Source organism: Cupressus sempervirens, chromosome 3 (assembly GCF_028749045.1).
Source record: "Cupressus sempervirens isolate cs-2001-9-10 chromosome 3, ASM2874904v1, whole genome shotgun sequence".
Lineage (NCBI taxonomy): Eukaryota > Viridiplantae > Streptophyta > Pinopsida > Cupressales > Cupressaceae > Cupressus > Cupressus sempervirens.
The window spans coordinates 742930811-743219168 of NC_143120.1; the positions used below are offsets into that span (position 1 = coordinate 742930811).

At 33.1% G+C, this 288358-nt stretch overlaps 1 protein-coding gene across 1 annotated transcript; it reads right to left on the reverse strand.

The window, feature by feature from the left end:
- Positions 1-28724: 28724 nt before the first annotated feature.
- Positions 28725-131033, reverse strand: LOC149568961 (agamous-like MADS-box protein MADS1). Its single transcript, XM_089817666.1, has 9 exons — positions 130917-131033; positions 130599-130824; positions 31876-31945; positions 30464-30525; positions 30259-30358; positions 30096-30137; positions 29960-30001; positions 29702-29859; positions 28725-29014 (listed from the first exon to the last, which is right to left on the reverse strand). Exons 2-9 carry the CDS (start codon positions 130778-130780, stop codon positions 29011-29013), a joined length of 660 nt encoding a protein of 219 aa, XP_089673792.1. The 5' UTR covers positions 130781-130824; positions 130917-131033; the 3' UTR covers positions 28725-29010.
- Between the last annotated feature and the right edge of the window lie 157325 nt (positions 131034-288358).

Consider the following 288358-nt stretch of genomic DNA (forward strand, 5'->3'; position numbering starts at 1 on the left):
TATTTTTCTATTCATCTGCCATCATCCATTTTAAGGTTAGGTTGGATTAAGTATGATTTAGTGAATGTACCCTTCGTTTCATTTTATTTCCTTCTAGAAAATTCTCTTTCAATGCTCTTTTTATTCACCTAAAAATAGTTCACCATAGATTCTATGTCACTAGCTCATCAACCTTATCATCTATGTGGTTCACACGATTGAAGAAAAAAAACTTATCGACTTAGATTCATCAAATTCTCGATCTTTCTCATAATGCTAACCATTAGCATTAACTAGCTTCTAATGCTTAACACAAACTACACTTCTTGGCATCCTCTATTAAATCATTTGGCACGAACTAAATTTAACTATGCTCGGCATCACTAAACTTTACTCAGCTTACACTATTATACTCTTCTTACTCTAAAATTGACTTTTCTCAGCTCTAACTCATTTTCTTCTTGGCTTGCACTAACTTTGCTTGGCACCTACTGTGTATAATGTTAAGCTTGGCAAAAAAACTTTGTTTAACTTGTTCCTCTAAACTTAATCAGTGTAACCAAACTTTGTAACCTTAAAGAGATTATCAATGCACTATAATATCACTATCTTAACTAATTCTTGTACTCCTTTTCATATCATGACTCAACCTTTCCTCTAGGTGTTATTGCTACCTTATTTGATCAAATCATCTTCATCAATCAAATAAATTGTAGTACTTAGATCATATAAGCAATTGCCTTACTAGCAACTAGTATGTTTGACATCAGTGAGAAAACAATGATTTTGAAACATATTTATCATACTTGTATCAATCTTTTTTCAACAATATCCCTAATCTTCATTGATGGAAAAATAAACTAATCAAACTTAATCAGTAAGACCAACAAAAATACCAAAAACAAAATAATTCCTCGTACTGAAATCTCTCCCTCTCTTAGTGACTTTCATCTTCTAAATAGTTACAAAATTTTGTTCCAACCAACAAACAATAAATCAACTCATCCTTATGACTCCCTCTTGATCATTTCTTATATCTCCCTCAACATTATCCCCCTCTTACTAGGTAGATGCAATTACTAGATACACTTTCTCCCTCGGCAAACTTACTCCCCTAGCTTTCATCTCCCCTAGCTTTCATCTCTTAGTCATCTTCATATGCGGATATGAATATTTTCAATTTCTCCCTTGGTCACCTAGCTTGTGACTAATTTGTAGTTCCAACTCTTTTATTACTTTAGGCAGCTCCTAAAGTAAGATTCATTACATCAATGTGTAACATATGTCAATAAACTTGTTTGATGTAGGGCACTCCTCATGCTTCTCAAATTATCTTTGATAGGGGTATCACCCCTAGTTTACCTCTTAGATATTCATGAGCATCTGTAGGTAATTCTTTTGTGAAGATATCAACAATTTTCCTTTTTGTGTTAACATATTCCATCTTCACCTATTTATCTTGAACTAATTCTCTCAAGTAATGATACTTGATTGCAATGTGCTTAGTCTTTGTATGCATCATAGGAATCTTTGATATATGTATAACATCCATATTATCATAATAAAGTATCACTAGTTTAGCGATTTCCTCCTTCATAGCTTTGAGTACTTGTTTGATGCATACAATGTTTATGCAATTTACCACAACAACTGTTGATCTCAAATTGGTTTTGACAATTGAGTGTCAACACACTTGAGCCATTTATTAAGTTCATGTCAAAATTGTAATATATACTGAGTATAATATGTATATATAGACTATGCTAAGTTGCAATGAGTGTCGAGTCACTCATGTACCAAGTCACTTAAGTGCCGAGTAGATAATACATGATGAGTGATTCAAGTGCCGAAAAAGAAATAGATGCCAAGCAGTTCAGGTGTCAAGTCAAAGATGAAATTTTAGTATGTACCAAGCATTAGTAACCTTATGTGCTAAGTAACATAGATTTGACATAGTTTTTTGAGATTGAACAAACAACTATGTAAACCATTTTTAAATGACCTAAAGGCAGAATACGATCTTTTGAAGATAAGGAAAAATTTCTATGCAGATTCCTTTTGTAATTACATGTAGCCAACTAGAAAAATGGAAGGAATAAGTGGAAAAATGGATGAATCTTAGCTGTAGATTCATACCTAACCCTAAGTCTTCTAGTCTTCTTAAGGAGGATGAAACCCTAAACTTCATTATGTGTGTGTGAAAAGAATTGAAGGGAGAGAACATCAAAGTTTGCATGGAGACTTAGAAGTTGAAAGAGAGTGAATTGAAAAATTAGTTGAAGAAGAATAAAAGATAGAGGATACAAAATTGACATATCAAATCAAATAGGATCAAGAAGGACATAGTATAGATTTGATCTTTAATCAGGCTACTAGAGCTAATCACAAGATCTTTGTTGAAATATACTAACAGATGATTTTGGTTAAATCTCCTAGGTGGATTAGTCCTAATAGACTATTGTAAATCATTTAATAGGGTGTTGAAATCCTCTAACAAGGTGGGACTTAATAGTCTTTGTAAGCCTTTAACAAGGCAGGCCTTTCATAGGCCAGATCATGTTTCATGGTCAACTTATTGTAACCTTAATTGGTGACATTTATTGTTGCAGTAGTGAAGAATTGTGGGTGTCATCTTTGATGGGTTCATGTTTTAACTGTTGATTCATGCCCCTCTCAGTAGTTCACATTTCCTACTTGTAATTCCATCAATTGGTATCAGAGTGTGGTTCTTAGAAGAGGAAGCTTTGCAGCTTAGAGGAAAGATCTTGAAATGGAAGTCTACAAGTTGGTAAAGACCATTGAGAACTAGGAGATTAAGTTACATCTCATACTACATCAACTGAATGAAGCTAGGGATGCTTTGAAGAGTTTCCTAAAGAGAAGGAAAGAGATTGCTATAGCAAAAAATGACACACAATACAAAGAGGTTGACACCACAAAGCTATTTACGAATGGTAACTCAATTGAATTTGATGCATCAATTGTAGATCTAATTGAAAATAATAGACCACAATCTGAAGAGATTAAAAATCTCAACTTGGAGCAAGAATCACAATCTATACTATTGTGTGAGGTGACTGAACAAAAGAAGAAAGCTATAGAAGATAAGGCCATGATTGAAGAAGACAAAGGAATTTTGGCAAACAGATTGGAGGAAAAGTTAGAAGATCTATCTAGGATCTCAAATATGCAATTGGACACCTTAAGCCAAATGATGAATGTTCATCATGAGTTGAATGTCAAGGACATTGAAATAACAAATTTAAAGCTGAAAAATGAATAGCTATAGAATGACCTAAAAAGAGAAAAAGAAATTTCTAAAAGTTTCAACAAGCCAAATGAAGTTATCAAGTACTTTTAGCAACTACTAAAATCCCCTAGATCTAGTAGAGATACATTAGAATTAGGCTACACAAGCACTAAAGAAGGAGAATCATCTAAAGCTATTGAGGAAAGGAAAAATAAATGTAAGAACTCTAAACCTACTTTTCATCATTGTGGTAAGAAAGGAAATACAACTAATGTTTGAAGGAGAAAGAATGAAAATCAGAATGGTAAACCTAAGAACATGACTCATTGTCACAAGTGCAACAAGCAAGGTCATAAGGCACATGAATGCAGAACCAAAACCATGAATGCACCAAAATTTAAAGGACACGATTACAATTGTTAGAAGTATGGACATAGAGTCTTTGAATGTAGATACAAGGCCACATGGTCATGAAGCAATCCAACAAAGATAAGAAGCTATGAAAACTCCTATAACTAGGATTACAATACAAGATATAGCTATCACTATTGTGAAGAATATGGACATATCCCTATGAATTGCGTTAGAATACACTTCAATGGTAACTACAAGAGATGGTTGAGTCAAACCACATGTTTTAGTTATTACAAGACTGGTCACATCAGCAAACATTCTAGGTCAAAGGAACCCAATTCTAAATTTGACAAGGGTAAAGGAAAGAAAGATATTGAGCACATTAGGAATGGAATGGGTAAGAGATGGAAGAAGAAAGATGTTGGTAGTACATCAAATGGAGAAGGGATCACTTCACCCAATAGGTTAGGTGGTCAAACTTCATCAAACTAAGCAAATAAAAGATATGTGAGACTGATACTTAAAATGTTGCATTATACATTAGTTCCAAATGAAATTAGCACTAAAATGATCACATCAACATGAATTAAGATGCAAAGAGTTGTGGAAAACTCAAGGTTAAATTTTCAAGTTTTCATGATGTTGTCAAACATCAGAGGTCCTCAATAGATACTGAGTAAATATTAGTGTGTGTTGAGCTATTGATTAAAGACTGATAGAGCTAAGTCTATAGTAGCTGCCAAGTGAAGGAAGTCTCTATAGATGTTGAATGAAATAGTAATTGTATGGATGCCAAGTTTTATAGTTGTAGATGACTAAGCATTAATTGTAGAGTTTTGAAGGGCATAAGGACAATTTTCACCTTATTTTTTTTCATTATGAACTCAAAGCAAGAACGAGTAGAGCAAAGAAGCAATCTACAAACTAGGTCAAAGCACTTGAAAGGATTCCAACAAGGATTAAGCAACAGATCATCGAATCTCAAAGGAGCATTATCCATGATCTCGCCTAAAGTAATAATTATTCAAGATGTGACGAAATGCTACAATTGCAAAGTAGGATCCATAGGTGGCATGGAAATAGGAAAAGTGTATGATAAATTGTGTGAAAATAGAGTTCTGAAGGAAGAATTCAAGACTATGGAGAGAAAGGGTTTGACCCATGCCCTAGATTTCCCCATGCTGTTCAAAAATGAATGGATCAAAATAGTTTTGAGCAAAATTCATGATAGATCTTTGTGGTTAGAGGGTGGACCGATCAAGATTTCAAAAAGGATTGTTCATAAGGTGACAAGTTTTCCAACCCTAGATTGGCCAAAGACCCTACAGAGTGACTCCAAAGAGGCAATAGAGAAAAACACAAGTGTGAAATTTGGTATGACCATTGAAATCATTGTAGATCCTTTACTTTAATTTTCTTTTAAAGTTATTTCCCACAAATTCTACCAATCAAGCAAGTTAAAAAGTGTACCCTGCATAGTAGTGGACGTTGGATACAAAATTGTTAAGAAAGATCATACCTATAATCTTGCAAAATTTCATTGCAATAGATAAATGAAAATTTGGGTGCCATCAAGAAGACAAAAAGTGCACAATGTAAGTTTGGATCAATCCTTGTGTGTATATTCTTTTATGTACAAAATGAATTCCCAGCTTTTGGCAAAATTGGATGGAAGACCAATAGGTTAGTGGCTATCCAAATCAATGAGTATATTGAGAAAATGGGAGAGAGTTTTGAATTATGACAAGGTACTTTGAAGACTTTAAGAAGTCTTTGAAACAAAGATTGAGGATACATGTTTCCTTAGTAGAATGACACTACAATGATATATGTTTCCTTGTTGATATTGATTACACTATTATTTAGGTTGCAGTACTAGGGTTAGATGGTTGAGATCCTTAGGCTATGAGATAAATGTTGATGAAGCCTCAACTGCCATTGCTACACTCCTAGCAGAGGAGATCAACAAAACAACGAAGATATTTGGAAATTATGATGTAATCAAATCAAAAGTTGAAATGGAGCTAAAAAAAACTTCTACATTAAAGAAGAAGGAAAAACTTGTAAGGAAACTGAAGGAAAAATTTGGTGATGAGGAAGAAGAAGATGATGAAGAGAATGAAGAGGTACAAGTGCACGAACCTCTAGCTTTAACCCAAGGCATTGGTGAGGATCAAGAAGAAGAAGGTGCCAAGGAGGAAGAGGAAATCAAAGAGGCACCAGCCCAATCAACACCAAAGAAGAGGAAGGCCAAGGCTTAACCAGTGACTAAACCAAAGGCAAATAAAATTGGCATGCCTAGCTCAGAAAAGCCTATAGCTCCTACCACCAGAGCTAGTACAAGATCAACCACACAAAAAGCTAAGAAGAAAACCAAGTTGATAGAACAACTAGACCAAGAGAAAAAGAAATAGAGAAGAAAATATATTGCTCAACTTGATTCAGATGAAGAAAAGACAAAATCAGATGACACTAGTCAATACAAAGTGGTAAGTTACACACCACTTTTTGATCTTGAAAACTTGTGTGATAATGTTAAGAACAATGTAGATTTATCTAGATTGAAAAAATTTAGATTTTGATCAATTGAGTAGAGATGAAAAGAATCTAGTGGAAGAGGCATCGTATGCTATGATGTCCAAATTTAAGAACACTCCACTTGAGTTTTCCAACAATATACCCAAAAGTCTATATGATATTGTTGAGGATAAATGGCATTATTGTTTAAATCTTGAGAAATAAATTATAGAGTCAACATTATCTTAAGTGATGCTAGAGCTAACAAAAGGATAGATTGCTAAGGCAGTGAAGAAATATGCAGCTAGGTTTACACCTAAATATAGAACCTTTAGCATTTTGCAAAGAAATATTGATGATGTGGTTAAGAAATCAACCCATATTTGAAAATTAATCTATGGGCTAACCACTATGAAGCAAGGAGAGGTTTATCCCTTTGAAGAGAAATAGGATGATAAGAGTGAGGATAAACAAGATAGTAAGGGTGATGACAAAGATGATGATGATATGTAGGAAGAAGAGAGGACAGACAATTCTATTAAGAAAGAACCTAAAAGACAAGATGATGACATGGTTGTAGCTAAAGATCAACAAAAGGAATAGAGTGTGTAGGACACACAAGTGCGCATGACATAGACAAGTCAAGAGAGACAATTATTGTTAAGGATTTTCTGATGTTTCACTATAGAACATCAATCCTTTAACAATAGATGACTTGAAGAGGATATTGGATCAGTCTACACTCCATGAAAATTTGTGTGAGAATCCTATATTGGTGAGTGTAGATGAGCTCCAAAAGGAAGTAACCTATATCATAAGGGACAAGGTGAATACATAAGAACCACTTTCTACCATTCCTTTAGTTACCCATGTGCAACCTTTGATGCAAACACTAGTAGATACATCTACTAAGGTTGACACACTTGTAAAAATTGACACTATTGAGAAGAAGCACATTGAAATAAAAGAGAAAGATAAAATAGGATAGATAGATACATATGTACCTAAAGCACAAGATCAAGGTGCAAATCAAACCATTATAATTGATCAAGGAAAACTTGAAGAAAGCAAGGACACACCAAAGGAGAAGGAGAAAGACTCCATACAAGCATTGGTCACATTACCAACATTTGGCTCTCCTACAAAAGTCCTTTAGGAGTCGAGCATTATAGCCGGACAATTGTAGATTTTAACACTAGGCTCCAGTACATCAAGGGTTGCAAAGGTAATTCACTATGGAGATCTAACTCTAAATGACGAAATAGTGATACCTAAATATGACTATGCAATCATTACCTTGGAACAAATAGGCTTAATGCAAAAAGCCTTAGAAATGAAGAAAAACCAAGAGATAGTTAGAAGGAGTATCAACAAAGGCAAGCACTGCAAGAAATAAAAGATATCTTTCTAGATGCTTTTAGCTTTCTCACACCTGAAGAATCCAAGACAATATTAGAATAGCTCTTAGATATTGTGGATAAGGTAGATGATGAAGACCGAGATACTAGTGCAAAAATCATGGAATGTTCAGAAAGAAAATTTTAAGGAAAAGTCGATGAGAAAATATCTGGTGATATAGCACTAGCACAGGTACAATTGAATACAAAAATTGAGATAGTGAAAAAGGTACTTGAGAATATATTCTCATTGTACACAAAATTGTGTGATCCCACACTCTTCACACAAGAATGTAGCCATATAATTCTGAGTTTGGAGAGAAACCACAAAGTATCAAGTATGCAACTACCTCAAAACCCAGCTTAGACTAACAAGTAGTTACATTCATTGCTTCACTCACAAAGTCAACTTGCTATGCTAATAGCAAAAGAGGCTAACATAAGAGCCAAGTTGACTAACATTCAATCCTCTCTAACCCTTCATATGGAAATACTCCATAAGGAACTAGGATATGAAGAGACTCTAATGAAGAAAGATCCCAATCTTTCCACATTTGATGGTCTAGTTCACCTTGCAAAAGAGATAGCCATCCAAATCATGTCACTTGATGTTGCATATGATAATTTGGATGCTACTTTGAAAATCATAATGGAAGTCCACAAGTCTTTCTTGGACAAACACACAATTACTATATAAACCCTTTGACATAAGTGTAAAAAAGGGGGAGATAATTAAGCAAAGGGGGAGATAAAAACAAAAGTGCAAAGAGGGAGATAGAAAGAAAGTGGGAGATAAAACCAAATAGAAGAGTAGAAATAGAGCATATCAGATATATCAGATAAAGATTATCAGCATATTTGAAGACAAATAGTATCAACAAGAGACATAATTTCTTAGAATGGAGAATAGATTTTTTGGTTAACACAACCACATTAACTCAGGGAGAGTTATAAAATTTGAGGTATATAGTCTATTACAAAATTTTGAAATTTTTTGAAGTTTTTTATATGCCAAGTTGTGATTATATTATACTTGAGAAGAATATATTTGTTATGTATAGCTAAGTTTTTTTGACACTCATGTCAAAGGGGAAGATCGTTGATCTAAGATTGGTTTTAACAATTGAGTGTCAACACACTTAAGTCATTTATTAATTTCATGATGAACTTGTAATATATGTTGAGTACAATATGTAAATGTAGACTATGCTGAGTTGCAATGAGTGCAGAGTCACTCATGTGTGGAGTCAGAGATAAAATTTCACTACTTGCCAAGCATTAGTAACCTTATGTGTCGAGTGACACATATTTGACATAGTTGTTTGAGATTGCACAAACAACTATGCAAACCATTTTTTAGCTAACCTAAATATAGAATACGATCTTTTGAAGATAAGGACAAATCTGTATGGAGATTCCCTATGTAATTACATGCATCCAATTAGAAAAAGGGAAGGATTAAGTGGAAAAATGGATGAATCTCAACCATAGATTCATACCTAACCCTAAGTCTTCTAGTCTTCTTAAGGAGGAGGAAACCCTAAACTTATTATGTCTGTGTGCAAAAAGAATTGAAGGGAGAGAACAACGAAGTTTGCATGGCGACTTCAAAGTTGAGAGAGAGTGAATTGAAAAATTAGTTGAAGAAGAACAAAGGATAGAGGATACAAAATTGACATATCGGATCAGACAAGATCAAGAGGGACATAGTATAGATTTGATTTTTAATCAACCTATCAGAGCTAATGACAAGATCTATATTGAAACATCCTAATAGGTGATTTTGTTTAAATATCCTAGGAAGAGTAGTCCTAATAGACTATTGTAAATCCTTTAACAGGGTGACATTCCAAGTGAATGTTTTGAAGTCCTTTAGCCAGGCACACTTCTAATAAGGTGTTGAAATCTTGTAACAAGGTTGGACTAAACAGTCCTTGTAAGCCTTTAATAGGGTAGGTCTTTCACAAGGAAGATCATGTTTCATGGTCAACTTATTGTAACCTTAATTGGTGACACTTTATTGCTGCAGTAGAGAAGAATTATTGGTGTCATCCCCACCCTAGTTTTACATTCTCATTTGGAGGGTTTCTGGGTAATCATATTAGATGTCAAATGTGTGATTGCTTATGTGTTTACATTTTTTAGATGTTTATGTTTTGCATGTCATTGCAAGTTTTATCTATTAAATGCATGAGATGAATGAGTGGAGAAAAAATTTATGGGTTCATGTTTTAACTATTAATTCACTCCCCGCTCTTAGTAGTTCACCTTTCATACTTGTAATTCCATCAACAACAACATATTCAACTTTAACAATAGATTGAGAAATGTAGTTTTGTTTCTTGCTAGTCCATGTAACTAGCCTTTTGCCTAAGAAAAAATTTCCTTCACTAGTTATCTTTTTGTCATCAATATTTCCAACCCAATCAACATTAGTATAGGCATTTAATTCAAAATTCTCATTTTTATTGTAGTATAGACCATAGTCTTCTATTCCTTTTATATATCTTATTATTATCTTGATAGCCATCAAATGATTTTCCCTAAGATTAGTAGAGAATCTTATAACTATCCCTATAGGTAATGCAATATCAGGTCTACTATGTACTACATATTATAATTTTCCAATCATAGACCTATATAATGTTTGATTCAACTCAGCTGAATCATCATTCTTTGACAATTTATGTCTCATCACCATAGGTGTACTTACTAGCTTGGAATCTTCCAATCCAAAAAAAATTAGTATCTTCTTTACATACTTTGACTAAGTGATGTATATACCATATTTCATCTTATGTACTTGCAAGACCACAAAGAACTTGATCTCCTCAAACATAGACATCTCAAATTCTTGCTTTATTTCATTTGCAAAAGCATTACATAAAGTATCTTGACCTCCAAAAATGATATCATCAACAAAAAATTTAGATAACAAAATGCCTTTTCCTTTCTCTATCTTCAAGTACATATTTTTTTTATCATTAGTCCTCTCAAATCCAATCTTCACAAGATAATTATGAAGTCTCTCATACCATGCTCTTGGTGATTTCTTCAAACCATATAAATATTTGTGTAGTCTAGATATCATGTTATTGTTGTTATCATCAACAAATCCTTTTTGTTGTTCTATATAAGCCTCTTCCTCCAATATACCATTCAAAAATGTAGACTTAACATCCATTTGATAGACTTTTAAACTTTTGTATGTAGAGTAAGAAAGAAAAGTTCTTGCTCCTTCCATTCTTACAACAAGAGTGAATGTCTCTCCATAATCTATCCCTTCTTCTTGTGCATATCCTTTACAAACTAATCTTTCCTTGTTCCTTGTGATTTCAACATTTTTATCTAACTTGTTTTTGTATACCCACTTGGTACCAATCACATTTTTTTCTTTTGGTCTAGGAACTAGAGTCCATGTCTTATTTTTCTCAATTTGTTCAATCTCTTCTTCCATGGCTTTACTTTAGTCCACATCTTCTAAGGCATCTTTTACTATTTTGGGTTCTTTCATACTTAGCAAACATGCATCATTTCTCAACTTGTTCCTTGTCATTGGTCTAGCATCTTTATCTCTAATTATTTGTGTAGTAGGATGATGTCTCTTGACATAATTAGATAATCTTGGTTTAGCTTTGGCTTCTACATTTGGTCTCTCAACTTTTGAATCACCATATACCTCTCTATTAGGTAGTTCAACATCTCTTTCATGTACACTAATCTCTAAATCATAATGTGCCTCAACTTCATTCTATAACTTGGCACCTAAATATAGCTCAGTTCTTGAATGAAACTTGACATTCATCATATGTGACTCAAGAGTCACTAAAACTTTCTGTTGGTTCACAACTTGATTTACAATATCTTCTTCATCTTCTTTAGCATGCATACCTTCACAAAAGTATACAAATGATTTGTGTTCTTTTGGTTCCTTCATAGATTCAGCCTTATATACTTCTATATATTCATCAAATTTCACATTTGTACTTTCCACAATTTTTTAGTGTTAGTATTTAAACACTTATAAGCTTTACTTCTTGTGGAATAAGCAAGAAATATACCTTCTTCACTTTTGCATCTAGTTATCATTCCTAAAATATTTGAGAATAGTAACAATTGCTTCCAAATGCCTTAAAATATTTTACATTGAGTGAGTATCCATAACACAGTTCAAAAGGCTTGTACGTGGTTCAAGGTATAAAGAGTTGTACTCATAGCTTCTCTCTAGTATTTCAAAGTAATATTTTTCTCCATCATGAGTGTCCTAGCATAGTCCATTATAGATATGTTCCTCCTTTTAGCATTTCAATTTTGTGAAGTGGTTCCAGGAGTATATGTATGTCTTTTGAATCATCTATCATTACAAAACATCTCCAACTCATTTAATGTAAATTCTCCTCCTCTATCAGATTCCAAACATTTCAAACTTTTACCTATTTCCTTCTTAACTCTTACTAAGTACCACTAACATATTTGAAAAGCATCATATTTCTATTTCAGAAACATAACTGTTATCATTCTAGAATAATCATCAACAAGCAACATAATGTACTTCTAGAATAATCATCAACAAGCAACATAATGTTCTTATCTCCTTTATAGGTTTGCACTTCAATTGGTCTACACAAGTTAGTATGAATAATCTCTAATATTCCTTTAAAGGCATGAGCCTTACTCTTAAAACTTGACTTTGTCATTTTTCCTAACTAACATTATTTGCAAATTATATTGTTAGATTTGTTCAACATAGGAAAACCTCTTACTCTTTTCATGTTATTAATACTAACCAAGTTATCAAAATTAACATTACATAACCTCTTTTTCCATAGCCATACATCATCAAATTCTATGACTAAACAAGTAGCATCATCTATATCAAGGTAGAATAGTTTACCTCTAGTTTGATCACCTTTTCCAACCATTTTTCTATCCGTATCATATATCTTAGCAATTGTATTCTCAAACTCAACCTTATATCCAAAATTATTTAATTATGACACACTCAACAAGTTATAGTTAATTCCTTCAACATAGTAAGTATTGTCACATAAATGTTTTTCTATGAGCTTGATAGAACCTTTTCATTTTATTAGACAAAATGCATCATTACCAAACTGTACACTATTTCCATTATAATAATTCAAGGTAATCAACTTACTTTTATATCCAGTCATCTGATGTGAACACCCCCTATCAATGATCCATTTGTCATTCTTGTTCACACATGAAATTAGTGCAATTTCCTAATCTTCCTCATATTCATCCTTCATTGAAACATATACCACTTCATCATCATGATCACTAGATCCATCTTTTGTTTCCTCTTCAAAAATGTAGAAAGACTTCTTACCTTTGTCTTTGTAGCCTTTGTTGTCTTCATCTCTTCTACTTTTATACTTGTCACCACCTCTATAATTTTTATCCTCTGGACATCTAGTAGCAATATGACCAACATCATTGCAATTGAAACACATGATAAGTAACTTACCTTTAAACTTGCCTTTACCTCTATAAAATCTCCTTGCTAATAGTGCTTCAAGTTGATCTACATCTTCCTCATTTGTATCATGTTGGAAGCATGAATGTTGATGATATTCCTATGGGGGAGTATTATAGATATGTTTTGATGATGATATGTTACATTCATGACTAAGTTTGTCATTGATGTCAACATAGCAGTTTTTTGTGGCATCTGATAGAAGGACAATAGAAAGATCAAGTTATTATGGATGGTTATTTCAGTATTCTAACTATCTGAGGGTATGGGAGATACTTTTAAGTATCTAGTATATGTAGTTAACATCATATGGATAAATCATAAGTCTCGAAGAAGTTAAGTAAATTTTGGCGATGTATGTTCTGAGATAGAGTTTATAGAGGTATGTTCTACTAAACTCATTATATCTCTTACCAGAATTGTTATTCTGAGAATCAAGGTTGTGGATGTGAAGAAGACATGTTGGTAATGATATTGGATAATTTCGATCATCGTAATATTATGTGTATGGAAAGATATTCAAGTTGTAAGACAAAAGATCAATGTTATCACTAAGTGTAACGTGTTCTTAATGTGGTCCTATAATGATTAATTGAGAAGGTCTAACAAGTGACTTAGGGAATTATTTTATGGATGCGGTATAAAGGAAGAACATTTTAATTTATCATAATGCAGAGATATATGTGATTATGAAGTGATTGTAAGAAGTAAAGAGAGTAGAATGTGAAGTTGAACACAATACAGTAGAAGTGAAGGAAACTTCATTCTTCAGGTTTTTTTAAGGGATCTAAGGTTTGATATTTGGATTTGAGGTTTGTAGCTTGGTCTACAAGGCTTAATAGTGTTTGGTTTGGTTGAAAAAATAAAGGAAAGAAGAACATAATGGTAAATTACATATTTGAGTAGTGAGATTTTCTTGTAGTTGAAATTGCATGTTTAGGCAATGGACTCTTCTTGCATACATTGTACTACAACTCCTAACAAGGTTGGAATCTCCTAACAAGGATTCAAAGTCTCCTAAAAGGGACTCATATGTACTTAATTTTGTAACAAAATTCTAATAGGTTCCATCCTCTAACAAGATACTTATATATCAGTATGTCATCTTATGGGCATCATTCCCATTGGGGTTTTCCTCTGATCAAGGGTTTCCCTAGTTAACATATCTAGTGTAACTATGTATGTACATCTTATTATAATTTTTTGTGTCTTTGGTTGATTGGTTAAGTTTGTTTAAAGAAGTTAAATATTTCAATTTTTGGATAACTAATTCACCCCCTCCCCCTCTCAGTTATCTTGGTGCACTATTATTTCTAACAATTAGTATCAAAGAATCAACTCCTTGAAGATAAAGTTTAACAACTTTGGGAGATCCATGGTGAGTATGTTTAGGAAAGATAGTCTGGAGTTTGATAGAACAAATTATGGCAGCTATAAAGAAAAGATGAAAACACATATATGTTGTGTATGGGTCTGAGATATTGGATCTTGAAAAAATTAGTGAAGAAAACCATTGATAAAAAGGATTTGGAAACTTATGCTGAGGTAGAAAGAGATAATTTTATGTGTGACATGAGAGCTAGAGAAGCCCTATTGACCGCACTACCCAAAATTGAATACAATCAAGTAAAGTCACTTTCTACTTCACATTTGATTTGGAAAGATTTGGAAACTAGTTTTGATGGTGATGAACATTCTAGGAAATTGAGATTAAGAAGTTTGATTAGTGCATTTCAAGATTCTAAAATGATGGAAGATGAATTTGTAAGAACATTTATAGACAGAATATCAAAAATTACTACAAGTATTAGATCTCAAGGAGGAACCAAAGAAGATGATGAGGTTATATGGAAGATATTGAAGAGCTTAACACCACCATTTAAACGAGTAGTTCAAATGATACAACTGTTGATATCTTGTACCAAATATTTCATAAAGGAGACATTGCTTGGAAGACTAGAAGTAGTTGAGAATGAGCTTAGGCAATCTAGAGAATTAACTAGAATAGAGATAGATTTTAGTGCCTTGAATATTTGACCTAGTTTATCAAGGAGAAAGAGTGCTAGAGGAGATTCTGTTAGTAGTGGCAGATTTGAAGAGGAGAAGAAAATTGAAGAATGAGTAGCCTTTTTGGTAAGAAGAAGAAAAAGAGGTGAGAAAATCTTTAAATGATGGACTTGTGATGAATATGGTCATTACATGCATCTAAGTGTCCTAAAAGAGAGAAAATGTATAAAGGAAATTACAAACATAGAAAAGATAGAGAGATTTTGTATGCAAATCAAGAAATTGATTCTGATGAACAAATAGTAAGTCCTAGTGATGATGAAATTGGATTTGTGGTAATTAAAGAAGAAAGTATAGAGAAAATAGCTTTGGTGTCACAAGTTAAAAAGATATCTGATTGGATAATTGATAGTGGTTGTTCACATCATATGAATGATGATTGTTCACATCATATGAATGGTGATATGAACAAGTTTGTTGACTTCAAAAGTCAGGATGGAGGCATTGTTAGAGTTGGAAACAATGCAGCATGCCACATTAAAGGTATTCGATATATAACTCCTAATGGTAAAACTAACATTGAGGATGTATATTTTGTTGATGGTTTGAAGCACAATCTTTTGAGTGTTGGAAAACTAGTGGACAAAGGCTATTAGTTGTAGTTCATAGAGAAGACATGCATGATCAAATACAAAGATGGAAAGGTAATTGGAGTAGGAACTAGACCTAGAGGTAATGCATTTTAGTTGAATCCTACTGAAATGACATGTTTGGTTGAAAAGGTAGATGATAGTTAGTTATGTCATAAGAGATTTTGTCATATAAACTTTAATAGTATTGTGAAGACTAGTAGTATGTTTGTAGTTAGAAGTTCAGCTAAGATTGTATGGCCTACTAACAATTTGCAAGGAATGTGTGTTGGCAAAGCACAACAAAACTTCTTTTCCCTGCTAGAAGTTTACTATTATAGCAAAATTGGGGATTGTACACATAGATCTCAATGGTCTGATGAAGACCAAAGGATTCTATGGAGAAAGGTATTTTATGATTCTAGTAGATGACTTTTCTAGAATGATGTGTGTTGCGTTTCTTAAAAGGAAATCTAAGGCATTTGATAAGTTCAAGATATTCAAGAATAGAGTTGAGAATGAATCTAGTATGAAGATTAAATGTTTAAGATCAAATAGAGGAGGGGAATTTACTTCAAATGAGTTTAAGATTCTTTGTGAAGAAAATAGAATCAAAAGAAAGTTATTAGCTCCAAGAACCCCTAAATAGAATGGTATTACAAAGAGAAGAAATAGGTTAGTTACAAAAGTAGCAAGAGCTATGTTAGCAGAGAATGATGTATCCAAAATATTTTGGAGAGAAGCTATGAATACAATAGTCTACACAATGAATAGAGTGCAAGTCAATAAAGACACAAACAAGACTTGTTATGAACTATGGTTTGGTCAGTCACCTACGGTTAAGTATTTTAGAATTTTTGGGAGTAAGTGTTATATCAAAAGAGATGATGATATTGGTAAGTTTGATTCTAAAAGTAATGAAGACATGTTTCTTGTTTATTCATTGAAAATCAAGGCTTATAGATGTTATAATATGAGAACTAAGACTATTATGGAAAGTGAAAATGTAAGAATTGGTGAGAAATTCAGGATACAAGAGATAATAATTGATTACAATTTAGATTATGATGTTGTTATTAAACCAAGGAATGATGAATATTTTCTTGAGACTAAAAATTATTTGTAGGATGAAGGATAGCCAAGATAGGAACAAAGCATGGAACCTTCAATAGAGCCAAGAGTTGAGATAGCAACTCCTACTTCGGGAAAGAATATTATAAAGAATCACCCATCCAACTAGATCATCAAAAGAAAAGATAAAGGTGTGAAGAAAAGAAAGAAAAGTCAATGAAAAGCCATGTTTGATATATCAAATTGAACCTAAGAATGCAAATGAAGCATGTAAAGATGACTACTGGAAATAGGATATGAAAGAGGAATTGGATCAGATAGTAAATAATGAGACATGGGAATTGGTCCCCAGACTAGTAGACAAGAATGTGATAGGAACTAAATTGGTATTCAAGAACAAGATCAATGAGAAAGGAGAAGTTGTAAGGAACAAGGCAAGATTGGTATGTAAAGGTTACTTACAACAAGAAGGAATAGACTATGATGAGACCTATACTCCAGTGGCTAGAATAGAAGCAATAAGATTTTTCTTAGCCAATGCAACACAAAAGAAATTAAAAGTGTATTAAATGGATGTCAAGTCAATATTTTTGAATGAAGAACTTGAAGAAGAAGTGTACATTGAGTATCCTGAAGGTAGTCCTTTGAAAAATGATAAGGACATAGTATGCAAATTGAAGAAAGCATTTTATGGCTTGAAGCAAGCGCCCAAAACCTGGTATGCAAGATTCGACAAGCATTTGACAAAGATTGCATTTAGAAAAGGTATGGGAGATAGTAATATCTATTGGAAAGAAATTGATGATTGTTTGATGATTTTGGTAATATTTTTTGATGATATCGTATTTGTAGGAAATGATGACGAAAGTGACAAATTTTTTGAAGAGATGAAGAAAGAATTTGAAATGAGTATGATAGAAGAAATGAAATATTTTTTAGGATTAAATATTGTATAGAATAAAGAAGGAATATTTATTTCTCAAACTAAGTATTTGAAGGATTTACTAAAAAAGTTTAGTTTGGAAACATGTAAACCCATTGGAACACCTATTGGTAACTGGACACAAGTTATCTATAAAGGATGAAACACCTACTATTGAGAAGAAGAAGAAGTACAAATCTATGATTGGAGGATTGAAATATCTCACTCACACAACGCTGGATATAACATATGCAGTTGGAATTATTGAAAAATTTCAAGCTGATCCCAAAGAAGCACATTATATAGTAGTCAAAATGATATTTAGATATTTAAAAGGAACATCAAAATTTGGATTGTGGTATGACATATTTAATGATTTCACTTTATATGCCTATACTGATGTTGATTCGGCAAGCAATATGGATTATAGAAAGAGGATTAGTGGTGGAGCCTTCTTTCTTGGAGGAAGATTGGTTTCTTGGGTAAGCAAGAAGTAGGATTATACATCACAAACTATAACAGAAGCAGAATATGTTGCAATAACAAACAATCACAATCAAATTATTTGGATGAAGCAAATGCTAAAGGATATAAGGATAGAAATTAGTGAACCTATTGTCATACATTGTGACAACATAAACATAGTAAATACATCTAAGAATCCAATGTCATATTCAAAGACCAAGTACATTTCTATTAAGTATCACATATTGAGATAGAAATTTATAAAAAAGGAAATTAGATTGGAGTATGTGAGCACTAAAGAGAAGATAGAAAATATATTCACCAAGCATCTTCCCAAAGAGACTTTTGAGTATTTGCCATGATGCAGGAGTGCATCAGTCGAGTGTAATAGAGCACCATTGTTGTCTGGACTAAATGCCAATTCTTCCTATATGGGGGAGTACATATGATGGATAGAGTCTTCTAGGACTCTTGTTGAATGTTTCTTTCAATAGTGTCTTTGGACCCTTGAGCTAGTAAGAATTAGTTGTTGTTGAATGATGATGGTTACTGAAACCTTTCACATTGATGTCAATGGGGGAGAAGTTTGGCATGAAAAATTTCATGAGAAGATGACGAGGAAGAACATCATGAGGAGAAAAAGGGCATGAAAAAGTATAGCATGTTCCAAGAAGTACAACATGAAATGATAGTTTGACAGAAAGCAGATTGAGGTATATCAATGAGGAGAACGATTGACAAAGAGGATTTGAAAAGAAAGATGAACAATCTTTTTTTTGTATTCTTGGAACTAGATGTTTTTCATCTATGTTGCCATCAATGCCAAAGGGGGGGATTCTTGGAAGCATGAATGCTGATGATATTATTATGGGGGAGTATTACAGATATGTTCCTATGACAATATGTTACATTCAAGACTAAGTTTGTCATTGATGTCAACATAGTAGTTTTCTTTAGTATTTGACACAAGAACAATGAAAAGATCAAGTTGGTACAAATGACTAACTCAATATTCTAACTATCTAAGGTTATGGGAGATACTTTTAAGTATCTAGTATATGTAGTTAACGTCAGATGAAGAAATGATAAGTCTAGAAGAACTTATGTAAGTTTTGGTGATGCCTATTCTAAAATAGATTTTACAAAGGGATGTTCTGGTAAATTTGTTATATCTCTTAGTAGAATTGATATTTTGATATTTTAAGAATCGAGGTTGAGGATGTGAAGAAGACATGTTGGCAATGAAGTGGCTAAGTTCACTCATTATAATATTATGTGTACAGAAAGATATTCAAGTTGCAAGGCAAAAAATTAATGTTATTGCTAAGTGTAACATGTTCTTAATGTGGTCATATAATGATTAATTGAGAAGGTCTAACAAGTGGCTCGAAGAATTTTTTTATTGACTTGGTATAAAGGAATGACATTTTCCTTTATCATAATATAGAGATATATATGACGATGAAGTAATTGTAGGTAGCAGAGAGAGCCGAATGCAAAGTTGAGCAGAGTAGAGAAAAAGTGAAGGAAACTTCATTGTTGAGGTTTTGCTGAGTGATTTGATGTTTGATATTTGGATCTGAGGTTTTTCACCTGGTCTACAATGTTAGACAGTGTTTTGTTTGGTTGATAGAAAAAAGGAAAGAAGAACATAACAGTAAATTACATGTTTGAGCAGTGAGCTCTTCTTGTAGTTGAAATTGCATGTTTGGGTAGTGGGCTTCTCTTGCATACATTGTACTACAACTCCTAACAAGGTTAAAATCTCCTAATAGGGATTCAAAGTCTCCTAATTGGGACTCATATGTAATATATTTTTTAATAGATTCCTAATAGGGTCCATCCTCTAACAAGGAACTTATATATCAATATATCATCTTTTAGGCATCATTCCCACTTGAGTTTTCCCTCTGATCAAGGGTTTCACTAGTTAACATATCTAGTGTAATTGTTTATGTGCATATTATTATGGTTTTTGTTTATTTTGGTTGAATGGTTAAGTTTGTTTCAAGAAGTTAAACGTTTTAATTGTTGGATAAATGATTCACCTCCTCCCTCTCAGTTATCTTGGTGGACTATTGTTTCTAACATATTACTATCACTGGAGACATATTTTACCATCTTCTTCTTCTTCTTCTCATCAGGTTCCTTTAATGACAATTTAGCTTTGAAAGAAGATTTAATATTTTTAAGTCTATAATTATAAAAGTTAGATAGCTCAAATCTAGTGAGCCTACCTACTAGACCTTCAAGAGTTAGATCATTCTGTGGCATACATCTCAGTTTTTGTATTCTAAAAACTTTAATAGCATAAATAGGTAGTAGTGTTCTCAAAAATTTACTTAGTATGTATCATCATCTACTTTACCAGTAACTCCTCTTATTGCATTAACAACATCTTTTATCCTAGAGAAATATTGATCAATATTCTCACCTTCTTGCATTCTCATATCATTGAACTTACCTATAAGACTTTCATCTTTGGCTCTTAGAACATTGTTGTCACCTCCATAGATAGTGTGTAGAGAATCCCACATTTTCCTTGCACTGTCACAACCTTCAATGTCATCAAATTTGACATAGCTTAAGGTAGAGACAATCTCCAACATTTCTCAATTGTGTTCTTTCTTATTTTTTAGATCTTTAGCAGTTAGGGCTCTAGCATGATCAATACACTCAACAACAATTATAGATTGTGCATGATCTCCAAGGCCACCTAGGTGTAGCTTCATCAGACTTTTCCATGCAAGAAAGTTATTTATATTAAGCTTGAGTACTTCTATTTTTGACATCTTTTTCCTTTTTCTTCTAGTACCTTCAAACTACTCCTCTTACACACATGATTCTTATACCAATTGTTGGAATTCTTTAGAATAACTTAGAGGGTGTGGGGGGGGGGGGGGGGGCGTGTTATGAATCATATATCCAAAGTCCAGATGGATAAATAAAATATTTCACAACTTAGTGAACTCATATCTATAAAAAAATTTCATCATGCAAGCATCCATTAGATTATGCAATCACTTAAACATATAAGTTACTTCCAAATCAATTTGCAGAAATGTAAACATGAAACATAATAGATTCAATAATACATTTGACCCAATGCTTTAACATGAAAACCCAATTTGGGAAAAACCATTAGTAACATGCTACTCATTCTCACTCTTCTAAAGTGACGTACTCTAAAAGGCCAACCCTATTAAAGGTTACAATGGACACTATTAAATGTGACCTAGTTAAAGGATTTCAATTGCAGTGTTAGGAGTGACCCTTGTTAGAAGACTTAAGATCATTCACTTGGAATGTCACTTGGTTAAAGGATTTACAAATGACTATTAGGTCAATGTTAATCCAAAGGATTTACCCAAGATTGATAAAATGATTAGAGAGCAACAATAACACTTTGATCTAATAAAAGCTTACAACTCTATTTGTATTTTATAGACCTATATTTTAGTCCTCCATTTTGCTCTGCTTTCACACTGTTTAGCTCTGAACGCTTGTTCATCATTCAAGCACCCATACCCTTAAACCTTCTTGATTTTCTTGCCAACACAAACACTTCTCTTAGGTCATTGAATGAAGAAATACCCTAGACTCCTTGTCTTCCTTAGGTTCTCACACATGACAACCCTTGCTTCTGAACAACCATCTTTATAAATAGAGAATTAAGATAATTTTTCATTCATGCTCCACTATTTATTTTAGTGTTAGGCTGGATTAGGTAGGATTCAATGAATCTACCCCTCATTTCATTTCATATCCTTCTAGAAAATTCTCCTTCAATCATCTTTGAATTCGCCTCAAAATGGATCACCATGGATTCTATGCCACTAGCTCATCAACCTTATCTTCCACATGGTTCACACAATCCAAGAAAACAAACATGTCAGCTCAGATTCATCAAATTCTTGATCTTTCTCATAATGTTGACACTCAACATTAACTGGCTTCTAATGCTTGATACAAACTACATTACTTGGCATCCTCTATAAAATTACTCGGCATGAACTAAAATTTACTAGTGTGTAGCTTACACTGTTTCACTTGGCTTACACTAAAATTGATTTTGTTGGGCTCTAGCTAATTTTCTGCTCAGCATGCACTAACTTTTCTCAGCACCTACTGTGCAAAATGTAATGCTTGGAAGACAAACTTTGTTTAACTTTTTTTTCTAAACTTAATCAGTGTAACCAAATATTGCAACCTTAAGTAGATTATCAATGCACTATAATCTCACTATCTTAACTGATTCTTGTACTCCTTTTCATATCATAACTCAACCTTTCCTCTAGGTTCTATTGTTACCTCATTTGATCAAATCCTCTTCATCAATCAAATGAATGATAGTTATTAAATCATATAAGCAATTGTCTTACCAACAACTAGTAGATTTGACATTAGTGACCAAAGAATGATTGAAACACATTTAGCATACTTGTATCAATCTATTTTCAACATATTTGTATTTTTTTAAGGATGTAATCTTATGAAAAATATAAATATGAGAGGATTACCTTCCCAAATATATAATTAGGGAAGCTAGAAGATTTTTTGGACAAGCTTGTTAATTTATATCCTTTTAAATTAATTTACAACATCTAGTAGATATAGATTTAAACATGATTTAATGTAAGAAAAACTAGAGAAAAATTATATCATTTTTTATCTTTCCTGCTAATTTTTATTCACTCTAGTGATATCTTGATATGTACTGATTCAACATTGATGTCATTTATTTGTAAACAAATATTCATTTAATATCTTCAAGATAACTTTAATTCAGTCCATTTGATAAGAATTATTAAAAGCTATTTTAATTTTCTAAAATTTATAAAGTATGAACAAGCTAGAGGTATTATCGATAAAGCTTTAAGCCCTAATCTCAATAAAAGGTTTGTCGATATTGATGATCCAATAGAGATGTGGGAGAATTTGGAAAAATATTATAAATATGTAGATATTTCTATCACATTTTGTATAGAGGAAAATTGGTGAACTTAGACACGTCTTATTTTGAAAAAATGATTGATTATTTCAATGAAATTACTTTTTTAAATGCTCAATTGAAGAAAATAGGTGTTGAGTATGCAAATGACTATTTTTAGTTGATTAAAATGGTTAAAAGTAATATCCCTCTGTCGTATAAAGTACTTAAGTATTCAAGAAAAATGGTTGTTCAACTAAATCACAATGCTCCACAATGAATGTTTTATTAATTTTGTATGTTTATTGTAGATGAAGAAGATTATCTTATTAAAGAAGGATATAATAATAAAAATCATGCATATGAAGCTAAAAGTAAATTATTTAGAAATGTTGGAAAGAAGAATTGGAGAGGATATTATAGCTATCAAAACAATGAAGGTGTCAACCAAATTTTCTAGAAATTTTTGTATAGAAAAATAAGCTCGAAGAAAACCCATTTTTTGTAGGCATTGTGGTAGTAAAAATCTACACTTGGAACTAAATATAAAGGACTTTAATTTTCTTCAAATTTGATTAAAGAATGGACTTCAAATTCAAGTACATCACTTCACATGATTGGAGATAGATATTTGATTAACAAGTTTATGAAGGAATAAATTCAGATCAAGAGATTACTAATGGTAATAAATTAAAACCCCTTGTTTTAGGTACATGGATTGTTAATGTAACAAATGAGTCTTTGAGAAATGTTTTGTTGTTGATAGAATCAGGGGCAAATCCTATATTACTATAGAAAATAGTTGAAGTTGGTTATGAGTTTGTACATTATTGTTGATCAAATTATTATTAGTTATAACAAAGACCCAAGTTTGTATTTGCAGATTTGATCATGAAGTGAGTCTATTTAAAATTATGACATTTGTTGATGATGAATTTACACACTCTAATTCTTATAGTGGAAAAATTTATTATATGTCAAAACTTTGGCATGCTAGACTTGGACACGTAAATTATATAAAATAAGAAGATATGGTTAGAATGGATATGGTTAGAGGATTAACAAAAGTTTCACTATCTAAAGGAGTTTGTGAAGGATGTGTGCTAGGTAAATGTCACATAGATCCTCTGAACTCAATTAAAGAGTGGGGAGCTAGTCACCCATTACAACTCATTCATGGTGATTTATGTGTACTAACCTATCCTTCACTCTCAGGTGCCAAGAAAGAAAGAATGAAATACTTGAATTTTTTCAAAAATTTAAGAGATTAGTTGAGAATCAAAATAGGAAAAGGATTAAAAGTTTAAGATCAAATAATGAGGCTGAATACTGTAATTATGCATTTGAGTCATTTTGTGAAAATTATGGTATTAAAGTACAAAGAACAGTTCCTTATAGTCCTTAACAAAATTGGGTGGTTGAAAGAATGAATAGAACTCTTTTAGAAATAACTCATTGTATGTTGTAGTTTAAAAGTTTATATAATAAATTTTGGGGTTTGATTTTTTCTTGTGCTACATATATTGTGAATAGAATTCCCACCAAAGCTCTTACGAATGTCACCCTTGAAGAAGGTTGGAGTGGTAGAAAGACCCACATTGGTTATTTTAATGGTATATATACCTTTTGCTCACGTCCTAGGATGTAATCTCCCGCACTTCAAATCTTTAAGCATTTTGGTGTATTACTTGGACACATATTCCTAATGAAAGGAGAAAAAATGTGGAACCAAAGAGTCATGAGTGTTTGTTTATGGGTTATACTGAACAATCAAAGGGTTAGGGGCTATATGATTTGACAACAAACAAGGTATCTTCTAGTAGATATGTAAAGCTTAATGAGCATTCACAACTTTCAACCACCTCCTCTCTTTTCACAATAGTAAATCCTTCTTAGATTACAAAAGATGTGAAGACTATATTGATGAGGATAATAAATGCATTGTTGATAATAATGAAATAACTAATGTGTGTGATCAACCATTATGTACATGTAGTGATGATGAAGAAGATATTTTCATAGCTAGACAAAAGATAAGAAGTTTTGAAGAAATCTATGGACAAGGCTCAAAGATCAAAGGAAAGAGTAGTTGTGCTCTCATGGCCAAAGCATTACAAATAAATGACTCACAATCATATGAAGAAGATAGAGTGAACAAAGAATGGGAGAAAGTCGTGAAGGAAGAGTATAATGTATTAATGGAAAATAAAACTTGGAAACTTGTACCCCAATCTAGAAGTAGAGGTAATAATCATATTGGTTGCAAGTGGGTTTACAAAACAAAATTTATATCAAATGGTGATATAGAAAAATTCAAGGCTAGATTGGTTGCTAAAGAATATAATAAAAAAGAGGGTGTTGATTATGAAGAAACACTTGCTCCTATCAGTAAAATAAATATAGTTAGGATTATTCTATCTTTGGTTGCAAGTCTTGGGTGGCATGTTCATCAAATGGATATCAAAGATTCTTTCTTAAATGGAGATTTATATGAGGAAACAAAGAAGGAACAACCCCAAGGTTTTGTAGATCAACAATATCCTAATCATGTTTATAGATAAAAGAAGTCACTTTATGAACTTAAGAAAGCACCAAGAGTATGGAATGAGAAGATTGACAGGTATTCATGGGTTTAAAAAATGTAAATCAGACCCAAATCTTTATATGAAGAAAGAACAAAAGGAAATTGTTGTGGTTGTAGTTTATGTAGGTGATCTAATCACAACTGGACCAAATATTGAACTAATTGATGACTTAAATAATATCTCTAAGGGACATTCTTTATGAGTGATTTGATTGAACTAAGTTATTTTCCTGGCTTACAAGTTAGTAGGCCTCATGATGGGATACTTATCTCTCAAACAAAACATGCTTTGGATATTTTAGAGAAATTTAACATGTTAGAATGCAATACGAAGCCTACTCCTTTCGAATCTGGAGTTACACTTACTAAGGATTGTACCTCCAAGAAGGTAGATCCTACCTTTTATAAAGAACTTGCTGGTATCTTGGTTTATCTAACTCATTCTAGACCAAATATTTGTTTTGTAGTAAATATGGTATCCAAATTTATGGAGTAACACAAAGAAAGTCATTGGATGGCTGCAAAGTGGATTTTACAATATATTCATGGAACCATTTACTATAGCATACATTATAGCTACAAGTCATCAACTGTTTTTATTTTCTTTATAGATTCAAACTAAGATGACAATATTGATGGAAAAAATATGCCAGAGGCCATGTTTCTCAGCATTGAATAAGTCTAATTACATTGAGACATAGAAAAAAAGCAGCTACATCACTATGTTCATGTCAAGTAGAATATAGAGCAGCAAAGGGATCAACAAATTTTTTTGGGCATGATTGAAGTGAACATTAAGGGGAATAGTTAATATAATGTTCTCCTTCTCTTTTGTAGTCTTCTAGCCAATCTCAAGGGCAATGTTAGAAAGATTAAGATTGTCTAAAATGTTCTATAGTAGATGGGAGAAAATTTCTAGAGTCTCTTATGACACATTCCAGATTTTGAGGAGAACATTCTAGGATGTAGAATATTCTAGAAGAGCAACTTCTAGATTTTTGTACTACCTCTATAAATATGTACTATGCACAAACAAGCATTACATAGTTAATAGTTATTTGCAAGCACTAATGGTTCTAAGAAAGTTAGATTAATATATTCTTCTTTACCAATTACATATCTTTGTTTTGCTTTATTTTTGTCATATTACAACAGTTGTTGTTGTGATATTTTATTTTATATTGAGTTATTTTAACACATAAAGTTTCCGTGTTCATACATCACTTGCATTTCACGTTGTGTAGGTCAATTAATGATGTTGCAAGACATCGCCACTTAACCTTGGATTCTAGGAGTTTTTAAACAGCAATGTTTTTCTTTTTTGGAGTAAACATCTTTAGAAGTATCTTGGAATTGAGTATTTAATTTATGACTAATTACAAAGCTATTCGTTTGTGTTTTAGGTGTAATGGCTGACACAATTATTCTCTTAAACAAATCGAAGTAAAATAAGGCAGAGATGAAGCTCCATCAAGAGGGCTTTGAAGATCAGACAAGCATGAAGGCGGTGACCAAAACATTAAAAAAATATGAAGTGAAATTGCAGAAAATGGAACCCTGACAGGATTTTTTCTTCGTACAAGCCTAAATTGAAGCAGGACCAAGGTTATTTTAGAATTGAAAAACAGGGAAGAAAGTAGTTTATTTCGAAATAGTAAAACCCCTTGCAGTACATTATCTGACATGATAAAATCTTAAAAAGTGTGTTAGAATCCCTAATTGTTCTGCTTCCATGGGATTTATTACACAAGAAATTAAGTAGAGTGGCATAGATAGCTATGGTTCCACGAAGGGAATCTCAAACGTTTTCCTTAAATTTTTTTGTCAAAATAGTGGTGGTTTTCAAACCAAGCTTGATAGATGTGTAAAAATCCATGATGAAAAGGAAGGCCAAAGCCTAGATCAGGGTTTGAGCCCCTTGAAAATGACTTCCCCATCCAAGAACAAAATCCGCCCTTAGATCTCCTTGAGACCTACATTAATGAGCAGGATGACCAGATTTCTGATCTCGAAGAAGAAGGGACAAGCTTAAGAAATAAATTATATAATTTGTAGCAGGGGATTGATAGTCTTAAGCTCCAATGACGGCCCCGACGGGAAAATGAATTCAAGAGATATAAGTGCTGTCCTGACTTTATGTTATAAGGCTAGTCTTGTATGGTTCCCATCCCTTGGAAAGATGTTTTCATTGCTTTAATCGCATGCGTCGCACCAAGAGGTACACTATATGTACTAAATATGGGAGAAACTGTTCAACAAAATCCTTTTAAATGAGGAGTCATTAAGAGAAAACGAAATCGCGTTTAAGACTGTGCCGTGTGACATTAAAGATTAGAGCCAGAAGGAAGCTAAAATTGTTGAGGCAAGACATGGTTTCCCAGGAAAATGTTTTCCTTTTTAGCCCATGTAAGAAATTTGAATCATTGGGAAAGTGTCTATTAATAACCTGACGGGTGGAGGATTAAAAGAAAATGTTTCCAACTATTTTTGAATTTAACTGCGTCTGATTTGTTTAGTATAAATATTTTAGATTATATTGTATTACCTGTTAGGATAGTCGAAATCTCAAACAAAAGAATGATCTTTTAACTCCATTATTTCGAAATATTGGTACTAAAAGAATTAAACACAGTTAAATAAAAGAAACTCGCAGTTATGATTCTAAAATGTAAAATTTTAATATTATTAGCCTTGACAAAACCAAACAGTACATATTCCTAAGTACCTAGCCAAGTTTTCACGGCGAGGGTATTTTGAAAGGAACCAAAGAGCAAACCTGTCTGATAAAGGAAACTAGACAAAACTCTCAAAGGCTCTCTCAGTGACAATCAACGAATTACAACAATCAGTGAACAAGGTCTAAACAAACTAAAGAAGAAAATCACCAAACATGATGACTACAGATTTCGTACAGTTGTAAGTTTTAGCTCAAAGTTAGTAGAATGAATCTCTTATCTAGAGCCCTATACCCATTTCATCCCTTCACAAGTGACAACGATATTGTCCAACATACAGCAGCTTTGTTTAAAATAGTTTTCTGAGGCCAAACGATGACCAAAGGCAGCGAAAATGCAGAGCAAGAGATCAGAGAATAATTAATACAAAACACTCAACAAAGCGATGAAGTTGCCAAGATGCAAGAGAATGCAGAAGACAGTTTCATAGACATAATGTTAATACATCATTGAGAGGGCAAGGGAATAAATAAATAGCATGCCTACGTATTTTTATGAAAGTCATTCATAACAGATCATAATGGCATGTTAACAATTTTTTCTAGTCACATAACGCCACAGGAAAATAAATAACGGCATTTGATACATCACACAGCAAAATATATACCGACATTTTATACATTAAAGACTAAAATATGCTTCCAACAAACTTGTTGCGACCAGCCCTTCAACTTTACCTGCAAATTCAAGGACAATACAAGATTATTATTAGCCAATTATACACAATTTTATTAAGTCATATTGATTAAATAGATCAAACCTTCCCAGTTTATAAATGGCAGATGAATCCGGTTTGGCTGCGGGAATAGGAATAGCTATTCTGGAATAGAAAATGGGGTACCTATTGCTATTCTCTGTTTGGTTCAGCCAGAATTTGATGGGGAATTCACTGACCCAAAAATTTATGCTTTCTAAAATAAATAAAACTGTAATAGGAATATGTATTCAAATTCCACCTATTTTGGTTGAATTGCAAAACCTCATTTTTGGGCCAAAATTGGAATACGTATTCCTATTTTATTTCATATTCAAATTTCAATTTAGTGCATCCAAATGAAGAATTCAAAATTTTAAGAATTTACATATGCCTATTCCGCTTGTATTCCCATTGCCAAACGGTAGAAATATCACTGTTGTTTAAATCAACATGCTATATCATGTTTTATTATCTACCATCAATCTGATCTCAAATGTTGATAAAAAAAAAATACCGAGTCCAATTTAATTAGAAACTTTCAATATTCAAGTTATAAATAATAAAACTTAAATAATTCTATACCAAAATAATATAGTTCTATTTTGGCACCTCTCAACAAATGATGTATACATGAAAGTAGAGAGAAAAATTAAAAAATCAATCATACCCCAATTGAAGGGCCGTTTGATCTTGACGTGCAAAGTGATTGGCAGCAGCTACAAGATTTGCGTGGATGAAATTTTGAGACCCATAAACTGGGAAAGCATCATATTCAGGTTGTGCAAGAAGCATGTTTGTCCTCTGCTGACATTCCCTTTCCATTAACTTGTTAAGAGATAAAATTTCAGACATGTTGGTACATTTGAACAATAATATGTACTAGACATTCAATGTTAATAACTCAATCAACGTCAAGAAATCATACCCATTGGCGAATATCCTCATTCTCTTGCTTAAATATTTCTTCCTGAACAAGGTTATTAGAGAACTAAGCAATTAACAATAAATTATAGTGTGATATCTTAAAATTAATTCTCTACTTTTAAGATGACGAAACTTACCTTTTCTCTTGCCACGAGGAAATTGTGATGTATTACCTCCTCCTAATCCATAAGAAAGTGGAAGTGTTAGGGAAAACAAAACAAATTCCTTTCTTTGATTTTGCATCTGTTCTCTGTAACTAAAGCAGAGAGTTGGATACTTCAATAATATTGCTTGACCAACCTTCCTCTTTCTCACTCTAGAGAATGCCTTATCAAGTTTTTGCTCCAGGATTTTGAGTTGCTTGTAATTCATGTTTTCTATTCTCTCACCCGCCAGTTGTCTAACACAGAGCCAAGAGAAACTTAGCTATTTGTCTTAAAGAAATAGTTGTGTAGCAAATACAAAACAGTTAAAATATATACCGTCTAGAAGAAAATAATTATACTTATTTGTTATCTTCAAAACTTCGATCTGTTGTTTTAGGTCTGCTTCTTCCTCTTCATAGTTCTGCAACATTTGATCAAATCATTTAACAAGTGCCACATAGTGGCATGTACTTGCCATTAGAATGTATTGTAATAGAAACAATATTCGATATTATAATAATGAATATGTATAAGAAATTGAAGTTTAAAAAGATAGATATATAATATAATTATTAATTTTTAATTATGTACTATAGAATATTTTATTATTGTAATATATGTTATAAAATAATATAATAGAAATTAACTTTGCATGTTGAACATTATTTTTAATAGTAAAATATTAAAGAAAAGGTAATATATAACTTGCTAATTATTATTTTCCATCAACAATTAATAAAAATAAAAAATTTAATCGTAATATTTTAAATTTTAATTGATAATATAAAATTTAAATTATGGGTGCTTGTATTTCAATTTTATTATTATATTTTTTTAAATATGAATATAAAATTTAAAATTTAAAAAAAACTATGAAATAAACATTTTAAAAAATTTACATTGTGTTTTAAAGAAGATTTATATACATTAGAACAATAAATTACTTCACGGTCTTGATGTTTATAGGGAAAATAATAGAAGCTATTAGTTTCTTAATAGTGGTTTGTGAATATAATAATTGTGTATATATCTATATTTATTTGTGAAATTCATGCTGTTAAAAAATCAATATGGTGGGAGCTTCGAGAAAAGGAGTCTTATAAGACAAAATGAATTCAACCAATCAGAATGGAGATAAATATTTTTTCATAAAAACTAATTCACTAATCAGACATAGTGAATGCAATAGTACATCGCCTACAGCAAGTACAATAACATTCTAGATCATAAGATAGGGCAGGATAGTTTTCTCATTTAGATTCCTAGTTGTACACATAAAGCACACACAAATTGCTTTAGATTTCCGATTTGATTAAGATTGATAATTTTATACTTGAAGAATACTGTCAGATTTAAACAAAAGACATTATGTTTTAGCTCACTTAAGTAATTCATTTAAAATTATATTTATATTTTCAATAGAACTCAATTATTAATATGATTTTAAATAAGCCATTCATAAAATCAATACTTAAAATGTATCGTTGAACGTGTTTAAGACTATTAAAAGAAATCCACGTTGCCAACGAGCTCACAGAATGGATTGCGAACAATTGTTATACTTGACAAATTGGTAGATACCCAGAAGAATATTTTCTGTAAAGACATTTATTGCCGCACATTGAAATTAAAGTTGATGAACAAATTTTCTATTGGTAATCCAATTTCTGATGTGTGCATATCGTGCAGAATTCCACATAATGCAGTATAAAGAATGGTTGTAATCTTATGTAGAAGGAAACTAAAATCAAACAAAATGATGTGTACTGACCTCATTCACAGTGCTTCGGTTGCTGCTTCCAGTGGTATTTCTCTTGTACCTTTCGATAATTTTGTGTGTACTGGATTGATTATTAGAAATATTGAGAAATTAGTGAAGTTCAAATGAATTCCAAATGGAAGATATTGATAAATATATTACAAATATATTGAGTTCTTATAGTTATCCTAAGGTTTAAGAATAAGAGATTATATACAAAGTACACTAAGAAATCATGATCATATATAACATTATAGCACATCTCTGATGGCCAATATAAGTCTATTTCAACTCAGAATTATAACAGGCAAAGGAATTTTGCTAGATATAGCATTTTACTATGGTAAGTAGGAAGGTAAGCCCCAATCCCCAAAAAAATGATTATAACATCATACAATTGCTTTCATTGACCAACTACTTGAAAGAAGGATATAATAAATTCCCGTGCAAATCAAATTTCAACTTCCAATTTCAAGACACAGACTAATAGAGAATCCTATATGGGTTTTAGCAAATTTATTTATATAATTAAACCTTAGCCCATGTTCTTGTCCATGTTAGCCTTTTTCAAGCACTAGCTACCATGTAAGTTTGGCCCTTTTCCGGTAGTGATCATATATAACTCGCCTTGTGAAGTGTTGAAAACAATTTTAGGAGATATTGTATAATGGGAGTATGGGGTGGAGTGTCAGTGTTAACAAAATTTTATTAGCTTATATTCAATTTTATAATCATTTAAGTGCTATAGAGAAGTGCAAACTAGCATTATTTAATTATTTTTTATTAAAGGAGGTACAAAAAGGGTGTTGAACTTGAGTAATAGTAAAGAAGAATCAAAACTTTTCTGCCTCGGGTCTTTACATCCAAGCAACACAAAAGACCATCTCTAACTCAACTAGCTAGAGACCCATCAAAGAGAAAAACTTAATAATAATAAAATGTAAAGTACGACAAGTTTTAGAGTCTAACTTATCAGCCAAAACATTGTTAATAATCCAAAAAGGTGACTGGGTACAAACCATAAAACAAAACTAAATTCAACATGACTGTTTTAATACTGTGTCCTGAAATTACAAGTAGAATTATAGTAACCATGTAAAGCCAACAACTAATAATTACTCAACAAAAAACCATAAGAAAAAGGAAACCAAAGGCCTAGAGACACTAGGCATGTTTGATGATCTCTTAGTCTTCCACCAAGTACTTGAGATCTTTAGTTCGATTTTGGACATCCTTTGGACACTTATCTCAACACACTCATTGTCCTTCTACATAGCAACTTTCTTCAGTTTTCTCTAACCCATAATATTGTTAGAGATGACCTTCCTCATCATCTCTTTCTACACTTACATATAGTAGAAATGGTCACACCAAGCTCGATACCACCCATGTCAAAATTGAATTTGTTGTTACGTGATTCCACTTTGTCTTTGAGGTCCTTAATTTGGTCTTCCAAATCTTTTGTAACCTTTTTAATAGAAATATCAATAGAAGGTATTAGGTTGACTAGATCCTTTATTTCCTCAGCCACAAGATTATAAAAAATGCGAGTTTCAACTTTGGGCTTAAGAACAACCTCAATATGAGCCTTGTAAGAGTCTTGTTTGACCTCCTTGAGTCCTTGCCACTCTCTTTTTCTTTATTCCTCTTCAATGAAACTATTATTAGCTTTCTACATAATTTCTTCTCAATTTTATCATCATGGGTCTCATCTTTGCTCTCCTCCTTGTAGATTTTTCCCTTCTTGACCCTCTATTTTTTAGATATGCTCTCTCTTGAATTAGTGTCAATTCTATAACCATGAGCCCTACCACTCTTATCTCCATCTTCACCTTTTGACACTTACAAATCCTTCTTGTCCACCTCAATAATTTCCTTGATAATCTTACTTTTCTTTAGAGTGCCAATAGGTCTGGTTTTGGTAGACACATTCTTGCATTTAGCCAAAGTTTCTTGAATAGCAAAGATTCTTTAAAGTTTGAACATTTTTAACTTATGGTTTTTGGGTAAATATGCTTGGGCTTACCAGTTTCTCAAGTCATGGTAGGGTAATTATTAGGGACATAATTAGGCTCAGTTTCCTCTATAACAACCAAGGTTCTGGGGAGATGAGGGGGTCTATGCATATTAGTTAAACATCTAACAAAACTAGGGTGGTGGGATAACAAATGGTGATATAGGATGAAAATAAAACCATTTTGACTCCAACAAGATTATCATCATTCTTAATACTATTAACTAGGAATGAATAAATAAATAAAGGAAAAATAAAATTCTCACTGCAACCAATCATCTTAAGAAGCATGGAGTGGTAACAATGGGAAAATATCTCATAATCCACAAGCACATAATACAAAAGGGATCAGGGAGGGATATATGTTCATGCTCGTTACCAGATTTTATCTTCACCAGATTCTCTATGCCTTCAAAGAATTTGTGTTTGAATTTGTTGTAATCTCATGTGCTCTTCCTCTGACCTTCTCCCCTTCACATAGCAATCCAATCGCTTCACTTATCATTGGAGGTGTCACAAAAAACTTGACAGTACCATGGTCACCTCACCTTTATGTTAGGAGTTGGAAAAATTAACTAAGAACATTGAATTATGGCCTTACATTGCATCAATGTATTTATCTAAACCAACCCTCTTGAAGTACTCCCACATTTCTATGCTTTGTGGTAATTCCTTATAGATTCTTGGTTCCATTTGCTATGGAGGTCCTCCCACAATTTGAGCCTTACCAAGAATCTAGCCTTCTCTTGATCATATTAGTATTAAACCTCATATTACTTTGTTCATAAATTTCTTTCTACATTATAAACTCACTCTTCAAACTATCCAAGGAAACCGCACCAATAATGCCAAAAATAACAAATAGCTAAATAGACACTTTAGTAATGAGGTTAGGAATAATGAGCCAGGCACTTATAATAAAGGTAGTACCACTTGCACAAGCTTTTTCTATTATCAAGAAACCCTCAAAATTAAAACTACAAATATTCCAATAGTTAAAATTATAAGATTCATTATTACAATTTAAGCCACTTATCCAACCCCATAAATTAACAATGTGCTTCCAATGGTTCATTGAGATTTTTCTAACATTGGTATTAATGCCTAGATTGTGTATCATAAGTCTAGACATCATTACCCATTCCACCAAAAGTTTAATGATTAATATGGTAAAGGTGACTTTAATAAGTTTAGTAAAGCAATCTTAATACAGATTATAATTTTTAATATAACTTCTATCCCTAAAATTCCTGCTCAAATCCTGACTTTAACTTCTCACGATTTTAATAGATAGCTTTAAAAAAATGACCATAATGTAAATACGTATATTCCACCTGAGGTATACTTTTTAATTATCTAAAACCTTCTTCTAGATTCCCTATCCTCATGCATGAGAATTTATTTCTTCATTTAAAATAATTTCTTTTAGTTTTTCAAGTTATTCAAAAGCGGAAATATGGTACCAATTCTAATAATTTAATCCATAATTAGCCTTGAAATCAATAGTTCTATTTCCCTCAAAAAATTTAAGCTTTGAGGATGAGAAATAATGGATTGCATGCGAGTCTCTGCTAGGGCTTGCGTGCCCTAGCTTCTGCATTTTGGGCCTGCAGTGAGTGGAGTTGGTGGGGCTTGTGCCCTGATCCCTCATCGATTTTTCTATGTCTCGTATGGAGGATCGAGGTATTCCCACCTCCCAGTTTCCTATTGATGATGCGGTGATGGGGAATCCTTCGTCTTCTTTACATGCCAATACCATGGACCTGAATGGAAAGTCTCAATCGGGGAATGGTGATTCCTCTTCAAATGGGGGGTTTCATTTAAAGAAAGTGAACTGATGTTTACAGAGAGCCATGTCTGGCCAATTCTGATTATACAACCTGAAAAAGTCTCTGAGAATGTTGAATACTAGAGAAATCATTCTCTTATTTGTAAATTTTTGGGCCTTCGTCTTTCCTTGCCTATACTGGAATCTTGGGCTCGCTAGATGTGGAACCCAGAAGGAGATATGGAGATCGTATTAGCAGCCAATAACTACTTTATGGTAATTTTTTCAAGCATGTCAAACAGGAATAAGTCATTTGAAGGTGGTCCCTATTTCTTTAACTAGGTGGGGCTTTTCATCAAGCCGTGGCATTTGGGCTTTAACTTTGCTGAGGAAATCCCCTCACGAGTTCTGGTGTGGATCCACTTATCGAGGCTACCTCTGGAATTCTGGAGAGAAGATATCCTTCACTCAATCTCACTGCTTCTTGGAAGACCTGTGAGTTTAGCTACTCAAACACAGGATCAAAAGGTAATCTCTTTTGCCTGTATTTGTGTAGAAGTTGATTTAAATAACCCACTGCTAGATTCTATGGAAATTTGCATGGGAGCATCTTCTTGGATCCAACTGTTGGATTATGAGACCTTACCATTCAAATACAGATTTTTTCATGAATATGGGCATTTATATCGTAATTGTCCAAGGAACAAGCCCCCTACTTTGGCTGCACCTGGACCCCCTGGGAAGGACAAGGGGACGGCTAATTCATCTATGGGACCTGTTGATAGTGAGGGATTTACTTAGGTCAAATCTCATAACAAAGTTAAAGGAAAGAAGAGAGTTGGGAGGGATAGGCAGATTGATGACATCTTTAACAAGTTTGAGACTCTTGGAGATTTGGCCCAAGAGGAAAGGACCCCAGTTGAGCTTCTTGCAGAGGCAAAAGGGCTGTAGGAGATCCAAGTTGGGGATATGTAGAATGAGGAATAGATTTCATCTATAGGGGAATATCAGGTTGGACAGCTAGATATTGATTTGCATCCTCTATTGTAGGATAGTGGAGATATTGGTGTTTCACAGGGCTTGATGGGACCTGTCTTGGCGGCTGCTATTCCCATTAAGCCCAAAGGGAACCTAGATTCTGCAAAGGGTAATAAGGCTCCTCTCGACTTAGGCATATAGAAAAATCCTTCAAAAAGGGGTCTTTGGATAAACTAGCAAAGAGTGGTCGGAAGACTAACCAAGAGAAGGTGAAGATAATGGCTGAAAATTTGGTTGAGTCTGGGTCCGTGAAACCCATTGATTCTCATTTTTCTCACCCCCATAAATGATTGTGTTGTCTTGGAATGTAAGGTGGTTGAACAACATCCCTAGACAAAAGGTTGTTCAAAGATTAATTGAATCTCAGTCTCCAAATGTGATCTTTATTCAGTAAACTAAGCTATCTATAGAGGGTTTGGCTAACTATGCCTCATGGATCTGGCCTCATGGCTCGTGGCAGGGAGTTGGTGCCTTGAATTGTTTGGGTGGGGTGGCATGTTTTTGGGACCCTTGTAAATTTTCCCCCTTGTGGTGGATCTCCAATCAGTCCTCAATCTCTTTGGTTGCTTCAAGCTTCGAAATTGGAGAAAGGTGTCTCTTATCCAATATTTATGCTCCTACTAATTATTCAAGTAAATCACATTTATGTGCCCGTATTAGATTCATCCAGTCCCTGGACCCCTTTCTTCCATGGATTATGGCTGGAGACTTTAATGCTGTCACTAGTTTGGAGGAAAAATGAGGTGGGCTAGCTAGACTAGACCTGTCTTCAAATTTTCTCAGGGACATGATTGGTTTGTTGAATCTGACTGATGTGAAGACATCCAATGGTATCTTTACATGGAATAATCGGAGATGTGGAGGTGAGGCTATCTTAGAAAGGCTTGATAGATTCCTAGTTTCCTGTTATTGGATGGACAACAAGTGGATCACCAATTCTAAAATCTTTGACTAGAGGGGCTCTAACCACTAGCCCATTAAGCTCTCCATTGCCCCATACAGTGTCACCAAATGATCCACCTTCAAATTCTAGTTGATGTGGCTCTGTGACTTGTCTTTATCTGACCTTATGGTGGATTGGTGGTATGAGGAGAAGCTTGCTCATGGAATAATGATGTTCACCTTTAGTAAGAGGCTCCAACATCTGAAGTATAGGCTTAAGAGATGGAATAAACATCACTTTGGGAATATCCATACTTAGAAGTTTATTGCTCAGATGAAGCTGGTTACTATTATCCGTCAAATCAGAGATTAGGGGATGACATCTGATTTGAGTAGAGCTGAGATCTTGGCTCTAAAGGATCTAGAGGAATGGGAGCTCCGGAAGGAGATTTTCTAGAAGTAGAAATCTTGGGTGGACTGGTTATAGGAAGGGGATAGGAACACTACTTTCTTCCACAACTTGGTGAAGGCTCAGAGACAGGGCAATTCTATCTCTTCTGTTGTCTCAGCTGATGACGATTGAATCTCATCATGTGGAGAAATCTCTAGGGAAGTTGTCAATTAGTTTTCTAATTTGTTTTCTAGGGAAGCCCTCCCTAAGGAGAATGAGGAGTGCTCCATTTTGGAGTGTATCCCCCCTCTTGGTATCTGCTGAGATGAATGAGGCCCTCTTATGCCCTATATTGCTACCTGAGCTGGAGAAAGTTGTTTTTTATATGAAAAAAGTTATTTTTTATATGAAAAAAGGCAAGGCCCCTGGTCCAGATGGCTTCCCAATTGAGTTTTTTCAGGAATTCTAGGAAATAATAAAGTTTGATCTATATGAAGTGGTATAGGAATCTCATAAGAATAAATAGATGTTGAAATCTTTGAATTCTACTTTCTTGGCTCTTATACCAAAAAAGGAGGAGGTGCATAGGTTGGACCAATTCAGGCCTATAGCATCATGTAATGTTGTTTATAAGATTATTACCAAACTCATTGCGGAGAGACTTAAACCACTTCTTGGTTCTTTGATCTCTGCTAAATAGGGTGGTTTTGTTGAAGGCAGACAGATTTTAGATGGGGTTGTGATAGCAATGGAGGCTATCCACTCTATGGAAAATTCTAAGGAGAAGGCTATGTTTATTAAACTTGACATGGCTAAAACTTATGATCAGGTGAACTGGGAGTTTTTATAGAAAATTCTTTTGGCCTTTGGATTTGATGAGGAGTGGGTGAAATGGGTTCTATGTTGTATGAACTCTTCCTCCTTCTCAATTCTCATTAATGGGGAACCATCTGACTTGTTTGGGGCTTCTTAGGGGCTTCGATAAGGAGATCCTTTATCTCCCTATTTATTCATCATCATGGCGGAGGGTCTTAGCAGATTTCTAAAGTCACATGTGAGGCAAGGTCTTATTCAAGGTTGGAGCTAGAATAATAATCTCGCCTCTTGCTCCTATCTACAATTCGTGGATGACACTTAGCTAATGGGCTTGGCTTGAATTAGCGAGGCAAGGAACTTTAGGCATGCTCTGGATATCTATTTGGAAGCTTCAGGGTAGTGTATTAATGAGGATAAGTCATCTATTTATTTCTTTAACACTCCTCATCTTATTCAAAATAGGATTGCTAGGATCTTTAGATTTCAAATCAGTTCTCTTCCTTTGATGTACCTTGGAGTTCCTTTAGTCTTGGGCTCTTAGCATAGAGAGTATTGTCAAGGGATTTTGGATAAATTTTGGAGTAAGGTTACTCATTGGACTTTCATATGGTTATCTTCAGTGAGACGAGTGGTTCTCCTTAAGACCGTGGTGCAGTCTCTCCCAATTTATAGATGTTGTTTTCAGGTTCCCCCTTCCAACTTCGTGAGGGATTTTGATGCTTTATCTAGGAAATTCCTTTGGTTCCCCTCCTTTCTTCAAAATGGAGCCTTGTTAAGTGGGAGTCTGTGTGTTGGCCGAGGTATATTGGGGGTCTTTGTTTAAGGTCGATGGCTCTTGTGGTTATGGCTTTGGCTGCTAAGTTGTACTAGAGATGGTGTAATTGTTAGGATCAGGATTGGGCTAAGATTCTTGTTCACAAGTACTTTCTGGGTGTTGGTTCTCTAGATATACCAAGAATTACTCTGGCGGGTAAAGGTTCTTGTATTTGGGACACTCTTAAGAAGGGCACTCAACTCATCAAGGCGGGCCTCTTCTAGATTTGTAACAGTGGTTCTGATGCCCTATTTTGGCAGGACTCTTGGGATGGCTATCCTCCCATCCTTTCGAGTTTTCCCCAACTCTAGACTCTTTGTCACATTTTTACTAATGCTTGATGAGCTATGGTGGAGCACTTCAAGACAGTCAAGTGGTTGGGTCAAGTGGAGGTGACTTGCTGGAAGGAACCCCAGGAGTGGCCAACAGGAGGCTTTGATGAGGACTGTGTTTTTCTTTTTAAAACTTTGGAAAGTAGATTTTTTAGTTCCATCCCTGAGGTAGATGTTTTGGCCTAGAGTCTTAGCCCAACCGGAAAGTTCACTATGTCCCAAGGTTATGCTATGCTTGATAAGAACCTGCATGGTCCAGATGAGGTGAATTGGTGGAAGAAGGTGTGGTATAACCCTTCTTGGCTAAAATGTAATTTTTTCTTATGGTTACTGGTTCAGAACAAGTGCCTCACTTGGGAGAATCTTTGCAAATGAGGTTTTCAAGGTCCTTCTATCTGCTTCCTCTATTTGAACAATGAGGAAAGTACTTCTCACTTTTTTTGGTTGTCCTTATTCAGGAGAGATATGGCACAGATGGTGGGAGGCTTGGCAATAGGGTTGTGCTCATACATCCTCTTTAATTGACTTTTGGGAGAGTTTGGGTAGACCTCCAGCAAAGACTTCTTTTTTGAGGGTTGCCTGGATGGTTGGACCATCTCTCATTCTATGGAACCTTTGGCTAGAGCAGAACCATAGAATTTTTAGTGATTCCAAGTTAAAAAGTTTGCATCTATGGAAAATTATCCTTAGTAGGCTTCAGGAGACCATCTCTGCAAAGTGTGATATGTCAGAGAGTATTGATCCAGGGGATGTTGCTACTGTCTGAAACTTGAATTTGTTGGAGTGTAGACATGGCGACACACTTGGGAAAAGACCTTGCCATGGCAAGCAAAGGGCTTGTCGGGATGGGAGGTGGACTCCTCCTCCAGATGGGACTTTGAATATTTATATAGATAGCTCATCTTATGGGAATCCTAGTCATGCTAGTATTGGAGGTATAGGTAGAGATAATGCAGATGGTATGGTCTTTCTTTTCTCTACCTACAAAGGTCAATACTCTAATAATCTAATGGAGGCCCTTGCTATTAAGACTGCTACTAAGGGAGGTTGCTCCCTAGGCTAGAAGAAGATTATCTGTGAATTTGATTCTCAGATTGTTGTGGACATGTTGAATAGTCAAAGCTTGGAAAATGTTAGCTAGCAACTAGCTGCTTTAGTTAGACAGACTTTAAACCTATCTAATTCTTTAGACTCTATTTCCTTCTGTCATATACCTAGAGAATGGAACAAAGTGCCTAATTGTTTGGTGAAGTGGGCTTTTGAGAATGGTGATGGCTGGGATATTAGTGGACAAGAGGATTTACCTACTGAGTTTAGTGGGATTGTTGAGCAATTGTTATTAGGTGACATGAATTTGTAGTGCTTTTTGGGCCATGTGCCTTTTCTTTGTACTTTGATTCTAGTTGAATAAATTTTACCCCTCTTTTTAAAAAAAATAAAAAAAATAAAATAAAATAAAATAGTTGTATTTCTCTCTCATAAAGTATGACAGACTATAACCTTGTGGAAGGATAAAATGTGTGTTTTATAGTCACTCATTTCACTCTCATTATGCCAATGTCATCTAGCCTTATTTAGAAGAATATTATTGATAAGATTTGAGTTGCCTTTCAACTTTAATATTAATAGATTCATAATAATCCTATAACATTTTCACTCCATACCACATACCTATAACTTTAGTATAGTTGTTTGAGTTAATTATTGGGTTCTTAGGAAATCCCATAATATGAAGACATATTTTTGTTTTTGATAAGACCTCTTGCCCCTTCTATTCTTGAGTTTCCCTTAGAGAAGCCCTCCACATTACACTTAATCTAGTTGTTTTCTAGGGGCATCCATCTATAGCGATTCTTATTCATGATACTATTCCAATTCACTTTAAGGCTTTGGATAACATTCCAATTTTGTTTAATTCTTAAACCCAACAAACCTAGGGAGGACATCCCTTTAGGGAAGCTTACATTATTTTTTCTCTATTAATTTTGTTAGTTATGTAGAAAATTGGCAATATTTCCTTTTTATCTTCTCTGAATATTATGTTATTTATTGCCTCTATATAGGCCAAGCCACATTAGGAATGATAAGAAACAAAAGGGTTTTAAGGAAAGGTGGACAAGAGGAGTATTGCTCCATTGCAAAGTGAGAAGTTTGATAGAGAAAGCCATCACTATATTGACCCAATTCTCTTAAAAAGCAAGACTCCAAAATTCTCTAGAAGAGCAAAGAATAAATCAATGTTTAATAGTCTAGGCATCCTTCTCACATAAAAAACATCTATTAGAAAAATAAAAGCCTCTCTTATTGATGTTATCTAAAGCTAGGATTTTCTCATTGGAAACCACAAACCAAAAGTAATTAATTTTAGGGAGAAGGTTAGGAATACATATCTCTGTCAAAAATTAAATAGCATCACCCATAGGATCTAATTAGAGTAAGAAGAACTGACCAAGAAGAGACCAATGGTGTTATGCCTCCAAATCAATTTTTCATAGTGCATACAATTAAACAAGGTAGGAAGCAATAACATATAATTTAGAGTTAAGATATCCTCTTGTCTTATATCAACAATCCTTTTTGCCTCACTTTATCTTAGCCAAAGAATTTCCAAGTCTAGCCATTCAACCTTACCATTTCTCAAAACAATGTTGTTTTCCACTTTGGTATCAATATTATTTGAGATTCAGTTCTCATGGTCCTTGTTAAAGAACATCTCGTATAGTGGGATGTCTTTAGCCAAAGTATCAGAATAGAAGAGAGTGTTTTTGCCACTACCAATATTCAAGTCCTACAACTTTTTTTTACCATCCCTTTAATTTTTAATAAGTTCTTGCATAACACATAGGTACCATTAACATTGTCTACAGTTACAAAGAGGTAGGAGGGGTCATTAGCCAAATAGTTATCGCTAATAATCTTTGTCCATTATTTAGAATCCTCTAAAATTGACCCTCCCATTTTGGAAACTATAAAATTATCCATTTTTTTGAAGCTTTAAATCCCCAAACCCCCTTCCTTCTTTAGTTTTCACACTTGACTCTAGTTAACAAGGGACATTTTCATCTTTTCTTCCATTCCAAACCAAAGGAATATTTTTTAGAACTTCTCAGGAGCATTGCCACTTTTTCTCACATGAGGGAAAAGGTCAAAAAGTAAACCTGGATATCTTGGAGGTTCACTTTTAGAAGAAGTAACTTCCCACTCATACTAAGGATTTTATCTTTTGATCCTGCAAACTTCCTTTGGAATTTTTTAACAATGTCATTCTAGTAGGATTGGCAAGGTTTCACTGATGAGAAAGACAGAAAAAGATCATTACCATAGATAACAACAATATTAAACCCCAACAACCTTGAGATACTCACCTAGACCTCACTACTAGTGTTGATGAATAAAAAATAAATTTTCTAAAAACTAATGTGTTTTCTAGAGGGAGAAGCATAGTTAGTTAGAAGGGATTTCCAAGAGTTCTCTTCTAAGATCAAATCCTCTCTAAAAAGAACCATGTCATCAATAAACTATTGATAACTACATAGAGGAAGCATAAAAATAGCTTTAACACCAGAGATAGAATTAGCAAGGAAAAGTTTAGATAGGTTCTTTCTTAGAACTACAACCACCAAGATGAAAACAAAAGGTGAGAGGGCTTCTTCTTGCCTAAGATCCTAGTCACTAGAAAACAAAAACCCAATAGGCTTACCATTAAGAAGGACAACATTTTATTTTGGCAACAGTCACACATCTCATTATCATTTTATAGAATTTTCCTTTAAAGCCAAATCTAGTCAAAACCTTGTTAAGGAAGGACCATTTCACATAGTCACAAGCCTCAGATATGTCAAGTATAAGGGCCATCGTAGCCTTATCATTAGTAGTAATAGAGTGAATAAAGTCCTAGGTAATAACAATAGTATCCATAATATTTCTCCTTCCTACAACACCTTCCTATTTTTCAAAAACTAGTTTATCCAAGATATGTTCCAATTTTCTCACTAGAACTTTAGCTATTATCTTATAGATATTTTTACACAGGCTAATGGGCCAATAGTCATTCATAGAGGTAGGGTCTCTACTTTTAGGAACAAGGTCTATTTAAGTATAGTTGGTTATATCTTCTATAATTCCTATTGTTAAGATTAATCTTAGATAGAAATAAAAATTACATGCAAATATAAAAAATATCAGTAAATAATAAATCACACAAAAGAGAACACAAGACACGAAGATGTAAAGTGGTTCACCCAAACTCTAGGCTACATCCACCAAGAAAAAAGTCCAATATTATTACGATCGAGTAGTTACAACCTATTTACAATCTGTAATCCCTTAAAACTCAATACTACCTTAAGAAATAATTTTTGTATCACACATTATCAATCAATCCCTAACCCCAAGCCCTTGTATACAAGTATTTTTGCCACTTTAGGGTTAAAATCAATTACAACATGTTGGTCATAAAATAATGATAAAATAGCCCTAAAAAAATAGTATTAAACCCCACCAAGGAATTAAAAAGTATGGACAATACTTCCCTAATCAATCTCCCACTTAGGGACTGATCAGGCTCCACACTAAACAAAAATCTCCCACTTGGGGATTGATCTTGTACCTATGCTGCTACTCCATAAGGTTCCCACTAGATCAAACCACCCTGGACTCTGTTATTTGAATATTCTATTCATTCTAGAAGACCAACCAAAGTTGACGAGGAGTTTAACTTCTCCTTTGTCACTAACTTTGTAAAAATATCTGATGGATTGTCATTTGTATGTATCTGGTCCAACTTTAACAATCCATCATCTAGAATTGAATGAATAAAATGGTATTGCAACTGTATGTGTTTTATCATTGAATGAAAAGCTAAATTCTTCACAAGATGAATGGCACTCTGACTATCTATAAACAAATAATTATCCTTTTGAGGGTATCCCAATTCTTCCAAGAAGAACTAAAGCCATATCATCTCCTTTGCTACCTCTATAGCAGTAACATACTATACCTCTTTAGTGGATAAAGCATAAAACTATTACAATTGAGAAATAATATATACATAACTTGTAGTACTCTATTTGGTATCAATATCCCTTACCAAATTTGAGTCAACATATCCCTATGAATCAGTAGTAGAACCTCCAAAATGTAGAAACTTACTAGATCTTCTTCTCAAATATCTAAGAATCCATTTGACTGCATTCCAATGCTTAAGTCTTAGATGACTCATATACTTGCAATAACTCCCATTGCATGTGTAATATCTAGCCTTGTACATACCATAGGATACATCAAACTTCCTATAGCTGAAACACAAGGTACCTTAGACATCTTATTCTCCTCTTTAGGTGTCTTTGGAGGCATCTCCTTAGTCAATTTCAAAAGATCGAGCAAAGGTGTGTTGATAGCTTTAGCATTCTCCATAGAGAAATGTTGCAACACCTTTACACTATAATCAGCCTGAGATAATTTTTCAATCTCTTGTTCTTCCTATCTCTACAAATCTTCATACCATGGATTTTTTTTTGCTGCCCCCAAATCCTTCATAGAAAATGCATGTGCTAACTGGTGTTTCAACCCCTTAATGTGATCCATGTTAGACCTATCTACAAGCATATCATCAACATATAAATAGAGAATAATGTAGCTATCACCATCCAACCTTTTAAAATAAACACAATGATCTAAATAACACCTACCATATTCATGCTCATGCATAAAACTATCAAATTTTTGATACCACTACTAAGGTGCTTACTTCAAGACATATAATGTTTTCTTCAATCTACACGCTAAGTTCTCCTTATCGTTGACCTCAAAACCCTATGGTTGTGTCATATATATCTCTTCATCCAAATGACCATGAAGAAAGATTGTTTTAACATTAAGCTACTTCAAATACAAATCTTCAGTAGCCACAATACTTAAAATAGAACATATAGATGTCATTTTAACAACAAGAGAGAATATCTTATCAAAATCAATGCCTTTTTTTGTGCAAATCCTTTTACAACTAATCTAGCTTTAAATATTTTTTTTACCTCCATCCTCTTCTTTCAACCTATAAACCCATTTATTCTATAAAGCTCATTTACCTACAAGCAACTTGCATAAATCCCAAGTCTTATTTTTTAGCAAGGAGTCCATTTCATCTACCATTACAGACTCCAATTGAAGCTTAGTATCCACCTACATAGCTTCATAATAACATTTAGGTTCACCAACATCAGTAAATAAAATAGAATACAAAGAGGGAGAAAATATTTTTGGAGGTCTAATTAGCTTTGTTGACCATCTAACATTCATTGGTGTGTGTGGTATTTGTTGTTGTGGTTGCTATAGATCACAAGGAATTGTTGGAACATCATGTTTTGTAGTATCATCTAGCACTATATAATTATCTTCTTTTTTCTTATGTCATTGCAATAGATCTTTGTACAACACTTTCTCATTGAATATGACATCCCTTATTCTTACAATTTTATGATTTTCAAAGTCTCAAATCCTATAACCGAATTCATCAATGTCGTATCCAACAAATAAACATTTCTTTGACTTAGCTTCCAGCTTGGTTCTATTTTTAGAATATATATGAGTAAATGCTTCACAACCGAAGGTTTTGAGAAAAGAATAACTCACCTTCTTACCATTCCATGCTTCCTTTAGAATACCACATCCCAAAGGAGTAGAGGGATCTCTATCAATCAAATATATAGCAGTAGTAGTAGCCTTCACCCACATGTTTAAGGGCAACCCTCCATGCAACTTCATGCTCCTTGCATGCTCAATTATAGTCCTCTTCATGCATTCAGCCACTCCATTTTCTTGTGGAGTCCTTAGAACATTTTTTTGTTTATGAATACCATTAGTGGAGCAATAATCTTTAAATTCATGACTATAATACTCACCACTATTATTAGATTTAAGACATTTTAATTTCTTACCAGTCTCATTTTCGACCAAGCATTTTCATTTCTTAATAGTTTGAAACACATTAGATCTCTGTCTAATGAAATAAATACATAATTTTCTAGTTGCATCATCAATAAATGTGAGATAGTAATGAGAGCCACCAAGGAAAGATACTTGAGCTAGTCCCTATACATTTTTATGCACAAGCTCTAATCTCTCACTTTTCTTTTCCTTCCTACTCTTCACAAAACTCACTCTCTTTTGTTTTCCATACACACAACTTTTATAGAAATCCATATTAACACATTTTAGACTTGGTAAAACTTTCTTTGAATGAAGTAATTTCATACCTTTCTCACTCATGTGACCATGTCTATTGTGCCATAGTGTTGTATCGAAATCTAGAGCAATTATTTTTTCTTCCCACTCAACTATAGAAATTGTTTCTAAACACTCATTTTTCTATGAAACAATTAGAGTAGAAGGAATAGTATGACCTGTACAAAGATATAAGGTGTGTACTTTCATACCTTTTGCTACTACAAGGGAACCTTTTGAAACCTTCCAATTTTTATCATTAAAAGTAACTATAGAACCCTCATCATCGAGTTGTCCTACTGAAATCAAGTTCCTACTAGGCTTTGGAACATGTCTTACCTCATGTAGTAGCCAATCATTCCCATTATGCAACTTAATCTTAAGTTTTTCCTTTCCAACAAACTGACATGGTTCATTATCCACCAAATAAACAAGCCCAAAATCCCCTTTGACCTAACCAATAAAATAACCTCTATGAGGTGTAGCATGAAATGAAGCACCAATATCTAAAACCCATGAATCATCAAAACTTTCTAAAGATAGAAGAAAAGCATCATCTTCAAATTTGTTACTTACCGCATTTGTCTCCTTGTTCCCTTCTTGTTTATCTCCTTCATTTTTATTTCAAGTCTAGCAATCTTTCTTCTTATGCCCTAGTTTCCCATAGTACCAGTAGTAATTTCATCCTCTCGATTGAGACCTCTGTCCCTTTTACTTTCCTCTTGATTTCCCACAATTTCCAGAATTATTTCCTCTCGTGAAGTCATTTGGCCTCTGCTTTGTGTGTTTAAAGAACTTCCTAATGTAGATCCAACCAAGGTTTTTCTATGAGTTTTATCACTCAAAATAAAATTGATCACATCATCAAATTTTAGGGTATTAGATTTGGAAACAAAATTACTCATCCATTAGCAAACCATTCCAGCTTTCAGGCAAAGAACACAAAATTCTGAGAGCTCTAATTTCTTCATAATTTCTTCATCAAAACTAATACCCATAGAAGATAACTAACTAGTAACAATATTAAACTCATTTAAATAATCCACAATAGATCCACATTCTATCATCTTCATATTAAATAAACACTTTATGAGAAATACCTTATTTGAAGAGGAGGGCTTTTCATACAATTTTGCAAGGGTTTGCATCAACTCTTCCATCATCTTTGCTTTTGTAATGTTAAATGTCACTGATGGTGCCAAGCATATTCAAATGCTTTCAAATACCTTTCTATCTAAAATCTCCTTGTCCTAATCTATCATAGTTCCTTGTTTCTTACATTTTCCTTCCAAAGGCTTCCACAAGTCCTTTTGATAAAGATAGTCTTCCATTTGTGTTTTTCATAACTAAAAGTACTACCCATTAAACTTGTCAACCTTCAACTCACCCTCATCTACCATCGCTCCCACTCAATTGTGAGACTTTCCTACAAAGGATAACTTAAAAATAACATTGCTTTGATACCACTTTTTAAGATTAACCTCAGATAGAAATAACAATTACATGCAAATATAAACAATATGAGAAAATAATATATTGCATAGAAGAGAACACAAGATACCAAGATTTAACATGGTTCACCCAAATCTTGGGCTACGTCCACCAAACAAAAAGTCCAATATTATTGCAATCCAGTGGTTACAACCTAAATACAATCCATAATCGCTTACATCTCAATACTACCACAAGAAGCAATTTTTGCATCACACATTATGAAACAATCCCTATCCCTAATCCCTTTTATACAAGTATTTTTGTCGAGGAATTATGGAGTATGTACAACACTTCCCTAATCAGTCACCACAATCTAACACTTATTCTAAAGAAGTGGAAAAGAATCTTAAAATTGTCTTCCCCTATTATGTTCCAGTATGCTTGAAAAAAGGTAGGTGGGAACCCATTAGGATACAAAGATTTTTAATCTCGGAAGGAAAAAGAAACACATCTAACTTCGTCTCTTTTAACCTAGGAGATCAACATTTTATTGTGTTTATTCATGAGTAATTGGGGGATATACCCAAGGAGGTCTTGAGGGTCTTCCACACCTTGATTTTACACTCCATTTTGAACAAAGAAATTGATTATCTTAGTGTTAACATCATCCTCTTCTATAACCACCACCCCATTAGCACAAACAAGGGATCTTATAGTTTCTAATTCAATGTTTCAAAGTAGTTTGGTGAATGATCCTAGTATTTTTGTCTCCTTCATTTACCCATAGAATACAAGATTTATGTTTCAAAAGGTTTCCTCCTTAACTAACAAAGAAATCCATTGGTCTCTAAGTGATTGTTCCTACAAACTTGGGACAATATCTTGATGGAATTTTCTTCTAACACTTGAACCTCTACTAACCTACCATCAATAATCCTATTTTTATCAAATATACTTCCAAATGAAAGCTTATTCCACTTTCACACTTTATCCATAACCACCTGCATCTTCATCTCAAATTTAAGCATCAAGGAGGACATAGCAATCATATTCCACCAAGAACTAATCTTAGAGAAGCACATATTTTCAATCTAAAAGGACATGTCACCTTCTTGCAAACTTTCCACTCCAGGAGAATATTATTGTGATCTGACCTCTTATAGGGTTTAACTTCTAGAAAAAATCATATGTTGAAATGTCCCTTTTCTGATTTTTTATGATATTTCCAACCTTTAATCAGATCTTTAAGATCAAACAACTGATATCACAAAGATCCACCAAATTTCTTAAGAAACCCCAAATCGGGTATGTCGAAAATAGTGCCAAAAAGCTTCACAACTTCACCTGTTATTAATAAATCTGAAAGTAGACATTTTTATAGAAATTTGAGCAGTACAACAGCTTATAAAATGTCATTTCTAGATCTATATAGCCTTTACAAAATAGCTCGCAAATGTAGGACAAAAACTATGCTCATCGGGCTCCCGAAATTAAAACAAAAATGCCCGGAAACACCACAAAAACACTAATAAACTATCTCAGAAGTTTAATCATGTCCTAATACATATATTCAGCTCTATTTTAACAGCTTAAAGTCTGAAATACAGCAGCAACCAAAACAGATATGAAATGCTCAATTGAAAACACCAAACTCATGCAAAAAACCACACCCAAAAACCCACAAATCTACACTGTTCAGCACAAAGGCAAACTCTGTATGAGCATGCACATGGAATGGCTTCAAAATCCCGTCCTTAGCCTTCCTGGAAACCTGCAAACTCCCGTTCTTGGGTCTCCCTGGAAACCTGCAAACTCCCGTTCTTGGGTCTCCTTCTCCACAGGTTTGGCAGCCTCTGAAGAATAACAAAGAATGAGCAAAAATCAAGTTCTGGAATGAGCCCAAAATGCCTCCAAACCCCTTAAAAGAGGGCATAACTGTAACTCATGTCCAAGAGAGGTTAATGAAACTTATTTTAATAATAATTTTCATTTATTAGTCCAACGGTTTCCAAAGATTAACCCCCTTTTTTCGAAACTTCACTTTCTTGGGCCTGCCTGCCTTAGCAAAGATTTTCTTTTTTAATTATTTGAAAAGGGGAAATGACAAGTCCTCCCCTCCCAATCATTGCTTGTCCTCAAGCAATGGCTGAACAATAAACCAATCAATCCACCTGGATCCCAAATGTAGTCATGAACTATACTACTACCAATTAACACAGGCTCCTGCAATATCCTCTGCAATATGACCAAGAGGAATCCATAATCAAATTGACAATTATAGCTCAACCAAACTCCGAAATCACCACTACCACAATCAAAAACCCATGAAGCACAAACTCTTAGAACATCAGAACCCAAGTAAAGTGGACAAATCAAACTACCAACACAGTAAATACCATCAACGCATCCCACTGGCCTATATGGAATGTACAATCCAACTCTGCAACAATGGTGAACCCTCTCGAATGAAACTGTACCAAGTATGGAGAATCCACACACTGTACAACTCCTGCAGTCAACACAACTCTGCAAATCATCGGCCACTATCTCATAACCATAACTCCCATACACTGCTGATGGTGAAAAGACATTACAAGATAAAGAGTAAGAAATGGAATCCAAACCAAATTTGTCTGCCATCAACTCCTCAGCACAAGGATCAAATGCTAACTGATGTACATACCCTACCATATAATGTTGATAAAAAAAACCAACCTCAGTCAACAGCTCACCATGAAGAAGTGATACAACCCACTGTGACTGATCACCAGCTAAGTCAAGAGATGTCATAGCCAAAGGAGTAGAATCAATAACAACACCTGCTAAAGCATCACTCCAAAACTCCTGCTCTAAGTCATGTATTATCAACCTGTCAATTGCAGGACCTATCACCATGTCATGCCCATCACAACTCTCATCCCGAGGCATCAAACTATCCCATAACTGATGATAAGCACTAGGAACCAAAGTACATCTCTGTATCATCATCTCATCAACATGGTCATCAAAGGTAGATAGATGAGCATACCTCACAGTGTAATGCCGATAGAATGCACCAATCTCAGTCAGTGGCTCAGACTGCAATCCAGATGTAACTAACTGCAATCGATCATTAACCAAGTTGGAACTGACTACTACCTCTGAAGACATTGCGAAGGGAGTAGTATTACTAGTAGGAACCATGCCAACTATCAGCTCACCAACGTCACACATGGTCTTTGATACAACATCTCTAGTCTTCGTGCCATTAGTACTAGAGGTCACCACCATGTCAGGCACACCACAAAAATATGCTATAGCACCCAACTCAATTGAACCTGACTCTAGTGGGAATGAACCTGATATGCCAATGTTAGTATCAAGGATGGATGCATCCCCATCTCCACTGTCTCTAACAATCTCGGCCATGGACATCCTCGGATCACCAAACACCACAGCTTGTGACTGTATAGAATTAGGTAAAGATTGTAGTCGCTCTAACTCCATGGTCACCTTAGCCAAATGAAACTGTGACTCCTTGAGAGCCAACTATGTACTCTCAAGAATCTCAGAAGTCACCTCAAGCTGCTCAGTAAGCTCACTCACCTCATCTTCCTTGGCCAACAATGCATCATATGCTGTACTGCCCCACTCCATAAGATAATCTCTGTCAGCTACCAACTGCATATAATTTTGTCTCAAAATCCCAATAGCCTCCCATAAAGAGTGGATCTCTGTCAAGGAAAGATAACTTCCTCCCTGCTCATCACTAGTAGGAGAACCCCATCCATAAACTGCTAACAACTGACGAGCAGCATCGAAATGTTGGCAAGTGATAGCAATGTCTTGGTCACTAACTCTCAACTGATTAGACACATGATGGCACTGGCTTGACTGTCTCCTACAAACCTCCTCTAATGCACTGTCTGAAGGAGTGTCCTCAAAGTTACTAGTCTCTAGAGTATTACCAGCCGTATCCTGTGAATCAAATCTAAAGCTCATATCAACATACGGAGTATCAAAAACATTAGCATTGTTGTCCAACTCCTCTGTACCCAAGGAAACTAAGTCTTCAAAATTGCCCACTACATCCTCCTGGATGTCATCAATGCCAATATGATCTTGGGAGTCATCTATACACACTGCCAAATATGAAATATCATCAACACATTCCAGCAAGTATGGTCGACTGGATATATGAACAAATCCCAACATTGGTGTATAAAAACTAATACCAACATCAAACAAGATACTGGCACAAGAAAAGTCAACACTGTGTAATCTGCTAATCAAATCCATGATAGCACGCAAACAAACACTGCTACCAAAAAGTGTTAAAGACCTCCAATCAACTGAATCCCAAATGCCAATATAACAATCTCGAGTCCATATCCGTAAACTAGAATCAACTGGTAACTCAAGCAAACTCCTCACCTGAGTAATATGACCAATACCAACTAACTCCACATACCTGTCATGATGAGATAATGAAGTCACAATACTATCTTGGTTCACCTTCAACTGGCTGGACAAATCATGTGAAGTACTACCAGCCTCAACCTCATGTGATGAAGCATCTAACTGTGCTTGGTACTCTTTCTCAGCAAAGTCATGAATGCTCAATGTTTGCTCATCTCTACCAGGTATCTCACCATCCTGCACAACAACATCCTCATAATCATCATCTGAACCCACTACACTATAGTCACTGCTTGTTGTAACTATACCATCTTGAATACCTGTGGCATCACCCTTTGATGACCTATAAACAATTGTCTCAATTTGAGTATCAAGTTGACTGCTACTATCAATCTGTGTGATATCCTTTCCCACCACCTCCTGTGGCAGAGTAGAATCTGAGACCTCTACCTGGCTATCAGCTAGTTTCTCAAAATCCTCATGCAAGTTCTTGGGAATTGTGTCATCTGTCCTATGAGAAAATCTGCCAAATAGAAATCCAGTCAACTTATCCACCTTAGCTGGGTCAGATAACATGTCATTTATACAGTGGTGCTCAACCAACTGTTTAGACATGTCATGGCTTATTTTCATAAGTTTATCTCAAATGTCTAAATAACCATCCTTTCTACTATTTTGACTCTGGCTATCAATTGTCCAAGATCGTTCCCTCTGAGACTCTGTACTATACCTATCCATTCTGGATAAAGTAGAGTGTAACCCCAATAGGATATAACTTCTTCAAGCACCAAGAACTAACATGCAAATGATTAGAAGTAGCATGCAACCATAGATTTGGACATGCAACTGATTAGAAGCAACATGCAACCACCAAATTATGACATGCAAGATCTGGTTAGTTGTCAAAACTGACATGCAAGATCTGGGTAGTTGTCAAAACTGACATGCAAACTTCTACAACCACCAAATTCACCAAGAACTAACATGCAAATGATTAGAAGTAGCATGAAACCATAGATTTGGACATGCAACTGATTAGAAGAAACATGCAACCACCAAATTATGACATGCAAGATCTAGGTAGTTGTCAAAACTGACATGCAAGATCTGGGTACTTGTCAAAACTGAAATGCAAACTTCTACAACCACCAAATTCACCAAGAACTAACATGAAAATGATTAGAAGTAGAATTTAACCATAAATTTTAACATGCATCTGATTAGAAGAAACATGCAACCATAAATTATGACATGCAAAATCTGGGTAGTTGTCAAAACTGACATGCAAGATCTGGGTAGTTGTTAAAACTAACCTGCAACTTCTACAAACCCTCAGGCTGGCAAGATCATGGCTCTGATACCACTGAAATGTCCTTTTTCTGATTTTTTATGATATTTCCAACCTTTAATCAGATCTTTAAGATCAAACAACTGATATCACACAGATCCACCAAATTTCTTAAGAAACCCCAAATCGGGTATGTCGAAAATAGTGCCAAAAAGCTTCACAGCTTCACCTGTTATAAATAAATTTGAAAGTAGACATTTTTACAGAAATTTGAGCAGCATAAAAGCCTATAAAATTTCATTTCCAGATCTATATAGCCTTTACAAAACAGCTCGCAAATGTAGGACAAAAACTATGCTCATCGGGCTCCCGAAATTAACACAAAAATGCCCGAAAACACCACAAAAACACTAATAAACTATCTCAAAAGTTTAATCACGTCCCAATACATATATTCAGCTCTATTTTAATAGCTTAAAGTCTGAAATACAGTAGCAACCAAAACTGATATGAAATGCTCAACTGAAAACACCAAACTCATGCGAAAAACCACACCCAGAAACCCACAAATCTACACTGTTCAGCACAAAGGCAAACTCTGTATGAGCATGCACATGGAATGGCTTCAAACTCCCATCCTTAGCCTTCCTGGAAACCTGCAAACTCCCGTTCTTGGGTCTCCCTGGAAACCTGCAAACTCCCGTTCTTGGGTCTCCTTCTCCACAGGTTTGGCAGCCTCTGAAGAATAACAAAGAATGAGCAAAAATCAAGTTCTGGAATGAGCCCAAAATGCCTCCAAACCCCTTAAAAGAGGGCATAACTGTAACTCACGTCCAAGAGAGGTTAATGAAACTTATTTTAATAATAATTTTCATTTATTAGTCCAACGGTTTCCAAAGATTAACCCCCTTTTTCCGAAACTTCACTTTCTTGGGCCTGCCTGCCTTAGCAAAGATTTTCTTTTTTAATTATTTGAAAAGGGGACATGACATATGTATTAGTCTAGCTAGGAGAGAGAGAGAGAGAGAGAGAGAGAGAGAGAGAGAGAGAGAGAGAGAGAGAGAGAGAGAGAGAGAGAGAGAGAGAGAGAGAGAGAGAGAGAATCCCTATCAAACCTAACTTGGATAAGATCAAATCCTTGTCTCCAATTAGACCACATAAAATTGTCCTTCCTTAGATCAAGTTCAATAAGTCCAATGTCAAGGAAAAACTATGCTAGCTCTACCATGCTTTTAGAGAAGTCTCCAATACACACAATATTTTAAGAAGGATGAAGGGGGTAGTTGAAGTCACCAACAACCATCCATTTAGAACTACCACCATTTATTATGATTAGAAAGGAAATACCAAATATTATTTAACTAACCTCAATTATTCTTGGCATAAACATTAACTATAGTTTACTATAACCCAATGGATAGATAATGGAACATATTAGTAATTGAGTTACAACATGTGTTCAAAAGAGTACTTGACAACTTACTTGCATTCCATGTGACAACTAGACCGTTAGACAGACCCTAATTATCCTCAGAGGTGCAAGAAGCACCAGGGAAAACAAACTTCACAACCTTCTCAATACTTTCACTACTCATTTCTCTTTCCTAGATAAGAAGAATATATTTTTTAAGATCATGAAGAGTGCACTTCAACATATTCTTCTTTAGATGACTATTCAAACCCCTAAGATTCCATGATAGTATTCTTACCATAAGATACAAAGAAGTTGCTCTAAATTTAATTAACCACCAGGTATAGGAAGCAACCCAGAAAATGATTAAGCCTTAATCACCACATGTTGACCTCCCTTATTTAAAGAGGACCTCAGGCTCCCACAATATGTCCCTTGGGCATGAACCCAACTACCTTGCTTGATATCATTCATTCCTTGTTACTCTTTCTAATATTAATTTTATACATCTTTTTCTTCTTATGAACTTTCATCCGTTGATATTCCTTGAGAATGTCACCCTCTATAAGAAAGTTGGCATCCCAAAAGGAATTAGGTAGACTAGCTTTGAAAGGCATAGGATGCAACATCTTATGTAACCTTGAAAAGTTGGGTACTTAGGACATGGTAACGCCATAGAGATACACGAGCTCTCACCAAGAGAGGAAATGTCATCCTCCAACCAAGAAGAAGATGGGGATGAAGGGAGGAAATATTTCACTGACTCATCGATAATCTTTTGTTTAGTAGCTATGAGAAGAGGGCTTGACTCAACAAAAGGGGCTTAAAGGCTTTAGAAACTTTTATAACTATAGGAGAGGCCGAGGCTGTAGTTTGGGTGAGGAAATATTTTACTGACTTATCCATACCTTTTTTCTTAGCAAGTGTGAGAAGAGGGCTTAAGCTCAATGGAGTGGGCTTAAAGGCTTTTGAAACTTCCTTAAGTATAGGAGGGGCAAAGGTTGTAGTTTGGGTGAGAGCCTCTAAAGGAAAAGGACTCTTAGGAACTACTTGAATTTCCACTACTTCCTTCCCCCCCCCCACCCCCACCCCCCTAAAAAAGAAAAAAAGAAAAACTTGGAGAAAGCGGGTGGACAAGAAAGGCTAACTTGGCCAAATCTTCTGCAGTTAACATGGAACAAGTCTTCTTTTTATCCTTAACACATAATTCTAATTAATCTCAACAAGTAATAAAAATTAACTTGGAAAATTATAGTTAACAAGTTGGAGGGAAACATAAGCTTAGTTGTCTTGTTTTAAAATATTTCTTGCTAATACAAAAATTTGGTAGTGAAGACTTTGTTATTAGAAATGATCTAGCTATCCATTATTAACTAATGCTTAGTACATCTAGCAACTCTAGAATTACATTATACTCTAGATAGATAGATCTCATATTTGTTTATGTGTCTTAGCTTCTATTTTAAAATTTATTTTCAAATTTTAGAAGGCAAAGAACTATCCATAACAATAAAGATGTCAAAGATGGTAAATATTCTAGTTATAACTTGAAATTAATAATAAATATCATAATATTAAAAATTTTATCATGAAAGTGAATCTTTTTTATTAATAAGTTATATATTATAGAGGTATCAATTTATAATTTATAATCAAAATCATTGTTTCTCCTTAAGACTATAAGTAACAAATTGGAAGAGTAAAATATATATGCAATAATGAGGAAGATAGGAGTTGACATTTACTTCAAATGTTTTTTTCTCATGATAATATCAAACCTATGAGGTTTCCACAATCTATGTGAATTTGTTAGATCATTTCAAGATTTCATTGTGTGATAGTTCCTATCATCAACATTGTTAAATTTGATTGTGCAATATTTTATGATGATAGCTGTAATGAATGATGATAAAAGAGTGCTAGAGAATCAAATCCAAAAATGATCTACATATTAATATATTTATGCTAATTTTTAGTTAGGTTGGTATAAGATGAAGTGATTGATGACTATAATAATAAATATAGTTGGTGGGATAGTTAACAATATATTTATATAATATAATGTATACATCTTATTTACAGGCTTAATTTTATTATTATTTACATTTAAAATTAAATATTTTTGTTATTTATTATTGAACTATTATTTCTTCTTTTCTATATATTTCAGTATGGTTGATCTCATAATTTTTCAAGTATTAAATATAATATAATGAGGAAAAAGGAATTATAACTTCGTAATCTTTAGTATTTTTTCCAAAAAGAATATCATTTATTAAAGATTTACTATGATATATTTTATAATAAATAAAAGTTCATTAAATAAATACAATGCCTTTTATTAAAAGCATTGAGAGAAAATTGAAACTTTATCTAAAATAGTTTCAAAATATTGCTTTACAATATCAAAAAGATTCTTAAGAGGCTACATTATAATATTTATTTTATAATTATAAATTATAATTTTGAAACATTTGCCCAAACAAATAATGTTAGAATAATAAATAATTTTTGCATATATAGTATTTGTCAATTTAAGATTTGAAAGTAAATGGAATTAAAGTTCAGAAGAAATAATTATTCAAAATATTCAAAGATATTCAAAGCCCTTGATAATTCAAGATCTACAACTTTATCTCCTAGCGTAAATTTCAAGATTATGATGTTTATAGGAGGTTTTAGTCATACGGAAGTTGGTTTGATTGGTCCCCCATAATGCGTGACTAAACTGTTAAGAGAATTTTCTTTGGTGGAGTGCCTCCAACTTCTTTCATAGATAGACTCATTGGTGCGAGCACCCAGTAGTTGTTGTTGGAATTATTACATTATGAAATTTTAGATTTAGTTTACAATATCCAACTACTGCCTTCTATTTCTACGGTTATGCATTTACTTAACTGCTTACAGTTTCTGCAATGCCTATTCACATGGGATCTTGTTGATTGAATGATGATTGAATTGAATTTGAATGAAATGTTTATCTTTTATTTCTGTCATTTGGTATGAAAGCTGGTGCATAAATCTGACAGATTAGTTTTGATGTGGTAGTGGTGGGGTGACGAGGGAAATTCGTGTTTCATTGCAGAAAGTCCCCTTCACAAGGCGTCAGATGATTTAATAGAGATGTTAACGCATGGCTATTTGGCGTGAAGGCTGCAAGAGATGTCAGCTGAAGGGAAGTAATGGTTTGTGTAATGTGATAGAGTGGAGACTCTAGCCATAGGTGTTGTCTACCTATTAGAATGAGATAAAGTTTTCCATTTGGAGCTATTTCTTTGATGAAAGGCTAAGTTTCTTCATTTAAATCGATCAACATTGATGTTGAACATGTAAGGAGTCCAAGCAATGGGGAGAGAATCTAAAGAATACTTTTGGAAGAAATGCAGAATCGTCTAGGAATGTTTGAGAGCTCTTGCAAAGGAGTTTAAGTGCTTTAACAGTTGCATTTTTTTGGTGTACTATAAACTCAGCACACGGTGGGAGCACTCTTAAGATCCTTGAGAAATGTTGCAAGACTGCTTTTAGATTTATGACTGTTAGAGAGATTGATAAGTGGGAGATATTTTTCACAGCAAGTAAAATTGTGATATTGTTATCAGGATTTAACTGTGTGTAGTTTTTGAGTCAAACTCATTGACTCATATATAATGAGTAGTGATTCATGCGTGATTCCATCTCTCATGCTAGAGAGATATCTTAAGGCATCATAAAACACATGTAAGGCACTTTTGTCGTTTTCTAATAGACGTGTGAGTCATTATATCTTAATCAAATAATCTAGGAGTGCTGAAATTGATGATGACCTGTTCTGTATCTCCATAATGTTAGCGAGTACAATTTAAGTCAGTATTCATCCCAAAAATTAATAGGAAAAAGTTAATAAGATGGATTTCATGGATTAATTTGAATTTTAGTTTGTTAGGATAATGAATAAACTAACTATGAATGACAAATTTGAAGGGTTTTGAACTTCATATATGTCAAATTAAATTATAATTATTGTTAATTGAGAAATATTTAAGAGAGATTTTGAGTGTGACTATTACAAAGTCATGAGATCTGGATGAAGCAACAAAATCGATGGCTACATATTATAGGGCTGCAACATTGAAACAAAAATGGATGGCTAAAGATTATAGGCTTGTGACATTGATTGGTCTTGGTTTATTAGACACAGATCTACATCACATTTATTTGTCAAAGACATCAAAAGAACTATGAGATGTGATTAATAATTTGTTTTCTTTGTAGGCTTTTTGTCCAAAAATTTCCATCAAGCATAAATTGTGTGGGTTGAAGACGAATGAAGGTGATAATAGTGTTCAACATATAACTATTTTTGGTTCATTCTTCTTAATCAATTTCCAAGTGTGAACTACAAAGTTGATGATGATGATGATGATGCCAAAGCAATTTTATTGAACATGCCTTCCATCTTTGATCATATTATTTTCAATTTGAACAAAATGAATCCTATCCTAGAAATTGTAATTTCTTCTTTAATTGATGAAGGATGTAGAACTAATAAGGGTCATCAAATCATTGAGGAATGTCCTATGGTTGCTAGGAAGAAATCTAACATTTCAACTAGAAGATAATTTAAATGTAGTTATTGTCAAAAAAATAGAAATGTGTAGATGAATTACATTCAATGATCTAGAGACCTCATTGATTGGAAGTTGAAGAAAAATATAGCTTTTTTATGGCCAAAGGTGAAATTGTTTTTGTGGATTTGAAGTACAAGGAAATAAGTCATCTAATGATAAAAACCCACAACACAATACTGGTATAGATGAAATATTTACGCTTTAGAGAATAACAAAGAAATGAAAGTAGGCTACAGGTAACAGAAGTAGGAGGGCATGCATTAGCTCAAGCCATCTTCTCACCAAAGATAATTATTGCATAAGAAGAAAATATTTGTGTCCCTATAAAGTTATAGCTTGAAAGATTTCTCCATGAAGAGAAGAGGGGGCTTTACTTAGTGGCTTCCCTAAAGAGAAGAAAGGGCTTGGCGGCATGATTTGAAAATGAATTATCAAGAACTTGAAGAGGTGTTAAACATACTCAAACGAGATATGAAATTTTAGAGGAAAGGCATCTCATCTTTAAATTTATTAGTGATGATTGTTTTTGGGGTATTTGAGGAGACATTATACACACTCGAAGGACATATGGACTTTTAGAGGGAAGTAAAATCATGTGTAGCATAGGAGGAGGCATTAGACACACTTAGAGGAGATGTGATATTTTAGAGGAAAAGTGTCTCATTGTATAAGGGAGGTGGGAACACTCTTATTATGAAAATTAGTTCTATATAATTTGTGTTTAGGAGATCCACTTGTGGGACCAAATTGATTTTTCTTGGGAGATAGCAAAGGATTGGTGAAGGTTTTTCATCAATGTCTCAAGAGGGTTGGGGTAGAACCCTTTCAATTTCCACTTTTATTTAGACCAATGTAATAAACGGGGTAGGGGTGTTTGAAGTATTAAATTATGCAAGTTTAGATTTAGTTTACAATAAAAAACTACCACCTTTTATTTATGTAGTTATACATTGAATATTTATTGTTTTGATAATACCTATTTGAAGGTGATCTTGTTGATTGAATGATCCTTGAGTTGAATGTGAATCAAATGTATAACTTTTATTCATGTAACTCATCTACTAGATCAACATTAGTTAAGGTATGTGAAGATGGTATTGAGATAAGTCTTGTTGACATATTTATGGATGAAACTAACATGGATCAATCTTTTACCCTCATTTATAGGTTTTATTCTGTTAGACATTATATTGATCTAGATCATCAATAAACCATTTATATTTGAATTTTGAAGGAACTTTTTCAATTTGTTCTATGACCAATGAGTTCTCTAGAGATAATTTTTTATTAAAGAATATAATGATAAATAAATCTCTTTAAAAGCCCTGAAATCTTAGATAAAGGATATTGTTTGGAAGAATATTAGGGTTATAGAGGAGTATTAAAATGCATGTTATGATCAATAAAGAATTAAGGAAACCAAAAATCCAATTATTGTATATTCATGCTAGTAATGAATATGGATACCTGCAATTCCTTATTGATGTGATTTCTAAGGATCAAAATACAAATATGAAGGAATCAAATCCTCTAAATAAGAATCCAATAGAGCATTATAGTCCTTTGGTGATCACCCGTAATGAAATTATCAAATAAGATGCATAGAATGTTAAATTTAAAATATTAGAAATAATAAATAGATAGATTTTTTATAGACTTAAACATCCACTAGCATGATTCGTATACCCATAACAATGAGAGAAGCACTATTAAACCCTTATCAACTCAATATTGGTGTATAGAAAAAAATATAATGAAGCTTAGATGAAATGTGACACTAGCATAGACTGAAGCTACATGCGACAATGGTGTATAGAAAAAATATAATGAAGCTTAGGTGAAAGAAATGTGATATTAGCATAGAATCTACAAATTCCTACTCATGTAGAAACTCAAAAAAAAAGAGAAATCAAAGGATATATCAACAGAAGAATAATTGACTTTTGAAAATGTGCTAGGTACAAAAATAAATAGAGAAAATAGATACCATTCTACAACATTAAAAGATTGAATATACCACATATATATCACTCTAAGGTTTACTTGTTGAACACACCAAAAGACTAAGAAAAGGTATGAATCAATCTTAAAAATAAAAAATAAATATTTTGTATTACAAACACTTATCACTTTCCCTATCTAAATACTATAAAAAAAAATATTTTGATGAACACACATATACAAGAACACAAAAAATTATATACAAAATGAAAGATTACAAAAATCATGATTAAAATCACAATCATCATATTAATAACTTAAATTAAATGTTTCATCATAGAGACCAAGCAGCTCATTTCTCCCAAAACTTACTTATAATCAAAGAAAAAAAACCTTGGAAAAAAGACACAATGACTTGCATCATTAAGCATTATAATATATATATATATATATATATATGAACACACATGTACAAGAATTAAAAAATAATATACACAAAACTAATGATTAAAAAAACATGATTAGAATCACAATGACTATAATAATAAGTTGAATTAAATGTTTGATCATAGAGACCAAGGAGCTCATATAAAGCATATTCTAACCTTCATAAATTAACTTGTGAAAAAATATAAATGAGCTTAGTGACAATAATGATCAACAATATTTACATAAAATTGGTCACTATGAATATTCTTACTCATTTTCATCCATACGAGGAGGTTAAAGAGATATAAATGCATTATAAAAAACTTTCAATAATTTAATTAATCCAATGTGTATGCAACATAATAATATCCACTAATGGTGGAACTATTCTATAAAAAAATTTGAACCATTCTTCCTCGTTTAATAAAGAGCCTATAACTGCATCCAATTTTAGAATGAATAGAGATAATCATTCTTGGTATCTACCACCCTCTAGCTAGATGAAGATCAAGTTTTATGGAGTAGCTAAGGGGAACCCTAGACCCATAATTAGGATTCAAAATGGTTCATGAAATCAAATAAAAAATACATGATCACTTTCCAAAGAAAAAATGTATATTTTGCAAACTTCTTACCAAATTAACATCTATGCTAGAATAAGGAACCCTTAAACAAGAATTCATAACTTTAACAAATTAAAAAATAATAATAAAATATTTGGTCTCTAAAACATGAATTGGATGGAGGAGGAGTTTGAAGAATTATTTGAATGGAACAATGCTTGGTATGAAGTATTTTAGTCTAGTTTTCTAAATGATATTTTTGTGTAAATTATATAATGTTTTAGTTCTTATGATCCTACATAAAATGACAGAGATATGAAAGTTATATTTTTTGGGGAAGGTTGATGAGTTATCTTTCATTTTGTTTTTATTTGGGATAATTTCATTGAAAGTTCTAGAAATTATGGCCATTTTGGTAAAGATAGGTCTAAATATATCTTTGGGTTAGTAGTTCTGGAAAAAAAAATGGAATAACTTTTTCTTCATTGATTGGATTTGGCTATAATTTGGAACAAATGTCTATGGATCATGCTTCTCCAATCTTATGAAATGATGTTTTTTTTTATTAATTCATATGCATGAGCATCTTTGGGGTAAGGGAAAATTTGCATCACCCTGAAAATAAATATTTCCATTTATGTCCTTTGAATAGGAGTTGTTTGAATGTAGAGTTCTATTTGTAGGAGCTTACTATTTTTAATAACTTGATCATATGAGCTTAGAATATTGTAATTTTGTTGGTGGAAGTCTAGCTTACATATATCAGCATGTCAAATGAGTTTCATCATCATATCTTATAAAACCTTTGAGCTCAATTTTTAATGTGTTAGAAGCTCTAAAATGAGGAAAAACTCCTTCAAATGGTTTCTTGCATAATTAATAGCTATAGAACATAAACTATTATCTCCAAAAGGGGTTATAATAGCCAATTAGGTCAATATCTTGAAAATTAGGGTATCCTGAAGGTTGACTATGCAAAATTCATGAAAATATATTTTGTAATTATTTTGAGCCAATGCCATGTAATAAAATAATATAATTTTGGGTTGGTTGGCCTCATGAATTAATACTAATTTCTATAACCTTTGTTGGTGGTGGAAAATTGCCTATATAATGAAGGTAAATAGATTATTTAGGGAAACTTTAGGTGGTTTTGTAGCTCTGTCTTGCTAAATATTGTAAGGAAGACACCTATGTAGCTTTTGTTGAAAATTGGCTAATAGTGATATGTAATTATTGTCATTTATGGCAACACATGATGTACATGTTGATAGGAAACCTTAGAAATAAAGATACTTAGTGTTTGGTAATCAAAAAATTGTCTAAGTATAGAATTTGGTTATTTAGAACTTTTTGATGATGTCATATTATGATTAGAAAAGTTACACAGAGATAGTATACATGTTTTTGATGATGTGTATAACCTCAAAAGTTTATACAAACTATATGAAACAAAGATAATCTTGCTTTAGAGAACTAGGGCAGCATAATTGAAGGAAAGGATTTTTTTGTTTACAAAACAATTACTTGTCCAATTAAGGTTGACATCCTAGAGGTTTACTTTAATTTGGAAAAGTGAATTGTGGTCTTAGCCTACCCAATAAAAATTTGTGTAAAGGCATGGTATTTATGCAAAGAACATTTTGCAATAAGCTGAGTAGTGGTGTAGTTGTGATTGCAAGTGTTATCTTGTAATTATATGTGAAATTTTGTGAAAGCGATATATGAGAAGTTTTATGTGAGCCATTTGGTGATTTGAGATTGAATTGAAGATCAGAGATTAGTCAAAGAAGAGGATATGGTACTTATATGAAATCTAACTACTTGTTTAATCAATGAGCTCTTCTTGTGATTGGAAGTGCATGTTTGGGTAGTGGGCTCATCTTGCATCTAATGTACCACAACTCCTAATAGGGTTGGAATCTCCTAACAAGGATTCAAAGTCTCCTAATAGGGACTCTTTATACTGAATTTTTTCATTGACTCAAAAGGTCCATCCTCTAACAAGGAACTTATATATCAGTATATCATCTAGTGGGTATCATCTCCACTGAGGTTTTCCCTCTGTCAGGGTTCCCTAGTTATAAAAATATGGTGTTATGAGTTATCTTTGTGCATTGTTACTGCTACTATTCAAAATTACTTTATTTCTTTTTCATTCAAGGTTTAAAGTAAGTAATAATATCTAGTTGGTGACTAAAGTTTGTATATTATTGATTCACCCCACCCCCCCCCACCCCCCCCTACTGATAGGCCAACACTGGGGAAAATAATAACAAAATAATTAATAATTTCATGATGAAGTTTGGCTAGTCTATACATGTCAGTCCAAGAGTGTAAGCTTGTGAAAGGTGTCCGAGCAATATGCTATCAAGGGATGATAGTTGTGAAATGAGGGATTATGAATGCACAACACATAGAATTGAATCTATGAAAGATTAAAGAAATCCCAATGAAAGGAACATTAGAAACAAAAATAAAAATTTAAAACTATGATGATAAAAAATGTAAGAATTCACAAATTCAACTAAATCTATAGAAAGCAATACTAACACTAGGCATATAACTAATCTAATATAACAATTCCTACCCTGCTTTGATATTAATCTTTCTGCAAAGCTAGTTATGAAAACTAACTATTGAAATGAAGGAAAACCGTATTCTATTAAAGAACTCAAATAAACCAAATGTAAGCTATTGAACTCAACAAAATTCTTCAGAGCGGCCTCTTCTTCTTCATTTTGTTAAGTGATGAGATTCAAATAGTTCTTCCTTAAGATATTTTGATCATGCTAGGTCTATATTATTGTTTAGAATTTTTTTCATATAAAAATGCTCTTCTTGAGCTGATATATAAAGCTTCAATATAATAACAATCTCCAAATAATGGGGCATAAATTAGCATGGTTGGGTTCTAAATAATGACTAATAAACCCACTAATTATAGACCATACATCATAAGATGGATTTGTTTTCTATTATAATAGTATCTGAATATAAGGAAAATCTGAGCCCACAGGTTTCTCCTTTGGTGGATAAAAACATGTTTGTTATTGAGCAGATAGTAACTCATGCCAATTTCATAATATCCAACATTTTGTAGCAACAATATTGTCTTTAGCCAAAATGATTTGCAACAATATGGATTTAAAATAGTTTGTAATATACTGATTAGTGAGTTTGATTTCCATGTGAGACTTGCACTATTAGCAACAATATATTGTAATATTCGATTAGTTTTGTTTTTATGTTCACTCATACACTATCCTCCTTGACATCTTCTTGTTTTATAGAATCTTTTAGCACAAATTTGTAGTGGAGAGAACCATGGGTTTTTTAGTTGGTAAATATGCAACACAGGTTTCTTAACATCTTCACTTAAATCTCCTTGCTGTCATCTCCATGTATTCATGTGTGGTGGATAATATTAGCAGAAAATGTGTCTATTTCATAGTTGATGGAGCTTTGTAGTGATAAAAGAGCTATAGGAAGATGTATAGCAAGTGACAAGAAGAACCATAACACATTATCAACATGTTAGATAAAGATATATCAATATGTTAGATAAAGACATATCAACTTATAATTCACATACTTTATCTAATAACTAAATTAAATATTACCTACATATATTAGATCATATGCAACATAGAAAGAGAAAATGGAATATTAAAATAGATATTGAAATGAACTTGAAAGCTTCTATGAAGGGTAACATAAGGCATAATCTAGGACATAAATTGCTCTTATCACCCAGCTCTCAGTAATCCCTATTTCTAACAATTGGTATTAGAGATCAGTTACTTTGAAGAGGCTTAACAACAAAAGTAACATCCCTATGGATATGGAATAGTTGATGAAGAATCTTGAAGAAGCTATTGAACAAATTGATCTCCTTATTGAAGAAAGAGATAAGCTGAAGGACAGATATGAATACTCCAAAGTATACATTGGTCAATTGAAGGAAAAGATTGAACATTTGAAGTCAAAGTTTGAATCTACTAAATCTATAACTAGTGATGATGATTATTCAAGGTTGAAGATAGAGTACAAAATATTGAAGCATGAATTGAAGATTACAAATTTGAAGTTTACTTTGAGAAATGATTGTTGGAATGTCTTAATGGCAAGAGTGTTTCTGAGAGGGGGGGTGAATCAGAAGTATTGGCCTTTTAACCAATTTTATACCCTTAATAAAATATAACTGAAATTATCATGCATGCATATAAACATTAAAAAATCATAAGAAATAAACATGCATCACCACATAACACTTGAGATTTTGGTGACCCAGAAACCATCTAGGAATAAGAAGGTAAAACTGGGGTGGGATGATATGCACAAAATTACTACAGTAATTGATTTCAACCACTTCTGATGGTTTTCCCTATTAAAGGTCTACCCTGTCAAAGGCTACAACACACTGTTAAATGTGACCCTCTCAAAGGATTTCTACACCCTGTTAGGAGTGTGCCTTGTTAGAGGACTTAAGAACATTAAACTTAGAATGTCGCCTTGTTAAAGGATTTACATAAGGCTGTTAAACCTACCTAACTCAATAGGATTTCCAAGTTCCTAATACAATTGTGAGAGAGTATTAAGATAATACACCTAATCTAATGCACTCTCTAATGCTGATCTCAGGTTGTTAATCTACTCTTCTATCTTTGATCTCTACTAGATCTGATCTACTGATTATATTCCATGTTCTGTTCTGATCAACTAGATGTGTAAATGCCATCCTTTCCACTAAATCTTTGACACCAATGTTCTACAATAATAGGCTCTGCTTTTCCTTCTTCTTTTCACACTTCTCAATTCTTCATTCAATGGCATCAAGACTCCCTTATAAATATTAGTGGTTTGTTATGCATCCTTGGATAAAATGTTCCCGCTCAAACCATTGAAATTCACCCATTGGTTGCATGCAATCTCCAATTTTTTGATTGGTTGCATGAGGATCACATAGGTGGATGAGAGGATTTAATCTTATCTTCTTATCCTACTATGAGTCATGCATAACCATTTTACATCTTTGTTTGTGATTGCACAAACTTTCATGTTGATCCTGCATTGCTTGACACATGAAGTAATATTGATGCTCAACACCATCTATTATGGATTGCTCGACATCCACTATGTTTCCTACATTACTCATCTCCTATAGAATTACTATGTTACTCAGCACCTATTATTTTGCTACATTGCTAGGCTCCTATTGGATCCTGAGTTACTTGGCATATATTGGTCTCATCTGCTCGGCACTTACTATAACTTGCTCAGCACATACTATCTTCTGGTCTACTCAGGACTATCTTTAACTCAGCATGTGTTGGAGTTCTAGCTCAATTTCCATAGTATACTTGACATGTATAGTGAAAATGGTTTAAGTGTGTTGACATTCATTTGTCAATCTTATTTATTTGATCAATAGTCTCCCCCTTTGACATGAGTGTCAAAAAAACTTAACTGATTATTCATTATCCAACCATTATATGTACATTATTTTCTTGCAAAATTTCAAAAAAGATATGGTGAACAACAATATACCTTATGACTTCCCCTGAGTTGATTATGTCATAAATTCTAACGTCTTGTGCCATTTATTCTTTGACCTATTTCTGACATGTTCTTGCCTTCTGATCTTGTTATCTCCTTATTTTACTATATGCATATCTCCTTCTTTAATATATCTTCCCCTATCTTTACTATATCTCCCCCTTAGAATATTATCTCCCCCTTTTTGACACTTATGTCAAAAGGTCCTAAATGGTAATGCCATGCTTGGCCAAAAATGTTTTATTTACCTCAAGGAGTATTTTAAGAGTTGCATCCCAGTTACTCAATGCAATATCTAATTACTTGTGTTGGATTGCAAGCTCTGCTGCTAGATCAAAAAGTCCTTCATGTGTAGAAATATTTGAATCCTTCTTTAGGACTATTTCTGCATACATTTTCTCCTTATGTAATATCTCCAAATGGGGAGTAATAGAGGCTTGTATTTGCATCAACTTTTCTTTAATAGTGACTTCTTTTGTTGATAATGCAACTAATTCCCTCTGAGTGTGAAGTGTTTGAGAAAAATGCTTCTCACTGTGTGAAGGATTTGAGGGTAGTTGCATGCTGGAGAGCTTTAATTTTCTCTCAAGGTTCAAAATTTTTGGATTTATTTCTTGTGTGAACCTGGAAAAATCACACAATTTTCTATAAAGGGAAAAGATGCTCCCTAACACAATCTTTACACTATCCAATTTCTTAGCTAGGTTAACCTATCCTAAAATTATGTTATTGGCTATATTTTGGTTGACCTTGCCTACAAACTTCTTTTCTAACCATTCCATGAGTTTTACATTTGTATCATGGTCTTCATTATTCACTTGATCAACTATATCAAATAGTTGCTCAAGGATTGGCCTACTTGAATCTAGAGGTTGTAGGCTGAATGCATCCATGAATATATCTTTGATCTCATTCATTGCCTTCTTGTATTTGTAGTCTTTCCTCAATGCCTCTTGCCTCCTTCTCTTATCCAATTCACTCTGTACTTCATTCATCTTTTCTTCAGTTAAAGTGCTTGAATATTAATAGGATATTTGGATTTCTTCATTAAGCTTAGGAATGCCATAATGAATGGTCCTAGCTACCCTAGTAGAACTTGAGCTTGGTGTACTAACTTGTAAGGTCAACTTGTCAGTACTCGGCTTCTGAACAGGTTTGGTAGGAGTTCCTATTTTTGGCAACTCAACCAAAGTTTGTATTGCAGACTCCTCCTTATCTTGTGTTTCTTCTTTATCCTCTTCTTCTTGCTTATCTTCTTCTTCTTATATCATTGTGGTCGAGGGTGTACTCATTATCTATACTGTTATACTTGCATCTACCCCTGTTGTTGCACTCGGCTTTTGATGAGCTTGCATGGCAATTCTTGGTGGTGATGGAGGTGGTATAAATGCAAGTCTAGTAGTTTGAGTGATTTGAGGTGGTTCTTGTGGTGACACCTTGGCTTCTTTGAGTTTATCTAAAGACTTTTGGAGATTGTCTACACTGACCAATATGGGACTTGTACATAACTGTGCTTAAAGAGTTGTTTGGTCAAGGATCTTAGTGAGATCCTCTGCAGTTAGTGGATTGATGTTTTGACATGAGGTGTCAACAACATCCTTAATCTTTATAATTTCTGCAGGTGTGATAGTAGAGTGAGGAGGGCTAGGAGGTGGAAGTTGTGTGTCTTGCACACTTTGCTACTTATGAGTACCCCTGTCTTCATCTTTTCCTTCCTCCTCTTCAATCATTTTCTCTACTTCTGTTTTCTCTTCTCTCCTCTTTCTTCTCTCTTCAGGTTTAGCAGTAGCTTCTTCTTTGTATTCCTCTTCAAGGACATCTTTAGTTTTCTTATACAAATTCTTCCACGATCTTGTGGTTTTTTGTACAACTTCTTCAATTTTGTTTTGGAGAACGGAGAATGCCCTATACTTAGGTGTAAACCTAGTGTTATTCCTTTTGACTACTTTAGTTATATGTTCCCTTGTCAAATCAGGTAGTATGCTTGCTAAGGTTGATTTTCTCATCTCCTTCTCCATTTTCAAACAAAAATGCCATCTGTCTTCTACAATTTTAGACAATTCCTTTGGCAATTGTCTATCAAGTTCAAGAGGTGTATACTTGAATTGTCCCATTAATGCATAGACTAGTTCTTCTATTTTGTTTTGTTCCTCTTTGTTGAACTTATTGAAATCAATCTTTTTCATTTCACTTAAGTCTCCATTCCTAATCTTTTCACATAATGTATCAACTAAAGACTTAGGAGGATGACTTACCTTTTTAGTCTGATCTTATTCATTAGTATCAGGTTGAGCCACATTTCTTTTCCTTTTCCTTGGCTCATCATATGCCTTCTTGGTTGTCTTCTTCTTTGTGGCTTCCTCTTTGGCCTTTTGTGTGGTGGCCCTTGTTGTAGCTCTGGTTGTTGGCTTCTTGGATGTTGGCATGGAAAATTTCTTTGGTTTGGGCTGAGGAGCAAGAGGTTTCTTTTCCTTCCTTTTGATGACTTTTCCTTTGATTGGTACTTCCTTGGCTCCTCTTCCTCAACACTCTCATCTTTGTCTTCACCTTGGCCTTGTGACAATTCAAGTGGCCTTTTTTTCTAGCTCATCCTCTTATTTCTCATCATCACCTTCTTGTTCTCCTGCACTAATCTCCTCTGCTTTGCCTACTACACTTGTTTGTTCAACACCAAATTTCTTCTTTATCTTGTTCACTAGCTTGTCCTTCTTCTTTACTATTGTGGCTATCTTGAGTTCTGTAACAACTCTTGATTTGACAGTGTCATAAATTTTAGATGCCTTGGTAGTTTTGTCCATTTCTTCTACAAGTAGTGTCGTGATTGCTGCTGAAGCTTGGTCAACATCAAACTCATAACCCAATGGTCTAAGCCATCTTGTTCTTGGAAGGAATGCTTGAATATAAGTAAAATGAATGTCAACAAGAAAGCATATGTCATTTACATGCTTTTCTACCAGTGAAACTGGTATCCTCATTCTTTTCTTCATTGCATTCTTGAAATCATCAAAATAGATAGAGATTTGATCATCAAAGCTATCTCCCATTTGTGCAATGAAATCATTTATTTGATCAATAATTGTTTCGTTCGAACTCTAGTTGACTTTGCCTAATGAAGGGAATTCCTTCATCACATAGAAGAACATACAAACTATTACTAACCCAAATTTACATTGTGCTCCTTTAGACTTTCTAATAGCTCCAAGATTTTCATTAATCTGTTGCAACATGAGCTCTGGAAGGTCATAGGTGTGGTCTTTCTTTACAAACTTATATGCCACATCCACTACTATGCAGGGTACACTGTTCAACTTGCTGGATTGATAAAACTTATGTGATATGATCCTTACAAAAGAGTCTAGAAGGGGATCAGTTATGGTGTCTATGGTCATGCCTCTATTATTCCACTTTGCTCCTGTGTTCTTCTCAATTGTTTCCTTTTTGTCACTTCTCAATGTCTTTGGCCGATCTAGAGTTGGAAAACCTGTGACTCTATGAACCATTTTCTTGGTAATCTTGACTGGTCCTTGCTCTATCCAGAATGATCCATCATGGATTCTACTAAGTATTATGCATATCCACTTAGTTTTGAATATGATTGGAAAAACTAGGGCTTTGGTTAAACCCTTCTTTTCTATGATTGAAAATTCATCCTTCAATATACCGTTGTCACAGAGTTTGTGAAAGGCATTAAAGATTTCCAAATCTCCTATGGCTCCTATTTTGTAGTTATAACACTTTTTCACATCCTGAACCATAAAAACTTTTTCAAGAATGGTGGATAGGGAACCGGTGGGATCATTTTTATATGCAACTTCTAGGATTGGCTTGAATTCAGGTCGCTTAACCTCGTTGCTAACAAGTTGAATCTCATGGCTCTCTTTCCCTTTGGTAGACTTTGAACTAGATGCCATCTTTAACCGAACTAGGGTTTGATGTTTAAAATAAACTTCTCAAACTATACAACTTAGCACCTGAAGGAAATACCTGGTTAAATGCTTAAATCACTTGGGTAGATGTTGAATTGCTACAAATTGCTGGTTGATTTCTTGAAAATCTCTCAGTCACACTCCTGGTAATCGCTCTTCATTTGAATGGCTCAAATTGAAATGATTTTCACCTTTAAGCATCTCAAAAAACCTTGCATTTAATGCATTTTTGTACCTTTACCTGTCACTCGGCTTCCAAAGGTTTTTTAACTTGGCATCCACTCAGCATCTATTAACTTTGTTAATAAATCGACCACCATTGCAATTTTTACTCGGCTTTCACTTGACTACTTAACTCGGCTTCCAAAGTAGTTTTACTCGGCAACCAAAGATAGCTCGACATCATTATTCAAGTTTTGTCTTAGCATCTTATCTCATGCAAATTTATACTTTGCAGTGCTTCATCACGGTTTAGGGCTGATTTATGATACTTCCTTATATGTATTAGCCCCATAGGCTAATCTTGTGATTAGTTGGATGAGATATGATCACTTAACCTCTTGGGTGAAGTGACCTTTCCATTGGATGTACTTGGTCCATCCTTTTTCTGCCATGTCTTCTTTACGTCTACTCTGATGTGTGCCTCCTCAACTTTTTCTTTGCCCTTATTTACTTTAGTCTTGGATGCTTTGGCCTTTGTTGGACAATTCCTACTGACATGTCCAATTTTCAAGCAATTGAAGTAAGTATTTTGGTTCAACCATCTTTTATAGTTCCCCTTGAACTATGTTCTTATGCAGTTCTGGGATATATGTCCATACTCTTGACAATAGTGACAGCTTTGCCTTGTATTGTAGTCCCAATTGTAATGATGTACATAGTTGTTCCTTCTTACATGTTGATTTGGTGTCCACGTAGGCTTTGATCTGCATTCAGAGGCTCTATGTCCATACTTCTTGCAATTATGGCAGTGTCCATCAAATTTTTGTGTCCTTATGACTTTGGACCTGCAATCTTGTGTCATATGTCCTTGCATGTTGCACTTGTGATAGTAACCCTTGCTTTTGGGTATGTTTTTCTGATTGATCCTTCTACTCCTACAAACATTACTAGTATGCCCCCTTTTATTACAGTAATGACAAGTGGGTTTAGAATCCTTACCTTTGTCACTTCTTTGCTCAGCACTCTTTGATGATTCACAAAATTTCATGATGATCTCGCATTGCTTGGCACATGAAGTAATACTAATGCTCAACACCATCTATTCTAGATCTAAGATTGAAAAATGAGTGTCAACAATTATCCTAGAAAAGTTGAATCTGATTTGAAGACTTAAAATGCAAATCTAAGAATAAGTCTAGTGAAGAAAACATCATAGTTTGAAACATTGAAAGAAGATCATGAAGAACTCCATAATTACAATACTATTGTGAAAGGTGAATGAACAAAGTGTAAGTAGTAGCTTGAGAAGCTTAGAGAATCTTGATGATTCTATGTCAATACAAAGACCTACTTATGATAAGACTAGTCATGGTTACCTAATTAACATGTCTGCAAAGAAACCTAAAGAAGTTGAGCAAAATAAGGAAGTTGAAATCTTGGATGAACCTAAGCAAGTGGAAACTCCTAAGGCAACTAGGTATGAATTTAAAGGTAAGTACTTTTTATGTAATGAAATAGGTCATATAAAAAAATATTGTTTCCATAAAACCTAGTGAAGGAAACCCTAACTCAACATTGTCTATCACTTTGAAAACATAATTTATCTTGAAGATATATGAAGTTATTTGAATAGAAAGTTTGAATCTATTGGTAGTGAATTCATGAACAAAGACATTGAATTGGTTTTCAACCATGACATGACTATCAAGCCCAAATTTGAACATCTAAGTGAATTAGACTTGTTTAAATATCACTTCTACCATGAGTTAGACATAGATGAATGGACACAGATTATATTAAGTAGGATACAATGGATGCAAGATAATGTAGTTGATATTTTTGCTGACCTAATTCATGAGGTCATTGGTCTTAATAAACAAGGCAGTGTAACTATAGGTGATAAATTGGTCAAAAAGAAACTTGAAAGCTATACTAAAGCAATATACAATGGAAAGGCTATGGTGATTAGCATCATCAAGTAGAATGATGTGAGATTCTTGAGTAGAATTATTGCCTATTTATGTTTGTGCAAGTTCTAAGATTGATGAACTTTCAACAAGATTCATATATGAAACATATAAGATATGTGTAGAGAAAGATCAAATGAAACTTAGTGAAATACTAAGAATGCAACTCTTGGAAAACTTGGAAAAGATCAAGAGAACAAGGCATGGTATGTTTAGATTCTATTCATTGATAAATCACATATCTTTCATGTACTAAAAAGATTTCCTTACTTATTAGTCACAAACATAATTAGTAGTGACAGATGCACAATGAAGAAGATCACAGAAGTATGCAAAAGGCACTCTACAAACAAGATTTTGGACAGTGGCAATCTAATAATGAGGACATTTCAAAATAAAATGAAACATAGATTTAGAATTGCACCTACAACTATGGATAGATTCAAGCAAGATATTTGTATTTTGGTTGATATAGATCACACTTATATTCAAGCTATGGAACCTCGAGAAACATTTTGTAATCCCTTGTGTTATGAATTGAATGATGATGTAGCAGTTGGTTACGTTGATTTGTTGCTAAATTTAGATAGAAATAAATTAGAATATATATTTGGTACATATGATGAGATCACACAGATAGCTCATCAAACAACCTTAGAGAAGGCATCATAAAATATGGTGGAGTCTATAATTAACAAGGCACTATCAGAGGCTGAAATGATAGAAAGTGAATCTAAGGCCATAAGACAAACAATGAAGCAAGATATATTGAACATTGAACCTTTGTTAGTATCAATTGTTGAGACATCTTTAGAATAGAGCATTCTATATGCAATAGTGTCAAATGTTTAGCCTAGTGAACAGAAAAGAAAATCTAAGAGATTGGTGGAAGCAGTGTCTACCAAGACAAAGAGGGTCAAACAACATGCCACCAGACCCAAAAAAAGCTAGTGTAATAAATTTCCTTAGGGAAAAATTTATGCAAGAACTAAGAACTCAAACACAAGCACAACTGCATACCAGAAGGAATATGATCAGAATATCGATATGTATTCGATTCAATATGTATGTGAAAGTAGACTACAAGTGTAGCCTCTAGAATGCTTCTACAGTGCATAGAAGTCAGCAACATAATAAGTTATACAACCAGGCACATGTCAACCAGATATGGGTTATCCTCCATTAAGCATGAGAGTTAGTGCGATGATGAGAGGATAAGCCTACAATGGTGTAGCATACAAAATAATGTTGTAGATAACATCTGCTAAGGAGTGCAAATAACTATGTTGTCTACATGACAACTCAGTTAATGATGCAAACTCTAGTATTGTAGACACAATGTGTTGAATCAGAGTTGCTTAATCCAGTGTTGTCAACATAACAACTCATGAGAATATGAAAAATCCTAAGTGTCTCACCTAATAAATAATAATACAATGCATTAACCTAAGTAAACTTAAGTAAAGTGTAAATTGTAAATACTTATTTACACCAACACCCCCCATTAAGTGCAACTTAGGGGAATGCCCTTAAGCTTATAGAAACTAAAATGAAATGCATGATGGGTCTTGGCTACTAGGCCATGTTAGGTACCCATGTACATAATGAAATGCAATCTCTCATAAAGTGGAGAAAAAGTGAGAACCTCATGGGAAAAAAATTCTCCAAAAAAGAGAGATGAAAAAACTAGATGCATGGATGGATGAGTAATCAAGACCCCCCCCCCCCCCCATTATGACATGCATCAGGTATATACAATAGAGAAATGTGAGAAAAACACTATCCCAAAAGAGGAAAAGGTCCCCCCAACAAGAGAGAAGAAGAAGAGAGACAAGGTAGTCTCCCCCCAATCAAGAATGTCGAACAATGATTGCTACTCCAAGGAAGAAGTTAGTCCATGAGTGTAGAATGATGTTCCTCCCCTTTAGAAGAAACAATGGCAAAGGTACAATCCTAAAGATGTATGGTGGCCCTGAAACCTACTCAAGTGTCCTTGTGTGAATTCTAATGGTTGCCCCTTCAAATTGTATTGAAAAGACCAAATGCAGATCTAGCACAGCTGTCTGTTGAACCTACCCCAAGGAATCATTTGTCTCCCCAACTGATAAAGAGACCTCTGACAACTGCTATTCATAAGATCCACAATCACATCAAATTGTAAAGATTGATCATGTAGAGAATTGAGATGAGGGTGAGCCCTCACAACAACTATAGAAGGATAATCATCGAGGATGTCTCCCAAATTTGTAGTGTGTGACTCCACAAACAAACCTATAATGTTTTCCATGTAGTCACCAACTGAAGCTGGAGCTAGAAGACAACATGTACCCTACTATGTTGGGTCTTTTACTATGGCAATATAAGAATGTGGACTTTACTGATGTCATGAGCTTTCACTACAACTATCAATAGAACCCCACATATCTAAATCCATTGAAGCACTATCGCTGGTGTCACTATTAGTTTCCATAGTGTACGAGGTGCTGAGAGGATTAGAGGATAAGCTAGGTGAACTTTCCTCAAAGTGAACATCCTTCTCCACAGAGATCTCATGAGTCTCTAGATCCATAAATCTGTAAGCTTTAACATTGTCTTCATAACTAATGAAAGTACAAGGCCTAGGTGTTGGTGCCTTGTATCCCTTGGATGATAGGTTTTCCCATGCTACACAATCAAAGACTCTAAGGTGACTCACAATTGGTTTTCTACTACACCATACATCAAAAGGAGTCTTCTTGTCTAAGGTATTATGAGGAGACCTATTAAGTATGTGAGTAGCACTACTAATGGCATTGACTTCAAGTGTAGGATCAAGAGACTTGACTTTTCTAATGCAACTTCCATGGACTTGAGAGTTCTAATCCTCATATATGCAACAACTATCTTGTGTGGACTTAATTCTTGTGGATTCTAAAGATCAATTCCCTCAAGTTTTCAAAAGTCCTTAAGTCTTTTGTCCATATATTTGCTTTTGTTGTCCATCCATAGAACCTTGATGGATTTCCTTGATTTATGTTCAACGTGACTCTTAAAGGCTTGAAGCTTATCAACCACTTTATTATTATGATGGATGAAGTAAACCCATGTGAAACATGAGAAGTCATCAACAAAAATAAGGATGTAGCAACCCTAAATGAGTGATGTCATTGCGAAAGGACCTACTAAAACCATGTGAACCAACTGAAGAAAAATTGGTGCTCTTGCAAACTTCCCTTTATAATACTTCTCCTCAAGATGCTAATCCACTGAACATGATGAACACTCACCCTTAGAAAATTTGATGTTAGGTAGACCTTTGACAATGTGTTTTGAGCAAAGTTGTTGAAGATAGCGGAAGGCAATATGACCAAACTGCTCATGCCATAGTTTGATTTATTGATGTGAGTGAGTTAAAAAGGCTTGAGAAGGAAACTTAGGCACAAAATGGGAGAAGGAATAAAGCCTCTTGTCATGATTGACTTTCCATTCTGCAACCAATGAATCAACTTTTAGACTTTCCACCATCACTGAATCTGGAAGGAACTCAACTTTGTGACCATCTCGAAGGTGAGGGATTTGGTAAATTGAGAGGAGATTGGAGCTAAGGTTTGGAGCATAGAGAACATCTTTGAATTCCCCATTGTCCATTTCCATATGTCCTTTCCCTTCAACTTCCATTTTGGTATCCTCTCCCATAAAGATGTGTGGTACCTATGACTACTTCAATGAAGAAAAGTCTCCCTTTGAAGAACCCATATGATAGGAGGCACCTAAGTCAAGAATCCATTCTAAAGAACTTGTATTGGCCATAAGTGCTTGCCCTTTTCCCTTTGAAGTGGTTGGAGTTGAATCCTTGGAAGTACATGGCACTTGAATTTTGTTCTTCTTTAGTAGGTTTTCCAACTCATCAATTCTTTTAGTCTTGCAATAATGCTCATCACGATTTTTCTTTTTGCAATATGCACAAAAAAGTTTTTCCTTTTCATTACTTCCCTTCTTATTGGAAGAAGAATTGCCTTGTTGTGAGGAGGATTATTGTGTCTTAGATTGTGATTTTTGCTTCCACTACTTCTTCTTCTTGTTGCTAGAACTTTTCCATCCTTGACTTGATTAGTGCTCATCACTAGCTAGCAATGCTTTGGTCTTTGATGTCATGAGAAGTCCCAAATCTATTAAGTGAGATTGTTCAACAATCAATAGCTCTGCAAATGTATCAAAAATAGACTTTTGGTAAGCACTTCCCATGGTCAACCTGTAAGCATTATAACTCAAAACAAATGAAGCATACTCTAAAGGTAGCCTCTTTAGGATGTGATGAATCAACTTGTCATCCTTCATGGGATTTCCACAATATTTAAGTACCCTATACTCATTGGTTTTGTTGATATAATCCTGAATTGTGTTAAAGTTCTTTAGATCCAAGAGAAGTAGATCATCCTCAATCTGAAATCCCTTTTCCTCATCCACCTCACCATACAATGATTCAAGTTTGGCCAATGCAGGTTTGGATTCTGTGAAACTGGCAAAATGGAAGAAGAGATCTCTATGTACACAACTCCTAATAATTCCTAAAGCCTGATTGTCTATAATTTTCCAATCAATGAGTTCTTTAGCGTCAGTGGGTTTTGGCATTGTACCATCAACAGAAAGATTTAGACCTTTTGCCATTAATCTACTCTGCACAATGTCTTTCCATGTAGAATAATTACATGAAGTTAGAAGTGGACATTTAGGTGAACCCATGATGTAGAAATGAAAGGAGCACAAAAGAGAGACACAAAACATAGTACACACCCCCACTTTTCACTTAATCAAAAGACCCCCCAAGAAAGATGTTTTTGGCACTTTATATGTAGTGCATGTACAATAGGCACTTGTGAAAAAGTACAAAGTGCACTTTTGATTTTTCTTTCTACAACTGCCTTTTGGGGCCCAAATGTATCACTAAGAATTGTAGCTTAGATGTACAACAATTTTGAAAAGTAATCGAAGCAATATAATGCAAAAAAACCCTAATTTTGAAAGTGAGATTTTTGTCCACACAACCCTAGAAATTGACTATAGATTTGGAAAATAGACAAAAAATAACACACTTTCAAAAAAAATGAAACCTCTAAAAGTGTCTAGACGAGGTTATACAGAGCGTTTCAAGTTTCAAAATGTAGGATTGAACAGGTACAATCACCAAAAAATGCAATTTCTAACAAATCCTTGCACCAAAATTAGAAAATAATACCACCACTAAAATGTTTAGGAAATTTTACCAAAAAAAAAAAGAAATAGCACCTAATTTGGAGTCTAGATGGCTGAATTATGGCCTCTCAAAGTCGGGCTACCAAATGAAAAACTAATCTAAAGAAGGGTCTAGGTAGGAAATTGCATGCTTAAATTTGATGGTCAAATGTCCATCACAGTAGTTATAAAAAACCTAGAAATTACGATTAGAAAATTGTCAAATTTAGCACCATGTCTAGTTCACATTAGCAAAAAATAATGTTTGGGTGATGTGGTTGGCTATACTATATGGATAGAATATGTGGCTCTGTACAGATGCACATGTGTCATATAGAAAGAGTGTTTGGCACTTACATGGAAAGTGACATGTCAAGTCTTCAACATATAGAGGTGGCGTTGACGTGTGACACATGTTGGCAGCGAATTGGTCCGCATGTTGCAAACTGGGTAGATGACTATTGCTTGTTTTTCCACATGGCAAGATTTTGCCGTGGATGGCATTTTGTCACCACTAGGAATTCTTTACTCAAAAAAATCGCAGTGATTTCTGGAAAGGACAAAACTAGTATTTGCATAGATGCTTGTCGTGTGCTAGACTATAAAGTCTACATGTGTTTGACTCGTGGCAGAGGTGTGCACAGCTAGTGAGCATGATGCTGCTTGCTAGAGTTGAACTAAAAACAACACCGGGGATAGTGATACTACATGAAAAAATCTTCTGCCAAGCTGAATTTAATTTTTTGGTTTTCATTTTTCACATTCTTTTGTCCCACATGCATGGGAGGGTTAGTCATGGAGTGTTTAAAACACTCTACCCACAATGTTAAAATGCAAAGCAAGTCATTGCCATGGAATATGTGATATGCCAACCATGAGGGACTGGTAGTCACAAGATTTTTGGATCCGTCGGTCGGTAATAGTGACCACTGTAACCTGTCAAAAAAATTGGAATATTCACTAAAGTGTTGAAATAAGAGGAATATTCTGTGTGCAAGGCCAAGGTGTCACTGCCCAGTTCTGCAAAAAAAAAAAAAAAAACTCTGCTAGCTTTACTGGGCAAAAAAAATTCTAAAAATATAGTCAAAAAATGTAGAGAAAAAAAATCTAGATTTGAATAAACAATCAATTAGATCTGCAAAATGACCATACTCGAATTGTAAATGAGGACCTCTGGGTGCTGATTTGTAAAACAATTTTGCCTCGTGATCAACTTTTTCCTAGGGTAGCCAAATTTATAGTTTATTTGCACCAAATCAATATTCCAGGCACAATAGTGAGGTCTGTTTTGGCTCTAGACACTCCCAATTTCTGTGGTAAATTGGATCTAGGCCAAGGTGCTGAAGCAACAATGGTCTCGAATGACTATGTGAAGAGAGATTCTCCAAGATTTGATACCATGAAAAAAATTGCCTTAGGGAAAAATTCAGCCAAGAACTAAGAACTCAAACACAAGCACAACTATAGGCCATCAGGAGTATGATTAGAATACCAATATGTATTCGATTCAATATGTATGTGAAAGTACATTAGGAGTGCCTGTATATAAAGGCCTCTAAAATTCTTCTAGAATGCATAGAAGTCAACAATATGATAAGTCATACAATCAAGCACATGTCCACTAGATATGGGTTATCCTCCATTAAGCATAGGAGTAAGTGGGATGATGAGAGGATAGGCCTATAATGGTGTAGCATGCAAAATAATGTTGTAGATAACATGAGCTAAAATGGGAGTGTGAATAATTGTGTTGTCTACATAACGACTCAGTTAATGATGCAAACTCTAGTGTTGTAGACACCATCTAGTGTTCTCAAGATAACAATACATAAGAGTATGCAAACTCCTAAGTGTCTCACCTAATAAATAATAAAATAATGCATTAACCTAAGAAAAGTTAAATAAAGTGTAAATAGTAAATACTTATTTACACCAATAGGCAGAAAACATTGTTGACAATTGAGCCAAGTGATGAAGAAGATGAGGAGCAAGAAACCAAGCAAGTAGAAAAAGTGACTCCATCTAAGCAAGCAAGAAGAAAAGATCAGCAATCTTGGAAGCTGAAGATATAGAAGATCTATGCAACTATTGCAAATGAAGGAAACTTTGTTCAAATGAACAAGTTTTATGATTTATATAACAATTTTGAAAAGGATTAGATTAATATATCTACTATGAGATATATAATAACAAACAATCTATGTTTGAAGGATATTGAAGGAGTAGTGAACCAAAAATTCTATGAGAGACTTATAGATAAGAAAACTCCTGCAAGAGAAGAAGACCTTGAACTTTGGAAATCCATGCTTGGAACTATTTTCAAGATTGATGATGAAGGTAAAATCAAAAGATTTTTGAATAACCTCACACCATACCTGAGAAATAAGTTGAGAGCATTTCTATTTATGTTTGATGAAAACAATAAAATGAGGAATGAGACTATAGTAACTATGAATTAGATGTTGATAGAGTCAAGGGCCGCACCTCCTCCAACTCCTAGAACCTCAGAAGTGCCAGTAAGCAGTAACACTATGCATATTGATCAAACCAATATTACCCTTAACATTGATGATACCAATCCATTTAGTGGTTTCGAACCAAATGAACTAGACATCAAGGATATTGAGGATAAATTGAGACAAATTGAGGAAGAGAAGAGACTACTTGAAGAAGAGAAGAAGAAAATAGAGGAAGCCAAGAAAAAATTTCTTGTGGAAGATAAGATAAGAAAGGAAGAGGAAGAAAAGGGAAGAATTGCAGAAGAAGAGATGAGAAAGAAAATTGTGGAAGATGAAAAGAAGAGATTGGAAGAAAAAAGATAAAGAGAGGAAAGCGAAAAGAAAGAAGAAGAAGAAGAAAGAAGAACAAAGGAAGTAGTGAAGAAACATAGAGAGGCTGATACTAAACCATCTAGTTCATCCACTCCACTCTCTCTTGCTAGTTTATCTATTGATGATGATGATCAGATAGATCTTATATCATCCTTGACCAGGCTTATTGAGAAAAATAAGATAGTGAAGAGTCTACAAAGAACTCTAATGGAAGTTATAGACAGATTGCACAACACTTCGATAGTACAATGTACTAAGTCAAATCTTGAACAAAGAGCACAAGCAGTGCTGAAATCATTTGATGAATAATTTTCCAATTTGTTGAATGTTGTAGAGGCAAAGGCATAGATTTCCCATGATGCTAACTTGTTCAACACCTTCTACCAGAATATCAAGAATGACTTAGTTAATCTTGATACATATATAAAAGAACCTTCGAAATGCCATAAAGATGGGGAAACTTTGTATATCAAGTGTATCATGTCATACAAGCTAACTAAAGACATTGATAGTTAGATAGAGTTAAAGATGAGTGAGATAGAAACTTTATCCAACCAGATCCAACATCCATCTTGCAAAGTAGATGATTTTGGAGGACAAGTTGCCAATATGTACAGTGACATTAGGAAACTGGAAATTTGAAAGGAACATATTTTGAAGAGGGTATCTAACATTAGAGAATATATTGCTCTAAAATTATTGTTTATTGAGAAGAAGCTAGAGGAATGTGTCAAGCTAAAGGACACATATTCAAACTTTTTGTATTTAGGTCTAATTGTAGTTGAGATTGCATCATATGCTTTATGTGCAATTCTCGCATCAATTGAGTCTACCAAGGAAACATGGACTAAGGGTATGGATAGTTTGAAGCATGAAGGTTATATTAGCATAAGGAAAGACAACACTTTTGGATAGTTTTTGGATAGATCTTGACATTTTGACCTTTGTCATTGATGTCAAGGGGGCCGAGATACATGTGAAAATTGTAAATCAGGTAAAGAGAAGATAAAAATGTAAAGTATACTGTAAGGGGGAGCATATGTAAAGATGAACAAATTGTAATAGATATTATGTAACATGTTATTTATTTTTATGATGTTAAGTTTTTGTCAGTTAGCCAATTTTCCCTATTTTGTTGTCGTTAATGCCAGAGGGGGAGATTGTTGACAATTGGCTAATAGTGATATGTAATTATTGTCATTTATGGCAACACATGATGTACATACTGATAGGAAACCTAGGAAATAAAGATACTTAGTGTTTGGTAATCAGAAAATTGTCTAAGTATAGAATTTGGTTTGCAACAGTGTATTGTTTTGTTTATAATTTGTTGTTGATGTCATATTATGACTAGTAAAGTTACATGGATATAGTATACATGTTTTTGATCATGTGTATAACCTTATAAGTCTTTATAGACTATACAAAAGAAAGATAATCATGCTTTAGTGAAATAAGGTAGTGGAATTGAAGGAAAGAATTGTTTTGTTTACAAAACAATTACTTGTCACATTAAGGCTAACATCCTAGATGATTACTTTAATTTGGAAAAGTGAAATTTGGTTTTAGCTGACCTAGCATCAATTTTTGTAAAGGAATGGTTATTATGAAAAGGACATGTTGTGATAAGTTAAATAGTGGTGTAGTTGTAATTGCAAGTGATATCTTGTAATTATATGAAAACTTTTGTGAAAGCAATATATGTAAAGTTTTATGTGAGCTATTTGGTGATTCAAGATCAAACTAAAGATTAGAGATTAGTTGAGGAAGAAGATACGATACTTATATCTAGTTTGATTACTTTTTTGAGTAGTGAGCTCTTCTTGTGATTGGAAGTGCATGTTTCGGCAGTGGGGTCATCTTGCATCTATTGTACCACAACTTCTAATAGGGTTGGAATCTCCTAATAGGGATTCAAAGTCTCCTAATAGGGACTCTTTATATTGAATTTGGTAATCCTAATAGGGTCCATCCTCTAACAAGGAACTTATATATCAGTATATCATCTAGTGGGTATCATCCCCACTAGGATTTTCCCTTGGCCAGGGTTTCCCTAGTTAACAAAATATGGTGTTACAAGTTATATTTTTTCATTGTTATTGTTATTTTTTAGTATTACTTTATTTCTTTGTTATGCATGGTTTTAAGTAAGTAATAATATCTAGTTGGTGACTAAAGTTTGTAGATTACTAATTCACCCCCCACTCTTCATAATTCCTATTTCTAACAACTTTGTATATTATATTTCTTGAGTCTCAAATTCAATACTTTTGGAGATAATAAGAAGCCCATATTTTTTTCTTTTAAATTATTTGTGTTTCTTTATTTCTATTTTGTTTTTGAGGTATTAAAGGGAGAAGCCTACATGAAATTTACTTTTAAAAGGTATAAATGATTGATTGAATATTCTTGAGTCTACCCTAGATGTTAATATTAGAAGAAGTTTAAAAAATGTTAAAAAACTATTTGGAGAGATATTAAGTATTGTTTATTTTATTTTGTGAATGATTTTTCCTCCTTATAGTCCTACTAGGTGTGGAGGAGTATTGAGGGATGTTAATGGTCATTGTTTTCTGGGGTTGGCTCTCCCCTGGGTACTCAGACTCATAACCTTACCAAGGCCATGGGGGCTTAGCAAGATCTTATTGCTAGAGTGTTTAATTATTTGAAGCTTTTGGTGGAGCGATATTATAAATCAATTTTTGGAAAGGTGATATTTCCCCCTAATATTCCATACATAACTTGATATTCCTCTCTAAAAATATTATAAATGCCTCTAAAAAGGTCTTTTTATCACATAGATATAGAGAAATGAAGACCATGGTAAATTATTTTTCTAATGAAGGGTTAAATGTTCATCATAACTTTGCATCCTCCAACCTCACTAAACTAAACTCTCTCTTCAACTCTAAGAGTTTTATCCAAAAATCTTACATGTGGACATCAATGCCAAACCAAGTCATAAATGCAACACATAAGAATTTGATCATCTCTATAAACATGATAACAATATCCCCTTTAGGAATATCATCATCACTTAGCAATCTCCCTTAAGCATTCATGCTGACAAGTAAATCTTATGGTCTTTAATCATTAGAGCATCTCATTCTCTCACTATGTAAAAGTTAAAAATTTTCATGTATAGTGATGGTTTAGCATTTATTACATGTTTTTTTTTCTTGGTTATATAGACATGGTTTAATTCTTTCTTTTATGAAATATTGTTACAATTGGCTTTAATCTATTTATACTAGATGATCTAGGTTTGGTGATATTTAAACTTTGTAATTTCTTATCTAACGCATTTATATAATATTATCATGATAATGTATTTCTAACATCAATTTGATTTTTTTTATAGAGAGTTGTATTTCCATATAAATTTTGGGTGTTATTAGACAAAAGGTTGTATGTGGGTCATTTTTTTTTTGATATCTTCTTGTTAGAAATAGTTTAATGATTCTTTTTTTATGTGTATGGTTCTATTGAAATATGATGCAGGAGCATCTTGGGTATTTGAGCAATTTTGCATCAACCAAAAACATTTCTTGTTTTTGGTAGTAATCTATTGTTAATGAAGTAGTCATTTCTACTTTTATTTTTATGTTGTGTGTAGTTTTTATTATGTTTAGGACCTATGCTAGAATCTTTCCCTAAATGCATGAATTCTCATGTTCCTCATTTCCTAATTTTTGTGTCATTATTTGTAGTCCCTATTTCCTTTTATTTTATCCAATGAAGCATGTAGTTCTAATTGTGGTGGTTTCCTTCCATTACATGGAATATTTCATAGTTAGCAGCTGACTCATAACACATGTGTGGACCTACCTTTAAGTACACATTATTTGATATTGTTCTTTGTGTGGATTATGGTTTACTCTTCCAAGTATGGATGTATGTTATACTGAAATGCTTGGCTATCCAACTTGTGGCTTCACTAGCTATAAAATATGTTTGGTTAGATTTAGGAAAGAAGATAACATGAATGAAAAGATAATAACTAGATATTCTTAGAGATGTGAACTAAGGTTCTTAAATTATAAATTCTTATCCTATACAAGGCCACAACCCAAAAGGCCTCACAGTGAAGCATAAAGTGGTTTCATTTTATATGAAGTGAAATAATTACACCTACAAATATGTTACATTTGTCCTTGTGTTCTCTTTGGTTTCATTGAATTATGTATAGCTTTCATGTCATCTCTTAGTAGGGTACTATTGGAAGGTTTAATTTGAGTTTATTTCACATGTGTTTTTATCTAATTTCCTAAATCTATGTGTAACCTACATTTGGTAGTATCAAGGTGAGATCTTTCTTGAGCCTTGGATCATGGAGATCCTTGTTGAATTTGGTTATAGGGTGGAAGATCTAAAATATAACCTATAACTTGTAGAAGGTTACGATCTTGCATAAGCTATTCTCAAAATGGTTTTTGATAGAATAAATGTTGATAATGCTATTATGGACATGTTGAGGTATATTACAATGAGACTTGATGATGTGGAGACATCATAAAGAAGAGTTGTACATCTTGAAGATGTTGGTGATGAATAATAGAAAACACTGAATCCTAACCTTGAACTAGATCTTCAGAAAGATGAGGAGAGGTTTCAGATAGTTTTGTCTAAGGTCAATGCTAGACCTACTGTTGAAGTTGTTTTCTATGACCGAAGACTTGAGACTAATGTTGTCTTCAATTAGATCACTGAGATGGATAAATACTTTGAGTATGAAGGTACTCCTAATAACACAAAGATTAAGATAGAAGTCAAAAAATTTAAGGGTCATGCCTCACTTTGTTGGGATCATTTGTAAAACGAGAGATAGAAAAGTTGAAAGGAAAAGATCAAGACATGGGTGAAGATAATGGAAAAAGGGAAAAAAATATTTTCCCTATAGATGACTAGGTTAATATGTTGAGGAAAATAAAAAAAATTGAGGCAAAATGACATGAATGTGAAGGAATATACTAAGGAATCCTACATATTGGATATCTAATCTCGGCATGGGAATGATGAAGTTGAGAAAGTAGATAGAGATATATACCTGAATAATTTGAGGAAATCAATATAAGATAAGATCAGTTATGTTAAGATGGGCGCTATACAAGAATCATATCAGTACACTTTGAAGTTTGAAGAAAGATTGGAAAATAGATATAGTCAGAGTTAGAGAGGAAGAGGTGGAAGATTTTAGAGAAGTAGAGGAAGAAATTTTTGGAAAAACTATCATATCTAATAGTACAATACAAAATAAAGTAAAATTAGAATGGAACAAAGAACTTACTAGAAAAAAAGGTAATTACACTAGAGGTAGCTGTAGTGGTAACACAAGGAATAATAATGGTCAAAAAAGAGAAGAAATATCTTGTTTTAAGAGTTCTTGTTATAAATATGGTTAAGAAGGACATAGTGCTTTTCAATGTACTAACTCTAGAAAGAATATTGGAGGGAATAGTAGAAGCACTTTGGTTTTTGACAAAGTTGCTAAAACATATAATGAACCTAAGAATGCTGAGAACCTAATGGTAAGAAGGATCTTGTGGAATGAGGAACTTGAAGGAGAACACGTTTTATGAAGAAGACTATTTAAAACTAGATGTAATATAGTTGGAAAATGATGCAAGATGATCATTGATAGTGGAAGTTCTAATAATTTGGCATTTGAGGAGCTAGTTAATAAATTTTCTTTGTAGATATTAAGAAGTCCTAAACCTTATCATTTTCCTTGGATCCAAAAGGAGCATAAATTACTTATAAGTGAGAAAAGCCTTGTTAAGTTCAAAATTGTGAATTATCACGATAAATTCTTATGTGATATTTTTACCATGGATTGTTATATTATTCTTTTGGGTAGACCTTGGAAGTATGATAAAATTTTTTTTAATAATGGTAGATTGAACTATTAAATTATTTGGGTAGATGGAAAGAAACAAAATTTATTGCCTTTGGTAGAAACATCTGAGGAGAATCACTATACCACAGTTGAAGTATGTTTGGTTGAAGGTAATAAATTTTGTAGAGATATGAAAGAAAAATCTTTTTTCTTTTGATTTGATTCCTAAAAAGACCAAAAAAAAGATGAGTTAGAACATGCACCTAAGATTGAATTCTTGTTATATAAGTTTCAAAATCTTTTTCCTAATAATTTACCTAACGGTTTAGCACCTATGAGAAGTGTAAGTCATTCTATCGATTTGATGCTTGGAGCCAATTTTCCTAATAAATCACCACATAGATTAACACTTGATGAAAAGGCTGAATTAAATAGACAAGTGAAAGAAATTCTTGAGAAGCATCTAATTAGAGAAATTTTAAATCCTTGAGAAGTGCCTAATTTGTTAGCACCTGAAAAGAATGCAAAATGGAGAATGTGTGTTGATTCTAGAGCTATAAACAAGATAATAGTAAAATATAGATTCTCTTTACCTAGGATGGATGAAATAATGGAAATTTTGACTGAACAAAGTATTTTACAAATATAAATTCGAAAATTGGCTATCATTAGATCAAAATTGGAGAAGGAGATGAATGGAAAACTTCTTTAAAGACAAATGAAGGTCTGTATGGAGAGTTGGTTATCTGTTTTGGTCTAACTAGTGCACCAAATACTTTTATGAGGCTGATGAATAGGATTTTCAAGAGATTCTTGAGTAAATTTGTGATTGTATATGTTGATAATATTTTGATATACAATAAGAATAAATAACATCTTGAGCATGGAATACAAGTATTGTAGAGATTAAAGGAGGAGAAATCATTGATTAACATGAATAAATATTCATTTATGAAAGAATAAATCATGTATCTTCATTTTTTTCATTTCAGATGATCGTTTGAAGATGGATCCTCAAAAGGTGAAAGTTATTCTTGATTGGCCTACACTAGAGAACATTTTGGAGATAAGATCATTTCATGGTTTGGCGAATTTTTCTTAAATTTTCATCATAAATTTTAGTTCTACTTGTAATGCAATGATGAGACCATGAGATGAGATAAAAAAATATTTCAAGTAGACACATGTAGCACAAAAGTATTTTGAAATATTGAAACAAAAGATTGTAGAAATGCCTACACTTGCTTTACCTAGTTTTGGTAAAGGATTTCAAGTTGAATGTGATGCTAGTTGAAGTGTTATTGGAGCTATTTTGAGTGAAGAAGGAAGACCTATAGCTTTCATTAGTGAGAAATTGAGCAATGCTAAGAGAAAAAGTTTATTTTATGATCAAGAATTCTATGCTATTATGCAGGCTTTGAAGAAATAGAGACATTTTTTGATGCCTAAATATTTTATGATGTATACGAGCCATAGAGCTTTGTTGTATTTAGGAAGTCATAATAAGTTGAGTCAAATACATATGAAGTGGGTTGATTTTTTATAGAAATTTTCTTGTTCATTAAAGAATAAGAGTTGACAGTCAAACAAGGTTTTTGATGCTTCAAGCAAAATAAGGATTTTACTAACAAAAATGAAAGTTGAGGTACTTGGTTTTAATAATTTAATGTATTTGTATGAACAATTATTTATTTTGGAGAACCTTGGAAAGCTTGTAGAGAACAAATGGTGAAAGATAAGTGGAGTGACTATTTCATTTAGGAAGATATGTCTTTTAAGGGAATTCAGTTGTGTATACCTAGAAGATCTATGAGAAAGAATATTATGAATGAGAAGCATACTGGTGAAATTTCTAGACATTTTGGGATTGATAAGATAGTGAAATTGATTTCATATAGGTACTTTTGGCTGTAAATTTATGATGTAGGAGCATCTTGGGTTTTTGAGAAATCTTGCATCAACCAAAGCTATATCTTGCACTCTCTACTAGTATATTTTTTTTGAAGTAGTCTTTGCTTCTTTTGGTGTTTTTTTAAGTGTAATTAACATGTTGAAGAGGACCTATCCCTGATTCTCCTCTTAAGAGCACAAGATTTGATCATTTGAACTTCTTGACTTATGAACTATTCTTTGTGGTCTCTATTTTGGCATGTTTCCTTCTAGTGAGGCGTCTTGTTTTATTTAGTGCGGTTTCTTATATTAATGTGACATGTTGTGAAGTGAGGAAATAACTCCAAAGACATATGTGGATTTTCCCTCAAGTGTGCATTGCCTTATGTATTATTTAGCAGTGGTTTTGGTTTAGTCTTCCTAGATTGGACCTATAATATAATTAAATGCTTGACTAGTCAACTTGTGGCTTAGCTAGCTATATAAAGAGCTTGGTTAGAGTTAGGAAAATATTAAGGAGAATGAAAATAGATATTGGGAAAGAAGATGGGATGTGAACTAGGATTTTAACTTTGTAATTTTACTCTATATTTCAAAAACCCAGATGGCCTCATGGTCAAGCATGTAGAAATGCTTCTTTTAACTATTGCATGAGTGTGACTGAAAATTGTTGATCCTTATGTTTAAATGTGTTACTTATTAATTATACCTAAGTTAAATTCTAGAATCTTTCCTTGTGTACGTTGTTTTGCATGTTGCTTCCATATGTAACTTTGAGCAGGGCTATTTTTAAGCTGAAGTTGAGCTGATTATGCTTAAGTTTGCTTGTTTTTGTGTGTTAGGTGGTACTAGAGATATTTCTTTCTTGTGGATTGAATTGTTAAGAACCTTATTGGATTTTTTTTAGGGTATAAGATCTTAGATCTGACCTATAACTTGCAAGAGGTTATGATCATGTAGGAACTATTGTTAATATGGTTCATGGTAGAGGAAATGTTGACATGGCTATAATGGATATGTTAAGAAATATTTTGACTAGACTTGAAGCTACAGAGATAACCCATAGAAAAGGAGTATATCTTGAAGATGTTGGTGATGAGGAGGAGGTAGTACATAACCCTAATCATTAGCCTAAAGTTGTTCAAGATGAAGAAAGGCTTCTAAGAGTTTTTTCTAGAGAAAATGCTAGACCAACTATTGAAGTTCCTTGCTATGATGGAAAATGTGAGAGTAATGTGGTATTGGATTGGATATCTCAAATGGAAAAGTATTTTGAGTATAATGGTACTCCTAATAATAAGAAGGTCAAGGTAGTAGTTACAAATTTGAAAGGTCATGCATCTATTTTGTGGGATCATTTGCAACCTAGTAGATAGAAGAGAGGAAAGAAAAAGATCAAGACATGAATGAAAATGCTTAGAAAGATGAAGAATAAGTTTCTTCCTATTGATTACAAGGTTAGTTTGTTGAGGAAGATGCAAAAGTTAAGGCAAAAGGACATGAGTCTGAAGGAATATACTAAGGAATTTTGCAAACCAGATATTAGATCTGGACATGTGGATGATGATGTTGAAAAGGTGGCTAGATACTTGAATGGTCTAAGAATGTCAATTCAAGATGAGACCATCTATGTTAAGATGGATAGTGTGAAGGAAGCATATCAATTTATATTGAAGGCTAAAGAAAGATTGACAAAGAAACATGGTCAAAGATAGAGAGGAAGAGGTGGTAGATTTCAAAGAAGTAGAGGTGGAACTTATGGTGAAAGTAGTAGATCTAATAATTCAATCTAAGATAAAGGATGGAAGGATGAACCTACTGGTAAAAGAGGTAATTACTCTAGAGTAAATTATACTAGTTTCTCTGAGAATAACAATAATGGAGAAAGAGAAGAAATATCTTGGTTTAATATTACTTGTCACAAATGTGGAGAAGAAGGTCGTAGAGCTTTTGAATGTAGTAACTCTTGAAAAAGAAATGGAAGTAATAGAAAACATACTTCAGCTTGTGAAGAAGTTGATGAAATATTTAATGAACTTGAGAAGGGTGAAAACTTTATGGTGAGAAGAGTCTTATGGAATAAAGAAACTAATGAAGAATTTTTTCTAAGAAGAAGTTTATTCAAGAACTAATGCAAGACCACTAAAAATGTTGCAAGGTAATCTCTAATAGTGGAAGTTATGATAATTTGGCCTCTAAAGAGCTGGTTAACAAGTTGCAGTTGTAGAGGTTGAGACACCCTAAGCCATACCATGTTTCTTGGATCCAAAAGGAGTAGAAATTACTTGTAAGTGAACAATGCCTTGTCAAATTTCAAATTGGGAATTATCATGATGAAGTATTGTGTGATATTATGCCTATGGATTATTGTCATAGTCTTTTGGGTAGACCTTGGTAGTATGATATACAAGCTTTGCATGATGGTAGATTGAATTAGTATACTATTTGGGTAAATAGAAATAAACAAATATTGTTACCTTTGGTAGAAAAGTTGAGTGAAAATCACTATACTAAAAACAAAGTATGTTTAGTTGAGGGTAATAGGTTTCCAAGAGGGATGAAAGAACAAAATGTTTTCTATGCTTTGATTCCAGGGAAAACTAAGAAATGAGATGAATTAGAATATACACCTAAGGTTGAACCTTTGCTAATAGAATTTAATGACATGGTTTCTGATAATGTGTATGATGTTTTTCCTCCTATGAGAAGTATAAGTCATTGTAATGATTTGATATCTAGAGATAATTTTTGTAATAAAACACCACATAAGTTAACACCTAATTAGAAGATTGAGCTGAATAGACAAGTGCAAGAATTATTGGAGAAGGGATTGATTAGAGAAAGTTTGAGTCCATGTGTTGTACCTGTAGTATTGAAACCTAAGAATAATGGGGTATGGAGAATATGCATTGATTCTAGAGCTATAAATAAGATAATAGTGAACTATGAATTTCCTTTTCCTAGGATGGATGACATAATGGATAGTCTAAGTGGAGAAATATTTTATAAAGATTAATTTGAAAAGTGGATATCACCATATTAGAATTAGAGAAGGAGATGAATGGAAGACTACTTTTAAGATTAATCAAGGATTGCATGAATGGTTGCTTATGCCCTTTGGTTTGATTAATGGACCTAATACTATCATGAGGCTGATGAATGAAGTTTTAAAAAATTTCTTGAATAAGTTTGTTATTGTATATCTTGATGAATTTTTGATATTATTAAAAGTAAGAAAGAGCACCTTGATCATATCAAAGAAGTATTGTAGCAATTGAAAGAGGAAAAGTTGTTGATTAACTTCAAGAAATGTTCCTTTATGAAATAATAGATTTTATACCATGGTTTGAAGATGAACCCTGAAAAGGTAAGAGTAATTCTTGATTGGCCTATACTTGAGAATATTGGAGAGGTAAGATCATTTCATGGATTGGCAAGCTTTTATATGAAGTTTATATCAGTTCTTTCAATTCTATTTGTAATGCTATGTCTGAGACCATGAGAGGAGATAAAAAGAATTTGAAATGGACACATGGAGCATAAAATATTTTCAAAACATTGATGTAAAAGATCACAAAATTACCTAAACTTTCTTTACCTGATTTTAGTTAAGTTTTTCAAGTTAAGTGTGATGCTAATGGAAGTTCAATTGGAGTTGTTTTGAGCCAAGAGGGAAGGCCTATAAAATTCTTTAGTGAGAAATTAAATAATGCTAAGAGAAAATATTTATTTATGATCAATAATTCTATAATATTTTTCAAGCTTTGAAAAAATGGAAACATCATTTGATGCCTAAGGATTTTGTATTATACACTAAATATAAAGCTTTAGAGTATTTGAGAAGTCACCATCAGTTGAATCAGAGACCTTTGAAGTGGGTTGAGTTCTTGTACAATTTTCCCTTTTCATTGAAGCATAAGAGTGGTCAGTTAAACAAAGTTGTTGATTTATTAAGATGAAGAAAGAATTTTTTGACAAAGATGAGAGTTGTGGTACTTTATTTTGATGACTTGTAGTGTTTGTATGAGACTGATCTAGATTTTGTAGAACCTTGGAAATATTGTAAGGAATAGACAGTGAGTGATAAATGTATTGATTATTTTATTCAAGAAGATATGTTGTTTAGAGGAATTTAGTTATGCATACCAATAGGATCTATGAGAGAGAACATAATAAAAGATAAACATTGTGGTGGATTTTTTTGACATTTTAGGATTGATAAAACTGTTAAACTAATTTTTGAGAGATACTTTTGGCCATAGATTTATAGGGATGTGCAACGAATGGTTAGAAGTTGTAGAATTTGTTAGGTAGCAAAAGGAACTAGCCAAAATGTAGGATTGTACTCGCTTTTACCTGTACCTAATAGATCTTGGGAAGATGTAAGCATGGATTTTGTTCTTGGATTTCCTATAACTCAAAGAGATAATGATTATATTTTTGTAGTAGATGAAATTTTTTCAAGGCTGACACATTTCATACCTTGTAAGAATACCTCTAATGAATTGCATGTAGTTGAGTTAGTTTTCAAGGAATTAGTAAGATTACATGGTTTTCCTAAGACTATTATTTCAGATAGGGACACTAAGTTTGTTGGCTATTTCTGGTGAACACCTTGGAAGAAGATGAATATAGAATTAAAGTTTAGTTTTAAATTTCACCTTCAAACAAATGGAAAAAATCACTAAGATGTTTAGTTGGAGATAACCCTACTAATTGGGATTTATTTTTGCCACAAGAAGAGTTTGCATCCAATAATTATGTGAATAGAAGTACTAAGAGGAAAGCATTTGCAATTGTTACTAGATTTCATCCTAAAGGAACCGTAAAGTTGAAAGAATTGCCTACTAAGACAATAAGGAGTGTTGAAGTTGAGAACTTTACAGTTTTCATGAAGACTTTAAATGAGGAAGTTAAAAGAAATTTGGAAGACAGTAATCACAAGTATAAATGCATAGTTGATAAAGGAGAGACAAATATTTTTAAGTTAGTGACAAGGTTATCATTCATTTGAAGAAAAATAGATTTCCAGTTGGTACCTACAATAAGCTGAAAATGAAGAAGTTTGGACCTTGTAAGATTTTAAAGAAGCTCTATAGTGGAAATGCCTATGAAGTGGAATTACCAGAAGATATGGATATATCACCTATATTCAACATTATAGATATATTTGAATACTATGAATTAGAAGATGAGAATGGCAATAAGGGTACATGCAAGATCATGGTCAACCAAACTATGCTCTTAAGTGACAATAAAAAATTAGAAAATTCAGGGTTATGTCAACTTGACATGTAATTTTCTACTTGTTATTAAATTTTTATCAAAAATTTGAGAGAAATGAATCTCTAGAAAATTGAATCTAATTTCTAAACTACTAGGACTTATCTCAAAATAATAATAAATAATTGGTTAAAATTTTGAATTTTAATGCAATATTACAACAAATTTAGATCAAAAATATGAAGTAGACTTATGTCTGGCCACCTTAATCAAAATCAAATGATAATATTTTTTTAATAATATTCTAGATATAAGTAGTAGAATCATGCCTAGATGTGACACATATTTTTGGGTATTTTTATTCTAAATAAATAATAAATAATCAATTTTTGACTTTAGTATTTTTGGAATAAAAAAACTCTCGTGTTTGACCATCTTAACTAATTCAAAACTATGCAAAATTCAGTTTTTCATTTTTTTTCCTTATAGTAGAAGAAACATAGAATGTGATGCATCTTTTGGATTTAAAAAATGTTGTACCATTTGAAAGTTATAGTTGTTTTTGAAGTAGTGTGTTAGTTAGCACTTTCTACATAACTCCGTTAGAAAATAAGTAATAATTACTTACAAAACTCATCATTTGAAAAACCATAATCTTAAGAAACCCTTTTCATTTCATCAAATTTTGGTGAAAAAAAAGTTGTTAGCTACATGTCTGAAGTAAAAATCACATAAAAATAGGCCAAAAGCACATTTTTAGGATGTTTTTAAAGTTGACCATATAGGTTTGGTATCAAAAGATATAGTAGACCTTATAAAGATATTAAATGTTTTCATTTAGTATCAAGGTGGGTGGGAAAAAAGTTGGAATGGATTTTGAAATGGTTTGAGATATTTTAGAACTTCAAATTTTTCAGATTGCCACTTTTTGGCACACCATGATCCTACACATACTTGTGACCCGAATTCTCCTAGAACGCAAAAAGAAGACATTGAAAATATTTTGAATAGTAGAGTTAGCTAGAGTACTAGAGGAAATGATTACATGGAATACCCAGTTTAGTGGAAAGACAAGCCAAACAAAGATAGTTCATGGATTAGAAGCTAAGTTGGATCTTTATGATTTATGTTAGAATGTGAGTAGTGTCAAATGTGGACATTGGTTCTTTATTAACCTTGGGTGTCTAATGCAGGAGCATCTTGGGTCTTTGAGCTATCTTACATCAACCAAAAATATATCTTGGTTTCTATAGTAGTCTTTTGTTCATAAAGTAGTCATTGCTTCTATTGGATTTGCATTATGCAAAGTTAACACGTTGAAGAGGATCTATCTTTGATCCTCCTCCTAAGAGTGCAAGCCTCGATCATTTGAACTTCTTGAGTCATGAACCATTCTTTGCAATCTTTTTTTTTTGTGTGTTATTTTATTTGGCACATTTTCTTATGTTAATGTGATGTGTTGTGAAGCTAGGAGCCAACTTCTAAGACACGTGTGGATTCACCCTCAAGTGTGCATTGAATTATGTTTAATTTAGGGCTAGTATTGGTTAACTCTTCCTAGGTTGGACATATAATTAATCAAATTCTTGAGTAACCAACTTGTGGCTTAGCTAGCTATAGAAAGAGTTTGGTTAGTGTTAGGAGAGTAGTAAGGAGAATGATAGGAGATATTGGGAAGCGGGATGAGATTCCAAATAGGATTCTAACTTTGTAATTTCATTGTATATGGGAAAAAACTAGATGACCTCAAAACTAGGCATGTGGAAAGTCTTCTTTTAATTATTACAACACTATGGTTACCAATTATCAAGCTTTATGTTCAAATGTGTTACTTATAAATTACACCCAAGTAAAAGTCTAGACTCTCACCTTGTGTATATTGTTTTCTATGTTTCTTCCGTGTGTAACTCTGAGTAGGGTTATTTTGAAGCTTAAATTCAATTGATTCTTCTAAATTTTTCTTGTCTCCCTAAACTAATTTAAAATGATGTGCATAAATTGGTGAGAAGCTATAAAATTTCAAACAACAAAAGGAACTAGTTAGAACTTGGAATTGTATTCACCATTTTTTATACCTATTAAGCCTTGGGAACATATTAGTATGGATTTTATTCTTGGTTTACCTATAACTCAAGAGAGGTAATGATTGTATTTTTATAGTGGGAGAAAAATTTTCAAAAATGGCTCTTTTCATACCTTATAAGAAGACATCTGATTTTGTACATGTGGATGGATTATTCTTTCAAGAAGTAGCAAGGTTGCATGATTTTCCTAAGAATATTGTTTCACATAGAGATACTAAGTTTACTTATTATTTTTGGAGAACACTTTGGAAGAAGTTGAATCCAAAGTTAAATTTTAGTTCTACATTTCATCCACAAATAGATGGACAAACTAAAGTTGTGAATAAAAGATTAGGTAACTTTTTGAGATGTTTGGTTGTACATAAGCCTATTGATTGGGATTTTATTTTGGCACAAGTAGAGTTTGCATAAAATAATTCTATGAATAGGAACACTAAGAAGACACCTTTTGATATTATTACTAGAATAAATGCTAAGGGAACTACTAAATTGAGGGATGTGAAGCATGAGATAAAGATAAATGTTGAAGTTGAGGAATTTGCAACTTTCATGAAGACTTTTCATGAGGAAGTAAAAATGAACGTCGAGGATAGTAATTAGAAATACAAATAGAGAGATGATAAGAGGAATGAGAGGAATGAACCTATTGTAAGATAAAAATGAAGAATTTTGGTCCTTGTAAGATTTTGAGAAAGTTTAACAGTGGGAATGCTTTTGAGGATGAATTGCCAAAAGATATGGATATTTCACCTATATTCAACATTGCAAATAACTTTGAGTATTTGAACTAGATGAAGATTTGAAAACTAGCTTGGATTATCATAAGAGGAAGACATATAAGATTGAAGGATTTTGAATAGCTGAATAAGTAAGAGAACTGGAGGAAAGGACTACATGGATTAACTAGTTTAGTGGAAAGCCAAACTAGTTGAAGAGAGTTCATGGAGTACATAAGGTGAGTTGAATCTTTATGATTTAGGTCAGAATTCAAATCATGATGTCCATTCTTTATTAACACTAGGTGTCTGATGTAGGAGCATTTTGGGTCTTTGACCAATCTTGCATTAATAAAAAAATATTTCTTATTTTATGTACTAGTTTATTTTTCATGTAATAGTCATTGTAAATATTTTTTTGATCTTGTGTGTAGTCATCATCATATTGAGGACCTATCCTAGATCATTTCCCTAAGTGTGCAAGGTCTCATGTTCCTTAATTCTTGAGTTCTATGTCATTCTTTGTGGTTCTTGTTTCCTTCTATTTTATCTAGCAAAGTGTGTTATTCCAATTAGCATAGTTAGGATTTGACTCTTGGCATGTGTGGACCTACCTTTAAGTGAGCATGAATTCATATTATTCTTTATGAAAATTATGGTTTACTCTTCCAAGTATGGGTCTGTATTTTAATTAAATGCTTGACTACTCAACTTGTGACATAGCTAAATAGAAGATAGAGTATATGATCTAAGGCTCTAAAATTATAAATTTGTATCTTTTGTAAGGCCACAACCTAGAAGGCCTCACCTCCAGGTATGCTCTAGTCCCTTTTTATGTGAAGTCAAATAACTACACCTACATGTATGTTTTATCTCATCTTGTGTTCCCTATTGTTTCATTGAATTTTATGTATAGCTTCTGTGTGCATTTTTGAGTAGGGTAATGTTGGAAGGTTTAAATTTTTTCCACATATGTTTGCACCCATTCTCATGTATTCTTGATCATGTTGCATCAATATACTATGTTTTGATTAAGTAAAAATAGGTTTTGATAGGACTCAAAACCTTTTACAAAGAGTCAAAGCATATAAGCATAAAATTTCCAAATGAAACTATGCATTAGTAACCATAAATAAAAGAAACCAGAAAAAGAGAACCCACAATAAAGGGTCATACAACAAAGAAAATAAAAAAAACCAAGAAAACACAATAGAAGGAAAGCTAGAAGGACTTCAAAAGGTTCACTACCTGATCAGATAGAATGTTTATTTTAGCTATAGAAGCCCTTATCTCATCAATCTCTTTATCATCCATAGCCTTAGGTTTCTTTGCACTTTCTCTAGTCCATTTACTAGGTCCTTGATCATCCCGCAACTGCTTATTTCCATGGTCCTTTCTCCCTTATACCAGCTTCTCCAAAAGGATCTCAATATTTTCAATGGTGACCTTAAGGGTCAAACAACTCTATTCAACAATCTTTTTCAAAGTGTTCTCCATTCCTATGACCCTTCTATTCAACTTATCCACCCTTTTCTAGACATCTTTAATCACATTTGCCCATATTTCTTACTATCTCCTCTAGGGGTGGCACTTTTTTTTATCATATTAGTAACATTTTTAGCATTACCAATAAGATCAATAAGTCTTTCTAGATGGTGGCCCAAAGTTTGAATCAATATCCTTCCTCATTAGTCCTAGGTTTCCAAACACACCAATCACATTCCCATTAGCATTTTTATCAAGGCTCTATCTTAGACTATCCTCCCCTAGGTTCAAATTGATATTCTTAGCGTTATCTTCCAAGTTTAGGTTGGCATTCCCTTTGGGAATCTTATTCATTCTCTCAATGTCCATTTCCCCCTTATAGGAAAGAGGTTCCTCATCGAATGGAATTTTTCTTATCACTTTTAACATTCTTCTTTTTATTTCTATCATTAGCTCTTCTGTCACTAGTTTTAATAAATTTTCCCCCTTACCCTTCTTACCTTTTTTCTCCATAATCTCCTCATCACTACCCAAATCATTATCATAACCCATCTCCTCATCATTCCTTTTCCTTTTCTTAGAAGATGAACCACATTGGCCAAAAATTTTCCACTTATTCTCCATCAGCTAATACTCATCATCCATCTCATCCTCATAACCATCTTTAGATTCACTCCCTTCCATATCATAATCCTCCAAGGTCTTCCTACTAATACAAGGTTTTTTCACTTTCTTCATATTTAGAATATTCATGATTAAATCCATAATCCCTTCATGAAAAGCATGGTCCCCATCTCCATCATTTTGAAAACTTGGAATAGAGTTATCTAGAGATTTCATAAGGTAAAAAGTGAAATTAATTCTAACCTTATGCCTAAAATGGTTCACCAACATAGAATGATGTCCATAAATTTTGGAATAGCACCCATCTAGTGTAACATACTCAATCAAAACAAAAAAATCAAATCTCCAAGGTCTAGTAATGCTTTTAGGGCTAAAGTAAGAGTTACTAATTTTAACCAAACTTTTCTCTCCTAGTCCGAATTTGTACAAGAATCAACAACTCTATTTAAAACTTTTTCTTTATCTCTAAATAAGTTAATCCCCTCTATATTGAAGCCTGTACAATTAGAAATTTGCTCCTCAGTAACCTGCATGTGTTGATATCCCACAAGAATGCTTCCACTCTTCTAGTATTTGATAAATTGTTTAATTTTCAAGTTAGCCCATAATCTTGTCCCTTTCTAGAATGGTCTAGATGTTAGGTTTATGGTTTTGCTTTGAGCAATTACCAGGCTCGCATCTCTTCTTCCTGCCACCCATATCTCTATTCATGATAAAAATACATCTCTCCTTTGAGAAAGAAAGAAAATTCATAGTCTTTACTAGGAAGAAAAAGCCATCTCTTCAATTCTCGAAACAAAATCACAATCCATGTGAAAAAAACCAACTAATCACATCATAATTATACCCCAGCCAGATAGACCTTTTCCAACTCATCTCATAATTAAACTACATTGTAGAAATAATAATTTTTTAAGATTTTTTTATTTACTACCTATCTGATTGTACTCTATCAAAGATCGACCTTCAATAGGGATGTCACTACCATTATACCAAACAATCTTCATGTGGCTTTTGCAAGCCACGTTAGCAACCCAATTAGCCGCCATGTTGGCTTCTCTATAATTATGAGAAATAATATATTCATCAAAGGAATTAATCAAATTTAAGGCTTTCTAAATTATATTGTGATTATTTCATGAGTGAATAGTGATCTTATTAAGAAAATTGATGTTGTTTAAAGAATTCCCCTCAAGCCATATTTTCTCAAGATTGTTACAGTTAACAAGTAAGAGACCATGTAATGAAGAAATAGTTTCCACTACATGAATATTTTGATTTCCTATAGGGATCACCATAGCCCCATTTCTATAACCATTTCATATCTGATAATGATCCCACATCCAACAATCCCTAGATTTCCTTTTGAAGTACCATCAAAATTGATTTTATACCACCCTTCAGGAGGACAACCCCATCTAAAATCACTTCTAGGGTTGATCTCCATGTGAGGATGAAGAGGTTCATCAACCTTATAGTTCTTGATAACTATGGTCTCCCAGTCATCTTTAGGCTCATGAACCTCAATACCAATCATGACATTCTCAAACACCACCCTCCTAATCCTGTAAAATATCTAATTGGAATTAACTCCTTAGCTATAAAAACCCTATCATTCCTTTCTTTCTAGATCCCCAACAAAAATGAGATAGGAGAAAGTTCCAAATCTTGATATACAGAATATTGTGAGAAGAAGACTTCCAAGAAAAAAATAATGGATATTGTCAAGAGAGACCCTCTCAAAACACAAGAGTTTAAAAAAATTATCCCATAACTTTTTGACATATATACAATGTAAAGTCAAATGATCAATAGATTCCTCTTCCTCCTTGCAAAGGTAGCATCTATTGACAAGTGAAAACCCTTTCTTCTTTACATTATGCATGGTGAGAATTTTACCCTAAAAAAAATCCCAAAAATATATGTTAACTTTAAGGATCATGCCCTTGAACTAAGCTTTCCCCCAACATTTTTCATGGTAGTCTTCAAAATTCTTAACATATAGAGAGGAAACTAAGAACATCCCATTGGGGTTAAGCTTCTAGATGAGAGAATATTCTTCTTCAATCAAAAAGACAACATTTAGCATAATTTTTAGGTCCTTCTGGAATAAATCCACTATAATAAAGTCCACCCATTTACCATCTTCCCAATAATCAGCAACATAAGTAAAAAAAGCCATCTTACACTGCATCATATAGCCATTCCACTTCTGGTTATTACTAAGAGGGTGATCCAACACCCATATATATCATCTTAGGATTGAATAGTTTCCTCGTTTCCCACTTTCCATGTCACCCCCTTATTGACCATCTTTTTATTTTTTGAGCATTTTTTCCTATAATGGATCCTTCTTGAGTATTGTCATTATTAAGAAAATGGTGGAGACTCCTATTATCCATATTATATTTGTTATAGAAAATATTATTCCATTCTCCATCATCACTTAAAAATATCCATATCAATTTATACAACAAATAATCATGCATATTACTAATTATTTGCAGCCCCAATCCCCCTTTTTTAATAGGCTTGCACACCTTCTCCTAGGCTATAAGAGTCATTCTTTTCTTTATTTCCATACCTGTCTATAGAATTTTTTTTTGTATTCTCTCAATTATATCATAATATTTCTTAGTAATTTTCAACACACTAAGAGCATATAGAGGGATATTCTGAATAGTTTTTCTTAACACTAATCTTACCAACCTGGCTAAGGAGAGATCCTTTCCACACTACAAGCTTGTTATAAATTTTATCAATCAAGGATCTCCAAAAGGAATCAGGGGAATCCAGGTAAAGAGGTAGACCAAGATAAGACCCTAGGAGACTGCCAACCTTACAACCCAAAATTCTCTTAATATTAGCTTTTCTATTCTCATTAACATTTATGAAGTAGATGGAGGCTTTTAGCCAGTTAATGAGCTAAATATTGGCACACCCATAATTTTGAAGAGCCTTCCTAATATTTCTAACATTTTTCACCATAGCTTCTCCCATCACAATAGAGTCATCCAAATATTTCTTGTGAGAACAAATTTGATCCTTAGATAAGGGTCTAAGACCAACAAAGTCACCTTTTTAAACTATTTTATCAATGGATCTACCAAAGCATTCTATCATTAGGATAAATAAAATAGAAGATAAAGGGTTCCCTTGTCTTAAACCCCATAAGGCTAGAAAAAAGAAGTCGGGGAACCATTAAACAAAACTAAGAAAGTTGCAGAAGAGACCAAAATCGAAGTGAGATCAGAGAATCTATCCTTAAACCCAACAACTTATAGTGCTAATCTTAGAAAGTCCCAATCCACCCTATCATAGACTTTTGACAAATCTAATTTTAGCAGAAACCCTTCTTTTTTAGATTTTGTCAAAGGCTAGATAACCTCATGGATAGAAATAATAGAATCTAGGATTTCTCTTCTTGGCATGAAACCATTCTATTGTTTTCTAATCAAAGAAGGAAGAAAAGTCAAAATTCTTAAAGTAAGAACTTTAGAAATAATCTTATAAAAGGAGTTATAAAGACTAATAGGTTTGAACTGATCTCCAAACTATCAACCCCCTACTTTTTGGGTATCAAAGCAATGAAATTGTCATTCAACTCTTTCAAAAGTTTCCTACATCCAAAAAATTCCTTGATACCATTAAAAACATCTTCATTTATAATATGCAATAGGTATGAAAGAAGAAAAAGGGAAAACCATTTGGGTCTGGTGCTTTGTTCCCCTCAAAAGAAAAAAAAGCCCTCCAAATTTCCTCCTTAGAAAGAATAATAGTAAGAACTGTATTCTAGTCTTCATTGAGGATGTTAGGAATATAGTCCAAGAAATCTTTTTTGCAAATCCTTATCAAGATTGGTATCCTTTTTTGATAGCTCACTGAAATACATGGTAGCTTCACATCTAAAGTCTTCTTCTTCCTTAGTAATCACCTCATCTACCTTCACTCTATAAATTTTGTTAACCATTCTGTGTTTCAAAGTAGTCATGTGAAATTACTTTGTATTTCTATCCCCTTCTTTCAAAAATATCTTTCTCGAATGTTGCCTCTAGAAAGTTTCTTCTTTAGTGATTATGTCATGTAGGTCCACCAATTTCACATCCTCATCCTCCTTAGACACATTCTCATATCCATTCATCTAGATATTGTCCTATATCTCTTTCAACTCCTCCATAATCTTCCTGTTGTAGTAAAAAATGTTACTAAAAGTTTCTTTATTCTATCTTTTAATGTTATCTTTAACATTTCTCAAATTCTTTGTGACTTTAAACATTTTTGTCCCCTCCACCTTAATCATCCACCTTCCTTTATAAGATTCGACAAACTAGGATGAAAGTTCTACATTTTTTTAAAATGAAAGGGAAATTCCCTTTTCATAGAAATAGGATCAACTGAAAGAGAAATAGGATAAAAATCAGGCTCTTCTCTTACGTAAGCTGATAATCAAAAAGAGTAATATTGAAACCAAGCATTACAAATTAAAGCCTTATCTAGTCTAACTTGAATAATATCATTTCTTGCTCTTCTATTTGTCCAAGTACAATTTATTCCTTATCAATCAATATCATGAAGATCGTGTTCATCAATAAAATCCATAAAATCAATTATGTTGTCCAAATTAGGCTGACTACCTTAGAACTTCTCATTTTCTTTCAATGGTGTATTGAAATCTCCCATAATAACCTATCCCTCATCAAAAAATTCCCTCATTTAATTAGAAATTTTAGACCAAAAATATTTTCTTCCTCACTTTATATTATGACCATAGACATTAGTTTGGACCCATGAAGTGTCATCCTTGATATTCCAGCATCTAATATTCACCATATTGTTTCTCTATGATATAATCTTCCGTTTGATATTACTACAATTCAAGATCATTGATATACCTCCAAAAGCCCCATCAAAATCAACCCGTATTTTTTTACCATTACCAAAAAAATTAGCTTCTCAAACTTATCTTTAGGCATCATAGTTTCTTGAAGAAGCACTATATTGGGTTTCTTATCTCTTATCATATTCCTAACCATATATTTCTTGTGAGGGTTATTCAACCCTATTACATTCAATAAGATGATCTTCATTACTTTTGGAATAATACTAACATGAGGATTGTCCCTTGAGTACCTTCTACTATATTCCTATTTTCCTCCATAGTTCTTTTTTTCTGATTTAAATGCCTTCCCATTGTGGTGTGAATATAACTAACATCTTTTTTATTACTTCTCATATTTCTAACAACCACCACATTTTCGTTGTTTCTCTTCTAATTATCTTATCTATTCTTGTTTTTATTTCTTTTCTTATCTACCACTTTTGTCCAATCATTTGAATTGATTTTATCCTCTCCATGGAAAGCCAAAACAATATATTTAACATCTCCCAATTTAGGAGTGCAAACCTCATTTAGATTTTATATTCCCACCTTATGGGCTGAACTTATTTCCATCAGGGAATAAATCTGAGAGCATTGAGAAAGTCTAGCCCCAAGAACAGTACACTTTTGATTATCCTAAAAATACATCTCATTGCTAGTGATAGGAATATCATTGCTAGCACCTAACATTTCTTTCTCAATAATGCTCATGCAATAGATCCTTGTATCAACTAAAGTATCTATTGTGCTACTTTGGGCTTTCTCATCATAGGTATCATTTGCATACTAAGATTTTATCATAGCAGACTCCTTATCTAAGCCTAGTTCTAGATCTATCAATAATGGGTCTCCATTACCATTATAATTTTTCTTCAGCTCTTCTAACTTTTGGTTACTACTCAAATCACTCTTTTTCTCTTCTAGCTTTTGATCATTACTACAAGTACCACTTCTCTTCTCATTAATTTTTAGGGTTTGATCTTTAAGATCAAAATACTTGATGCCCTTCTTGACCCATTCTTTTTTGAACTACTTAGGGATATTGGCTCTACCAGGGCATTTCTTTTCCTAGTGTCCCTCTTTTTTGTAGTGGAAACAAGAAAATGGGATAGACTCGTATTCAATTTTTTGCACCCAATTCCCTAGTTTTGATTGTAGTTTAATGCATTTAGGCATATCTGCACCTTCAATGACACCAAAATAGATTCTTGCATATGTAAGTCATTTCCTCAACATTATAACTAGGTCCATAGTTGAAAGCTCTCCAAAAGTATTTGGAATACCTTGGAAAATATCTTCCATCTAGAATTTCAAGGGCATACACAGTATAGTTTCAACTAAACCACTGCTTGGACTATCATTTCATCCTAAAAGCTTATATTGGGTCACCATTTATGTAGAATCATGGTATTTCTCCCAATTAGTATGGGTCTACTAAAAAAATATTTCTATGATCTTCATACCAGAGAAAAAGAATGATTTGTACATTATAGCCACATCAACTTTCCCTTTTAAAACCCATTTTCTTTTCACAAAGGCCCTGATAATCTCAATATTAGGTCTAGCTCCCAGGAAATGCCTAATGAGCATGTTATCCATTCTAGAGATATTTAAGTCTATGATTTGGTCTAGGATTTCTAACCCAAACGAACCTAGCTCAGCATTCAAAATGTTTTTCATAGACCTGGAAGAGTGGACTTACCTCCTAGTTTGAATCCAAATAGACCTGACCACTTTTTTGCATGGACCATCTAAAGTGGATCAAATACTATATGAATATGTAACCATTTGGTCCCTAGGCACATTAGCACCATTAGGATCTAACCTTATTCCATGTTGGCCTCTGTTTCAAAACATTCTAGTACCATCTAGTACCTGCCCACTTCCCTTGGTATTTGAAATTTCAATTCCTCCATTCTCACTCGCTACTCCTACCATCGCAACCATCTTTCAATATACTATATTATTTGGTGACAATATTTTTAATATAATATAGCTCATTGTATCTCTTGGAGTGTAATATTCATTCTATAGATCAAGGACAATATTATGTATATCCAATTTGATTGAATGGATCCAACAAATGAATTGTACTTGAATTATTTGGTATCTCTATTATGGTTAAGTTTTTAAACCGAGAGATATCCTATAAGGGTCTCATTATGAGGTGTGCATAGTATTGATTTCAAAATTCTATTTTTTATTATGGTATTTTGCATTTCAATGATGATCATGACTATTTATGTTCCAAATTTATTTTTTTTACTTCTTGGATTTGATGAATCTTAAGGATCTTATATATTTCTATCTGTATTATTATGTTTTTTTCATTTTTAATTTGGGTCATAGGGAGGGTAAATTCTGGGATGATTTCTACAAGAGTGGGTCATAGTAAGTGTTAAGGCCCTAGTTGATTAGTCTATAGTAACACATGGTGGATTTTTAATCAAGTAAATTCATTACTCAAAAATAAATAGGTTGGGGTGGACATTAAATAGGATAAATGTTATGCCTCACTCATTTCCATGTGATATCCTATGTGGACCAAGTATGGGTTGAAGAAGTATGAGTTGCTTATGTGAGACTAGTTGAAAAATTAATAACCCTTTTTGTTGAGTTCCACTTGGGAGTTGGGGTCAAAAGAGAATATTAGGATAACCCAGAAGTCAAATCTATATGATGACTCTTCAATATTTGTCTTATAATTCCCTCCAAATTTCTTGTGGTTCACCTATAATATAAGTTGTGGTAACTTATTATATGTTATGAGTATATTTGTGTTATGGCTGATGTGAAATCATTTTGGTTTCTTGTGTATTGCTTTAATGTAATTCGGTGTGCTTACATTTGTAGTGCGGGGCCTTTTTAATCTCCTAGATTCGCAAAGAATTCGTTAAATTTTCACATTATTAGGTGGCAAATATGTTTCCATCATACATTGTATATTTGTGCTTCATCTTATTGGATGGATTATTTTTCTTTGTTGTACACTAAATTTAGTTTCATGATGGATGATCCTTACTATATCACATATTATGTACTATGGCTTGTGTAATTATAAACTTAAGCCCATGTAACTAATCACAATATAAAAAAATATTGATTATTCATTTATATATTATTTAGAGTAAATAGTTTATTATATAATTGATTACCATGTAATAGCTTAACTACATGAATAGGATAATCATTACAAATATCATATTTTCTTTATTTTTTAATTGTTTATATTTTTATTTACTCCTTTGTAGATATGTTGTGAGCCCCAGATAATATGATTTAATGATTAGTTAAATAATGCCTATTAATATTAGTTGATATAATCATTCTTATCTTTGAGTTTTTCTTTAAAAAATAAAAAAAAGGGTTTCATTTTCTCAAATAAACTTTTGTTATCCTCCTTAGTTCCCTTGTGAGGTATTATATTTGATATAAAGTGTGAGTTGTATAGTAATAATTTGGTGAGCCCATTTGGTTTTTGTTGAGTACCCTATTATTCTCCTTTTTCTTTAGAGATTATATACCTTGGTTATATGGTTTCAAAACATCTTGGATTTATCTTCCTAGAAATAATTCTTTGTTTACAATTGATAACATCAAACATGACACTAATGTGAAGTTATGTAAGCCTAACAAGATAGGGAGATGGGCAATGGCTTACTTTAGAAACTCTTACCTAGAAGAGCAAAGAGACTTTAGAGAGGAGGATAGGCAATGGTTGATTAATTCGATGCCCTTTGTGATATCAGTTGAAGATAACTTTGAGTTAATTCAAATGGTGATAGAGGAGGAAGTCCACGGAGCTATGTTCTCTATGAAAGCTTACTAATCCCTAGAACTAGATGGGTTCCTGCTGGCATTCTTTCAACACTTCTGGAAAGCTATCAATTTGGACCTCATTTGAGCCATCTGAGATATTTTAGAACTAGAACGATTCTCAAATGGCTCAACAAAACCTTCATTGTACTAATTCCCAAGGTGAAAGACCTAGAGGTCCTTTCTATCTTTAGGCCAATTATTCTATGTAACACCACTTACAAGATATTCTGTAAAATCCTAGTAAACAAGTTGAAGCCCCTGCAACATAAGTTCATAGGAAAAGAAAAGAGTGGGTTTATCCTAGGGTGACAAATCCTAGATGCTACTATAACAATGCATGAAGTCTTGCACTCTTTGGAGAAAAGTGGTAATCCTAGTATGGCCTTGAAACTCAAAATCTCTAAAGCTTATGATAAGATTAATTGGACCTTCTTGTATAAAGTTATGGAAAGGATAGGCCTTAGTCAGAACATTATTAGATTAGTAAAGTTGATGGTGGAAACTATCAGCTATTCTATGATGGTTAATGGGTCATCCTAGGGAAATTTTGGTGGGGAGAGAGGACTTAGGTAGGGTGATCCCATCTCTCCCCACCTCTTTATCATGGTTGCTAAAGACTTAGGAAGAGTGTTTAGGAGAAATTTGGAGGGGGGGATAATCAAAGGAATTAAACCTACCTCCACCTTGCCTCCTGAAGTGCTTCAATAGTTTTTGGATGACACCTTTCTTAGTGGGGAGTCCTTGATGAGTGAAGCCAGAGCTTGGAAGTCAGTGCTGGAGATTTTTGCAATGAACATGGGTCAAAAGATCAATTTTGACAAAAGTAAGGTGTTCTTCTTTAATACCCACTTGACCTACAATGGAGGATTGTTAATATTTTAGACTGCAACATTGTTGAGTTATTAGATATTTACCTGTGTCTCCCATTAACTATAGAAGATGTAAGTAACAACTTTTGGAATAGGATTTTGGAAAGAATGGAGAAAAAGCTGATTGGATGAAAAGGTAAAACTCTGAGTAGTGTGAGAAAGTTAAAACTATTGAGTTCCTCCCTCCAAGGATTATTAGTGTCTTTTTGTCCTTATTTAAAATTACTCAGTGCATGGCAAATAAACTGTAGAAAATTCAACATAACTTCCATTGGTCTTGAGGAAAAGAGAAGATTAGAATAAGTTTGGTTAGCTAGGAAATGGTTTGTAAACCAAAAAAAAAGGTGGTTTGGGAGTAAGGAAGATAAATGATCTAAACAATGTGTTTCTCACAAAGATAGGGTGGAACTTGATGAAAGGAGAAGCTAGATGGTGCAATATTATGAGAGCTAAGTACCTTAAAAACTTGAAGCTCTCTCACTACACCTAGAGAAATGATCTTCTTATGGGCTCCAAATTCTAGGAAAATGTTGTACAAAATAGAACCTTTTGAAAGAGGGTGTTAGATGGCTTGTGGGGAATGGTAACCAAATTAATTTCTTGAAGGATCCATGGCTTATAGATAAACCTTTAAAAAAACTAATTTTGGATTGCTCTAGTATCACCTACAAGACTAGGGGGTGGAATGGTAGCTGATTGTTTTTGTCAGGAAAGAAGGTGGAAAAAGGAAAAGTTACAAGAGAATGAAGTTGCTAGAAGGGAGCTGATTGATGAGCTTAATTCCTTGTTGGAGAAATATAGAATCCCGAGAAGAGACAAGATTGATGAATTCATTTGGAAGGCTACCTTGACAGGGGAATTCTCAGTTAAATCTACCTACATTATTGGTTAACAAAACCCTTGAAGATAATGACTGGAGGAATGTTTAGTTTAATTACTTAATCTCAAAGATCAATATTTTCTTGTGGACCACCATTCAAGGGAAAATTCTCAATAGAGACAACTTGATGAAGTGAGGATTTCAATTACCATATAGATGTCATATGTGTAAGATGGAGGAAGAAAACATCAACCACTTATTCTTGCATTACAGGTATGCATCAAAGGTGTGGGAGAGAATTATTCAGATGCTAGAGGTGAACTGGGTGCTTAATCTGGACTTGGCGTAGTTGGTAATGAATTGGCAGGGCCCCTTTACCCATCCCTTCCTTACCTATCTATGGAAGACCATTCTGCCACATGCTTTTTGGGTGTTCAGAAATGAGGAGAGAGAGCAAGCTATCATGGTGGAAAGGATCTATAAATTGATAGTCGAGAATATTAGTTACACCAAGTGGAGAAAACTAGTGTTTCCCCCGTCTACCCTTGAGGTTAGGGTGGAGAAGTACTGGTCATTGGTGGAAGGGATAATGGAAATCAATAATTCTAATCTTCTAGCTAGAAAAAGAACCCGATGGAAACCCTTGCCTACAAATTGGGTCAAACTAAATTTCAATGGTGCAGTTAGAAAGGAGGGCTCGGTAGGGGAGAGATAGTCAGGGACAAGAAGGGAAAGATGTTGTTGGCGTATACTAGTGAGTGAGGGAAAGTTTCTAATAATACAATGGAGGTGAGAGCTTTGTATTAGGGATTGAAATTGGTCATAGGTGTGGGTTGGAGAGATGTGCAAATTGGAGATTCTAAAATAATTATTGATACTATCAAGGGTAATATAAGGGAGGGATGAGCCATTAAATGTGTGAATGATGATATCAAGAACCTATTAACTACTCTTAATAGGTTTGATTAGAATCACATCTTTTGGGAGGGAAATAGTGTGGCTGATGAAATGGCGACAATCATATTAAAGGTGAAGGGGCTTAGATGTTGGAGGGATTTGAATGTATTACCAAATTGGTAAGGAAGTTAGTGAACCACGAAGTGAGAAAATGATGAGTCCTAGCTAGATATTTTGTATAATGTTGTTGAGTTGGTGGGGAGGACATGTCCTTGAAGTACAAGTGGCAAGGTGTAAAGAATTAAGTATGGGTAGTATTAATTAAGCATGACCCACAAATTGGAAGTTTGAAATGGGGGATTTTTTATTTATTTTCCTAAATGAGTCATTGTACATTGTGCAGAGAAACGAACTTTTTTTAAAGGTTTATATGTGTTGGGAATGATGGAAACGATTGGGAGATAGATTGTGGTGGCCAACACGTGATCTTTCTTACCAAGTTGGTTGTCTTCATGATTACTATTAATTGTGATTATCATCTCTACTTGTGAATTTTTCTGCCTAAGAGTGAAGTCTTTTTAAGAAAATATGTCTAGGTTTTGAAGGGAAAGAGAGGAGAGGTTAAAATTGCAAAGATGGGTGACGATTTGATGTGCATTGAACCAAACATGATTGTGGAAAATATGAGGAAGTCTAGGCTAGTGTGGTATATTCTTTAGGAGGGTGGTTTTGTCTCATTTATGGAGGCACTTAATGGGCATGATGAGAATTGCTCTATGCAATTTGTTAACTCCTAGGAGAACCATCGAGTTACCATAAATGGTATCTCACTTCATATTTTAAAAGAGGCATTTTCTTTGGCGCTGGGCTTTCCCATGAGGGGTGGGAAATGGTAGAAGGTGACAAGGGTGACTGATGATGCAAGCTTGCAACATTTCTTCATGGAGGGTGAGGAACTAATTCGACATAGAGGTGGTTTTATGAGGGAGAGGCTTCCTGACCCATGGAATGAGGTTTGTCTACTTTTGATAAAATATCTTACCTTGGAAGGAAGGTATGGAGTTTGAAACTACTATCATTTTCCTCTCCTTAATCATTTTCACCACCATGATTTCATTTCTCTTCCTTTCTTCCTACTATGTGATTTAGAGGATTTTGTTGTTGATGTGAAAGAAAAAATGAAAAAGGGGGTTAATTTCACCATTTTACACTAGGTTTTAATTTTTAGGCTATACCAATTTCATCTCACCCTTTCCCCCCCAAGATTGTGGAAATTAACATTCCTGTCCATCTAAACCCCTAACCCCAAATTGTTCCCCTTAGGATTATGGGTCCCAAAGCCCCTACCCCATAGCCTTCACCCAGTGGATCCCCGGTGAATCCCTCCCACTTGGGGAAGAGAGGGAGGTAGGATAAAGGGAAGTAAAAGGTGGTGGTTGAGTCAAAGGAGGAGGAGAGATGGGGTAGGAGGAGTTAGGGGAGGTTAGCAAAATCCCTTGCTAAGAGGAAGTTTAAGGAGGAAGCCTTGAAGGAGGAGGATTCAGATTCAGAGGATTTGGGCTACCCCAAATGGAGGATGAAAGAAAAAGCAGTGAACTTTGGGGTGGGAGGTACAGAGGAGGTGGAGGAGGATGATTCAAACTCCTCTAGTTCAGATTTGGGTGAAGGTAAGGAGAATAAGATGTGTCACATGTCTCGAAAATAGTTGAGTTGGGGTATGTGAACCTAACAAAGGATCAATTACTTAATATAGAGGATAGGATGCCTTCCACTGTAATGATCTCCTCCCCTATTAAGGTTGTTTCTAAAAATGCTTCTAACCTCCTATTTGTGCAAGATACCACAAAGACTACTATTGAGGACCATCTAGGTACTCAGCATAAGGCTAACAATTAGGTGTGGGAGAGAATTCTTGCATTGGAGGAGCAAATGTGCCTACTGACCAGGTTCATAGTTAAAGTGGCGTATGTGGTGGCTACCACTCTATGCTTGCTCAAAGATGCCAATGGGGACCTACCTAAGGAGGACTCTGAGTTTCTATTTGACTTCTTGATAGAAGACCAGGCGAATGTCCTCCTAGGGAGGAAAGAGGCCAAGAAATCTTAAGGGCTTCCCCACTTTTTTCTTTTTAATGTTATTAATCTCTTGGTTATCAGACTAAGTAGTTTGCAAGGCTATTACGCCTTTGTTAATATTTCTCTTTATACTCTTATATTTGATTTCAAATATTTTGTTTAAGCTTGCTGATATTCTCATAATTATTGTAGCAAATCTTGTTTTTGTTTCTAGCAGCAATAGGGATTAGTTTTGTTTTGATGGTAATCCAATGGTAGTTGACAAGTCTTCTCTTATGGGCAGCCCCCTTCTTTTGGCTACTATTAGTTCAAAAAAAATTCTCTATTTACTCTCTTTTGAAAGTGATCAAATCTTAAGGTATAGATGTTGTCAATTATGATAAAATAGTCATCTAGTAAGGTTTACTAAACCAATGATTATCTTTAGTTTTATATGATCATGAAATATGACCAAGTATATCACACAAAGACAATTAATAGACATATTATATTTATTAGCTAGATTAGTCAATTATGTATTATTAGCTATAATTTTAGATATGGATCAAATGATGTCTTAATATTATGAAAGTATGTTCCCCTAATTTAAGGTGTTGGCTAGTACAAGTTTTGGACAAAAAATGTGAAGATAAGTTTATATCAAAGAGTACATAGTAAGTTATAGAAGTCAAGTATTTTATCCTAAGGAATTCAATTGCCTAGCCAATTTAATAAATTCACAATAAAAGGATTCCATCCTAGATGTTATCCCTTAGTTATAAATTTCTAATAATGTTATTTTGGCTATTTTATACATGTTTATCTAAATCATTATGAAGGTTAAGTTGATAAAGTATTTAGAAAGGTATATAAAGGAATCAACTTCCACATATGAAGTACAATATTGTAATGTTTATGATATGTGATCTTTATGGATGATTCTATGATGATTTTTTTATGACTAATTATAAACTTTTGATGTATAGTTAAAATAACATGGGAAAATTTCAAAAGACCAATCAGATATTCAGATATAAAAGTAGTCAATTTTGGTATTATACCTATTGCTCATTGTATAGATTTTATATTATTATAAAGTAGATTGCTCCCATTATATTAGAAATCTTAGCAATATTGAGACCTCCAAGAAGGTCTCCACATCTTACAAGGACTATTGAACTAAATGTTTGTAATGACTCAAGTAATAAAGAAATTTCAGATTAGCATATAGTTGTAGGTACCATCCCCACTAAGGTTTTCACTTGGCTAGGATTCCTTGAAAACTAATCATCATGTTATGATTTTTTTATTACTATATTATTTTCTTTCTAATATTGGTATTTATGGAATCATATCATTAAGATTTGGAATTTATATAGTTGGTACGAAAGTGTTGCAATACTAATCCAACCCACCTCTTAGAATATCCTATTGTTAAAAATTGGTATCATAGTCTACTTATGCCAAAAAAAAATTTATAAAAGTTGTGGAAAATATTGATTGATGCAAATAATTTTCAAGGAAAATTGAAAGTAGCACTTAAATATCTAGATAAAGATAACAAGAAAAAGGTTATATTAAAGATGAAGCTCAAAGATGCATAAGCCTAGATTAGGAAAATCAAGGATCAACTTGATATATGAAGGATAAAATAAAAGACCTACCTAAAAAAATCAAGGAGACTAAATTAGATAATGAATCAAATTTGATTATAATACTCAAGAAGCAAAGTTGGGCTCTCAAAAATGAAATCAAAGTTACATTACTATGGTTGGCTAAGGAAGATCAAGAAAATAAATCTCAAAAGGGGAAATGTAAAGAAAATCTAAAAGATAAAGTTAATGCATGCAAATATCTTACCACTCAACTCATATTAATCTAAAGTTTGAACTTGATGATTCAAAGCTTAAATGTAAGGGACTTGAGAAATACAATAGCATTGTCAACAATGTGATTATTGGTACTAAGTCACATCTTGTGTAGTTATATTCAAGCATTGGGAAACTTGACATGATATTGATTCAATGTAAGTATAAAGGAGACATGATAGGTATTTGATATGTTAAATGTGGATCTTCCAAGGAATTAAAAACATATCTTTTCATGATCCTGTACAAGATCATAATTGGGCAATAATTTTGAGTGAAGAACCTAAAGACCAGAAGAGACTATTAAGAGGAAGATGTTATGCATGAAATAACCATGGATACATGAAGAGATGTTATAAATGTATTACTGATTCTAAGTTATTTACTAGATATCATCTCCATTGTTGGATTTATGAATATAAATCACATGATTCATACAAAAGGCCTAAAAAAATAATAATGGAAGAACAAATAAATGACCAAACATCACAAGATGAAGACCTTTGGGAATCAAGAATACCATAACCAATTGTGTCACATAATACTAGTATAATGACTTTGGACACATAGCCAGATATTTCAGAATGCAAGTAAATGAAAATGAACCAAGGTATGGAAACGCTTTTATTACATGTTACAATTGCAATAATTTGGGACACATGATTAAATATTATAGATTAAATGGATTTTTGAAATATGAGAAATCGTAATATCTAAATAATAATTATGCTACAAAAATAAATAATGGTGTTAATCCTTGACTCAATATGAGAACATAAATAAGACACTTCTAGAGCAAAGAAAATATAGTAATGGGATGGTATAAAAAGAAAAAAAAAAGAGAATAAATTTTTCTTTAGAAAAAAAGGTAAATAGTGGGAAGAACTGAGCCCTCATCATCAACCTCACCAATACACAATTAGACCCTTAAATAATACTGGTAAGTTATGTGAGATTATTATGAGTTGTGAGAGGCATTAGTGATCATGAATCTATGTTTACAAATATCCATTGGCTATATGGATGATTAATTGATATTTGAGCATATACGGTTAATCATGTCAACTTTGATACTATGCAGCCAAACACATGTATGGAAGAAAGAATTATAAAGGTCTTAAGTGGAAAAATCAGATTAATCTTCACCATTTGAGTTATAAGAGATATTAGAGAGCTTAAAAAAGGAAATAAGGGAGATTGTGAAAATACTTAAATGAAATAAATACAAGAGCCAGTTTGATCATGATAAGGTATTTCTATGAATTGCAAGCTTTTGTTTGATGTATTTATACTAATTGTTGAGTCGTGAAATATCGAAAAACAATTAAGTATACAGTGTTATGGATAGAACTAGACTATCTTAAGAAGCATCCTTTAAAGTATATGGAACATTTCCCTTAGGGCGTGTTCTCACAAAACCTATAGGGCATATATCATTTCAAGTTTTAGTCCATGGGAAATAAGTGTATTTGGTAGATATTAATGAGATCTAAAATGATGATAAAACCTTGAAAAATGAGTTCAAACATTTGGAAAACATAAATATATTGTAGTAGATGGATTATGAGAAATTGATGAACCTAAATGGATTAAGATAGTATTAAGTAGGATCCATTTCAAGTTTTTCTAGAAATGAGGTGAATTTGTTATGATCACTAAGGATTTAATACACATAGTAACAAGCCTAGACAATATAGGCATAGTACTAGTTATGAACTAAGTGATAAAAAAAGAAGTTGAAACAAAAACTAGAAATAAATGGGATAAGTGTACTATGACACTTTTTGATATAAGAAAAAAAGATGTTAGAGTGATTGCTAAGATTTTAGAATAGAAAATGCACTACAGTAGTTGACACAATTCAATTTGACCAGGGCTAATTTGAACAACCTATATGATTGTAGTGTTAGGATTAAACTTAGATAGAAATAAAAATTACATACAAATACAAAACAATATTAGAAAATAATAAATCATATAGAAGAGAACACAAGATACCAAGATTTAACATTATTCACTCAAACCCTAGGCTACGTCCACCAAATAGAAAGTCCAATATTATTATGATCCAATGATTAAAACTTGATTACAATTTGTAATCCCTTACAACTCAATACTACTACAAGAAGCAATTTTTGTATCAGACATTATGAAACAATCCCTAACCCTAAGCCCTTTTCTACAAGTACTTTTACTGCTTTAGGGTTAAATTAGTTAAAACATGTCGGCCCTAAAATGTAGATAAAATAGCCCCAAAAAAATAATTTTCCACCCCCAAAGCCCTACTCAGGGCCCAACCCAACCCCAAACCTTGCCGAGGAATTATGGAGTATGTGTAGTACTTCCTTGATCAGTCTCCACAATCTAACATGTAGTTGAACATGAAAACTTTTATATATGTGAGATTCTAAGGAAACAATTCATGTAGAACCTGAGGATAACATGACAAATCATTACATTTATGTTTGGATAACTAATATTACATATGTTCTTTCATATAATTTATAAATTTCTAAATATGGATCCTCGTGGTTAGTTAAGCGAAACACCTACAATGGCCTTAATCACCAAACATCACCACATGCAATATAAAGCTAATATTACAAGTGCCTTGTTTGGCTTGTTTAAAGGATTCCAAAAAAAAATGAAGAAGAGAATAATAATCTCAAGAGTGTTAGAAAAACATGAAGAGATGATATGTTTTATGGTAGAAACCTATTAGGCATTCCTTGGAGTAATTGAGCCAAGAGAAATATGGACTCAATCACTTGGGTATGAATTTGTTCCAAAAATGATTGAATAATTTTTGGAGGTAATATTGGCTTTACCAAGACATAAAAATATAGAAAGATGGTGACTTTACAAACAAAATTTTACCTAAGTAAATGAAGAATTATATAAATTGTCAAGGAAAAGAAAGGTTGAGAAGTTTATTGAGAAAATTCTATAGAAAGAAGGAATAACCAAGGAATAGTGGACTACATTTAAGAAAAACAAAAAAACTATACTTCTAAGCATATATGGGTAGTACAATTGAAAAACTAGAAAATGAAGATATTACAAAAAATATAGAGGTGCAAGAAATGCCTAGTTTTGAGATTTCAAAGGTACAGATTATACCTCAACTTTATAGCTATACCTCAACCTTGTAGAGCAACTAGGAGGTCTATAAGGAATCCTCCTCTAGTTAAAGTTAAAAGTCTAGTTTAAATAACACCTACAAGAACCATGACACAAAAGTTTAAATAACAAAGACCTGGCCCTAAGAAATCCATAGGTCACTAAGAAAAAGATTGCAATTGAAGGTAGTTCAATATTTAGTAATTTACTAACCTTCATAAAAAAATTATTATTATTTCATTTGTGATTTTTATTTTAATCCCATCTATCATTCCTACAAGAATAGGTATGAAGTCATATTCACTTCTTTTGGAGATCTACAAGATGTATGTTTCCCCTTGTTTTCTATTATTCACAATAATATATGTATATATGTATATCTTGTATTTTCATGTAAGTTGTAGTTCCACACATCATCTCTCTTTTTAAATAAAAAGATTTAGTGCAAATTTACTTGATGGATGTTCATTATAAAGATAGAATATAGGTTGAATATTTTAGACTAACCCTTGTTTCACTCCACGTCAAGATGATTTATGTTTTTGTTTCCTATTCATATTAATTGATAGATGATTTGAAATTTTCCTAAATCCTCATGTTTGAGGTTGGTATGCGTTCTTTTTTTTTTCTTTCTATTATTATTACATCCATCATGCTTATGATTGCTTATGGATTCATTCATTTTTCATTTTTGATCTCTTGTGTGTGATATTTTATATTGCATTGGTGTGTGGAATATGACGTCTAGGAGTAATCAAAGTTGAAGGGAGAATAATGTAACACCCTTTTATATTTTAGTTTTGTGTGATATGATGCTTATTTGGACTTAAAATATTATAAAAATATCATAATATTACTAAGTATGATATAATATAATATAATAAATTGTAAGCATTGATAACTGAATATAATTTAATTGTGTCCTAAAATTTTGTATAGCTCATTAGTTATATCTCATTTTATCTTAATGATTATATCATGTTATGTGTGTTTCTTATCAGTTGATAAATCAAATTATTATTTTCTTATATGTATTATATACATGAAGACAATATTAAATTTTTTTATTGAATTATCTATTTTGGAATTGAATATTTTTCGTATCTTTTTCTTTCTTTCTTTGAAACTGAAAGGTTTTACTATACATTTTTTTTTTTCCTTAAATATGAATTAGTTACTTTTTTCTATTTGTGGATTGAAAAGAGGAATTTTGTGTAGGATACAAGGAGTTCATGCTTATAGTAAAAAATCCTCCTTGCTTGGGAATAAGATTTTTTTTTTTTAATTATAATATTTTTGGAGGATTAAGGGTTTCTATAAGTTGTCACAAATGAATGGAAGGAAGTTAGGAGCATATGCTTAAGCTTGGAGGGAATATTGGCTACAATTGCAAGATATCAATAAATTCATCATTTTTGGGGACTTTGTTTTGAAGTTTGATATTGGGTGAATTTTGAAAGAAAAGTGTGGATACATACTTTGTAGTTTAAGTTGGAATTGGCCCCTTTCATATTATGAAACTATTTTCTTTCTAATAGTTGCATAAGGAATTAAAAATGTCTTTCTCAACTGGTTATGTATTCTTTTGCATTATTATATAAATCCATATGAATTGTCTACTTTGGATTCTTGGTATCATCGTGTAATACATGATTTTTTTTCTAAGGTATTTAGTATTAGCTACTTGGATTTTTGGGCTTAGCGAGAAAGACTGATTCCTCACTTCCATTCTATGATGCATGTGGTAAAAAAATTGCACTCAATATATTATTTGAATTTTAAATTCTCATGAGCATTGATGTATTTTTATTAAGCCTTTTTCTAGAGGCATTGTTCAAAATGATTTTTTTTTCAAAATTAGTTGGAATTGGCCACTTTCATCATATGAAACTATTCTCTTTTTGATACTTGTATAAGGAATTGAAAATTTGTTTCTCAACTAGTTATGTATTCTTTTGCATTATTATATCAATCTATATGAATTGTTCACTTTGGATTCTTGGTTTCATTGTGCAATACTTGATTTTTATTAATTTCTAAGGCATTTAGTATTAGATACTTGGATGTTTGGGCTTAGCAAGAAAGATTGATTCCTCACTTCCATTCTATGATGCATGTGGCCAAAAATTTGCACTCAATGTATTGTACTCAAGATATATTTTGAAATTTTAAATACTCATTAGCATTGATGTATTTTTTATTTAGTCTTCTTCTAGAGGAATTGTTCACAATGAAACTTTTTTCAAAACTAACTAGATAGCATTTTCTATTATCATATTTCTTATTCCATTATTTACCATCTAGGTGTTTCTTTTCTATCAAGAGATACTATTGAGACACTTATAAATATTTTATTAATGGAAACTACACATTATTCTCTTGGTTACCTACCAAGATTTTGAGTTACCGATTACATGCATAGAGAAAACTATTAAGTATGATTGAATATGATATTTCATAGGCATGGACACTAAATTAGTATGATTACATTCTTAAGAGTTATGGGTTGTAAACATAAGATATGATTATACATGGTATGAAGATCATTAACCATTGATCACATGATTTATTTATGCATTATGATAGACTTTAGATACTCTATGCATTGCACAGATATAAAACTATCTTATAAAACAAAAAATATATTGGATTGATCAACGATCTTATCAGATCAATTATCCATTGATTTTATGATTATGATTGGTTGATAAGACTCCATGTTATTATATTTATTTCTAAGAGAGTGTATCATAGAGATATACATTTATGTGATCCACACTTTATATGTTATCTAGTGGAGATAACTAAGGTGACATTTTAAACTTATGATCAAGTGCACAAGATCGAGTTATTGATTTATTTTCAATGCAATGATGAGATATATGTTGTATGTACATTGTGATGTACTTTTCACATGTTACTCATGTGAAGAGAAATATCTTTATTGATGAGTTGATTTGATTACACTAACAAGGAACTTTCCAAGCATAAGGTGACATTATTATCTATTTCAATTTAAAATTACTGCTCAACTATGGCTATAGCATTATTTTTTTAGTTAGTTGAGTTATAAGTTATTCTTTTCCTCAGATTGTAAGCTTCAATAATACTACATTCAACCTTTTTTACTGAAATCTTTAACAAGGTTGATTACTTTTTCAATGTAATATTTGTGGTTTTCATCCTCATCATGGTATTTTGTTAACTTAGTTCCCATAAAATGTAATGGTATTATGAGTTCTTGGATCTTTACTTAGTGGTTTTAAATTTGATTTCCTATTGCTATTGTTTCATCGCTATGCATGTAGTATAATGTATGTTAAAAGTTCTAGACACAAATTCACCCCTCCTATTAGGGTTCCTCAATCCTAACGGCTAGTATCATATCATTTTATTTCAAAGAAACTCAAACCACTTGAGAAATTTTTGAAAGAGTCAAATAGGTATTAGTGTAGCTAAACAATTCTTAGTTTCCCTTGAGGATGTTGACAAGTCAAATGTAGTGAACATAGAGTTGAAAGAAAAGCTAGAGGCAAGTGTTTGAAATATAAGATGAGTGACTGAGAGGGGAGGGGTGAATTACAAAAAAAATCCCAAATTCCTTAGATGTCAGCACAAAACATAAACTTCACTGAAAATACTAATACTCGGTAAGAACATAGGCACTTGGTTTACACTAGTAAATGTCGTAACTTGCCAAACACTAAAATAACAACTATAACTTGGCAAATGCATATCTTAAGAAATTATATGTGAGTAACCTCACTTAACTTAGTTTCATACACCTAAAATAAATAACATGAACACAAATGACACCAAGATTTAATGTTGAAACCCAATTTGGGAAAAACCACCAATTGCAACTAGTTACTGATTTTCACTCTTCTGAAGAGAGCCCTATTAGGAGCCAACCCTATTAAAGGTTACAAAACACACTATTAGGTGTGACTCTATTAGAAGATTTAATCACCCTATTAGAAGTGGCCTTTTTAGAGGTCTTTAGAGACTTTAATCTAGAAATGCCACCTTGTTAGAGGATTTACAAATAGTTGTTAAGGAAACTCTATTAAGAGATTTAGATCACTGCTACAATGGTTAGAGAGTAAAAATGAGATGGCCTAATTTTTGGTGCAACTAGTTTTTTATTACAAATCTCAATTCTAGATGGTATACTTGATCCTTTCTGATTAAATGTATCTTTGTAGCTCCACAAAGATATTTTGCTTATCCTTGTAATTTGCTTCCTCTAAGCATCTTCTGTTCTTCAATTCACTTCCACACATCCAATCCTCAACTTGACCTAGTAATTATACCTTATACATTGTCAAGTTAGCTTGACTAAATCTTAGAATAATTAATATTCATTACCTCAATTGGATACAACCAACAAACAAAACTATTGAACTCGATATGCCAAGATAAGAAAATCCTTCATTAACCAACCTTGCTTGATAGATACTAACTCAAAAATAATTTTCCTATATTAAGCAAGTGAACTTGGTTAATAATACATCTTCACAAGCTTTCTTTTGGTAATTGAGTGAGATCAATTAGTACTAGTTCCATCCAACTTTTCTTCATTAATCAAGCAAGCTCGGTTAATACTCAATTTTTGTTAACTTCTCTTTCACACCTGAGTGAACTTGGTAGTCACTAACTTCTAAACTTGGAAACCCCTAAAATTCTTGGTAGACATAGGAAACTATATTCATCACCCAAGTGAGCTCAACATATACTGACTGACAAAGATACAACATTTTTTGTAACATCAAAGATAATACACAATTAACCAATTGTATACAACAATAGGTAATGGGCTATTCAAAGTCTCAAAGATCATCTGAACAAATCTAGATCTAAGAGAATACAACTTCATGATCAAATATATGTGAAACTTGGAAGAATTAGTTATTTATCTAAAAACTAATTAAACCAGTATGAAAAACTTGTGAAGGAATGAAACAATTCAAAACGTGAAGCAAAGATTATGGTCCTAAGAATATCAGAGAATATTCAATATAAGAAAAATAATTAAAAACATGTAAAATATTTGAAGGGAAAATATATGAATGTCAAAATTCGAACTTCTATATTGGTCAAATGCAACATGAGCTATTTAAGACTAAACATAATGGGTAGGAACTTGAAAAAGTGAATGATATAAACAAAAGTGACCTTACTACAAATAGTGAATTTATAAAAAAAATTAACAAACTATAAATCAATGAGCACCTGGAAACATAAGTACTAGAAGGACATAAACATGGGTTACATTGTGAAAAGGGAAAATGTTCCAAATATAGTAAGGAGAATGGAAATTGGAATGAGAAACCCAAGGATAAACCTAGAATAGTCTATTGAGAATATATTTACAAGATGGTTTTTACTTGCAATAAGGTTATTCTCAAGGAAAATCAATGTAGAAATAATATCACAATAATAGCTTTTTCTAATTATTACTTCAAATTTTGGGAATATAGGTAAAAATCAAATAAATGAAAAATGAAGAAGAAACAAATATACGAATAGGAAGAAGACATATATACATCTCAAACACTTGAAATTTAGTCCTGTAGTTTAGGGGTGTAGATCAAAGACAAATTAAGTTAGCTAGAGGTGTGGAAATCAAAATGTTATAATTGTGGTCACTTAGCTAGAAATTATAGATATAAAAATGTTGGAATAAGAAATAAGGACATGGGTAAGAAATGAGAAATTTGATTCCAGAAGTAAGATTGCACTACCTTTGGGTAAGTAGATCTCTTCATCCTATTGATTATATTAAAAGCCTAAGTGGAAGTTTTTAGAGATAATTCTTAATACACCAAAAAATTTCATAATTCATATGAGATATTTTTTAAGTGGTAGGAGAATTTATTAAAGAAATAATGTTATCAATTTCAAATGATACAATGACAGTATTGATGATTACAAATAAATTCTAGATTACTAGTGACCATAGCTTTACAAGTTAGGTTACAAAGGACATTTGTTTGGACGTTCTTTTGAATCAAATGGAAGCCTAAAAGGGAATATTTGAGTATGATTTGGTAACTTTCAATTGAGTAATGAGCTTGTAAACTATTTGAGATATATTTGTATAGAGATCAAAGCACGAAAATGATATTTGGAGAGAAACCCTAGTTTGCATGAAAAATGTTATTATTCCTTCACACATATTTGTGATTTGATCAATAGCTATGGCCACAACAATAGGAACCAATATGATTTTAAGAAAAATCCATACAAATCACTTGATGATGATCCTAATGAAGAATTTCCACATGTTTTGCATAGATTATTACATTTTTTGGATATTATAAGATATATTCATAGTAAATGAAAGGAATTAGAAGATGTAGATATTCATAGGAAGTATAAATCAGTTTGTGTGAATGGAGTGTTAAAGGATTATAGGAAGGAGAGAGAAATAAAATTGAAATAGGATATTAATTTTTTTATTTTTAATGAACTAGAATAGATACAAGTTATGTTGAGCATAATTCATAATTTGTGGCTTGGGGACAAACCATGCAAGATTACTAATGAGGTTTTAGAAGCAATTATAGGTTTAAATGAAAAAGGAGATGTTCCTACATATATGACTACCACTTGAACATTTAGTCACATAGTTGATAGAATCAATAATGGGGTCAAAGAGCTATGAAAGTAGTTCATATCAAGAATTAAAATGTAAAATTTGAATTTATGGTCCCTGGTTACAAATTTTACAATGATAACATGATACAATCTATTTATGCTTCTATTATACATGGTGCCTATGAGATATTGAATGAGAAAGCACAAATAAATAAAATTGTAAAATTTTAAAAGATAAATTAGTAGAAAATATCAAATTGTCAAATTTCACTTTGCCAATTTCTTGATAAAGGTAAGCACTAATTGAACTTTGTCTATGTAGAATATTAATTTTTTTTTAAAGTGGAACAAAATAAACATAAAAATTCAATCAAATTAGTCAACCATTATAGTAATAATTTATAATTTTTCATACGTAAAACCTCATAAAGTTACTATTTATATAATCATGCTAATATTTATGATTTATTATTAAGAGGTAAGTAAAATTATGGCTAAGGGTAGGCCCTCATGTAGTCTCTAAGTTGATTTGTGCTAGAAGTCATTGCTCCATTTTTTAATCAAAAAATTGTGAAGCTGGTGGCCCTATGGGAGCAAAATTTCAATTTATTTTTAAACATATTATTTTAAATGAAAGTTTCAACTGAATATTTGTTACAAATTAAATTTGGAAGAGAAAATTTAGGCAAGAGGAAAAAATATGATGAAGAAATTTGTCATTTTTCCAATAACCAACTGCTGCTTATTTTGAGACCCTCCTTTTTTTCAAATCTTGGTTTGAGATTATTAGCAGGTGCTGCTATTGAAAATATGAGGTAGGAAAGGTTACTGAGAGGAGAGGGGTGAATCAAGAACCAATAAAAATTTAACTTATTTCACCAATTTGTCCTTCATTAATATTTTGATCTAATTGCATGCATGAAAGAATAAAAGTAGTAAAAAAATCATAATAGTTTGACACAAGATATGGTGACCCAGAATCCTTCCAAATAGAAAGTAAAACAGGGGTGGGGATGATACCCACAAGCTTTAGTATTGTAGTATAAAGTTGACCTGTTTAGGTTTACAATTGATCACTTCTATTGATATGCCCTGTTAGGAGCAATAAGGACTACTAGGTCCACATTGTTAGAGGATTTAAAAAATATACAATGAAGTATGCACTCAGTGAAGAGATTTATCAAAGATTGTTAAGTCTACACTGTTAAAGGATTTAGTTGATACACCTGTTAGGATGAACTAGTGGCTAATCTTTGACCTGCAACTCTAATTTGCTAGTTGAGATTCCTTTGAAATGTAAAGATCACCTTGTTGTGATAGATAAATCTTTGCTATCCCTTATACTACTTGTAGCCTTCTTAATTCACACTTATATTCTTTATATTTGCTTTGTACATTCTTACTTACTTCTTTGGATAGGATATAGTTCATTACATATATCAATCCAAATCACAATTCATCAAAGTTGGCTACAACATAGATTTCCATCAAATCACAAACTCGGCCCAACTACTGGCACTCAGGTTTTGAAGAAAAACTCAATGATGTTCGGATACTCCACAAGCATTGTCAAAAGTTGGCATCATCATGCACTCGATAGACATAGAAGCTCAATTCATACTAATCACTTCCAAGTAGCTTGATCTTAGTCAGTACTTGTGTGACTCGATGAACACTGCAAAGCTAAGCATATAAACTGAATCACTTGGTTGACACTTCGTGACTTGGTCAACACTAACACTGCGAGCTCAGTATAAACTAAATCATTGATCAAATCAATAGATATTGCTTGGCCTGAATTGAATGTAGATTCTAAAACTCGGTAGCAACTGTGAAACTCAGTAGTAGATTAACCAATTAACTAAGTATGGGTCACTAATTTAAAAACTAGACCTTAATGTCAATAGTTGCTCCACCATAATAGGAAAAGATTTCAGACTAACCTTTCCTCTTAATTTAAGAGTTACATGGGAACACGCTAGCTGCTTAAATTTAAGTAGAATTGTCAATAAGTAGTCACATGGGGACAAATGGTACAATGGATAAGATGTAATAATCAAATTTTTTTAACATGAATAAAATAAATTCATATAACTTCACATGATAATGTAGAATAAATGAATTGTAGCTTCTGAATTCTTGCTGTAAGTTCACAAGATTTTAAAAAATAATTAGAGTTTAATAAAAAAATCACAAATTTGGATTTGAGGATTAAAAATGTTCATTGGAGTACGAATTTCATAAGAGACTCTACATAATAAGTGATTTGAGGATTCTGAAATTGTATTGGAGTGCAAGTTTAAGAAAAAGGAACAAGAATAATTAGTATTTATTGAAAAAATAAAAATTTAATTGATTGTGATTGGAGTGGAGGTGTTGGAATAACTAATAGCTTAGCCTCCATCTCATCAAGCTGTTATTAATAACTTGGTTCTAGTCAATAGGTTGTTATACTAGATCTTTAGTCTAGTTATTGAATACATATGTGGTCCACAAGATTCCTAAAATTCAGCATGCAGTTGATGATTCCCCTCACATGTACTAGCAACAATGGTTGATCTATCATCTACCCTCTCAATTTGTTGTCATCATTTAAGTTTATGTATTTGGCTTGTTATCTCTATGAATTAATGAAATGGACCTATGATCTTTGAGTCCAATTTGAGTTTCCAATAGAAGGGTTAAGAATTCTTGTGGGAGAGCAATTCGAAAAAATTGAGGAAGAGTAGTTTGAAAAAATATGATAAAATAATCAAAATTTATTCATTTGGATCTGAAGATTCAAAATGCTTACCAGACTGATGCTTTAAATAAGAAATTTGTGGCTTCTAAATACATATTAGAATGATAGTTAAAAAAACACTAGAATAACCGAAGTCTATTATAAAAGATCAAAAATTTATTTCACAAGATACTATACAATAATTAGAGTCTATTTGACAAGATTATAAATTTGGACGTGAGGATTCGGGAGTGTAATTCCACAAAATATTGTATAATAAGTTTTTTGTGGCTTCAAAATGCATATTAGAGTGCAAGCTTACAAAGCACTAGAATAATTGATATCTGTACAAAAATATCACAAATTTATTTGATTAGGATAGATTTTGAGATATCGAAATTCTTAGTGAAGTGCAATTTCACAATATACTATACAATAAGTAATCTCTCGCTTCCAATGCATATAGGAATGCAAATCTACAAAACAGAAGAATATCTTACATCTCCTCTAAAATAACAAATTTATCTAATTAGAATAGATTGTGAGATATTGAAATTCTTAGTGGAGTGCAATTTCACAATATACTATACAATAAGTAATCTCTGGCTTCCAATGCATATAAGAATGCAAATGCACAAAACACAAGAATATCTGACATCTCCTCTAAATTAACAAATTTATCTAATTATGATTTAATGAGAGGATTCAAAATTCTTACTGGAGATAAGTAAACTTACTGATCTGTGGCTTCTGAATGCTTTTTGGAGTGAAGTTGACAAAAGACAACAACACCAGGGCTTCGATGTGAGGTTCCAAAATAAGTGGATGATAAAAGGATTCTGCAGAAGTTCCATATTCATTTTAAGAACAGCAAAACTATGTTAATTTTCTATTTAAAAAAAATATATATATATATTTGATGGAGGGTTCAGAACTGAGAGGCACAAGGCAGTTACCAACCAGCGAACGCTACCACATAGACTTTTTAGAGACCCGATATGAGACCAATGCATTGAAATTGTTTGATTGAAATGGAGGCGTAAACGTATATGAGTTTCCATCTGTTCAATTTGGTCGGGAGTTCCAGGGAAAAGTCGTTTTGTACTAAATTGTAGTCACGGCCTAGCAGTGATTTGTTTAAATAGAAATCTGTTAATTGTTTTTATAAGAATCCTTTTAGTTAAGGAAACGAAATGCTTTAAGAAACTTCCGTATGTGGCGGCATCCTTTCCTGAAACACAAGTAGAAGTTCAATATTTTCTGTTCTGTTTGAACATTGAAATACTCGTTATTAATCGCATAATTTTAGGAGCACCTTAAACTTACAAGTAGGAAAGCCAGGAAATTGTGAAAGCCTTCTGTTTTCTTGAAGACCTGTTGACTGGCTAAATGTGGACAGGGAAATTGCTATTTATGAACCGTGATTTTATAATAAATAAACGGTAAATTACATATAATACTTGTACGCAGTTACAAAAATAACTGCGAAGTTGTGACGTCTAAATCAGGTGAACCGCGGAAAAGAAGAGTTAGCAGTTAGTATTTTTTCAGAAATCGTTAATTTCGGAAATTGAAAACGCGATACGAATAACTCAAATGCATCGATGAGAAACAGGTCGGATTTATAATTATTAGGAAAATAATATCCAGTTGAGTTCTAATGCGTAAATCACAGTTAGCGGCTTTTCTTTAATGAAGTACTTCCCAAGCCTACAGATCTTAGAATGAAGCAAATACACAATATGTCAATAACGGAATAAACCCTAAATCGTCAAGAATTACGAAACAAATTGAAAAATAATGAACGTCATCGCTGATAAAAATCTTAGCAAATTACGATGCTTCTGGTGAAACCGTGCAGAATTTCTATAACTTCTAGAGTTGAAGATCTGTCTTAAGAATGATGTTTACGTTAAAATTGCGAAGAAAATCTAGATTTTCTACAGTTAAAAGGCTTTTGCCAATTATGACGCTTCTGGTAAAACTCACCCTGTAATTCCTAGAGCTTTATTAAGAGCATGATAATCTATTCTAAGGAACTGCTGAAATATCAAGAATTTTAGGGATCTATCTTTTTTGATTAAATCAAGAATCCATAGAGCTCAAAGATTCAAATTTGCAGAACAAAGCCCTCAAACGGGACAAAGAAACAGAATTTAAGTGTTATTTAAGCATTTAAATACAAAAATATAGAAAAATACGAGGACAGGGTTTAGATGACGGTACTCTTTGGTGCAAAACTCGTAGAGCTTTCCTTTAGCGTTGAAGATAATGACGGCAACATCTGCCTCGCAGAGGACGGATAATTCGAAGGCCTTCTTCAACAAACCGCTTCTGCGTTTACAGAAGGTAACATTGCGGTTCGTATTGTTCTCAATCCTCTTTATTTCAATCTTTCCGCGCCCCATGGTTTTCTACGAGCTCGTAGGCTTTGAACGATTCACTGGAAAACCTGAACAGACAGAGTGAAGAAGGAAAAACAAATGATGAGAAATTCTTTAAGCAATCTGCCATAAAGACTAAAGGTATCGTCCAGTCAAATACCTGGAAATCTCGGATTCCGCTGCTTCGAAGTAATCCTAAATGCGAAATGATAACCGAAAAAGCGCTAGAAATTGAAATGGGAGGGCTTGAAGTCTACAGATGTTGACGTAATTAGTGATTGTCTCTGGTTGGTGTACCTATATAAACTTTCATGGCTGTAATCAATCTCTGAATCGCTGCTATGATGATGTACCAACAGAAAATGCAATGCATTGAAGAGGGGAGTTATAGTTGGTAATCGCATACAAATTTGTGAGTGGAATGGAGTGGGAAGTAAAATGAATAGGGTTTTATGGTACCATTTATGCAGTAGCACGAGGACCAAAATGAGTAGTATGGTCCCACAGGTGTGGGACTCCCACGTGAGCACCAAGCACTACCTATACAATTATAGGAAAGTTAGGAAACTGAACCCTTTGCCACTTTTGGCTAAACCCTCCTCGTTTAATGTTCCAGGGCCCGCCCTTGCTTTAGTTGCTTTGCTCTCTCACTCATCTCTAGTCCCATCCTGCAGTTTGCTTCATACGGGCGTCTTTTGTGGACTTCTAGTGCATAAATCAGGCACTATGTGGCCTTCCAACATTCCTTGTCTCATCTGCATTACTTTATACATGGTAGATGAATGGTAAGCTTAAATCTTAGATTTAAGGTCTTAACTTGAAGAAACAAATGTGCCATTCATCTACCATGTATAAAGTAATGCCATTACTTTATACATGGTAGATGAATGGCACATTTGTTTCTTCAAGTTAAGACCTTAAATCTAAGATTTAAGCTTAGATTTAAACTTTTGGGTATTATTAGGGGAGATGATTCAGATCTAATGATTGCTACATCTATTGTTATAGATCTTGTCAATTATTGTTCATAAAAGATACCAAAAACTTATAGCACTGTATTAATAGCCATCACAAATGTAGTAATAGTTGGTAATTTTTTAGCTTTCTTGGTTGCTGATTGGTCCATTTGTAGAAGAAGTACAATTTTTTTATGAGCGGCTATTGGGGGGGTGAACATAACGGGTTCTAGGCAAACATTCTAATATGACACTTTTAGACCACCTAACATTCTACTAGTTCTACATAGAGCTTTGTAAATGCAGAAAAGTGGAAAGGTTAGTGTTAAGCTCTTCAATCAACTACATAAATTTACTAAAAAAATCGATAAATTTTACATACTAAGTACCTGAAGTCACCCTAGGTGGCTATTGAGTCTCCCCTATCCATTGTTTGAGTTATCTACTAAGTCGTCTCCCTTATCCATTGTTTGACTTTTTTTTTTATGAATAGTCCTTTTCTAAAGGTGAAGTTTTTTTTTATAGATTATTTCTGTTGTTAAGTATTGCTTCAACTAAAACAACTTTTTTTAGCTTATACTAGTATTTATCCTTGCATGTCGAATATTTCAATATATATGATTTGTATGTATGAGTTGTGATTCAAATTTTGTTAGAGATGTTTCTCTGCTTTGCATTTATCATAAGGGTAGATTTGATTGCTTTATGGATTCTTTGCAAGGTTAAAGTCATGTTTTAACTTAAACATTTGTTTTAGCTTATTGAGCTAATTTTTTAAGATCATTTTTTGAGTTATTTAATGGTAGCCATTAGGGGTTAAATGTGACAAAATGGTAACCCCTAACTATAAACTAGTAATTTTCCCTACATTATGTATATTTTCTTTGAAATTTATTTTAGTTTTAATGGTGTCAATCAACTTTTGTTGTATGCATTTCTTTATCTTACATTGCTAAAGGTGAAGATTATATTTTTATAGATTCTTTATGTTGTTATGTAATGTTCCAACTCAAACATCTTTTTCATTATATACTAGTCTTTATACTTACATATCAAATGTCTCAATATATATTATTTATTATGTATGGATGTCTGAATAAAATTTTGGTACATGTATTTATGTACTTTGTATTTATAATAGGGGTAGATCTAATTGGCTTATCAATTCTTTGCAAGGTTAAAGTCATGTTTGAATTTAAACATTTTTTAAAAATCTTATTGATCTAAATTTTTAAGATCATTTTTTAAAGTTTTATAACATTATTCATTAAGGAGTAAGTGTGACAAAAAGGTCATGATTATTGGACCCCCTAATGGTACACTAGTACTTTTCCCTACTTTTATTATCATTTTATTTTAGTTTATTTTAGTTTTAAAGACATGAATCAACTTTTGTTGTATCTTTTTCTTTAGCTTACATTTTTTAAAGGTGACTATTCATTTTCATAGATTATTTCCATGCACTTAAGTATAGTTTCAACTCAAATATCTTTTTTGAGTTTATACTAGTCTTTATGCTTACATACCGAATATTTCAATATATATTATTTACTATGTATAGATGTGTGAATCAACATTTATTTTAGGTGTTTATTTTCTTTGCATTTATCATAGTGGCTGATTTGATTTCTTTATGGATTCTTCGCAAGATTGAAGTCATGTTTCAATTTAAACAATTATTTTATCTTTTTTAGTGGATTTATAAGACCATCTAAGCACTTATCTTTATACATATCTAATATATTAAATATAAACATTGATGTTTTATTATGTATGTAGGTGTCAATCAACTATTCTTGTAGGTGTCAATCAACTATACATTTTTTTATAAGAATACATTTGATATCTTTATGGATTCTTTGCAAGGTTAAGTCATGTTTCAATTTAAACATCTTTTATTTTGGCTTATTGGGTTAATTTTTAAAAATGAATGGACTATAGTATTTATGCTTACATATTAAATATATTAATTTCAATACTATTGATTTATTATGTAGACTCTACATCTCATTATGTTATATAGTATGTGTTGCTACAAAATCTTGCACCCTTGTCAAAATCTTTTACCTAAGCACAACCTTGTGAAACATGGAAACAACCTCCAAGCTATGGGACTTGAACTATGAGGTTGAGTCTCCAGAGAAGGTTAGCTTTGTTTGCTATCAGGGTGCACCTAACTACAATTAGAGAGAAAAGGGGAGAAGGAATGCTTGAAATAAAATCTACCTACTCTAACTTGAAGGGGTGATACACCAAAAATATAGTGTTTGAACTTATCTCTACCCATGAATGCATAGTTAACTAGCTATAACCTCAAATAATATAGATTCAAACCTTGTTTAATTAATCCAACAACCACATGTAGATCAAACAACAAAATAATGTTATAGGAAGAACTTCACTTAATATCATTCAAATGTCAAAAGTAGATACAATCATGTGAATTGCATAATCTAGAGAAGAACATTAGCTAGAGGTAGAGAAATCTTGCACAGTGTGTTAACGGCTAAAAGAGACTTGGCAAAGGATTACAATGGTTCAGAGGCATGAGAAATTATAGTAGTATGCATCAAAGCAATACTAGAGAAAAAATTAGAGAAAGATCAACAAAATTTGCCTTTATAGCTCAAGCATAACTGAGATATTTCTAATTGAGTTATTCCACAACTACTGTCACTAAACGCTTAGAGAAAAATCATATAGCTATGGAGAAAATTTGATCTTGGAAACAATTCAAATATAATGAAATCCAATATTTTTCCAAAATAGAGCCTTGAGAAGACATCACAAAATGATTAAGTCACTCTGACTATGTAGATGGATAAAACTAGAGGTGCTAGATTGTTTCCATCGCTTACTAGGCATGACATTCATTGGAGAGTGGTTGGAATCGATCATGAAGATTGGATCGTGCAACAAAACCATCTCCTTCCCATAGTTGGCCTGAAAAATTAGTAGAAGTCAATAGGTCAACTAAGTTCTGCAACCAAGATAAGCTACATGGGCCAATAGCTCTTTATCTTTCTGCCACCCTACAAAGTCCTTGTGGTTTGACCCTCTTATCCATCATAACTACGCCATCCCTAATCGTGACTACCCAAGGAATCTTGACCCAACTGTGATGTTACCGTTGTTGTTACTACTCGGGCCCGCAAGGATATGTGTCCTTCAGGAACTTCCATGTATTGCTTAAATTCCTTACAATTACATGATGCAAGAAAGTTTTGATCATCGATCTATGGAAGATCGATGATCATTGAAAACCTTTACTATTACTAAGCCTATGCTTTTATCTTTTGGGCCCATAGACCACTCAACATTCACCCCGACATGACCTGGCATCCAACTAGTACTACTTTTTAACCCTGGTGGACCACACGGAAGGATGGACCCACCACTCCATATGTCACAATGTCACTTGCCTACATTGTCAAAAAAATTGAAAAAAGACAAAATGCGAGAAAGTGAATACCAATAGAATCTTTGCCATATTCCAACTCACAACAACATGTCAACATGATACCTTATATCATTAGTGGCCCACGAGAAAAAATATCCATATGCCACATGGAAGCAAGGAAATTGTTCACTTTAGTTTAAAAGTCATTTATTTGAGAAAGCAAGAAAGCGCCCACCGTAGATCTGTGCAAGATCTGATGGTCCAAAAAATTGCAGGAGCCCAAAAAGAAAACTTAAGAGAAGATATCGAAGTATTATAAGGCCCCTTATTTAATTTATTTTGTATTTCCATGGTATTTGAATATTTAAAAAGTGGGAAGTGATCATTTATCATTTGAATTCAAATGTGGTGATTTTGGCAAGAAGGCAAATTCGGCCAATAATTTTGGTGACTTAGGGGGGATGCAAGCAAACTATGCATAGATTAGTAGCCTATGCATCCATTGGGAAAAAAAGTCATAGAAAATGTGAGAATCCACTTAGCAAAACCCTAAAATCATAGAAAACATACCTAGGAAACCTCAAAACTGCCTCTCTACAACTGTAACCAAGAACCAAAATCCTCTGCAACCACTACAGGACACATATGATCATGCACTTCCTGGAAAACAAGAAACTATAGGAAGGAAACTAACCTAATTATATACATGAAATGCTCATCCTTTATCAAAAACATGACTTAAGATAAATTCCATTGACTGGAATCTAGGTAGAATTTCACCATTAGGCCTGCTAAATTGAAAAGCATTGGCCTATTTGCAACTAATAACCACATAGGGACCACTCCATAATGCATCAAATTTTGAACTTGCCTCCTTGGTTTTTCCCTATCTGCATTCTATTTTAGTACTAGATCACCTTCTCTAATGATTCTAACCCTAGCCTTCCTATCAAAGCTCTTTTTCACCTATTGTTGATGTGTTTTTAGAGTCTAGATGGCCTATTTCCTTTTCTCTTCCAACTCCATTAGCTCTACCATTTTTACTACCATGGCATCATTTTCCATTAGCTCTAGCTAATGAACCAATTCTAGGGATGGGAATTCTAATGAAATTGGAAGCCTTGCTTCTCTGCCATATACCAACATAAAGATTGAATTTCCTATGGCCCTCTTAGGTGTTATTCTATCAGCCCACAGTGCCATCTTCAAATTTCAATGCCAACATCTCTAGTTTTCCTCTATAGTCCTCTTTATAATCCTAATTAGGTTCTTGTTAGGTGACTCAGCCAATCTATTACCTTGGGGATACTAGTTTGAGGACGTGCTTAGGAAAATATTATGATCAACTACCCATGCACACATCTGAGCTCCTACAAAATATTTTGCATTATTTGAAATGATTTTCAAGGGGGCATCAAACCTAGTAATAGTTCCATCAAGGAATTTAATAACTCAAGATTTTCTGGCATCCTTTAATAAAATTACCTCTATCTATCTAGTGAAATAATCTATAGTATCTAGGATCCATTTGTGACTAGAACTAGAAGGAGGATTGATAGGGCCTATGAAATCTAATCCCCATTGAGAAAACGGTTGGTCCAGCTAAATAGAATGAAGAGGAATAGCTACAAGTCTTTTCTTACCATAGAAGAAAGCACATTTTCCACACTTCTTTACATACTTATGACAATCATGGAACAAGGATGGCCAATTGTAACTAGCTCTTATTATCTTCATTATAGTTGTCCTTACTGAGAAGTCACCACCATCAGGACCATCATGAAGCTCTTTGATCATTTTTTCATCTTGGTCTGTGTCAATGCATCTCAATGGGGTTTTGTTGAAGTTCCTTCCAAAAAGGATACCATCAATTATGGCATAAGAAATTGACTATAACCTATATTATCTCCTTTTAGCCTTATCTAACCCTTGAGGATATCCATTTCCTGACAAGAAAGTTGTCATTTCATCTATCCAACTCTTTGGGTTATTACTTCTTGTTTCATGTTGTTATGTTAATATCATGTCAACTTCCTCATCTGATTCCTGAGACAAAATCATTTTTTTGCACAATCCCTTTCCTCTTAACAATTTGGTAACTTGTATGTCAACATCATACTCCATTACCTTAGTAATTGACTTGGCTCTCTTCTCACTAGTGTCTTTTCTCAAAAGAAAGTCCCTCACACTTGCATGGGGCATTAGTAGATGGATATTGTTATGGGATAGAAGGTGTCTAAATTTATTCAAAGCTCTTATGACTACAAGGGCTTGATTTTCTACAAAATTGTATTTTTCTATATATTCCTTAATCCCTTCACTAAAGAAGGCCATAGGCCATTCTTAATTCTTATCATTTGTTTGAGTCAAAATAGCAGAGATACTTGACTCACCACCTAAAGTATAAAGAATGAAATCCTTCTCAAAGTTTGGATTGATGAGAGTAGGAGTTGAGGCTATGTTTTCTTTGATCTCTTCAAAACTTAGCTTCCCTTCATTGGTCCATGTAAACTCTGTATTCTTTTTAAGCATGTCTATAAGAGGTTTCACCATGGTAACCATATTAGGGATAAATCTCCTCACAAAGTTTATTCTACCAAGAAAAAATTGTAGACCATTCTTATGACTAGGAAAGGGAAGGGAAAGTATTATCTTTGTTCTCTCTAGATCAATAGTTAAAGCATGCTTTGAAACAATGTGTCCTAATAATTTTCTTTGATTGGTGGTGAAGATGCACTTGCTTGGATTAAGAGATACCCCAAACTCTCTACAGCTTATGAACACTATCATAAGATAACCAAAATGATCTGCCATATTCTTTGAATACACTATGATATCATCAAGGTAAACCAATACAAACCTTTCAATCAAGTTTTTGAAGGCCATCTCCATTACCTTTTGAAATGTGGCACCTCCATTTGTTAGCCCAACAGGCATTTTTCTATAAGCATAGGTGCCCCACTTGGTGGTGAATGCAATCTTGTACCTATCAGACTATTTGATAAGCATTTGATTGTAACTAGAGAATCCATCAAGAAATGAGAACATCTATGAGTCACTGACCTTGGACAAAATCTACTCCATGGAGGGGAGGGGATGGTGATCCTTAAGGGAAGCTTGGTTAAGATCCCTAAAATCCATGCATAATGTAATCTCTCCATCCTTCTTCCTAACAGGGACAAGGTTTGCTATCCATGATGAGTGCTTGATAGGAAAAATTATATTAGCCTCAATTAACTTGGATATCTCTTTTCTCATTATGGTTGAACCCTAGGATTCACTGGCCTCTATTTCTACCTTACTAGCTTGACATTTTCTACTAGGCCTATGGTATGCTAAAACAAACTTGGGTCAAAACCCTTTAAATCATCATATGTCCAAGAAAATATATCATTAAATTCTTAACATAGATGTATGAAACTTTCTTGATCAATTTGAAAGCATACCTTTCCCATGATTAACTTAGACCTTCCATCAGCAACCATAATTCTATATAATCATCTTGATCAGCAGCTAGGATCATGCCTCCATATCTTTCTTGGTCATCAGGGTTGAAGACACTCTCTAAGGTAATGAGACCCTTAGACAATTTTTTGGAACTGAGATTGATGATTTGATCTCCATACTAGTCATGTAACCTAGATTGGTTTCTCTCTGAGAATCTTGCCTCATTCTACAAGAAAAGGAATATTTTGTGCATTAGATTCAAAAACTTGCCAATTGGTGTTGTTGTCAGGAATAGAAGGCCTAACTACCACTTTGATTTGTTGCTTCCTCTCTTCCTCAAGATAACCTGGTACATCATAAGATGCAACCTACTACTACAAGCTTATCAGTATGTCTATTTTCTTTTCTAGGGATGCTCTGAATATTAAATGCATTGAAACTTTCAAGAAAATCCCATACCCTATGTTTATAAGACTTGAGGAAACCATTCTTAGTGGTTTTCTGATTTCTCATCTGATTAACCACCAACTCACTCTCTCCATATACACTTAATACTTGAATTCATTTTTTTTTGAGGAAGTAGAAGACCCTAAATCAAGGACTCATACTCAGCCACATTATTGGTACAACTAAACTAGAGCCTAAAAGAGAAGTAGTACCTTACTTGTGCAAGAGAAATCAACATCACACATCCCTGATCCATTCTTATTCCTTGATCCATCGAAATACATACTCCACATCCCACTCATATCTTCTTTGGTTTTTATAAAGTTAGGGACAAGAGGAAGCTTTTTTGACACATAGTATGTACTAAGACTTGTCTCAAGGGTTTCTACTATCAGATCAAATTGATATGCATTAGCTCATTTATCTAAGAGAAAATTAGGTAGATCTCTACTAGAGAAGTGATAGGCACATTCACTATGTCATTCTTATCCATTTCTAAGATAGTGCAATTGATATTGATGAGATTAGGGGTGTAGGGTTCAATATGATGGAGGACTAGAGGCTCTACTCTGATTGGAGCCTTGGTCCCATATCTTGAATTATATATGACCAATCAAAAGATATGTAACCACCTATTTGGGTAGTGAAGTCTCTTGACAGACAAATGGCAAAGTGTGGCTTAACTTTAATAACTAATATAGATTGAGTTACAATACAATTAGGGCATGCATAGAGGGCCATTTCCATGTTCCTAAGGATCCCTATAGTCTTGATAGTACTACCATCCAACTGTAATACATCCCTAAAAAGGAGTTCATATTTCATTTGTAAAGCATTAGCAACACACTTAGGCATCACTAAACTACTACACCCTAAATCAATCATGAAATTGTGAACTAGTTTATCCCCTCTAATTAGAGAAACATAAAATCAAGGAGGTCTAATATTTTTACTTTTCTCTTCCTCCTTTGATGGTTATACCAGGTTTGTGACACCTTCCATGCTAGGTGGCTGGTCCTTTGGTTCAATACTTTCCAATTCATGTTGTAGTAGCCTCTTTTGCATGGGTCTAGTGGCAACAAGATCCCACATGGAAATAATCATATTTTTCTTTTTCATATGCTCTACCACACTAAATGAAGCATTAGGTGCTTTGGTAGAAGCCTTGGGAACTGTAGGTGTAGGGGGTTGAGTTGGAACAACCTGGGGGCCATTCATATCTCCTCTAGAATTACTATATGTTTGCTATTGGAGGGCATTGGGTTGGTCATTTGTTGTCTGTACATGAGGCATGATATTTGATGTTGAAGCTTGATTAGGAGGAGGAGGAGTAGCATCTTCAATAGTTCTCATTTTGCTCCTAGTGTTGTGAGTAGTGGAATCATGGTTTAGATTACAATATTCCTCCACATGATGATTCATGAAGGAAAAATCACCCTGTCTTTGCATAGGTGAGGCATCATTGAGTTGACTTTCATTGTATGATTGTCCTATTGTAGGATCTTGAGTGGTCAAAGACAAATAAGATTTAGTTTTTTGACACATGCAATAGGCATAGGAGTAGTTGTAGGAGGGACAAAAATCATGATCTTGAGCCATATTGTTTTGAGGGACTATGGCCCTACTTTGATATGCATTTGAGGTAGGGGCATGACTATTCTGCCTACTTTGATCAAAAGAATTGATCAAAATAATTGTTCCCATATTGTGCATAGTTTGATATTGTAATTGATGAGCCTTACTACCTTGAGCTTGCTACCTTTCCAAAGTCACCACTTTGTTGCTCACTTTTTGCATCATAGAGAAGTTATCTTCCAGCCTCTTTCCTTAGCCTTGCAATCTTTTATATATGTCCAACATCATAGACCACATCATCTCCTTGATTTCATCGATTCCATTTGAAGATGTGGAAGCTTGAGGGACTAGAACAAGGGGTTTTGGTGTGGAAGGTATGGGAATAAGGACCATTGTTGGTTGGTGATTTGGGACATTAGGGAAGAAGGGCATACGAGGCCCTAGAACTAACTTCCCTCCTTGTATCAATATATTTTCTACCCTTGTTGCTATTTCATAAGCATCAGGTAAGGCATCTCCTCCCATGGTTTGAATTATAGTGGCAATATCACTATTAAAAGCTCTGAGGTAATGTAAGAATGCATTACCAGGGGTAGGTTTCACTAAAGTAGGTATTATGTCCCATATTTTTTGAAACCTATAATTGAAATAAGTCATACATTCATGGGGGGCTATTTTTATAGTAGTTAGTTGTTCTAAAAGTGATAAGTAGTCAATTTTGTCCTCAAAGTGTTTACATAGTCCTACTCCTAATCCATCCCAATCTGTTATAGAACCATGTGATAGACCCCTATACCATTGTATGGCTTTCCCTTTAAAGATGAAGGGAGGAGTCTAATGGCCACATCATCTTCTATAATACATGGATATTGAAAACATTTGCAACCTCTTGAATGTGTTCTAAGGGAGAGATAGAAGTTTCACTAGTAAATTCAAGTATACTTTTAAGGCAACTACTGGTATGTCATGTCTTTGGGCTAATAAAAGAGGACTTCCACAATTAAAGGTAGAAAAAGCATGAGCTCTAGCCATATAAGAAAGTGATGTATTAATATGAGCTGATGGAAACCTAGGTTGAGATCTAATAATAGGGGGAGCAAAAATTGATCTTTCAAGGGTATGTATTTCCTCTATACTCCTAACTAGTGATAGAGACAATCTAGTCTTTCTTCTTCTAATATTTGAAAATCTCAGCTCTTGGTACTAAAAACTACCTCTAGAAGATGCCCTCTTTTTAGCTTTGGGCATGAATCACAATAACTTTGGTCATGGAACTAGATGTGAAGGGTGTGGAGTCCCCAAGTGCTTGTAAAATGAGCCCCTTGAAGACTTGAAAAACTAAGAGCAAGACTATCTTCTTAGTGTTAGCTTTAAATTCTTTCTCTTTTGACACCAGTAGACTTGAAATCTTCTTGTCACAAAGTTCCACCGGGCATGCGAATTTTTTTTTTTACAAAATTTTACACCCTTGTCCAAAGTTTTTACCTAAGGACAACCTTGTGAAACATGGAAACAACCTCCAAGCTATGGGACTTGAATAGTGAGGTTGAGTCTTCGAAAAAGGTTGACTTGCTTTGCTATTAGGGTGCACCTAACTACACTTGGAGAGAAAAGTGGAGAAGGAATGCATGAAATAAGATCTACCTACTCTAACCTAAGGGGGTGATGCACCAAAAATAGAGTGTTTGATCTTATCCTTGTCCATGAATGCATAGTTAACCAGCTATAACCTCAAAGAATACAAATTTAAAGCTTGCTTAATTCAAAAACAACATGTATCACAACAAAATAATGTTATAGGAAGAACTTCACTTAATACCATTCAAATGTCAAAAGTAGATAAAATCATGTGAATCATAGAATAAAGACAAGAACATTAATGAGAGGTAAAGAAATCTTGCACAATGTGTTAATAGCTAAAAGAGACTCAGTAGAGGATTACAATGGTTTAGAGGCATGAGAAATTATAGTAGTACGCATGAAAGCAATACTAGAGAAAAAAAAATAGAGAAAGATCAACAAAATTAGCATTTATAGCTCAAGCATAACTGAGATATTCCTAATTGAGTTACTCCACGACTACTATCATATAATGCTCAGAGAACAATCATACACCTTTGGAGAAAATCTAATCTTGTCACAAATTCAAATACAATGAAATCTAATAATTTGGCAAAACAAATCCTTCAGAAGACAAAACAACATGATTAAGTTGCTTTGACTAAGTAGATAAATAAAACCAGAGGTGGTGGAGTGTTTCCTTCATTTACTAGGCATGGCATTCATTTAAGAGTGGTTGGAATCGATCATGAAGATTGGATCATGCAAGAAAACCATATCCTTCCCATAGTTGACCTAACAAATCAGCAAAAGCCAATCGGTTAACTGAGTTCTACAACCGGAATAAGCCACATGGGCCAATAGAACTCTTTATCTTTTTGTCACCCTACAAAGTCCTTGTGGTTTGACCCTCTTATCCATCATAATTGCACCATCCCTAACCATAATTGCCCAAGGAACGGCAACCCAACCATGATGTTATCACTATTGTTACTACCTAAGCTTACAAGGATATGTGTCCTTCAGGTGCTTCCCCATATTAGTTAAAATCCTCACAATTCAATGATGCAGGAAAGCACTAATCGTCAATCTATGGAAGATTGACGGTCGTTGAAAACCTTTATTATTATTGCACCTAACCTTTTATCTTTTAGGCCCATAGACCACTCAGCATCCACCCCAACATGACCTGGCATCCAACTTGCACTACTTTTTGACCTGGGTGGCTCACACAGAAGGATGGACCCACCAATCCATGTGTCACAATGTCACTTGCCTACATTATCAAAAAATCTACAAAAAGAAAAAATGCAGGAAAGTGACTGCCAATAGAATCTTAGCCGTATTCTAAATCACATTGGCATGGTAGCATGATACCTTACTTCATCTATGGCCCATGAGAAACAAGACCCATACACCACATGGCAGCAAGGTGCTTGCCTGCTTTATTTTAAAGTTATTCACTTGAAAAAGTAGGAAATCACCTATCGTAGATTTGTGCAAGATCTGATGGTCCAGAGAATTGTGGGAGCCCAAAAAGAAAACATAAGAGGATATGGAAATATTATAAGGCTCTTTAGTTAATTTATTTCATATTTCCATAGCATTTGAATTCAAATGTGGTGGTTCTAGCAGAAAGAAAAATTCAGCCAACAATATGTTCTTACTTTTATATAACTGTGATCTTTCATTCTTATATTTTACATTAATGTATGTCTTATATTATTTGTAGTTTTCTTGAGTAATTTTAAATTGGAGTTTCCTATATCTTTAAAGAGGCCTAAATCAACTTTTATTATAGTAATAATTTGAATGGGAATGGTTATGATGGGCTCTTGCCGAAGTAAAGTTTTGAATTCTACTGTGTCTGCACATGTTCTCTTTAACACCGTGTCATCCACTTTTTCCATGTTGGTGGCTTGTGGTGGGCCTTTCAATTTATTTAAACAACCTATTATTTTTGTGGCAAATGTTGTGGTTCTTCTTTTAGCTATTTTTAGGGTTCAATGGGTTTTTGGGATGCCTTCTTCTAAGGTGGCTGGTTATTCTATATCTCACTTTGATGTAGATGTTGCTATTTTTTTGGAGGTTGGGCTTGGGGGTAAAATTTGACGGGGATCTCTTATGCCAAAACTTGGTGTAATGGTGGTCATTTGGAGTCTCAAAACCCTTTCCTACTTGCAAATCTATTTCTATTAATTTGAACAAAGATATTGTGTCAGAGATAGAGCAACACACTGAGGCTATTGAAATGGATGTGCTTATTTGTCAATTTAGAGGTTTTTGGCCCTCTCTCAAGGAGCTTCATGTTTGGATCTCAAAGCACTATGACCAATAATTGGCCAACTCTATTTAGTTTTTTCGTCTGGCAAAGGGTTTCTTTATTGCCATATTCGATGCTTCAAAAAATAGGCATGTGATTTTGTGTGATCATTTTATCACCTAATAGAACCATCACTCTTTGATGGTTAAACCTTAGTACAAGGACTTTACTCACACCATATTATCTTTCTACAAAATGCCCATCTAAGTTCATCTTTCTAATCTCCCTCTTCACCTATGGCATGATTATGTTCTTGTGGAAGTTGGAGATGCTATAGGGGATTTCTTAAGGGTGGATTTAGATTCATCAAATATATTTCACTCTACCTATGCAAGGATACTTGTTGGTATAGATGATTCTAAAGGCCTTCTAGTGGAGGTTAACCACTGTAGCCCTATTGGATATTGGATCTAGTCGTTAGATTATGAGGGTCTCCCATTTAGATGTAGAAAATACTTTAATACTAGGCATGTTGCAAGGAATTGTGTAGTTTTTAAAGAAAAATCGAAGAAGTCTACTTGGTGGATAGGAGCTTAGCCACAACATTATATGGTGGTTAAAGTGCTTCATTTTGAAGTAGTTAGTACTCAAGATGTTAATGATGCTCCTTATGATACATAGGTTACTGATGTTAGCTATAAGGATGTTCTTTTGGCTAATGCTATCACTATAGATGTTAATGTTTCCATTCTAACTAATTATATTATGACCACTTTTGTTAGCTCAGCCCAAAAAACTACTATGTGTGGTAGTGATTATGGATTGGATTCTAGGCATAAGAGTTATGTACAACTAGCTCTACTTTTTTGGGTGGCTCTTGTGTTGTTGGAGCTACTTCTAGTTTTGGTTGTCCTTGTGTTGATGGTTTTGCCAAGTCATTGACCTAGCATTCTATGGAATCTATGATCGAGGAGGGATGAATCACAATCAAAGGAAAAAATTAAAAAAAGGTTCCCTCTCATCCTTCTTCTAAACCTTACAAGTTGGAGGCTAAGGAGAAATATTAATATATTCAGTCTTGCAAGGCAATCAAATTGTTAAATTCTTGTTCTTTCTTGGACCACCATATTGTTTTGTGGGGTTTTGGTATTGTTTTTACCCATTTTGTTTCGTTGTCTCTTTGCCCAATTTCATTTAGTTATGTGTATTGTATATCTTTCAGGTATGGCTCGCAGGTGTTTAGCTTTTCACCTATTTGTATCTAGGTTATTTCTTCATGGAAGAATTGATCATAATAATAGATTTTTTCTTCTAGGATTGCATGTTTAATTTTTTTCCACATTTCATTTTAACTATCTTTCCATATCATTTAAGGATGACTCTTTCAACAACTTAAATATCAACAAATTTAATTTCAATACCTAGTATGTCATATCTAAAGAAGCACCTTGAATCATTAAATCATCAACTTATTATTCATAGCAAAATTAGTATATTGAACCCATGTAACCTAATGAGTAGGAGAAGGAGCAGGAGCATAGGGAGAGTAGTTAGGGTTTCTAGAGTTGAGGAGGCCAATGATGGCGGTGGCAAGGAGTTTGAGGATGACGATCCTAATAGTTAGAGGGTCCTCTCCATTCTTGTGCCTCCTTGGAGCGGTTTTTGTTGTAGTGACAGGGGTTGTTTGTTTTTGTCTTCAGTTTTTTTTGGCTCAAGGGATGTTCATGCTCTTTGTTGGGTAGGGACTTCCCGTTGTGGCTTTGTGAGTTGTCTCCATAGATTTGATGTTACTATAGATACTTTTGTAGGATTCATATTCTATGGAAGGGTGTGGAGTTTGTGGCTAGCGGTTTTTTTTGCTACCACTCGTGTTCCCCACATTGGACTTTGGATTTGTTGGGTTTTTTGGCCTAGATGTGTTGATGGTCAAAACCTCTAGTGGGCTCTCTTGTATTTGGAGTTTGCTAAAGATGAAAAGGAAAATGGGTTTGGTTTTGATGGTTGTGTTGTGGCTCCAATGTCAATTCTTTTCTTTGGGGCATCTTATTATGCTTATGGGGCTCCTATGATTCCTAGGGCTTGCAGGAGGTTGGACATTGATGGTTTGGTCTGGAGGGGAAATGATATCCCTATCCCTATTGCTACTTCTATTGATGGGTTTTTTCTCCCTATACGTGTCTTCATTTTCATGGGTTTTCCTATTATTAGACCCATTGGCTAGGAACTACTGTGGAGTGCACTTTTTTCATCATTTTGGGATTTTCTTGCCTCTTGATGCTTGCTTTTTTAGAGTTTGATTCGGTTCCTTATGCTCTAAGGTGATGGATTCCTCTATTTGGTGCTGGAATCTAGTTGAGACTATCATTTCAATGCTTCTAATGCCTATGTGGTGGAGGTTTCCTTTGTCTCATTCTTTCACTTTCCTTCTTTCTATTGAGGTGGAGGACCCTATTAGGGTGGGGGAAATGCTTATGGAGGTAGCTGGTTGCTGGGGGAAGTGTTGATGAATGGGTTTAGCAGGTACTCTTGTTTTGTTGTTTGTGAGTATTGCTTTCTTATTGTTAGAGATATTATTGGAAAGAAGAATTTTGGACAACATACTTCATTTGGTGAAGGGATGACTCTGCAGCTAAATACTTTGATGTAGAGAGGTGTGTTATTACCTTCGAGGATGGACTAGGTCTTTCTCTTTGCTTCTACATTCACAACTCCTATGGAGGTGGAGCAATCTCCTATTGAAGTGAAGATCATATTTGGGCACTGGGAAGTAGAGGATATTATTATCAAGATTTTGTGTACTTATGCTACTTTAGTAGTTTTTTTAGTAGAAGAAGAGGGAGAAACTTTTATCTTTCAGGTTTGGTCTTGTTACTTCCTACTCCTCTCATAGGTATTATAGTGTTATGGGAGTTTACAGGGGGATGGAATACTTTTGACTATATTTTCTAAGGCTAGAGCTTGAGCCTTTCTTAGACCCATGGTTGGAAGATATGTAACATGTTTTCCAAGTTTGGAGGTATAGTCTTGTTTGGTCCTATATCTTTGCTTAGAGTTTCGACAATCATGGATGGCCTAAGTTTGTTCCCTTATTTTTATAGTGATTTCCTATTTTAACATTTTCCTTTTTCCTATGATCAAATGATTATTGGTAGTTTCAAAGGGCACACTTTGGTCCTTTATTGTTGTTTTTGGTTTAAGTCTGCAATTATTATGGGGGCTTGTCCCAAGTCATTCATTGAAAGTGTCGACCATGGTTAGTAGGCCAGTCACTCATGGACCTTATTGTCTTTGGTATAGGGAGATCTAATTTCACTACTAGACATTGGTATTGTTCTATTATTAGTGTCTAGAGTTCTAATTGTACTTTGGGTCAACACCCATTAATCACTACTTTTCTTAATAAAAAATAAAATTAGTATATTGGACTTTATTGACATGTGACATCATGCTAAATACAACTAGCATATTTACATTAACATATGAAAACATAGTATGGTATCATTTCACCATCTAAGTATCCTAAAAGTCTTCTTACATGTGTGTTCTTATTTTACTGTCATCCTAGTCTTTTTATTCTTTTTTTTTACATTTACTTTTCTCTTCTTAAACTTGTATCTTTGTTTACTTATTTAAATTTGAAGTTAATTCTATATTAAATGGTCACACTCAACTTATTGTTTGTCAATTATTTATCTTGGCATTGATCATAAGTACAGATTAATTCTTTAATAGATCCTTTTGATGGATTTATCATGTTTTAATTCAAACGTTTATTTCTATCATTTCAATTTGACTATTTGATATGATGTAACTTGTTGCCATCACTTTCCATATCAAATATTTATAATTTGCAACCAAAAATCTTGCAGTTAAAGGCCCACCTTACATCATTAATTCATTAGTTCATTATTCATAATTACACTGATAGATTAGATTCTATTTACACATCAAATAAACTAAATGGTCGATATCAACAATTTGATATTCTAAAAAACAGTAATCTATTTTTGCATCTTCAAAGAATCCCATGTTCTTTTTCTAAGATGCTACTATTCACTGCTCTTTCGTTGTCTATTCTTATTGCACAACTTACTTCATATCCTTGAGTGTATCTAGATAGTAATTCTAATCTTTAAACCCTTATTTATTTAATGTAGGATGTGTTTATCTATTCTCTCTAATGATACACTAATTTTAGATAGTCATCAAACTATATCAAAGATAATTATATATCATGTGTTAAATTCTTAAGGAGTCTTACAGTAGCAACTGTCTCAAGTTGTGCAACATAAGAAAATAGATTCCATAAAAAATGATTAATTTTTTTTAATCTTCTACAACTAATCCATTGCATCTTCTTTAACAATCCTCAATTTCCTACCTAAAATATCATTTTTAGAACTCCCTATTATGGACCTTTGTATGTTAACAATATTATTCCATACCTATAATGATTAATAATCATATAGGAATTCCCAATACTTAAATGGTTGAGTTTCATTTGATAATTTTATTTATTCACATACACTTCTTTTCGAGAAGAGTTGACTAAAAGTTCTATAATTACTCTTTCTCAAATATTTTAAACTTTCATTTTCATTTATAGATATCAAGAAGCCTAAACTATGACATATCAAGGAGCCTAAAGTGTGACATATATTGACAAAGGGGCCTATGAACTTTCATTTTACATTAAGTAAAGGGAAAACTATTTTTATTTTCTCTTTTAATTTTATTATAGAAGATTTAATTGGAATGTCATTATTTTAATTAATTACATTTTCTACATATATATTATATGATTTTTCATTTATTGATGCTTATTGAACTTCTTTTCACACTTTTCTCTCCAAAATTTGTTATGTTGCAGGATTTCCTTGATATTATCTTTCTCCATAATTTTATTTAATCTCCCTCCATTCTATTTCTCTTTCTTACTAATAATCCTATGCTTCTATCTCTTTCTTACTAATAATTCTATGCTTGCAAATCACATGCATTGTCTTCTAAGACTATCAACCAAGTCCGTCCTTACTCTCCTTTAGAGAATCCATTAGAGTATATTTATCTTCTATTATGATATACCATACCTTTGTTTGACTACAATTTAAATAGCGTATTATTTCATCATTTTAAATCCAATTTGTTACCATCTCCTTAGGATAGCTATTTTGATGTCCTCTTATGATATTATCTTACACCATTTTTTTCTTCTTGTTGGCATAATATTCTCACATTTTACACGATATTTTGGGACTACTATGACTATGCGTATACTTGTGTTTATTTTCACACTCGACGAGAAAATAGGGAGCAGATTGTCCTTTATCACATGAGAATTCACGGAAGTTATATCATTCTCCTCACACCCTATGCATAATATGTTAATTTATATATTAGGTTAACATAAGGAAAAGATGTTAATTTAGATATTGGGTTAACATATACCTAAATAATTTAAAATATATATATATATTACTTGAGGTGAAGCTATAAAATAAACTTTATATTAATGACAAAGAATGTCAAGGGCACATGAATTCTATTTCAAGGAAACAGATATATGTATCGTGATCCCATTCATAAATTCTACATGTTTTCATTCTCATCCATATTATTAGTTCTCGTCATGACATCATCTATTCAGTTATTAGTTTTAAATTAACAAATCATATGATATATTTTTGAAGTGAATAAATTTATTCTATAGTTTGATAAATCTATCAAAATTATCAAACTATAGAATAAATTTATTCACTTCATAAATAAATCAATGTGATTGGTTAATTTAAAACTAATTATTGCATCTAATAGATGCAATAATATCATGTCCTAAAAAATTATAAGCCATATAACATTTTAAAAAGTTTCTGATGGAGCACTCGTGTATTAAATTTCAATATTCTCTAACCTCGATTGTTCATATTCTATGTTTTGAGTTTTATCAACACTTTGCATTTTCCAATAGAGTGGCATGTACAAAATAGTTTTTACAAGTGAACTATTTTGTAGATTAAATGATGCCAGATCAGGTGCATGATCTGGGCAACACACATGGAAGAACCAACAAGAACAAGTGTAGGGGTTTCAATACCAAACAAAAGCAGAGTCCCCATTCAACTATTAAGCTTATTTTGGCTAGCAACCATTGCTTAAGATTTTTACAACAATATGTGGAGCTGATGGCCCCATGATTGTTGATTTTTGTTGCTTGTTTCTTAGTATTCATCCAAAATAGAATGTTAAATTTTAATTTTAATAATCAATAATATAGATAAATATTTTGAGAAAAAATAGGAGGTAATACAGGAGAGGGAAACCACTCTATGGAGCCACGCATCATTTTCTCTATAACCAGTGAATTCTAGCCCCCACTTTTTTCCAATGCTTAATTTTATATTTTAATTGGTGGTTTCTCCACAAAAGTAGGGATAGATTCCAAATTATCTTTGTCCCATACTTGATATAGGAACACTTCACTTGCTTAAATTTAAGCACAAATTGCAATTAGGCACCCACCTGGGGACATGGGGTTAGTCTCATTTTTCTCTTTGCTTACTGCTTCATGTTCATGTGTCTGATTAATGTGGTAGTTGTCCAATGATTGAAGTTTGTAGGGTATTCACAAGAGGAGGGTTACATGACTATTGTTGGAGCTTCAAAGGGACATTTTATATTTTAATTTTTCTTTGATTATGAGAAATCACAACAATATTAAGAAAAGATAGTTCAAAGTTTGAAAATGGAGTGTGGAAATTTCCATTTGTTGAGGTATCTTAGTGTAACAAGAAAATTGGTATTGATAGATATCCATTGTTTTTATATTTGTTCAGACATATTATGGAACTATATACCTACTGCCTTCTACATTGTAATGATCCCATCTTTTGACCTTCATGTTCTCCAAAGTCTAAGTGGAGGATAAGAAGAAATTAAATTAATTTCTTATAAAGTCTTTCAATTTAAAGGTGACTTTGTATTTAATTAATTTAATTATTTACAAGGGAGTAGCTTCTACGGTATGAATTAATTATTGGAAGGACGAAAGCTTCTCGTGATTTAATTAATTATTGCCAAGGAGGAATTTTTAGGGTACACATTAATTATTGGAAGGAGGAAGCTTCTAGCTCTTGCAACTAATTAATGCTTTAGTTCCTTCTAGAAGGATGAAGAAAAGGATAAATAGGGCTGAAAGTCTCATTGTTGATCATCGGATTATATGATGGGATGATTATAACTTGCATTTGATAAGAGCTTAGATGTGTGAATCACAATCCTTTTTTTGGCAATAGAGGATGTTCATTCTCTGTTGTATCATTCTAGACGTCATTCCCTTACGGTTTGGCCTTTGGAATGCATCTCTTTGTACTTGATTGTAGCATTTTTAGAATTAATGCAATTTCAGCAGTTGGTTGAGCTTTTGGGCATTCCTAGCTGTCCATTACATACATCCCATTAAATTTGACAAAATTGTTCTCACCTACATATTGAAATATTTTTATGCAATTTCTTTTGAGTGGTATTTCACAATTTTCAATTTAAAAGTTGTTAACTACAATTTTTTTTTTGTTATCTTAACTTGGATGTTTATAATATTTTATTATAGATTTCCATCATTTTATTTAGACATTTCAATTTTTGTTAGAGTTATTTATCTAACTTTTAATTTATAATAAATATATGTATTTCAAAGTATATGTTGTTCAATGGGGTTGATGAATTTTAAGGAGACGAAAAAATAATTGGAAGGATTTCAGAACTTGATGTCTATAGGCTATTATACATATAATTAATAAATAGAAATTGAATAAGAAAAGTAATTAAATGTTATTGTTGCATTTAATTACTATTAATTACATTATTTTTTATGTCATTTTATATGATTATCAAATTGTAAAAAAAATAGCTTACTAATATTAAGCTCCATGCTTATTTTATGCACAATTTTATTTTTATTAGTGAACTATTTTAAAATAGGGAGTTTTCAAACCAAAAGGATGCATTAGTTAAACTAGAATAAAGAATAAATTCCATAATAAGGCCTTGACTAAGTGTGGTGAGTGTCTACATAAAGACATTGACATTCTAGAATCCTTCTACTAACAAAGCTTAAACTGTCACTTGTGGTTATTTTTGTTTAAGGGTGTTAAACAAAAAATTGAAAGTTAATGAAATGCTATCGCCTCCTCCTTGTCCTAACTAGTGGATTCATAGGATTAATGACATGTGGATAATAGTTGTGGATGAGTGGATACATAAAGAATATTAATTTATATTATATAATGGGGGATTCTTTCAAGTGGAACAATTGCCTACTCGAGTTAATTTTAAATGATTAAAACGATCAATTGAATAATTTTAAACTTGCATATGTAACTACGATTTAGCACTAACCATGGAGATCCTCAAACAATTGATTTGACTAGCTGAAGGATTTTGAACAAATTTTAAGAGTCATTAATATATATCATTAAAATTAGTTAAAGTGAAATTATAATTATATAATTAAATGTTTGAATGTTTAAAATTAATTAGTAGTAGGGCATATATATAGGTTTAATATAATGTGGGGAGGTATATCTATTTTAACTCAATTTTTATTATTAATTTAATTAATTTACATTTGTACAAAGGATTTTTTTTTCCCAATAAGAAAGCTAAATTTAACAATGTGAATAATATTATATACATATTTAACAATCATTTATTTTACATAAATAAATTTTTAATTATATCTAATATTGTTTATTTATATGATAGATATTATTTTGTAAATCTTATACATACATAGTGTCTTTATCCATTTGTCCTAATTCTCCTCATATGTCTCCTCACTAATTTTTCACCACACTATATCAGCCTCTATATCTCAAGTTCTCTTTTATTTCCTTTCTATTGCTCTATCACTCTTTATCACTACTTCTTTCTCTACCTCTCCTAATTCTCTTTCTTTGAACTCTCCCCACTTGGATTTGTTCACACAATATCCCATCTTTCTCCATCAATTACCACCCATTTGTCTCCTTTTTTATCTCATATTTTTATGTCTATGCTTCTTTATACACCTTTTCTTCTTCTTCTTCTACCTAATCTCAATTTTCAATGCATTACACATTTAGCAAGAACTTTAATGCTTTGTGTGTTGTATTTATGGTAGACCACTTCAATCCTAATCATCCAAATACACAATAATCATTTAATGGTTCATGCATATTTTGATTATAGTAGGAACATCGATTTCAACTCTGTGGAAAATTTATATCTCATATTTTTTTCCCCTTAATCATATATCTTCTTTGTTGCATCATTAGAATTCTACTATAACATTTGTCTGATTTTGTTCTTGTGAAATTCATCTTTAGAAATTTAAATAATATTTCATTACTATAACTTATTAATAATTCATAGTTTCAAGTCCCAAAAAAATGTAAAGGACAATTTTTTAAATATATTTGTCTTAAATTATATAGTCAACCATGAAATATCATCTTATTTTATGTCTATATATATTATATATGTATGTAAGAAAGTAATAGTCCCATAATTTGTACTGCTAATCCAAACATCAATTTTTTTCAATAATTGAACTTTTAACTAATTAATTACTTGTGAGTTCATTAAAAAAATGAATGTCAAATATCTTATGTTTAGAGATAATTCATCATTCTTATGTTCACCCATTGACCATAAATCACTGAGTTAATAATTCAATTCTCTTTTAAATTACATAACATAATAAAAAATTAATAACATTAAAGGGATAAAATAGAATGTTATATGCTCCTCATCTAGGAATCATTCATTTTTTAATGTGTGTTAGTTCCCTTTTATAACTAAAAATGACTAACTAGCTCCCTAAAAATCATTTTTTCCTTACATATTATAGATTTTCTTAAAATATCCCTATAAATAAAGCCCATCTTTGGATATGAAGTTATATATGTGGATACAAAAATATTTGTCAGCTTAGATATAACATATATTATTGATCAAAATATTATTTTTTATGTTTAATGGAGAGGTGATTGTTCAACTCCATAGAAGTAAATGTGGTAGTAGTGACCCCTTTGTTGATAAAGAACTTAACAACATAGTTTTCTATCCATACAAGCATTGAGAGATAGCACAATTCTATATAGAAGTACTCAATATCCTGATAATATAGGATAAAGTCTTGGATTAACAAGCTAGACATCTAATTTCCATTTAATAAATTCATAATATTGACTAAATTTTTATTGATCCACACCTTATAGCAGCCTTTAGAAAGGATCAACTGGAGACCAATATAGGCTTCTCTTGATAAATAAATCTAATATTTCTCACACATGGATACTATTTATTACACATAGCAAGAGATTTTTTATTATCATTCAGACTGTTAATGATAAGGAGTTAGAATTGATGTTGGAATGCAATTTTTGTCATAAGTATTTTTACTGATTTCAGCATATGTTAACAAAGAGGAGTTAGAAATAATTAGTTTAGGTGTGTTATAGGATATTAATCAAAGAAATACAAGTATCGTACATCATTATTGAGTATGAGAGATGTGATATTTATTTTAGAATGAGTGTACACCTTATGTCTACAATCGTAACTCTTTATGTAATGGTTTGAGTGAGTTAGAGATGTTTTGGTGAAGACTGGTTATAGACCAATGATAGGGAAATATTCTAGGGGTAGTTATAGTAGTTTGGGTATAACAAGTAAGCCTGAGTTTTGTGATCCTATAATTTATGGTAGTAGATTCATATAAGTGTGCATGTTATAGAATTTTTGGATTAGTTGGTGTGTGCAATAATGATTACTAGTGCATAACACATGTAATATTGTTTTTGGGAGTTGAAAAGATGATGTAGAATATTATTTGGGTAAGTGCACCGAGTTGTGGTGCCAAAAGGGTGGTATAAGTGGACACCTTTTTTTCTGAAATCAACAATTTTTGAATTTCAACAAGAATTTGAAGATAGTTATGCTCAAAATTTTAAGATATGACAAAAACAAACATAGTAGTCCTTTGAATCTAGTTTCTAAACTACTAATTTTTTTTCAAAATGGTTTAGTTTTAGGTCCTCAAAAAAGGGGGCCACAAAAAGTGGTACTATTTATTCCAAAAGAATATAACATAGTACAAAGTGTGGCTCTCCTAAAATTTTAACTTTTTTTTTGAAATTCTTTAATCGCTTTAGTCAAAAGTTACCTAACACTATGTAGTTTATCCTAAATTTTTTGGGTAATTTTATAATGTGCATTTTTTTAATGAATTTTTTAATTAGACACATCCTAAAAACATGAAATATCTGTGTGCTTCCCCTAGAAATGATTGAAAACTAATCTAAAATCAAAACTTCTTTTTTTCAAAGTGTGTAGAATGGAGTCTAGTTTCTAAAAAACTAAGTTGTTGTAAAATTTGACGAATGAGCTAAAATCTATAGCCCAATTAGTACATGTTGGTTTTTGACAAAAAATTGACATACATTCAAAAGAAATTATAGATGAAAGGCTTGAAATAGTTCAAATAAAAAATAAATTATATGGTTATATAACTAATATAGAGACCTACAATGTCATGTAACTTGATTTTATCGATGCTCAACCACGAGGAAACTTGAAGGAGAGCATACAAGAAAAATTAATCATTTTTTGTATGTTTGCAAAAAGGCACATCTCAGACCAGCTTATAGACTCCAAACCTTTGGTTTGTATCCCCAAGGCAAAACCAAACCTTATGCTCAGTAGAATGCAAAGCTTTGAATAGTCGTATGCCCTATAGGCATGCACACGTTATTTAAAGCTTTTTAAATTTAAGTCTTAATAGCATGTGCATGCTTTATAGATTTTTTTGTTTTAAAAAGTGTGTACATGCTATAGCGAGCATGCACTGTGGCTTGGGATACCCAAGCCATAGCGCAGGCACTATAGTGTGTATGCACTTTTCAAAACTAGAAAAGAAAAGGTGTCATCTTTTTGGCAACACAACTTGGTGCGCTCACCCAATTTGATTTGGCCATCGTTAATTAAGGATCATGAAAAATAATTGTATTGTTTTAATTGTGACATAGTAAAAAATTGTGTCTTGTGCATCTTAGCATGGGTCTATTTTACTAGTTTGTGCATTGAAAAAGTTCCAACAAGCCAGCCTAATTTCTTAATTATAACTTGTATAGAGAATGTAATCTATATAGAGAATATCATATGTGCAAGCCTTGGCCATAGATATCAGAAGAGCTAAAGGATTCTCAAATGCTTTGGTAAGAGGTATGTGCAAAATGTGTTATATTTCCTAAGTGTGCTTCATTGAAATTTTTAATACAAACTTGTGTTGTCATCATTTAGTTCATAATTTGGATATGTAAATAGTCAAAGGTTGATTTAACCTTCACATCTCATAGAATGAATTTATTGAAGGTGGATTTAACCATCTTTCTTGGACTAGTGTGCTCTAGCAGTGTGCCCTTTATTCTTGTCAACTCCTAATAGAATTGAAAAGTTTTAACATGGGTTCATTCCTTTATTGGGGACTTTTCCTTTAATAGGGATAGATGTGCCTATAGGTATTATATTGACTCCTAAAATAACCAATTCTCCTAATAGATAAATTATAATTATATTATTGCATGATCTTGTGAGTATTGTAGCTAGTGTGGTTTTTCACTTAATAGTATTTTCATTGAGAAAAAATATTGTTATATTATGGTGTTAGTCTCATCTTTTTCTACATTCTTATATTTTTGGTTGATGATTTGATTAAGAAGTTTGATGTTCATAATTAGTGCACACAACTAATTCCACACATGTTTAATATGTATCATCATGAACTTCTAAGTCAATAATACCATTTTTATTGGCAACTAAGTTATCATACCAATGGGTTTAGCAAGTTATTGTGTAGTAAAAAACCACTCATGATAGTGGTTTGAAAACACATCTAACAACATAGATTAACCTAAAAGAAAATATTATTTGGCAAAGGAAAAGAACTAGGAGGATTACAATGTTGATTTATAAGCTAATTGTAGACACTTTTAAGATCCAATATAATATTTTTGTATGTGCACAACATTGTATAGCTATGGTAGTGAACAAGATTGAGATTTAAAAACTATAAGTTATCATGCATACATTGCAATGCTTATTGTTTCCTCTATCCATCTCATGGGTAAAATAAATTTTTTATCAAAGTTTATCTCAATCATATTAATATAGTTTTATTTTACTAAAGAGATAAAAAACATGAAATATATAATGCATCTATAAATGATAGATTTTCCAATAACATTGTTAAGGGAATAAACATTAATAACGCAAAAGAAATATTATTAATGTTTAAAATGTCCCAATAATTTTTAATAATTTTTAATATCCATCACAATTTATTTAATAATTTTTATACAAAGAAACACATGTAATCCATGTAACATGACATACAATAATTTAGCTTTTTCTAATGAAGCATGAGCATCTTGGATATACAATTTTTTTATATTTTGGTAGCTTGTTGAATCTTCTCAGTTACTAATGTTAGTATTCTTGGTAACTTCATCATGTTTTTTGATGGAGTTTCCTATTCTAGTTCACCAAGAGGGCTTGTTCTCTACTTGATGTTCTTCATCAAGTAGCCTCAATGACTATTTTGTGTTACTCTATATTTCCTACTTCTTGGCTTCCCTGATGTGTTCAATTTTTGTTCTTATTTCTAGGCCAACTATGCATTATATTTTGGTCATGATTTAATAAAGGGGTCATTCATTAGGAAGGTTTTGGACCTAAATATGAGTTATTTATTTCTCTAATGCTAGATCTAGAAGATTCTTTGGGCTATTTTTTTCAGTATAACTAGGTTGATTTATATTCTAGGTTGGGAGAATCTGGTTAGAAGGAAGAGTCATAGGAATAGAAGATCATAGATCTTACATGCATGAAGATTGTTATATTTTATAATTGATTTTATATATTGTATTGGCTATTATTGAGAAGGCCTCACAACTCGACATGTATAATGTTTGAATGAATGAATGAAAATATATATCTACTTCCCTTCTCTCATTGTCTGTAGTATTTCTTTTGTTTCATGATTCTACAAGGTGGTTTTGTAATTGGGTGAGCCTTAGGCCCACTTATTGAATCTCATTATGTTAGGTGGTATCATAGTAGGTTTGATCTAGGTTTACAAAACAAGGTCTTTGATTGAGGTTCCTTCTTGTAAACCCTTGTTGGTTATTTTTTTACTGAGGTGGTAGGTTGTGATCTAGCCAAAAATTGTATTGTAGAGGGTTTCAAGATTATTAATATAAAGAGATATGCATATCCAAGATTATTTGATAAGAAAATGAAGATTGATGGTAGATTAGAAGCTACTAAGATAGCCCAATATGTGGAATACATCTTGATGATGTTAGTGATGATAATGTTGTAGAAGTGTATGAGATAACCACTCCTATACTTATAATGGACTAGGGAAAGGAAATATTAGTGAAAGCATTGATAATTTTTATGTCTACACTATAGTTTAATGTTTTTGAATAAAATGGAAACCTAGATTCAGGTGAGTTAATGGACAAGGTCACCATAATGGAGAAAATTTTTGAGTATGAGAAAAAAATAAATGAGAAGAAGGTGAAAATGGCATGCACAAAGTTGAAATTGCATGCATGATTATGGTGGAAGCATCTGCATTTAGACCAACAGAAGAGAGGTAAAACTAAAGAAAAAGTATGGGATAATATGGTGACAAGTTAAAGGGAAAGTTTATTACCTTTTGGTTATCAGATTAACCTAGTAAGGAAGATGCAAAGTTTAAGATGGAAAGATAGTTCTATGAAGGATTATATTGAAAATTTTTACAAATTAAATATTAGATATGGACATATTGAAAATCAGATGGAAAGGGTTGAAAGGTACGTGAATTGATTGATGACTTCTATCTAGCAAGAGATCAAATTAGTTAAGATGAGAATATTGAGGAGGCTTATCAGCTTTCCCTAAAAGATGAAGAGATATTTAATAAAAGGCATGAGTAAAGACAAAGAGGAAGAGGTAGATCATATGGTGAAAATATTAGATCTAATCATGCCAAGAAAAATTAAGAAAAATGAAAGAATGAGTGTAAAGGTGAAGGTTCATCTTGATGAAGAGACCTAATTATAACCGAGACAAATATGACAGAGGAGGATCTGGAGATTTTTTATAATTGTGGTGAAGAAGGACATAGGTTATTTCAGTAAGAAGAATGGTAGTAGCAAAATTTTTATGGTGCATAAAGATTCACTAATTGAACTTGAGAAGGAAGGAAACTTGATGGTTAGAAGACAATTATGAAGTGAAAAGATTAAGGAACATCCAATAAGAAAGAATTTGTTCAAGACAAGATGCAGAGTTGTATACACAGTGTAGAACATGATCATGGATAGTTGATGTTCAGATAAACTAGCATTAGAATAAATCACTAAAAAGTTAAAATGGGAAAGATTAAATCACCCAATTCCCTACAAGATTTCAAAGATCAAGGATGAACATATAGTGATGGTAAGTGAAAAAGGTTTTGTGAATTTAAAAATTGGAAAATATTTTGATCTAAGGTATTATGTGATATTATTCCTATTTATTATTGTCATTTTTTTTGACAATATGATGGACATATTGCACATGATGGAGGATTGAATAAATAGACTGTTTGGTTTGATGGAAAGAAAAAAATCTTGTTACCTTTGGTTGAAGAATTGTTTGATGACATATGTACATCTATGAATTTTTTTTTGATAGAACCTATATAGTTTCTTAAGGATTTGAAGAGAAATGATGCTTGTTATGCTATGATTCATAACACACCACGTGAGAAAATAGAAGATAAAGTTCCTAAAGAAGTTGAGAAGTTTCTCACTAATTACAAAGAAAACATCTCAAACACTGTACCTAATGGTTATCCACCACTAAGAAGAATTATTCATTGTATGTATCTAATTCTTGGAGATATTTTGTTGAATGAAGAACCACACCAATTGAAAGCTTGAGAATGAGTAACTCAACCTAAAAGTTCAACAATTGTTGAAGATAGGTTTGATTAGAATTTTTTTTGAGTATGTGTATAGTACAAACTCTATTGGCACCTAAGAATATTGGAGAATGGTGAATGTACATTGATCCCCAAGCTATTAAAAAAAAAATCTAGTTTAAGTATTAGTTTCTGTAGTGCCTGCCCCTAGTTTACATTTTTCGAGCTACATTTATGATATGATTGCCAAACTCTTTTAGGCCAATTTATGTTTGATGAGTAGTATTATTATTTTAGAGATTATCAGAGGATGTTTACACTCAGTTTATTATATGATGAGATTACTTGGTACTCTATATTTCGTGCATGTATGATGATTATTCAATGGTTTTAGTTATCGATGATGATTAGTTAGATAGCTTATTATTTCATGTGCCTCTTATGGATACTTACCCCATACTGCATGTGTATGGTGTGCGTGTTTTTTTATTTATGTATGGTGTTTCTGATATGGTTAAGGAAGGGAGTCGTAGTCACCTGCTAGTCGGGATCTACACGATGCACCACTTCTTGCCATTGCCTATTTAGCTTAGAATATTGTGTTTGTACATGTGTGGATTTTATGCAGGTTGCAGGTACCGGGTATCGACTTCCCTGAATTGTCAGGATGAGCGTACCCTATCGCACTGTCTCAATGGTAAGAGAGGGGAGATAAACTCTTAAGTCCAAATCCTAAACCCTTTAGCCAATTGTCCTAATTGATAATTAGGACAAGTATCTGAGTTAAGTACCCTCCGAATGCATCAAATGATGTAATTTGGTGATTATAACTCTTGTGTTTGATTTGGTATGTATTTTTCTATGATGGGTTTTCGTATGTTTCTTTATGAGTCCTTGGTGTATTTTCTATTAATTAAGTCTAATTAAAAAGACTAATTAATGATTTAATTTAATAAGGAATTATTATGATATCTTTATATTTAATTAATTAATTAATTAATTAAATAAAAGAATTAATGTTGGAGATTAAAGTTCAAGATGTATTTAGAACAGGATAATATTTATTTAATTTAATAATAATATATTTGAAGTTCATTTTTAAATAAATGCTAAATATTATTGTTATTTAAATTAATTAAATATGTTATCAATTAAGTTCTAAAATAAATTAAAAAGTTGAAAGATATTAATTTATTAAGAATTCTAGATCGCATGATCTAAACATGAGTTAAATATAAGAATTAAATTAAAAGATTAAATTATAAAAATTAATAATGTTATTTTAATTTCTTAAAAGTGCACATAAGATTTAAAGTAATAAATTAATTAAGAATTGAAGTCAAGTGAAATTTTAAATAAAGTTATTTATTAATTCAACTTAATGTGCATGAAAGTTGAATGCAAAAGAATTAGAAAAGATAATAAAAGTTAAATTGGAGTTAACTGAGTTGTGCAAAGAGTCTTCTCGGGTAAACGCACAATTAGTGCCCCGAATTGAGGAGAATTTGCTTATCACAACTTTGGGGGTTCATTTTTGGGAGATACGAATTTGGACGAGAATTTTTGGAGGAAGACAATTTTTGGAAGCAAATTTCAGAAGGCTGATACGAAGAAAGTCTTGAAGGGGAAGGTTATTGAGAGGAGCGAATTCGCATACAGTTCCTGGAGATTGCATAATAGCATCAGGATCAGGTAGGGTCTTGTGTTTTCTATCCATTAAATATGCAAATTATCCCTTCCTGCCTTCTTCGTGTCTGGGGTTTGTAGATCTGAATTCTCTGTGATGAAAGTTTTAAGCTTTCAATATTGTGAAGTTATTAATTATTCGTCAATAATTTATGTATCCATGGAGACTGGATGAATTAATTAGAACCATTGTTTTCTTGATTTAGAAATTAAGATCTAATTTGATAAGGGTTTTGTTTTAATGAAATTGAAAAGTTGTAGGTAAATAAATTAAAAAAATAAAAATAAATATATATCTATAAATATATATATTTATATTTTACATATTTACCCTTTGGAAGAAATTATTTTTATAAAAAAACAGGATTAAACAAAATTAATTTTGTTAAAATAAAACTTATTTTATTGTTATTAAAATAAAATAAAATCAAATATAAAAAAAAGATAAAAATAAAAAATAATATATATTATAAAATTTAGTGGGGGGGAGGGAATCACCCCGTAACTGCCCCCCACTGTCGACAGGCGACAGTACTTGCGTCGCAGGTACTGCGACGGCAGGTACAGAGTACCTGCCGCCGCAGGCCTTGTCGCCGCAGGTCTTGCGACCGCAGGCCTGCGGCCAAAGCCGACGGGTTATAAACGTTGTGGGATTTCGTTTTTTAAATTTTTTTTTTATAATTTTTTTAAAATTATTAAAAAAGAATTTTATTTATTTAAAAATTTTAAATAATAAAAATTATAATATATTCAATTTTTATAATAGATTAAACTTTTTAAATATTTAATAAATAAATATTAATTGCATAGATATAGTTGTAAATTTTAATTTATTAATAATTTTGCTTAAATATTAATAAATTAACAATTATTAGTGGGATTAAAATAAGTAATTAGATCTAATGAATATTGATTAATTTAATTAAAATTAGTTTAATTAAGTTAATTAATAATGAATGTTATTTGACTAAATTATAAATTTGGATATTGATTTAATGAAAATTATTATAGAACTGGGTTATTCGAAAAAGGGTAGTTGTGAAAACTTTGTTACTTGAATTTGACATTAAACTAAAACACAAACCTTACCTTACTTTAAATAATATACTTTCAGATCCAATCTCTGAGACTTTGATGTTGACTTTGTACTTTGAATGTTTTGGGGTTGGTTTAGCGTTGACCAGTTCAGGTTGTTACCAGAGGCTCGGGGTTTGTGAATGCGATGTCTTGATGATTTGGTCTCGATCTTTCTTAACCTGACCATGGTAATGTGATGAAGTGCTCTATGACATGATTGTGTTTACTGTTTGTTATTGCTTTCCAGTTTCCTTGTGTGAAGCTGAGGTGTATTTATTTGAGAATACCTAACTTAACCATTTTTGAGTCTCGATCAGTTATATTTGATAACCATTTCTGAGTCTCGATCAGTTATACTTGTATTACTTTCTGGTTGCTCATTAGAGAACCATTGGATTTTGTGACTTATCATTGATGCCTTCAGTTGCTGATAGAGAACTATCGTGATTACATGATTACTATTTGATGTTATCTGTTGGTCATGAAGAACTGATATATTTTGTGGATTATCTTTTTATGATATTTTTAGTTGCTCGCATAAGACTGAGATGGTTTTATTATGATTCTTTGATTTACGAGTTCATGAGCTAGGGTAGGTTATCTATGTGTAGAGTCGGGAAGTGGCTTGCAATGGGGGTCGGAGCCCTAAGAGGCTGCCTTGAGAAACCCATTGTAAGTCGTTTTTAATAAGTGAAAACATTTACACTAAATGAGAGAAAATGAACCTAACAAGATAATTGTATGTTCTCTCCCATGCCATGAGTGCTAGTACAGACTAGGATGGGGTAGAGAGGATGCTTGGTTATGACCTTGCATTCCATAGTATGCCTCGTCAGTACGAGAGGATACTAGTGGCCGCAGGATCAGTAGGGACCCGAGATTCCTAAGGGATTGCTCGGGTAACTTCTACATGACTTTTGCGATGACACTTTCCCGCTTGCATATTAGGTTTCCTATGTGTCTTGTGGTACCTCTGGGATTTAGATGTCGGTCTTTTTAGGAACCCTTGAGTTAGCATACTTATAGGATTTCCTGGACTTAGAGAGTATTTATGATTATAGGTTTTGTTATCCTATTTGGGACTTGAGACTATCTCCTCAGCGCGGTGGGAGTGGACCATTTAGGTTCCATGCGGTCGGGTGGTAGTGCTTTTACTCTTACCATTGAGATCCGTTCCGTGGTCACCATGGCTGGAGATTTCGTGATTGGCATTTACCTTCACTATGTTCTTGGATTTTTATGATGGATGGTTAGATTTTATGATAGATGTTTTATCATTATGGATGTATGGATGTATCATGTATGGTGAATAGTTTCATATATTTTTACTGTACTTTGTATCATGGATTTGAGGATGTTGTATCTTGATCTTTACATATGTATATTCTTTTAAGCCTTTCATACCCTGTGACATGTACAGTGGATGAATGAGCATTCTGAATTAATTTGCCAAGGAGCATTCGAAACAAATGTATATTATGGACATTGGAGTTTTTGATTATTCTTTTATATGTATGCGTTAGTTGTTAGACTTAGAATTAATTAAATTTAAACGTGACTCAACGTCTTGGGATCTTTAAGAAATGTAATTTGCAATGTATGTTTGTGGATGATTACATGTTATTGCTTCCGCTACTATTTGATTGATGTGTATGTCATACTTTCTTACTTTTAAAAAAAAAATGTTTAGCAAACTTAGTGAAACTTTAGGTTAATTCTTTTGGATCCCTTGGCGGGGCGTTACATCTGGTATCAGAGCCCAAGTTTCTACATTGGGAGCTCTGGGTATTTTGGAACGCCACTAGTGTTAACTAGTTGAATAAAAATGCAAACCTTAAACTAAAACTTGAAGCTAGTTGAACTGAAACAGTATATAAACTATTAGTTACCTATTTTATTCATACTTCAACACTCAAAACTTCAAAACTGAAATTATACTTAAACTGAAATTATAGGTAAACTGAAAACTGAAAATATCTTGTTTGCAAAACATGTGTCTTTTATCTATGTATTTCAGTAGTATGTTTCATGGATATTTTAGCATCTTGTGTCTTGGATATTATTGTAGGATGGTATCTGGGACGAGATCTTCCATTAGGGGCCGTAGCCTTGGCCGTGGCAGAGGTCGTGGACGAGGCAGAGATGTTAGTGTTCATGAGTCTATCCATGAGAGCCCCATTTAAGAAGAGAATAGAGAAGAGCATGTCAGTGAGCATCAGGAAGAGAACCACGATGAGGGACATGCCGACTCTAAGGAGGTTGATCTGAGGCAAATGATGTGAACCCTTATTGATCGCCTACCCCCTGTTCTTGAGCAGGATAGAGCACACCAGGTTGGACATGAGCATAGATGCAGATCTAGGAGTCCGCAGAGGGATCGACATAGATTCATAGTATCTTCTCAGATGAAGGATCTTCAGAGGTCCAAGATCAAGCCCTTTAATGGGCAAGGTTTTGGGTATGTAGCTGAGCAGTGGCTTATTGCTCTTGACAGGATTTTTGCTATGCAGGACTTTGACAGTAATGTCAAAGCGAGGTTTTCCATTACCAATCTAGAGTTATTTGGAGCCACCTGGTGGACTATTGAGGAGAAGAAGTTGGGCATTGACATGGGTAGTGTCACTTGGGAGATTTTCTTGGAGAGTTTTCATGAGCGATTCCTACCAGAGGAATGGAAGCAGCATAGAGCAGATGAGTTCCATAACCTGAGACAGTTCACTATGACCGTTGTAGAGTATGAGCGCAAGTTCTATGAGCTCATGCCTTTTTCGAGATTCAGTGACAACCCAGCACAGTTGGCACAACATTTCATTCGAGGCTTGAACAACCGTTTTATTGGGGGTGTTAAGGTATTTGAGCCTAAGACCCTCAAGGATGCGGTACATCGAGCTATCCTGGTAGAGCAGAGTGTCAACTTTGGGCAAGGAGGATTTGTGGGAGCGCCTACTATAGCAGGATCTAAGGGCAACCACAATTTCGGTGGAATCAGGAAGCCTCCCTTCCCTAGGAAGAATCAGTATTCTCAGTAGCACTCTTAGTAGCATTCTCAGTAGCAGCCTCAGCAGCATAAGGGATTTTACCCTCAGGCACAGAGTGGTGGCGGTGGATCCAACTCTAGGATCAATCGCAATGCTCAACGTAATAGACAGAATCAGCAATCTCGGCCTGCACAGAGCAACCAGTCTTTTGCTAGCAGGGGTAGCCACCAGCGATCGAATGCACCACCTATAGGGAGAGGATCTGGCAGAGGCACGGGATGTTATTCATGTGGACAGATTGGTCATATTGCAGCATACTGCCCACAGCGAGCATCCCAGTATTCAGGACCCAGGCCAGCGGCATCTGAGCCTATAGTCGGAAATACAGGTGGATCTCATAGAGTATTTGCAGCGGTGGATCACCGTCAGGCAGACCATCAGGGGACAGTAGTTGAGACTACAGGAGCTATCCGAGGTACACCTCTCTCTGTATTATTTGATTCAGGTGCTACAGATTCTTTCATTTCTCCATCTCTAGTTGATAAGTGTAAGCTGGAGTCGGTTAAGCAAGACCATGGTTGGCAAGTGGAACTAGCCTCAGGTGCTAAAGTTTCCATAGATTCGGTGGTTCATAAGTGTGGACTTAGCATAGGAGGGTTTGAGACTTCAGTCGATTTTCGAGTTATTCCTCTTGGCTCCTACGATGTGGTCTTAGGTATGGATTGGCTTGGCTCTCATAGGGCTAGTTTTGACTGTAGAAAGAAGACCATTATGTGTCAGGATGACCAAAGGAAGGATGTTGAGATTGTGGGAATACCGAGACCTATATCCCTACGAATGATCTCTGCTATGCAACTTAAGCGAAGCTTTCATAAGGGGTGTCAGGTATTTGCCATTTCGGTAAATGAGCTTGATGAGGAAGAATCTACGAGGAAGACCCTAGATCACCCTATTTTACAGGAGTATGTTGATGTCTTTCCGAGTGAGATTCCAGGCATGCCTCCGAAGAGAGACATTGATTTTAGCATTGAGCTCACTCCAGGAGCGGAACCTATTTCTAGAGCTCCTTATCGTATGACCACTCAAGAGCTTAGTGAGTTGCGTTTGCAGTTGGAGGAACTTTTGGCCAAGGGTAGTATTCAACCTAGTGTATCACCATGGGGAGCTCCAGTGCTCTTTGTGAAGAAGAAGGATGGTTCTTTGCACCTTTGCATTGATTACAGACAGCTGAATAAGGTGACAATAAAGAACAGGTATCCCTTACCAAGGATTGATGATTTATTTGATCAGATCAAGGGAGCTACAGTGTTCTCTAAGATTGATCTTAAGTCAGGATACCATCAACTTCGCATCAAGGAGGCTGATATTCATAAGACCGCCTTTCGAACTCGCTACGGGCATTATGAGTTCACAGTGGTACCCTTTGGGCTGACAAACACTCCATCAGTTTTCATGTGCTTAATGAATGGGGTGTTTCGTTCCTATCTTGATAGATTTGTTCTTGTGTTCCTTGATGATATTTTGATATATTCTAAGTCCCAAAAGGAACATGAGGAACATTTGAGTTTAGTTTTGCAGTGCTTGAGAGATAATCAACTTTATGCCAATGCGGCAAAGTGTGATTTCTTTCAATCAGAGATACAGTATTTGGGACACGTTATTTCAGGCGAAGGTATCTCTGTAGACCCTGCGAAGATCCAGGCAATAGTAGATTGGCCTGCACCCACTACTGTGTCAGAAATTCATAGTTTCATGGGTCTAGCTGGGTATTATCGCAGATTTGTTCAAAACTTCTCCAGAATAGCACACCCTATTACCTCCCTTCAGAGGAAAGGAAAGAAGTTTCTTTGGACAAAAAAGTGTGTAGAAGCATTTCAGAAACTCAAAGAGCTTTTGACCAGTGCACCGATCTTAGCAGTACCTGATCCAGAAGGTGATTTCATGGTGTGTACAGATGCTTCCCTCGAGGGTATTGGAGCAGTTCTAATGCAGAATGGTCGAGTGATTGCATATGAGTCACGCAAACTCAAGGATCATGAGTTGAATTATCCTACACATGACCTTGAGTTAGCAGCAGTAGTTCATGCCTTAGTGAGATGGAGACATTTCTTGTTGGGACACAGATTTGAACTACATAGCGATCATCGTAGTCTTCAGTACATATTCACGCAGCCTAATCTGAATGCTAGGCAAAGGCGTTGGATGGAGTTTTTGTGCGAGTATGACTTTGAGGTGAAGTATATCCAGGGGAAGGAGAATGTCGTAGCTGATGCTTTGAGCCGCAGGAAACATGTGATATCATCTATGACTCTTAGTGTCGATTTGAGATGTCAGATACTTCAGGCACTCCCCACTGATTCATGGTATCTGGAGGTGTGCAGTGAGATCAATTCAGGGAGATCCTTGGAGGGTAAGTTTCTAGGCTATGTCCTAGAGTCAGATGGCCTTTTGAGACTTTCAGGAAGGATCTATGTGCCGCTACTGGATGAGCTTCGCATATTGATCCTATCAGAGGCCCATCGTGCACCTTACTCGGCACATCCAGGTGTCAAGAAGATGCATTCTGATTTGCGACGTTTATTCTATTGGTCCGGGATGAAGCGCGACATTGCTGATTTTGTGGCTAGATGTCTTGAGTGTCAGAGAGTCAAGGCAGAACACCAGCATCCAGCAGGACTCTTGCAACCGAATCTCGTTCCTTCATGGAAGTGGGACATCATCTCTATGGATTTCATAGTAGGATTACCTATGACTCTTCGTCGTCATGATGCTATCATGGTCACCGTTGACTGGTTGACCAAGGTGGCACATTTTGCACCAATCAGGTCTTCCTACACTGTAGCTTCAGTAGCAAATGTCTTCATGCGTGATATTGTGAGACTACATGGTATTCCCCAAAAGATCATTTCGGATAGGGATCATGTTTTCACTTCCGCATTTTGGACATCACTACAGCATGATCTTGGAGCGCAGTTGAACTTCAGTTCAGCATATCACCCAGAGACAAATGGGCAGACAGAGAGAGTGAATCAGGTTCTCGAAGATATGTTGAGGATGTATGTGATGGATAGGCAGAGTCATTGGGAGGACTATCTCTACCTAGTGGAGTTTGCTTACAACAACGGGTATCACAGTTCTATTGGCATGGCACCTTTCCAAGCCTTATATGGACGCCCTTGTCGTACACCTTTGAGTTGGGATAGCCTTGAGGATCTCATCCTGTTGGGCCCAGAGATGCTTCGTGACATGGAGCAACAGGTGGTGCGTATCCGAGAGCACTTGACAACGGCACAGGATAGGCAGAAGAAGTATGCTGATGCTCATAGGTCAGATAAGCAGTTTTCTGTGGGAGAGAAGGTTTTCTTGAGAGTGCGTCCGTGGAAGAGTCCAATCCGTTATGGAAAGGGCTCGAAGCTAGCACCTCGCTTTGTGGGACCATTCGATATTCTTGAGAGGATTGGTCCAGTTGCCTATCGTCTTGCTTTACCGCCCAGTCTTGCTCGCATTCACGATGTTTTCCATGTTTCAGTACTTAGACAGTATATTCCTGATGTTGTACATATTCTTGATTGGAATGCATTACAGGTAGAGGACGGGCAGCTGGCTTTGGAGCCAATACGTATTCTGGAGCAGCGGGAGTTGACCCGCAGGGGTCGAACCATAGAGCAGGTAAGGGTCCAATGGGACCCTACTGATGACTCTTCAGCTACATGGGAGGATGCATCTAGATTACGGGATTTATATCCCTATTTGTTTATAGGCTTCCAGGAGTAAGCCTAAGTCTAGGGGGGGTGGATGTAGTGCCTGCCCCTAGTTTACATTTTTTGAGCTACATTTATGATATGATTGCCAAACTCTTTTAGGCCAATTTATGTTTGATGAGTAGTATTATTATTTTAGAGATTATCAGAGGATGTTTACACTCAGTTTATTATACGATGAGATTACTTGGTACTCTATATTTTGTGCATGTATGATGATTATTCAATGGTTTTAGTTATCGATGACGATTAGTTAGATGGCTTATTATTTCATGTGCCTCTTATGGATACTTACCCCATACTGCATGTGTATGGTGTGCGTGTTGTTTTATTTATGTATGGTGTTTCTGATATGGTTAAGGAAGGGAGTCGTAGTCACCTGCTAGTCGGGATCTACACGATGCACCACTTCCTGCCATTGCCTGTTTAGCTTAGAATATTGTGTTTGTACATGCGTGGATTTTATGCAGGTTGCAGGTACCGGGTATCGACTTCCCTGAATTGTCAGGATGAGCGTACCCTATCGCACTGTCTCAATGGTAAGAGAGGGGAGATAAACTCTTAAGTCCAAATCCTAAACCCTTTAGCCAATTGTCCTAATTGATAATTAGGACAAGTATCTGAGTTAAGTACCCTCCGAATGCATCAAATGATGTAATTTGGTGATTATAACTCTTGTGTTTGATTTGGTATGTATTTTTCTATGATGGGTTTTTGTATGTTGCTTTATGAGTCCTTGGTGTATTTTCTATTAATTAAGTCTAATTAAAAAGACTAATTAATGATTTAATTTAATAAGGAATTATTATGATATCTTTATATTTAATTAATTAATTAATTAATTAATTAAAAGAATTAATGTTGGAGATTAAAGTTCAAGATGTATTTAGAACAGGATAATATTTATTTAATTTAATAATAATATATTTGAAGTTCATTTTTAAATAAATGCTAAATATTATTGTTATTTAAATTAATTAAATATGTTATCAATTAAGTTCTAAAATAAATTAAAAAGTTGAAAGATATTAATTTATTAAGAATTCTAGATCGCATGATCTAAACATGAGTTAAATATAAGAATTAAATTAAAAGATTAAATTATAAAAATTAATAATGTTATTTTAATTTCTTAAAAGTGCACATAAGATTTAAAGTAATAAATTAATTAAGAATTGAAGTCAAGTGAAATTTTAAATAAAGTTATTTATTAATTCAACTTAATGTGCATGAAAGTTGAATGCAAAAGAATTAGAAAAGATAATAAAAGTTAAATTGGAGTTAACTGAGTTGTGCAAAGAGTCTTCTCGAGTAAACGCACAATTAGTGCCCCGAATTGAGGAGAATTTGCTTATCACAACTTTGGGGGTTCATTTTTGGGAGATACGAATTTGGACAAGAATTTTTGGAGGAAGACAATTTTTGGAAGCAAATTTCAGAAGGCTGATACGAAGAAAGTCTTGAAGGGGAAGGTTATTGAGAGGAGCGAATTCGCATACAGTTCCTAGAGATTGCATAATAGCATCAGGATCAGGTAGGGTCTTGTGTTTTTTATCCATTAAATATGCAAATTATCCCTTCCTGCCTTCTTCGTGTCTGGGGTTTGTAGATCTGAATTCTCTGTGATGAAAGTTTTAAGCTTTCAATATTGTGAAGTTATTAATTATTCGTCAATAATTTCTGTATCCATGGAGACTGGATGAATTAATTAGAACCATTGTTTTCTTGATTTAGAAATTAAGATCTAATTTGATAAGGGTTTTGTTTTAATGAAATTGAAAAGTTCTAGGTAAATAAATTAAAAAAAATAAAATAAATAAATATATATATAAATATATATATCTATATTTTACATATTTACCCTTTGGAAGAAATTGTTTTTATAAAAAAATAGGATTAAACAAAATTAGTTTTGTTAAAATAAAACTTATTTTATTGTTATTAAAATAAAATAAAATCAAATATAAAAAAATATATATATAAAAAAAATAATATATATTATAAAATTTAGTGGGGGGGGAGGGAATCACCCCGTAACCGCCCCCCACTGTCGGCAGGCGACAGTACCTGCGTCGCAGGTACTGCGACGACAGGTACAGAGTACCTACCGCCGCAGGCCCTGCGACCGCAGGCCTGCGGCCAAAGCCGACGGGCTATAAACGTTGTGGGATTTCATTTTTTAATTTTTTTTTTTATAATTTTTTTAAAATTATTAAAAACGAATTTTATTTATTTAAAAATTTTAAATAATAAAAATTATAATATATTCAATTTTTATAATAGATTAAACTTTTTAAATATTTAATAAATAAATATTAATTGCATAGATATAGTTGTAAATTTTAATTTATTAATAATTTTGCTTAAATATTAATAAATTAACAATTATTATTGGGATTAAAATAAGTAATTAGATCTAATGAATATTGATTAATTTAATTAAAATTAGTTTAATTAAGTTAATTAATAATGAATGTTATTTGACTAAATTATAAATTTCGATATTGATTTAATGAAAATTATTATAGAACTGGGTTATTCGAAAAAGGGTAGTTGTGAAAACTTTGTTACTTGAATTCGACATTAAACTAAAACACAAACCTTACCTTAATTTAAATAATATACTTTCAGATCCAATCTCTGAGACTTTGATGTTGACTTTGTACTTTGAATGTTTTGGGGTTGGTTTAGCGTTGACCAGTTCAGGTTGTTACCAGAGGCTCGGGGTTTGTGAATGCGATGTCTTGATGATTTGGTCTCGATCTTTCTTAACCTTACCATGGTAATGTGATGAAGTGCTCTATGACATGATTGTGTTTACTGTTTGTTATTGCTTTCCAGTTTCCTTGTGTGAAGCTGAGGTGTATGTATTTGAGAATACCTAACTTAACCATTTTTGAGTCTCGATCAGTTATATTTGATAACCATTTCTGAGTCTCGATCAGTTATACTTGTATTACTTTCTGGTTGCTCATTAGAGAACCATTGGATTTTGTGACTTATCATTGATGCCTTCAGTTGCTGATAGAGAACTGTCGTGATTACATGATTACTATTTGATGTTATCTGTTGCTCATGAAGAACTGATATATTTTGTGGATTATCTTTTTATGATATTTTCAGTTGCTCGCATAGGACTGAGATGGTTTTATTATGATTCTTTGATTTACGAGTTCATGAGCTAGGGTAGGTTATCTATGTGTAGAGTCGGGAGGTGGCTTGCAATGGGGGTCGGAGCCCTAAGAGGCTGCCTTGAGAAACCCATTGTAAGTCGTTTTTAATAAGTGAAAACATTTACGCTAAATGAGAGAAAATGAACCTAACAAGATAATTGTATGTTCTCTCCCATGCCATGAGTGCTAGTACAGACTAGGATGGGGTAGAGAGGACGCTTGGTTATGACCTTGCATTCCATAGTATGCCTCGTCAGTACGAGAGGATACTAGTGGCCGCAGGATCAGTAGGGACCCGGGATTCCTAAGGGATTGCTCGGGTAACTTCTACATGACTTTTGCGATGACACTTTCCCGCTTGCATATTAGGTTTCCTACATGTCTTGTGGTACCTCTGGGATTTAGATGTCGGTCTTTTTAGGAACCCTTGAGTTAGCATACTTATAGGATTTCCTGGACTTAGAGAGTATTTATGATTATAGGTTTTGTTATCCTATTTGGGACTTGAGACTATCTCCTCAGCGCGGTGGGAGTGGACCATTTAGGTTCCATGCGGTCAGGTGGTAGTGCTTTTACTCTTACCATTGAGATCCGTTCCGTGGTCACTGTGGCTGGAGATTTCGTGATTGGCATTTACCTTCACTATGTTCTTGGATTTTTATGATGGATGGTTAGATTTTATGATAGATGTTTTATCATTATGGATGTATGGATGTATCATGTATGGTGAATAGTTTCATATATTTTTACTGTACTTTGTATCATGGATTTGAGGATGTTGTATCTTGATCTTTACATATGTATATTCTTTTAAGCCTTTCATACCCTGTGACATGTACAGTGGATCAATGAGCACTCTGAATTAATTTGCCAAGGAGCATTCAAAAAAAATGTATATTATGGACATTGGAGTTTTTGATTATTCTTTTATATGTATGCGTTAGTTGTTAGACTTAGAATTAATTAAATTTAAACGTGACTCAACGTCTTGGGATCTTTAAGAAATGTAACTTGCAATGTATGTTTGTGGATGATTACATGTTATTGCTTCCGCTACTATTTGATTGATGTGTATGTCATACTTTCTTACTTTAAAAAAAAAAATGTTTAGCAAACTTAGTGAAACTTTAGGTTAATTCTTTTGGATCCCTTGGCGGGGTGTTACAGTTTCCTATACCAAGGTTGGCTGATATAATGAATTGTTTGAGTGGAGAAAGATATTTCACCAAAATTTATTTGAAGAATGGGTATCACCATATCAAAATCATAGAAGGTGATGAAAGAAAGATTGCTTTGAAGACAAAATAAGGTTTGTATAAATGGTTGGTTATGTTTTTTGGTTTAACTAATGTACTGAGTAGTTTTACAAGGCTAATGAATGAGGTAATGAAGAGATTCTTGGGTAAATTTGTGATTGTGTACTTGGATAAAATTTTGATATTTAGTAAGACTAGAGAAGATCATTTGTTGGACATTAGATAGTTATTGTAGAGATTGAAAGAAGAAAATTTTATGATCAATTTGAAGAAGTGTTGCTTCATGAAAGAGGAAAATGTTATATTTGCAATTTGTGATTTTAGTTGATGGTTTGAAGATTGATCTTGACAAGGTTAAAGAAATTTTTGAATGGGCTATGACTAAAAATGTTGTCGAGGTAAGATTATTCCATGGTATAGAAAGTTTTTGTTAGAATATTTAAAATAACCAAGAGGAGGGGAGAGGGGGGGGGGGGGTGGTGCGGTAAATAAGTTATTCTCAGGTCCGGATTCAAATTTTAACTACTTCAACCAACTTATTCAAGGTCATAAATCCACTCGGTCTATGTAGAAAATTATTAATAACTTAACTTATTCATTAACAATTTTTCTCTATCTAAGATATGCCAAATAACATAAATATGAAACAATAAATAACATGTATCACAAAAAAACATTAAAACATGTATGACACTAGGATTTAATGTTGAAACCCAACTTTGAAAATTTCACCAAGTAATGTGCTACCACTTTGTCACTCTTCTAAAGTGATCTCAGTTAAGATCTTATCCTATTAAAGGTTAGAATATATATTTTTAGGTGTGACCTTCTTAGAGGATTTAATCATCATGTTAGGAGTTTCCTTCTTGGAGGACTTTGGATCATTCCATTAGAATGCAACCTTGATTAAAGTATTTACAATATGATTGTTAGGCCAACCTTGATTGAAGGATTTTATTGCCACAATGGTAAGAAAGTAACAACTAGGATTGATAAATTAAAATGCAACTCACTTTACAAATTCAGATCTCCATTTGGCTCATTCCTAGTTTATTGACTTGACTTCATCATATTCTCCATCTTTGATTTTCTTTGCAACCCTTCAAGCAATTAGTCTTCACCAACTTCTTACTATTCCTCCGCTACTCTATTTTTCACAAGTTCTTCATAAGTTCACCAATCAACAACCATAAAAGATCTCTTGTGCATCCTTAAATGGGTAGCTTTGATCTTTTTCTCTTAAAGATCATCGTAGATCTTAGGGTTTGATTAGATTCATTGAATCTATGCATCATTTGTCCTACTCCTTTCTTGAAACTTCTTCTTAAATCCTCACCATAAATCACTTAACAATATCAATTCATGCATTAAATATACTAGCTCATCAATTATCATTATTTACACATTTTCACCAATCCAAAAATTCAACTATGTCGACCTCAAATGTCAATTTATTCACAAATTGTTATTTCGTTGACACTTGGTCATCACTTTGTTCTTCAACTAGGTCATCAATGGGTACCATGATCTCTGTTGTTTTAATCTTTCTTGGCTTATAGTGGTTGACTCAGTCTTCACTATGCTTAGTAACTACTATCATTTTTCTTTTTATATTGCTCGGTCACTATTATCACTTAGCTGATATTGTTTTCTCAACTATATCTTAAGTTCCTTAATCTTCTACTTCATTGAACACAAAAAAACTATCACTCACTCAAGCTTAGTGTTTTATTCACCTTCTTCTCTTCTCTTCTATACCTCAACTCAATTATCTTCTACACTTCATATAATGGCCAAACAACACACTATCTTATCAAGGACTAATTGATCAAATGCCCATTGTAGTTCCATCATACTTAACCCTCTCAACAACTTGACTAGTTCACCTTTTTATCTCTTATTTCTAAATCCTCTTCATCAATCAACTAATATGGTACTCTAAATTGTTAGTAAATATCTTACTAGTAATTGATATCAATATCAATATAACAATTGTTCTGATTGTAGCTTCCAACAATCTCCCTTTTTGGCATTGATGACAATAGCTGTTGTTAGCATACAAATTCAAAATACTTGCTCATGATTTTCATTCTATCAGAACCTTCTATAATATGTATCAAATCTTTACTAATATCCATAGTTTCATTTTGATTCTAATCTTCTTAGTTTCATTCCGATTCTCATCTATGCAACCTCCAATATGCTTCCTCTTTGCTTCTATTATACTTCTTCCTCTATGATACCAATTGTAGATTCTTCATTTTGACACCAATTGATTAGAACTTGTAATGAATCCCTCTTTGATGTATCTTTCCATAAGTGGATGGTAACACAAAATCTTACTCTTTATCTATAACTTGTATGGTAACTATTGTACATCTCTCTCTTTGACAACAATACTAAAGACATCATCCATTTTATACACATAATCTTCTCTTGTCCCTACTCTAACTAATCTTTGAAATACCACTCCCTCTATCATCTTGACATGCAGCCTCATCCTCAAACTTTTTTTCATCTTTTCACAAGTTTAGGGAACTCCTAAAGTGTGACCTCCTATATCAATGTGTAATACATTCTAATCATGCCAATTGATACAATGTTGCATCAGTTCTTAGTTTTCTTGAGAAAGGGGAATAACCCCTAACTTACCTCTTACATACTTAAATGTGCCCTTAGGTAATTCCTTTTTGAATATATCAACTAAGTGCTCCTTTATGTTCATATATTCTAATCTCACTTCTTTTCCTTTATGCCTTGGTACCAATATCCATATCTTTTTCTTCTCTAATTGATTAATTTTATTATTCGTTGATATAATCCAATCTTCATTCTCCAAATAATTTTTAAATATTCTTGGCTCAAACTCACATAGTGAAAATGTATCATTCTTCAACTTTTTTCTTATCAGGACTCTTGAATCTTTGTTTCCAATGACTTGCTCTAATGTATGGTTTCTTCTTAAATATTTTGCTAAGAGAGGTTCAAATCAACACTCTTCTTTTTGTAACTCATTTAGCCCATCTTGTTCATATTTTGTAGGTGTCTCTTGTTGTAAATTGATATTGTCTATATAGTGTTCTGACTCCTCTCTTTGTGAATCAACACCTACAACCTGATGCTCAAAAAAAAAGACAAGACTCGATAGATATTTTCTATTGGTGATAGGTAGTGCCTATCTCTTAATGCTCAATAGTCTCTTCCTATGGTTCAGGTAATGTACTTGGTTTTCCTTCATAGATGTATACAATTTTTTGGTAATCTTAAGGCTCTTTCTTGTAATCTTCTACATTCTTTTCTGCAAATTCATGAACTCTATAATTTTTGCTTTCCATAATTTTTGTAGTGTTATAATTCAAACACTTCTATGCCTTACTCTTAGTGGAAAAAACTAAGAATACACATTCATCACTCTTTGCAACAAGCTTTCCTTTCCTTGCAGCTTTGAATATGTCACACTTTCTTCCAAATACTTTGAAATAATTGACATTACGCACATAACCATACCAAAGTACAAAAGAGGTTTTATTTGTACCTTTCTCAACTTCAACTTGGTTTAGTGTATAAACAACAATACTTATAGCTTCTCTCCAATACTTTTTTTAAAAGGTTCTTTTCCATCATCAATGTTCTTGCATAATTCATGATTGAGATATTCATTCTTTAAGGTATCTCATTTTGTGTTGGAGTCCTTGGCACACTCATTTGTCTCTTTATTATTTTGTCATTGAAAAATATATTGAACTCATCTGATATGAATTCACCTCCTCTATATGATCTCAAGCACTTCAGACTCTTAACTTATTCCTTTTCAACTCTAGCTAAATACCACTTAAACATTTGAAAAGTATCAAATTTTTCTTTAAGAAACATCATAGTATCATGCTAGAGAAATCATCAAAAAATAGAATAAAGTACTTGTCAAAATAATACCTTTGCAGTCCAATAGGGTCACATAAATCAGTCAGAACCAACTCCAAAAAATCATGATTTAATGAATAGATCTTCCTTTTGAAACTAGACTTTATCATTCTTTGTATTTGACATTGTTTGTACATTACTTTATTAGGTTTTTTGAATCTTGGCAATCCTCTTAATTTTTCTAACTTACTAATGCTTACCAAATTATCAAAATTTACATGACATGGTCTCTTATGCCATAATCAAATGACTTCAAATTGTGAAAATAAACATGTACCTTCAAATAGGTCTAAATAGAATAAGTCATCTCTTATTTTCTTTGCACTTATAATTTTTTCACTAGTACCATTTAGATATTTTCTTTCTAGTTTTGGAACTCAACTCAATCGCTTGAACTATTCAACTATGAAACACTCAATAGATTATATTTAAGCCCATCAACCCAATATACATTATCATATTTGATCTTATCATTAAAATAATTGATCCTTTACCTTTGACATAACATGGTGCATCTTCTCGAAATCAATAGCTACCACAAATTCCATGTGTAAATAGATAGGGATCTAGAACTCTTTTATGGTTTTTAACGATGAACTATACATAGGAAAAATTGTCTCCTCTAGGCTAGTGGGTCTACCTTGACCTCTGGCTAGTTATGCTAAATGTGGAGAGGTTTAATGATGGGTGTAGCTTAGGTGGAGGGAGGTTGAGTTCTTGTGATGCCTTAGATTTGCTAGTAGATCTAGTATTTTTGTTGCATTATGAGCCCAAGATTTTGGGGAAGGAGGTTATTATGACATACTCTACAAGGAGCAAGAAAGGTGTGTTGTTGAGTCAAACTAATTTTGGAGCCACACCTGATTTTAACCCAATTGTCTTACATGAGAACTTTTTTTTGAATATTTCCCTACTAGACATAGTGGTAGAAAACATTTCAAAAGGATTCTCATATTTGATCCTTGTTGGTAGATTCATATCCTATAGAACTACCATAAAAATGGTGAGGAAATGGGTCACTAATAGGTGGAGGTTGAAAGGCTTTATGATGGATGCGGCCATGGAAGGGTCCTATTCATTTTTAAATTTTCAAATGAAAAAGATAGAAAGTAGATTTTGGCAGGTTCCTGGAGACTAGAAAACACAATCTAGTTGTGGCTAAATGGAAACCTTGATTCAATCCCAGAGTATAGCTAAAGAAGATGGATTCAATTTGGATTCATTGCTTAGGCCTACTAGTAGAGTTATGGTACGATAAAATATTTCAATGGATCAAGAAATCCTTTAGTAATTTTATCAAAGTAGATGTTGTTACCCAAAAAAAGTCCCTGCCAAGATTTTCTAGGCTTTGTGTGAATGTGGCTATCAACAATACTCTCCTTATAATTCATCTTGAACTCAAAGTGTGGAACATAGAGGAAAGATATTAGTTATGAAAATTCCAACCTATACTACCAAAAATATAGGTTATATGGTAATGTGATCTCAAAAAGCAAAGTGGGCCTCCATAAAGAAGATGATGAAAAAGAGAAAGGAGCTACAAAGGACATGGGTATCCTAGATTTGGGTTAGTGGGAGCCCTTTGTGATGAACCAGGATCAATCCCTTCTACTAAAGGGGGATAAGGATGGGTATGTTAACCAAAGAGAGGATGAAGATCAAATAGGTTTTACTACCACCAAGGAGATAAGAAAGGAGGTTCCAAGTGAACCCTTAGAGGAAGGAGAAGTTCTAATGAAGATGGTCTAGGGTTCTAACACTTAACCATTTCTAATTTAGGATCTATTCCTTAAACCATACAATGACTATTGGCTTCTAGTTCTTTCCACTAATCTTGGCCTACAAGACCCTTATCCAAACTTACCTCATAGGTATAGTTGGATTGGTGTAGAACTAGTCTTGCTTAGTTAAGGCACTAGTCCTACTAGCCCTTCCTTCCCTTTCAACCTTAATTCCTTTCTTAGGATCTTTTTATCAAACTTCCATGTTTGTTATTGATGCCGTAGATACCCTCCATATCCTTCTAGAACTTTTCTACCACCTCTGGTCATATCCAAAAACATCAAAAGGTCACTATCCAAAAAATAGGGCTAATTAGGCTTATTTGCATTAGGTCTAGTAGCATTGTTTTAATCAAATTCTCCTATTTCTCTGACACAACCCAATGGAAGAACCTAGAATTATGAAAGATATCACTTATAACTTCTAGAATTCAAATTTACAAAGTCTCAAAACACCCACAACCCTGTTCACCCTCAAGACCTAGTTTCTAGCCTATCGTTTAGGCCTCTAGACCACTTTTCACCAAAAGACCCATAAAGCTCTTCAAACTTCAATACAACCTCCACAATTACTTGATTCATCAAGGTAGAATACTACGGCTTCTAACAATTCCATTAGGTTTTCCATGGATGATCATGGGTGTGCTCTGCAAGAACTTCTCACTATCTAGGCTCACCTACTCCTAGCAATTAGCCTAGGGCATCACTCCATAGCTTGGTAAGTAGTCATAAAAATGAAAAATGAATGTGTGTGTGTGTGTTTGTGTGTGTGTGTGTGTGTGTGTGTGTGTGTGTGTGTGTGTGTGTGTGTGTGTGTGTGTGTGTGTGTGTGTGTGTGTGTGTGTGTGTGTGTGTCTATATTGGAACCTATCATTTCACAAGGTTTCATACATTTTCCACTGTGGATGATTAGATTACAGCCATTAATGTGACAACAACCCTATGAATGGCAACCACATACCACTCACCAAGAAAACTTCCACAACTCTCCAACCTTATAAATTTAGACTAAATTTTAATATGCAAAAGAAATATGAAACACTACACTAAATAATACAGAAGTCAGATATTCTATCCCAATCTTTACACAATTGTACTAGGGCATGAAAGTTCTACAAAAATAATCAAAAATAAAGGAACAATCTATATAGTTTTCTCACATGTGTAGATATGTTTGGAAAAATTTCTAGAACCTTCCAAAATATTCTTCCCATGCTCGAATAACCAAGCATGGGAAGTGAAAAATTCCTAAGTCTCCATTTGCAACTATTTGCAAACATTGCAAAAGTTGCTCAAGCAATGTTTGAGTGACTTTGCACTTTTTGAGCAATTTTTGCTCTTTACATCTCTATGATCAATTGATTACCTCCAAGCCTTTTCTAGGACCCTAGTTAGAAAGCCTAGGACCTAAATACTAACTAACCACCTTAGTTTCTCATCCTTAGCAACTTTTACAAATTTTAATACTTTTTAACCTTCTAGGACCTTATGAGAATTTTTGTTCTTTTACAAACATATTAGGAAAAGTTAGAGTCCAAGGACCACTAGAACTTATTGGACACACACCAACACTTAACCAACCCTTAAAAAATCACAAAAAATGATAAAGGGGAGGTTCCTTGTACCATACTCCCCTAGGAAAAAGAAGTCAAGTCCCTTGAGTTAGGAGGTCTTCAATGGTGATTTGATGCTTCATAATGTTAGCTTCACTCATCCATGTGGCTTTAGCACATGGTAGTCCTCTTGATTTTACCAAATAGGTCTTATAGGTTCCCTTCTTAGCCTTCTTAATCACCTTGGAGTCCACTATGCTCTCCAATTAAAAAGTTTAGGGAGTTGATAAGTCTCGAACCCGATTTTCTCTATCCAAATCTGCAAGGGTGTGCTAACTAGTATCAAAATGACTACCCTTGTAAGGGAATAGATCACACACATTAAAAATGGATGAGATAACCAAATCATGAGGAAGTTCCACTTCATAGGAATTGTTCCCAAATTTGTGTAAGATTGCTAAACATCCTATATTTTTCATCATTAGTTTAGTTTGGCTTCCCTTTTGGTAATCTCTCTTTCCTAAGACAAGAAAGCACCAAGTATCCCACCTTAAATTGAAAATCCCTCTTTTTTTTTTGTTCTAGTATTGTACTTATCCACTTGGTGTAAAATTCTCCTAACTTCTTCATGAAGTATTTTCATCTTCTTTGCAAAGGATTCTCATTGAAAAATCCTCCTATCATATAAGCTGAGGTCCCTCTGTTCCATTACTTCTCTTGGAGTTACCCCATAAACTATTCCAAATGGGCTATTTCCAGTACTCATATTAATGAAGTCATTGTAAGCATATTCTACTTGTCCTATGATGTGATCCCATGACTGCCCATGTTGCATAGTTAAGCAACTTAGTAGATTACCTATGGACCTATTTACCACCTCATTTTGGCCATCTAACTGAGGGTGATAAGATGGAGAGAAAGACAAATTTGTCTGTAACATCTTCCAAAGAGTCCTCCAAAAATGTCCCACAAACTTACTATCCCTATAATTCACAATGTTGAGTGGTAATCCATGAAGCCTCATTATGTATTTGAAGAAAAGTCTTGCAATTTGTGAAGCATCATTGGTTTTTCTACAAGGAATGAAGTGTGTCATTTTTCTAAACCTATCAACCACTATAAAGACATTGTTACATCCTCTAGGTGTCTTAGGTAGTCCTCAAACAAAATCCATGCTTAGGCACTCCCAAGGTCTTTGTGGTATGGTTAGGAGCTGATACAAACTAGTATTACTACTATGTCCCTTGGCTCTTTGACATAATTGATATTTCTCCACAAATTTCCTCACATTCTACAACTTAGGACAATAGTAGTGCCTATTTACCTACTCAATTGTCGTATCCACTCCAAAGTGGCCTCCCAAACTACTTTTGTGTTTCTCCTTGATTATGTTCTCCCTCATGGAGCATTGGGGTATGCATATAAAGTGTCCTTTGAACAATATGCCTTCTTGTAATATATAATCAATAAAGTATATGTTAAAGCCCTGCATGAACTATTCACATACCTCATATGCCTCTTTTAAGTCTTTTTCTTCCATATAGAGATCTTTAATATCATTCATCCCTACACTTTGTAGGTTTATATCTCGAATGGTTAGCACACTCCTACTTAGTGCATCTACAACTTTACCGTTGATCACCTTTTTGTCCTTAATGACAAATGTGTAGGCTTATAGATACTCTATCCACTTTAGGTGCCTTTGGTTCATCTTTTCTTGTCTATTCAACAAGCCCAAAGAAAAATTATTTATGTATACTATAAACTCCTTGGGTAAGAGATAATGTCTCCACTTTTAAGTGCTTGGACCATTGCATATAACTCTAGATCATAGGTAGAATACTTTTTCTTGGCTTCATTGAACTTCTCAAAGAAGAATGCCACGTGATGTCCCTCTTGACTCAATACATCCCTAATGGCCAATTTACTGGAATCACACTCCACCACAAATAAATGATTGAATACATGGTACCTAAGATTAGGTAGCTCAACTATCTTCTTCAACATATCTAAACTCTTACTTGTTGCATCTATCCACTTGAACTCACATTTAACTCTTTTGATTGTGTTTAAAATAGGTGCACATACATGGCTAAAATTCCTTAAAATTTTCCTATAACAGGAAGCTAGTCCATGAAATCTCCTCACATCCCCTATTGATTTAGGTGTTGGTCGTTCTAGTATAGTCTTGACCTTATCTAGATACATCTTAATGCATCCATTAGAAACAACAAACCCAAGATGGACTCATTCAGTTTTTAAAAACTCACATTTGTCTTGGTTAATCATCAACTTCTCTTGATCCAACCTCCTCAAGACCATCACCAAGTGATTCATGTGCTCCTCCTTAGACATGATAAAGGTCAAAATGTCATCAAGATAAATAATTACAAATTTAACTATAAAATTAGCGAGCACTTCATTCATGAGTCTCATGAATGTGCTACGGGAATTTGTCAAGCCAAGGACAATACTAGCCACTCATACAACCCTTAATTTGTCTTGAAGGCTTTCTTCCATTCATCACCATTTCTAACTCTGATATGATGATAACTTGATTTCAAATCCACTTTAGAGAAGTAACAAGATCCTCCCAAAGTATCCAACAAATCCTCTATCTGGGGCATAGAGAATCTATATCTGATGGTGATCTTGTTGATAGCTCTAGAGTTAGTATGCATCCTCCATTTTCCATATTTCTTAGGTGCAAGGACAATTGGTATAGCATAAGGTCTTAAGCTTTTCCTTATAAGGCCTTTCTCCAATAAATCTTGTATTTGTTTTGCAATTTTAGCATTATGACTTGGATTCATCTAGTACATAGCCTTGTTAGGTAAGTCAGCTCCTTGTATGGGATCTATTTGATGAATCACATCCCTTATAGGTGGAAAGGAATTAGGTAGCCCATTATCCACCACTTCATGATACTTGTCCAATAGTTGATGTACTTCTTGAGACATCTTGACCTTCCCCTTATTTTCTTCTCTAGGCTTCACTATTACTACACAATGAACTCCTTTTTTAGTCTTCATAACCTTAAGAAACTATTTTCCACTCAAGAGCACCAAAATAAATCCCACATGCTTCTTTTCACTAAATTTTGTGAAAGGAACCATCTAATATTTCTTTCCTTGTTTAGTAATGACATAATTGTTCTTTTCTCCATCATGAATGGCCTTGACATCAAATTTCCATGGATGTACAAATAAGAGATCGTAGGCATCCATTGGAATTATATTACATAGTACCTTGTCTTTATATTCCCCTATTTAAAACTCCACCAAGGTTTTATCATCCACCAATATCTATTGTCCCTTACTCAACCATAACATCTTGTATGGTGTGGTGTGGGGTATCCTCCCAAGTTTTAGCTTTTCTACCATCTCAATTGACACTATGTTCTCTATGGAGCCAAAGTCTACTATCACCCTATAGATCTTCCCATGTGACCTACAAGTGGTCCTAAAAAAACTCTTTCTTTGAGGTGGTTCTACAATATTAGGCATCATCAACAATGTAATTCTCAATGTGAGATTTTCTCCATCCAATTTTGGACCTATCATAGAGATTAGTGAAGTGACACTTTGGGTGTTTTCACTAGAAGGTGTTGTAATTTCAATCAAGTAGGTCATGAATTGCCTCTACCTTGGGATTAAAACATACCTCTAGGTCATCCTCTTCCTCTATATCCCCCTCTCTCAAATATGCTCTGATTTTGATTACCTTTGTTGTTGTCATTTGTTAAAGTTTCTTCTTGCCTACTTGGTCCTTGCACTCTACCAAAGTTACCCCTACCTCTAAATTCTCTATTACCTCTACCCCTTTGTTGTGATTCATGTCTTCTCCTAGCCTTCTCTTTTTCCCTAAAGGATAACTAAAAGCACTTATGCATACTATTTTGGGACATCATACTAATTTGATCTTGATTCCCTAGCCTCAATCCATTGAGGTATCTTGCCACTTTTTCCACTTCCTCTTTTTGTCTTCTTTCTCTTAAACTTAGTTTGTTGATCTCTTGAGTGTTGACACTCACTGTGAGATCCCTTTTCCTTAGGTTCTACAACCTTTGACATATCTATATTTCATAGTTTGTGGGTAGAAATTATGCGCTCAACCTAATTTTCATCCTTTCCCAAGACATTATTTTCATATTCCCTTTTGTTACCCTATTATCCTACATCATATTCCACCATACTAATGTTGATCCCTTGAGTTTATCCTTGGCATGGTTGACTCTCTTCTCCTATTGTACTTATTTTTAATCAAATTGATCATCAATGCCATCCAACCAATCGAACATTTCTTCTCTACTCAAACTACCAATAATAAGGAATATGATCTATACTGTCATTGTTAAGAGATCAAAATGCATCTAGGAACACCTTTTGGTCCTTCTCCATCTCTAGAAAGGACCCTATTATATTTCTCTCCTGTTTGACTATCATCATCTTTCTCACTCTCATCTCCCCATTGTGTGATTTTCTTTATACTATATGTTTCTACTTGTTTAGCCTTGGCCAATAGATCCTTGACCAAATCCACTATGGAACCCTTTCTCATTGCCTTGGGTGGCATATTTTCAACCTCTTGGCCATCTTCCATGTTTGAAATACACCAAACTAAAAGTTGGGTCTGATACTACTCTGATGCAAAGGGTCTATGGCTCTACCACTTAACCATTTCTAATTAAGGATCTAATCCTTAAACCATTCAATGGTTCTTGGCTTCTAGTTATTTTCACCAACCTTGGCCTACAAGACCCTTATCCCAACTTGTCTCCTAGGTATAGTTAGATTAGTGTAGAAGTTAGTCTTTCTTAGTTAAGGCACTAGTCCTACTAGCCCTTCCTTCCCTTAGAACCCTAAACCCTTTCTTAGGATCTTATTCTCACACTTCCTTGGTTCTTAATGATGTTTTAGATACCCTTCATATCCTTCTAGAAATTTTCTACCACTTCTAGTGACATCCACAAACACTAAAAGATCACTATCCTGAAATAGGGCTAATTAGGCCCATTTGCATTACGTCAAGTAGCACTATTTTATTCTATTTTTTCCACACAACCCCATGGAAGACCATATAATTCTAAAATCCATCACCTAGAACTTCTACAATCCAAATTTTTAGACTCTCAAAACAACCACAATGCTATTCACCCTCAAGCCCGAGTTTATATCCTATCTTTTAGGCCTTTGGACCAATTTTCACCAAAAGAGCTAAAGAACTCTTCAAAATTCACTAAAACCTCCAAAACCACTTGATTCATCAACATAACATCCTAGGGCTTCAAACTATACAATTAGGTTGGCCATGGTATATCATGGGTGTGCTCTACAAAAACTTATTCTCATTGTCAAGGATCACCTACTCCCAACAGTCAGCTTAGTGCATCACTCCATAACTTGGTAACCAGTCATAAAAATTAATGGGAATCACAGACCAGTCATGAAGAAAACCTCCACAACTCTCTTTCCTTACAACTTCAGACTAAGTGGTGCAGGGGACCAAGGTCCTAAAAAAGGTGGTCAAACCTAAAATTTAGATAGTTTAGGTGGTTAATAAGTGTCCAAGTTGATACAATGAAATATAAAAATCTCAAGCATCTCTAAGAATGCATTTAGACAAATTTCTTTCGTATTATAGTAAGGCGTATGGGAAAGTTATAGGTTGGTAAATGTTGGTTAACACTACAAGTTAACCAAAAATATTTAATTTTATGTTTTTTAGAATTATTTCATGATTTATCAAATTGTGGTAGGCATTTGGAGGTATTTGATTAGAAATATTAAAAAGTTGCAAAAATTGACAAAAAGTTATCATGCAACAAATATTGTTGTTGAGCAATTTTTCTTGCAACTTTGGAAGGTCAACAGTCACATTTATGTCTTGATCGAACAAGTAGTAGTAAATATATAAGGTCAAGCGCCATATCCTATAAATGAATGTTATTCAACCTAGGAAAGGGTTGGGGTTGATGTCTATTGAAACAATAAGACAATAGTTTTGGTGGGAAAATATGTATAGACAACAAGTACAATTTTAAGATCAACTTACATTATTTTAGTATGCACTAGCTTTTATTGTGAAAATTTATGTTTTTTTTCCTTTTAAAGGTAGTAATTAGTTTGAGGTGTATAGAATAAGCTTGAAGTAGTTTTGATTTATTTTGTGTTGGTTGGTTACCCTAATTTGTACTTAGGCTTTTAACTATAATAGAGTCTCTTTCCTAATCCCCACAGTGGATAACCCTAATTTTTTGTTGTGTATAAGCAATATAGTATGTAGATGAATTTTTTATTTTTTATTTTCAAAATACCCACCTACTTGGAGTATCCTGATAGCCATTAAGTTAAACATATTATGTGCTTAACATGCAGACAGTAAGGAATCACATTGTAGAGGACACATTGGAGTTCATGGATGCTTGAGGTTTGAAAGATGATAATGTGGAGGGATGTCCTAAGTTTTGAAATAAGTATTTTTTATGTGGGTTTTGGTTTTGATGACCTGTTATCCCAAACTATGTTATTAGTCCTAATTAGTCTTAAACTAGGGCTCAAGAGTTAAGGGGTAAGGAGACCCGACCCAGATCTCATTTTTTATAATTTTTTGGGTTTTCATAATCCATTAGTGATTCTACAATTATTTTAGTAAGTTATTTGTATTTTTTGGGAATTTTATGAATAAAATTGTTGGACAAGACTACTAGGAAAGAGACCATATTAGGTCTCCTAAAGAAACAAATACTTTTGACTTAGAAGCGAGTCCAAAACCCATTAGATGGTTTTGAAACTTGGTGAAATAATGGAAAATAGTATAACAAGGGATAGTAGAGTCTAAGATCTCAGAGGGTACAATAGAGTGAGGTGTGGAGAAGATTCAGTTACCTTTATGAAGGTTTGAGGATACTTAGAGGATAGAGATGGTTTTGGGAGGGAAAGTGGGAATGTTGAGGAAACCATTCACAACCACTCTATTACTATGTAGGTCTTGAGGGAGGGTTTAGGTTTTGGTTGAACTTAGGAGAAGTTCAAGATATGATATTGGGAATAAAATTGTGATTGGTATGCATTACTTACATCACTAAGTTCAAATATGAAAAAAAAAAATTTAAAAATACACTACAAAATCCACAAGTCAAATCATCTATCTTAATCTGTACACAACTGTACTAGGGCATGAAAGTTTTGTAAAAAAAATGAAAAAAAAAAAGGAACAGTCCATACAACTTTTTCACATGTGGATATGACTGGAAAACAATCTAACCTGCCAAAATATGCTTCACATGCTCAAATACCTGATCATTGGTAGTTACAACTTCCCTAACCTTCATTTAGAACTTTTTACAAAAATTGCAAAAAATGCTCAAGTGAATTTTGAGCAGCTTTGCACTTTGTGAGAATTTTTTTCCCTTTACAACTTTGTGATCAAATGGGTACCTCCATGCCTATTCTATGACCCTAGTTAGGACCCCTAGGACCTAAATACTCACCAAACACCTTAGTTTCTCATCCTTAGAAACCTTTACCCATTTTACATTTTTTTAACACTCTAGGACCTTATGAGAAATTTTCTTTTTTTTCCAAGGACCATTGGAACTTTTTGGACACCCACCAACACTTAACAAACCCTTAAAAATTCACAAAAATAAATGAAGGGGTGGTGCCCTACACCAACTTTAGCCTGAGGTTGTGGAGGGAAGGGAGACCCAAGACATTATTGAACCTTAGGATCAACCAAAGGAAGCACACATTGAGATGCATGGTAAGCTACGTGGAGATGGGTCAAGTTGTTCCTCTCCTCAATGTACTCTAATTTTTACCACTCCTTATCTCAAGATCCAACTTTTTTCAGAGTTGGGCTCTCCTTCCTTATTTTGGTTACCCTTTTTGGGAGTGAAGTGGGGTGGAAAGTGTAGACACCTAAAAACCTTTAGAAAATAAAGTATTTTTATTTTCTGAAAAAGTCCTGATGACATCATCATTTATTAATTAATTATTTATTTAATTAATTTATTAATTTTTATGCCATTAAATCCCTTTATCTTAATTAAAAATATTTAATTAAGGAATCCCTCCCAAAAATGTTTAAATCTTATTTAAACATTATTTTCTTATTTATTAATTATTTAATTAATAAATTGACCAAAAATTCTAAAATAAATAAAAAATTTATTTTTTGCCCAAAACTTGGCCAATTTCCTTATGACCAATAACCTCTTCCAAAATCTTCTAATCCTTCTTTAATTTCGATTAAAGGCTAATCTCATCATTTCCTACCCCTAACCCCAACTCAAAATATTTAATTAAAATTAAATATTAATCCTCATGTTTATTAAAAAAGTTTTAATAAATATCTCCTCAACCCAAACCCTTGAAATAAATAAAACTTTATTTATTTCCTAAAAATCTAATTTATCCTCACCCTAAGAAGTTCTAGACTCTTCTAGAAAGTCTCCATCCTCATCCTAGGAAATTCTAGACTATTCTAGAAAGTCTTTATCCTCATCCAAAATCTAGACTCTTCTAGAAGATGTCTTTAAACCTAATCCTAATCCCCTCCTAACCTTGTCACATTCCCTAAACATGGGTTAAGACTTGCTAACCCAAGCCAAAGTTAACAAATATCTCCTCCTTCACCCACCCTCATTAAATGCCATCCACTTGCCTATCCCTAAGCTAATCCTAAACCATCCTAATCCATCCTCTAATCATTTGCACAAGCCTAAGAAAGCTTAAAACCTTCCTAATCAAGTCCAAGTCGAATTTTCTCTCATCACCCTCAAAATATCTCAACCATAAAACTTTATGAAGTCCACTAGGTCATAAATGACTCTTACAAGCCCTTTTATTGCTCTTACAAGTCATTATGAGGGTCTTTATGAAGATTTTATCTCTTGAGCCTCCTTTGTTGACTCATCCTTCCCCTTTCCTCCATCCTCTCACCATGTGACATGTGTCACTCCTTGATTGGCTATAAGGAAGCACAATCCATGTGCTCTCCTCTCATGCAATCTGAGCCTTCCATAAGCTTTTTCCCATCCTTGCATCTTAGCCCTCAATCCCTCAAGCCTCTTGCCTATAAATTGGATCCTTCCCCTTTACAAAATAACACAATCCATGAAGTAAAGTTATAATGCTATTTTGAGATCCAAATCCATACTAAAGCCATCTATCCACACCAAAAATCCACAATCATCCATTGAAGCCTTTGGAAGCATATTGAGCATACATCCTATCTATTTAGACAAAGCTACTCAACAAGAGAGCTTCTCATTGAGAGAGCCCATTAATGGCTCATATTCTCAATTGAGAGCTCATCTTAGTCTATCTTGAAGTTTATGAATTTTGTTTAGTTTGTAGAAGCTTTATTTAAATTTGGTTTCTATTAGCATACTAACATTGCTCATATACAGAAAGAACCCACAAGAAAGGGGCATAGCCAATCTAAGGTAGATGTGGGCTCATAGAAAAGAATTGGAAGGTATCCAAAAAGGGTAGAAATAACTAAGGAAACTTCCTACCATAATGCCAATGGGACACAATGAACTTTGGAGGATATCCAAAGAGATAAGAAATAAATTTAATCTAATGAAATATTATTGGCTTTAATAGCCCAAAGAAATTTTTTTTTTGAAATCTATGATCAAATATCATAAGGTAGATGTAATTCTTATTCAAGAATTTAAGATGAGTAAACATAATTTTGAGAAGAGTACCAACTACATATGACAATGGAAAAGGTATTTATATAGTGAGGCTATTAGAGCATGAAGGGGGATTGTTGCTATGTGGATTATTGATCACCTCAATGGGGTGGAGCTCCATCGTCACCCACACTTTGTTGTGGTCGTCTTTAATGAGGAGGTAGATAACTAGGTGCTATTGAACTTCTATGCTCCTAATATGAGTAGAGAGCCTCTCCAGCTCTAGGAGGATGCCTCTAGTTACATGAGGAATTGAAATAATGTTAGACTAATCTACATGGGAGATTTTAATAACCTCTTATATCCTTCATAAAAGAAGGGTTGCCTAGATGATTTCTCCGAGAGCATGCAAGATCTAAATAGACTCCTAAGTGGAAATGATCTCATGGATGTTGAGCTTTAGGGAGTCCAATTTACCTAGTCTAATAACTACATGGGAAAGTATCTTGTTTAGGTAAGTCTTGATAGGGTGCTCATTTTGGTAGATTGAAATATCTTTCCATAAAATTTTCTCCAAAATTTCCTAAGATCTTTCTCAGACCACTCTATGCTTTCTATTTACTTGGTCTACCAACAACCTTCAAAATAAGAAACCTTTCTACTAAAAGACAATGTGGCATTCACACCCTCAGTTTAGGGATCAAGTTAACTACTATTGGAACACTAAAATCAAGGGGACCTCTATGTTATGCATAGCAAGAAAGCTTGTAATTATCAAAAGGGAAGTTATTAAGATGTGCAAGACATCATTTGGTGATCTCTTCAAATAGAAAAAGGAAATTGAAAGTAAGATGGAGGAGTTCCAAGTGAGGATGTTGGAAGGTGACCTCTCAATGTATACCCACAAGGAGGAACATAGGTAGAGTAAAAATAGAATCAAGTGATTGGAAGAGAAGTCTAGGGTTTAATGGCCACTAGGAGGAGATAGGAACACAACTTGTTTCTATAGATTGTCTTATAAGCATAAGAAAATAAACACTATTAATAAGTTGGTCAATAATAGTAATGTTGAACTCAATGACAAGGAGGAAATTTGGAGATAAACTAATAATTACTTTCAAGAGATATAAAACCCCCTAAAAATTCAAGTTATCCCTAGGAATGAGAATGAGTTCCTAGAAGTTATACATCCTATTTTTTATGATGAAAGTGACATAGGATGTAGTTAAGAAGGAAATCTTTTCTATGGGATGCATTTTGGGAGATCATCAAGTATGATCTAGTCCATGTGGCAAGGGACTTCATCTTGACAAATGGAATCATTAGGGAGCTAAATGATACTTTCATTATGTTGATCCCTAAAACAAATGACCCCACCCTAATGGAAGACTTTAGAACAATAAGCCCCTGTAATACCATATACAAGATTCTTTCTAACATGATTATTAACATAATGAAATTGATTCTTTAGAAAAATATTAGCTCTATCTAGAATGGATTTGTTCCTAGGAAGCAAATTATGGGTATTGTGATCACCTCCCATGAGGTTTTCATTCTATGGAAAGGAGTGGGAACCCTGTGATGGTTTTGAAGTTTGATATTTCAAAGGCTTATGATAAGGTAAGAAGAGAATTCTTCTTTAAATTTCTTTGGAAATTTGGCTTTGGGGAGCCCTTTATCACTCTAATTAAAGAAATGACAAATATTTTCCATCTCTTACTGAATGGTTCCCCAGGGCCTTTCTTCTCAATAAAGTGGGGGCATTGATAGGGAAATCCATTGTCACCTTACTTGTTCATAATGGTTGTAGAGATTCTTAATAGGAACCTCCTAGCTTTGGCATCTATGCTTGACATTATGGAGATTAAACTAGCATTGACCCTCCCACTTGAAGTGACAATAGTTTCTTGATGACACATTTTTATATAGAATCCCTTCCATGAAGATGGGTACATGGAAGTGTCAGGGCAACACATAAATTATCAAAAAAGTAAGTTATACATCTAAAATATTGAAATGGCTCTCTAGAAAAGAATAAATAGAGAGTTGCAATGTCAGGTTATGAAGCTTCTTGGCACTTACTTGGGTCTTCCTCTCATGGACATGGATTTGACCCCCAAATTCTAGAATACTGTGGTGGAAAGGATGAAAAGGAAATTGGTAGCATAGAAAGGGGATGCTAGAAAATGTAAATAATTATTGGCCTATTTACAAGGAACTCATGTGTTCTTTTAATATTTATTTAAGATTTCTAGAAGCTTCAGAGATATTTTTTAGAAAATTTAGTGGGTTTTCTTATGGACAGGATTGGAGGATAAGAAAAAATTAAGCCTGGTTAGTTGGGACAAGGTGTGTAAGACAAAATCCAAAAGGGGTCTAAAACTAAGAAAAATGGAGATTTAAACAATCCCTTATGATGAAGGTTGGTTGGAGGCTAGCTCAAGACTCAGCCCCTTGGTTTTAGATTATGAGAGCTAAGTACTTGGACTCTAGACCTTTCACCTAAGTTCTCTTTAGGGAAGGTAAGTTGGTGGGCTCAAGGATATCAGATAATATCATCAAGTTAAGAAAATTCTTAAGGGACAGGGGGTCATTAGATCAAGCATTGGAGATGGTAACTGGGTAATATTTTGGAAGGACAGATGGATTGGATAAACTCCCTTAATAGAAACAAAGTTTTCCACCTTAAAAAGGAAGGGGAAATCGAGATGGGGGGAGAGGTGAAGAACTAGATCCTTCACAAAGAGTGGAAAACCTTCAATGCTAATAACTTCACCATGGAGGAAAAAGTCTTATATGAGGATTTGTACTCTCTCCTAAAGGGGATTTGTATCACCTCTTTTCCTGAGATGGATAAAATAATATGGGATAAAAGAATTAAGTGGGAAATTTAGTGTAAATTTGGCATACAATACTATAATTGGACAGACTCGAATTTCAAAGTGGAAGAATGTTTGGCACTCCCACTTTGTTTCCAAGATTAATTTTTTTGGTGGTCCATTATGCACAACAACATCCTCACAATTGAAAACTTTATGAGGCATTTTTTTCAGTTGTGCAATAGGTGTGTGTTGTGTTACAATGATGAAGAATCTGTCCCTCACCTTTTCATTGACTGCCCCTATTCCATGCAAGTTTGGTAAATTATATTTAAACAACACAAAATATCATGAGTCTTTATTTGTGATGTTTCCCAATTTATCTTTTGATGAAAATTCTCTTTATACCACCCCATATAAAAATGAAATGGAAGGCCATTCCCCTTAATATCTACTAGAACATATGGAAAGAATGCAATAATAATATCCTTAGAGATATTGATATGCCTCTAGGAGTGGTCATATGAAAAATTATGGGAGGATTAGGTGAGGGTTCCCTCAATTCAAAATAGAAACCACCTTCTCACCCCCATGCCCCACACACATAATTTGAGAGGAATTGAATGAATATATGGGCTATCAATCAAGTTATTGAGATAATTAATAATGCTAAGCTCCAAAAGAGGATGCAAACTAAGTGGCAACCACCTCCCTTGAATTGGTTGAAACTAAATTTTGATGGGTCTAAGCATGGGTAGGGTGTTGTAGCTTGAGGAATTATTAGGGAGGTTAAAGGTGCATATATTAGGGGATTTTCTATAAAATATGGAAGTATTTCATGGAATGAGGAGGAAGCACTAAGGCTCTTATGGGGATTAGAATTAGTTAGTAGCATGTGAATTCAAAACTTGCACATTGATGGGGATTCTCTGTTAGTCATTAAAGCTACCAAGGGGGATATTATGATGAGCTAGAATTTCACATTGATTTTTAGAGATGCCCATTTTATCCTAAATGATCTTGATGATTTTAAGATACAATATATCTATAGGGAAGGAAATCAAGTGGCAAACAGTTTAGCGAGATCTGGACATGAGGTCGTCAATGCACAAGTGTGGCAGAATTAGAAAAATCTTTCAGTGGTGATCAAATCATTTGTTTATAAAGAGGCCTTTTAATGATGAATTACAATTTGCTAATGTATGACATGGATAGTCTAATCAAGATAGGCTTGGTGATGGTTGATAGCATGACCACTATTAGTTCAATATTTTTTAGAGTCACCATTTCTTTTGAGATATATGTTTTTGATTCTCTCTTGCTTTAATTGTTTATTTTTGAACCATCAGTTTTTCTTCTTGTTGGTCTATTATGTTGAAATGCAATAATAAAAAATTGAACAGCTCATTTATAGACCTTATCCTAAAGGTACTTTTCTCTCTTTGTTTCTTGTTGACAAAGTTTGACCCATAGAACCTCAACACCAAGTATATTGTTGTTTCAAAGCCAAAATGTTCAAGGTTTATGTAAGTAATATTGAACCACTTTGTACCACTCTCTAATGGTACAAGGGAGTCATGAACCTCTTTGTACCCCTTGTACCTGATTCAATAGTTTGACGGTTCCTTCAGTTCAACTTGTTTATGATTCTCACATGACGCATTTTGGTGGGTCCCAACTAGATATGATGTGAAGTTCAAGAAGCAGTTGCACTATAGATGAACATCATTCTAGAAATAACACACTCATGTAGAATCTAATTATTTACTGAAAGGTGATAGATGGTTAATATTTTGAAAAGAGGTCATCATTAATAATCATGTTGACTTATTGATTTGTGGATTAAAATTAAGATTAAAAAAAAAATATAATTTAGGTTCCTTTCTTGGTAATTAATGCTAGATTTTGTAACACTCCCATCTCCCCTTGTTCATGGCATGTAAGGATTTATCATGCTCAATTCATAATTAATGCCTTGTACTTGTCACGAAGTTTATATGAAGCCTACAAAAAGATAGATAAGATTCATCTAGTAATTTAAATGCTAACTACAGGAGTCAAGAAATAGAATCAATTTTCATAGTTTCCATAGTTCTTGTTCATTAGGTAACTTTCATATATTCCATTCTTGCATTCTGTCTTTTGGTAAACATGATAATGACTACTTTTTTACCAAAAAGTGAGTTTGTGATTCATGAGGTCCACTCTATATATGTTTGGGGATACTTGTAGTTTGTATAGTAAGTCACCTATCATATTGGATACCAACCTTCTAGGGGCTAATTTGGAAGGAATAATAGAGAGGCTATGTGAAAGACTTTTAGAACCCATTTCCACCAAAGTCTTGGATTGCAATTTCCTTATGGCCTCTACTTTTCCACCCACGTATCCTTGTCTGTAATTGATTCAAGAATGTATCCAAATGTATGATGTTCCCAACAATAATATTTTAAAAAGGGATGGAAGTGTATTTTTAAGTATTACTAGGGAATCTATATCCAATTTCTTACATCTCAAAGAACAAGAGTTCATATATATGACCCCTACATCATCCTTGGTGAAGTTTACAAAAACTCTAGATGTCTATAGGAATGTCATTGCAAGAAGCTAGACTGTGTCATTTTACAAAGGTGGTTCTATGTTGCTTAAAAACCTTAAGAAGGATCGTATATCCTTGTGATTTCATGAGATAATAGATTTTCTACAGAGGATATATGGTTCTCCAGATGTGAGTCTTTTTTAATATTTAATGTATTTCTATATTCAGATTGTGTTGGAAGAGTTGCAATTTTTGGACTGGGTTGAGTTAATTGCTAGCTCTCTAAGAAATCAGTTCAAATAAACTTTGAATAAAAGGAAAGATTTTTACATGTCATCATATTAGATGTACATGTTAGCTAGTACCCAATATTTGTAGCATTTACCTTATGAACCCTAGACCAAAGGTATCACTATGTACAATTATTTCCCTATGTTGCATAAAGACAAAGCCATGGAAAATTTTAGGAAGATGATGAAGGTACACTCTGATACCATCTAATAAAATTCTTCATAAAGCATCCATTAATACTTGAAATTCATTACAATATTCTCCAAATGAGAGAACTCCAAATTCTTATGATATGAGAGAGCTTCCATAAAGAAATATTCCAAACCAAGCGCTTCCAACTAGCTTGTGCACCAAGAGCTTCTACAAGAAGAGATTACAACCAAAGAGCTTGAACCCAAAGGGATTCATCAAGAAGAACTTCCCAACTAAGATCTTACATATTATGATCCTTCACCTCCAAATCTTCTATACAAGAAGAGATCACACCTTGAGAGCTTCACTATAGGAGCATACACTTGAAGAGCTTATACTTGAAGAGCTTGATTAAAAATGATCATAAGCCTTGCTTAAATAGGCACTTACCACCCAAGATACAACAAAGACAACCAATGTGGGATAAAAGGTGAGTGCAACTATCTTCAAAAAAATATTAAATTCTCTCCCAAATACAACTAAGCACCACCATGTGGCCCAATTAGAAAACTAAATTTCTTTTATGGATCATAAAAAATATTAAATGCATGATTTAAGGAACTTTCCACAATCTTTTAAAAAGCCACCTACACACCTTGATAAATGGAATGACAACCATTTTCTTAATTTTCTATTTACCCCACCTATGCACCTTGAAGAAATTCCTCTTTTCTCCTTTTTTTCTTTAAAAAAAATTATTTTTCTTCTAATTTTTGTCACTCTCTCTCTCCTCCACTTTTTTTTTAATATTATAATTTTTTATCACACCCCCTTTTTGTGATGCAATATGCTCCTGCATTAGACACCCATGGTAGGAAAAATTTTTTGCATATGAATTTACAAAATGTACTTGGCACTGTCGATTTTTTTTTCCTTGTCTTTCAACACATAGCTGGAACAAGTATTCATTGTTGATACATTTCCTTCTTTCTTCTTTTCCAACACCTAGCTAGAACAAGAGTCCATTGCTGAGAATTTTCCTCTGCAATGAACTTTGTCCAAGTATAAATCCTCCTCAAATCTTGTTGAATTAAATACACCTATAATAAACTCAACAACACAATACTGATCTTCCTTTCCATACCACAAATCACTAATAAGATCCTCATGCAAACCATCATCATCTTTCAAATTCATATCAAATTCAACATCCCATAATTCATAGAAATTTACCTCATCCTTGATTTCTTCTTCCATGTATTCAACAAGGCAAGTAACCACTTCACTTGTTTGACTCCCAACCAAGGAATTATACTCTTCCTCCATTGTTGTAGTCTTCAAATCATCTTGATCTACTTCAAGCTCACAAATCTTGTCATGTTGATGCTCTTCCTCTTCTCTTTCATCTTCTTCAACTTTAGGTTCACAAATATTTTCCTCTTCATCATCCTACTCTTCTTTTGTATCACATGTGTGATACTCCACTTGATCTTCTTATTTTTCTACATCCAAGGAATTGTCAACATCTCTTTTTTTGGTGATGCACTTTTTGCTTCCACAACTTAACTTTAAATTCATTCACTTGGTTTTGAAAATCAAAAAATGGAACTGCAATGTTGGAAATATTATGATAGGATAAGTTATTGAGAAGTCAGTAACCAATAAAACTTAATCCTCAATTACCAATTAATCCTTCATGTGAATTTTGATCTAATTGAAATAATAATAAATTGAAAACATTAAAGCATACATAACACTTTTGACACACAATTTTGGTGACCTATAAACCCTCCAAATGGAAAGTAAAACTGGGGTGGGGATGATACTGACAAGCTTTAGTATTGTAGTATAAAGTTGGCCTATTAGGGCTTATAATGATCACTTTTGATGATCTTCCCTATTAGGAGCAATAAGGACTACAAGGTCCATCTTGCAAAAGGATTTACAAACATACAATGAAGTATGCACTTATTAAAGAGATTTACACAAGAATGTTAGGTCTACCTTGTTAAAGGATTTGATTGATTCACTTGTTAGGATAAAGCAATAGCTAATCTCTCATCTACAACTTGGTTTACTGAATGATATTTTTCTAAGTGTGCAACTCACCTTGCTATGATAGATAAATCTTTGCTACTTCTTATACTATTTTAGCCTTTGTAATTCGCTCTTCTACTCTTCTTTGATGATTACATTGCTTCAATATGTTACTTTGAATGTGATATAATAAATTACATATATACCAATCCAATTACAAAATTACAAAGTCGATGATGATAAAAATTTACATAAATATTACAAATTCGGCCAAAGTGTAGAAACTTGAGTTCTAAAGACTAACTTGGTGACATTTTGATACTCATAATCCACTAGCAATGCTTGGAATCATCATGCACTTGATAGATGTAGAAGCTCCATCCATACTAATCACTTCCAAGTAGTCTTAAACTCGATCTGCACTAGTGACTCAATGAATATTGTGAAACTCAACATATAAAATGAATCACCTTATTCACACTACATAGCTTGGTCAATGCTATCACTACAAGCTCAGTATAAATTGAGTTATTTGGTTAACACTGAGTAGCTTAGTTAACACTAGACTCACATCACATCAACTATGAACTTGGTAAGCATTGCACAACTTAGTTTTCACTGGTAAACTCGACATACACTAAGATGCTCAATTTACACTACTGATCATCACCATTGTAGTAACTGCTCGGCACAAATTGAAATCTATTGAAAGGACTTGGTAGTAACTATAGAACTTAGTAGCAATTGAAATACTAAGTTAACACTATTAACTATACAATAAGCTTGGTAGATACTTACAATCTAAATAAGTGTATGTCACTAATAACAAATATGACTAGAATATAAAAAATCTACCCCTTTGGCATTAGTGTCAAAAACACAAATTAGTCAAAACTAAACTAAAGAATGTTCAAAAATATCTTTATCCATCACCTTATATCTCCAACTCGATAGAGTATACTATTTTTGAGATTTTTCAAAATTGGTTTTGTAAGAGATTAATTTCTATACATGGTAATGCTCCCCCATACATAATATATAGTATACTATACAACTAATATGTAGATCTTCTCCCCTTTACAATCTTCTTTCAATTTTCTCCTTGTTTCTCCTCAAATCTTCTCATGTCTTCTCTACTTTTCTCCTTACATCTTCTCCCCCTTTTGACAATAATACCAAAGATTTATGCAATATATATTTACATAGTAATGCCAAAATGTGACAAGAAGTCTAAGTGTACCTTCAAGATAAGCACCAAAGTCTTGTCCCAATTCTCTTGCAAGACCTTGCATGTGTCCAATTAAATCTACACTTTTGCTAACAATTCTATCATGTGGTTTGCAATGAAAAAATTGTTGTCATGGATAAGCATTTTTCAATGTGCAATGTGCTTCTACAGTGCATCCATGTTTGGGAAAATCATGTTCTAAATATCTATCAATGTAGATCTGATTATTGCCTCTTCTCTAAGAAATTCTACCTACATATCTGTCAGAAATCTAATCTTATTGAAGTGGGTAGAGTTGGAACTCAGGTCAAGCTATAATTGTTGTGCACCTGCCTTTAGATCCTCATCAATTTTTGACAATTTATCTCTTATTTCTTTTGAGAAAATTGAAGTATCACATAGTTTTCCAAAAAGAAAAGATACATTGATGCAAGAGGTCTCTAGAGAGCCTAAAATGGTAGATAGTTCTACTTGATGAATGGTAATTTTTTGGGCAATAAGTTTTAAAAACTTATTCTTAAAATTTTTCTCGAATTTTTATAATAATTTATCCTGTCCATCCAGATATTCATTATATTTATGGACTGCCTCTACCAACTAATACAAAACTTGTTGAGAAGTATCAACCTCTATGCCTAGAGCCTCTATTATAAAGTTCTTAGCATCTTCAATTATTTTAAACTCTTTATTTCTTTCCTCTCTAAGCCTTTGCTACTTGGCTTTCTTTTGAAGCAGTTCACCAAAAATTTGCATCTGATCTGGATTTAGATTTGAGATGTCCCATTTAGGAATGACAATCTCCTCATCAAGATCTATATCCTCTTCCTTCTCTTTTCCTTTTCCCAAAAATTTTATGCTTAATTGAGAATTGGTCTCAACTGTCCTTGTACTTATTACTTGCATACTAGGAATGGAAACAATTGTTGAAATGGTAGGACTCCTTACAAAAATGGATACTAAACACATTGAAATACTAGTAGAAATACCTAATGTGGCCAAAACTAATGTAGAGGGAAGAGCTTGCAACTTGGTAGATGAAGTGCTTGGCACTTCTATCAATGAGGTAATGAGATAGATAGGTGTAGAGATTGGTTGAGTACTTGTGTTTTCTATTCTATTCACAATCAATCCTACTAAGGCTATCTCTAAGCTTGGTGTTATCGTTTTTTTTTTGGGAGAACGAGGAAGTGAAGCTATGACCATTGTAGTTATTTTAACTAGGTCAGTCTCCTCAATATCTTGCACATCTTCCTCAGTAGCTTCCTACCCCTAGTCCTCTTCGTGATCTACATTATCAAAATGAGTCACCTCTTCATCATATTTCTCTTCATCTTTCTCCTCCTGATCAGCATCATCATCATCCTTATTAGTTACACTGACTACAAAATCACTAAGCTTGTGAAGAAGATAGACATTATTCAATTTGTTAGTAGCATTCTTCACAACATGATCTATGCCTTTCAATAGTATAAGACAAGTATTGAATCTTAAAGTTAACTTTTCTTCATTTTTATTCATAGATTCTTTCACCTCCTTGTCATCTAAAATTGGCATGAGTTTCCTTAGGGTTTGCTCACATATATCTTTTGTAGTTTGCATGGCATGCTCCCATCTTGGCTTAATCTTGTCCATCAAAGCATTACGAATCTGTTGAGTATGTTGGTTAGGTGATTACTTCCACTTACCCATCTTGGATATCAATATATCTTCTATTTACTTCTTCTCAGTAGTAGTCTTGATCTCATATATTAGTTCCTTGAAGTTTGTAATGCTAGAACCTAATTCTAATTCTTTTATTCTTCCCTCAAAGGTGGGTGGAGACCTCTTGAAGATTTTTTCTGCTTTCTTCCTAGAGGATCTCCTTGTGAACACAGCAATGGATGTTTTTGTAGGATCGGTAATGATTAGCTTGCCTTTCTTCATTAGTGACTCTTCTTCCTCTAATTTTTCTTCATCTTCTACTTCTTCATCCTCTCCTTTTCCTTCAGTTAACAGAAGAGTAGAACTACTTTTCAGTTTGGCAATCCTCTTCTTGCCTTTGTTAACTGCCTTAGTAAGTTTAGTTTCTATTTCAATTCTAGCTTGTGCCTCATCATAGGTGCCAAAGTAAGAAGCCTTCAAATAAACTATCTCATTTATTAATGCCTCAATTATGTCTTTAGTTTCATAAATTTTTACCTCATACCCTAGAGGTTTTACCCATGCAATTATTGGTCTAATTGCCTAAATGTACACTTTGTCACTATCTACCATGAAACAAATATCATCTTTGTAATCCTCAACTAATTTCCTTGGAATCCTAAATCTGTCATTCATTTTTTCCTTAAATACATCAAAGTAGTTGTTCACAATACCTATATAATTATTTCCCATTTCAGCAATATACTCATTAATGTGATAAAGAACTGGCGCATCTTTTCTCCGAAAACAAATACCTTTTGATGGGAATAATTTTTAAACATTATAAAATAAACATGTCAAGAGTGAACTAAACTTACACGAATTGCTTTTGGAAGTCCTAATGCTCTCCATGTTGTTATTGAACTAGTTCAACAGTATCCCGACAAGGTCGCAAGAAAGGTTATTCTTGACCACCATATATGCTAAATCAACTTCTCTGCAAGATACATTGTTTAATCTACTCAAACTATAGCTTTTGTGGGTAATGACATGAATATTGAACTTCAATTCCATATCAGTGACACTTCTTATCTTCATTCCCTTTCCATCCCACTCAATTAGGGTTTTCTTCTCTAGTTCAACCCAACCTAGTGTTTTATCATTTTATCTTTTGCCAATATTGGGAGACCAGTGATCCTGTAGATCATCTTCTTGGTTATCAAAACTAGTTTCTCAAACTACATCTGACCATTGTGCACACAAATAAGGATAAATATTATGCATTTCAATTGGAAATCCTATGGCATGTGAGGAATGTGAGTTAAACCTTTTGCCTCAAGATGTTGATGCTCAAGTTTCAACAAAACATCAACACAGAACTCTTTCAAATATTCATCCATCTTTAGTTTTTCTATGTCTTGAATAGCACATTTGAAATGTGAATGGATATCATTAACTAGCAGTACCTTGGGAGGGATTTGGGACTGTGCTACACTCAGATCTAGGGTTTCTACAACTGTAGGAGTCAACTTGAAATCTGATGCTTCCTATTCCACACCTTGAACCAACATGTCTGAACCTCTTTTTTCTTTTCTATTGATGGGTGCCATCTTTGCTTGGAAGGTTTTGGGAGAATACAAAAAATTTCCATAAAAATTCACTCAAATCATTTGATTGCTCGAACGATCACTGTCCAATAAAAACTCTTGAAAATTTGTAGTGAGAAAAGACTTTTATTTCACTCTTTTATCAAATTTCTCCTTTTGATTGCCATAAATTCTTAGTATGATTGTTTGCTCAAATGATACACTATCATCCACTTCACTTGCATTGAATACTCGGTAGAGTCCTCCATGGCTCGTTAACCACACAAAGATTAGTTACTCTTGACCTCGCTCAGTAAGAATAGTAACTCGGTAATGACTACCATCTCTTACTAGGTGATCCCTCTGCATCTTGATTACCTATATGGATCTTTTGATCTATCAACTAGAGCTGATATTAGCTATCTTCTTCAGTAACCTAGTTCTAATTTTCCTTTGAGAAATCAATTGGAAATGGTGGAGTCACCTAATTCTTGAGTGACATGATCATCATTGCTCAGATTTACATTTTCAGAAGATTTTGGAACCCATTTTTCTCTCATTTTCTTTATGATGTTATCAGATTTTGCCTTCTCTTAATCTTCAATTCTTCTAGTATTCATAGAGTTCTTGGAAAGATGACCAATTTCTACACAAATGAAAAATCTTTTGGTAGTATCTCTTTTTTGCATGTGATTTTTTCACAATTCATTCCAATGTGTTCAAATTCTCTATAGTAATGACATCTGCACCAAGTGTTGTAGTCCCAACCAAATATAGCTTTTACAATCTATTTTACTAGATTCAATATCTTAGTTTTGCATTTTGATGACTTGTTCCCATGCTTCTTACATTTGTGATGTATGCCTTCAAATCTTGGTTTTCCTTTACTTTCATTAGCTCTATGACCATGTTGATTACAATTGTAGCATTTTCCATTGAATTGCGCTTTCCCATTGCTCCAAAATTTGTTTGATGTATGACCTATCTTGCCACAATGACTACAAGTTGGTTTTTTATTCTTTTGAGCTCCTTGCTTGGATGACTCACCTTCTTCTATATATCCAATTCTCCTTTTGTCTATAATGACTTTACTCATTCAACTGATCCATGTTTTCTTGAGATTTCATCATTCTTTCATTGGTTTTCCTTTCAATGTTTGGATCATTCTACAATCTTTAATTCTCTAATCTTAGATTCATAATTTCTTCATTTGCATTGGTGAGATGATCAATGAAGTCTTCTTGCTGAAGGGATAGGTGTTGAATTTCATTGTTCTTTCCTTCTATCTATTCTCTTATCTTTTTTTTCTCTTCCATGACTTCACACAATATTACTAACTAAATTTCTTGTTCTCTTCTTAGGTTTCTTACTTCTTCTTGAAGAGTACTATTATTTTCCAATAGTTCTTTAATTGCTTCATCACTTTCATATGAATTACTTGAATTGATGTCTTCAACTCTTTCTTCAATGTAGAGTGGATCATTCATCTAGATATTAAGATCTTTCTTCTTTTCAGGGATTGAGAGAGTTTTTCTTTTGCTTTCTTGAGTTTTCCAATAGCCAATTCCAAATCTAGCTTCTCATTATCAACAGCCTTGTCAAGTCTAAATACCTCCGTTGCCTTTGATCTTTGCTCAAGTTGTTAAACTTTTATCTTAGAACCACAAAGCTCTAATACCAATTGTTGGAAATATTATGACAGGCTAAGTTACTGAGAGGGGAGGGGTGAATTAGCAACCAATAAACATAATCCTTAATTACCAACTATTCCTTCATGTGAGTTCTAATCTAATTACATGCATGAGAAACTAAAAACATTAAAGCATCCATAACACCTTTGACACAATATTTTGGTGACCCAGAAACCTTCCAAATAGAAAATAAAATTAGGGTGAGGATGATAAACACGAGCTTTAGTACTGTAGCATAAAGTTGGCCTATTAAGGCTTAAAATGATCACTTCTGATGATCTACCCTGTTCAGAGCAATAAGGAGTGCTTGGTCCACCTTGCAAAAGGATTTATGAATATACAATGAAGTATACACTTGGTAAGGAGATTCACACAAGACTATTAGGTCTACCTTGTTAAAGAATTTGACTAATCCACCTGTTAGGATGAAGTAGTAGCTAATTTTTGATCTGCAACTTGGTTTGCTAAATGAGGTTCCTTTGACTGTACAACTCACCTTGCTATGATAGATAAATCTTTGCTTCTCCTTATACTATTTTAGCCTTTGTAATTTTCTCTTCTGCTCTTCTTTAATGATTACATTACTGATATACATTACTTAGATGTGATACAATACATTACATATATACCAATGCAATTACAAAATTACAAATTTAGCCACAATACAAGTTTACACAAATATTATGAAGTCGGTCAAAGTGTAGAAACTTGGGTTCTAAAGATCGACTCAGTGCGGTTCTAATACTCAACATCCACTATCAATGCTTGGCATCATCATGTACTCGGTAGATGTAGAAGCTCACTCCACATTGATCACTTCCAAGTAGTCTTGAATGTGGTCTACATTGGTGACTCGGTGAATACTATGAAACTTGACATATAAACTCAATCACTTGATTCACATTGCATAGCTTAGTTAATGCTATTACTACGATCTTGGTACAAATTGAGTCACTTGGTTAACACTAAGTACCTCGGTTAACACTAGACTCATATCACATCAACTATAAACTCATTAAGCGTTGTACAACTTGGTTTACACTAGTAAACTCGACATACACTAAGATGCTTAATTTACATTGTTGATCATCACTATAGTAGTAACTTCTTGGCGCAAACTAAAGCCTATCCAAATGACTCAGTAGCAACTATTGAACTTGGTAGCAACTCAAATGCTTGGTTAAAACTGTTAACTATACAATAAGCTTGGTAGATACTTACAATCTGAATAAGTGTATGTCACTAATAACAAACATGACTAGAATTTCAACATGTAATGCCTCTTGATTTCTTGCTCTAATTTTATCAAGTCTAGGAATCCTTAGAATCCATCCAATCCAAAAAGTCATCTTCTTCCTTCTCTTTTCCATAATCAAGTATTCATAAGAAAAATATCAGCAAACACCAGTACCTTATGGAAACAACCTCTCAATTAATGATTTGTCTATACACTTAGCTAAAATCATGATCCTCATGGAAATTGGATCTTAGTCAGTGATCTGTTTACACAATCAAGAACTCCTTGAAAAACTTCATCCAACCCAAGGTCCTAGTGCAAACTACCTCACATTTGGAAATCTATTGACATGCTTAGGAACTTCCACTTTGATACCACTAATGAAGATACGCTTTGATACGATCTGATAAAATACTTCATAAAGCATCCATCAATACTTGAAATTCATTACAATATTCTCCAAATGAGAGAACTCCAAATTCTTACAAAATGAGAGAGCTTCCATAAACAAAGCTTCGAACTAGCTTGCACACCAAGAGCTTCTATGAGAAGAGCTTACAACCAAAGAGCTTGAACACATAAGGATTCACTAAGAAGAACTTCCCAACTAAGATCTTACACATTAAGATCCTTCACCACCAAATCTTCTATACAAGAAGAGATCACACCTTGAAAGCTTTACTACAAGAGCTTACATTTGAAGAGCTTATACTTGAAGAGCTTGATTATAAATGATCATAAGCCTTGCATAAATAGGCACTTACCATACAAGATACTAAAAGCACAACTAGTGTGGGACAAAAGGTTAATGCAACTACCTTGGGACAAATATTAAATTCCCACCCAAATACAACAAAGCACCACCATGTGCCAGAATTAGAAAATTACATTTCTTTTGTGGATCACAACAAATATTAAATGCATGATTTAAGGAACTTTCCACAAACTTCTAAGATGCCACCTACATACCTCAATAAATGGAATGACAACCGTTTTCATAACTTTCTATTTACGCCACCTATGCACCTTGAAAATAGAAATTCCTTTTTTCTCCTTTTTTTTTTGTTTAAAAATTTTTCTTCTAATTTTCATCACACTCTCCTCAACTTTTTTTTTTTTTAAATTATAATTTTTTATCACATCCCCCTTTTTGTGATGTAAGATGCTCTTGCATCAGAAGGTATGTGATATTTTCTTAGGGAGGCTATGTTTTGAAATGAAGGGTCCTCATCATCGTAGATTCTCTCATAAATCTAAAATGCTTGTCCAATCTTATGGAAGCATATACATTCAATAACGAAATTTTACTTATTGAAGGTTAGGTAGCTTGGATGATGAACTTGTGCAACTCCCCAATATGCTTTCGAATGTTTTACCTTAGCATAAGTGTCTCAAAAACTAGTTGATGCCATAAAAAAGTTTTCCAGTGAAGAAGCCTTAGACATTATCTTCACACTCAAATTAGGCAATTTAACCTATAAAAGTATGGAAGATGTCATATGTATAAATTCACATTTAGTTAACTTTTTTTTTGGGTTATACCATGCTAGGTGTGATTTTGATAGTAAGGAGATTTTTCGTAGCTTGTTTAGAACCCATGTAAAGTTTGTACATGCACATAATGTTGAGGACTTTTGGAAAGATTGTACAAATGAACTAGAGGTTTGGGAAAGAGATTCCTCTAGATTTACCATCCCCCAAATTAAGTCATATCAACTAAATTTGGATAAGAACATCTCAGGTGTTGAAGAAGATAAGTCGGATCTCATTTGCACTCAAGCAATTAAGGCCCTAGTTCCCAAACATGTTTTCTTAAACTAAGATTCTGAAGAGGAAGATAATATCATTGAAAGGAAAAAAGTTGTCTTCAAGGGTGATCCCACAATAATGGGTTCCACTTTTTGACCAATTTTGACATTGAAATCAATATTTTTGCAACAAACGTCACGTTCAAGTGACTATATCTCCAAAAATATTAATAATTTCAAGATGACATAAACTAGTGATTTTGAGTACTTTGTTCCTACTTTGTAACCATATTTTTTAATCTAAAAAAAAAAATTATTTATATCAATTTTTTTTTATCTCCTCCAAAAAGTGGTACATAATAAAATTCAATATTTTAAAAAGTGACAGTCTATTTGACACACATAACTTTTTTCTAGAAATGATAATGAAGTAATTCTTTCGGCGTTGGATTTGTAACATCAATATCTAGTGTCTGCATTTGGTTTGATTTATTTTTGTTGAATATTGTATAGTTTATGAAGTTTTGAATTGACATGAACTGTAATTCAGACATTTGTTTCGTTTGACACAGATAATTTAAACTCAATTTATCATAAACCATTTTAAATTTTTTTGAATAGAAAGGTATCTCAATAAGCCAATGCCTCCATATTTTTCAAAAAAAATTTGACCTAATTTTCTAATTTTCCTGAGGTTTCAAAGTCGGTTGATGTTCAATCGGTAATGAACTATAATGAGTTAAACTCATATTTGAAAGTCTTAATGATTAAATTATGTAATAAAATTATAGTCATTGGAAAGCTTGCTCTGAGCAGGACATTTTGAAATTTTTTATTTTACAGTAGGAGATCATTCTTCTACAATTATGGCAGTCAAAAGAGAAAAAAAAAAAAAAAAGGTTAAATTTTTTGAGATTTTGCATGTTCGTGCAAACATGGCGTTCGCACGAACACGTTTACCATTTTGCAATTTTTTCCATTTTTGTTCGTCCCACTAAAGTGGAACCCATTATTGTGGGTTCACCCTCAAAAGGAAAAATTCATGGCTAAAGGTGAAAATAAGATAGCATGTTCCAAAATGTCCTAATTCTACCTTTAAATTTGTAGGTAGAAGGAGATCTTCAAAAGCTATCAGTGCGAAGCATATTGCTAGTTTGTTAGTATGTAAAACCCATTCCAACAACAAAGCCAAAATGTCAACAATGCTAGGACTTAATGAAGCTATTCAAGTTGATAGTAAACCTTACAAAGAATAGGTTGGTGAGCTCATTAACTACCACCAATAAGTTTAGATGACAATGGGTACATCCCCTTAGAGGATTGAAGTTATGAATACCCCAACCAAGAATAAACCTCAAAAAGATGCCACCTCCACCCTCAAATGGTTGTGAAGTCCAATACCTTTTTTCTTCTAGTGGATGATACTTTTTTTTTTTCTAGTGCAGAATATTGTGAGGAAGTACACTACTAGGACACAAAACCCTATGAGAACTAAGAGCACAACTAGGATAGTGTTCAAAAATTTGACAAGTAAAAGTATAGTTGAAGTAGAGACATATAACCATAAGGAAGGTATTGATGAACTTGATCTAAGTAACTTTGAAGATACCCACACAAACCTAGGAGTGATCAATTGTAAGACTAAAGAGCATTGGGTGGAAGCATCAACTAAGTAGATTGTTTTGTAATTGCAAAAGGATGGAATTGAGAAGAGAAAGATGAAAGTAGAGATAGGTATGATGGCTAAGTATATAAGTTCACTACAAGGATGGATTTCAACATCTAATGATCAGTCATGACTCATGTTTGATCCTAGTATGTCTAAGAATCAACAATTTATGGATGATATGAAAAAGCTATGAACATCATTTTCTATAATTGGATTGATCAAGTGACAAGCCTAGTTGGTAAGATCGTGAGAGATTTACATAAAATCTTCACTCTGGCCAAGGTAATCAAAGTTGAAGAAATGATATACATGTGTAATTGACAACTTCCTAAATACCTTAACATTTTCACTAAGATGAAACAAGATAAAGTCACATGGAAGAATTGGCTCCATAGCATAAAGAGTCTGAATACAATTGCAATGTTTGAGTTCATGAGCACATTCAGGGGATGGAAACTAACACAGGGACCAATCAATATAGAAGATGATGAAGATGAAGAGGAGTCACTAAAAAAAACAAAGGATAATTATATTTAAAATTTAATCACTTTATGTTTTTGACATAAACTTTTAGTAGTTAGTTTTTGGGTCTGCATATTTGTAGATTGGTTATTCAACTACTTTCTTAAACTGTCCAAGAATTGACATTTAGTGGAGATTCTTGGACATAATTCTACTAATACATGAAACTAAATAGTAGTAAGGGTTGGCAATTTTTGATTCATATCAAAATGAAAGACTTGATTTTAGTATTTTACTTTTAAATTTTCTACAAGTATTTTGAATCATTAGTAACATACATAAATAGAATGATCTTTGGATGAATGAAAGTTTCATAAACTATTTGATGACTGTGTGCTTTGAGTTATCCATGGATTGGTTTATTTTTCAATCAATTTTAAATATTGGAACTCTTCTTTGTTACTAAATACAAATACATTTTAGATTTTGAATATCTAATCAATTCGTTACTGCTTTTTTTAAATGTATTTGTTGATGGAAAAATTGTGTATTTTAATTGTTATATGCTTGGTTTGTAGTAGTTCATTCATATTCATCTGATTTTCCCCCTATCTAAGAATAGATGGGATGCCTTATTACTTTCTTGTTAAAAGTAATTTAGATTTCAATGTCCTTTGTTGAAAATTTGATGAGGGAGCTCAACCTTAGTAAAATTAGGAGATGAATTAAAAAAGTAATAATTCTTAAACTATTGTAAAGTTGTACTTGTCTTGAGAGATTGGGAATAAAGAGTTTTCATTTTTTTTTTTATTGAAAAGATGAATCTGTTTACCAACAACCACTAATTATTTAGTGTTTTTAGCTGGCCACATCATGATGATGCTAATTGTGGAAGAGGCCTCATCTATAAACAAATATGGCACTACCTTTAGAAAAAAGTCAATCATCATTACTTGTGATGGGAAGTGGAAATCTAACATTCAATGCAATATTTTGGATGAATTTTTATGTTACCCAAGAGGGATTCCAAAATCTTGAGACTAACTTCAAAAGAAAATCATGAAAAAATTATGTGTTGGAAACTTAAGAGAAATTATTATCCTAACTTTAAACCTATAAAACCTAAGTGACCTTTATTCACTTGGGTTTTTCATAATTTCAAACTTCATTGCCTGGTGTGTGAATATTTGACTCTAGTTTTTCTAAATAGCTTGGGGAAGTGGGTGGAGGGTATGGTGGTTCAACTTAAGCAAGGGGAAGAAGATCTCATTGTGGACCTCGATAAAGAAGTGACGGAGGGAGAAAATTTGAGAATTCGGCTGCCAAGAATTGAGAAAAAAGTTAGTGAAGACTAAGTTTCCTGGTCACATTTGAAGGAAGGTAGATTCATCCCTTTGAGGGAATGCATCAAGGGCCATGATGAGAAGGTTACTTGGCAGTTCTTATACTCATGGAAGAAGCATTAGTTACACTTGATGGGATCCCTTTCGAAGTCACTAAAGATCTGATAGCTAATGCAACTAGCCTATTGATGGAAAGAAAATCATAGAGGAAGTGGGCTAGAGTTGTGGATGAGATGAGCCTCAACAACTTATTTCACTATAAAAAAGCTCTAGTTTGTATTAATGGTGGGTTCGCATAGGAAAAACTTCTTGTGCCATGGGATATAGTCTATTATGTCATAATGTGATATTTTACTATGGAAGATAGAGTCAAGGTCTATTACTATTACCACTTTTGTATACATAACCATTTTCATAACAAGGATTATATTCCTTCCCTTTTTTCATCTTATATTCCATAGAGGACTATGTGTGAAATATTAGGAGGAAACATGAGGAAGGAAAAAAATACTTTGTTTATCATCAACCTTTGATTTTTCATCTCTTTAAATTTTACAAAGGCCTCCACCCTTAAATCTAGAGCTTGAAGCCTAAAGCCTCTCAAAATTGTTGACAATAGTTATTCTCCTCCATAAAAACCCATGATTAACCCCATTGCCTTGGCTTAAAAATCAAGAAGGAAAAAAATGAATTCCTGGATGTTGTGAGTATTGGTGTCACCTCTAGGAAGGGTATTAATCAGTTGAGGAAAATGAAAAAAATAGAAACACCACGACCACTCCAAGCATGTCTAAACCAAAGAACTTGGGAAATAACTCTAGCCCTTGACCAAAAATACATGGCTACAAGAAGGAATTATGGGGAGTAGGATGAGGAAGAAATTGATAAAAAAGATAAGAATGAGGATGCTATGGAATAGGTTCTTGGGATAGTTCCTTTTTCTCTAACATTTTAAACACCTTCGAAAATGACACCAACATTTTAGATTCTAGGATAGCTAAGAATGTTGAGGTGTAAGGAATGATCACTTCACCAATTAGGATGGGTAACTTGGGAAACCATACCAAGGCAGAGGTCACTAGGGGAGACGGCGACCAATAAAATAAGGAGTTGGGGGGGGGGGGGGAGATCACACTCAACTAAATGATGCCATGATGGGAACAAATGAAAATGTGCAAGGAAATCTAGAGGTAGAGAAAAAGGAGAGGTCAATTGCTGACCTAATTAAAAAGAATGTGAACCTAGAGGAAAAGTTCAACATGATCACTAATTTCTTGGTGGAGATTATGCAATTAATGGGAACATGTGTCTATCTCATTAAGAGTAAGAAGGATGTTGAAATTGAGGACTGCTCCTCATATGACTTTGATTTGCTTCACTTACTTTTGGAGAACCTGATGAACCAATGATTAGTTACCTCCTACTAGTGTGATTTAGGTTTTTTTTCTTTCTTATGGTAGGTAATTACTTGTTTGGCCTTTTCTCTTTTTTTAGTTTTATTAAGCTAGACCAGTTTAATATCCAAAGTGCATCCTATGGCCATGCTTATGTATAATGTTAATATTTTCATGGTTCATAGTAGTACTTACTTTACAATTTTTCTTATGTGTGGTTTTTTGATATTTTAAATGGGGGGTTGGTAAAATCATTTTAATGACTTTGAACTAATCTCTGTTCAAGTTTTTTTAATGTTATGGATTAGCTCCTATTTTGGCTACTACTTAATTTTAAAAAAATGGTGCATCATTTACAAACTTAACACTACTCCCATTATAATGTTCTAGCTTTTCAAACTTACTTGTATCACCACTCATATAATGTGATCAACCACTATTAATTATCCATATGTCATTCTTATTTACAAGTGAGATTAAACTAATTTTATCATCTTTATCAGATTCATCTTTCATTGCAACATAAATAACTTCTTTATCATTTTCATCAAAATCACTATTGGAATCATCTTCTTTAGCAATGTAACAAGATTTCTCCCCTTTTCCTTTTTAGCCTTTATTACCTCAGTCATTTTTTTGTCTCTCCTTCCTCTATATTTGTTTTCTATTGTTTATTCCTTTTCATATTTGTTAGGACATATTGCAGCAATATGACCAACTTTATTACATGTAAAACAAATAATAGGAAGTTTACCTTTGTATTGTCCTTTTCCTCTTGGTAGTATTCTTTCCAATAATGTTTCAAGTTCATCAAGATCATCATTTGATTTAGTATCACTATCCACAAGTTTAATCCTCTTCTTTCTTTTAGATCCATCATGGGTTAGTTGAGACTTTAAAGCACATTCAACACTAGAAGGTGTATAGTTATCAAAATTTGACAATTCAAATGAAATGAGTCTACCAATTAGACTATCCAAGGTCAAATCATTACTAGGTATACATATAAGTTCTTGAATTGATGATAATCTAACTACATAGATAGGAATTAAACTCCTTAATACCATACTTATTAAAGTCCCATGAGATATGTCTCCTATAGATCAAGTCTAATTGCCTTTACAACCTCATTGATTTAGCCACAATATTGTGCAATGGATTCTCCTTCTTTCATTCTCATATCATTAAACTTGCCTCTCAAACGTTCTACTTCATCAATTATTTGTTTCCATCTAATCCCACATTTTATTGCAATAGAGTAGTCATTTACATCATAAAAGTCAACATAACTTAGGGAAGATGCCAAATCTATTATCATTAAATTATTCTCCTTGTTGTCCTTTATCATTTCAATTCTCATTGGTCTAAGCACTTCAGTGTATTCATTGTCCAAGTAGTATATTGCATGATCTCAAACTATAGATAGATTCAATCTCATCAAGCAGTGGCATGATGGGAAGTTCTCTTTATTCATCTTAGGTACCTCTCTCTTGTACATCTTGATCTTTATCTTAAGTCCCTACAAAATTTCCTTACAAGCACCATGAATAGTTGATAACATTCGTTAGAATATTTAGAGTAACTAAGAGGAGGAGTGAATTAATTATCCTCGGGTCTAGATGTACTAATTCAACTTTTAACAATTTCAAGCAATTTATTCAAGCTCATAAAAACACTCAATAAATAGATAAACTTATTAGTAAGTTGACTTATTCATGGTCACTTTGTTCTCTATGTATTATATGTAGAATAATAAAAATATAAAATAGTAAGTAACATGCATCACAAAACAAATTTCACTTACGTATGACACTAGGATTTAATGTGGAAACTCAATTTTGGAAAAGTCACCAAGTAACATGCAACTATTTTTCACTCTTCTGAAGTGAGCTCAGTTAAGAGCCAACCCTATTAAAGGTTACAAAACATACTATTAGGTGTGACCCTATTCAAGAATTTAATCACCCTATTAGGCGTGGCCTTGTTAGAGGACTTTCAATCATTCCATTAGAATGTCACATTTGCTAAAGAATATCTAATATGATTGTTAGGTCAACATTGATTAAAGGAGTTTACTACCAAAATAGTTAGAAAGTAAAAGATAGGTTTTTTCTATTAAAATATAACTCACTTTGCAAATTCATATCTCCATTTGGCCTGTTCCCTGTTTATTGGATAGAATTCATCATATCCTCTATCTTTGATTTGCTTGAAAACCCTTCAAGCAATCACTCTTTGCCAACTTCTCATTATTCCTCTGCTGTTGTCTTTTTAAAAATTTCTTCATCGGTTATAAACAATCACAAAACATCTCTTGTGTCTCCAGAAAAAGGAAACTTTGATCTTTTCTCACTTAAACATCATTGTAGATCTTAGACTTTGATCAAATTTATTGAATCCGTATATCGTTTTATCCTTCTACTCCTTTCTTAAAACTAATAGAAATTAATCCTTGAATCCTCACTATAAGTCACTTTACAAATTAAATTCTTGCATTAAATATGCTAGCTCATCAATCCTGGTAATTTACAGATTTTAACCAATTCAAAAATTCAACTATGTCAACCTCAAATCTTGATTTTTTTACAAACTATTATTTTACTAATGCTAGATCATCACTATGTTGTTTAGCTCAGTCTTGACTATGCATCTCAGTCTCTATTTTTCTCTCTTTCTCGACTCATACTAGCTTGCTCGGTCTTCACTATGCTTGGTCACTACTCTCATTTTTCCTTTTTTCTTGCTTGATTGCTATTGTCATTTGGGTGATTTTTTTTTTGTTAGCTATTTGTTAAGTTCCTTAATCTCCTTCTTCATTTAACAAAGTAAAACTATCACTCAGTCAAGCTTAGTGTTTTACTCACCTCCCAGCCTTCTCTTCTATACATCAACTCAGTTGTCTTATCCATTTCAGATAATGATCAAAGAACACACTATCTTTTCAAAGACCAAGTGATCAAATTCCCATTGTAGTTGCATCATACATAACCGTCTTGTTTAAGTTGATGAAAGCTCAACCCCACAGCCCCTAAGAATCACCTACATGTAAACACCCATCATAGAAAGAGAGAAGAAAAAGCTATGGAGGCTAGAAATCCTAGATCCATAGATGAGACATTCTTGATGAAAAAAAAGAGAGATTTCTATAATCAAAACTGAATCAATGATTACAAAGAGGCAAATCCCTATAAAGGAGATCAAAACCCTAAAAGGTAAAACCTAGGTTACATGATAGTAATTAATAAAAGGATTGATTATTATATGCCCAAAGTTTAGCTTAAGAAAACTAGAGATAATAAGTGACTTAATAATTAAATCAATTTAATTTAATTAATAAGAAAATAATTTATTACTCTAACACCCCCTTAAGATAAACATAGTGAGTAGCTAAAAACCTAAAAAGTACTACTAAAAGTAAATTTGGGTCCAATAAATAAGGCTTGATGAGGTACCCAAGCACAACCAATTCTATGAAAAGAGGAGAAATAGAGAAAATCACATGGGAAAAACCCTACTCCAAAAGAGATGGAAATAATGCTAAAAATAACTAGTGAAGTGTTGTGGTTTCATAGTCCACACCCCATTTCTCAAGAAAAATAGGGACCCCCTAACAATTTTTTCCCTTTCTAGGCTACTAATGTAGGGTCTGAGTCTTTTTAGTGCTTTATGCAATGGCAGAGAAAAGCCTAGCCCTCTACTTGAGGAAAATAGTTATCAGAAACTAGATATTTTGAATGTAGAAGTGTCTTTTAGAAAAAATCTATGTACTAGTACACCTAGCACATGCACACCATCTAAGGTGCACTCATGTGATAGGTGAGTTAGTGGGGGGTGCACTTCCCTTTGGAAGTGCGCACTTGTGCACATGTGTAGGTGAGAACCTCCAAAGTGTGCACTCCTCCTTGAGCCTACAAAAGCTCAGGGCTCCACCCCTCTTCAACATCATTGTCACCTTCCAAACTCTGTTAGTGCACCTCCACACCTTTTGAGGTGTGCTTATGTCTTCACTACCCTACACAAACACAAAAACATAAACAAAGTGAAAGGTGCACACCTTGCATACCTATCCAACGTGTGCACCTTTTGTATTGCCAAAATGAAAAATGCAATAAAAAACCCAACTTGAATAACTTGAAAATAGCATATATCCACACCTATTCAAAGTGTGTATATGCACACATTTCATACTTAATCCTAAATTAAACCAATAATGGTGCATGGTTGTACACCTTTGCAATGTGTGCAACTACACACCATTAGTTTTAAAACTGAGATTATTTTCCAAATGAAAGGTAGGCACATGGACACCCCACAAGGTGTGCATGTGTGCACTCTTAAGTATGAAGAACTTGCATAAAGAACTAGGTGCACCTAGTGCACCTTCAATGTGTGCAAGGTGCACCAAAAACTATGGAACAGTGTTTAAAATAGGGTTATAGGGTGTTTTAAATGGGTTTTAGGGTTTTCGGTCTAATTTTTCACTAATTTGGGTTTGTGCCTTTTTTTGTGTAGATATAATGTTCTTCTTATTCATCCTCCTTTGTAGCAAAGATTTTTCCTAAGCTAGTGGTTTTCAAATTTTAGGGTATACCATCTAAATCCTATTTTTGGGACGTGCATTCAGAGAATTGAGATACAAAAATGGGTCATATTAATATGAATGCATTCCTAGTTCCCTAAAATAAACCAAAAAAGAGGTCCCCAATAGTTTCTATACTCATAAGATTGAGATTAGTAAACACAACTTCACACACTATTTTAGTACAATCTTCTGAGTTGATAGTGGCTTTGTTCGAGAATTATGTTTTAGAAGAGAGGGTGGTCAAAGGTATAATAAGAGAGATCATTCTCAATCTAAGACCTAAGAACATCAAGAAAGCATTATATCTTTCGAGGGAAGACTAACATATAAGAATGAAATATCATCAAGTAGAATGGTGGTATGGAGAGAATGAATAGAAAGCAACTGAAATCATTCAATCCTCATATCTCATTGATAGAACACCTATAGGGCAAAGAGCAGGGAAAGTAGACATGAGAAGAGGTTACATGAAGGATGATATCTAACAATCCATAGTGCTCATGAGTAGAATCATGGGATTACTAGTAGAAGGACACTTAAACATATGGATGGTACAATTCATTGAAATGATTAGAATGGAAAAGATGCCAATTGATTAGGCTACAATGCTTACTGAGAATTTGGATGAACAACTGGTGGCTGTCAAAACTAAACCAAGATTCTATATGACCTCATACCTCATATATCTATTAGTTGTAAGGACTATTGATTACCCAAAGCTATTTAAGAAGGGAAGCATGCAAGATGCTAATGCTTGGCCATATGTGATATACCCCTAGTAGGTGAAGAAGAAATTGTCAAATCAAAATAAAGAATATTAGATTATGAATGACACCTTCATTTTTGTAATAATTAGATTCATTGAAGGTGATTATGAAAAAAGGATGTTAGATGATGTAGCTATTGGTAGTGGGCTAGCATCCCTCAAATGATTCACAATATGGCTTAACTACCTCCTATGGTTCTATAAGACTATTGGTTGTATTGGGCATTAACTGTCAATTTTTTGGTGCGATGAAAACCCTATCCTTTCTAACAATTGGTATCTGAGCTTGTTCATAGGTTTGAATCCTACTAGCTAGGGCAAGTGATGTTGAAAGGGGGATTGTTGGTAGTAGGCTAGCATCCCTCATATGATTCCCAACATGGCTTAACCACTTCCTGTAGTTCTATAAGACTATTATTGTATCAAGAATTAACATGTCAATCTTTTGGTGCAATGATAACCTTGTTCTTTCTAACAACAACAACAAGAATTACAAAAATAGGTGCCTACTACCTCCAATTTAAGACATTCACTAACCTAAGGTTAGCGGGCACAATAGTAAATCCTAAGAAGCTTCCCTATGTATCCATCTGATAGACTCATTTTGCTAGAGATAGTAAGGAAACTCACATTTGCATATGAAAGAGTGAGAAAATAGCATAAGAATACTTGGGTATGGCTCATCACCATAGGTCATTTTAGGGTTACACAAAAGTAGGACATAATGAATTCTAATTGAGAATAGGATTAGTATCCCTTGGAGTAGTATAACTCCCTCCATCTATGTTTTGACAATATTGGTAGAGTCCAATATTTGGTGGGAAAATAATTTGAGCATGAGGATGTCATAGATAATCACTGGATGAATGTGGTAGACAACTATAATATCTGAATTAGGGATTATTGTGGGATGACATTTTATCTGAAACAGAAGGTCTTGAAGGTTAAGTTCCCATTGAAATCAGTTCAACAAGACACATAATAAGTTTTAGATCCTTTGTACAATCAAGATAAGATATTTGATTGACTAATCATGAATACAACAATTGACAAGGAAGAGAACATAGATATCAACTACAAAGAAAGACATATTTTTCAATTAACCAAATATTAGATCAAGAAGCCTTTCAATTTGGATCTAGTTCTGAAAAGAATTGTCTTATAGGCCATAGCCCATCTAGTAAAGGGAATAGGGGCAAAGGTTATAGTACCAACTTTCATAGCCCAATCTCCAATTAAGCCAGAAACAATGTACCAACATGATGGGGAAGTTGGATACTTCAAGGAACAAAAAGGAAAGAATAAGAGGAAGATGGATTCTCCTCAACAAAATAAGCCCAAAGATGAATGGACTCAAGCCTAGGAGGCAACTCTAACCCTTGAGAATCAAGAATTGGGAAATGTAGAAACTACTCAAGTCTAGAATAATCCACAAGTACCAGCATCAGAACAAGGGAAAGGATCAGAAGAAAGAACACAAGAAGTGTCTCTGCCTACTCAAGTTGCTTCCTCATATATATCTAAGAAAAATAAGAATAAAAAGACTCCAATAAGAAGAACTAGGAGACAAAAGCGGATACAAAGGGTTATTCCTATTCCCTCAGTTATAGAAACCATGCCTGAAGAGCATGAAGAAGATGAAGACAATGACCTTCCCTTAGGTCAAAGAACTCATCTTGCTAGTACCACAGAGGAAGAGTAGAGAAGGAGCTCCACTATAACACCATCATCAATTCCCACACAACCTATTTAGGTTACTACTTCAGAGGATGAGCTACAACAATGGATTGAAGAGTATGAGAATCAATGAAATGATGAATGTAATATGTCAAATTTTTACTTCATGCCTATGGGCACTAAACTTTTTAGTGATAAGATAAGGGATACACCAACAAATAAGCCTTTGGAAGGGGTTTGGAGCTAATTTTCACCTAAACTAGAAGGACTTCAAGGTGCCTTGCCATTACCAAGTCAAGATTTATCTTTCTTGGATAGAGGTTCAATCACTCCCTTTGGTCAATGAAGAATAGGTGCAACTAGTGTAGGAAGAAGAGCCATAATAGAGACCCACTAATGAAGTATTAGAAGAGGAGAAGATATATGAAAAATCTTAAAAAACTTCCCAAGATACAAAGGCAAGGATTGTGGACTCATGACACAGGGATTCTTAATGTTTATAGAAAGAAAGGACTCTAAAGAGGAGCAATAAGGGAAAGGGCCTATTAGAATAAACCCCCTCTTCATCTAAGTATAAGTCTCTTATTGAAACTAATCCAAGATGTTTGAAAAAAGAGGCAATGGATAGGAATAGAAGGAAATTATATTGTAGTGAGGAGGGAATGAAAGAATTATTTGAAGACCTAAAGAAACTTGAGCTACGTATGGGTGATGCATGAACATTGGCCTTTTTATGAGGAACCAAAATCAAGACTTGTTTTCTCACATTGCCATCCCTCCTCTACATGAAGATACTAAAGATCTGACCACAAAAGATTATCAAATTAAAGAGGTCTTGTTAGGAAAGCTAGCTATGGACATAACTAAATTGATGGTCACCACATGAATAAAAGAAGTGCTTAACCACTTGGAAAAAGACGAGTTTAAATTTTTGGGACTCCAAAAATAGAATGAGCTTCTAAGAGGCTATTTGCATGAAGTGGTTGGTCCTTTGGACCCTAATAATCTAGAGGCCACCCTTGAAGTAGCTTTAGAAAAGAGAGATAAAGAGAGGACAATTATATAGGTGGATCCATTTTTGAAGGCTTTTCAGTTATGGTGAGAAAGTTTTTACAAAAAGGGTGTGCAGGTAATGCAAGGGAACCTTAAGTTATTGTACCATATGTGGAATAATGTAGAGAAATTGGTTGATATTTTAAACTAGGATTTTGGATTGATGGATGAGGTACATAGCTGGGGAAATGACCTTTGAGCATTACAGTCAATACAAGGTCAGAGATATTGTATGATGATAGATATATACATGGGGGATGAGATAGATAAGATAGATGATTATTGAGAATATTGCAGATGGTAATAAAGTAAAGGAGACATTACAGGTGAATATTCATTAGCTCAAGCATCAAAGCCAAGAGCAAATTTTTGAAGCAGAGAAGTATTATAATGACATGTGATTTGACATTTTTGAAGATGAGTCAAGATATAAACTCCTACCAATGTAAATAGTTGTCAAAAACTTTCAAAATATCTTTTATGACACTTCAACTAATGAAGACATTAGATAAGTATTTAAGAGGGAGGTGGCATTGCTAGAATTGGATGTAAAGATTGAGGACTTTGCGGACACTCATGTAGAAGTGGCCAACTATTGAAAAATAGTAAAAGATAAGTATGATGCTTTGGATTTTTTAGATGCAACCCAAGTGATAGATATCATAGAGAAATTCAATAGAAAACATCCAGACATAGCTTTGGTATGAAGGGGAACAAAACCCAGAAGCTAGAATTTTAGTTTTGACACTCGGGAAAATTTTGCATTTTTTGAGCGTTATTTGCCAAGGTGCACCTCTCCAATGGTGCACTTCTCCAAATGTGTGCTAGAATTTTTTGAAGAAGCCCAAGGTATGCTGACGATTAAATGCTAGTTCCAAATTTAGAGCTTTCAATGCACTAGAAATGCATTATGATAATAGTTCAACTCCTACAAACATCCAAACAAGGGTGAGGTTCTATTTTTGGCATCTCTAGAGACTCCTACATTATCTAATGGCTTTCTTCTTCTTATTTTCTCATTCTTTCTTTGTTTCAAGACATTTAAAGGCTCATGCACCCATTAAATGATAGAAACAAGGGTGGATTTGTACTTAACACCATTCAGAGAGTCAATTTGTACATAAATAGTTTTTTTTCACTAGTTTAGAATCATATATTTGCATGAAGAGATCTCTCGCTCTCAACACAAATTAAGGAATCAAATATGTATTTTAGGCTATTATTTTGATGCAATAATATATTCTATTGGTGTTTTCATGATAATAATGGAGCCAATAGTTTTGTTGTGTTGATTTTATGGTGTGATATTTTGGTTCTAGTGTTTGACACATGCTTACAAATTCTGCTGACATATTTAGTTGGGGAATAGATCACCTATTGTTCCTACATAGCTTTTTTTCTTGCATGAGTGCACTTTATGTGGCCTTGCAATTTGATGAGAAGTGAAACATTTTATGGTTACTAAATTCCCATCAACAATTGCATCAATGGAATTAAGGAAGCTCTGATCCTATTTTCATTAGTTACCTACCAATCTTTTTAAATGCTTAACTCACAAATGCATTATTTCTATGGCTTATGTCCGTTAGGCATTTATTTCTCAAGTCATTTTCTTAAACTTCTTGTTACCCTATCTTCATTATTTTCTTTTACAAACACTTGGTTAATTTAGGAATTTGCATAGTTGCATAGTTAAAATTGTATTCATTATAACCAAAATATACAAAAATACATTTCTTTTTTTGTGGTTACTCTTTTGAGATAGCAAGAAAACTCAAAAACTTATCCGAAATTGGTCAAACCAAAAAAATCCTCCTCATCAATACTCACATTTATCTTCTATTGAGGGGATTCTAGTAGGTCACAAGATTGCCTAGAACCTTGGAGTTGATCCCAGATTAGCTTTTCAAGGGAGGAGTTTGAAAGGATTTGTATCATTAAGCATCATGCAAAATGAAGGCTCAACATGAAGTGTTGAAGAAGCCTCTATACTAGTGTATGCCCCAAAAGATAGCAACAAAAGATTATCATGAAGAACAACACTGTAAAATGTAGAAGCTACAAAGCTCTTTAAAAAAAACAACTAATATGAAGAACCTTCACTAAAATAGAACCTAACTAGATAGAGAAGACTATAATATACAAGAGTTATCTAAGAAGACACTAATTGAATTAGGAGGCACACAAAGGAAAGCAATTGAACTCAAAGATAAAAATGACATGAAATAACAAACCCTAAAGAGTTGATCAATTAAAACATGGAAGGCTAAAACCAAAGAAGGAATAAAAAGAAGAGTGTCTACATTGTAAATGATCCATTTCACCAAAATTCATAGGCATCTAGATCTGCCCAGTACATAGGAACAAAAATGGAATACATAGATTATTCCATTGAACCAAGGAAGCATAAGAAACAACAAAAGAAACACCTCCACCCCACCCCCCCCCCCCCCCCCCCCCCCTCCCCCCCCCCCCAATGCAAAAAAAAGGGTGAGGTGATAGAGAACTAGTAAAGTAGGCCAAAAGAACTTCATGTCAGGGAAGTATGATCAAGATGCACAAAAGAATACAAATGTGTGTATTGAGGTGATGAATCTTAGACACATCATGAGGCTAATTTCATGCAAGGAACACTCACTAGAGAAAGGAATATGGAAAATAAAGGAAAAGCATCAACCCCCCATGACACTTTAATTAGAGTAGTACATGTACAATAAGGCTCAAGATATAATGAATCCTAGAATACAATAATTTGTATGAGTTTGCTCAAATGACATTACTTGAATTAGAAGGAAAAATAAGGAAAAATAATTGAAATGAAAATATAGATGGAATATGATACTTTATCTCAGTGCATTTGCAAGAATGCATACGAATGATGTTTACATAGACTAGAAGAGACATAGGGCTTAAAAAATAGATCTAGTATAAACCATGAAAAAACCATCTAAAGCAACAAAATTGATCTTTGAACCTAAAATAACCAAGACATCTACTAGTATGTAAAAATGCAAAAGATTGAATAGAATGTGCCTACAATATTAGTGGAAAGAGTACACAAAGAACTTCTTAACGATATAAAGAATTCCCAAATTGAAGATCAAATGCTCAAGATTTTTCTCTTGGAGTGTAAAATATAACCTCTCACTTTGACAACAAAAACATGTACCATTTTGGAAAAATTCACCAGTAACTACACCAATCTATCCTTCTTAGAATCAACATTTTGATGATATTGTGTTTGCAAAACTAGAGTCCCTAGGCTTTAGATATGAGCAAAAATGTGAACATAGTTCCATATAGAGTCAGAATGGCACATAGAGATGAAATGTCTCAATTTCCATACCAATATGCCTTAGTTTCCATGCCAAAGTTCATCTATTTCCATGCTAGAGTGCCTTAGTTTCTGTACCAACATGCCTCAATTTTTGTACCAACTCATCTTGGTTTACATGCAAATATGCTTCAATTTCTACACCAAAATGCACAAATTTCCTTGATTTATGTGCCTAAAATCTTAGTTTCCATTAAAATAGGATTTGATTTCTCTATCAACATGCATAGATCACCTCAATTTCCATGCAAATGCACCTGAGAAATTTTTCCTTAATCAAAACTGTGTCCAAATTGGACATGCCTTGAATGGAAATAGGGGTTTGTGGAGTTTCTAAGCTCAATGATGATGTCCATTTGGGATAAAAGTGATGTGAAATTAGTGACCCCTATATCCAAAAAAGAAATGTTTAGACAAACCAAAAACCTATGAAAAAAAAAATACATATTTGAAATCCAAGCCAAACCTCTCATAAAAAGAACAAGGGCATGAATATCTAGAGCTCTAATACCATGTTGAAGTTGATGAAAGATCAACCCCGCAACTCTAAAGAATTGACTACATGCAAACACCTTTCACACAAAGAGAGAAGCAAAGGATATCGAGGCTAGAAATCCTTGATCCATAGATGAGACATTCTTGATGAGCAAAAAGAGAGATTGCTATAATAGAAAATGAATCAAATATTAAACAAAGAGATCAATCCTTATAAAGGAGATCAAAACCCTAAATGGTAAAACTTAGGTTGCATGATAATAATTAATAAAAGAATTAATTATTAAATGCCCAAATTTTAGGTTCAAAAAACTATAGATAATACATAACTTAATAATCAAATCAATATGATTTAATTTATAAGAAAATTCTTTATTACTCTAACACCTATTTTCTCAACAACATGACTCATTCACCTTGTTATCTCTTCTTTTCAAATCCTCTTCATCAACCAACTAATATGACACTCTACACTTTTAGTAAATTTATTACCAATAAGATCTAACATTGAAATGATAACATAACAATCTTTCAAATTGTAGTTTCCAACAATTCTTAATGAAAATTCATCAAGAATTCTAGTTCAACTTGCAATGCTATGACTAAGATAGTTAGAGGAGGCAAAAGAAAATTAAAGTTGATACAAGAAGCTAATAAGAGTTTTGAGACATTGAAATATAAGGCTATTGAGTTGCTTGTATTAGCTTAATGCCTAATTTCAATAAGATATTCCAAGTTGAATGCGATCCAAGTGGCGGTGCAATAGGAGTTGTGTTGAGTCATGAGGGTAAATTTATTGCTTTCTTTGATGAGAAGTTGAGTTATGCTTAAAGGAAATATTATATGAATGATCAAGAGTTGCATGCTATTTTTCAAGCCCTAAACAAATGGAGACATTATTTGATTCCAAATTTTTTTTTGTATATTGATCATAAGGTAGTACAATATCAAGATGTATTAAATGAATTGAGTATTTTCAAAATTTTACATTTGTTGTCAAACATAAGAGTGGAGTATTATCCAAGTTGCTAATGAATTGATTAGGGAAATATCTTTGCTAATTGAAATGGTAATTGAGGTTCTTGGTTTTGATGGTATGAAGAATTTGTATAAAAATAGCCCCAAGTTTTATGAGCCATGGAGAATATGGAAAGAACCTATTCTAGATTAACAATGTAAGTTGGAAGACTATTCCATTCAAGAAGATATGTTGTTTGAAGGAATTTAGTTATGTATACAAAGAGGATCAATGTGAACTAATTTGATAAAGGAAAAACATAGTGTTTGTTTGGTTGGACATTTTGGCATTGATAAGACATTGATTTTTTTTGAAGGAAAGATTTATTATATCTTGGTTGTATAAGGATGTTCAAAAAATTTGTGGAGATTCATTGAGTTTTTCAAGTTGCAAAAAGAGTGAGCGAGAATTTGGATTGTATACATTGATTTTTAAACCTAAGAAACGTTGGAGTGATATTAGTGTGGATTTTGTTCTTAGCTTACTAAGGACATAAAGAGGTAATGATTCCATATTTTTTTATGGAAGGACTTTCTAAGATGACACATTTCATACCTTGCAGTAAAAAATCAAAGGTAGTGCATATAGAATATCTTCTCTTCAAAAAGATTGTTAGATTGCATAGATTGCTGGGTAGTATCATCTCTAACCAAGAAAGTAAAAATGTTGGCTATTTTTGGAAGACTCTATGGAACAATATGGATACCAAGTTGAAGTATAGTTCTACATTTTATCCACAAACTTATTGACAAATAGAGGTTGTGAATAGAAGTTTGGGTAACTTGTCAAGATGATTAGCTAGAGACAAGCTGAGTAATTGGGATTCAATGTTAGCAAAAGAAGAGTTTAGATACAATAATTTACTAAATAGGAGTACTAGAAAAAAAAACATTTCAGATTTTTACTAGCATACAATTGAGAGGTATATCAAACTTGAAGGATATTTCTAGAGAAGAGAAGGGGAGTGATGAAGGGGAAGAATTTATTGAATTTATGAAGTCATTGAATGAGGGAGTGACATATAAGTTGGAGAAGAGTAATCATAAATACAAGGATAGTTCATATAGGACAAGAAGACATAATAATTTTTAAATTGGTGATCAAGTGATGGTTTATTTGAAGAAAGGAAGATTTCATGTTCGAATATACAATAAGATGAAGATGAAGAAATTTGGTCCCTACAAGATAGTGAAGATGTTTGATAGTGGAAACTCTTATGAAGTAGAGTTACCTAATGACATGAAAATATCACCAATGTTTAATACTTCAATTTTTTGTTAGTATCATGAACATGATGAATAAGTTACAGTACTGAGTGATTATCCTAAGAAGAGGACAAAAGAAGTTGTGTAGATTTTGGAATAAAGAGTTGGTAGAAGCACAAGAAGAAAGGATTGTATAGAATTGTTCATTAATTATAAGAATAGACCCATTGAAGACTCTACATGAATTTTTTAATCGAAGATTAAACTTTGGTAAAGTTGAAGAATATACCTATTGAAGACACTACATAGATTTATTAATTTGAGATGGATTCATCTCAAGTAGTACCGCACTCATCATTCCAAATATCATTTATTTTTGACATTGGGCATCTAATGTAGGAGCATCTTAGGTTCATGGGAATCCTATATCTTGGTAGCTAGTTAGATGTGTTTGGTTACCAGTGTTAGTATTCTATGTAACTTCTTAGGACTTCTCAATGGAGTTTCTACTTTTGTTTCATTGAGTGGGCTTGGTCTCTATTTTTCATTCTTTATCAAGTAACCTTAATGAATATTATGTGTTTCTTAGTTCTTGGCTTCCTTGGGATCGGTATTGGTTCTTCTTTTTGTTTCGACTATGCATTGGATTTTTGTCATGATTTAATAAATGGATCATTCGTTAGGAAGTGTGTGGACCTAAATTTGGGTTATTGCTTTCTCTAATGCTAGATCTATAAGGTTCTATGGCCCATTTTGTTTAGTATAAATAGGTAGATATATTCTAGGTTGGGAGTAGCAGTTGGAAGGGAGAGACATAGGAATAGGTTATTTTGGATCTCGCATGCATAGAGATTTTCCTAATCTCCAGTTCATTTTCTATTGTATTGGCCATAACAAGGAAGTCCTCATAGTGACACATGTATCAAGCTTGAATTAATTATTAAAAATAAATATATACTTTCCTTATCTCCTTTTCTATGTTATTTCTTAAGTTATGTGATTCTACTAGGTGTATTGGTAAATTAATGAGCCTTCAACCCACTCTTGAATCTTCTTGTGTCATTTAAAGAGATAATGTGAAAACCATAAATATATGATGCAAGGATAGAGTATATTCAAATAGGAAAACTCAAACTTCAACATACAAAAAGCCCTTCTAAGAGTTACATAGGGAAGCAATATAAATATTACATGAGATGATGGAGGAAAATATTCATATGAGACTAGGCAACTCGCAATCACACTAGTGTAATAATCAAAGAAATTCTATCAAAATGTTCAGTTGTGAGGCCTTCTTAGTTTGAACCATAGACAAAGAAAATTATGGCATTAGAATCCAAGCTCACATCTTATCTTTCTCTTAAATATTTCATATCATCATCCTAATGCCTCTTCTACCTCTAACCAAGCTTCTTATATGGCTAGCTAAGCTAGGAGCAAACTTTTCAAGCATTTAATTACATTATAGGTCCAACCTAGGAAGAGTGAACTAAAATCATCACTACATGAAACATAAAGAGATGCACACTCCAAGGCAGACCCAAAAGTCTCATATGATTTGGTTCCTAACTTCTCAATAAGCCACATTAACATAAGAAACCACTCCGAAAGAAACAATACACCTTGCTAGAAGGAAAAAATAGGAATCAAGGACTACAAAGAATGATTCACAACTTAAGAAATAAAAATAATCAAAAATTTTGCACTTAGGAGGAGGATCAAGGATAGGTCCTCATCACAATTTTAACTCTACATAGGACAAAACTGATATCAGCAATGGCCACTACATGAACAACTAACTAGTACAGAAAATAGGATATATTTTTGGTTGATGCAAGATTGCTCCAAGACCCAAGATGCTCTTGCATCAGACACCTAGGATTAATAAAGAACTACTCAAATTATGACATGAATCATAAGGATTCAACTTAGCTTGTGTAATCAATGAACTATCTTCAACTAGTTTGTCTTTCCACTAGACTAGGTATTCCATGTTGTCTTTTCCTCTAGTACTCTTGCTTACTTTCCTATGAAAAATATTTTTAATGCTTTTTTTTGCACTTTCTACACTAATATAGGTTATTTTCATTCTCATCTTCTAATTCATAGTACTCAATTATATCTGTAATGTTTAATATAGGCTATATATCCATATCTTCTAGTAATTCCACTTCATATGAATTTCCACTATCAAACTTCTTCAAATTCTGACAAGGTCCAAACTTCTTCATTTTCATCTTACTATAGGTACCCACTGGAAATCTATTCTACTTCAAATTGACCATAACCTCAAAACAACTTCAAAATATTTGTGTCTCTTCCTTTTATAAGCTCTATGTTTATACTTATGATTATTGTCTTCCAAATTCCTTTTAACTTCCTCTTGTAAAGTCTTTATGCAAACTACAAATTCCTCAACTTCAACACTCCTCTCAATGGGTACATCTCTCAGCCCTGTGGTTCCCTTAGGATGAAATCTAGTGACAAAATTGAATGGTGTCTTCTTAATACTTTGATTCACATAATTATTTTATGCAAACTCTATTTGTGAAAAAACTAAATCACATTTAGTAGGCTTATCTCCAACTAAATATCTCACTAAGTTACTCAAACTCTTTTTCACTACTTCAATTTGTCCATCTCTCTAGTGGTGAAATGTAGAACTAAACTTCAACTCTATATTCATCTTTTTCCAAACTATTCTAAGAAAATAACTAGTAAACTTAGTGTCTATTTGAAATAATAGTCTTAGGGAAACAATGTAATCTTACCACTTCCTTGAAAAAAAACTTGCATTTAGGAAATGCATTAGAGGTCTCCTTACAAGCTATGAAACATGAGCCATTTTTGAAATATATCAACCACCACCAAATTTGAATCATTACCTCTCTAAGTTCTAGGTAATCCAAGAATAGAATCCATGCTCACATCCTCCCAAGATCTATCAGGCACAAGTAAAGGTGAATAAAATCAGACATTCTAACTAGTTCTCTTTGCTGCTTGATAAATTATGCAACCTCTAACAATTCGGTACACATCTTGGTAAATTAGTGGCCAAACATATCTCTTAGAAATTAGCTTAATACCCTTATCAATCCCAAAATGTCCACTAGGTCCACCATTATGTTTCTCCCTTATTGTGTTGTCTCTCATAGATCCTGTAGGTATGAATAATTGAATTCCTCATAATAGCATATCCTCTTGAATGAAATAATTAGTCTACATATCACTCATTATTTGTTCCTTGCAAAATTCCCAAGGTTCTATAAAATCCTAATCAGTCTCATATAAACACTTCAAGTCATCAAAACCAAGTACCTCAACTTTCATCTTTGTCAATAAATTTCTTCTTTGGCTCAATGCATCAACCACTTTATTTTTTTGTCCACTCTTATGCTTCAGTGAAATGGGAAAATTCTACAAGAACTCAACCCACTTCACATATCTTTGATTCAACTTATTCTAACTTCCCAAATACTACAAAGCTTTATGGTTATTATACAATAAAAAATCCTTAGGCATCGATTAATGTCTCCACTTCTTCAAATCTTGAATAAAAGCACAGAATCTGTGATCATAATTTGATTATTTTATCTTAGCATCATTTAGTTTCTCACTTAAAAAAGATACCCATCTCCCTTCTTGACTCAAAACAGCTCCAATTGCACTTCCACTAGCATCACATTCAACTTGGAAAACATTACTAAAATTAGGCAAAGCAAGTGTAGACAATTCAGTAATATTTTGTTTTGATGTTTCAAAAATAAATATTGCACCATGTGTCTATTTTGAATCCCTCTTATCTACTCTCATAGTCTCAGTCATAGCATTACAAATAGAACCGAATATCTTGATAAATTTCCTATAAAAAATTTTCAATCCATGAAATGATCTTAACTCTCCAACATTCTTAGGTGTAGGCTAATCAAGAATTACTCTCAACTTTTTTAGGATCCATTTTCAAACCATCAGCTCAAATTACAAAACTAAGTTACTCAATATCCTCCTTCATAAATGAACATTTCTTCAAGTTAATCAACACATTTTCCTCTTTCAATCTTTGTAATTCTTGTTTGATATGTTTAATGTGCTCTTCCTTACTCTTACATAATATTATAATTTCATCAAAGTATAGAATCATAAATTTACTCAAGAAAATTTTTAAAACTTCATTCATGAACCTCATGAAAGTACTAGGTTCATTAGTTAATCCCAATGGCATAATAATCCACTCATACTATCCTTAATTAGTCTTAAAATAAGTCTTCCATCATGCAAAGCTTGTCTATAATATTGCAAAGGTCTACCCAAAAGAATATGACAACAATCATGTTAGAGTTTTAAAACTTTAGGTTTAAAAACAATACCAAAATACCACATGAGGAGATACCTAGGGATTAGCTACTTCCCATCTGCAGCAAAACCTATTTGGATCTAGACCAACTAAATGAAGCAACAATTCTTCCTACACTTTAGGATTTTCTAACCAACATGGGTTTACCTAGAGATTTCACAATCTTTATATGTTTTCACACTATACATCCCTTTGAGAAGATTTTGTCTCTTAATCTTATTGGAATTGAGAACAACTGTTGAATTGTAACAGCTAACTACATACTCAAAAGCCATTACAATAAGTGAATGACCAACATAAAATCCATTGTCACAACTTTAGGTATTAATTTGATTTGAAATATAATTTGTGTCATTACAAGATTGCTTCAATTTACACATTAACTGATGATCAATGCCTTATCCATTGGGCAAAGAGTTATATCAGTAATTTTTTGATCTATTTAACTAACTTGAAACTAAATATATCAATTGTTAACCTAAATCACATTCTTATAATATCCCTTCCATACACTTAGAAACCCTATCATTTCATAGAAGCATTTTCTTAATTGCTTGAATCAAAAGCAACAATGAACTAACATACAACCTATCCAAGCTACATTAAATGAAATGAACTTTATTAATTTATCTAAGAATGACAAGCAAATGAAATCAAAGACATAAGTTTATGACATAGATATTCAGTAACTTTCTTTTGTATTAATCTTCTTGAGAATGATATATGTATATGATACAAGACTCAAGCTACAACTTAAGATATGATAAGTATTTCGTTCATTCAATGCAATATTGAGATACAAAAATGAAATAACATCAAAGTCCACACAAAAAATTGGAATGACTTTAAAATAGCATTATCACTAAAATAAAATAGAATTTAGACCCTTATTCCACACCTTGGAAACCCTTTTATAGAAACAAGGATTTCAACAAGCTTTAGATGGGCATGTGCAGGATCATGGTGTGGCAAAAAGTGGCGATGTGAAAAAATAGAGTTTGAAGACATCTAAAAGCACTTCAAAATCCGCTCTAACTTTTTTACACCTATCCAAGTACAAAACTTGAGAAGTAAGGCCCAAGTCTTATCAAATATCCGATTTGATATTAGATACCCAATATTATCAGATATCCAATTCAACATATGATACCCAATATTACTGGATATCCAATCTAATATCGGATACCTGATAACATGTAGAAATATATATGAAATAATAAATTAGTTATCTGGGAATATTTGCGGAAAATCATGCCAATAAAATTGGATATCAAATTTGAGATTAGATATCCCATCTCATACTGGATATCTGATACTAGCAGGACAAAAACATTGGAGGAAAAAACAAATTTGTCAGTTATATGACTAATTTGAGTTATGAAATATGTAAAGATATAATATATAATCTACAAATATATAATATGACTAATTAATGAGTTATGACTAATCTATAAACATATAATATATATTAATATATATATATGAAATTAAATTATATTATATTACTATTGTTATTATTTAATATAATAACGTAACTATTAATATATAATAATATATTATCTTATTATTATTATTACTATTATCTATAAATATAATATATATTATTATATTATATTATTATTATTTTTACTATATTTTTATTAAATCTAATAACATAATATGTAATATATATGTTATTATTATATATTATTATTATCATCACCTATAAATTATAATCTATAAAATAATATTATTATGACCTATGTTATTAATATATAATAATATATTATGTTATTATTATTATACATAAATATTATTTATATATATTTATATATATGATTATTATACTATATTATTATTATTTTTACTATATTATTATATATTTACTATATTATTCATATTAGAATCATTGTGTTGAAGGGGGTCACAAGATGACCTATGACCCCTTTCAACACATTCCATGACAACATATGTCTCTAGGGGTCTTAGGACCCCTAGTGACATATTATAATTGTTTATACAGGTCGAAAGGGATCATAGGATGACCTATGACTCCTTTTGACACATTCCATGATGACATATGTCCCTAAGGGTCCTAGGATCCTTAAGTACATATTAGAATGGTTTATATGGGTTGGAGGGGGTGACAAGATGACCTATGACACCTTTCGACACATTCCATGACAACATATGTGCCTACAGGTCCTATGACCCCTAGCGACATTAAAATCATTTATATGGATCAAAGAGGGTCACAAGATGAACTATGACCCCTTTCAACACACTCCATCACGACATGTCTCTAGGGGTCCTACAACTCTTAGGGACATATTATAATGTTTTATATGGGTCTAAGGGGGTTACAAGATGACCTATGACCCCTTTCAACACATTCCATGATGACATATGTCTCTAGGGGTCCCAGGACCCCTAGGGACATATTAAAATCATTTATATGGGTCGAAGGGGGTCACAGGATGACCTATGATGCCTTACAACACATTCTATGATGACATATGTCCTTAGGGGTCCTAAAAACCATAGAGACATATTAGAATCATTTATATGGGTCAAATAGGGTCACAGGATGACCTATGACCCCATTTAACACATTTCATGATGACATAGGACCCTAGGTACCCTAGGGACATATTAGAATGGTTTATATGAGTCGAAGGGAGTCACAAGATGACCTATGATGCCTTTTGACACATTCCATGATGACATATGTCTATAGGGGTCCTAGGACCCCTAGGGACATATTAGAATCATTTATATGGGTCGAAGGGGGTCACAGGATCACCTATGAAACGTTTCAACACATTCCATGACAACATATGTCCCTAGGGGTCCTAGGACCTCTATGGACATATTAGAATCATTTATATGGGTTGAAGGGGGTCACGTGATGACCTATGACCCCTTTCAACACATTTCATGATGACATATGTCCCTAGGGGTCTTATGACCCCTACGGACATATTAGAATAATTTATATGGGTCAAAGGGGGTCACAGGATGACCTATGACCCCTTTCAACACATTACATGATGACATATGTCCCTAGGTGTCCTACGACCCCTAAGGAAATATTAAAATCATTTATATAGGTGAAAAGGGGGTCATAGGTCTAGAACCCCTATGGACATATTAGAATTGTTTCTATGGGTCTTTTGACACATTACATGATGACATATGTCCCTAGGGGTCCTACGACCCCTAGGGACATATTAGAATCATTTATATGGGTCGAAAGGGGCCATAGGATGAATTATGATCCCTTTCGACACATTCCATGATGACATATGTCCCTTGGGGTCATAGGACCCATAGGGACATATTATAATCAATTATATGAGTCGAAAGGGGCCATAGGATGACCTATGACCCCTTTCAACACATTTCATGATGACATATGTCTCTAGGGATCCTACGACCTCTAGGGTCATATTAGAAATGTTTATATGGGTCAAAAGGGGTCATAGGATGACTTATGACCCCTTTCGACACATTTCATGACAACATATGTCCGTTGGAGTTCTAGGACATGTAGGGACATATTAGAATCATTTATATGGGTCGAAAGGGGGTCATAAGATGACCTATGACTCCTTTTGACACATTCCATAATGACATATGTCCCTACAGGTCCTAGGATGCCTAGGGACATATTACAATCATTTATATGGGTCGAAGGGGGTCATAGGATGACCTATGACCCATTTCAACACATTTCATGATGACATATGTCCCTAGAGTTTTTACAACCCCTAGGGACATATTATAATCATTTATAGAGGTCGAAAGGGGTGATAGAATGACTTGTGTCTCCTTTTGACACATTCCATGATGACATATGTCTCTAGGGGTCCTAAGACCCCTAGGGACATTAAAATGATTTATATGGGTTGAAGGGGGCCATAGGAGGACCTGTGACCCATTTCGATAAAATTCATGATGACATATGTCCATAAGGGTCCTAGGACCCCTAAGAACATATTAGAATCGTCTATATTCATAGAAGGGGGTCACAATATGACCTATGACCACTTTCAACATATTCCATGATGACATATGTCTCAAGGGGTCGTAGGACCCCTAGGGACATATTAGAGATGTATTTACGGGTCGAAGGGAGTCATAGGATGACCTATGAGCCCTTTTGACACATTTCATGATGACATATGTCCCTAGGCATCCTAGGACCCCTAGAGACATATTATAATCATTAATATGGGTTGAAAGGGGGTCATAGGATGACCTGTGATACTTTTTAACACATTCCATGATGACATATGTCCCTAGAGGTCTTAGGACCCGTTGAGACATATTAGAATCATTTACAGGGGTCAAAGGGGGTCATAGGTCTTTCGACACATTCCATGATGGCATATGTTTTTAAAGGTCCTAAGACCCCTAGGGACATATTAGAATTATTTATATGGATCAAAGGGGGTCATAGGATGACCTCTGACCCCTTTCGAGACGTTCCATGATGAAATATGTCTCTAGGGGTCCTACGACCCCTAAAAACATATTATAATTACTTATATGGATCGAAAGGGGTCATAGGATGACCTATGACCCCTTTTGACACATTTCATAATGACATATGTTTATAGGGGTCCTAGGACCCCTAGCGGCATATTAGAATTATTTATATGCGTCGAAGGTGGTTATAGGTCCTTTCAACACATTCCATGATGAGATATGTCTATAGGGGTCCTAGGACCCCTAGGGACATATTAGAATCATTTATATGGGTCGAAGGGGATCACAGGATGACCTATGACCCCTTTCGACATATTCCATAATGACAAATGTCCCTAAGGGTCCTAGGACCTGGAGGGACATAATAAAATTATTTATATGGGTCAAAGTGGGTCACAGGATGACCTATGACCCCTTTCAACACATTTCGTGATGACATATGTCCATAGAGGTCCTAGGACCCCTAGGGATATATTGGGATCATTTATATAGGTCGAAGGGGGTCATAGGATGACCTATGACCCCTTTCGACACATTCGATGATGATATATGTCCCAAGGTGTTCTAGGACCCGTAGGGACATATTAGAATCATTTATATGGGTCGAAGGGGGCCTATGACCCCTTTTGACACATTCTATGATGATATATGTCCCTAGGGGTTCTAAGACTCCTAGGTACATATTATAATTATTTATATGAGTCTAAAAGAGCCATAGGCTGACCTTTGACCCCTTTCGACACATTCCATGATGACATATGTCCCTAGGGGTCCTAGGACCCATAGAGACATATTATAAACATTTATATGGGTCAAAAGAGACCATAGGATGACCTATGATCCCTTTCCATACATTCAATGATGACATATGTCTCTAGGGGTCCTAGAACCACTAGGGACATTTTAGAATCATTTATATAGATTGAAGCGGGTCATAGGATTACCTATGACCCCTTTTAACACATTCTATGATGACATATTTTGTTAGTGGTCTTAGGACCCTTAGGGATGTATTAAAATCATTTATATGGGGCGAAGGGGGCCATATGATGACCTATGACCCCTTTCAACACATTCCATGATGACATATGTCCATAGGGGTCCTAAGACCCCTAGGGACATATTAAAATCATTTATATGGGTCGAAGGGGGTCACAGGATGACCTATGACCCTTTTTGACACAGTCCATGATGACATATGTCTCTAAGGGTCCTAAGATCTCTAGGGGCATATTACAATCATGTATATGGGCTGAAGGGGGTCACAGGATTACCTATGACCCCTTTCAACACATTTCATGACAACATTTGTATCTAGGGATCCATGGACCCTTAGGGACATATTATAATCATGTATATGGGTGGAAAGGGGCCATAGGATGACCTAGGACCCCTTTTGACATATTTCTTGATGACATATGTCTCTAGGAGTCCTAGGATCCTTAGAAACATATTAGAATTGTTTACATGGGTCAAAAGTGCCCATAGGATGACCTATGACCCCTTTCGACACATTCCATGACAATGTATATCCCTAGGACCCCTATGACCCCTAGGGACCCATTGAGCATACATCGAAAGGTGTCACTAAGGGCCCTAGGGACATATGTTTTCATGAAATGCGTTGAAATGATGCATTTTATGACAATATTATATTTAATAATTATATAATATTATATACTTTAATATAATAATAATATATTATTAGATTATATAACAATAATAATCATATATGTTACTAGATTATAGATTTAATAATAATAATATATATCATATATATTACTATATTATATTTACTTATAATTATTATTATTATATTTATAAGTATATTATATTTAATAATAATAATCATGTACATATTACTATAATATAATAATAATAATATCAATGTCCACACTTTTCTGAAATAAATTTCCCTCTAAAATAGTCTAAAGTTTCCTTCTTACATGTATTTTCTCTCAAATTTCCCTCCCTAAAAATTTAAAATTGAAAAAAATCCCAAAATCAAATATTTGATTCCAAATCGGATATTCAATTAGGCTTGGTATTTACCAAGCCTATTCGATCAACCCAAAAAATGTGTTTGAGAAGGGTTTCACTTACACTTAGACTTCGGGTACCCATCTGACAATGTTATTTTCATTGAAATTGAATGAAATGAAAAGAGTTTTTTTATATCACTCGTGAGATTTGATCGATATAATTGCTGTCAAATTCTAAGTTTGATAAGTATTTATTTGTTAATTTTCAATGAAGATTATTGTAAAGTGCTGATTGACATACTGATTGAAAAATAGTTGTAACTTTCAAATGGTACAACAGTTTTTAAATTCAAAAGTTGCATCACATTCTATGCTTTGACTACTATAATAAAAATTTAAAAAAATTAAATTTGGTAAAATTTTCTATTAGTTAAGGACGCCAAACAAGAGATTTTTTGTTTTCCAAAAAAAATTTAGTAGAAAATTCATATTTAATTATTTATTTGGAATAAAAATACCCAAAAAGATGTGTCACATCCGAGCATGAGTCTACTTTTTATATCTATAATTATATTTTAAAAATATGATCATTTGATTTTGATTAAGGTGGTCAGACATACACCTACTTTTTATTTTCACCTTGAAAGTTTTGTAGTACTACATTAAAATCGAAACTTTTGACCAATCAATTTTTTTTTTCTCTAGATAAGGCCTAGTAGTTTAGAAACTACATTCAATTTCCTATAGATTATTTTCTTACAACTTTTTGATATAAAGTCAATAACTACTTTAAAATTATGTTTCAAGTTGACATAACCTTGATTAGCTTTTTTTCACTACCACTTAAGGCCATAGTTTGGTTGATCATGATCCTCCACATACCCAGATAGGAGGAAACATGATCAAAATCTAATTACAATTTTTTTGTATATAGGACAAAACTATTACAAATATAATACAAGAGATAACCAAAATTTGAGCAACTATCAATTTTGATGTTCTAGATCAAATCTGAAATTTGTAATAAGAGCACAACCACAATAGGTTAATCACAAAGATAAGGTGTCTCTATCAAATAGTTATCCTCCCTCTTGATATTCTTTGACTTTTCTACATGCTTAGTTAATATCTCTAGATGGAAAGGCTTTTATCCTAGCTAACCTTGGTTGCACAGTCACACCATAAAATCACTATTACAATATGCAAGCCTCCTTAGATACATCCATGTGTGAATATCTTTTAAGTGTCAAAAGGGGTAAGACTAAGTGATAACCTCATTTCACATGGTCACTACTTCACTTCAAACATCATTCTTAACTATGTGACAATGTGACTGCTACTTCCTTAACAATTTCTCTCATTCACTATGCAAAATGTCCCTTTGTAGCTAACCATTGTGATAGGTGATCAAAGAGATTTCTAATCCCTTTGTGCAGTCACACCATAAAATTTTAAGACATAAAAATAGGCTATGACCATGCAATTACCTTGGTTGCATGGTCGAATCTTAAAAAATTTCAAAGTTTCTTTAAAAGTGTGAAAATAATTTAAAATAAGAGGAGGGTTTTTAGTGGAAGCGAGGGCATGAATTATGTACTAGGGTTTTTTCTAGGTAAACATTGCTAATGAATATTACAAACCCTAACTACTTATGACAAGAATTGGATTTTCACAATGAATTTTTAGGATTTAGAGAACCAAGTGCAACATAAAAGCTAACAAATCCATCATTATGATTGTTGAAAATACAATAGGGAAGTAAACTCTGAGAGAGGGAGGGTGAATCAACATTTAAAACTTTCAACCTCTAAAACTATTCACTACACACCATTTCACAATCTATGCATATAAACTTAAATACCAAATGAAGCATATACATCCATAGCATAAGAGTAAAATATTCAACACATATATGGAACTAGATATTTGGTTACCCATAAACCCTCCAAGGATAAGGTAAAATTAGGGTGTGGATGATACCCATAAATCTTCACTACTATAGTAATAAAGTGTATCCAATGAAGGTTACAATATTTGACCATGAAATATGATCTACCCTATGAAAGGTCTACCCTATTAAAGCCTTACAAGATTTTTAGATCTTACCCTATTAAAGGATTTAAACACCATAATAAAAGCATGCTTGGTAAGAGGACCTTAACTTATAATGAAGTAAGCACCCTATCAAAGGATTTATAGTAGCCTTTTAAGACTGCTCTATTAAGTGATTTAACTGATTTACTTGTTAAAATGTCTCGGCAATGATCCTTTGGTTAGCATTCTATTGTTTGATGTCAAATCACCTCTATCTTGATTTATATTTGATCCATTCTGATTAGATGCATCTCATTTGTCCTTTGATTTCTTTCCTTTATCCTCCCTTAATTATTTTTGTAATGTAACTTCATTCATAACACCTTAATCACCATGAATTCTTAGTTTGTGCATGTAAACTCTCTTCAATTCTCTTTAGTATTCATTAGAAAGTTTAGGGTTTGTCTTCCTTAAGAAGACCTAGGTGACTTAGGGTTAGGATTGAATCAATGGTAGTGATTCACCCATATTGCTGCTTAAACCTTCCCTTTTATAATTGGATACATGTAATGCATAGGGATTCACAAGTGAGATTCACCCTTATCAACAAGGATCATAAAATAATCCTTAAGTTGGATCACATATTATTTACATAGTAGTTTGTGCCAATACAAACAACTATGTCAAACTTGTATTACTTGACATCTAAATTCCATGGTGCTTGGCCCTAACTATAACTTCATTTTTTTCTTTTTGCATCTGAATGACTCTATATGCACTGCTTGCTTGGCACTTGAATCACTTGGAACATACTATCTGCTCTACATCTAAGTGACTTGGTACTTGAGTGGCTCAGCACTCATCATTTACTTGGCATGCTCTATCTTATATGTTATGCTCAACATATATTACTATTTTGACATGAAATGTGTAAATGACTTATAATGAATTAAGGGTATAGACACTCATTTGTCAAAACCAATATGAGATCAACAATCTCCCCCTTTGACATGAGTGTCAAAAACACTTGGTCATGCATTAATGATCTTATCCTTATGAGCATAACATAGATATCTAATATCTATTCAACTTCTATACCAAATTTCAAAATAGAAATTTTTTGAAACACATGACTTATCAGTCATACCTCAAAATTTCATAACTCCCCCTAAGTTGATTGTTTTGTTCTATACTTTGTATTTGAACCAAAATCTTTCTCCTGCTTATTAGATTTCCAATACTCTATTTATGCCTATTTGTCTCTATCTCTATCTTTGTCTCCCCCATACTCTTTCTCATTTCTCATTCTCTTACTCCCCCTTTTTTACACTTATGTCAAAGGATTATACACTAATAGTGTGTTTGGCCAAAAATTATTTGTTGACCTCTAGTATAATCTTTAGATCTACATCCCAATTATCACAAGCTACCTCTAATGACATGATTTGGATGGATTTCTTGGTAGCAAGGTGTAATAGGCCTTCAAATATAGAAAAATGAGGATATTTCTTCATTAGACTTTCAACATAGGCTAGTTCCTTGTGCAATATCTCCATGTATGGAGTCAATGTAGACTGGATGCATATTAGTCTATACCTAATGTTGGCTCTATATGCATGTAATGTTGCTAACTCATTTTTGGATTGCAGGAGTGTGCTAATGTATTTCTCACTTTGGGCTAATCACTTTAATAGAGTTATGCCAGATGTTTGCAAAATTCTCTCCAAGTTTAGGATATGACTCCTAACTTCCCTTATAAAGAGTGTAGTATTATTCAATTTTGTATACAAACAGAAAGTATTCTCTAGGACCTTCTTCACACTCTCTATTTTGGTTGCTAATTCAAGCTATGATAGTGCAATAGCACTTGATATCTTTTCTTTAACTTCTTTCTAAAACTTTCTCCTAGACCATTCAAGTAACTTGACATTTGTATCTACGTATGTGTCATTAACCGTATCCACTACAATGGTTAATTTTTCAATTATTGGTCTATTTTCCTCTAGAGCTAGTAGACTAAATGTATTAAAAAATTATTTTTGATATCAATCAAGGATTTCTTCTACCTATACTCTTGTCTGAGTAGTTCTTGATTTTTCTTCATTTCTAGAGCCTCTTGAAGAATGCCCATCTACTCAATAGTGATAGTGGCATAATCAAACTTGGGCAACACAATCACTTCGTCTAAGCTCACATCATCATATGATGTTACCTCATCTACCTTAGATGTGCTTAGACTCATCCATGAGGATTGTAATGGTGTAGCTTCTATACTCGACATCTGAAGAGTTTGACTAGGAGGAGTAGTAGATTTTGGTAGTGATTCTAGTGCTTGTATTTCTAATTGCACCTCTGGCTTTGTCATCAAACTTGAGTTGTTAGTCTTATCCTTCTCATTCTCTATATTATGAATAATAACTTGATTTTTTGTTGTATGTACAAGAGTGACATCTTGACCTATTTGAGCTTGAGCTCCATCTTTCTCTACTAATATAATCTCATCCTTCTACTCACTAGATGTTTCAACTTTGTCATTTGTCTTCGTAGGTTCATCTCTGATGACTGGAGCACTATGTACTATTGCAATATTAGTGGAGATTGCTTGCTCCTTTCTCTAATACACCACAACAAGTAATGGTGGTTGTACCATGGTAGATTGAGGAAGGGGTGTAGATGTTTCTTGTGTTTTTGCTTCCTCCCTTGCAAATGCCTTGGCTTCCCTCTCAATCTCATCAACAATTACCAAGTCATGATTCTCACAATGTGTAGCCTATGTAGCAGATTTTATCAAAATCTTCTTCAAGTCTTTCTTTGAAATGGGATTGATGTTCTAAGTGGTAGTCTTAGAAACATCATTAATCTTAAAAGTGTCCAAAACTGTACTTGTTTCCTATTGAGGATTGGCACTTGACACTTTTGTATCTAGTACACTTTGTTCTATTTATTGTTCATCTACAACTGGTGCCTGGGTGTTTATGTTCATGTTCCTACCTCCCTCAATTGTATCTTTTTTAGTGTCTACTTCTTTTTCTTCACCTGCTTCAATAGGTGTTTGCACAACTTCCTCAAATGTTGACATTCTATATGTCAACTTCCAAATTTGTTTGGACTTCAGTACAACATCTTCAATGTCATTCTGCACTATACTAAATGACCTATACTTTGGAACAAATCTTCTAGGACATCTCTTAATGGCTTTTTCCATTGTGGCCTTACTAAGTTCTGGTATTACCTATGAAAGTGTTATCTCTCTTATTTGTCTTTCAATATCCAAACAATAATGCCACTTCTACTCAACCCTATCATACAAAATTTTGGGTATGGAGTTGGCAACTTCAAGTGGAACCTTTTTAAATATTTCCATCATAGCATATACTACCTCTTCAACTTGATTATTTTTAATCTTCCCAAGATTGTTAAACTCATTGTGAGAGAATCTAGATAAACAAAAATTATTTCTAATATTCTCATGTAGATTACCTAGATCTAAAGAAGAACTAAAACTAGTTGTTATCATTAGATTCAATCTTCTCTTCATTAGATTCATCTGGGGAAAAATATTTTCTCCTTGGTCTCTTCTGAGACTCTTCATCCTTGCTAACTTGACTAGCTCTCTTTTCTTTTGGCTTGGGTACTTCCCTATCCTTCTGTGTAGTGGCTCTTGTCTTTGCCCTAGTTGTAGGTATTGTAGATTGAGTAGGCCTTGAAACCTTCTTTGGTTCTCTCACCACTAGACCTTTAGAGTTTCTCTTCCTTTGCTCATGTGCTTCATTGGCTTCTTCTCCCTCACCAACTTCTTCAATTTCTACTTCCTCTTCTTGTTTGTCTTCTCCTTGACCTTGGGTTATGGCAAGTGGTGCTTGGATAGGTACATTCTCTTTTTCTTCTTCTCATTTACCAAATTTCTCTTTTAGTTTGTTTACAATCTTATCATTTTTCCTAATGATCGAAGTAGTATTCAAGTCCATGGTGATTTTTGACTTAGCCACATCAAAGTTCACAAAATCTTTAGCCTACTTGTACACTTCTTTTGCAAGTAATGTTGTGATTATTGTAGTGGCTTCATCAACATTGATTTCATATCCCAATGGTCTTAACCATCTAACTCTAGAAACTGATACCTAGACATATGTAAAGTCATTGCCAACAAGGAATAAAACATCATCAAAATGCTTCTCCACTAGTGAAATTGGTATCCCCGGTCATTTCTTTATTGACTGCTTGAAGTCTTCGAAGTAGCTTGTCATAACTAACTGAAATTTATCACCTAGTTTCTCAATGAATTCACCTATTTGTACTGCAATAGGTCTATTTACCTTCCATGCAACTTTACCAAAAGTAGGAAAAGTATTTTGTACATAGAATAATATACATACAAGAATATATCAAAATTTTCATCGTGCACTTTTGGTCTTCCTTATGGATCCCAATTTTTCTAACAATTGTTGCATCTACAACTCAACATGATCATAAGTATGATCCTTCTTCACTATCTTGTATCCCATGTCAAATTCAATACATGGTATACTATTGAGTCTGTTGGATTGATAGAACTTGTGTGCTATAATCCTTACTACAAAAGAAATTAAGGGATCTGTTATTGTATCTATTGTAATCCCTCATTTATTCCATACAACCCCTATATTCCTTTCAATTACCTCTTTTTCTTCACTTCTCATTGTCATGGGCTTATCTAGGGTTGGATACCATGTAACTCTATGTAGAATCATCATGGTGATTTTCACTAATCCATTCTCTAACCATACAAAATTATCATTCATTCTACTCAAAACTATCTTTATCCATTTTGTCTTCAAGACATTAGAGAAATCTAGGGCACGAGTTAACCCTCTCTTCTCAACAATTTTTTATTCCTCCTTTAATGCTCCAATCTCATAGAATTTTCCATATGTCTCCCTAATCTCCTTTTCTCCTATGCTTCCAACTTTACATGTATAGCAACATCTAAAATCTTGAATCATTAAAACTCATGGTCGTATAATTGAAAATGCACTAGGTGGATCTTGTTTATAAGTTATATCTAGAATAGCTCTAATACTTGGTTGTTTATTCTCATTGCTTATCACTTACACATTCAAAAATTCCTTTCCCTCTACAACCTTGGCTGTTGAAGAACAGGATAGCATTTCATAAAATAAGATTTTACAAAAACCTAAACTACATAGCTTGGTGCATGATAAATACCTTTTCAATCTAGCTGAGATGGTGTCGAATAACTATTAAATCAATTTGCGAATGCTCAAAACAATTTCTCTAGTTTTCCTTTCTCTCTTCGTGCTCTCCTTCAAATTTGAATGATGTCAAATGAGAAGAAATCTATCAGATTTCCCTTTAAATACTACATTTGATGCTAAATGCTTACACAACTATAACCTCAGCTTCAATAGAATTTATGACTCACTCAGCATCCATGCAAATTTCCATATTCTTAGCAACTATTACAAACTCAGTCAACATTAACAACTTTGATAGCTTGACATCAACTAACATTTTACACAACAACCATAGCTGAATTTTTCATGCTTGATAGTAACATGAAAACTAACAAAACTTAAAGATTTATTCTTGATTCTCAACAACACTTTGCATCTTTATTCATGCATGTGTAATCTTTCTAGTCTTTGAAACTAATGCGTAGTATATTTTTTAAAATATCAATCCCACTTACCTCTTGATTGCTTAATTTGAGGAAGTGTGATCACCTGACCCATTGGGTGAAGTGATCCTATCTACACTTGATGTGATGTAATCTTCCTTTCTCTTCCATGTCTTGTTCATTTCATCTCTAAAATTCTCAAAATCTACCTTTCCTTTACCTTTGTCGAACTCACTACTTGATGTCTTTGACCTTATTGGACAATTCCTGCTTATGTGACCAGTTTTCAAATAGCTAAAACATGTGGTTTGACTCAACCATCCACTATAGTCACTTATGAAATGTGTTCTTATGCAATTTTCAACAACATGTCCATACTCTTGATAGTAGAGACAAATATACCTTGAATTATAATCCCAATTATAAGAGTTGTCATTGTGCTTTTCCTTAGTTTGCTTGTTTGATGGCCATTTAGGCTTGGATCTACACTCATATGCTATATGTCAATACTTTTGATAGTTATAGTAGTATCCTTGAAATATTTGTGTGCTTGTGGTCTTGATTTTTCATTCATGTGCTTCATATCCTTGTTTGTTGCATTTATATCATTGATCCATAAACTTCTGCTTAGGATTCTGATTTGCAGTCTTGCTCCTACAAACGTTAGCAGTATGAGCTATCTTATCACAATTATGACAAGTAGGTTTGGATTTCTTACCTTTATTACTTCATTCTTCACCACTTTTGGATGATTCTCCTTCTCCAATAGTAGTGTAACCCAATCTAGAAGTGTCGTTGTTAGATCTAGGGGATCTCATCAATTGTTCAAAGTATTTGATGGCTTCACTAGGTTTGTTGAAACTATTAGCAAACTCCTTTTTTTCAATCATTTCTTAGTTATTCATTCAACAACTTCAATGTTCTGATCTCAATATCCTTTGCATTCAGTTCATAATTTGCAATCATTATTTCACCCAAAGATTCCCATTATATGTTAGCAATTCTGGTTACCTCTAATGTTTTCTCTTCTAGTCTATTTGTCAAAGTCATTGTGTCATCTTCAACCATGACTTTTTCATATTCAACTTTCTATTTCTATTTGGTCATCTCACATAGTAATATTGATTGGACTTATTGTTCTCTTTTGAGATTTATGACCTCTTCAACTAGGATACCATTCTTTTCCATCAGATCTACAAGTGCTACATTAAATATTTTTGTGTTTCCATTAGCAAACAATTTAGTACTATCAATCTCTTAGTATTGTGTATCATTCTCTTCAATACCAATTTTGTTTCTTCTATTCAATGATATCTTCAAATAATTTCTTGCTTCATTCAGCTAATGTAAGGCAAGTTGTATTTCAATCTTGTTGTTCTCAATAGTGTTTCCCAACATGTCCACTTCCATCTCCAAGATCTTTCCTCAAAGTTGCAAAGCTATACTTTCCAAAGAACTCATCTCTAATACCAATTGGTGGAAATAAAAAAGGGAAGTAAACTTTGAGAATGGAGGGGGTGGGGGTGAATTAGCACTTGAAACTTTCAACCCCTAAAACTATTCACCACACATCCATCTCATAATCTATGTATATAAACTGAAATACCAAATTAAGCATATACATCCATAGCATGAAAGTAAAATATTTAGTACATGTATGACACAAGATATTTGGTTATCTAGAAACCCTCCAAGTAAAAGGTAAAACTAAGGTTGGGATGACACCCACAAATCTTTACTACTAGAGTAATAAAATGTATCCAATGAAGGTTGGAATGTTTGACCATGAAACATGATCTACTCTATGAAAGGTCTACCTTGTTAAAGGCTTACAAGATTGTTAGATCTTACCCTATTAAAGGTTTTAAATACCTTACTAAAAGTGTGTCTAGTAAGAGGGCTTTGACTTACAATAAAGTAAGCACCCTATTAAAAGATTTACAATAGCCTGTTAAGACTTCTCTATGAAGAGATTTAACTAAGTCACCTGTTAAAATGTCTTAGCAATGATCTTTTAGTTAGCACTCTATTTCTTGATATCAGATCACCTCTATCCTGATGTATACTTGATCTTTTTTTATCAGATGTGTCTTTGTTGTCCTCTGATTCATTTCCTCTATTCTCCTTTAACAAATTCTATAATGTAACTCAATTCATAACATCTTAATCACCATGAATTCTTAGTTTGTGGATGCAAACTCTCTTCAATTCTCCTTAGCATTTGTTAGAAAGTTTAGGGTTTGTCTTCCTTAAGAAGACCTAGGTGACTTAGGGTTAGGTATGAATCAACGATAGTGATTCACCCATATTGCCACTTAAACCTTACCTTTTTCTGATTGTATACATGTAATGCATAGGGATTCACAATTAAGATTTTTCCTTAACAACAAAGATCATAAAACAAGCCTTAAGTCAGATCAAAAATGGTTTCAATAGAAGTTTGTGCCAATACAAATAACTATGTCAATATAATTATATTACTCAGCATCTGAAGTCCCTAGTACTCAACACTAACTGTAACTTCAATGTTTTCACTTGGCATCCAAAAGACTCAATATGCACTACGTGTTCAACACTTGAATCATGTGACACATACTATCTACTTGGCATCTGAGTGACTCGGCACTTGAGTGGCTTAACACTCACTATTTACTCGACATGCTCTATCTTATATGTTATGCTTGACATATATTACTTGTTCATCATGAACTAAGTAAATGACTTAAGTGTATAGACACTCACTTGTCAAAACTAATCTAAAATCAACAATGATATCACACAAGACTTCATCATGATAATTCACAATTTTAAAATTAAAAAGGCATTGTTCACTCACCACTAGTTTGTGCTCCTTTTGGATACAAGCAATATGGTAAGGCTTTGGATGTCTCAATCTCCGCAACTACAATATGTTAACAACTCTTCATATGCCAAGTTATAAAATCTTCCACTATCAATGATTATTTTGCAACATTTTCCAATGATCTTACACCTTGTTTTGAATAAACTTTTTCTTAGAATAGGTTCTTCATCAATTTCTTCATTCCATAAGACTCTTCTCACCATCACGTTCTCAGCTTTCTTAGGTTCATTGGATGCTTCATCAACTCCTTCACAAGCCAAAGTATTTCTGCTATTACCTTCAATCTTCTTTATAGAGTTAGTACTTCCATGTGATTACCAAATGAGACTAATGTGTTATTGGATTGGATCTCTCAAATGGAAAAGCATTTTAACTATGAAAGTACTCCTAGTAATAAAAAGGTAAAGATACTAGTTACAAAAATGAAAGTTCATGCATCGCTTTTGTGGGATCATTTGAAAACTGATAGATAGAAGAGAGGAAAGGAAAAGATCAAGACATGAATAAAAATTCTTGGAAAGATGAAAAAGAAGTTTCCCCCTACACATTACCAAGTTGTCCAAAACAAACTAACAATAAAGTGAGATGGATAGTAGTGCATTAGAGACACCCACATTTGTGCAGTGTAGTGCCTGCCCCTAAGTTGCATTTCTGTCATCATTGCCAAACTCTTTTAGGCCAATTTATGTTTGATGATTAGTATTATTATTTTAGAGATTATCAGATGTTGTTTTACACTCAATTTATTATATGATGAGATGACTTGGTACTCTATATTTCATGCATGTATGATGATTATTCAATGTTTTCAATTATCAATGATGATTAGTTATATGGTTTATTATCACATGTGCTTTCTTATGGATACTTACCCCATACTGCATGTGTATGGTGTGCGTGTTTATTTTATTTATGTATGGTGTTTCTGATGTGGTTAAGGAAGGGAGTCGTAGTCACCTGCTAGTCGAGATCTACACGATGCACCACTTCCTACCATTGTCTGTTTAGCTTAGAATATTGTGTTTGTACATGCGTGGGTTTTATGCAGGTTGCAGGTATCGGGTATCGACTTCCCTGAATTGCTAGGATGAGCGTACCCTATTGCATTATCTCAATGGTAAGAGAGGGGAGATAAATTCTTAAGTCCAAATTCCATACCTTTAAGCCATTTGTCCTAATTGAAAATTAGGACAAGTATTTGAGTCAGTACCCTCCGAATGCATCAAATGATGTTATTTCGTGATTATAACCCTTTTTGTTTGATTTAGTATGTGTTCTTCTATGATGGGTTTTCATATGTTGCTTTATGAGTCCTTGATGTATTTTCTATTAATTAAGTTTAATTAAAAGGATTAATTAATGATTTAATTTAATAGAAAATTATTATGATATTTTAATATTTAATTATATTTAATTAATTGAGAAATTAATTAAATAAAAAGAATTAAATTTGGAAATAAAAGTTTTAAGTATAATTTTAGAATGTGATAATATTTATTTAATTTAATAATAATATATATTTAGAGTTCATTTTTAAATAAATGCTAAATATTATTATTAATTGAATTAATAAATATTTTATCAATTAAAGTTTCTTAAATAAATTAAAAGTGGAAAAGATATTAAATTATTAAAGCTTTCTAGATCGCATGATCTAAGCATGAGTTTAAATATAAAAGAAATTAATTAAAACGATTAATTAATGATTTAATTTAATAGAAGATTATTATGACATTTTAATATTTAATTATTTTTTTATTTAAATTGAGAAATTAATTAAATGAAAGGAATTAAATTTGGAGATAAAAGCTTTAAGTCTAAATTTAGAACTTGATAATATTTAGTTAATTTAATAATAATATATTTAGAGTTCATTTTTAAATAAATGCTAAATATTATTATTATTTGAGTTAATAAATATTTTTACCAATTTAGTTTCTGAAATAATTTAAAAAGTAAAAATATAATTATTTAATAAAAGATTCTAGTTCGCATGACTTATGCATAAGATTAAATAAAAGAAATTTATTAAAAGATAAAATAAGTGAAAATAATAATGTTACTTTAATTTCATAAATTGCGCATGAGATTAAAAGTAATAAAGATTAAAAATAGAAGTCAAGTGGAATATTAGATAAAGTTATTTAATAATTCAACTTAATGTGCATGAAAGTTGAATGCAAAAGAATAAGAAAAGATAATAAAGGTTAATTTGGAGTTAACTAAGTTGTGCAAAGAGTCTTCTCGGGTAAATGCACAATTAGTGCCCCGAATTGAGGAGAAATTGCTTATCACAACTTTGGGGGTTCATTTTTGGGATATACGAAGTTGGACGGGAAATTTTGGGGAGACATCTTTTGGAAGCGATTTTCAGAAGGCAAATACCAAAGAAAGATTTTGGGAAGAAGGTTATTGAGAGGAGCGAATTCTCTTGCAGTTCCTGAGGATTTCATAATAGCATCAGGATTAGGTAGGGTCTTGTGTTGTTGATTATCGATTAAATACGCAATTATCCTTTCCTGTCTTCTTCGTGTCTGGGATTTGTAAATCCGAATTCTTTGTGATGAAAGTTTTAAGCTTTCAATATTGTGAATTTATTAATTGTTCGTCAATAATTTCTATATCCATGAAGACTGGATGAATTATTAGAACCCTTGTTTTCTTGATTTAGAAATTAAGATTTATTTAGGTAAGGATTTTGAATGTAAAACTGAAAGTTCTAAGTTTTAAATATATATATATATATATATATATATAATATATATTTTCCTTGGAGGATATTGTCTTAATGAAAATTAAATCAAACTAAATTTAAAATAAACATTATTTATTTTATATATATATATATATATATATATATTTATTGTTTTAATAAAATTAAATAAATCTTATTTAAAATAAAATTAATTATTTAATACTTTTATTAAAATCGAAAATGGAGATTTGTTTTAAATTTTAAAAAAAATTTTAAAAAATAAAATTGTTTTTTAAAAAATAATATATTTGGGGTGGGGCAGGGCCACCACTTCCCACGCCCCACACTCTTTCCCACCCTGCCGCAGCAGGTGGTAGCAGCAGTAACACCTGCGGCCGCAGGTGGACGGCAGGCCGGCGGGCCTTTAAAAATGCCATTGTTTTATTTTTAAAAAAATAATTACGATTTAAAATTTTATAAATCATTTTTAAAAAAAAACGTTTTAAGTAGAATTACTTTATTTAATATTGTTATTTGATAATTTAAAATTATTAAATTTTAAATTATATTGAAATTTTATTATTATTTATTAATAATTTTATAAATAAATAAATTATTAATAAATATAATATGATTCTTTATATATCATTAATTAATCTTAGTTATAGTTTGACTTAATTAAGATGAATTAAATCGAATATTTGTGTAAGCAAGTTTAATATTATAACATCGATTTTAATGGAAGCTCAGATTATTATAATCAACAAGGATTATTAATAATTTAATTATTACCTTAGATCGTTTTAGGACTTTGACTTAAGATCAATTAAGGGTAATTAGGTGTTTCATTTGGAGTTAGGAACGGGTTACTTTGTAAAGGTGAACTATGGGTTCTATCTGTTTAAAACATAAGTTCAACTGGAAATGGAGACTTCAATAGTATATTATCAATTAAATTGAACTATAACACTTTTTATTTGAAAATAAACACTAAAAACTGAAACCTTATTGTTTAACTCAACTGTATATTTCAAATCAAAACCAATTGTGAGACTATGATGTTTTCTATATATTGTTTATGTTTGAGTGTTATGGGGTTGGTTTAGCATTGACTAGTTTAGGTTGTCCCCAGAGGCTCGGGGTTGTGAATGTGATGTTATGATGATTTGTTCTCGATCTTTTCAAACCAATCAAGGTAATGTGATAGTATGCTCTATGATGGATGTATTTACTGTTTGTTATTGCTTTCCAATTTCCTTGTGTGAAGTTGAGGTGTATGTATTTGAGATACTTGACTTAACCATTTTCGAGTCTCGATCAGTTATATTTGATAACCATTTTTGAGTCTCGATCAGTTATACTTGATTTGCTTTTCGATCGCTTAAGAGGACTGAAGTGTTGGTTATGTTCTTGATGATGTCATGTTTTGACTTGACCATTTTGGAGTCTTCGATCAGTATTGCAATTTACTATTTGGATACTTTCTGGTTGCTCATTGGAGAACCATTGGATTTTGTGATTTATCATTGATGCCTTCAGTTGCTGATAGAGAACTGTCGTGATCATATGATTATTATTGGATGCTTATCTGTTGCTCATGAAGAACTGATGTAATTTTGTGGCTTATCTTTTATGATTTTTTTTAGTTGCTTGTATAGGACTGAGGTGATTTTATTATGATTCTTGATTTTTGATTTCATGAGCCTAGGGTAGGTTATCTATGTGTAGAGTCGGGAAGTGGCTTGCAATGGGGATCGGGGCCCTAAGAGGCTGCCTGGAGTAACCCATTGTAAGTTGTTTTAATAAGTGAAAATATTTACACTAAATAAGGGAAAATGAACCTAATAAGATAATTGTATGTTCTCTCCCATGCCTTGAGTGCTAGTACAGACTAGGATGGGGTAGAGAGAACACTTGGTTATGACCTTGCATTCCATAGTATGCCTCGTCAGTACGAGAGGATACTAATGGCCACAAGGATCAGTAGGGACCAGGGATTCCTAAGGGATTTCTCGGGTAACTTCTACGTGACTTTTGCGATGACACTTTCCCGCTTGCATATTAGGTTTCCTACATGTCTTGTGGTACCTCTGGGATTTAGATGTCGATCTTTTTAGGAACCCTTGAGTTAGCATACTTATAGGATTTCCTGGACTTAGAGAGTATTTATGATTATAGGTTTTGTTATCCTATTTGGGACTTGAGACTATCTCCTCAGCGCGGTGGGAGTGGACCATTTAGGCTCCATGCGGTCGGGTGGTAGTGCTTTTACTCTTACCATTGAGATCCGTTCTGTGGTCACCGTGGCTGGAGTTTTCGTGATTGGCATTTACCTTCACTATGTCCTTGGATTATTATGATGGATGGTTAGATTTTATGTTAGATGTTTTATCATTATGGATGTATGGACATATCAAGTATGGTGAATAGTTTTGTATATATCTTTACTGTACTTTGTATCATGGATTCATGGAGGTTGATGTATTTCTATTATTACATATGTATATTCTTTTAAGCCTTTCATACCCTGTGACTTGTATAGTGGATGATTGAGCATTCCGAATTAATTTGCCGAGAGGCATTCGGAACAAATGTATATTATGGACATGGGACTTTCTGATTATTCTTTCATATGTATGTGATAGTTGTTAGACTTAGAATTAATTAAATTTAAACATGACTCAACGTCTTGGGATCTTTAAGAAATGTAACTTACAATGTATGTTGTCAATGATTACATGTTATTGCTTCCGCTACTATGTGTTTGATGTGTACGTTATACTTCTTGTTAAAAAAAAAAAAAAAAAAAATGTTTAGCAAACTTAGTAAAATGTTCAGCAAACTTAGTAAAACTTTAAGTTAATTCTTTTGGATCCCTTGGCGGGGCGTTACATGCAGCTGGTGTGGCATCATACAATTGGTTTCCTTTTAGAATATGAGACACATTTTATTCAATTTTAGATAATCATCATATAGTAAAAGCAACTTTATTAAAGTTACAACTATTGGTACAATGTTGTAAATAAATGCTAGATATTAGAACAACAAATACAAATATTAAAGTAAAAACTATTATTAATAAGTCATGTCCCTAAAACTAAACACGCAAATAGAAAAGACACATTAAAATTATATCTATAAGAATATGCACAAAAATGAATAGCTTAAAATCAATTCAACTGAAATATCTCAATAACTTATTATAAATTACATTATTTATCAACATAAAATTACACTAAAACATTAAAAATTAACATGGATATGCATATTTCACCATTACATGGGTATACATATTTCACCAACATGGAATTGTCTTGTCAAATCTCATTCAAGTCGCCTCTTTAATCCATTTCATCTCGCTTTCCTTATGGTGGAGGACTGCTGTTCCCCATTACCTTTCCCTATCCCTCACATGAAAGCACCTTGACATTGCTTGGTTAGCATCCAATACATCATAAAGCTTTTCCACTGCCCAACCCCATGAAAGCTCCTTCACAAACCACCAACTATACTTTTTATATCCTCTCACGACACCACTTTATTCTCATGTTTCGTTCGAATTGGCAATTCGGCAAACCGTTAAATTTTGAACAATTGGCAGCGTGTGCAGCCTTAGACGCAGTCAGTGCAGTGCCACTTACTGTTTCCGGTGCATGAATCGCAGAAACTTCATAATAATCTTTACTATGTAATCATAATTATATTTGTGTCCGTATTGGGTACGTTTGTATGGCCATTTCACCACAAATTACAGTCAACTTTTTCTGATTTATCAGACCGCCTTGCATGCGCGTTAAAATATTGAGCAAATTATCCAGAATTATATGATGAATTTGGTTTATAGTGGGGTATGTTCAATTTTTAAAATATCAGGATGTGATTATGTTTTTATCTCAGGGAATAGAGTGTATCCATCGCCGGGTTAACAAAAAGCTTTCAGATTTTTACAACTTTGATATGGTAGACATCATTATAATTTTGTGAGTCATATAATTACAATTAGATTCCCATTCCAATATAAGTAAAGCTTTCGTTGGATTTTTCAATTTAAGTATTTTAAAAGAATTTCCAACAAATATAAAAGATTGCCATAAAGTTCCGGCATCTCTGACAGCACTGCCCAGGCATATCAACAAAGTTAAATGCCCAGTTACAGTAAGTTCAAATATGCTTCATTAGAATGGAAGGTGGTTTAGGAAAATAAAACATTGTGTTTGAAAACCCTAATTGTCATGATGAGGATGGTTCCTGAAAGTGTTAAGAAATATCTATATTAAGGTCCTCGGTAAATAATCACTTCTAATTACATTAAAATGAATGTATAAATGCTAAATTAGAAAACAGTAATATTTCTGTTCCTGACATGAGAGTAATTTGATGCTATTTTGTATGTAGATGTAAACAACTCTCAATATATATAGAGTTTCCAAGAAAGCTGTAGTTTTGTTATAAATCTTACATGAAGAATATTAAATTCTAAAGGGAGCAGAACAAAATTTCAATAATCTTTCTTTTGGTATTATTTGAGGGTCTCAGCACCAAGCTCTGATAGTACTTGTTAGAGTGGGGTTACCATTGCACCAAAAGATCGATTTGTCAATTCTAGATACAACCACTCAACTTATAGTACACAAGAGGTGGGTAAGTTCTTGTGAAAAATCTAAAGGGTGTTAAACAAATTTCCAACAATGTCTAGATGTTATGGCAGGGGTCCCATGAGGGGGAGCTCTAGGTCTATTTTTTAGGTACAGGTGGTCCCATAAGATTTTTTTTGAGGGGCTACAGGTTTAATTAGAATATTTTCCTGCATAATAGGAGCCCCACTTTTTTAGGAAGTGGATGAGAATGAGGTGGGGCTGGAAATAGCCCCACCAGCTTAGGGAAAAATCTAGCCATTTGTCAAAAACTGAGACTTTAAAACTTAAAAAGTGTTTTATCATAAAATAAATTTTAGAAAAAATTTCCTTAAATTTGGGAGCTGAAACTCAAATTACAAAATCCTTAGGACCTCTCAACTTACAAATTTCCTTAAAAATCTCAACGAGTGCAGCTCTATTTTTGAGGAAGTTGGCTTCCATGTGACCCCAGCCTATGTCTATGTGTGCAAAAAGTTATTTAAACAATAAAGTGGGTTTAAGTTGACTATGTGTATACTAGTCACAAAGAAGTACACAAGAAATTATTTATTACTAAATGAATTGTATATTTTAAGGATGATGGAATTTTGTTGAGTGATCTTATCCTACTGTTGAAGACATGTTTGTGATGATTCATTCAAGGTAGCGAATTCTAGAATTTACTTGGTGAAGACCAATGAAGGATAATGTATGATTTATTCATGTGTAGTTGACTTTCTAGTTATGATATTTTGGGATGTGTAATTGTAATGTAACAATAATGTAATATCTTAATGAGGTTCTTTATTATTCATTGTACATTGAAGAAGCTTTAGGTAAATTAATTAGTTATGAGGAAAAGGTATAAAGGAAATATGTTTTAATTTCTTGTGAGTGTAAAATATGAATTATAATATATGCAAATTGTAATTGATGTATTGATGTTGAGCATGCAAACTTGATGAGATTGGAGAAGAAGATGATGTGTTGAGAACTTCAAAGGAACTATATTGGCAAAGAAGTCATTATATCAGTTAGCTCACCCTTGGATATGTTATCGTAGAGATCTCCTTTTTGGATTATTTATGAAGCCATTTGGATAGTGGGTTCAATTGATATCCTATTAGCTCCTAAAAGGGTTGAAGTAGCTCACATTGGGTTGTAATCTTCTAGCAAGCATTAAAAGCCTCTTAATAGGGACTACATGTGTGGATTTTAATATGTAATAGGCTATAAACATGGTCATATCTTATTCTGAGAAACTTTTATATTAGTACATCATCTTGTGGGCATAATTCCTACTGGGATTTTCCTTCCAATCAAGGGTTTCCCTAGTTAACATAACTTATTTTACTATGAATAATTTTTATCTTGTGGTTATTGCATATATTGGAACTATAATTTTTGGATTTGATAAAGTTAATTTAAGGTGTTAAGCACATAGATGATTCACTCCCCACCCCCTCCTGCCATTGGTTTGGTGGACCTATACTTTGTAACAATTAGTATCAAAGAATCTACTCCTTGATTAGGAAGTTTAAAAACTTAAAGGGATCCATGATATTTAGGAAGGAAAGTCTAAAATTTGATAGAGGTAAGTATGATAGATGGAAGGATAAAATAAAGACACATTTTCTATGCATAGGAATTTACTACTGGTTGGTTAAAAGAGATTGCAAGACTATGATTGAAGAGAAAGATTTGGGATCATCTGATGGTGAAAAAAAGAGGTATTCATGTTTAACATATATCCAATGAGATCATTAATTACTACACTACCTAAATAAGAATTTGTTGAGGTAAAGAACTTACAACTTTCTCATAATATTTGGATTGGATTGCAAGATCTTCTTAAGGCGATCATTATGAAAAGAAATTTAAACTACAAAATTAGAAAGATATGCTTCATAGTGCTAGAATGATGAAAGATGAAACTATGATGTCATATTTTGAAATAATAATAGAGATTATTATAGGAATCTGGAGTTGTGATGGAAATATTAGAGAGGATGAAGTGGCATGGACAATTATGAAATCATCTCCACCTTCATATGAGAATGAGGGTATAGTTGAGGAAGATAACATTACAATCACACATGGATTTAATAGAGAAAAACTTTTTGGAAGCTAAAAGAATTTGACTACAAACTAAAGAAAAATCAGAATTATACTAGAACAAAGACTAGTTTTAGAAGAATTTTTCAAATAGACAAAAAATTCTTCACGACGCGTGTAAGCTCAAGTTGAGATTAAGCTGGAGACTGAACCAACAAGCAATATGACAAATGAAGATAGATGGAGGAATTATATTAATTGTGAAAAGAGAACATAAAGGTAAGAAACATTTTTCTTATATGACTTACAAAGAATTTGGTAAGTTTCCATATCAACATCCTAAGAGAGAAAGGAAGGTAAAACATAAGAAGCCTTATAAGTAAAATATTACAAAATATGTTTCCTTGTTGATGAAGATGATGAATTTTATTTTAAATAAAAAATTACTATGAGATTAATGATATAGATGACGAAATTGGATTTGTTGCTATTAAAGAAGAAAGTCTTGAAAAGGAAGAAAAAATATTAGTATCACTTGCAGAAAAGGAAAGGTCGGATTGGATTATACATAGTGGTGGATGCTCACATCATATGAGTAGTGGCATGAATAATTTTTTTTGAATTCAAAAGTTATGATTGATAACTTTGGATGTGAATTATCTAGAATTAGAAAGTTTGGTGGATAATCCTAGGAAAAATTAAGGATTCTTGGGTGATGCAAAAATATCACATACCAAGTATGGATATGAATGTCTAGCTTCTTCTGTCCCCTCATGTTCTACAGAATCTTTTAGCCCTCCTTCCCTACTAGTTGAAGAATTAGAAGTAATGTCTAAGAGAAATAGAAAAGTAGCCTTTACAACATAATTGATTTTGAAATTAGTGAGGATGATTGAGTCAAGAAGGGAAAAAAAGGCTTCTTAACTACAAAGAATTATCCACTATGGGGTTGGATCAAATAAATTTTGACAGAGTGGCTAACCAAAATCCTAGCATGGGATGATGTGATGCTATTATCAAAAGACAAAAAGGGAGATTTTCTTAGAGCTATTTTTATCCCTTTAGGTATTCAGAGGAATCATCCTATAGAGGTTGTTGATTTAATTCAAGGGTTAAGGCTAGTTGAGAAATGTTGTAAAAAATGACTTTGGATAAAGAGAGATTCACAAAGTATCCTATATTCCATCTCAAATAAGCCTAATCTATCTTGGGCTATTAATAATATTATTCATAAAGCTAAGAATATTATTAATAACTTTGATAAATTTTATATTAGCCACCTATATAGAGAAGTTGAACAAGTCGATGACATGTTACTGAATGTGGTGGTATCTACTTCTACCATTTGTTTGATTGATAGTATGGAATGTTATGAAAACTTTAAATCTATCATTAGTTACATTAAGATGAAAAGTAAATTTATCAATATTTCAAATATTTCATATTATGAAAATTGAGTATTAGGAAACTCAATTTAATGATTAGAGTGCTATTTCATGTCAAAAGCCCATGAAAAAGATTAATTTTCATGCTTTTTGGGTGTTCATTTTATAATTTTTTTCCCAACTATCTTCTATTTGTTGCATATTCTACATCTAGTGATAAGTTTCAAAGATTATCTTTTCACTCTAGTATCATGGGTGGTTGTTTGAAAGGAAAGGATTTGAAGAATTGTAAGAAGTGGAGAAAGGAATCTGATGTCTAGGAAAAGTTGGAAAATACTAGCATTGTCCCATTTATGGATAGGATGAAATATTCAAAGTTTAAAATAACTAAAATTTCATCAAAGGATGGAATGTAGGGACTAGTAAGAGGGCTAGAAAAAAATTGAAGCTAAAAATAGATCTCTAATGTTGTTGTCAAAAGGTTTCCGAAAGAAGATGATGTGGAGCTAGTTAAGGATACTAGGAGGGTCTATGTTATTTCTTCAATTAAGACTATGTGAAATAAGGTTTTAAAAATTATAATGGAGTATATAATGGTGAATGAGTGCTATGACAAGGTCCATGTACATAGGGTATATGTAGGATCATGGTCAACTAAACTATGCACTTAAGTGGCAATAAAAAATCAGCAAATCAAGATTATGTCAACTTGACATGCAATTTTCTACTTGTTATAAATTTTATATCAAAAAGTTGAGAGAAATGAATCTCTATGAAATTGAATTTAGTTTCTAAACTACTAGGCCTTATCTAAAAATAAATAAAAAATTGATAAATTAAAATTTTGAATTTTAATGTAATCGTACATTAAATTTAGGACAAAAATAAGAAGTAGATGTATGTCTGACCACCTTAATCAAAATCAAATGATAATATATTTTAATAATATTCTAGATATAAGAAGTGGAGTCATGAAATTTATACATAACATCATTAGAAAATAAGTAACAATCACTTACTAAACTCATAATTTGACAAAGCTTACATTTACAGAAAGCTAAGAACGTTATTAAGAAACCTTTTTAACGTCATCAAATTTTAGTGAAAAAAGAGTCATTAGCTATGTATTTGAATTTAAAAACACACAAGAGCGAGCCAAAAAAACATTTTCAAGATGTTTAAAAGATGATCATATAGGGTTGGTATCAAAAGATATAGTAGGCCTTATAAAGGTATTAATTGTTTTTCTTTAGTATCAGGATGGGTGGGAAAAAAATTGGAATAGATTTTGAAATGCTTTGAGACATTTTCGAACTAGATATTTTTTAGATCGTCAGTTTTTGACACACCATGATCCTACACATTCCTCATACCATTTTTTTAAAATCACTTTAGGTACAATAGAAGGTTTAGGTTCTAATTTAACCTGCTCTATTCTTTGAATCATCTTTACAACCTATAGGGAGAAACCTAATAAACCATTTTTCATGAAGGGATTATGCATTTGATATTTAATTATATATTGAATAATGTTAAAGATTCCATACCCCTACTTGTTCTAATTAAAAGTAAAAACCCTTTAAGGAGAACCCTTTGAGTGTCGGTAGCTATAAAAAGTAAGGGGAAACATATTATTGCAAAAGTAGAAGATGTTACCTTGAAGTTGGATTAAAGAAATAAGTATAATGTGAATTACCAGGAGCTGAAAATAATGTCAAAAGAGAAAAATGTAGAAGAAGTGAAGAGTATGGACACAATAGAGGAAAGGGATAAGAATACTTGTATGGCTCCTTTGAAATAATGTACAGACCTCCCAAAATAGGTCAGTTCCCTATTTCCTTTCATTCTTAGTAGAAAAAACACCACTCGTAGGTTTTAAAGAGAGATAATAAAAAGGAAAATAAACAAGTATGTTAATTAAGAGGATTTGGAAAGAGATGCAAGGCCTTTGTTGATTATCATAAATATGTGGTTGCAAGAAGAGTGGATTTAACCATGGAGGTAACTCAATAGTTAAGTGTACTTGAGTTAGAGTAGTATTGTGATGAGTGATCTCCAAGGAAGTCTTGGTGCTTGACCTCTGTGACCATCAGCTAGATTCAATGGGTGTTAAGTGTTCCATTCGTTTCTATGAGAGATGGTTTTATGTGAAACATTACTCATGAAACATGGTTCAATGACTTTGGCTCAAAAACTACATAGTTAAATCTTAATAGCAATATCACAATTTAAGTTGTTGTTGAAAGATATCACCTACTTTTTAAAATCAGTATCAACTTATAAGGAGGCTTAAAATGGTTATGAGAGTAATGTAAAGAAAATAAATAAGAAAATTTACCTAATGCTTAATATGGTATACACAGATGATGTTATTGTCAAGATAATGGAGGATGATTAAAAGGAAGTTATGGTTAATCCCCCTCTTGGTATTCTACAAATGGATATATCCATTTCTTTGTATACCATCCATATGGATAATTAGACATTCAATTCCATTAAAAGATGGAACATTAAGGACATGGCTATTCAAGCTAAGATGGAAGAAATCCAAGGTAAAGTGTAGGAAGGGGGTGTGAGAGATCAAAATGAGGAGCCCAGTAAGAAAGATAAACACATTAAGGACCCCATGGTAAGAGTGGATAAAATGGGAAATATGACCAAATATGTTTTCAACATATTTTATGGGATAATAGAAGAAATTGTGGACTACTTGAATCGACTGGTAGGGAAGGTTGACCACAACACTGACAGTCTACTAGTTATTGATCAAGAGGCTATTTTTTTTCTAGGAATACTGTAGGGCATGAAAAATGTACTAGAGGAAGAAAAAGGGAAAAAAAATTGATGAGCATCAAGCCAAACCATATTGAATTCAAATATTTCATAAAGTAAATCAAAGAGGTCAACGAGGAGTTGGTCTTATATTTTGCATGAGTTTTGGAGCACTAGTTGATCTTGTCTTTTATTTTTAGTAGTTGTTGCTAGTTTATTAGTTCTCAATTTTGTTGTTGATTGTGATGTACTTATTGTAGGAATGCTTTTTGGTTGTTAGAAGTGCATATGTTGGGTTTGTTCAACATTATTTATTTTTGTAAAGTATTTGTTGTACATGTTGTAAAAATTATTGGGGTTTCAAGTCCCCTATAGAAAACATATTTTAACCATTAATTAAAAATAGCTATGATGGAGGAGTAGTAATAGATGGTAACAATGTATCATGTCCTATTAAAGTAAAAGGATCTATTATAAATGGGAAAACAAACACTAAATATGTCTAATTTGTTATAGGATTCATACATTACTTATTGAGAATTTAATAGCTTTTTAGTAGGGGATATCTTTTGTAATTCAATGAGAAGACATGCATAATCAAAGATGGTAAATTTATAGGAACATGTAAAAGGAAAAATGAAAATGTGTTTCAATTAAATTCTAATAAGATGACATGTTTTGTTGCTAAAGATGATGACATTTGGTTGTGTCATAAGAGATTATGTTCTGTAAACCTTAACAACATTGAAAATATTAGTACTCCAAATTTAGTAAGAGATCTAGCTAAGATTGTGAAATATTCTAACATGGCTTGCAAGGAATGTGTGATGGCTAAATATAATTTCTTTTTTCCAAGAAAGATATTTACAACATCAAATGAATCAAAGATTATAAACAATGATTTATGTGGTCCTACAAGAACAAGATCACTTGATGGTGAAAGATATTTTATTCTTTTAATTGATTATTTTACAAGAATGATGTAGGTAGCATTTCTTAGAGAGAAATCTAAAGCTTTTGAGAGATTTAGTTTATTCTAGAGAAAATGAATCTAGATTTTAGATAAATGTTTAAGATCAGATATAGGAGGAGAATTTACATCAAGCTCTTAGAAATTTGTTTGGTGCTCTTTGTAGAATTTGTGATAAGGGCTAACCTACCTCATGTCTATTATAAGTTGAGGTTTTGTATTGAGAATTCACAAATAAGTATTTTGGTGTAATGAAAACCACATTCTAGAAAGAGGTATCAGAGCTTAGTTACAAGTTTGAATCCTTAGACCCTTTGGTAATGTTGAGGGAGAGATTGTTATAATTTTTTTTAGTACTTCCCTTGGGATTCATGAAAATGGCTTAACTACCTCTTGTGTATTATAAGTTGAGTGGTGGTATTAGGAATTTAAAAATTGGTCTTTTGGTGCAACGAAAGCTCCACTTTGATACAAACTAGTTGAATGATTTTGTGATGATAATAAGATTAGAAAACTAATTTTAGTTCCTAAGAGACCACAATAGAATATGATAATAGATAGGAGAAACAAATCAATGAGTAAAGAAGCCAGAGATATGATGCTTAAAGGAAATGTATCACATTTCTACTAGAGAAAAGAAGAGATGACCCCAATATATACCATGAACAAACTATAGATCAAGCTATATAGTAGTAAGACACCTTATGAAATTTAGTTTGGACATACACCTACTATGAAATACTTTAGAAATTTTTTGAAGAATTTTTTATATAAAAAGAGAAGATGATATAGGAAAGTTTGGTCCTAAAATTGATGAAGGCAAACATTGTGATATCCATTGAAAATAAAAAATATAGATTTTTTAATCAAAGACTAATAAAAATAGTTGAAAGCACTAATGTGAAGGTTGATCAATGATTCAAAATATAGGAAAGGATGCTTGATTATGATTTAGGAGATTATGAAAATACAAATCAAAGACCTCATAATTAGACTAAATGGTAAATATTTAATGAAAAATACAATGATTTGCATTTTTAAGAAAAGAGAGAAGATCCAATATCCAAATTCAAAGAGGAAAAAGGAATGTACCTAAACATATAACACCTAGATATGTACAAATGAATCACCCTAAGAATTATATCATTTGAAGTTCAAACAAAGGAGTGTTGATAACAAATTGGGTATGACCTAAAATCTATTTGATATCACAAGTCAAAGAAAATTTACTACAGATGAAGCATGTAAAGAATAAATTTAGATAAATTCTATGACAAAGGAACTTGATTTGATTGAAAAGAACAAGACATGGGAACTAGTCTCTAGACCTAAAGACAAGAACATTATTAGTACTAAGCGAGTATTCAGGAACAAAATGAATTGACAAGGATAAAGGGTAAGAAACAAAGCAATGTTACTGTGTAAAGGCTACTCACAATAGGAAGGAGTTGATTTGAAAGAAACTTTTTCCCCTTTCGCTTGACTTGAAGTGGCAAGATCTTTTTTGGCATATGCATCTAACAAGAATTTTAAGCTACATAAGATGGATTTAAAGTCAAGATTTTTAAATGGATAACTTAAGGAACAGGTCTATTGAACAACCTAATTGTTTTTCACTTACAAAAGATAAAGATATGGTTTGTGAACTAAGAAAATATTTGCATAGATTGAAGCAAGTACCTACAACCCATTTTGTGAGATTGGTCAAACACTATTAATATTTGAGATCAAAGAAAGGTAATGCACAAAGTAAAATGTACTTAAGAGAAAACTTATATGGAATACTTTTATTGAAGTATTTTTTGATGATATTATCTTTGGAGGAAATGGTGAATCTTGTGAGAAATTTGCAGAGGAAATGAAGAATGAATTTGAGATGATAATGATTGGTGAGATGAAATATTAATTGGGATTGAAATAAATAAACATAAGAATCATATTTTCATATCTTAGACTAAACATATTAAATATTTATTAACAAGGTTTAGATTAGAAAATTGTAAACCAATCAAAACAACTATGGTCACAAGATGTAAATTTTCAATCAAACATGAATCATCTAGTGCAATTAAACAAAGAGTATATCAATAATATGAGGATTGCAGTAGCTAACACACACACTCTCAAATATAGCTAATGGAGGTAGTATTGTAGCAAGATTCTAAGAAAATCTTAAAGAGACACAACAACAGTAAAGAGGATTTTAAGATATTTGAGGGGTACATAAGTTTATGGATTATGGTATGAAAAATCACAATATTGTACCTTATGTGCATACACAAATCCAGATTGGGAAAAAATAGTTTATGATAGAAACATACTAGTGGAGGAGCATTCTTTTTGGGAAGAAGATCGGTTTTATGGGTAAGAAAGAAACAAGACTTTATATCATAATCCGTAGTAGAAGTAGACTATGTAGTAACAAAAAAAAAACTTTAATTAAATCATTTGGATGAGGAAAATGTTGAAGGACATAGTTATTGAGTCTTCAAAAGCTATTATCATTCATTATAACACCACAAGTATAGTTAATATGTTAAACAATCTAGTATTACATTAAAAAACTAAACATATTTCTATGCAGTATTATTGTTTGAGAGAGAGGGTAGTGGAGAAGGAAATAATGTCAGAGTATGTCAGTACAAAGGAAGAAAATAGTAGATATCTTTTCTAAATCATTGGCTAAGGATACTTTTGAGTGTGTTAGAGGCACGCTTGGGTTTATTTCACAACCTTATTTAGAGTAATTAATACAAGATTGCATCAGTCTAGTATATTTAGAGGGCTTTCTTACACATGGAATTTATGTTTGGTGATGCTTTCTTTGGGTGAGTAGTCCCTTTGAGCTGAGTTATTGGAGACTCTTTAATAAAGACTTGTATAACAGTGTTTGTTGACACTTGGAATTTTTAACTTTTATGGATTGTTTTGTAGAAGATTGAAATAATTGGTGCACTTCATATTCTTAGATTGACATAATTTCAAATTTTTCATTGATGTTAATGGGAAAGATGTAAAAATGAAAAACATTATATATTAATGGAGGAGAAGGAATAAGTAGATGGATATCAATTGGGAAGATTGATATGTATAGGTACAGGGAATAAATTTTTGGCAGATTAGTATACCTATAGGAGAGTATTGTATCTTTATATTTATTGTTGATGGTTTTCCATCATATGTTTACATCAATTCCAAAGAATTGAATTGTTATTATGAACATTTAATAGGAGATTATTAACATATTTGGGGAGATAATCGTGTAGTTGGGACCTCTATTGATTGCTTACATGTTGCATTCATGACATGTTTTTATCATTGATGTTAACATATATGAATTTTGGTCATGAGAGAAATTATTGTAGAGGAAAATTTAATTAGCAAGGTTAGAGGTTGCGGAAATTAATCTAGATGCTATGTCTATGTGTTGGAAATAAAATATGGAATGTAAACTCTGAGAGGGTGGGGGGGGGGGCACATGAATAAGTCCTTCAAAACTTTAACCATAAAATAATTCACCACACATCCATCTCACAATTTGTATGTAAACTAAAATAGCTACCTAAACATATTCATCAGTAGCATGAAAGAAAATAACATTCAACACATATATGACACAAGATATTTGGTTACCTAGAAACCCTCCAATGAGAAGGTAAAAGTGGGGTGGGGATGACACCTAAAAATCTTCACTACTATAGTAATAAATTGTATCCAATAAAGGCTACAATTGTTTACCATAAACTATGATATACCCTATTAAAGGTTTGCCTTGTTAAAGGCTTACAAGATTGTTAGATCTTACCATATTAAAGGATTTCAACACCTTATTAGAAGTGTGTTTGATTAAAGGACTTAAAACTTACAATGAAACAAGCACCCTATTAAAGGATTTACAATATCCTATTAGGACTACTCTATTAAGATATTTAACTAATTCACCTATTAGAATGTCTCAGTAATGATCTTGTCGTTAGTAATCTTCTGCTAGATAATAGATCACCTCTTTACTGATGTTTACTTGATCCTCTTTGATCCGATATATTAGTTCTATCATCTAACTCCTTTCCTTTGTTCTCCTCTAGCTGTTTCTACAATGTATTTTAATTCCTAACTCCTTAGCCACCATGAATGCTCTATTTGTGGATGCAAACTTCTCACTCTACACATTACATTATTTTGAATTTTTCCTCCTTATGAAGACTTAGGTGACTTAGAGTTATGTATGAATCAACAATTGTGATTCACCCATTTTTCCACTTAAAGCATCCCTTCAACTAATTTTTTGCATTTACTATAGAGGGATCTTCAATATAGATTTTTCCTTATCATCTAGAATCACAAAAAAATCCTTAAGTTGACTCAAACATGGTTTACATAAAAGTTTGTGCCATTACAAACAACTATGTCCAAAACTATTTACTCAACACTTGAAGTGTTTGATGATGAGAATCAACTATATCTTCAATTTTGTAACTTGGCCTTTGAATGATTTGGCATCTATTGATAACTCAGCATCTAAATTGCTTGGCATCATCTATCTACTTGACACTTGAGTGACTCAACACTTACTAGTTACTTGACACATACTGTATATCTGACAACTTACACTCATCATGCATTAGTTTTTTGACATGAACTAAGTAAATTATCTAAATTTATTGTCACTCATATGTCTAAATCAATCTTAATCTCCCCCTTTGACATGAGTGGCAAAAACACTTGGTTGTGCCTAAATAACCATAGCTCTTGAGTATAACTCAGATAATCTATATTGTAGTACTTCACTTATATAAAAAAATTCAAAACTTCAAAATTGTGCAAAACTTATGACTTATTAGTCATGCCTCAAAATTCTATAACCCTCCCTGAAATGATTTTTCTATTCTGAATTTGGAATTGAATACTCCTGCTGAGTATAACTCTTTGTTTCTAACATTGTTTCTATAATTTCCCTCTTTGTTTGGTCTCCCCCAAAACTTATTCTCTCCTTTTTCATTCTTTCTCCTCCTTTCTTCATTCTCTCCCTCTTTTGACACTTATGTCATGTGTGGTACAAGAATTGTGTATTTTTTCAAGAATGCTTTATGGACCTCCCTTATATGATTTTTTAGTGTTGCATCCCAGTTGTCATATGCTACCTCCAAAGATTTGATCTAAATGTCCAACTTGGTAGCAATTGTGACTAGGCCTTCATGAGTAGAAATATGGGGATCATTCTTTATCAATGTCTCTGCATAAGCTAGTTCCTTATGTAACACCTCCATGTGAGGGGTTAACATGGATTGGATGTTGATCAATGTAGCCCTAATATTTACATCTTGGGCTTGTAAAGTTGCCAACTGACCTTGTGCTAATAGAAAATTTATAAAATGAGACTGATCTTGACTAGGATATTTTTGTAGAATGTTACATGTTTTCTTCAAATCTCCCTATAGATGGTCAATGTGTATCTGCACTTCTTGTGTGAACAAGGTAGTTCATCACACAGCTTGGTGTAAAGAGAGAAAATATTCTCCAACATCTTCTTCACACCATGAATTTTGGTTTCTAACTCAACCTACTATAGTGTAATGGCACTTGAAATATGTTCATTCACCTTTTTTTGAAATTTCTTTTTAGAACATTTGAGTAATTTTAAATTAGTATCTAGGTCTTCATCATTGATCTTCGACACAATATTTGCCAACTTCTTAATGAATGGCTTGGCTTCATCAATGCAGATAGGCTGAATACATCAAGAAATATGTCCTTGATGTCACGAAGTGCTTGTTTCTAATTATGCTCCCATCTAAGTAGTTCTTGGTGTTTTTTTCTTGCTAGAGAATCCTATAATATACTCATTTTCTTTATTGTGATTGATGCAAGATCAAACTTTGGTAATTCAATCACCTCATCTAAGTTGATATTGTCATAGGAGGTCACCTCATCAACCTTAAATTTGTTAGGACTAGGCCTTGATGCTTGTAATGGTGTGGTTTTTCTACTCAGCATATGAAGTGCTTGACTGGTAGTAGGAGTAGCAGTATCTGGTAAGGTAACTAGTGTTTGAATTACTATCACTTCCTCTAGTTTCATAGTTAAGACTAAATCTTCAGTCATTTACCTTTCCTATCTTTAGTTTCTTCTCCACCTTGTGCTTGTGGTGTAGGTGCAGAACTTGCTTCCTAACCTATTTGGACTAGTGTCCCTTCTTTATTAATTATTGTAATTACTAGTACTAAAACATTTGGTACCCTTGTGCTGATATGTGAGGACACAATGTCCTTCCTTTGATATAATACCATAGAAATTGTATATTACACCTCTATAGATTTAGTAGGGGTAATGAATAATGCTTGTGTTTTCTCCCTTATAGATGCCAATTTTTCCTTCTCAATCTCATCCACACTCACCAAAATAGGATGACTGCATAGTTGTACCTTGGTGGTGGAATTAGTTAATATCTTCTACATATCCTCCTCTATTAGGGGATTGATATTCTAAATAGTGATGTTAGAGACATCCTTAATCTTTATTGTATCTTCTTATGGACTAGCACTCAACATATGTACTTCTGGTGCATTCTCATCTTGTTGTATCTCTTCCTTTGTTGTTGCCTCTATAATGCCTTTCCCATGTACTTCCCTTACAGATTCATCATTTGTTACTTCAATTACCTCTTGTTCTTCTTTGTCTTCAACTACTTCCTTAGGTGCCCTTATGTGTTGTTAGCTCATAGATCACCTTCCATATTGTGTGCTCTACTGAACAACAACTTCAATTTTGTTCTGTAAAATATTAAAGGATCGATATTTTGGAGAAAACCTTCCCTTATACTTGTTAATATCCTTTTCCATTTAATACTTTTCCAAGTCTATCATCACTCTTGCAAGTGTAGGCTCTCTAATATTTCTTTCAGGTGTGAGACTATATTTCCACCGTTTCTCAACTCTATCATATAGGCTCTCGGGTTAAGATTGGGCAATCTCAATTGGATTCACCTTAAAAGTTTCCATAATGGCATATATAGACTCTTCTACTTTATTCATTTCTATCTTCCCAAGTTTATCAAACTTAACATGTGTAAATCAACTTAAATTAGCATTATTCTTGATATTTTCACACAAGTTGTCCAGATCAAAGGAGGGACTATGAATTCCCACTTTGAAATCATTTTTGTCATCTAACTCAGTCCTCTCCTCATCTAATTCAGTTGGGGCAATATATTTCCTTCTTTGTTTCTGCATAGGTTCATCTTCTTTGGTAACTATACTAGCTCCCTTTCCTTTAGGCTTTTAAACTTCTTGAGTTTTCTTAGCAATAGTTCTCATTCTAGCCTTGGTAATAGAAACTGTAGGCTTGTGTTGTGAAGTTTTCACAACCATTTTAGGTTTTCTTGTTGTTGGCCTTTTGGTTTTTCTCTTCTTTTCTTCTATGGAAATAAGTGCTTCTTTGGCTTCTTCTCCCTCGACACCTTCATAATTTTTTTCTTCTTCTTCTCCCTTGACACCATCATCAATTTTTTCTTCTTCTTCACCTTGGTTGTCACCTTGACCCTATGTATGAGCTAGTGGTGCTTGGGTAGGTGTATCTTCATCATCCATTTTTTGCCTCTTCACCAAATTGTTCCTTGAGCTTCTTCACAATTTTATTCTTCTTTCTTAATACAAAAGATTCAAATCCATTGTTATCTTTGACTTTGGTACATCATAATTCTCATTTTTATCTACTTCCTTCGCTAGTAAAGCAGTGATGATTGTAGATGCCTCATCTACATTAATCTAATAAGGAAATTGTTTGATCCATCTCACCCTTGGAATAATAGCTTGCACATAAGTGAAATCAACATCAACTAGAAAAAAAACATAATTTAAATGCTTCTCTACTAGAGACACTAGAATTCTCTATCTTTGTTTCATTGACTTCTTAAAGTCTTCAAAATAACTAGTCATTACAAACCTTAAATTATCTCCAAGTTGCTCTATGAATTCACCAATCTTCACTGCAACTAACCTATTAGTCTTCCACACTACTTTCCCAAATTTTGGAAAAGTGTTCTGGACATAGAAAAATATACAAACAAGTATTGAATCAAATTTTCATTATGCACTTTTTCTCTATCTTATGGCTCCCAAGTTTGTAGATAATTGTTGGAGTTGTAACCTAGCAAGGTCATAACAATGGTCTTTCTTTACTATCTTGTAATCCAAATTCATACCCACACATGGTACATTGTTCAATCTACGAGATTGAAAGAATTTATGTGCAATAACTCTCACTACAAATACAATTAGGGGATTGGTAATTATGTCTATGGTCATCCCTCTCTTGTTCCATAGTGCCCTTGTAATATTCTCAATTGCCTCTTTGCATCACTCCTCATAGTCTTTGGTCTATCTAGGGTTGGATACCCTTTCACTCTATGAATAATCCTCTTTGTGAATTTTATAGGGCCACCATCCAACTATATAGAATTTTCATGTATTCTACTAAGCACAATCTTAATCGACTATGTCTTGGATACGTTAGGAAAATCTAGGGCATAGGTTAACCCTTTTCTCACTACAACCTTGTATTCCTGTTTCAATACTACATTCTCACACAATTTTCCATATATGAATCTTATTTCCACATCTCCAATGCTTCCTAATTTACAAGTCTAGAAAAATCATACATCTTGTATCATTAAAACTTGTGGTGGTATCATAGATAATGCACCAGATGGATCTCCATTATATGCAATATTAGGAATAGCTTTAAAAGATGGATTTTTGATCTCATTGCTTATAAATTGAACATATAAAACTTCTTTTCCTTCCTTGACTACAACAATAGAAGAGCTAGATGTCATAACAACTAATTAGGGTTTGCATAAATTCAAATAGCGTAGCTCGACACACGATAACTACCTTGAAAAATATGATGTGTTGTGTTGAGTAGCAATTAAATTCAATTTGCAAACACTTGAACCCTTTTCTTCAATTCAACTTTAGCTCTTCATACTCTCTTTAATCTAAAATAATTGCAAATGAGTCAAAAATAGGCCATATAGCCCTTGAAACTTTGCAATAAATGCTCAATGCTTAGACAATTGTAAGCTTTGCTCCAATAGCAATTTTGACTCACTTGGCTTTAGTGTAACTCCTACTATTCTTGGAAACCATAGTGAGCTCAACTAACACTATCACATTTGATAGCATGGCAACAACTAAACTTTCCACTTGACAACAATAGTGAAACTTTTCATGCTCATCAATAACATGAAAACTTATAGATACCTTCTAAGTTCTAACCAATAATTTGCATCTTAGTTTATTCATATATGATCTTTTAAGAATTGAATCCTTGGAGCTGATGTATAATTAAACTTTGAAATATCACTCCCACATATACCTCTTTATTGCCCCATTGGGGGTGGTGTGACCACCTGATCCATTAGATGAAGTGATCCAATCTGTACTTGATGTGTATCACTCTTCCTTGCTCTTCCATGTCTTGTTCATCTGCACTTTGACTTCTTCAACATCAGCCTTTCCTTTTCCTTTATTAAGGTCACTGCTAGGTGACTTTGAAGTTGTTGGACAATTTCTACTAATGTGACCAATCTTTAAACAACTAAAACATGTAGTTTGACTCAACCATCTACTATAGTCACTTCTAAATTGTGTTCTAATGCAATTTTCAGCAACATGTCCATAATCTTGACAATAGAGACAAATATACCTTGGATTGTAATCCTAATTGTAGGATCTATCAGTATGGTTTACCTTGGCTTACTTGTTTGATGACTAGTTAGCCTTTGATCTATACTCATATGCTCTATGTCCATACTCCTTGCAGTTGTAGCAATAACCTTAAAATCTTTGTGTGTCTGATGTATTGGTATTGCATTCATGTGTTAGATGTCCTTGATTATTTTAGTTGTGATGGTTACCCATGAATTTCTTCTTAGGGTTCTAATTTAAATTGTTGCTCCTACAAACATTTGTTGTATGACCTATCTTTCTACAATTATGACAAGTGGGTTTTTAGTTCTTACCTTTTTTGCTTCTTTGTTCACCACTTTTCGATGATTCTCCTTCTTTAGTACTAGTATAACCCAATCCAGTAGAATCACTATTAACCCAATCCAGTAGAATCATTGTTACATCTAGGAGATCTCATCAATTTCTCAAAGTACTTGATGGCTTCACTAGGTCTATTGAAACTTTAAGAAATTTCTTTCTCTTTTTTTAGATCATTTCTCAGTTGTTCATTCTGCAACTTTAGTGTGTTGATCTCAATATCCTTTCCATTCAATTCATGATTGGAAATCATCATTTGATTTAATATCTACAGTTGCATGTGAAAAATCCTATTCACATATGATGTTTTCGCTTCCATTCTATTGGTCTATATCCTTTTTTCATCTTCAATCATGACTTTGTCTTCTTCAACTTTCTTCTTCTTCTCAGTTTCCTCACATAGCAATACTAATTAGACTTCTTATTTTATCTTAAGATTTTCTAACCTCTTTAGTTAGGGTACCATTCTTTTCCCTCATATCTACAACTACTACATGAAATTCACTTGAATTTCCATCTACAAACAATTTAGTAGTGTCAATCTCTTGGTAATGTGTGTCATTCTCTTCAATAGCTATCTCTTTCCTTCTCTTCAATGAGTGTTTCAAATCATCTCTTACTTCATTCAACTAATGTAGGGAAAGCTGAATTTCAATCTTATGGTTATTAATAACCTTTCCCAACTTGTAGAATTCCATCTTCAACATCTTTCCTCAAAGATACAAAGCTTTCCTTTCCAGAGAACCAATGCTCTGATACCACTTTCTAGAAATACAATAGAAAAAGTAAACTCTGAGAGGTTAATTGGCGGGGTGAATCAGCCCTTCAAAAATTTAACTTTAAAATCATACATTGCACATCCATCTCACAATTTTCATGTAAACTGAAATAGCTAGCTAACCATATTCATCCATAGCATAAAAGAAAATAACATTCAACACATATATAACACAAGATATTTGATTACCTAGAAATCTTCCAATAAGAAGGTAAAATTGGAGTGGGGATGAGACACACAAATCTTCACTACTATAGTAATAAAGTGTATCCAATGAAGGCTAAAATGTTTGATCATAAACTATGATGTATTGTTAAAGGTCTTCCCTATTAAAGGCTTACAAGATTGTTAGATCTTACCCTATAAAAGGATTTCAACACCCAGTTGGAAGTGTTCTTGATTAAAGGACTTAAAACTTACAATGAAGTAAGCACCCTATTAAAGGATTTACAACAACCAATTAGGACCACTCTATTAAGATATTTAACCAATTCACCTATTACAATGTCTCGGTAATGATCTTTTGGTTAACACTTTTTTTTTGGATAATAGATCACCTCTTTCTTGATGTGTACTTGATCCTCTCTAATTAGATGTATCACTTCTATCCTCTAACACCTTTCCTCTATTCTCCTCTGACTAATTTTGCAATTTATTTCAATTCACAACTCCTTAGCCACCATGAATGATTTATTTGTGAATGCAAACTTCTCACTCCACATATTACATTGTTTAGATTTTGTCTTCCTTATGAAGACTCAGGTGACTTAGCGTTAGGTATGAATCAACAATTATGATTCACCTAGTTTGATGCTTAAAACATCCTTTCAATTGATCGGTTACATGTACTACATAGGGGTCCTCAATATAGATTCGTCCTTATTAACTAGAATCACAAAACAATACTTAAGTCAACTCAAAAATAGTTTATGTAGAAGTTTGTATCATTAAAAATAACTACATGTCCAAAATTGTTTACTCAGAATTTGAAGTGTCTAATGCTCTACATCCATTGTATCTTTAATTTTATAACTCGTGCTCTGAATGACTCAACATCCATTGATCACTTGGCATCATTTGTCTACTCAGCACTTGACTAACTCAAAACTTACTAGTTACTCGACACATACTATATATCTAACAACTTACACTCAACATACATTAGTTTTTTGGCATGAACTAAGAAAATGACTTAAGTGTATAGTCATGTATATGTCAAAACCAATCTAAGATTAACACTGTGTACATGGTAAGTTATGTGGAGACTAGTCACAAGGTAGTATTCATGAAAGTGTTTACTAGTAAATGAATTATATATGTTAAGAAAGATTGAATTTGGTCCAAAGAGATTAGATTATGATTGAATATATGTTTCTTATGATGCATCCAAGGTAAAAAAATTCTAGTGTTTACTTGGTCAAGGCTATTGAAAGATATTTGTGTTATTTATTAACTAAAAGCAAACTTTTTAGCTATGATACTTTGGGATGTGTAATTATAATGTCTCAAGTAATGAAATATGTTAATGAGGTCCTATATTATTCATTGTACATTGGGGAATCCTCAAGGCCAACTCAATTAGTCATTATGATAACATATAATGAAAAGTTGGTTTCCTTTATTGGAAGTGTGAAATGTGAATCATAATATATGAAAATTATAATTTGTATATTGATGTTGAGAATGGGAAATTGATGAGATCAAAGAAGAAGATAATAGCAAGGATGTGTTGAGAAATTTAAAGGAATTGTATTGGAAAATAGGTTATTGTATGATTCAGTTCACCCTTGGATATGTTATCCTTGAGATTTACTTTGTGAAATATTTTTGAAGCAATTTGTATAGTGGTTTTAGTTGACTTCCTATTATCTTCTAACAAGGTTGAAGAAGGTATTAACAAGGTTGGGATATTATAGCATGGATTCAAAGTTTCCTAATAGGGACTACATGCATTGATTTTATGTAATTGGTTGTTAACTAGATCATATCCTTTTGTGAGGAACTTTTACATTAGTACATCATCTTTTGTGCATCATTCTCATTGGGGTTTTCACTTTGATTAATAGTTTTCCTAGTTAACAAACCTATGTTGGTGAAATTTAATTTCTATAACATGGATTTTCTTTCATCAAGTACTAAAATGTACGTGCAATATGAGAGGGTGATAATATGATAAAATTATTAAAGGTGGATATCATACAAAGAAGGATGAAATAAAAACAATCTCCAACTCAAGTATCTTTCTCGAATGCCATGTGCTAAAATGAAATAAAAATTCCTATGTGTCTACATGGCCACTAATATAAAAACTCATTAATCTAAATAAACTTAAGTAAATTATGGTTATTATTATTTCATTACAGTAACACTATTAATTGAGTAATATAAATATTGAAATTAGTATCTTGAATAGTTAATCTTCATTGTTTATGAATTTTAGAAATCTAAAATTAAGATTACTATCCACCCAAAAGTGATATTATACTATCAATAATATTTGTGTATCTATCTCCCTTATGAGGAGTGTTGGAGTAATTATATACTTTCTAATTACCTAGATATTCTACTTAAGCTAAAATTTAGGCATATAATAATTAATTCTTTTATTAATTATTTTCATGCAACCTAGGTTTTACCTTTTAAGGGTTTTGATATCCTTTATAATGATTGATCTCTTTTTAATGATTCATCCACTTTTGACAATAGAAATTTATCTTTTTTCTCATCAATAATGTCTCCTCTATTGATCTATGAATTCTAGCCTTCATAGATTTTTTATCTCTCCATTTGTAACGGGTTTTTGCGTGCAAGTGATTCTTGGGAGCTATGAGGTTGATCTTTTATCAACTTACACATGGTATCAGAGCTCTAAATCTTCATGCCCTTGTTCTATTCTTGAGAGTTTTTCCATTAATTTTAAGATCTAAGATTTCAAAGGTAATTTGTATTGGATATGAGGGGCCTATTTTTTGGAGCACTTTGAGCTTAGAAATGCATCACTGTTGAGCTCAAAGAACTCAAAAATCCCAATTTACATATAAAATAAATCTACTTTCAACATTGATAAAATCTGAGGCAAAAACAAATTTACACCCAAGCCATCAAGCTTGAGCACACAAATTGATAAGGAAATTTATCTTGATTTTATTTATAATCAAAATATTTTCTGAGATTCTTTTTCTTTTATTTAAAAAAGGTGCATTTGAATTCTTCAAAAATATTTTATGCATGCATTTATTTTAACAACAAAAGTTGGGGGCAATTTTTTTTTTAAAGAGAATGGTGGATTTGTATTTTCTCCATGCTCTTTGATAGAGCTAACAGATACATATTTACATGGAATTTTTCCTGGCACAAGAATTTTGAAAGTGCAATAAAGAGTTTGGGATTGAAGGTCATGTCTCATATCCTCCATCTCTACTAGGGGTAACTTTAAGAAACCCCCATTTGGAAAAATATGTTTAAAATCATAGTGAATCCAACATTATTTTAGGGGAAATTTTTTATTTTAATTGGTGACTTTATTTTTCAAAATAAGAAAAAATTTAATTTCATTGGCGATTTTTCTCCATTATATAATTTTTTTGTAAAAACATGTCGAATCTTTAATTATTTCAAAAAATCATAACCAAAAGTTAAAAAAATATAGAAACCATAAATTTATATCATCCAAGATACACACTTTTCAATGATTGTTAGATGATCCTAAATCAATGGTGTAAATCCCATTTTTGGCTAAAATGTTAAACTACAACAAGTTTCAAAGAAACTTTCTGAAATAATGACATGTGTCCATAGTATAATCTATTTTTGGCCAAAGATTAGAAGGATAAAAAGTTCCTTAGAAATTCTTAAGAATAGAGACACTTGTCAAATATATATAATTTACATATAATCTAACTTAAATTTTTACCATAGATTGGAAAATGTGACCATCTATTAAGACATGCCTCAAAAATTGTAGGTGAAAGCATTTAATTTAACAAATAGAAAGATTAGATTCCATTGAAAAAGTTGTCATCAAATTAAAAATGATTATATATCAGTATTGCTGATTGGTCTAAGCATGTGACCTAGTTTTCATAAATTATGGGCAACGTCACCACCCCAAAAGTGCCAAAAAAATTTCCTAATCGAGGGTCCCCAATGAGTGAGATTAGCCATTTGGCAAATATTCACCACTAAAGTAAGCCCTGATCTTCACTGACAAAAAATTCTCTATTTTGGTTATGTATCTTTTTTGTATGCATGAATAACCATGATTCTTGATGCACATGGTATAAAACATACCCCATCCTTGTACCTCAGGCTCTAAGCTTTTGAAATTGGCAGACAAACTTTTTTTTTTCTCCCACTAGATGATTTACAACCACTACATGCAGTATTGGCTTGGCTATTTTCAACATCAGCACATGCCTCACTTTTTGTTTTGTGCACATTTTGGCTAGTTCAATTTGGGGTACTCGCCCCTCCTTTAGCTTCTACACATTAGGTCGGTGCTCTATGGTGATGATTTTTTTCTTGCTAAAGACATTTTTTTCTTCTAAAAGTTAGTGATGCTTTTTTTTGGGACATGACATTTTTTAGATACCCATGTCATGCTTCCTCAACCCTTTGCATGTCATAGTTCCCATGTAGGGTCATCTCCATTCATTTCAGCTATCCATTTTGAAATTGATATTTATCAATATGATTAATTAGTTAACCTCAGTGATTAATGAGAATGATTGATAGTTGCATGTGGCCCACCTAAAATGCACTAATGGAGAAGATTTTTGTGCATTATTGTTTAGGAGAATGCACCAATTTTGGACCTTTTTGGGCTAGTGCTAAGGACACATTAGTAGTAGTGATTCTCTTTTCTCAGGTAATGAGTGGTGACTTTTGGATTGGGGACCATTTTCTTTATTGGTGGTCTCTTATGCTCCCAATGACTTCCTAAGATAACAATGGTTTTTTCCCACTAGATTTTTTTTGCATCAACCCTTTATTTTTCAGCACTTGTTTCTAGCAACTGGACTTTCTTTTGGTAGGGGTCATTTTTCTGGCTTTTTTTTTTTTTTGCCTTGATGACCATTTGACCATCAAATTTATGCACATCACTTGTTGATGTTAGCACTATATCAACACTTATGTCACCCCTTTAGACTCTTTTTGGACCTACCTTTGTATTTTTTCTCATATCTCAAGCATATGGACTTCATTTTTTGCAAACAAGGTATCACCAAAAAGATAGTTCCAAGCCCATCATAGTCATATAGGTATTTTTCAGTTTTGATGGTTATTTTGATAGCTTTTTTCTACCATCAAAATTAGAGGTTCTATTTTACACTCTAAGAGACATCTCTTGAGAATTTGATCTCTGATTTGGGAATTTTTTATATCATTAAAAAGATCTTTCAAAGAACTTTCTAGTGATGATGGTTGTTTTCCTAGATTTTTCTCCTAAAATATTTTATTTGGGTTTTTTAATTTTTACATTCTAGTGGATATCTTGGATGCTTTAGGTCTGGGGATCAATTTCATTTCTTTAGATGATTTTTCATGGGTTGTACTATATATGGTATCATCCTTATGCCTCTTTTGCTCTATTTAGACATCTATTGTATGCATTCTTGCAAACACGCTAAAATACAATGTCATATTTTATTTGTATTTTCATTTTAGTTGTTTGCACTTTAGATTCAAGAAGTTTCATCTAAGGACACTCATACAAATTTATGTATTCTTGGGGTTCACGAAATCTTAGTCTTATTGTGCATGCACTACTCTAATTAAAGTGCTATGGGGGGTTGTTATTTTTTCTTTGTTTTCCATATTCCTTTGTCCAATGATTTTTCCTTTTGCAATATTAGCCTCATGGTGTGTCTGAGATTGATCACCTTAGTACACACATATGTATTATTTTGTACATCTTGATCATGGTTCCTTGACCTAAAATTTTATTTTCCTACTTTTCCAGTTGATTGTCACCTCTCCCTTGTCTGCATTAGGGGGTTGTTCTTATGTTGGTTCTTATGACTCCTTGATTTGATGGAGTAAGCTATGTATTTAGTATTTGTTTCAATGTACTATGTGAATGTAGTGGGTAGGTTCCTATTAATTTCAATGAGATAGATAATTTACCATATAGACAATATTCATTTCATTCCTTCTTTTCTTGTAGCCTTTCATGTTCAATTTATTAGCTCTTCAGGCTATGGTATTTTATGCCATCTATATCTTTGATTTTAGTTCTTTGTCTTTTTGTGCATGTATTATCTTCTAAGAGCACTCATGCAAATTATAGTTTTCTCTACCTTGTGAGGATCTGTTTTAGTGGAGGTTCTTCAAATCATCAATTACTTTTGACAAATCTTTACAATTTCTTCATGATTTAGTGGTATTTTTCATGATCATCTTTTGTTCCTACCTTCTGGGACACTCCCTAGTTTAAATGTTTCTTCAGTCCTTCACTACTTCTTTTTAGCATTATTTACATCTCTTTTTGGAGTAAGATTTTCCCATGTAATTTTTCTTATTTCTTCTCTTTTTAGAGATTTGGTTGTGCCTAGGTACCTCATCAGGCCTTGTTGTCGGGACCCAATTCCACTTTTAGTAGTGGTTTCTAGGTTTTAAGCTACTCCCTAAGATTATCTTATGAGGGGATGGGTGTTAGAGTAATTAGATATTTTGTAATAAACTCTATTCTACTTAAGAAAAACTTTAAGCACATAATAATTATTTCTTATATTGATTATTATCATGCAACCTAGGTTTTACCTTTTTAGGGTTTTGATCTCCTTTATAAGGATTGATCTCTTTGTAATGACTCATTCACTTTTGATAATATAAATTTTTCTTTTCTATCATCAAGGATGTCTTCTCTATGGATCTATCAATTCTAGCCTCCATAGCTTTTGCTTCTCTTTCTATGATTTGTGTTTGCATGAAAGTGATTCTTGGGAGTTGTGGGGTTGATCTTTCATCAACATAAGCATGAAATAATATCAATAGTACAATGGATACTATAAGTGAGTATTTTCAATGTTTAATAATGATATTATATCAAGTAAGAATTTTTAGTTTGATAATCATTAACACGAAAATGAGTATAAATTAAATTTTCATGAGAGGTGGTAAATCTAATCCCATTTTAGAACTAATTAAACATTTTTATTAATTGAATAATCATATAACATTTCTTGGTAACTCAACTACAAAAATAATTGTATTGCCCCAATATGGACCATTAGTTTGATAATCTTTGTTAAGATTAAAATAAAAAGAAATCAAATGTTTCAAATGAGGGATCAAATTTAATCCTAGTTGGAAACTAATTGTGAACTTTTAGTAATTTAGTAATTTCATTCTAAGAAGATGAGGATTGAATGTAGAAATGACATATGATTTTGAAATAATTTATTGATATTTTTATAATATTACATGGTAACTCAACTACTTGAAAATCAATCATTATTCTACCCTAGATGATATTTTTTAAGATAATTTTGAGATAAACTTTTAAGAGTACTGCTAAATGGATTCAACCCTCATTACAAAAGTATCTTATGGAGAAAATAGCTATCGGGTGAGAGCACAAAGATTACTCTCAAATCCACAAAAGTCTATAGATTGAAATGAGACCTCTCGAAAAAAGGTGCCTTTTTTGAAAGACTAGGATGCTCATTTAGGTTCAGGATACCAATCCATTTTCAAAGATTGGGCCCCTAGTTTTAAAATGGGTGTCATTTTGTAGGATATACCAAGAAAATTGAGCACCAAATTTTGAACTAATTAGGCAGAAAATTGCAAAAACTATAAGAACCATTTTTGGACCCAAATTTTCTCATTATTTTCTAAGAAAAAATGAGATTATGAGTTGAAGAGGATGGGAGACTGATTTGTGTAGCCTTACCAAGCCACTTGGCTTGCTTTTGTCCACATACCAAGTATGTCTACTTATATTTTATAATTTTATTTCCTTTTTTGATGTTATGTTAAAAAATAATATTTATTTAATTATTTTTACTCTCTATTAACTAAATTTATTATAAGTATTTATAGTTTCATTTTATTTAATTTAAAAATTGATTTTCTTTATAAATAATTAATTTTTAGTATATAAAATAGAAAGTGGAAATACTAGTAACTAAAATGTAAGCCATAGGTTCAATTGATACTTAAAAACATAGACTATAGGTACAATAAATAAAATATGAATTAAATGTAGAAAAAAAATTGGGGTAGTACAATAAAAACAAGAGCATGAACTTTACATAAAATAATAACTAAAAATATCATCATGCAAAAAACCTAAATTTTAAATGCTAAACATAGAAAATTAAAAGACATAAAAATTATCATTCCTATCCTTCTATCCTCTATGCTCCCTTTCTCTCCCCTTTCACCCTCTTTTACCATTTTCTCTTTCTCTCTCCACTCTTTCTCTTTCTCTCTCCTCTCTTTTTGGAATTATTCAAATGGAAAGAATACTTCTAAGGGGGGGGGGGGGGGGGGGATGAATTAGAAGTATCTAACTTATTATCCTTTTTTAAATCCTTTAAAACACTTAGCTAAAAATAAATTGCATGCATGTAAACAAATCAAATAACCATCAAATGAACACATGCAAGTAAGCAGTAATAATTGTTTGACCACTTCTGATGGTCTGCCTTATTAAAGGCTTTACACTGTGTCAATAGTGACCTCGTTAAAGGATTTAAAACACTTTATATGAAGTATCGCCCTATTAAAGGATTTAGTCACCTCTTCAAAGAATCTACAAATAGTTGTTAAGCTAACCTATCAACATAGGATTTTCACTGTCTAATACAATTGTTAGAGAGTATTAGAAATCTTTGACCTAATTGCTTACAATCTTCAATTGCTGATTTTAGCCACTTGATCTACTCATTTTGATGTGATCCTTGCTTGATCTAATATTTTTTTATAGCCCTTTTTTTGTTCTAATCAACTAGATATGCAATTGTTGCTCTGTTCCTTTAAGTCTTTCACGCTTCCCACTGAATTTCGCTATAGTTTACCCATACACTATTCTCGTCCACACATACAATGGGTTTTTCATCCTCCTTTTAAAGATTATGAAGACTTAGGGTTAGGTATGGATCTACGATCCATATTGAATCTTTAATTCCCACTCATTCCTTGCACTTTTCTCATTGGTTGCATGCCTTCTCCATTTTTCTTATTGGTTGCATGCCGATTGCATAGGAAATATAAAAGATTCATTCTTATCCTTATTATCCTTCAAGATCCTTCTATGTTGGCTCAAAAAATGGTTTACATATAAGTTTGTGAAGGCACAAACTCATATTTTGATTCTGTGTTACTCGACACATATTGGACTACTAGTGCTCGGCACATGTTTGATCCTAGTTTGCTCGGCACCTATTACATTCTATCTTGTGTGGCACATGCATAGTTCTAGCTCACTCAACACATGAAGCATTCTTACTTGCTCAGCATCAACTATGACTTGGCACTTGATCTTTACTCGACACCTAAAGATCACTCAGCACCTATTGGAATTCTAGCTCAGCACATATAGTGTACTTGACTTCTATATGAAAATTGGTTAAGTTTGTTGACACTCAAATGTCAAAACCATTGCGAGACCAACAATCTCTCCCTTTGACATGAGTGTTAAAAAAACTTAACTAAATGTTATTAATCTGTCCTTATGAGTACATTAATATTTCTACTCTACATATGTACAAAATTTCATAATTTGTTCAAAATACCTTATAACTCCCCCTGAGCTGATTGTGCCTTGTCTATACTTGTAACCAAAATTCTATACTGAATGTACCTAATATTCTTTACCTTTGCCCTATTTCTTTAATTTGTACCTATGTGCTGACCTATTCTATCTTTTGGCTATCTGCAATCTTTCCCCCTTTATTCTTCAAAAGAATGAATGAAAGAATGTAATCAAAATGCTTAGTATTCTCCCCCTTAGTTATATCTTCCTTATTATTTCTCCCCCAAAAAATTATATATATATATATATATATATATATATATATATATATATATATATATATATATATATATATATATATATATATATATATATATATATATATATATATATATATATATATATATATATATATATATATATATATATATATATATATATCTTATCTCTCTTATTTTTATTTCTCCCCCTTTTTGACACTTATGTCAAAGGGTGCTAAGGACTAATACCATATTTCACCAAAAATGTGTTGTTTACCTCCATGATCATCTTTAGAGCTGCATCCCAGTTTTCCAAAGCAATTTCAACTAACTTATGTTGAATGGAAGTCTCTATAGCAAGATGTACAAGCCCATGAAGTATAGAAAGATTAGGATCTTTCTTTAAATTAATTTCAGCATAGACTTGCTCTTTGTGGAGGACCTCCAAATGTGGGGTAATGGAGGACTGAATCTGCATTAAATTGGCCTTAATATTAGCCTCTTCACTAGTAAGTGTAGCTAACTCCTTTTGAGTGTGAAGTAATTGAGAAAAATGCTTCTCACTTTGAGCTGGATCACTTGGTAATTGCATGCTAGAAATCTTAACATTTATCTCCAAGCTCAATATCCTCTGGCTTGTTTCTTGTGTGAAATTGGAAAAATCACACAGCTTTTTATACAGTGAAAAATGTTCTCAAGTATAGTTTTGACCTTTTCAATTTTCTTGGCCAATTCTACCTGTGCGAGTGTTATTTCACTTGATATTTTCTCATTTACCTTTCCCTGAAATTTCCTTTCAGATCACTCCATAAGTTTGACATTTGTGTCCTAGTCTTTGCTTGTCACCTGGTCAACTATATCTAATAATTGTTCCATTATAGACTTTGACTCATCTAGTGACTACAAGCTGAAGTCATCCATGAAGATTTCCTTTATCTCAAGTAGTGCTTGCTTGTGCTTATACTCATTTTTTAGTATTTCTTGCTTCTTTCTTTTGTCCAATGCATTTTGCATCTCTCTAATATGTTCAATACTAATAGTCTTGGAGTCATAGGAAGGGATGACTATCTCTTCATCTAACTCAAGTACTCCATAGTGAAGTACCTAGGTAACCTTGGTTGAGCTCGACCCTGGTGTTGATATTTGTAAAGGTATGGCTTCAATGCTTGGCTTTTGAAGAGTTTTTGTAGGAGTGCCTATTTTTGGTAACTCTACCATTGTCTAAATAGTGGCATGCTCCTCTTCCTTTGACTTATCCTCCTTTTTCTCATTAGACTTCCCTTGATCAATGATAGTTACTTGGGGTGTACCTTGGAGTTGTACTATACGATCAAATGTATCAATCTATCCCGTTGGCCCTATTTTTGTTATGGTTAGTAGTTGTAAATATTGAAGGTGGTTCTTGTGGTTTCACCTTATCTCTTATTGGTGCTACTACTACCTTTTGTAGCTCATATGAACTTACCAATACAAGATTTGTACATAATTGTTCCTATAGAGTTGATTGGTGAAGGATCTTGGAGAGATCCTTTACAGTTAAGGGATTGATGTTCTGAGTAAAATTTTCAGGAATATCTTTCATTTTTATAGCATCTACAGGTGTGATGGTTACATGAGGAGGGCTAGGAGGTGGCAATTGTGTGTCTTGAACACTCTATTCCTCTTGTTGCTACTGCTCAGTTGTTGCCATGTCTTCTCCCTTTTGTGTTTCCTCCTCTCCTTTTTCCTTATCATCTTCCTCTTTCTTCTCTTCATCTCCTTTCTTCTCTTTTTTTCCTTTTGTTGTTTCCTCCTCTTCTACCTTCTCTTCTATTTTCTTTTTCTCCTCTACTGCTTTGGCTTCCTTTTCCTTCTCACTAGCTTTAGCCTTATTTACATCCTTATCCTATCCCTCTTCTTCATCTTTTTCATCAATCAATTTGTATATTGACTTCCACAATTTTGTGGATTTATTTACTACATCCTCAATCTTATTTTGTAGGATGCTGAAGGCTCTATATTTAGGTGTAAATTTTCCACCATGTTTCTTCTTAGCCTTACTTATTTGAACTCTTTTCAGGTCAGGCATCACTTGTGCTAAGGTAGATTCTCTGATCTCCTTCTCCATTTTGAGACAATAATGCCATTTGTTTTCAACTGTCTCATATAACTCCCTAAGCATGGTATTGTCTAGCTCTAGAGGTGTATTCTTAAATTCAGCCATCATGGTATATATAGATTCCTCTATTTTGTTTTTTTCTTCTCTACTTAACTTGTTAAATTCAAGTCTTTTCAAATCAATCAAATCTGCATTTTTAATATTTTCAAAAAAAATATTTATAGCAGATTTGGGAGGATGGCTTACCACTCTAAATTGGCTAATATCCTCTAATTTCGTTCTCTCCTTGTCATCAGAATTTGGTTGTTCAACATACTTTCTTATTTTGTTTTGCACTTCACTAGTCTATTTAGTGGCCTTCTTCTTCTCTTTTGCTTGCTCCTTGGCCTTTTGAGTAGAGGCCCTTGTGGTAGCTCTTGTTACTGGTGTTGGCTTAGCTTGAGTTGTTTCTGTAGTCTTCTTTTTCTCTTTTGGCTAGGCTGGAGGCTGAGTTTTAGCCTTTCTCTTCTTTGACTTGGCTTGTGTAGGTGTTTCCTTGGCTTCTTCTTCATCTACACCTTCCTCCTTATCTTCACCTAAGCCTTGGGTCAACTCCATTTTCCCTTGCCCTTGTTCTTCTTCTTCATCCTCTTCAACACCTACTACCCTTTCAATATCAGCACCAAATTTCTTCTTTATTTTCTTCACCAGTTTATCCTTCTTCTTTAAGGTGGAGATTGTTTTTAGTTCCATATCTACCTTCGAATGCACAGCATCATATGTTCCAAAGTGAGGAGCCTTCTTATCAATCTCCTCTGCAAGTAATGTTGCGATTGCTACCGAGGCTTCATCCACATCAAGTTCATAATCTAATGGTCTTAGCCATCTCACCCTTGGAGCTACTACTTGAATGTAAGTGTAATCAATGTCTACCAAGAAGCATATGTCATTGATATGTTTCTTGGTATTCTCACTCTTTCTTTCATGGATTTCTTAAAATCCTCAAAATAGCTTGTCATTTGGGCTTCAAAGTTGTCACCCATTTGTTCAATGTACTCATTGATTTGAGTGATTTTAGTTTTGTTTGGATTCTAGTTTACCTTTTCAATTGAAGGAAACTCTTCCATGACATAGAAAAATATGCAAACAAGAACTGAACCAAACTTGCATTGAGCACCTTTTGACCTTCTTATTGCTCCTAGGTTCTCATTTATCTACTAAAGCATCAATTATGCTAGATCATATGTATGATCTTTCTTTACAAGCTTATAGGCTACATCAATAGCAATACATGGCATACTTTTTAATCTACTAGATTGGTAGAATTTGTGAGATATCACTCTCACTGCAAAATCTAGAAGAGGATCTATTATGGTATTAATTTTCATACCCCTATCATTCCACTTAGCCTCTGCATTCCTTTCAATGATCTCTTTTGAATCACTTCTCAGGGTCTTAGGCAAATCTAGGGTTGGGAAACCCATAACCCTATGTACTATCCTCTTTGTTATCTTCATAAGTCATGTTTCTAACCATAAACAACCATTGTGTATCCTACTCAAGACAATTCCTATCCATTCTATTTTAAAACCTGTAAGGTAAACTAGGGAATGGGTTAAACCCTTCTTCTCAACTATTTGAAGTTCATCCTTTAGAATTCTATTGTCACCTAGCTTATCATAGGCTTGGAATATCTCAAGGTCACCTATAGCCCCTATCTTGCAATTGTAACACTTCCTTACATCCTGCACCATTACAACCTTGGGTGGAATTATGGACAATACATTGGTAGGGTCGTTCTTGTAGGCTACCTTAGGAATGGATCTAAACTTAGGTTGTTTTACTTCATTACTAACTAGCTGGACCTCATGACTTTCCTTTCCCTTTGGGTTCTTAGAAGTAGAAGCCATTATACTGATGTAGGGTTTCAATATATTAAAAATTTAACACTGTGTAGCTTGGCACTTGATAAATACCTTAGATCAACGAAATTTATGCTGAATCACTGTTGAAATTGGTGCAAAAGGATTCAAGGTTGTTGTTTGATTACTTTTGTACTCTTCTTGTTTTTTCTCTACATTCAAATGGCATAAAAGTGATCAAAATTTGACCTTATACCTTTCAAAACCTAGCATCAAATGCTCAGTGCATACACCTGTAAACTCGGAACTTGAAGGTTTGAACATGACTCAGCTTCCATTGGATTTTGTTCACTTAGCTTCCATTAGATTTACACTTCACTCAGCTTCCATTGACATTTCTCAACTTGACATCAACCATGAACTTGGTCACTATTAGCAACTTAGCATGCACTCAAGCTTTACTCAGCATTTAAGGACAATTTGCAAAAACTTCAAATTTTGACTTGGTATCTTTGCTCATGTTGATTTCTTCTTTGTAGTACTTCTTTGTCTTGGGACTAATGTATGATATAAATTTGTATATCAGTCCCATACACCTATTCATGCTTAGTTGGATGAGTGTGATCACTTGACCTCTTGGGTGAAGTGATCCCTCCATTTGAT

Excerpts from the sequence above, each read along its gene's own strand:
- LOC149568961 (XM_089817666.1), bottom strand. The coding sequence starts at position 130,780 with ATGGGGCGCGGAAAGATTGAAATAAAGAGGATTGAGAACAATACGAAC. Across the intron at positions 30,138-30,258 it reads CTAGAGTGAGAAAGAGGAAG|GAGGAGGTAATACATCACAA; the intron begins GTTGGTCAAGCA and ends CTTATGGATTAG. Across the intron at positions 30,002-30,095 it reads TCCTCGTGGCAAGAGAAAAG|GAAGAAATATTTAAGCAAGA; the intron begins GTAAGTTTCGTC and ends AACCTTGTTCAG.